The sequence below is a fragment of the Anser brachyrhynchus genome (genome assembly GCF_964034855.1).
Source record: "Anser brachyrhynchus genome assembly, chromosome: 5".
Classification (NCBI taxonomy): Eukaryota; Metazoa; Chordata; class Aves; order Anseriformes; family Anatidae; genus Anser; species Anser brachyrhynchus.
Window position 1 is genome coordinate 57517095 of NC_137699.1, and position 214159 is coordinate 57731253.

Genomic DNA, 214159 nt, shown 5'->3' on the forward strand with positions numbered 1-214159 from the left:
GTGACTTCTTATTTAGTGTCCCTCCTCCAAAAGGATTAAACTTTCTGGCATCCTATGCAGAGTGTGATCCTTGAAACTACACTTAGCCTTTCTATGGGTAAAACTTGGACTCTGACCTACAAATGAGCACTTGTGCAGACTTCTGCTAATGGCCCACAGGGATATGCACCATGTGCAGGGCACTGCTGGCACAGTTCTTGCACTTGGACTCTTTGGGCAAGTGAAAAATGCCAGACTATTCACAAACGTTTTCAAGATTGGAGGAAGAAAGGAATGATACTCATTTCAGTAGTTACATTCAAGGCTTTATCAATTGTGTTAAGTTCTTTAAAGTCTGAATGTCTTCTCTTCTTTCCCTTTCTTTTCTCATTATTATACTATCTCACATGTGCTTTTGTAAGAAGATAAACTAAAATGGAAAGCAACAGAGCCATCAACAGAGCATTGGAAACACTGTTTTGGCCCATCAGATATGGGTCATACTGTTCAAATCTGTGATTATGCCACTAACTGATTTGATTTCCTGGAAGACAGTAAACAACAACGTGAAAAATATTCTCCAAAATCAGACCATTGAAACACTTATTTCTGGGAAGCCGGACTATCCCACAGATATGAACAAGTATTCCTTTTGTGTCTGCCAAGCACTTACTTGCTCTGCCTTAAAATCACTTCTCCTGAGGCCCCTTCCAGCCTCAGGCTTCACACCCCATTTCCTTCCTAGGCCTCTCAAGTTCAGTATCTTGACTTGCTTTATAGTCTCACTGACTGCTTTTTCCTTCTGTAATCTGAGGGCAACATTTTTAAAGTTACTTCTCATGTCAGGTGCCTCTTAGATGTTTAAATAGTCCAAAAGAAGACCCATTAAAAGAACAAAGATCTTTCAACCTTCTCACTCTCAGTAGTCTTGGTCTTGGTATGCAGTTTGCACAGTATGGTAAGTCCTAAACAATTTCTTGTTTAAAAACAAAAATTATTAAAAAAAAAAAAGAAGAGAAGGGAAAATGCTGTGTTGTGTGCTTACAGGAGGATATGACACACATATGCCCCCTTTTTCAGGCCAGCAAACATTGAGTGGTTGCTTGAGTCACAGCTGCCCAAAATGGCTATGAGTTAGCGAGTCAAAAACAGGGAGCAGAGCTGAACCAACAGCCAGTGTCAGTTTGGCCACATGAAGATACACATCAGCCTGTCACTTCATTCTGCATAAGCCCGCTTTTAAATAACTGTACACAAAAGCCACTGCAGCCATAGCAACAGTTTTTTTTTTTTTAAAACAAACTATTCCTCAAAATAATTTTTATAGATTGATGTAACCCCTTCTTCAGCAAATGTTGGGGGATGTATCCTTCTATGTAAGTATTTAAATATGAATATTTGCATATTTAATGTAAGTCTGTGTATGTACGGGTACATATATGTACGTATATATACTGAATGTACAGCAGTGGTGATGTGCTGTAAGGCGCAGAGCTCTCACAGTATGCTCAGTGGCTCGGAGCACTGCTCACTGCCTTGCGAGGGGAGCCCTTGCTCTTCAGGTCAGATCACCCTGTGTGCCAATTCAGCCACCAGCCTGACAGCAACTAACCCGATGGAAAATAACAGCATCCTTTTCTGCAGCGTTAGAGAGCTGATGGGGCTGACGGGAAGCCCAGTGAGAACCAGAGCTGGCTGTGGGGAGCAGAAGGGCTGGAGGAAGGGACATTGCTCTTTCAGCATCTTTTCATGAGGTCAGTTCAGTGGATTCACAGCCCCAGCTGTTCTCCTGGAAAAGCCTTTTTCTCTTTCCTGTGATTGTGGAAAGAGCCTAGGGAGAAGAATCTTCCTTGTATTAGCCTTACTAAGTATCCCTCATAGTGCCTACACTAGGATTTACAACAGCTTAACCAAACAGGTCACAGAACTGATTAAAGTAAATCCACGGGATCCAAGACACACGAATTTCCACACTTTAACCACATCTGTTAGTTTTAACTTCTCATCTCTTCTTGTCCACTTTTGCAACATGTCTAAGGCAGCATCACATGGCCCTGAAGATTAATGGCTCTTTGAGCTGTTTCTGTTATTTGAAGACAACTTGTAATGGGAGGGTTTCACTGGAGAGCAGTGGAACAGCTCAGAAGGAATATTAACATACTTCAAAGTGGTATTATATAGCTATGACAGCCAGAACAGCTTAGACATTTCACCTCATGCTTCTTGCAAGTCAAAAGATAAGAACACAGTCCCCCTAAGGCAAAATATTGTCATATTTCTTACTTAACACTCTGTATACATGAAAAATGCCTCTCAAAATTACTCAAATAATGGGAAAATAAGCATTAAGTGTTCATCAAGCATGTGTTTTCCTTAAGATGACTGTTTTGCAACTTTATATATACACCATGAATCATTTAATCTGATTATTTAAACTGCTCCATATACATCTACTCTTTTTGCACTATGAATCCACCTCCGAAATATAAAATTCTGGATGAAATCATTCAAAAGCTCAGCCTGCAAGTCCGTAAAATGACTCGATTCATTTTTATATTATGGAAAAATGGTTGTCATTAATTGAAGAAAGCTGTTGGATCAATTGGATAACTAAAGCTTGGCATGAATTTATCATGCCATATAATTATTTCATGTATGATGTTAGGGTAAATTGCTATTTAAGAGGAGATAAGGATCTTTTAGTATGGATTTCCTGAGCTTGGTTATTATAGAATTCTGATAAAGTTGGTAGAAAAACTGGGCAAATACAGGAATAATTGTTAGTGAAACACACAGACAGGCTTATTCCTCTGTACCAGCAGCTGAGGCCTTAGGGAAGAGCTCTGTAGGATAAAACAAACCTGCTCTTGCACCCGGGATAGGCCGACCAGCCTTGGTAACTTATACTTATGGGAGAGGTGTGGATAAACATCAAATACTATTAAGGTGCCACAACTGTGGTAGCAGTTTCTCCTGTTTGCTTTCCATCTGCTTCACCCAAGGAACAAAACACACTTGTTAATACAGCAGCAAATGCATACAGGATGAGCAACCGGGGCTCAGCTGATGGGAAGTAGCTCCTTAAGTCATGAAGGTCCCCTTGCTCATGGAAGAGCTCTATAAAAATTGATATTTTGCAATAGGATCCACTGATGGCCAAAAGTGTGTTAAATTACAGTATCATTCCCCAGTTACACATCATATGGTTTTATTCCTAGTGGTTCTAAGTATACAACAGCTAAGAAGGTGACATGAAGAAAACTTAGGAAAATCATATCCCCAGGCTTTTCCTCATGCAAGATGCATGCTCCATTCAGACACACGGTCCTCATATTTCTTGCCGAGCCTTGTTACTTAGAGTGTCAAGGACTTTGGGGTATAGTCAGCAAAATGGTCTCTACGCTTTTTTCTTTTTTACTGTTGCAAAGTTAAAACTCCATATCTTATTGAAAAAAAAGTCTTTCAATTTCTTGGGAAAAGCATAAAGATGGAAAGGGGTATGGTGCTGGAGCCAATCCGCACTTCTGCACACACGCCAGTTCTGCTAGTTTTAATTGCTTCAAGACTCTATCCTATGCTATGGATCAGACATCTGAAATCAGTAATTTGGTCTGGCTGGTTGAATGTTGAAATCCTTGCTGTAAATGAAGCCAAATTAGCTAAGGCCCCGCAGATTTTTTGGAGATGTAGCAAAAGAAAAGGGTAAAAATAACAGCAAAACCGAGATAGAACAGACAGACAACTCTCTTACATAAAGAGCGCTCTGAATTGCAGACTGCTGGTGTGGCTGTCTGGTGAATGAGGTGTAAATCACCCATGTAGTCCCTTGGCTGAACCAAGTGATGGGTAATCATATTTTTTCCTCATGCTCGGGGTGAGAAAGGGAAGAACACGAGCAGTGGCACCCGTAGTGTACCAAGACGAGGGACACAGGGCATATTCAAGACACGTGGCATCCTCACACACAGCTAGAGGAAACCTGGGCAGCAGATTGCATCTCCCTGCACAAGGGGTGATCGGCCAGCAGCCACATGATGCTTCCAAGCAGAGGAAGCCCAGCACTCCTCCAGGCCCACAGCTCTCACATGCTGCTGCGTTAGCCAAATCCCTGGCATGGGGGCTAAATCGAAGATGCACACTTAAATTGAACAAAGCAGGATGCCCAGGTACCGACCCAAATCCTTGGTCTGTCTATCGGGATGGAGGAATGGCTTTGTGGCACATTGTGGCCTGTGGCTCAGATGGTTAGCCTCTCGTCTCCACTGCCAGCTGAACATGGACCTCAGCTTCCACTTCTGATCACACACGACCACTATCTACAGTAGGCAGCTCAAATGGTGTCTTCACCAGCAAACGTCTGGAGACTTACAGGGCACACAGCTGGAGCCTCACCAGCTGTTTGGTTGGAAAGGGCGGTGTCAGGAGGGCCTGTCCCTCACCCCTGCTGCAAGAACATCGCTGTGGAGCAGCAGCCAGCCTGGCCACCAGCTCCCACGGCTGTGGGACAAGGCATTCACAGCAATGCCACGGTGCAGACCAAGAGCTGCCGGAGTAGCAATGCCTAGAGCAGAGGCTCCCACTGCATTCACTCTGGCTAAGCTGACATTTCCCTTGCCAGCACTGTGTCTGAAGATCATTTTCAACCTGTAGAACAAACCTCAAATGCTTGTTTCCATGTTACAGGCTCTACTTTGCTGCTTTTCTCTTCACGCTTCACTAACAGCCCTTCAGCAGTTCTGAAGTGAGAACTTCTGGGCATAATTTGCCCCACTGGGGAAGTAGGATACAACATGCACCCCATTACACCAGCAGGCTCAGACCTAGGAAAATTATACTGCTGTCCTGCCCAAGGCTTCTGCCTGGAAAATGGCAGCTTGAGTCTGACCATGGCTCAGAAGGGTCCCTTGCAGCAAATGCTGTCATGCTGTGCTGGTCCAGATGTGCTGACCGTGTGCATTTTTACCCCCTGATGTCATTGATTCTAAGTCTCCGTTTGGGATGTTCTGCAAGAATCTGCTTTGTGCGGTTAATATCCCTCATAAAGATGCTGTCAAATGCATCCATGGCCCTTACTTACATAGCATAGGCTGCACTAACTGGCACTAAATATTGTCCAATATATCTATGCTGAAAGATGCTGTGTTCAAATGCAAAATTAATGCATTAAAAATTAAACAAGGCAAAGATCTGAAATATTAAAGTTACCCCACTGAACTCAGTTCACTCCTCTCTTTATTTGGAGTATTTTTGCCTACCAGCCTTTCCATATTAAAAAATTTAAATATAGAAACCTTGGTGTCATTACTTCAGAAAAGAGGACCCAGTCTTTTTTCCAGATACAGCTAATGGCCCAATCTCGCTGACCGTAGGGAGAACAACACCCAGGTGTTAGCTGTAAGTTAAAAAATGTAAGGCTCCCAGAAGCTTTCAAATCACCTCATTCTCCAAGTTTCTGCTCATAAACAGCATATAAAGCATTAATAGCTTATAAGTAGAAAGCAACTGGTGAATATTTAGATGGCTAGTACATGGTTAAGTATTTTATAAAATGTAATAGCTCAGTAAATTTGTTTTTAAAGGCAGTTTTAGTTAGCAAAACGTCTTTCCTTGACATGTTCATATCCAAGTAAATTGTGTCTGTATTCAAGCTAATAATAAATTGGTGCCCGTTTATAAAATAGTCAAAAATGGAAAATTAATATAAAGTGTGGCCAGACTTCTCAACAAGAGATTTTTTTAAAAAATAAATTTTTGGTGTGTTTATGCCTCTAAAGCTTACATTTTGCTGTATAATTAATTTAAATGACATGCATGCTTTGATGTTGCCTGAATTGAACATTGGCCTTTTATTACAACTGTTTTCTTTAATGTAAAATGTGTGTGGCATAATTCTCATTGCTAATTGCAACCTTATGGTAATACTCCATAGAGCACTGCGAACCTCATTTACAATAGCGTAAGAAGCCTAGGCCAGCTGCTAATAGATGTGTGCTGTCTTTTTCTTTCTTTCTTTCTTTTTCTGTTTTCCTTTTTTTTCTTTTTTTTTTTCTTTTTTTTTTTTTCCTCCATAAATAGAAATGAACACAATCTGAATCTTAAAACGCAAGTACTTGGGCATTTTGGGAGAGTTTGGATCTAGATCCAGGCTTCGAAGTCCCAGGCCAGACCCAGTTGTGGCAGCTGAGGTTCCCTGATTTTCTGGCTGATTTGTTTTGCTCTCAGAAATGTGACCTCAGCAGAGGAGCCAACAAACCCTTACACACAACATATGCTGCCCTCTTGCAGCTTTAGCTGTGATAGCATTGTTAACACAGGAGGAAGGGCTGGTGTGCTCTCGCCTGCCCTCCTTTGATCTGTTCTGTAAATTGCCCAACCTTACAGCTACGGTGCTGCGTACCTCCCGCTGGAGAGCAGCCTCCTTTCCCCGTCCCGCTCCTGACAGACAGCTTTAACCTTGTAGGTTTGAGTTTTCCTTTTTACAGAAGCTAATACACTGAGCCGTAGTTAGTTTAGCGCTTTGCAATCAAGGCAGAATGAAGGCAGAAGACTGCCTTATTAACTGCACGCTGCAAAGAGTAGCTGGAAACAAGGCTCGTGGGGGTGGTTGAATCGGGCTTTAAAGCAGTCCCCTCGCCATATGAATTCTAAAAATCACTCTGTATCTGACTGAGTGTGGCACACACGGTATTTTTAGCAGTGACGGGAAGGAAGACGAGCCGGGAGCGCTCGCGGGGAAGGCAGGAGGGGAGGGCTTGTTCCTGCAGCCCCGCGCTGACAGCCTGCCCTGCCTCGTCGGGCTCGCTCGCAGCCAAATGCAATCGAGGGTTATCGCAGCTCCACGAGCTGCCATCTGTCCCCTGGGCTACCGGAGCTCCTTGCACACGTTTGTGGCTCCCTCAGCTATGAGACACACGTGTCCGACCTTAAAGCTCAGCGAGAGGTCCGAGAGATCACGTTCTCACCTGCCAGATGTAAAGCAGGCATAACGAGAGCTTGAAAGCTCAGCTGGGAGTTTACTTCAGCTTAAAAACTTGTCAGCTATTTAACCTGGTAGCGAACCCTTGCCTGCTGTCCGTACCACGGTCATATTGCTCTACCCAGGTGGTGGCACCATCCAGCAGGAAGGGCAGGTCATTCCTTACACGCACAAATTCTGCCTCTCTGCCATTTAATTCCATGTTTTTATTTTCTAGCAATGATGGTGTGTATTTTTCATTCATACCGCAGTGATGCGCTCCAAGGAATAAAATGACATCTGTACTGATGGGTGATTAATTTCGCTTCACAGAGTTTGCGACATGGAGACATCTACCAGCCTCAGTGCCTTCTTTTGGGGACGGATAAGCTTGAATTTCCTTTCATTCTGTGTCTCACGGGGCAAGGTGGAGTGGTGGTGTTTCGCCCTCTGCAAAGTGAACTGCTGACCATTGCTCCAGCTGCCTCGGAGCCCTTGCAACTCTCAGCTGGGGAATGAAGAGGCAAGGTTCTTGTGATCTCTTGTATCTTCTTCAGAAATGCTAATTATAATCATTTGGTGTTCTTCCAAATGTTGCTTGAAGGGAGGGATTCAAGCTTTTAAAACTATTTTTGTGCTAATGGTTTGTTTTATTTTTATTTTTTTTTTCCTGGATTGTTTTTAAGTCTTAAGTGCTCAGACTTAAAGTTGAAGCGCAGCAGTCCTAATGGAGTGCCTAACCTTTCAACAACCTCACTGAAGCGATGAAGTTTCCAGGCAGGCTAATTAATACGCTGGTACGGCACCAGTCAGGTGTACCTTTAGCAGCTTAACGCTCAGCCAAGAGGATGAAATCCTCCTGCCCTCCACGCACGCACAGCTCACTAACAATAATGGATTTGGGACCTAATCAGGCATTAAAACAGAGGATTAGCAAGCTGCAAACCGCAGCGATCACAACTCAATTTACAGTGCGTGCAGGGCACTGGCAAAAATTACAAGGCGTGTTTTCAATAAATTAATATCTAGATATCTAAAAAAAAAATGTGGGTGGTGGAGACTTGGATTTATGGAGGTGCTCAGTGCAGTCTATGATGATTTGGAATGATCAGCAGAAAAAGAGAGACGAAACAGTAGCTTAACATGAAATTATCAAAGAGCAAAAAGCAGGTGTAAGTCGGTGACACCTATTAGCACTGAACACAGCTTTGTTGTGGTACCACGCACTGCTGCCATACATTTAACAACCACCTCTTTGAAGATGTGGGATGTGTAGCTTTTTTCTAGGAGCAAGTCCAGGGAGTGTGGGGCCCACATTCAGCTGCGTTCAGAAGGGAAACCATAAAAAGCTATGCTCCCAGTTTTTCTGCTTTGACTGCACTCAGGGCAAGGAGTGGAGCTTTAAGTAGGAGAAAACAGCAACAAGAGAAAAATAAGAACACTGTTGTGGGGCCACGCCACCTCTACAGAGCCTTTTGTCCCTGAATAGCACCATGGCCTTCGTGGTCTGTCGGTCTCTGTATTCCCTCTCCAAAGTGCCATGCTGGTCCTGAGGTGCTGCAGCATCCTCTTTGGAGCACCTCCAGTGGTACATCTGACCCCGTGTGGTGGCTATGCGGCATCCCACACTCTCCAGAACACGAGGAGGGGAGGGGGAAGAAGCACTGCTGTGACTGGTAGCAGACGCTTTGCACCTTGCTTTCCAGCAGTCAGGCAGCCCTCAAGCTGTACTCATGAGAACTGGAAGTTGTATCGGTTCTACAGCTACCCGAAAGGATTTTGCAGAGAGGAGGATGTCAGCCTCTTTTCTCGGGTTGCGAGTGATAGGATGCGAGGAAATGGCCTCAGGCTGTACCAGGAAGGTTTAGGTTTGGTCAGGAAGAATTTCTTCACAGAAAGGGTGGTTAGGCATTGGAATGGGCCACCTAGGGAAGTGGTAGAGTTGCCTTCACTGGAGATATTTAAGAGAGGTGTGGACGTGGTGCTTAGGGACATGATTTAGTGGTGGACTTTGTTAGTTGACAAAAGTTGACAAAGTTAGTGGACTTAGTTAGTTAGGTGGACAGTGTTAGTTGATGGTTGGACTGGATGATCTTAAGGGTCTTTTCCAACCTAAACGATTCTATGATTGTATGATGACAATGTTTGTCGCATGGGTGTCGCATACTAGGTCAGGACGGGGCAGGCAGTTTGTGGTGGCTGCTGATGGTTTCACATAGCTGCTGGGTGAATGATTTCCCCCGCAGATCATAGGGGACTGCTTCTAATGGTGTGCCAGCCCTCCCGAGCTGCCTGGTGATATTTATCACTTCCCTGCAGAGCTGAGCTCAAAGCTGTAATTCCATTAGGAGCCTTGTGTCCCCCCTCACCAAGAAACAAGTACAGAAGAGCAGCACCCTTACTGTGATGGAAACAGGAGCAGGCACACAGAGGGTGCCACTGCCAGTCGTGGTGGGGAGGAGGCCAAAAAGCTATCTCATAGTACGACCTCAAAGGGGTCTTCTGTGGGATCCAGGAATAGCAGCCCTGGAGCAGTGCCAAAGCACTGACATTCCTCCTGGTTTTCCACCAGGGTGACAAAGCCCATGTGAGCAGCTGCTGACACGTTGTGCTTGCTTACAAGGTGCGTGCCTGCCACGCTCTCGGTGAAGTGCAACGGGACCTCAAGACCGCCTTCCTGAAATCTACGGACTGTTGCTTGCCATACCAACAGCAGGCATGAGGTTAGCAACCTCCTGCTTCTGCCACCAAATTATTCTGCTACTCAGGAGACATTTTGCCCCATATAGCATGAATTAATGAGTGCTACCTCTTCCTTAGGGTCCCGAGTTGCAACTCCCTGAGTTTTAAGGAGGCTAAAGGCAGAAGAGAGAACAGTTGGCAAACGGGGAGTAGAAAAAAAATTAAAAAGATATGATAAAAGAAATGAGGGGTTCAGCAAGTGGGATTGACAACAGAATGGAAAGCAGCTGAAGACAGGAAAGGATTTCAATGTAGAAGTGTCACCGGATGATGGAGTGGTGGCAAAGAGTTGAAGGCTGGCAGATGTTGGCAAATAGGAAGGTGCCTATAGCACTTGGCCCTTTATATATAGCACAAGAACCACCTCAGGATGTTGCAGGAGCTCTGAAAGGTTTGAGTCTCCTTTTGGTAGATGTGTTAGGTAACATGCTGGAGGTTCTTCAAGTAGTGTGGCCCACATACGGCTTTGGAAGACAGTGTTTCCATGAACTGCCAGAGTGAAATGGCACTTCACTGCCTTTCCCCAAAAGACATTTAGTTTGGGCTTTTAAAATCTCTCTGAAAACGAGAGTGGTTTCACACTGGTTTTCAGACTAGCCACAGAAGTAAACATGAACTTGGTTTCAAAACAACACTTCTGGGCTGGACAGAATTGCTAAGGACAGCTGTTGAACCCAGAGCACATCCATCTCTTGCACAATTAGTATTTTTGAGAGGTGGATTACACCTCCTCTACCTTCCACACCTGCAGGAAGAGGAGAGGGACCTAAAGTATATCTTACATCTCCTGGCAAAGGATGTTGACTTTTTTGTAGGTAGGCCTTTCTACAGACAGACAGTGGAGGGGTCCTGTGAAATGGCTTTTCTGTGGTCAGCACATAAAGCAGGTGCTCCAATACCTCTTTAACATAGTGTGTAGAGAGGATGAATTACTTCCCTTGCACAGGAGGAGCATCAATATTGTTGCATGCATGCAAGAGACACAAGGGAGAGCTGCCACCTGCTGTTGAAAACATACTGCTTGATCTTTTAGCCAAAATACTAACTGCTATAGGTGCCTCAGGTACTTCCATCCCACAGAGTGATATTTCACAGTGGTTGCAGGAAATCTGGACCCATCTTGCAATGGGGAGAAGTGTCTGCCCTGAAGCATTGCCATTCTCATTTCTCAATCAGGAAAAAGACAAAGGATTTTACTGATATTTTGAAATATCTACACTGTGACACCAACAGCAATGCAAAGCTGGAAGGTATCTCAACATTGCTGTGCCAGGAGGGAGTTTCGTGGAATTATGAACCGTACTGTCAAATTTGAGCCACAGCTGATCGATTAAACCAGTGTTTAGGGATGATCTCTGCAATGTTTTTTTCAAAACCCTGAGCACTCCATACTGCTATTGAAATGACTGCTGACGTCCTACACATCTGAAAATCTGAGTGTTTACAGTGAGAAAAGATCATTACCCATCTTCTGAAAAGACAGCTTATTTACTGAAAAGTTGGTTTTGAGTCACTCAGAATTGACCTTTATTCTTACTTGCTAAATGTCATTTTAAGCCAGCATAGATAAATGTAACTTGCTCTTTTTCAGAAAAGATATCCAATATTTAATATAAAGAATATGTTCATCAATTAAATAGCAAGTTAATTTTGTTTAATGCTTTAATTGAAGAAAGAAAAAGAAATGCTGAAAATACAAAGCTATTATTTGTTTCTATTTTTACCAGGAGGGAAAGTGAATGAACAAAGCAGTCATCAATATCACCCTAGTTATTTACAGGGAAACCACACAATTCAATAATTCAGGACTAGATCACTCCACAAATGAGTGAAAATTCATATTACAGAAGTGTGGTGCTGATTTTTCTGTGAAGGTATTTTTCAGCTATTCTATTGATCTTCTTTATTGCAAATTAGTTTTTGTTTTGTTTTGTTTTGTTTGTTTGTTTTTCCCCTAAAGGACAAAATGAAAAAGAGAATAATTCTAGAGTCTATGTACTAAACTTGAACAATTTTCCAGGAGGAATGGAGGAATGGTGGCAGGAACAGCAATAGACGCAGCAAATGAGTATTTAGTTAGATTAGTCATTTGTATTGGTGAAGTTTTGAATAGTGAGGCTCTGCTCTACTAGTTGTATACATTGAAGTGTCTAAATATAAGCTTATAGTCCATGCTTGAAGATTTTTGCAGACTGATTCTTTACATAAAGACAGGATTTTTTATTTATTTATTTTTTTAATACAAGTGATAGTTCAGAAAGAAACTACAGAACTAATGCAGGAATTACAGGGTAAATCCCAAACCCTGTTTTATGCCAGACAAAATCACAAGACTTACACACCAAACAAATAACAGGAATTTTGTCCCCAGTTCAGCACTCTCAGAGGGAAAAAACTGTTAATCCAGCTGTGATACTGCTTTCCATTTAAATTTTTGGCCTAGAAGAGGGTGTCATTTAAAACATGGATTAGCAGCTGCTGCACTCACAGCACTGTCTCGGCAGGGCTGAGCCAAGAGATGCTAATTCAGATGGGTCGGGTGGAATCCACTTTGCAGGGCGGCCATACCTCACGCTGGTTCCCTCTGATTTTAAAACCTGCCCAAAACACCCCAGAGCAGGTTTTTCTTGGGGTGATTGTCTGGGTTTTTAGCTGCCTTTGCCCGAGAGCGAGGCAGCAGGTGTGTCCAGCAGGTGGTGCAGCCCGTGCTGCTCTGGACTCTGGGGCACCACAGCTTCTCCTGTAGAGACTAGGGGTTAGTAACTGGTTATTTCCCAGGTGGGATTTTAAGGTGTGTTCCTGAGGTGTCCTGCTCTTACAGGGGAGTTCCTAAGACCTGGAGCAGCTTCTGACGCTCACCGGCTCTTTCACGGCTCTGCTCACCCAACTGCAAAGGCAGCTTGAAGTTGGCAGGGCAGAGGCAGGTTTGCAAAACCCACGCGTCCCTTCCCCTCCGGATGCAAAGCGTGGTATGAGAGGAGTGTCTCAGCCTTTACGCTGTCTGTCTGTTGCCTTTTGCTTTGAGGAATGAAAACGTAAAGCTGTGCAAAACAATCTTGGCTGCTGGAAAAAAAAAAAAAAGGGAAAAAAAAAAAAAAGCTCAGCTCCCTTCAAAACTTAAAAGAGCCACCGGAACCACAGAGGTCTCTAAAGCACAAACTTACTGCAGTGCAGGATGATGACGCTATCCTAAGAAGCTAACAAGTCAGAAGCTTTGGGGCTGAATCACAGTCTCGCTGAGCTGGTCGGGTTTCCTCGGAGCTGCAGGCTGCCACGGGATGGCCATGGCGGGCAAGAAATGGCTCCAAAGCAGAAAGAAAACAAACAAACAAAATCTTTCAGAGACCTGCCAATAAAGTTCTTTTGGCTCTGCGTCTGGGCGTTGTTCCCAAAGTCAGCCTCTCGCCCTCAGATATAACACTACAGCCTGAAATGAGAGTCAGATGTGTGGGAGGGGAGTGCACGTATCTGTGCCTGGGCTGAAAAACATATGTACCGTAATGCCTAGAAAATGCTTTTTATTTTGGGCCTTGCTCCAGAAAACCTTTTTCCTTGCTTTTACAACTGTCCTTTGTTGCTTGGGACTGCCCAGAGTTTAAACCCAGCCCCGAGGACAGGGAGTTACTGCCAACACCCTGAGGGGAGGCTGAGGAGTTTTCTTTGTGCTCTCCCCTCTGCCTCGCAGATGTGGGAGCACACAGCCTCGGGCACACTGCCTCCAGCCCCTCTGCCACTCTCAAGAGATGAACAAGAAGGGACAGTCCCCTCGGGCAGGGGGGTGGCCTGTCCCCAGGGACCCACAGCTTCCAGCTTTATCTGACACAGCCAGGGGGTCGAGTCCCAGCCTCAGCAAAGAGAGGAGAAACGGGACAACCTAGTCCCTCACAGGGCAAAATGAGGGAGAGAGGAACAGTTCCTAGGAGGCTGTAGCTGGCTTGTTCCTAGTATTTTATCACGGGGTTGTATTATTGGGTGGATTGAGGGTTTTTTCTTGTTGTTGTTCTTTTTTTGTTCAGTCTGTGTCCTGGAATTTTGTGATTGAGAATGTTAGCTGTTCTCAAATTAAAAACAAGCACAAATCACCACCATCAACCAGTATGTCCTTAGCTTGCCAGATTACAGCAGAGAGAAACCAGAAAAGGTGAATGCTTTTTTTTTTTTTTTTTTTTTTTTTCCAATGTAATGAGTTTAAAACCAATCTCGTGGCTCTTTCTGGAGGGTGGGAGTTGACTTCTGGCTGCAAGACAGCTGGTGGGCCTGACCCAGGGAGACAAAGGTGGAGGCAATTGGAACAGCAGAGGCCCAGGGGCACAGAGAGTGGAAGAGAGAAGGACCTGTTGATCCAGAGAAACGGGAGAGAATCACAGCGTGGTTTGGGTTGGAAGGGACCTTAAAGATGATCCAGTTCCAACCCCTGCCGTGGGCAGGGACACCTGCCACAGACCAGGTTGCCCAAAGCCCCATCCCTGCGCCAGTGCCTCAGCGCCCTCAGAGTGAAGAATTTCCTCCCGACGCTGAAATATGGAGGACGGGGGACTTCACCGGGGCAACAACCGAGAAAGCTGAGGAGAAGGAGGCCGGGGAGGAGGAGGTGGCGAAGGGGAAGGCGCAGATCTGACGGGAGGAGGTCGGGCAGGGGAGGCAGGCCGCCGCCAGGCAGGCACACCTAGTCCCGCCCATAGCGACCTGCCGCCGCCTCCCGCCCGGGCCCGGGCCGCTGGATCGGCGGCGGTAAGGCTGCTCCCCCCCCTGCCTGCCCCAGGCCTGGCGGCCAGGGGCTGGGGGCTGAGGCGAGCTTGGCTGCTGGGGGAGCTGGGCTGGGCTCGTCGTGCCCCGGGGGGAGCCCGGAGGGAGGCTGCGGGCACCCCCCCGCCGCCCCTCGGAGGGCTCCACGGCTGAAGGGGGCGCCCCGGGGGTGCCTCTGCTTGTGGGTGAAACGCCGGCGGCTCCGGCATCACGGAGCCCTGGGGGAGGTTGGGGGGTCCTGGGGGGCTGTGAGGGGCTCCCGGTGCCCGGCCCGGCCTCCCCAGGGCCCCTCCTCCCCCGGTCCCTTGGAGTCCGCGGGGGCTGCCCTCAGCCCAGGTGGGTGTGCGCCGGGGGTAGTGCCTGGCTGCGCCATCGGGGTAAGCTTGGAGGGGGAAAAAACATAAAAAAAAAAAATCAAGATTTGTCCTGTTTCTCTGCTGAGATAATCTCATAGTGACCGGTCTCTAAAAAGTGGTGTTACTGCAGCTCCGAACGCCCCCGCGCCTGCCAAAAGCAACCCCTCAGTGGGAAGGATGCTTGAGGAGATGCGGTGAATCTGAAACGATAAAGGCAGCGTCGCATATGTAGTTCACAGATGCCAAATTGATCTTATTAAATCACTCTTAATTGCTTAAATAGTTGGAGGCACTATTGCTTTTCACAGTATTAAGCTGCTGGTTCCTGTGTTGCTGCAGGTCACATTTGCCTCTTTGGTAATCTTTCAGACTGCGGAAACCCATGCAAACAAAAAGAGCCCTGTCTGCAACCAGTACGAGCTGGGCGAAACTGTTATAACGTTGGATATTGGCTGTAAGTATTTCCTCTTGTCTCCTGTATATATGCACGAAGTACTCAGTTAAGATCCAACAACTTCTGTTAAGTATTTTCCAAATGTTGTTATTAATTTCACGTTTTTCTTGTGATGTGGGTAAAATTATTTGAAATGTATACCAAAGTGCTGTGATTTTTCAGTTGCATAATACTGGAATGTGTTTATTTTAACTTGAGCATTCTTTCTACTACCTTATCAACTATCTTTTCTTATTCCTACGCAGCCCTTATCACAGAAGTATTTCTTTACAATTCTTTCCTTTCAGGCTAATGTCTTACACAGAAAGTGAGACTGAATAACATACACGTGTGGATTTCTGGAGGAGAGACTGAAGGACATCCTGTTTTGATTTAGCAATGTTATTACTCTTTGGGGATGAAATGAAGAATTTGGTTATGTTTTGGAAACATTCAAATTTCTAATACAACTAAAGTTAACTAGAGTTTGGTTGTTTTTCAGTACAGGTTTCAACAAGTGATGTCTGAATGTGGGTTGTTCTTCTTAAACAAAGATGCAGAACCTGTCACTAGTAGAAAGTTGTAGTAATACAGACACGTCGCTCTGGACATCTCCAAGAGATCTAGCAGTTGAAATAGGTGGTATATCTCTCAATGGGAGTGACTGTAACATGAATGAAAGGACAAATAATGAAGAAACTACTAATCCTGGGGTAATGCAGCAAAGCCTCCCTGTAGCAAATAGCAGCAGCAGAAGTGAGGGGTTTTCTGAGAGCAGTTATTGTACCTCAGAACCCAGCGGTTCCTGGGGTGATTTTGAAGGCTTCAGGGAATCCTTAGGCAAATCAGAGAGATTCGATCATGATCCTGAAATTTCAGTGAAGTCTACAAAAACTTCTGAAGGTGATACGGACTGGAGCAGGGGACATTGCAGTACTTCTGCTGGTCACTTGTGTTCTGAGCCGTCTCTACACAGTGGGATACGTGACGTTTGGAGCTCTTTAAATGAGGTAGGTGTTAATAGTAAACCAAAGACCAGAAATGTTTGCATTACTGCTTCATACATCTTAAGATCTGTATCTGAATGTCTGCTCTATGGAGGATAATGCTGTACAGGGAGAGAAACTGTCAAGCTACTTTGCAGTTAACTCAAGTGGAACAAAAGCAACTTCTTTACAGTGTTTGACAAATACTTAAGTTATCCTGCTAGAAAGCTTTAAAGAATGTAATGCGTTGCTTTGCTTCTGGAGACTAGGAATACATAAACCCTTCAAATACAATGATGAACCTTGCCCTGAAGCATATGCAATTTAAAAGCTAGACAAAATGAGCATAGGAAACAAAGAATTGGGAAGGTGGGTAGCAAAAATGGGGTGGACAAAAGTCCTCTGAATTTCCTGCAAGCTTATTCAAATAAACCAACAGAAATTTGAGTTAGAATTTGTATTAAATAACAGAAACCAATGTTTTATTCACTTCTTGAATAATCCAACAGTCTTTCTGAAATTTTTGATTGGTTGTGGGTGGAAGTTAATGTGAAATAAAATGAAATGTATAAAAATAATTTAATACCATTCATTTTCTGGCACAGGGTGTCACATTCTCTTATACATGTTAGAACTAAAATCTGAGTAAATACTGAGTTAAACAATGTGTCCTTAAAAAAATAAAAAAAAAACCACGCTTCAGTTTAAGGGTTATACCTTGTTGCAATTAAGGTGTTTTAATGTGTATCAGACAAAGTGAAGCAAACTAACAAAGGTTAGGTAAGAATGTACAAATACAAAACAAAATGAAAAGCCTTCATTTTTTTAATGCTGAATTAAAACACTTGTAAAAAGAAGGGATAGTGGTCAACTAAGACTTTCACAGAGTTAATCAACAGAGCTAATATTTTACTGCTTATAGTCTGCTAAATGAGTTCTGATATGTGCAGGAACTGAGTTTTCACGAGACAGGTTTTCTTGTCCTTGGCTGGGAACTTATTGCAGACGTCTTACTTGGGAAAGCACAACGGTGCACATGGGGTAAACTGTCTAGCAGTGGTAGAATGGAGATCGCAATGTACCTGGTGATGAGTTGCTGGTATGCACAAACAAGGTAAATTGTTTGTTGTGCTGGAAATTCAGATAAGAAGCCTTATGCTGAAAAAGGAGGGTGTATAAGGACTGGAGCAGAAATAGAATACAGCAGTTTCCTTCTAAAAGCGGTGCATCTTAATTGTACCAAACCCTTTCCTTTATTTTTGCTTTTATCAAAGTCAAAAGGAAATACCTGGTATGAGCTGAAACTCTAGGGAGGGTTAATATGTTTCCATTTCTTTCCTTTTTTCAGGGTAGAGAAACAGCTGTAGAGCTGTTGATATCTTTGGATGTAGAACATACACATAACTTGTCCTTCATTTGTGAGGTTTTTGTATTGTTATTTTGAGATCATAAACTTGTCAGGTTGGGGCTGTCTTTTGTATGGTCAATGGAGAAGCACCTAGGGAGGTTAGAAGGGACTAGAGATCATCAGAGGTCTGCCCCTCGTTATGTAATGCTTCAATTAATTGAATGATAGCAGGCTGGAGCAGAGTCCTGTATTTTAAAATGAAAACAGTCACTGATTTCTTTGCAGTAACAGGATACTTTGTCTACATGATTGAGCAACTTTAAGGATTTTTCATGTTAATTAAATACTGGCCATTGTGAATGGGACTGGTGCACTTGCTTAAGCCCTAGAGTATTCTGGTATAATAGGATATAGAGGATTTATTCAGAAAGCACAGATCTGAAACTAGTGCATTCATATTTTTATAATCAGTACAAATCTCCAAGATAAAATTAATATAGAAAATCTTGTGATTTTACTGTATATATTGAGCTCTTTATCTGGCTTGACTAAACTGTAATTCAGCGAATTTCTTCTTACAGCTGCTGATGTTACCCTGATATGAATACCAGGCAGGCCAGTGCTTTCCTCTATTCACTCTTTAAGAATTATTTTTTCATAGAATCTTGCTTTTTAAACATGTTTCTCCTCCATATATTTTGTTATAAATTAACCAAAATATTTTATAAATCAGTTTAAAGTATTAGGATACTTTGTGCAAGATTCAAAGGATTTTATCCAGGAGTCTTTGAATATTCCCACAGTCACCCATCATGAAGGGCAGTTTAGTAAGGTCTATACTTCAATGTGGGCACAAATTATATTTCTGGAAGCATACGCGGAAGTACAGAAGCCCTCTACCTCTAGTTGATTGTGCCTACTCTTAATACTTTAAGTATTCACTGTATTTGCCTGAATTTAGTATGAAGAAACTGTGGAAATAATCTAAATTTACTTCAGTTGTTTGAATTCCAATTAAAGGAACCTGTCAAGATGTGAAGTATCCATGTTTGTTTTTTTTCAGATTAAATTGATGATTGGTAGGCACTGAAAGCGAGCTGACTGGTTTCATTCTCTAGTTTTCACACAACATCGCTGCTTCTGGATTGCAGTCCTCCTGCGGGGTGTTGAAGTCAATTAGCTGCTCTGATTTAGAAAACTGCAGTTATTCCTTCTTTGAAGGAATAAAAGGAAAAAGCTTCTGGACCAGATGGCACAAGAACATACCTTTAGGATAAGATGTAAATTATGCACATTTATCTTTGTACGCATATTTCCTAGTCTTCAGATCACCTTGTTACTTCCACTGGGCCTGTTCTCATGGGTTTGGATCACTCACCTGGCTATGTTTACACCTCCAAGCCTCCTCCATACCACTGCTGGAGGAGGAACAAATACGTAAATGTGGTGAAGCTTTTTAACATAGGATGGAAAAAGTTTGGTGCAAACGCAAGTGTATGGAGACATGCTGACCCCAGCTTTGATGTGGACTTGGACAGTGCAAGTATTTATTGGTAACTGTAACATTTAGTAGTTATGTTATCTTTGGCTGCATTAGGTGTGTTAGAAATGCTGTTGACAAAATGAGCTTTAATTGGTTTTGACCTGGACTGAATTTCCTTGAGGAGAAGGAATCTCGACTACTAGTAGACAAAGCAATGTATAACTTTATAGTTGTAAAGTTAGAGAGCGAGGTTCATCAGAAACTCTTGGGCTCTTGCTTCTCCTACTCTAATTCTAGGCAAATACTCAAAACGCTGAACTATGGGATCAGTCCCTTGGCACCATTAATAATACAAAATTTAAATACAGTTAATAACACAATCTGTGGAAACAATGTAGTCTTTGGACCAAGTCCTGCGGGGCTGGCCTGTATAATGTATGTAATAAAAGTCTGTTTTTTCTAGGCAAACCACAGCTATGAGGATATACTTAAGTTGGGCTTTCCAGAAGTCTTTGTATCGCAGTCCAGAGAGAACATAAGAAGCTTAGATCAAGTACTTGATACAAATAATGAAGATGCTGGGATTCCTGAGCTTATGAAGAATCAACTTTGGTAATAAGTTTAGATCAATAGCCAAAAAAAAAAAAAAAACACTTCCTCAGCACTTACATTACATTTCATAATTTAAAAATTTGTAGTACTTTCTGACAAACTTATAAACTTTTTAAACCACTATGCTTTTTCAGAATACAGATCTTACCATTTATGTATTGTGTTGTTAAAGGAAATGAATTGTTTAAGCTATGGGAAAGCAAGGAAGGGAATATAACAAAAGTACAAATTTCTGTTTAGAGTTTTTCCTGCTGTTGGTGTGACTTCGTATGACTAAGCTTCTGGAATGCCAGAACACCCAACAAGCAGCCTGTTCTTCCTGTTTGCTTGTCCTTTCTTCACAACACATCTGACTTAATTCTTTGTCATCCGAAGCAGGAGCATTGCTGCTGCTTCTCCTGACAACTCACGCTCATTTTTTCTCCCTCCCCCCTTTTCCCAGGTGGTGATTGCTCTTCATGTTAAACTAGATTTGCTTCAGAATCTGTGGTGCATCTGGCTTCTTTCCTGGGGTTGTGTTAATAGCAATTAGTATCACTTAGCTTACTCTTAATGCAGCTGGAATGGTTTTGGATTTGTTACGTGTTTTAGAAGGATCAACAGCTTCTGAAAAGAATTGCAGTTACTAAACAGTTTTGTAGTTATTCTTGCATACATCTGAGGCTTTGTATCTAGAAAGTTTTGTCATGCTTTGGAAATGTCATAAGAATTGCAAGAAATATAATTAAAACATTTACTGTGGGCATCCTGTCAGCAAGTTCCTTGCATATGCATTATATTTTATTCAGCCTCAAACCTGTGGAGAAATATAAGAAACATTTAAAGGGACTGCAGTATCATTGCAGAGTTCTAACTAAAGATGAAAAAGCCTCAGTATACTGTGATGAGTAACTAAACAAGATCAGCAATACTTTTATCCTGCACTAAATAAAAAGCATTTGGATTTATAAAGGATTAGTACAGTGTAAGACCCTGAAGTAGTATGTAGAGGGAACTGTTTAATTCCCACCATTTCAGTAGTGAGTGCCTTTGGCTTTGACTCTGTCGTGTAGTACGTACATGTCAAGACCAGATACCAGCAAGTTGACCCATAGCAGGCTGCTGCAACGCCATATCGCTGATACAAAGGAGAAGGGTCTGAGAGACAGACAAAGCAGTGTACAAAACTAATAGGGCTGAGCTCTGTACCCACGTGTCACAGAAGCGACATTTAATTAATGTGCGTTGCGGGCATGTAACAACTCTGAAGTATGCTTCTAATGCACTTCTTGTCTGAGAAGCCCAATCATACAGTTATGTTGACTTACTGTATCCAGTAATTATCATGCAAATTTATTAGTGCATTGGGTTGATACTTTGGATGAATGTAGAAGTCATTTTAAAATAAATTGCTTTTTAGATCTAGGGAAGCCAGTACGCAACTCTCTGTAGTGAAAATAACTAAAAGTTATATATGTCTCTTCTGGAAACTTTGTACACCTTATAACCTCAAATTGTGTTTTCTCTCCTAGCATTGATTCTGGAAACATATGGAGAACTCTTAGAGACTTAGATAATACCTCCAGATTAAGACATCCCTGGAGTAAATCTCATTGCCAAGAAAACCTCTTGAGTGTTCTTGGAATAGATGCAAATCGAACGGTAATTGAACGAAGGTTTCCTGGTATGCCAGTATAGACCTTTGATTACAAATCGGTTTTATATAAGCTATACATGCAGATGAGTGAGGAAATAGATCGTGATTAGTAATAAGTTTAAAGAGAACCTTTCAAAATGATAGTCTAATGTTTTCTCATCATTATATGTAAGTATGTATGAAATTGTGCTGGGATCAAATCTTGGTCCTCCTTACATTGAGGTCTCCATTACGTAGCAGCCTGTTGCATTAGATGGCACAGTCAACTTCAGGTATAAAATGTAGAATTTGGTTTCAGATGTGTGTGTGGTTAACCAGTTTTCTTTTTTACTCAGAGTATGAGGAAAATATTAGTCTAATATCTTTCTATTAAGTGAAAATTGGATCTGAATCAGTGAGGCTGTTAAAGTAATTACTGGAGTAAAAACATTAAGTTTTTACTGTATATGAACTGAAAGTGTATTCCACTTCCCTTTTCCTTAGATTACTGTCTGTTTTTGCAAGGCTTGGGGAGAGAAATGTGTTTTAAATTGAATCGAGAGCAACAAACAGTATTGAAAATCTGTAAAAGAAATGCCTCTGTTTAATCTCTTGTTTTGAGAAGATGAAGTCATCAGGGATGCTTGAGTATTCAACCTGGTTATTTAGGTGGCATGAAGCAGTTGCTTTTGCTTCTCAGAAGTAACTGCTCCAATCGATAATTTGATTGCTGCGGTGGGGTTGCAGTTTTCATTTTATGGATGTATTTGACCTTTCATGCAAGTTATATACAAACAGAATCACAGTGCTGAAAGTATAGAATTTATTCTGCACTTGACAGTCACTTTTATAGAAATGTCATCCAACAGAAGAGAATTGGAGACATTTCTCCAATGTAGTAATCTCCTCTTCTGTCCCTTGCACTAGCAGCTTAAACTGGTGTCATTACTTCTTTTTCTGTTACTGGAAAATTGTATTGCTTTTAACACTGATTTCTCAGGAATTGTCTAGTTCAGCTGAATTTCCAAATTTTATTTGGAAATCTATTTTGAAGTTGCCTTTTTAAATTTTAAGTCACAATTTGATTCACAGTTATAGAACTTGTTTTGTCATAGGATTTTTTTTTTTAATTGAGAAGGGGCACATGATAAATCTAAATACAGCTCCAGAAAGTAAAATTTAGTGTTTGTTATTTGAGGGAAAACTTCTCTTTAGGTTATATGCCTAACCGATACGTCTGGCTATGCCTATAGTCATTAGTAAAGGAAATTTAACTTTTGCTTTATTAGGACTTTTCAAAGAGCCAGGATGATATTTTTGAGGAATCAGATATTAAAGATAACGAGGACTTTGGATTTGATGGATTCAGTATCAATAACTGCAAAGCACTGATCCAGACCAAGGTAAGAATTGCTCTAAAACCAACTACTACTGAGAAGCATACAGTGTATTTTACATGTTCATCTGTGCTATAGTCAGCTGTTCTATTATACGTGGTAGTGTAAACACTTGGTCCTGAGATGACTGTATGGATGTGGGATTGTATTTTGTTCTCTGAAACCCATTTGACAGCTTCATAAAAGGTAAAACACAACATTCCAAATGCAAACCAACATAATATGGAGGATGCTGAAATGGGAGGTTATTTGTTAAGCAACCTGGATTGCGGGTCAAACTGTTGACTGGTTGAGAGCAGCGGTATGTAAAAGAGGCAGGATGCTCTGATGACAAAGGAAAACTATCATATTAAAGGATCACTGAGATCCTGATGTTGATCACTGAGAATGATTACTGTGATTCACGCTTTAAAAATACGGTAAGGGAGACATTAGAAGCAAAATTGGTAGAGAAGAAATTGCATTCAAGTTTGCATTTCAGATATTCAGAATGATTCACACTTTGGTTTGTTCACTCTACAAGACAGGAACTACCTAAAGTAGTAGTTAGAATTGATGTTACAGTTACAAGGACTTAGGATATTAATATTTTTAAGCTGTGTTACAGAACACAGAATTTTTTTATTTTACTAAAAGATTGATTTAGGATTAATATTCTAATACAAGTTCCCTTCTTCAGTGGAGAATAAACTTGAGCAGCTGTTGTTGCTGTGGGGTTGTGTAGTTTGAAGTACATTTTCATTGCAATGTTTATTGCATTTACAACGTTTATTACTATTTACTGCATTGGACACTGAAGTATACTGTTCTGGGAACCTTGTACTTAAAAGATGTTAGGTTGGAGAATTCAGAAAAAAATCAAGAGAGACTATTGAATGTATTCCTTCCTAATTCAGTTCTGCTTGGATCATACTAGCTGACACATACTTGGAACTTTGGAAGAAGTGGTTCAGAGAGAATTAAGGAGGAGTAAAGTTAAAAAGAATCATGATACAAAGTTAAGGTAAATAGATAAATTTATTCTGGAGTAGCCTCTGAAGGGAAAGAACAAGCTCTGAAGCTTGGTATCTTAAACTAAAGCTCATTAGAAAATGAATGTTGCCACCCTAATTTGGAAGCAAGTTAAATCATATAGTGGGATCTTTTCCATTTATCTTCCTGGTTATGTCCTTTGTTTAATGCTGATTTTATGATGTCTGTCTTAAAATTAAATGGAAATGTGCTAAGTGATGAACTTACTGTAGTATGGAAAAAATTAACATGTTTTTATTTTTTCACTCAGCTTTCTGTATCACCAGATCCCAGACATGACCTTTTCACCTGTAACCTTTTTTTGAAAACCACATCATCAAATGGAAACAAGCAACATATAACAATCCCAAGAAAGAAGCACATTTTCACTACACACAACCTAAAAATGAAATTTTTCAATAATGATATTTGTTGAACCAAGTGCACTTTTTAATCTTTTTTTTTCCTTCTTTTTGAACTGAATGCAGTTCACCTTCATTTTCTTATTGGCTTGGTACTAGAGACTACACATGTTCGTCAGGAAAGTGACAGGTACCTAAAGCCATGTTATTAGAAAGTATTTATCCCATCTAGTTGTGAAGTCAAAGATGTAATTTTGTCCTGCTGAGTTTTGCTGCTGAATCATGTCTCTTACAGTAAGTCCAGCTGCAATCACACTTTAAAGATGCTCTGGTGGACTACTGTTCTGAACTACTGATCTTTCGGGCCTTAATGCCTTTTTGATGATAAAACTGTTTTCCCTGCCAAAATCTAAACACACCTCATGTGTGTTATGAAGTGTGCCTTGTCATCATCTCTTCTATTTTGTCCAGTCGGGATCAGCTGAGAGCTGGTACTTTGCTATTGCTTAGCACAACGAAAAGTGAGCCTTCTACATCCTGTGGCTTTTGTTGGGGTTTAGGAAGATGAGACTTCCATGTCTAGAGCCTGCTGTGGTAATACGGGTAGTGTCAGTGGCGTGACTGGATTCACGGCGTTTTGAGCTGGCATTGGTTTCTAACTGAAATAAATCACACCTCTGAAGCTGATTGTAACAGGACTTTTGGATTCATTCAGCTACCAAACACTTATACCATCCATAGTCATGCTTGTTGAAGCTTAACAGCAGTGTAGTTCAGGACTTGTACTGCACAGTGCTGTAAGCTCTGGCCATAAACCTTTTACAATTTTATGGTAATTATCAACTGTTGCCCACCTTCCTGCATGCTTGAGTGCTGGACGGGATGCACTTGTTTAATATTCCTATAAACCATGGTTCATCCTTGCCCATTGCAACAGCTTTATTTATTCGCTGATAATAACTTTTATGCAAGTTACTCATTTATTTACTGTTCTGGCCATTCTGAATATGGGAACTTTGCACAACTTCTTATCGTAAGGAAGTTGCTAAGCCTGATGGCTTTTTGAAAAGAATGCTAAAGCACTACGACAGATACTTTATGTATTGAAAGCATGGAACAAACTCTGATATTCCAGAACAAAGTTAGTTAATGATATGCCTCATTTATTCTTAGAATTAAGAAACCGACAGATTCCAACTCTTAACCTAGCAAACTGTTCAGCAGTGAAGTTATAATTGCTATAATTTAATGAACTTAAATAATGTCTATGATACCTCATTGCGATTAGCATAACACAAACCATGTATTGGCTACATGGTAAATGGTAAGAGACCATTTGGAAAAGTGTTACTTGAATGTAAATGGCTCAGCAGCTTCCTTCTCAGAAGTTTTGCAGTGTTAAGACTGAAAACTCCACGTGGATACAAGAGCAGGGTTAACTTTTTCACTTAACACTGGATTTGAATTCATTTTTGAATTTCCCTTCTAAGTCTTTCAGAGCACTTAAAGGAGTATTAACTAGACTCTAGTAAGAAACTTGCAAAATCGTAAATTGCTATTAAGTGATGAATATATATTTGAGATTGGATATAAACACTTGAAATCAATTACAAGAATAAAATACCATTTTTATTATATATTTCAGACAAGCAGGGCCCTGCAGAGGGGCTTGAAGGGGTAGTTTGTAGCGTGTCTCACCAGCAGCTGATGCACTGTACCTCAGAGGTCCCTTTTTTTTTTAGATTTTAAAGTTTGCCTTTGCTTTCCCTAACATTGGATGGATGTATCAAAGATTTTTTTTGCACCATTACTCCAGGGGAAGGGTGAATGTCTGTCATAGCAACAAGTCTTACAGCCCTAAAATAGTGGAAAAAGGGTTTTCATTTTTTTTATGATTCAGTGAGGCAAAAACTACTGATGTTTTTAAAAGTGATGGGCTCCATTTTTTGGACAGATTTTTTTATGCCACATGAGTACCTTAATAAACACTGGCTGCACAAGACAGTTGAGGGACCTTTGACTCCTGTCTTCAGTCTAAGTTCATTTATTCAAGGAAAAAGACTTGCAGATCTGAAATTACAACGTAAATCAATTCAGCTTTGAGTTTGTAGAGCCCCGGCTGCCCTCATCAGAGCTGGGACACAATCTGTCCATTTGGGGTTATTCACAAAGATAAAATTATGCTCTGTTTCTCTTAAGAAACAACAAAGCATGCCCAGGGAGACAGGCCTCTCATTTTCAGGCATACTGCATAGTAGAGACTAGCCTTGCCTTCTATTCTTATCCTCAGAAATGAGTGGTGACGGAAAACCCTCTGATGTGTTTTGCACAAATACTCGCTGTTCATTTCCTTTTGTCATTTCCTTGTTGCCTTCCTGGGCATCAAGCCAAGTGTGCTAACAATCGCTGCTCACCAACTCCTGAAATACATGGTTGTATTAAGTAGTAGCAGGTGTTTATTCTGTGAAAATGGTACAGGGAGAAAACAGAGCTTCTGTATTTTAGTATGTTTTAAGCTATGAATTTCGTTATTTTCAGTCTTAGTTGTGAGCTCTCAGCTGTGAAATACTTAGTTTTGATGAACTAGTTACTGTACTCCATGCTTGTGGAAAGTAAATACCCCAGACTTCTGGCATTTGCTTAGGATTTTAAAGAGAAAAACTAAACCAATTTAAGAGTTTTAGACAGCAGAGCTAGACAGAGATGCCTTTTTCTTCCAATCTGGAATGAGAGTGAAAATGTACCCAAGGAACAAAGTTTCTAGAAGTTCGAATGAGAAGCATAGTTACTGAAATGTTCCCTTCATAGAAAGAAGGCCATACCAGTTGTGAACAAACAAACAAACAAAAAACCTTATATTGTGAAAGACTGAAAATATTTCAATGATACTCTGTTCAATGTTATGCCACAAGTAAACTTTTAGGGACCTTATTTCAAAAAACAAACGATCTTTGAAACTGAACAGAGTAAGAAGGCATAGTTTTGGAACCTTATTTTTTTAAGAATCCAAAAAAAAGTGTAAGTTTGGTAAAAATAAACAGCACTCCAGACTCTAGTATGAGTATACCTCTAAGCATACTATATGAGTATTTCTAAGGATACCATAGGCCTACCCTTTGTATGCAGAAGTCCTGGATTAAAAATCAACAAAAAACTGTAAAATTGTGAAAGTTCCTTGGAATGCTGACCTTGGTCATAACCAGACTTCATAGAGCAAAACAGAAAATACAAGAGAGCCAAAGTAAAAACTAGTTTCAAAATAAATCTTATGTTCAAAAGGGAAGAGAGTGGTATCAGTCTTTCCTGGCTTTCTAAAAATACATTTCTTGAAAACTGGCAGGATTAGCTGATTGGACATCTTTTTCCTGACAGTTCTCCAATGGCAGAAATTGCAGGCCCTCAACCTTATTTTAAAAACAAGAGGTTTTTTTGGTCTGTGCTGTTCAGGAGATGAGACTGGAGAACTGTTCTTCACTTACAGTTTTAAGATCTATCTATGAATAATAATTTAATTCCTTTCAATATTCTGTTATTAAATATCTACACACATTTTTGTTCCATTCAGGAAAACTCTTCCTCACTTTTCAAACATTGTTAGCTATTAATACAGGAATGACTAGATTGAGGAAAAATTAGGCCAACATATCCAAAGGTTTTAATGTTAGATGAATTTTTACTAACATCACAATGTTTTTAACTTATCAGAATATAATGAATGTTTCTTCTTCGGCATGCTGACACCAATTTCTTATAGAAACAAAAACCTCTCCTTCAAGGCTTCAATAAACTGTTTGTATCTAGCTCAAGAGATGTACTTTGTCCATCCAGCTTAGATTCACCTGCAGAGTCTCTACACAACTTTGGATAATATTCACCCAGTAAGACACCATGAGCTGAGCCAGGATCAAATCCCCACGTTGATTTAGCAATGGAGAAGGTGTTTTATCCAGTGCTCAAGAGCACTATGCCTCAAGCTGTACTCACTCTCAAGCACCACATACATTGCTGTAGTCAGTTTGGCTCCACTTACTTTTTCCAGGTTTCCATGCAGCATCAAGACGAATGTTCTGTATGGCTTCTGGGACACTACAAGTATTTTCAGAGTTCAGGGTCATTTATAAGCACACTGACATTCTGGTAGCGAACATGGGAGTACTCCTGGAGTACTTACTCCTACTCCAGTTAAGATAGTAGAGGAAATCTGACTAAAACTGAGCTGCAAATTGTTAAAACCCAAACATCACTGGATTTGAGTTCAGCTTGCTGGATCCACTCTGCATGAGTCAGAGGAAAAAAAGGGGTTGTTTTTTTAAAAAAGGAACTGCCTCCCAGCAGATGTAACAGGCTTGCCTCAGTCCTATTTAATAGGAGTTCTCCATTTTACTGAAGCCCGAATGTAAATCTCAAGAAAATGTCATCCCACAGCCCAGCTCCTGTGCTAAAGCACAGCTCATCCAGCACAGTGCTCTGCTGGGATAAACTGGTCCTGATGATGGAAAAACATATGGAAGGTTGCAGCCCCCCCCCAACCCCCCTTTTCTATAAAGGCAAGATGCCAGTGAATAGTGGGTAAATTCTCGAAAGCCAAAAGTCTTCCAGCTTCCCTGAATGGTTTAATATGTACTGCCGGAGACACACTGCTGCATCTTGATAACTTACTCTTCACTTCTAATGCTAGTTTTTAATAGCTCAGAATTAGTTCTGCAACTAATTATAACTCATTTTCCTCGTAGCACTAATGCATAGGTTACTTTCATGCATGTACTTCACTCTTGCCTGAGCTGAAAAGGAAATCTTTTGTGTATGCAGAATACTGAGCCAGGCAGAGTGCTTTGAGTACTGCACATATGTCCTTGGCCAGCCACGTTTTAACCCAGCATAGCACCGAGCTGTGCTGCTCAGCATACTTCGGAAGTTCAGATCCTTCAGTGGCTAAAACTGGGGAAAGCATATGAAAGCTGACATCACATTTAAAGTTTCAATGTGATCCGATTCCCTGATTTTCTTAAGCAGCTAAATTGCACTGTACCTTTATAAAGGCAGTTTTCCTCTACTGGATGTCAGGACCCCTCTGAGGATCAGGTGGGTGCTGCAGTGGCAGTAGCAGCCTGCTCCAGCAACACAGACAAGTGTCACGATGGGAGCCACCTCACAGCCAAAGGGAGATTTCTGTGAAGTTGCTTCTCGATCCGTGTTCTTCCAGCTGTGGTCAGCAGGCTCCAGGGCAAAAGGCAGGAAGAATGCCTCATCTAGATGCAGCAGCCAGCACAGTCTAACCAATAAAATGAAGTTAATTGCAGAAGAGTCAGGATCTCTCATTTTAAAGATCCACAACAGGAAGAGAATGGAAAACTTTAAACATGAAGTCACTGGTGTAATTTGCATTAGCAAATCAGTCTATTCATGGCATAACCAACAGTCTTCCACCAGCACCCAGTCTGGCAGTACACAGGCCTGCTGTGGCCAAAGCGTGTGCATCAAGAGAGCTTGGGTTTGCCACTTGCTTTCGAGCATGTCAGCTCCAGAAGCAGCGCTAACAACTGTGTGGGCCAGTAAGACTACACAGGGTAGCCAAGACAAAAGTCTGAGGGCAGCTGAAGGCTAACAAACATCACCTGTTCACAGCAGGAATCCCCCCCACCGCACCCACCAGCTGGACAAAGCTCTGTGCAACATCCCCTGTTCTGTGGGGACGAGCCTCACGTGCAAACGGGATGAAACTGGTGTTTTGTATTTCCGAAAAAAAGTATAAAAGCAACCACCTGGGGAAAATGTTTCATCTTTGTAAATGAAAGGATGAAAGAAAGGTGGCAAAGTAATTGTTTGTTTTTAAAACAAATACTAGAGGCTTCAAATATAAATGGTTAAACTGCAAAACTGTGGCTTTTATTTCCAAACATACAATAAATAGGTCCACCACAACTAGCCTCTAACTTCATTTTACATGGAAGGATTTTAAAATTAGTTTGTGCATATTTAAAAATTAATCTTCCCTTTGCACATAATTCCATACATTACCGAACTGCATTACATACCAGCTTTATGGTCTTGGCACTGTGATGCAAGCAAGCAATTAGAAACAGAGCTTTGTGGCAAGCAATTTAACAAAAATCACATTTTGTATTGTTGATAAAATGTACCAACAATTTCATCTATTTATGAAGTGTACAAAAAAGTTCAGCACATAAATGCTGAAAAGGAAGTCTTCTCTGTGTTGGGGTTGCAAGGTAAGTGGATTAATTAACTGTTCACTATTTGCTACATGATATAATTTTAATACCAAAATATCTTTACTGCATAGTAACATTCCATATTTTCAAATGCAAGAAGAAATTAAATGCAATCTTTTTTATTTTATTTCTCATCACTGAATTTAAAGACGTTTTTAACCACAACTCTGCTTCATCACAGTGCAGAAGGCCCTTAATATTTCAAGGATTTATTCAGGCATATCTTTAATACAAAAGTAGAGGCTGAGGAAAAGCCAGAGTAGTCTATACACAATGCACAATCTGTGTACATTCTGAAGCTGTACCTCTTCAAGAACTACTTATACACTCTTCAAACAAATCCCTTTATCCAGCAATTCAAAATACTTTAGATCAGAAGTTTTATATTAGAATCAATACATTATATGCATATAAATACATTTATACCCTTCGGTTGCTAAACAACCCAGATGGCTGCAAGGATGTGACCTGAACTGGTTCTCCACTGGTTTGGGATACCAAACTGTATTGGCAGCTAACTGTTAACCAAAAGAGTCACAGTAAAAAAAAAAAATAATAAAAATTAAAAGATCTTTGCACAAGGTAGGTGTGCTACAGCATCAGTTAAGACTAAAAATAGTAGGTGATACCCTGGCACCGTCAATAGGGCCAGGACTCCAATGTTTGTGAGATGCAACACACAGTAGATGTTTTCTTTCTCTGCAGATGCCCCATTCTTGTAAAGTCCCAGCAGAACAAAAACAAAAAAACAAACCGAAGCAAAGCTTTTACAACTACAGATTTTCTTATCAGACAGGTGCTGCAGCTTTCAAGACCAAAGTAAAAGTTTTATAGTTAAAAAAAAAAAATCAAAAACCCCTAAAAATAACTAGTGTGCAAGTGTGTACTTCAGAAGACAATAGCAAGGATCAATACAGACCTCAATTCAAGCTGAAACAGTATCCAAACTGTCTTACAGAAAAAATAGTTCTCACTGCAAATCTCATCTTCAGTTAACGAGTGCGCTTATATATACCTATATACACACCTGCCACACACACACCAACCCTCCTTCAGTACAGCCTGCAGCACAGCCACCAGCCACCACCAGAACAACGCTTTCAAAGCACGGGCGGGCCCCAGTCCTGACTGCTGCATCCGAGCAGTCAGACCCCTGAGCTCCCACAGACGCAGCTGCAGGACGGTTCTTAGTCATCGGCACTGACTCACCGCCTACCGGGCAGTATTTCAGGAGCGTTCAGAACAGCGAGCACTGGCGGGTGCAGCAGGAAGCCTTCTCAACTTCATCTCTTAAAGGATACAGAAACGGTGACTCCTCGAGTATCCTCCCAAGGTGCTAGAAGTTTTAAGTTTGAAGCGTTTCTTTCTACAATGCCAGGTATACAAACGTGTATCTTTTTTAAATAATATTGCACATAAAAATCATCTTAAACTTTGTAGTGAAAGCAGAGCTGAAGGACAGTGTTTTCCAAAACAGATTAAAAAGCTACCTGTACATAGTAAGTTTTAATTTAAAGAACGCCAAGATTATTCAAAATCTAAGCACATAATACTGACAGAAAATTGTTAAATTGCACAATCTACATATAAATTACATTTGTAAATACTTAAAAGTTTTTAAACATTGAATACCCTTGATTTCACAAATCAGCTAGGTCACTGTCAAAGGATCAGCTTAATGAGTTAGAAGTACTTTCCCCCAGAAAAAAATAGAAACAAAAAGATCTGCAGTCTTAGACGAAGCACTGGAAAGAGTTAAAGCATTTCAGCTCAGAGGTAGTGCTAAACACATCCAACTAGAAGTCCATTATATTTGAACTATGATGAAATAACGTAGTAAAATGTAGAAAGACTATAAAATTTACAAAAATAAATAGTTCTGAATGCTTTAGAAAACGCAAGAGACTTTGTTGACAAGTGTCTTGATCTGCTTTTCCGACCAAAAGAAAGCAAAGCGTGTCTCATTTTTAAAATATACCCATCTCTAGTAATGTGTCTGCATCCAGGCAATCCGACTATGCAACTTGACATATGCCAACTTGGCATAGACTCTGATATTAAAAATAAAGTGGAGGCTTTGTAAAAGATCATCTCATATGAAATTTGTTTTGCATGTAAATTCTTCTGACAAATTAAAAATTGCACATAAAAAAGTTTATTGAAAGAGGCATGAGGGGTGATAAGGGTATGTGCCTATAGTTCCGCATACACCCTGGAAGGAAAAAGATGATTGCACAGTTCTGATAAATAAATATTTCTTTTAAAAAAAAAAAAAAGAAAAGGACTGCCACTTTTCTGGTTCGTAAAAGTTTTGGAATTATTTAGAGAATCCCGCTATGGACAGATTATTCTTTACTTTGTGTTTTAAATAATTCTTTACAACTTTTCCAGTGGCTTTTATCCTGAAACCAAATGAAAGTGGCAGTCAAAAAGTATCTTTGGGTAAAACAAGTATCAGGATCCAACGAGAATTTCCATGATGTGGTCCAGCTCGCTCAGATCTGTTCTACATATCTGAATGTTGTTTGCTGAAGAAGAATTACAGGATGGGAAGGTTTTCAACGGTTCTTCTGTAGCAAGAGGTGGTGGTCTGGGTGGCATTAGCGGAGGGCAACAGAAGTCTGAATCATACATTGAAGTGTCAATATCTTCAAAAATGTCATCTATTGCCAAATCCTTCAAGTAGCTAGTTGAATTCGAAATCTCAAAGGAACCAAACACGCATTCAGCTCCCTTCAAATCTTGTCTATCATCTTCTAGCTTTAGACCGGCATTTTCTGGAAACTTTGGCTGGTCATCTCCAGTAGGAACCAGACAAGTAGGTGGGCTTATGTCTTCTACAAAGTCTAAATCCTTCAGAATTGATGAAATAGCAGACGACATATCATCATCTGAGACTATCAGCAGGCTATTTTCTATCTGGTCTTCTGCAGACCGCAAGTCACAACAGTTAGACTCTTGCTGACTAATACCTGAAGGCAACTGTAGGGAAATCCCAGATGACTCCATCCCTGTGTAGCTGTGAGTACTAGGAGTAATGCCAGCGCAGACATTAACTGGCTGCTGATTACTCTCTTGTCTCATTTCCTCTTGAATTTGCCGCACGGTGTTGGCTATGAGGACAGAGCGGTGCAAGTTCGGTTCCACCAGCATTTTGTAAGTCTGTAACTTGGTGAGGCACATGTTGAGCACCAGCTGCCTCTTAAGCGGATATGACAGATTTCGACTGGAATCGAAGGCACTAGAGAGACCAGCCATGTTCTCCTCATAGTCACTCAGCTTGCGTTTTAGGCCTCTCCCCAACATGAACCTGAAAGAGAAACACTCTGAATTAACCTTGGGCAAGACTTCTGCAAGACCTCAACAGGCACTTTCAAAAGTCCTCAGCATACAATTTATTGGTTGACTTAGATTCTAATGCCATAAAACACTGAAAGACAATAAAATCCTACATAGCACTCTCATTGAGAAGATGCACTTGCCAACTGTATTGCTTCACAGGATTTTCTTCGAGAGAAAACATGACAAATATAGTAACTGCTGTCTGAAAAACAGTATTTAGAAGTTCTTAGACTGCTTTTGAAGGTTTACATGAGGATATGAACTTAATTATTTAAAAATTTGCTAGGTTAGCTGTGTTTTTTAGCCTTATGCATTTAAATTATATGGAATACAAAATTCACTAGTGAAGAAAGTCTTATGTCCATATGAAATGAAATGGATGCTTATATTTAAACATTTTCAATTTAACATTCATTTGTTTCTAGGCACAGTAGCTTAGAATGTAAAACTAGTTTTAACACCCATTTTTAATCTCATTAATGTATTCTTAATGTCTTGCTCAGTGTCTCTTTTATAGAACTCACTTCTTGGGTGACTTAAAATTGTTTTACTACAGTAAAACCACAAAGCAAGACCAGGAACATGGCCTCCTAGGGAATCCTTCTACCCAATTCGTACCCGAGACTAAATCTGGCTTGGCTGCAGAACTCCAAGGATTATCATCAGTGCTCATGGCTACTGGTTCACAACCTGCTACTGACTTAACTCTGAGGACATCCAGCAGGAGGTTATCAAATGGAATTTTAGAAGCGACCAATCCTGCTAAATAGATACAGTAAAGAAGTAGAACTTCGTTGGTTCCCACCTGCTGTGTGCTTTTGCATTGAAATACAAGTGGGTCTATAACAGTGACATCAAAACTAACTGTAGGCATATACACCTAAAATACAGGTGATCCAAGCAAAATACATGCTTGAATGATGATTACCTAGCATCAAAATACAAAGTGTTTTATTTAGTAGGGACAACACACACTAAGCAACCACTTGTGCACACAAGGAAAAGAAGTATACCATGAGCAGGAAACACTGGTAAAATCTTGATTGCACACATCTCGATGTGTCCATGGAACACAGAGACCTCACTCCCAAAAAACTAAAAAAAATTAAGCAATCATAAACTAGACACCCCATGGCAGATTTAGGGCAGATCCTTCATACACAACAATCCAGACACTGCACGCTGCAGAGGGCCTCCCAACTTCCTTTTCATGTGAGCACTGCATACTGCCAGCAACAGCTCAGCTGATTGCTGCAGCTGCCAGCTGCCAGACTTTTGGGGACAAGGAGATGGCAGCAGGATAAAGCTTCTTTTACTTTCAGGATTTCTCCAGATTTGCAGGAAGCACTGCAGGGCTCCATGGCTACATTCATCTGCCTGGACTAGGCTGGTGGAGAACTCAGCTCCTCTGGAGGAACAACTCTGCCAAAGCTGCAAACTTTTTAAGTTCATCATGTAAGTTTAAACGTTGTAAGTCTGAAAGTGTGCTTTACTCCAAAGTTTTCTGCTGAACCGCCACAGCAGCAGCTGAATGTCTTAAAAAAAAATATCTGAATGTGGCTGTCTCTTCATGTCGGTAATCTTCCCACCCCATCTAGAACCAACAGAGCCAGGCAGCGCTGAGCACTCAGAACAAGATCAGCACCAAATACAATAATTGGAAGTACTTTGGGGGCTCTATGTGTGTGTGTGCGCCAGGTATCCCCAGCAAAACTATCAGCAATGCTGTCAGCAACTGGTAACTTCAGACACAATCTAAGGAAAACTACAAGTTATACAGACCTTTGCAATAGGACTGTCACTAAATATATCAACTGGTGACATATCATGGAGATAATTAGTGTCTCCAAATGATTTGAAAAAAAAAAAAATCAAGAAAATTATTAATTCTCCATTTTAAGTAGCATTTAAATGCTGCGCTACCTAAGGCATGCCCACAGACCCTGTACAAATAGAGAATAAAACCATACAGCAAAACAGCCACGTGCTCACTACGCGCCATCCTTCCCATACACTGCACGTTAGCTGTTTCCTTTTCTCTCCACTAGTGCAGACCAAAGTTCATACTCGTAAGGCAAGTAAATGAAGACTGGACACAGAAGACTATTTCTGTCATTTTATATTTTCAGAAGACCTGTTTTTGCCACTTTACTGCTTTTAATACATTTTCAAATATATATTTACACTATATTATAAACACAGGAAATACTAGACTTATCTGTTTGAATTATATGAATAATTAATTTCTAACATATCAAAAATGTGGTCTTTAATTTCTGTACACAAGCTTAAGAGCAAGCAAACTTGCATAAGCGAAGATATATAATTTCACAAGAACAACTTAAAATCAAATATTTAACTTTTAAAGTCATACAGTAGTCTAATTAGACTACATATTTCATGCTTATATACGGAGACACCTTTTCCCTTCCTCAAACTTCCTTCATAAAAAATTGTCCTAGAGCATTCTAGAAATACATAAGAAAGTTCGAGTGTGACAGTACCCTGAACTATAAAAATTAAATTCAAGAAACATTATTTGCTCCGACTTCAAGTGTTTTTACTTAACAGATTCCGCAGATGTCTGAGGTGGTGTTTTACAAACATACTCCTATTTTACGTTTCATAAATTCTGCCTGTTTAGTATGATTTTTCCCTAATTGCAAGTCTCCCCTCCAGGAGGGAGGTGATTTCAGAGGTTACATAAAAATTTGAAAAAGGCTAATAAAACCAGAGTACCACTGGTACAGTGGGTTTAAAAATGACTAGTGTCATGGTTGCTACAGGAGACATTAAATTTCAGTTCTTGTCAAACACACTCAGCTGCTGACCTACAAAAGATACAAAGCCCCTTTGTTACCAGCTAATCTACATTTTATCAGGCCTTTTGCTTTACTTTTTAGCATAAGAATTTCTGACAGGATCATATTCTTAAACTACCTCATACTTTATAAGCAATTTGCCCTTTTGTAGCATTGTGTATTAAAACACAAACCCCAAAACCAGAACTCCTAAACCAGTCAAATACTCTCTTTTGGCAGCGCTACTTTGTGATATATAAATCACATTACTTAATTATGCAGTGTTCCCCTCATTTCAATTTTTATTACTAGGGAAAACAACCAAGTCCACACAAAAATCCACGTTTCCACGTCGATGCATATTGCTGCTCACCGGGTGCAGCTGTCAGCCCTACCAGAACCACACAGCCCACTTAAAGAAGCACAAGTTAGGCACAGTAAAGTACAAAGAGGGCAACTAGAAATTGCACTTTCCTTACTCCTGTCCAATTCCAGGAACCTACTCAGAAAATTGCATCTAGTGACAGGATTTTGGCACACGCCAATCTGATAACTCTGTAATTTGTAAGAAAATAAACTGAACAAAAATTAAACTTTATGCCAAGTTCTAACGTGAAGTCTATGCGTAGCTGTTCAACAATAAAAGAGGCAAATTGTAAGCTTTTCCTTGACCATTAAGAAAAAGTTCAATGACCATATTTTTAGAATCTTTTGTCATGGAAAAAAAGAAAACCACAAATATGAACAATGAGGAATGTAAGATCTCAGAAACTTTTTCTGGCTTTTCTCATCTTCTCTCATTGTAGTAATGCAAACTGAGCCACAGGCCATTTATAGCAAAACGCTTTTTATTTTAAGTTATTCTGTGGAAAATGAAACAAAGTGAATTGAACGTTTAGAAGTACCAAACTCTCGACCTATGTCAATGAACTATGAAGGAGACTATACATAAAAATTCTGCCCCTGACAGCACGTTCCTCATTTACTTCCAGTTCCATGGAGTCCATTTCATGTGAACTCCTCCCTGCTAAGATGAGAAGAAGCCTCCATGCTCTGTAATCCTACACTGTACCCGAGCTGGAAAAAACTTGGAGGGTAGAGACACGTCACTGGCTGGCAGATCCGCACAGAATACCAAACAAACAGGCCTGGTCAGAGCTTGCAGCTACTCAGAAGAAACATTCCAGCCTACCAAGAAAAATTCACATTGCGACGTGTTGTGGACAATACAGGACTCGTGCCACCATTTCAGAGGAAAAACACAGCTCCATCTGTCACGGGGTCTGATAGTGCAGTGCAGCTGCCACTGACACATGGTTAGGAAGTGCAGCTGGAAACAGTCACAAAGAAGAACACAGCACGTGAAAACTCTCAATTACTCCTACGTGGGCAAGCTACTAAATTTCTTCTTCCTCACCTTCCAAAAACATTTTAAGAACAAGTTAAACAACATTTAGAATCTGGAACCGCACAGAGCTTTTAATTTTTAGAATAGAAAAGCTTCAAAAACCATGAGCATATAAAACATGACTGGCACAGTTAAAGTTGTCTAAACACATACTTTTCAGGCATAAAACAAGCACTCCAGCTAACTACACAAGAATTACTCATTTACCATTAAAGACTGTTTAAATGGCAAGATCACCAACAGAGTACTTGGCCTGCACTACGCGGGAGGTCAAAATTATTTCATCAGTAGTGGTCCCTTCTGGCTTCTCTTCTGAAGTTATTAAATTCAAATTTGCTATTTTTTGTCATACAGACAGCGTTGCATTTTTCAGCCTAAAATTGTCTCAGGTGATAAACAACTGTTCCTCACGAGACACGAGTGTTAGACTTGAATAGGTGCAAGCACCTCAGGAGTGAAAGCTGTCTGTCCAGTTTTCAGTAAGGCAGCTCTGCTAACTTGTATTCACATCAAAATTAGAGACTCTTTGCTATCGTAATTTAGGTAATTCTCTTTCAGAGTCTCCTTTGGCTCATAACCATGGAAAACAACTAACAGTAAAGCCTGCTAGAAGTCTCCTCGGATCAGAGACTCGTGTTAGTGACTGACTGAAGCTGACTGATAACCTGATTTCCTGCTCTCCTCTCTTCCACGGATGCATTTCACAAGCACGCATCTATCTGCAGGAAACGTGAAGGAAGACAAACATCCCCACAGCTAATGGATGTTTCTCAGGATTATTCAGCATACGCTGCAGACTGGTTCTAATGGTACCCTTCCCCTATCCCCCATATGTTTTAGCATAGGTGACAACTTCATTAAGCTTTAATTACGTGGTGGGCTGGGTCTTGACTAGCACTGCCTGTATAAGAAGCTGCCCAGAAGAAAGGTGAGGCTGAAGGTACAGTTAACAGACACAGCATAAATCCTTTCCTCCCATCCGGACTTAACACTGATCGCTTGAACATGACTTACGTAACCCAGTAAGCCGTCAGACTACACAGAACAGCCTATCTGATCTGGTGTCCTCAGCAAACGTTGGAGATCCCCACACCACCACTCCTTGGCTGTTAGCAGAAATTAAGAGGAAGGAAGGGAAGGAAAATTAAACACCTTTAAAAGACATGAAAGTAAAAAGTAACCTGGACCAGAATACACGTTTAAATACACAAAGATGTATTTAAGTCTCCCCCTCCCCGCCCTGCCCCATTTTAGCCAAGATGAGTAACTGCTGGAGGTGGCTAAAAATGTACATATAGGGAGGAGTGCAGTCCTACCAGCTTACTGCCATACCTAAGCTCCTATGTAACCACGTCTCTGCAGGAGTTAGAAACAACCAGAAAAGAGCTGCTCAGAGAAGGGAGAACTGATGTCAACTTCTGGTCACAAAATCCCGATCTGTAACACACCTTGAGGTCTTTCTGTTACTGCTAAAGCAGCTACAACACAGAACCAAGACATGCTACTGTTCAGACTTAAAAAAGAGTAAGAAAACCACCAACAACAAAAATAGAAAACATACCTATGGATGCACCTAACATCCCTTCCCACATTTTGCAAATAAAAATATGCGGAAGAGTATTCATTAAGAACAGGAAAGAAATGAGAGGAAGAGTAAGCCAAGCCCAGCGTTACAGCCTGGAATTCATAACCTTCCCACTGTCACTTCATTATTTTTGGAAGAAGTGAACAAATATGTATCATACAGTAATATTTCAGGGACTGAAATACTGTTTACCAAGCACTTCAGAGTGAGTTTTACCTTGATTTAGAAGTTAGATAGAACCTCACCCCCCCAGCTATTTGTATCATGTCTAATTAGATTTGGAAAATTCCTGCACTTAAAGGACATCTTCCTAAGTTCCTTACTCTTGTTTTTTTCACACAGCACTGGTAAGAGGTTTGCTTTAGAAACTACCATGGCTATCTTAGTTTCAGGGCACAACATTTCACTCTGGACAAGAAGCTCCTCTGTTACGATGTGTACTTTCCACAAGTTAAAAACAAGTGGCTCTGGGCCATTTACAACAGTAAATGAAACTTATTCTTAGCAGCTGATATCTATCACTAGAGGCTGATACATAAATGTGCTGAGGCAATACCAGTGTTAGGCAGAGAAAAACTTCCATACTTACACAAGCAAACACAAAAACAGTGTCACTCCTCTCCACTTGTGACTATAGTTCCATACCAACAAAGCTCACAGGTGTATGTGTTTAATACATGTGTGTTTAGCAGGTATTTTTCAGGAAATTTAGATTATTTTTTCCTTTTTCTTTCTTTAAGCAGGAAGAAAGCTCTGGAATCATTTAAACCAAGGATCAATAGCAGGTAGCAAAGCTAACACCTTATCAAGAGTTTCTAAATCTGAAAACTTCCCAAATAAAACTATATCATAATAAAATGAGTACATACAGGAATCCAAACAACAAGAACCAAACAATCATGGTTCCACCTAAGAAAAATCTTACTAAAAAGAACTCCAAATGTGATGACAAACCTCTTCAGAGCTTGTTCTCATCAACTGAACCGTCAATCCTCTTTCCTTACACTATCTATTTCCTTCAAATACAGAGATACTGAATGCATTCACCTAATTAATACTGGCATATATTTTAGGGTTACGGTGACCTAAATAGAGGTCCATTAAGAACAAAAGCCATGGCTTATTAACAATGTCAAATTTGCATGCCCATACTTAGAAATAGAAGATCAGACCATTAACAGTAAGCGCAACCAAAAAAAAAAAAAAGGCTCTTTTCCTGATAGAAAAACAAACAAACAAACAAAACAACAACAACAAAAAAAATTAATCTTTAGCTCTCTGTATGGGATATTCAGGTTACTTTGAATAACCAGCTCAGAAATCACTTCCATTTTCCCTAACACAGTGGCCTACAGCAACCTTTCTCCAGTATCCAAAGTGCCTTCTCTCACAAGAAGCCTGTAATACTGTGCAAAGTCCACGGGCACATGGTAGAAAAACTGCATCAGATTCAACAGCTGCACAGTGGGCCTCGCTATAAGATTGGGGCCTTTGTTAACAAGGATCCAATGCAGTGATCTTAATAAAGATCATTTTTACAAGTTTTTGTTACATTATAGCACTGTCTCATTATAAAGGAAAAAAATACATTAAGAAATCAAATTCAGAACATTCAAACCAAAGAACTTACAGTGTTCAACAAGCCTAAAGCACTTCACTTTATATCATACACCCCAATCTTAAACATTATTATTCAGTTTATCATTCTAGCCCACAAAAATAACATCTACAGCTGATTATCAGAACATGGGCTATCCACGTAAGATATGATTCAATAAAAATACACAAGCAGTTACCCTTAGAAAATTGAAAGGAGTCCAGGCAGGAAGATTCCAGACTTTGCATAAAGTGTGGTCATCCAAGAGTCTTGAACTATGCACGAGTCCAAGCCATCCACAGAGGTAGGATGATGTGACTTATGGGGAAAAACAAAGAAAAAAAACCAGAATATTTCATTACTATTTTTTAAACCAGAATTATTAAACACACAATTCAGTACAACTTTTAAAATTATTTCTGCTAAATCCCACTAAAGCAGTTAAACTGAAATAAGAAAAACTGAAGTTCATGAATGCACTGAAGTAAGAGGACCTCGTAGTTTCACCTATGAATGCATGAAATGTGTTCATAAATTAATATTACAGAAGAGAATCCTGATCCTCCAAATGTTAGGCTTTGGAGTGAAAACTTGCAGTGACACCTCTTCAGGTTACTAAACACTACTGAAATTTGTAATAGTTTCAGAAATCATGAATCAGGAGAGCTTATACCATGAATTGGTAAAGAAGTACATTTCAGAATTAGCCCCTAATGTTTACAGACTGCAAAAGGAGTTCAATTTTTATGAAATTCCCTAGTTTTCCTCATTTTCAGCACGCACAAAACCCCTACAAGAAGACAGCAGGCAGGATACTCTTTAATTGCAAGCTATATTCAGCATATCATTTTCATCAAAACCCTGATAAAGGAGCATTTGCAGTTTGCCAACAGAGTACACAGATTAAATCATGGATTAGACCAAGGCACTGGAAACTGTGGAAGACATAAAAAGGGTGCAGTGACAGTCAACTATGAAGGAGGCTAGAAGACACAGAAGGAATTGTACAATCCATGCCCTAGAGGTCTCAACTCTACCTGGAGAATCCACGTTTCTCAGCTCCAAGGATAAAAGCCCTTACGCAGGCTAGCAGCCCACTGTCTGAATTGCATCTGACATGTTTGTGTGCGTGCAACATAGACAGGTACACACAGAGACCCACCCCCAGCTGCAGCGCTCCAATCACTTTACAAAGTTACCACAAGAGCAAAGATCAATAGTTAGCCAGATGATTGCGAAAGACTGTATTTAAGAAACAAGAATTCATGTTATTTTACAACTCTTTAGTGAAAGCCAGTCTTGTATTTAGGCAGATGGAGCAGTAAATGAATACAGTTCATTTTACGCAGCAACTCATTGCCTGGTGCTACCAAAGGGCTCCTCCGTTTACAGATTCTTGGAACTGAAAAGATGCAGTAAAACAGCAGCAAGATGCCCCTGACCTAACAATGCTAAATCTAACCCACGGTAATAAATACAGCAATAGCCCCCTCTTCCTCCCAGAAGCTGGCTTCTTTCCTATCATAAGATGATCCATATTATATGCAGTTAAAAAAAAAAAAAGGAAAAAAAAACAGCAGACAGAGAAATGAAAATTCATTATCTTTTTTGGCTTGAAACAGCAAGAGCTTAAAAGGTCAAAACTGAGGTTTATTAAAGTGTACTTGCTAAGTCACAGGGGGGAGGAGAATGTTCACTGACTGCATTTTCTATACACTTAAAACATTTGTCCTTTCGTTTTCAAGTGCAATCTTTTGAGCATTAAAGAACTCTCAAAAAAAAAAAAAGGCTAACAAGTGTATCAGAACATTTAAAAGTTTTTGACTAGCTTTAGTTAAGAAAAAGTCCAAAAGTCTTTGATAGAAAATGAATGCTGTCCCTTGTGTTTTAAAAGTCTGACCTTTTACTAGAGGAAGGTGGAGTCCAAGGAGTTATCAAATTTGACTCCTTCACTATATAATGCACAGAAATTCTGCAGAATTAACTGTTGAGGTTGTAATTTTTCCCCTACGTGATTTCATATAGGAACGAGTGACAGCAAGGAGTACAGAGGTAAGGTTACTAGATTTAGATTTTACAACCTGTTATTAAAAAAAAAAAAAAAAAACTTATACAAGACCCACGGTAGCTGTAAATCACTATGAATAATACATGCAGCAGATTTTTTTTTCCCCTTTCATTTTCGTCCACCGCCTTCCCCTGCACTTTTCAAGTACCTGTTTTGGGGCCACTCCAGCCAGCAGAGCCCCCAGCCTTTATTTTCAGGGCACTTCCCACCCTGCGGCTCACTTGGGGCCAAAAGCGCCTCAGGAGGACGGCGAACAAACCAAAGCCCTGCCGGACGGGGCCGCCTTTTCGGAACCGGGCTGCTCCGGGACGCGCTTTGAAGGCAACCCGGGCCTAACCCGGGCAGGACGGGCTGACGGCGGCGGGCGCCGAGGGGAGTTTAGGTGCCCCCTTCAGAATTTCGGTGGGGTCCCCTCAAACTTCGCAGCCCCCCCCCCACCCCCGGCAGCCGCTCCCGGCGGGGCCGTGCCGGGCGGTGCCCCCCCCACCCCGTGCCGTGAAGGGCCCGGCCCGGCCGCGCTGCGAGGCTCGGGGCCGGCCCTTCCTGCGCCCCCCCCCCGGTACCCGCGGCCATCCCGGGCGGCGAAAAGTTGCGCTCCTCCCCCTCCCTGCCCCCCGGCGCTAATTATAACCGCGCTAACAACTTCCAGCCCCCCCCTTTTCTCCCCTTCCCCTCTTTACTCCCCCCTTCCCCCCCCCTCCCGGTCCCGCTCCCCTCAGGGGCTCCCCTCACCACCCCCTCCACCAGCCGTTGCCCCCCCTTCACGGCGCCGCCGCCTCACCTGTGAGCCGCACCGCGCCGTGCCAAGGCAGCCGGCCGGGCTCCCTGCGGCGGTGCTGGGGCTCCGGGAGGCGGAGGCGGGCGCCACCCCCGCCGGGCCCCGGCAGCCTCCGCCCCTGCCGGCCGTCCCCTCCCTCCCTCCGCCCGCGGCACCACAGCGGCGGCGGGGTGGGGAATGAGGGGGGGTGGTGAGCGGGGAGGGGGGGGTGAGGGGGCCGCGCACGCCGCCAGCTGGCCGCTCTCCCATTGGCCGGCGGCCCTCGCAACCTGCCCGGCAACCATTTTCTGACTGGTCTGGGAGGAAGGAGGGGGTCGGGCTGCGGCCGGCCCCGCGCCGCGGCCCAATGGGAAAGGGAGGAGAGCGGAGGTGGGCGGTGACACCGTGAGGCTTCGTCCAATAGGAAGGCGGGCGCCACTGAGTCCACCCCGTCTCTCCCCCCCCCCCCGCCGGGCGGCGGCCCCTCCCTCCCGTCACGGCCCGGGACAGGGCAGAGCCCCCCCCCCCCCCCCCCCCAACCGCCTTGTACCAAAACCGCCCGGTTTAACCCCAAAGCAGCGCTCCCACACCTCCCGCTGCCCGCGCACGCCTCTGCCCAGCGATAACACGAGGGCAAACATTGCGAAACGCTCCCCGAAATGCGCGCTTCTCCCCCTTCCCCCCCCCCCCCCCCGAGGTGAGGCCGTTTGGCCGCGCCGAGCCCCTCGTGCTCTCGGCGGGCCCTTGCGTAACCAGCGCCGGCGGTTGTGCAAGCCGGGCCCCCACGCGTGACGCCGAAGCACGGATCGATCCCCGGCTGGCGATACCTGCCCGACCCCGGCATCGCCAAGCCCCTGTGTTAGGCCCGGGGGCAGCAAAGACGAGGAGCAAGGGGCAGCAAGCCCCGGCCTGGGGACGAGGGGACACGGGGACCGTCCCCACAGCCACCCCCTCAGGCCTTCCTGCCCTGCTTTCCCCACTCTCACTGAAGCTCCCGGCCCCGTAGGGTCAGTCGTTTTGTCACCCATTTCGGGTTTCTTCACCAGAAAAGGGCACTCGTGCCTCCTCCAGCTGCGGTTTTTGGGAAGGTCGGTTCCGCCTCGCAGGCGCCCTGAGGAGACCTGCGAAAAACAGCTAGCGTGGACTCGATCCAGTGCCCGCTGCCGAGCTCTGGATTTACAACCCAACCTTTACAGGAGTTAACAGAAGCGACACCGATTGTTGGCAAAGGTTTTTGTCACTTTTTCCACTTGTGTGAAATGTCAACAGGAGGATTCATGCAAGAGAACTGGAACCCAGCTCGGTGGCTGCTCCATCCCACGCAACTCGCACCCCGAGCCGGAGCGCAGTGCTACCTCACAGGCTTCCAGAAACCAGAGCTTTTGCCTCAAATTGTAGAGCTTGCCTGAGAAAACGTTCAAAAGGCCCTTATCAAGAGATACCACGTTCTACCAGTCCTTAATGCTCTCCCATTTTGCTTTAAACTAACCTAGAGGCAAACAGGAGACCTAGCAATATGAATTTTTTATGATTAAAACACGGTCTTTCAGTCTGACTCGCAGTCACCATCGCACACCAGGATACCATCCTCACACGCAGCATTTTTGCTTTTGCAGCGAATTTCACATGAACCAGAAAAACCACACCCAGGGTCTCTATATAACTCATCCGAAAGGACTACTGGAGGTCTGCTGCTTCTACTTACCTTAGCACCAGGCAGCTAGTCAAGAAAACAGTTCCAGGAACACAGGAACTAATGAAGACTGGTTTCCTATGGATTTATGTCTGTGATTAATTGACTCTGTGTCTAAGGTACTTAAAAAATGTCTCTGTGCCTTATCTGGATTACTGGATGTCAGTAGAGTACACAATTTCTTCTGCTCTCTTTCACCTGCACATTTGTAAAAAATAATTTTCTAATCATATAGCAAAATCTGGTTTAATCAGCTGTTCTGGAGCTGAATGGCAGATCAATCGTGGTATGTCGCACTCCCACAGGAAAGTGGGAAAGAAGAGTGCCTTGTTAGTTTCACCACCTCCTTTGAAGCCTCTATGAACTAGTAACTAATCCTACACTTACTCAAAATTTAAAAAAGCCATGATGCAAGATAGAAATTTTGGTTTGAAAACACATTATTGAAAAATTGCCTGAGTTTTATGTTAACCATTATTCTATTTTGCCACAAGAAACCTGATTAACAACAGAAGGGATGGGTGCTTTCTTCCCATACCTTTCAAACAAAGCAGAGGCACAGAAGCAAACCACATTACTGGGCTTCAATTAAAAACATATCCATTCAAAAATTTAATCTTAAACTTCAGTCATCTCGCTGCACATAAATAAATAAATAAATCCATCCACCCGGTACTTTTCATGTCTCACGTTTCTCTCAAACACACAGAAGTTAATTTGTCGTAAGCACTGCTTTTCTCCTCTGAGTGTTAAACTCTTTTGGTGTTTCTTCAAACAACATAACCTACTCTTCCTTACAGTCTTGTTTTGGAAGTTTGCATAACCAGAGACCGAAAATACATTTTCTTGATCTCCAAAACTCATCTGTAAGGAGCACATGAGAATTACGATGCACTGTTCCCTTCTCGTAACACTTTACTACTGCAGTACTTACTTGCCACTTCCCACATGCTCCTAGGGGACTTCCAAATACAGCAGACATGTGGATACAATTTCTTTTTAATTCCGTTTTTGCAAGAAGTCATGTAATCACCTGTATCTTCAATTATTCTTCCCTAAAAAGATGACAGTTAAAATTACTGAATGTTTTCCCTGCAGTGGAAAGTTGCCCCTAGCTATATATTTTTCTGTTGACAAGTTGGTCTTGCATCAACGTTTACCACAATAATTCTTCAGGTCGTAAAACACTCATTTTTAGGAGAATCTTAGTTAAGTAAAGGAGTAGTTGTATTAAAAAAAAAAAAAGCTACCGTATGAACTTAAGAAAATCATGTCAGATAATGAAATTTTAGGTTTTTTTACCATCCATAAAAAAAAAGTTAAGTCACTACATGCAACTGAAGTATATCTTCTTTGACAACTTGAATTATTCATGGATTTCATCTCTTTGTGGAACTTTCTTGAAAAAATAACAAAAATTTATTGTAACTGTCAGTTTTGCAAGAGACACCAAAAGGAGTTGGGATAATCCTTGTGAGACCACGTTGTCAAATGAACCAAAATGACAAAAAAGCATTTTATTTACTATTTAAAATGTATATATTTCTTTGCTATGGAGTCTTAATTTGTTTTTGTACTTTTAGTATTAATCATGTTTCACATAGTGTGAATTCACACTCATTTAGGAATTGATGAGCAATCAAAAGTTGTCATCATCGGTAATGTTGTTTTTGCATATGGGACTATACATCCTAGTCCTGAGACATAAACATACTTTCACTTTGAACAGAACTCACTTTTGAAAGCGTTTCTGTCTCATGCTAGTTGTCAGCAAATAAAAGGATTTTTTTTTTCACCCTGGCTTTTGCAAAGGTTGTTTGGTTATATGGGAATATAAATTTAAGTTGCAAAACTGTAAAGCAGTCATACACTCCAATCAATATCCAATCAATACCCTATCCACGAGACATTCGTAATGGACTGATAATTACAGTATGAAACTGTACTATCGGTCAATTCACAATAATGCTTTTTAAAATGTCTGCTAAACCAGTCCAGACATACCTGAGACTTCAAAATCGACCAAGGACAGCCTCAAACACAGGTAAAAAGCAGACTCCTGTGAGAATCCCCAACCTGCTAAAGGATGAAAGCCAGTTACGACCCCTCATTGCGGTACCTTTGAGACAGTCTGGAAAGGTATTTTTCATCCAAATAACTGATTCCCTCCTTGTTTAACAGATTTGTCCTTTATGCAAATATGGCTACATTCATAGTGCTAGGCAACATCTTGTGCTAGAAAAAACTCACATAGAGCTGTGGATGAGAAAAGGGTTAAAATAATCAAAATATTAAAAGGAAAGCAATAAGCAGACACGCCTCCAAGTACACAAGCCATCCTTAACTCAGCCTGGATTCACACTTTTGCCTTTGCTGAATGCACAAACTCCAGAGGCCCCACCCACGTGTTCTGGACTTTACTGCAAAAGAAGAGAAACAAAACCACAGGCACAGAGGCAGAGGGGACAGACATTCAAGGTTACCTGAGAAGGAAGCAGACTGGGGGTTAGCTGTGTTTGAAGGCACTTTCTTTTGTGCAAGTCTAAAGCTGAGTTATGTCATCCAGACCAACAACTTGGTTTCAGACACAGTGCTGACTGCTGTACAAGTTCTGTGACTCTTTTCCCCAGGAACACATAAAAGAGGCCACAATAAATGGTAGCAGAACCTTACAGAAGCCGTAACAGAGGTTAAATTATTTTCCCTTTACACACAGAAATTCAGAAAATCGCCATCAGCAAATACCATACATCCCCGTTTCACAATTCACACACACAAAAATATCAACACCTTACAGGCACTATCATTTCTAATCTCTCTCTGTATCAGAGAGGCACACAGAAGAGAATAATATTGTATTAACCTTTAACTGATGCATATTCAACTATGACCTCTTTGGACTAGCAAAGAAATGAGGATATGAGCTAGAAAGTAAAGTTCTTTTTTATAGAAGTGAAGCTACCCAGAATGAGCAGCAGAATTAGTGTGAGGCACAGCAAGAAAGCAGCAGGCAGACATTCCGACTGTACGCTGACCTGCAGTCGGAGCAGCTCCGAGTACGCATCTGCAGAGTGACTGTGCAAGTTTCAGCAATACAAATTCTTATACCTGCTGAACACTTGAGCCAAGACATCAGACGTGTAAGAGCACATACGATTTGGCACAAGTTTTAAGAACATAATAAAACAGGATATATATTTCTGTTTAAATACTTAACTACATAAATGCATACTTACCTAATACCCTTCCAGTTAAGCCAAGTAGTCTCTACACATTGTTCTTAACTGGGCATGGCTTCCCCAGTAAAGGAATGCTCCTGCCTAGATGTTTGGTGTGATCATGCATACACACACACACGTGTGCATTGGACATGCACAGTGCAAGAGTTATGAACGAATTATAATAATTCCTACCTGTAACAGGGAGACTGAAGCATACTGAGGAGGAAGGGGTGAGCATCTTCTTAAATAGCTACACTTGAAACTTCCCATTTAACAAAAATGGAAGGGGGAAGGGGAACACTCAGTTGTTCAGACCTAGGGGTTTTGAACCATCACTGTTCAGGGCAGCTTTTGGGCCCTTTCCCAGAGGTACAGAAGGTATCTGTTCAACTCACCACTAGTGTTCCATTTAGAAGACTTGGAAACTGCCTGGCTACTTTACCCTAAGGCAGCTGCTGTCCATTTCAATGCATCTATCCACACACACAAAAACATCAGGCAAATTTTCCTGCTGAGTTATAACTTCGGATGGAATCTCTGACACTAACTCCGCCAAATACAACAGACTGTTATTTCACCGTATGACAGTTCACATCAATATTTGCATCCTCCTGAATTACAGTACTAGCACACCTTTCAGCTATCGGTGACATCCTATTGTTTTCCAGTAATACATTGTGTTTTTTTGGTCTAGCTGTATTATAAGGACTGAAATTGCAGGTGTCTATATAGTATTTCATACTTCAATATGATTATTAATCAACAGTTGAGGAAGCAATGCTTAACTACTACAGCAAATATGGATTAATATGTATTCAATTATCAAGTTTGAGTAATTTGTCAAAGTAACGTTGTTCTTCCCCAAACCAGATGTTTCTGAAGCACTTTTGAAATCATAAGCTCAGCGGTCTCCTTTTGTGGAGGTGACACTGCAATGTCCTTAACATCTCCCCAGAAAGGGAGGAGGGTTTGAGAACCTGGAAGAGAGAGTGTGTAGTAATTAAGGTCACTTGTGGAAAAGCATGGTCTGTCAGACATGGAAACGTGTTCTTTTCATGTTCAGTGACTTGCTTGATTCAAGTCTATGGAAAACAACCAAGTCAATGGAGGCTATCTTCCCCTCGTGCAGCCAACGCTAAAACATTCCAGAAACCAATCAATCTTCCCCCTGCCTACCTCCCTGCTAGCTCAGGCCTCTTCCCCAGCACGAGCTTGGAGGTAAATTTTTTGAGGGTGTAACATCATCATAACTGTACTTCATCTACCCTTCCCCTCCCCCCCAGAAAAGTCTCATAGGAATACATTTAATTATACATACTCCAGAATAAATGTGAATACTTGAAGAAATGAACACCATCCCATGTTGTATTATCTTTTGTTATTTAAAAAAAAGGCAAGAGGAAACCCTTGGTAAGAGTGGAGCATACTAATTATGACAAAACATCAAGACATACGAGTTGAGATTTAAAGGCCGCTAGTAACACTTTTTGTAGTAATTAGTGCAAGATAGTTATCCCATATAAACAAATATTTGATGGTAGACTTCAGTGATAAACAATTCACTTGATGACATTTACATATAAATACACATAAATAAAAACCTAGGTAATTTAGGTTTGCAGTTAACAAAAAATACGGTCTGAAATGAATTAAATTTAATTGTATCTAGTTGGATCAGAGCTCTTCCTCTAATAATACTCAAGGATATGGGGTATAAAAAGCATAATTGTACAATTCTCAATTTAGTAAAGTACTACTCTATAAAACAGATTCATGAAAACAGCTCTTACATTTTAATGTAAAGTATAAAATCGTATATTTACATTTACATACACTTTACTGAACTACATGGGGTAGCTCACAGTAAAAAAGCATCCCTTTTTGAAAACCTTTCAAAAAATACATCAACTGCAGTTATGATCAAAAGTTGCTAAGTTAGCAGCTGACATAACATCTGTAGTAAAAATATATTTTAGGAAAATACCTGGAAAAATCTAAACACCAATAAACACTTTAAAACTATTTTTAAAGTAAAAATTGTAGCAAAAACCAGAATAAGCTAGCTAGAGTAACAAGAACCATTGCTTACTGCTCTTTAAGAGCCATGTAGCAACTTAGATCAGAAGCAGCAGATATAGTAGGAGTTATGTCCTGTAACAAAGTAGAAACCGGAGGAAAATAGAAAAAAGCTCACCAACTTCTCTATTTATTACCATTTTCACTGGGAGAAGGGTAAGAAAGAGGGATTCTCTCATCTTTCCTTTCAGTGAGCATGTCCTCCATCAAAGGCTAAAGCAAACTGGTAAAAGGAACCCAATTGTGAAAGCCTTGGACCCCATACTTAACCATTTACCGTACGTACTTACAGTTCAGTGGACAAGAAATTGGATTATTACACTACAAGTTGCAGGTTAACTTTAAGAGTTAACACTATTTTGCAATATGAAGTGCTTTTTTAATATATATATCTATATAATATATAGATATTTGTAAAATACACGTGCAGATTTGATAGAAAAAACTGTGGAAATAGCTTTCTTGAGTCTTTTTTCCATTAACAGATTTTTCTCTCCTACACAAGGTGTTTCAGGATTCGACAAGGATTTCCACAATATGATCAAGCTCGTTAAGATCAGATTTACAATTAGAGCTAGAAGTTGTAGTTGTCGGAGAAGAAAATGATTCTAGTCCATCACAGTGTCCCATTTTCGTGTTGCTCATCATGCCTGTTAACATAGTATCAAGATCATAGTAAGAGTTGTCAACTTCTGAAAAGAGGTCTTCCACTGAATTAGGAGTTTTGTTCTCCAGTGTCTCAAATATTTGATCTAACGATTTTTGAAAGTTTCCTTTGTTTTCCTGTGGATTCTCCATTTCCCACACATTACTTTGCAGGTTTCTCGGAGCTTGCACTGAAGAGGCTGTTGACATAGTTTCTGAACTATCTTGTGCCTGGTCGCCCTCAAAGTCTTTACTGAAAGTACTGTAACCTGGAACATGCTTTCCCTCAGCCTGTTCCCTAGATGAGCGACAGAGGATATCTGTTGAAACAAGACGATCCACAGATGCCTGGCCTGTACTCTGTGTATTTATCATCTGCCAAGTCCCATCTTGGGTCATTTCCTCTTGGATCTGGCGTACCGTGTTGGCTATAAGTACCGAACGACAAAGGTTAGGTTCAACCAGCATGTGACACAGCTGAAGTTTAACCAAGGACATATCTAAAAGTGACTGTCGCTGAAGATTATATGAAGGAATAGCCTTAATACCAGCCAGAGTTCCTTCAATATCTTCTTCGCCATCAAAACATTTTCTCTTTAATCCTCGCACAAACATTGTGTCCTGTTAAAAAAAATAAAACAAACTTTGTACAACATAAACAGCTCAAAAGGAGGAAAAAAAGACTGAAAAAAAATGAAACAGAAAACTTAAATTTGAACAGCAAATTCTTTGAAGATAGAAACATCAGAATTGTCATACCAGGTTATAGAACGGCCAGTGTGGTACAACAGGGGCCGGGAACATATGGACTGGATCCCAAAGATGATATTCGGGAACCAGGGGTGAGCAGGTCCACGAGTCATGGCTTCGGAGAGTGGCATCTGAGAGAGGCAGAGGCTCCCAGCTCCTGGTTCCCATTAAGTTCCAAACTTGATGGAAGTCAGGAGCCACTGCTTCGCACAGAAGCGAACATCTCAACGGCTGTATTTCACCTAGTAGAGAGGCAGTTTCTCCTCGCTCCTCCCGAGTTTCTACTGGCATGCTTAACCTCTAATTTTGGAAATAAAAATACAACCTGGCACACCATCTTTGAAAGATTTGACCCCTTTAGAACACCAACATGCCTAACGGAGTAACATTCAAAAAAAACATATATATCATGGGCAGCATATTTGAAAAGGTTAGGTTACTTTGGCTACTTGGAGGGTAACATCTCCGTTTGTTCCATATAACTTGAGACATTCAACTGAGGTGTCTAGAGCAGTCGTTTGGGTTCCCTTACTCAAGTGAGTAACTGAACAGTGCAATTCCAATACGACCTGTGCAATTCCAGTAAGGACAGGCAGAGTCATCCTCTGTATGGGATGTACTTCTTTCCCAGCTGACTACCAGAAAACAAAACTCCTGTATTCCTAATTTAGGTTCACCAGCTGAAAGTAAGTGGGGTGCATGAAGACTTTGGATTACTTCCACCCAAAAAAACCACTTGCTGAATTAGCCAAGGTATGAATCTCAAGCACTAGCCTCCAGATCTTCATCTGAATTGCATTCATTTTTACAATAGTGCCCCATGTGAGTGAAGTATTACAGGTGATCTCTTGAAATACCTTTTTTTGTAAATACAATAGATGTTGTTTCCTTTAGTCTTATAAAAGCTAGGATGCAAATGAAAGCTAATACCTAATCTTTACATTTATGCACATTCCTTATGTCCTTTCCAAGTCTTCTGCCCTTATGGTTCCTCTTTACCTAACATTTTGGGGATTTTTAATGTACTGACCTGATCAAAACAACATTTTTCATCTCAAAGCTGATAAAGCCCAATTACTATTGCAATATCTTTTATTCCACTTCTCTTAGTAAGCCCAAACCTCTGCCTCACTTTTTTGGTTGCTACCAAATGGTCCCCATATTTTCTGAGAGAGATCTCTTTCAGCTTTTTCAGAGTCAGTAAAAATCCACTGAAGTGCAGCTACATTGTTCCTTTCATCATACATTACAAAGTTATCTGCCCTGAAAACCTGGGGATAGCATTGTAGTGACATAAACACTGACTCTGTACCACACTTCTTACATTGCTGTATCTGTGAATTAACCTTTTGTTGGATTTGCTGACTCTGAGAAACTTCTTTCCACTGAAGGTACAAAATTCTGGAGAAATCATAATACAGAGACTACAATACAGAATATAGGAACTTCGTCTTATGGCCATCTTTAACAGATTTCTTAAAAGCAATTTGAGGACTATCAATATATTAAATGCTTTTGAAGTTCTTTGCAAAAATGCTTCCTATAACTTAGCCACATTATTCACATTAAAAACAACCCAAGTTTCTACTTTTAGATATTCCTTCAAACCTTTAGACTTTTAAATATTCCTTCAAACTTCACATCTGTGGATACACCAATTAATTTTTCATATACAGTTGTATGTACAAATATGCTCCCTATGTGAAACAACCTCCAGAAGACATCTTTGGGGACTAACGTTCATACAGGGTTAATTACGTTATTAAGCTTTGCACATTCTGTGCAGAGTTTGAAGCTTCTTTTTATTTGAACTTCTTCTCTTGTAAAGAATAATTAGAACTTCAACGGAACATTAACCTGGTTTTCAACCATCTACTGTTTGGCATTTAGATACCTTCTAAGGCATACCAATGGAATAACCGAATATATCACAAAACTTGAAAACATCAATACATCACACACACACAAGTGTAGAAGACAAAGCAAAAAGGAAAAAAAAAATGCTTATATGGATTCTTAAACTTAAATGTTTCACATAATTCACTGGAACTTTTTTTTTTTTTTTTTTTTACAGTATTTACATCTGGTCAGTATCTTACACCTTAAAAAACAGGTTCTTTGTCACCCTATTTCTGAGTCCACACAGAATACTAGAGGATTACTGTTTCACGTAAGGAGCAAAAAGCTACATACCAGTAATTGTGCTTGATGTAGTCCTTCCTCTTCTCCCATGCTACTGAGCAAGAGTCCATACAGTAACAGTTAGGGCAGCACCTACCAAGTACCAGGAAGCAAGGCGTCAGGCAAGTACAGGAGATGCACAGCAAAACAGTTTCCCATTTCAGAAACTTATACACCCCTATCTTTCAATTGCTTCAGTATCTCTATCCTCACGGTACTTCTAGAAATTTGGATTAAATGCAATTTACAGCTAGAGTACAAAGGTGATCTGTGAACAATACATGCAAAATCTGTGACAGGAGAAGGAAACTGCCCATTTAAGTCCAAGTCCTAGGCTATCATCCTGACCTTTGGACCAGCCTCTCCCTTATCCCTGCGCTGAAGCCATTTAAAGAGCAAACAATATCTTTAGCCATCATCTAAAAGCTTAAACGTTCAGAAAAGCATACTGGAAGCAAGTTTATCACAAAAGCATACGGTTTACACCTTTGTTGTAGAAAACCATACATCTCTTTAGCAGCTACAGAAAAAGAATACGTGCACACAAACATAAAACTGAAACACAGCAAAGATAGGTAGGATTTTCCTTTAGCAGTAACACAGAAACTTTATGACTCAGATTTACTTTGCAAGATTACAATAATGAAAGCAATTACAGTAATGAAATTGTTTCAGCTGTAAAGGCTGAGTTTTCAAAAGATGTTCAAGGCAAAACAAGTTCCGATATACCAAATGCAACTATCAAATACATGCAATAATTCCTTTAATTACTAAAGCCAAAAAGAATGCTGTTTCAATAAGCTACAAAAACCCTGTAAGACAAAATATGAATACAACTCAGATACTTTTCTAGACATGTCTGTACTCCACAAGACACTTCAGTGTCTGCAGTTGAAGTACATACCTAGAAAAAAAATAAGTTAACTGGACGCATTTGCACATCTTTCTTTGTTTTCTGTTGTGGTTGGTAATTAAAAGTTTTGGAAAACCACTTGCTCTGAAAATTGGGGAGGGGGGGGAGACGGTTGACAAAGACCTTTTTCTAGCAGAAAAAAAGGCATTTATTTTTCTCCAGAAACTGCATACTTATTAAAACACCACATCAAAAAAGCCTCCTTAAACACTCTTGAGCCAAAACCTTTTGACTCAATCCCAAAATATTCAGACTAAAATGCTGTCCTGCCATACAAACTGTATTTCAACCAACTAATTCTCTTTCACAGACTGAGCTCACACCAACACCCAAGACAGGGTCATGAGGCATCTCAACTACCACTCCAGAGACACACCATAAGATTGAGTAAGTATTTATTATTTCTATTGAATACGTGATAATGCTATAAAAGTTGAGAAGTTTTTGCTCCCTGGGTATACTCTCAGCCCATTCTATAAAAGATGTACGCTGAGAGCCTGTGCGCATTTGAATCCCTAAGCCCCTGCCAGATCCACTTTTGGCTCAGGATAGGTGACATGGGTGTAAATTTTCTTACAAAACAGAAAAACAACAAACGTGCGGGTAAAGATGATGCAGTCATGAGAACAATAAACAAAGAGGTTTTCCAGAGCTATTTTGGATATGTGACAATTTTTAAGGAAGAACCTTTGTCCATTTGACTCTCATAATAGTAGACTTGATATGGGGGGAGACTGCTGATGGGAGCACATGAGTAAAGGAACCATTATCATCACATCCACAACGTAAAAGACACGGGGGATGCTGGCAGAGCAGTCCAGTCTGTAATCTATTAACATACTGAAGAAGGAAACGGTTTTCCCATGCAACGTGAGTGTATAAGACATGCCGTGTGTGATTCTAGGTTCTTCCCTACAGCAATAAACAAACCACGTGGAACCTGCGTTAGCATAAAAATATTAATGAATTTGGCCATCATAGCAACTGTTTCTTCAGATTCTATTAACTTGTCGTATCAGTGTGTCTCAGAACAATAAAATAAAAAATACCTTAACAGCCATTATCAGATTCAATTAAAACATTACAAATAACCGACCTCTCCCAGACTTCTCGGCACAATCACCAACAAATACTCATCTCAAGAGAACGCTAACTTTAAAACCTAATTAATAAAAACGTTAAGCATGTTCCTCTGTCAATTTACTTATTAGCGTACTCAAAAGGTACAAGCTGCTGTGTAAAACTTCTTGGTACGTGACTGCAAGATTGCTGCTGCTTTTGAGGCAAAGCGTTCAAAATCCCACAGTAATTTTAAGCAGCGTTTGCCTCTGTCCAAGATGCAGTATCTGGACTAGCTGTATCACCTCCCTTCTGCTGCCGCTAACCGAGCGTCATGAGCCCAAACTTAGCGTGTCAAAACCTTAACTGTTGTTTGAAACAGCTGTATGAAAGAAGTTGTCAAGGAGACAACAGCTATCTGTAAAATAACAGTCTGAAAACAAGGGGATTTGCATGGGATTTTTTTTTCTTTTTTGGAATAGTAGCACGGTATTATGCAATTCACTAAAAATGTTGCTTCGGAGATTATGACAAATTCCCGGTCTGTTTTACAAATAAGGTGCTTGAAATTTGATCCAGCTTCTACTAGAGCATCAGCTTACATACTCCAGATCCACATTCTATTCAAATTCAGGTAGTAAATGCTGCAAAATACATATGCAGGTGGTTAAAAACGAGGCATTTGGTAACAGTTGGGCTAAGAGAGAAGATAGGAAAGAGATTCTAGCGCTGTTTGTCCGTAGGTGGAAGCAGACAAGAACTACCCAAGCCAAGTGCTGGAGGTTTGATTAAGCAAACATTTTTTTTTTCTTTTCTGATATAAACATAGTGACGATGGCAAGGCAAGAAGGTATTGTACCTTCCCTTTGCCACCAAATCTTAGAATTTAGTCTCCCAAATTCAAAACCGCCCTTCGTAACAGCTGTGGCAAGGAACCAAAACCGCGCATAAAGCCGAAGAGAAGAAGAAAAGCCAGTTACTGCCTTCCAGGCGCGCACATGTGCGCAGATGGTGGCGCCTGGTTCTGAGGGAGGGCTGCGGGCACGGCGGGGGCTGGCAGGGCCTGCCCCGTCCCCGCCGGGCCGGGGACAAAGGCCCGAGCACGGCAGCGGGGCTGGCTGCCCCCGGCGGGCTCGGGGGGCCGGCAGGCAGCTCGCCAGCCCCCGGGGGGCTGCGGGAAGGGAGGAGAGGGGAGGAGGAGAGGAGAAGCCAGGCGGAGGGAGGGAGGGAGGAGGCAGGGGGCTGGCACCGGCGGCGAGAGGCGGGACCGGCGGGGCGGGGAGCGAGCCCCGGGCTGATGCGGGAGCGCGGCGGGAGGCGGCTGAGGAAGGGGCCGGGCCGAGGAGGGGGGAACGGGCACCGCGCGGCTCCTCAGGGCCCGGCCCGGTTCTCTCCCCGCCCTCCGCCAGGCGCTCGAGCGGCCGCCAACGGCCGTTCCCGCCCGCCCGCCCCGCGCAGCCGGCGAGCCGCCCGCCGCCATTTTGAAGCGGCTCCGTGCCCCGCAGGCTCCCGCCCACACCGGCTCCGCGCCCGGGTCCGGCCCCGAGCGGAGCCCCCCCCCCGGGGGAGCGCGGGCACCCCCGCGGCCCCGCGGCCCGGCCCGGCTCTCCCCTACTCACCACCCCGCCGCCGGTACCGTGGCCGCCGCAGGAAGCCCCGCTCCCGCCTCAGCCACCGCTCCGCGCCTGAGGGAGCGGGCGGAGCCGAGCGCGGCGCCTGGCCCCGCCCCCCGCCCGCCCGCCATCTTATTGTCAGAGCCCACAAAGGCGCTCGCCGCTCCGCCCGGGGCGGGCCTTCCCCCGTTGCCATGGCGGCCGGCCCGGAGAGGGCGGTGGCGGAGCCGCGCGTTCAAACGGCGGCCGAGGCCCCGCGGCGGGGCTGGGCTCCCAGCCACGGGCTGCGGCGGGAGCAGGCCGGGACCTGGCCCGGCAGCAGCCCTCAGGGAGGAGCGGGACAGCCTCTCCTCCTCTCCACCCCCCCCCCGCTCCGCCATGCCCGGCTGCTCCCCTCAGGGTCGCGGAGCCTCCCCGCGGGGGTGCCCCGAGCCCCCTGCCTCCATGAGCAAGGCTCGTGGCATTTCCTGCTCGGGCTCCGACGCGGAGGGCGGGGAGGCCGCTTTCCTTTGGGTTTAAGGGGGGGGGGGGATAAAACTCCCTGCTCCTCCGACAGCCGCTGCCCAAAAAGCTCCGGCCTCCGCCCCGAGCGAGGAGCCCGCCAGCCTTGGCCGTCTCTGTCCGCAGCTTGGCGCTGCCGCACATCTGCAAGCACTTAGGGTGTCCCGAGCGCTGCGAGGCAGCCGGCAGGGGGGAGGCCGGCTCGTCCGGGCTCCAGCTGCTGCCTCCGGCACACGCAGGGGCTCTGCTGGCCCCGGGGTGGACGGAGGAGAATGGGGAGGAGGAGGCTGAGCAGCAGGAGGGGGCAGCGCAAACTGGGCCCGGAGGGAAAGGCTGTGAAACAACAGAGGGCTGGAGCTGAATATAAGGCAGTGGCAGCGAATACAATTTGCATAGCGAAGTGAGATCAGGTTTTGGGATGAGACAAGCAGGTTATGAAGCGCAGTATTTCCCCTTGCTGTTTTATGGTTTCTCGCATGGCGCTCGTGACATCATGGTGCAAAAGTACAAATCGAGGCTTTGCAAGAACAATACCACAAAGACAACGTTCTCATGCGCTCTTCAGCGTGGCACTGACTTTCTCTAGATTAGCCGCAGTGAATTCAAATAGGTAATCTCACAACGAACCCTGCAGGAACCCTCGAGCCTCTCTGGAGTGCCTGCAAGATCAGTGCTAGGAAAGTGCAGAGGTAGTGCTCTTGCTGGGGATAGCATCATCCATATAGTAAGGTCCACAAGTCCCCTCTCCTTATTTTCTTTTTCCCTCTCAGCTACAGTCTTGACTTTTTTTTTTTTCCCTAAATTACCTAGTGAAACACATGAAGAACCAGCAAAATGAAATGAGACAGCTTAAAAACTCTACAGTCATTACAGTTTCTGATTAACCCATTCTTTAATCAGAAAATTGTTAAGGGTTCTCAACACCTTCTTTGAAAAAAATATTTGAAAAACTGAGAAAACTGCATTCTTAGTCGAGGTATGACAAGACTTGATTATTCTCAGGAGAAAAAAAACAAACCTCACATCTCATGTATGTGAGAAACAAAACTTGACAAGTCAAAATGGAAAAATCTGGACAAACTGATGTAAAACAACACAGCCCAAAGTATTTACTAGAAAGCAAACAATCTCTGAAGGGACTAAAATAACATTATAAAAAAAAATTGAATTGTAACCACGATGTGATAAAGGGAATGATCAAATTTTAACTACATGCTAAAGTTTTTCATCCACCTACTGTTTTCAGTAAATGAAATGTTAGCACCAAACTGAAAAAGAACAGGTGAAAAAATGGTAATTTCCTAAACAGGCATTTATGTCTTGAGAAATTTATCCCAGCCCATGAAACCTTTGCAGATAAGGTAATCTGCAAGCAAAAGCAGAACTGATGCTTAAGTTATGAGTTCTGGAGACAAAGCACAGAACAAAAACAGAAAAAAAAATGTCTGCAGAGCAATGTGGTAGGGGAAACTGGAATTAGAACAACTGCATTAAAAAAAAATGGGGGGGGGGGGATGGTAATTTTACTGGTCTGGAATGGCAGGAGACTTTAAAATAAAAGGTATTTAGCATATGTGCTCGAAGCTGCTGGAGAAATGAGAGACGTTGCACCTGGTGAGAGGCTGCAGGGCGACCTGCTTGCTGGTGTGATGACTAACACAGACGACAGGGAGGAAAATGATGCAAACCAGCTCAGCAGATCTCTCCTAGGGAGGTGGATTGGCAGCCGGCAGAAACTTTGGAGTGGTAGTCCTGGGGGGATTTAAAAGCACTAGCAGCCTTATGGACGTGTAACCACCACAGAGGAAATGGTTGGACAGGGGGACGCTCTTTTTGTGCGAAAGCAGCAGGTAGAGGGGCTGGTTTAACAGGAGCGGGCATCGCCTCAGACTCTCCGAGCAGGGCCAAGGTGCAGCTCCGGCCTTAGCATGGCTGGGGCTTTTTGAAATCGGGATTGCCTGCCTGAAGGTGGGAGGGCTGGCTCAAGAGGAGCTGCTACCCTGACCCCCTTCCCTTGGCTGGGCACAGGCTAGTTGCGCTTGGCGCGGCTGGAGGACAGACCCGGCTTCCCTCTGCGTGAGCTGCGTGCGTGCGCAGGCTCCGGCCATGCCTCTGCCCCCGTGGCCGAGCGGCTGCGGCTGCCAGAGCCGTGCTGGCAACTGGCCCTGGCTCTCCCCAGCCTGCCAGCCCCATCGGAGAGCTGGCTCTCCCGGGAGCCGCCAGCCTGCCTCTTCCTCTGGCGCTGGCTGGTACCGGGTGGCGTGACCTGCGTGCCACGCTCGCTCATCTGGAGGCAGCCGCTACCCGCTGCCTCCCAGCCCCCTTCCTTCCTCCCCTCCTGGAGCAAGCCCGTGCTGGGCTGCGCTTGATGCCTCTGAGCTCTGCTGCTCCTTTCTGAGAGCCGCTCAGCCCCTGCTGAGCTGGCCAGACTTTCACACGTCGGCGGTGACGGGAAGGCTGGTTTAGGGTTGGACAGTGTTTATAAAACCGCAGAAATTAATAGGAACTCCATGGCTGAGAGCAGGGCTGAAACTCTGCTTTTGAAAGACAAAGGAAAAAAAAAAAAAAAGGCTTGATTTCCAGCTTATTTGTGCAGTTTTGAGCTGTATAAAGGATCTCATTCCACTATATTTCCACATCACAAACACTTATAAAAAAGGTGGTTTTAAAATAGTTTTAAAGGGCCAATACAGTTAACAATTATGTAGGTGAATAAGAAACCGAAATATATGTGGAGTGAAGTTCCTCACTGGCTGTCGGGTCACTGCACCAGCATTATTTCTAGCCCATGGAAAGGTCCCCCCGAGGGAGCATTTCATCTGCTCTGATAGGCACTGTCCCTTACTAGGTGTTTGTATGAGGCTTAGCACCGTGTTTCTCAACCAGCGGGTTGCAAGCCCTCTGATAAAGAGGTTAGGAAAATTAGTCAGGAGGTTGCTTAAGCTTTGAAACAAATAGTTTCAGAGAGATAGGACTGAGTCCTGCCTCAGTACCAATTCTGTGCTGACAACAAGGCATTTTCCACTACACCCTGCTGCGTGTCTGCGGCGTTTTCTGTCTCTCTTCGAGGGCCCCGGGGGCTCTGAAGCTGGGCGAATAGTTTAGAGCAGGAAAATGTGCGCTCGCGCTGCGCTGCCGGTGCTGTGAGCCAAGCAGACATGAGTCAGCCCTGGCCTGGAAGCCGCGTAGCTGTCGTCAGAGCAGTGCTGAGCTCCAGCTCGCGAGTGCTGTCGAGAAGCAAGGTGTGTGAGCTCAAGCTCCGTGCTGTACCGGCACGACCGCGTGTTTGGGGAGAGTTTTGGCTGTGATCCGGCTGGTTCAGAACAGGGACGGCGCTTGCTTGCCTCTGCCTGCTAAAGACGATGTGGACGTGCTCCGAGTCTGTATTGTTTTTCTCGTAATTAGCGTTTGATTAAAGCACCTAAGTTATGTTTGTCTTTTTAATTTGGCTCAGGAGCAGGGCAGGAGGCCCAGCTGTAATGTGTCGTTTCCTTTAAGTACAACCTGGCAAACTCTGTCCACCTTTGAAATGAGCAGCGTTATGAAACAGTCCTGAGTGCTTCTGCAGACGAGCACATTCCTGCAGCAGAGCACTGCCTAAAAATCCAGGAGCAGATGGAAGGAAGGCTAAAGGAGGTAATTAAATGTGGCTGCTCCCTAAGAAGTAAGCCTGTTGTGGCAGCTCAGCTGGGCCCTGCAAGCCAGATACAGGATGCGACCTCATCGCACGCAGCCTGCAGTCACAGCACACGGAATTTAAGAGAAAGTGTTTTTGTATTAATACAACGTGTTAATGTGCGGACCACGAAATGTCGCTGAAAGTTCAGCACGGGCGAACTTCTTCAGGGCTCTGAGCCTGGAAAGGCTGCTAGCCCTACCTGTACGGGGGGTGCAACAAAGGACAGCAGGCATCTGGTGCCTGTAAAACAAACCACCGAGTTCATAGGGAGTGAGGAGGAGGAGGAAGAGGAGAATATTCCTAACTGTGCATTTGTGGGCTAAACGTAGCTTCATGCTGGATGACAGGGGCACTGGCTTCAGGTGTTAGCGGCTTACAAAATGAGAATAGCAGTCAGCACTCATTGCACCTGCTAATGCATGCACCAGCTCATAAATGTCTGAATATGGCAGCAGTTTTCTGGCCGTGTTGGCTCAGCTGTTGAGCAACTGAAGAGCTGGAGCAGACAGGTGATGGGAGGGAGGGTGTCAGGCTGCCAGTGCTAGCAAAAGCCATTGCTAGGCAGAAGTTTGTCTGCCTCAGGTCACCAGCTTCAGGCCTTAGGTTTTACAGCTGTAGGTATCAGATCTATCTACTAGGAGGCCAGAGGGATTAGGGGTGACATGAGCTAAGAAATAAGCAGAGAATTAACTTGTCCTGACTGAGAAACACTATGCGCTAAAACCACCACCACAGTTTATCAGCTAGTAGCTTTATGGAACTGATAATAAACTGGTAAGAAGAGGTATTAAAATGTTTTGACTGCAGGAAATGTAGTGGAAACAGGACACAGGAAAGCTGTTAGGCTCGTACTAGTCTGAAGACCCTTTTAGCCTGCCTTGCTAACATGGTCGTATTGGAGTTAAGAACCCTTCAGGCACAACTGTAGGAGTTACGGACCATCAGTTTCCTCTGCTGGTCGAAAAGACCTGAAAGAAAGAGTGCCTTCATATTACCGTATCCGTCAGTGGTCCTCAGCTACCAGGATGTGACAAAATAAAAATATAAGAAGTGTTTCCAAGCAAGATTTGCATCTGTCAGCGGATTCAGAGGAAGTGTTCTCAGTGGTGGGTGATATGCAAAACTACAAAAGCTGAAGGGACTACAAACTGTGCATGAGAAATCCCAGCCATGAAAACACAAATAATGCGTATGTGCACTGGCAGGCGGGGGACAGAAACCGGTGTGTGGCTTCATGTTGGTCGTGGGACATCCGTGGTAGGAACAAAGTGCAGATGATGCGAAGTTTAGTTTAGACTTTCAAAGTGATACCTAGCAAGGTGGTAATACTGCGATAGAAAACTCTAGTGGCAAAGCTCAGTGCTCTGTGCCAAACGGCAGAAGTCTCCAAGTTATGCAGGGGCAGTCAGCAAAGATGGATTTTAAAGTGCTCAGTGTTTGGGGTTTTACTTTAAGGTGTCTAAGCCCTCTTCTGGATCATCGTGGCAGTTCTGTGCCATGTTTGTAAGGGACAAGCTTGTTTTCTTGTTGTAAAAGTGTTACGTTAGAAGGATTTTATAATAACTGAAGGAACATACCTATTTGCTTCATAACGGGGAATTTGTTTTAAATACACAGCTTGGACACTTGAATGCCATGTTGTCTGGTGCCACTTAAAATATGTGTTCCATATCTAAGCATAAATACCATAGGGTATGACAGTTGCTATAGCAACTAAGCATCTACTATTAAATAGCACCCACAAGCTCATAAAACATGTGCAGCCTGTCACTACACAAGGTATTCCTGTCTTTGCAGCAAGCTAAGTGCCATATTTTCTTCTCAGGAGTTAGTCTGCTTCTGATGATGTGTTTGTGCTGTGCATGCGAAGATCTTTTCTTCTTCACCAGCTCTACCTTCCTTTGAAAACTGCAGATACTGTAAGAACAAAATAGCCTGAAGCGGTTGCGAGCTGAAGAAGTTAATGAATAATTCCTTTTTCATATATCCTTGAACATACGTTAAAGTATGGCTTTGAGATCTTTCGGTCCATATGTGAGGCTTATACCTTTGCTGTTCTGCATCTTTTGATTTTGCAGTGTTTTTGTCCTGAAATCAGCCTTTTGGAAGGCATTGTGCTGTTTCGAGAAGTCGTGTCCCTGAAAATTACAGTATCAACTGGAAACGAATTTCTGCAGTAGTGGTAAACGGGAGAGTTATGATTCAAAAGCATGGATAAAGCTAACACATTTCTTTTAGAATATCTAGGCCAGTAGTTTGTTTTTAATTTTTCCTTATAGTTGTGAAGAGTTTGGACCATGAAAACTAGGGGAGGAAAAGTAGAAAAAAAAATCAAAACACTGAGTTTCTTCTACAGTCACTTAATTCTGCCAGCTGAGACTTCAGTAACAAACTGTTGACAGCATTAGTTGTTTTACATTTTCCAAAACAGAAACGGGCTTTTCCTCTTACCCACCACTTCTGATGAGGAAAATAGAATTTGGCATAGGTAAGAGAACAGTGGATAAGCTGGAGTGGAAGTAACACTTTATCTGCAAGTGAAATTGACCCTGTGTGCTCCCTGGAAGAGTAAATGAAGGCAGTGGTAGCATATTGGAGTGGTTGGATTGTTTCCAAATTTTGTATTAGAGTCTGATGAATTGATAGGTTAAACTGCAAAATATACCGTATCCACAAGTTATTGCTGATGTTGATTTGATGGTGACTTATCCGAATTACAGTCCATAAGAAAAAATATGTTGTAAATATATGTGTCTAAAGACAGCAATTATAGTTCAGGGAGGGTATCTGAAAATAAGCGTAAAAAGTAGATAAACTAGGGCATGAAATGTGCTATTAAAAAGTAATTTTTTTCCCCCCTAAGGGAAGGATTGTTAATGCCTGTCTAACTTATCTGGTTAAAGGGTTAACCCAATTAGGAGCGTGAGCATGAACATAGATAACAGGCTGTGAGCGAGCCTCATTCTCTGCTCTGGGTCCTGTGCCTTGATGGGAATGACAGCCTTGGCTTCTGTGGCAATGAAGGAATGTTAACTCGTGTCTCCTGCTGCTCTACGGGTAGCCAGCGGTTTCCCAGCAATCATTTCAAAATGTCTAATGTTAGCAGAAGAATAACTGTTTAATTGGCCTTACTTAATGTGACTAACAAATAGCACCAAGGGCCAACGGACTTGTGATAAAGTCACAGGAGCTGCAGCGAGCAGCGAGGCAGGACAATGTGAGAGGGGTTTGCCTGGGCAGGGAGGCCGAGAGGGGCTCCTGGAAGGATTATTTAGTATTTGCGTGGTGTTTAGATGCTGCAGTGCCCGGCTCAACTGAATGCCTTAGGTGGTTTCCCCCGTCACTGACATCCTCTCCAGGAAATCACGGGCAGATCCCGGCGAGTTCCGTCACCCTCCATGTTTTGTTGCGCGACACAAGGGAACTGGCTCTGCCCTTTTCTCTGCATGACTTTTCTTGTTTGTTTTCAGTTCTGTTTTATGCTTCTTGGTTTTCTTTCTGTTCATAGGCACCATTTGAAAAAGGTTGTGTGTTTCTGCCGTAGCTGGATAAACATCGTAACCCAACGTTGCCTCTCCTTCAACAGCTGTCTGCGTGATGAGCATGAAAGCACGCATGCACAGACACTCATGTGTACGGACTGGTTTACCTAGCAGCACGAAGTCTTAAAAATTTATGATTACAGGCTGCGAACTTGAGAGATTTTTTTTCCTCCCACGCTGAAGTCCACGATGGCAGGAGGACAGATAGGCTAGAGTCTGGTGCCCTCTTGTGCCTACTTTAAACTCCGGGAATCCCGTGCCTTAAAAGGATCTGGGCTTGAATTACATTGAAAACACATGATATTTATCCACGACAGAGCCTGGAAGTATAGAAAAAAAGAATTAACCTCTCAGTGTCATTTCTGAAATCAGAAACTTCTGTTGCGTGGTTCATAATAGAGGCAGTGGACTCACGATCTGTATTTGACTGTGTTGACTACTTGAACGATACATTGCTTTCATAAAAGCTTTTCTTCATATTAGTCAGTTAGGCATATGATGCTGAAACACTGACAAATCAGGATTATACGTTAATATTGTTTCACATTATGTAAGCATACACACAAGCTACACTTCTATGTCAAAAAATGTTTCCTCCAAATCCTGGAGGTTTAAAGTCAAAATAACTTCAGATGCACATTCTATTTTCCACAACCTTCAGGTCAAGAGGGCTGGTTTCATAGCTTTGGTTTAACTTTGTGTTGGTTTATTTTTAATGGTTTTCAGTATCTCCAGAGAAAAAGATGGTTTTCTGGGATTTTTTCCTTGTACAGTGTTATTTCACATCGTGGAATTTGACTAAGAAGAGGTTCTGGTATCTGAAACCGAATGATAAGAAAACAAAAATACAAAGATTTATTATTTCTAGCCTTTTACCTCTCGTGAGAGGGGAACATTTCTGGAGTGACTGGTCCTTGAATAAAGCAAGCAGGGCCCACAGCCTCTCTTTAGAGAAGGCCCCTTGCTGTGCTGTGAGATCACACGTCTCTGAATTCTGCTTTTGTGGAGCACTGAAGTTACCTGCTGACCCTCCATTCTCCCCAAATCTTTTCTATTATTACATTATAGTTTTTTTCTGTATTTCCTTCACACTCTAGTGTACAAAGAAAGTTCCCAGTAGCCCCTTTTCATTTCTGACAGAAACTTCAGATTCATGCTTGGCCTTGCTAGGATCTCCTGCCTTTTGTTGATGTGCCATTCCCACAGTAAGTGAAGAAAGCAAGAAGTAAGTCACACTCCTGAGTTCCCTCGTTATTTAGTAAACATTTTTCTGCCTTTTTTTTTTTTGCACATAACCATGTGCATTCAGTTCTGAGTTTAGCTTGAGACTTGTGTGTTTGTTATCTTTGGGACAGAGCTATTACTGCAAGCGGTGCACTTAAGCACACCATTCCATCAAGAGCTATGGACTATCAATTCTTGTAAGCCCTATTTTGTCTAGGAAAGATTTGAAGACAAGAATTAGAGATATACAGGAACCATAAATGCAGGTAAATGGAAAATCACAGGATTTTCTTTAATGCCTTACCCAATGTCCTTTATCCAACATATTGTCAAGTCACTGATAAATGTCAAACATACAATAATAAAAACTACCTGTAGTGGGTAGTGTGAGCCCAGTCTTGTCCTCGACAGTAATTAAGAAAGGGAAAAAGCAACCCTAAATTAATGAAATAGGTAAGTGACAATGCTGTTGCCTCAGGTGTATCAGGCTGTCAGAGACCCACGTACTCCAGAAATCTGGCGTTAAGGAAGTGCTTCCCAACCTACAAAATCTTTGCCAGGAAAGGAAGAGCTTGGGAAGCAGTGTCCACATGGACAGATCTCTAAGCACTGAGGATTTGAAAGATTATCACCAGCAGCCTGCTATGTGCAGAAGTTGCAACCGCAAATGCTCTTAGCATTACCGGCTGATTTCAGTCCTGTACCTAGACAGATACCATGAGCCTCGCGAGCACTTGGCCTTAAGTGTTTCCAGTCTAGAAGTCAAATCTGTGGATCTGTGTTGTTAACTTAATCTTACCTTCTGGAGGCAACAAAACTCCTCCAAACTCTAAAATATCCCATTGAGGACCAATCCCAGTGAAATCCCAAAGGATCTAGTAACCGTGTCACTAGCAGGAGGCACAAAGTTAAATAAGTTAAACGAAAGTCTGCTTTTTTTTTTTTCTTTTTTTTTTTCTTCCCCCCCCTAGAGACCAGAATAAATAGAAGCAAATAAAGTGCTTTGAAGCTGACCCTGAAAGTGCTGACTCAGTACAATTTGTGTTTCAGTAGCTGAAATTCACCTCCACGCAGTTCACTGCCCCGCTGCAGTACGCACGGAACACGTACACCACACACACCTGCTCGCCCCTTCTAGCATCCCCTGCGAGGGGTTGTGCTTTAAACAGAGAAGACAGACAATGCTCAAGGGAAGAAATGTTCCATTTTACAGATGGGGAACTGTGATTCAGACTGAAGAATTTATAAGTAACTTTCTGAACACCCAGGTATTTGCATACTTGTTCAGAACATCTGTGACTTTTAGGTTTATGAAGCTTTTCAGGACTTTGTATATCATACAGCACTATTCTCCCACAGTATCTCTTCTCTTTGATTCTTCACCTCCCTCAAGAAAGTATTTCAAGACAGACCTTTGAACATGCAGCGGATGCTTTGTGATCATGTATGGGCCCTGTTACAGACTGAAGCTGCCAAACAGGATGGATCATTTCATGGTGTACTAAGAAGTCTTATCCTGCGGTTGCTTGCGTAGATGATATTCATATGATGTTCTGTGAAATTCTTACCACATAGCTTATCGTCCCTCCTCAGCAGACTTCTCATCTGCCTGAATGGCTGGTTTTTGCTTCATTATCTGTGAGCATTTCTTACAGGATGGAGTAAGAGAGTAAAACCCTAGAAGTTATCGGTAATCCAAATTACACTGAGTTTAGGGTCCTACTTTTTCTTACTAATTGCTCACGAGAGCAGAAACTAGCAACTATTCTCAGGATATTAGTATTAGTCTAATCTGGGATAACAAATTTCTCTTTATTCTTCATACTCCTTTGCTTGAAAACTGCCTGTCAGGAGGCCTTACTGCATTCCTAGTGCAAATGGAACATGAGAAGCGCCCTCTCCTGTGCAAAGCTTTGTTGTGCAGGGAACAAGGGGAAGTGCAGCAGGATGCAAAACACCCCAAAAGAGAGCAGAAGAGATGGAGAGGACTGGTAGGTGTGATATCCTCATCTCTAGACACCAGTCACAGAGAACATGCTGGGAGATCCAGCTTTGGGGATGCTGACACCTGAATGCTTCCCCTGCACACCAAAGATGTTCAAAAAGTGATTACAGCTCTTTGATGCAATCCCCCACTCTTATTTGTTCCGTGACTTTGGACTGGCTTGAAAACAAGACAGATATTCCAACCTAGGAGGCAACACACAAAGGAAAACTAAGATTCTTTGAAAGCTTGGTTCTGAGTTGTGTTTCATCACTCAGTACCAAACAGAAATTCGGCATTGAGTTGTACATGACAGCAGGGACTGAATCAGAGCAGCTACAGGATCACCAGCTGCAGATGAAACTTTGTCACACTCTGAGAGTCTGAGTTTATTCATATCTGGGTTTGCATGTTTTGTAGAGGAAGTTTAACTGTCCTCTTGAGGCAAAAATTGCTACTGAGCATACTGATTGCTTCTTAGACAGGAGTGGAGATTTCAGAGTGTTACCACAAGCAAAGACTTAAAAGTGCAGTATTTGCAATTAGTTTAAAATTGATGAATAAACAAAAATATATACTATCTGCAAAAACTAGTTTGGCCAGCTCTAGTTGATAGTCAGAAATTATTCACTTTACGCTTCACAGTCATACTTAAAATAATCAGCAATCCATTTATCTTCCAGGTACTCTAAGAATGGCTGAGACACATGTAAAAATAATCTTTTATTTATTATCTCTGGTGAAAGTGACAGGATCTGAGGGAACGGCATGGAGCTGGGATAGGGGAGGGTCAGGCTGGGTGTCAGGAGAGGGTTCTGCACCCAGAGGTGGTCGGGCACTGGGACAGGCTCCCAGGGCAGTGGTCACAGCACCGAGCCTGACGGAGCTCAAGAAGCGTTTGGACACCACTCTCAGACGTGGTTATTTTTTGGGTGGTGCTGTGTGGAGCCAGGAGTTGGACTCGATGATCCTCATGGGTCTCTTCCAACTCAGGACGTTCTGTGATTCTGTGATTCTATGGTTCTAAGTAGCCTAGTCTTTAAATCAAATTATGGAAATTATACCTGAGTAAATGCTGAATACAAAATAGAGTGGAATTTGTACTCTGTCCCCTGTTATGCTTGTAAGCAACTTATTGCTTTGAGGTTTCTGTGGAAACCTGGCCATCTAAAGATGAAGTTAGGAAGCACAGCCTAGGGTTGGTTCTGTACTATCTCCAAGTCATCTTATAGCTTAAAATGAGTTGAGAAAGCTGGCAGGTTACCAGGGGCAGATCCAAACAGCTGGGCTGAGAACTGCAGATAAGATGTAGTAGGTGAATTGTTCCTCACAGACTGAAGCGGTCCCTACAGGCTCACTGGCGTTTTCCTTCCAGGGGGGAATGATGGAAAGATCCACACAATCAATCAACCTTTCAGAGCCGTTCTGATCCTAATAGTGTCCTTGGCTGGGTCTCTAGCCAGTGTCTCAGTGTTGAGGTTCTTCATTTGCCTTATGATACTGTGCCTCAGATACTGTGTGACAAAACACTGAGATCACACGCTTCAGCTTATCACATGGGAACAGTCAGTAGCTGATGGGATATTTTAACAACATGGAAATAGCATTTCTTGGTGTCTTCACTCAGCCATAAAACTGTTTTTCTACTTGTAACTCCTAAAGAAGTTAGGATTTTGCAGTTTTCCAATATGGATACGTTGCTTGGTACCTGGCTCCTGTAATCCCTTCAGCTTTCTGTCACAGGATAATTTAGGTTGGAAAGGACCACTGGAGATCGTGTAGGTCATCTCCGAAGTTAGATCAGGTTGCAGAGGGGTTTATTTCAGAGTGTGTCTGGACACAGATGCTCCAAGGATTTTCATTAAGAGAAGATGCACAATGATAAAGTAATTTGGAACGGCAAGTAAATTAGGCAAGGGAAAAGAATTACTGTTGTTGCATCGGACCCTGATAATTCCTGTCCCCTGCTTCTGTGGCCCTGGACTCCGATATTGTTTGCTCTAAATACACTCACTTTTTATCAGAGAAAAAACATCAAAGAGAGATTTCTAAATTCATCAGGGTGAATATGTAATTTGCATCCATTTCAGTCAGCTCAGAAGTCTGTCTCTCTGGTTTCTTCCAAATTCACTGCTGTTATTCATCAAAGTTTTACGTTCAGACTACGAAAGTCCTGAGGTTGGTGCAGTTTGCATACGCATCTTCAGAGATTAACCAACACCACTGGGGCTGTTACGAGCAACGCCTGCTACTGATTTTTTTTTTTAGTAATGGAAAGTCTGATTTTCAGCAAAGTTGTGGGTATTCAGCACTTCACGAATCTCTCCTTTAAACCTTAGAGAGTTTGATCTCTAGGAAGCATATGGAAATAGAAAAACACTATTTGTTAATTAACATCACAACAGAATTTCACATTTTTCCTAGAAACAATACTCTAGTCCATTCAGTACCATGTGAACAATTTTTGAGGACACAAACATTTCATAGGAAGATGCCAGAGGAGTCGTTAAATAATACAAAAATTAAATACATCATAAATACAATAACTTGAGGATATGCCGTTTTGGCACAACGCTTCTTTCAAAAAGTGTGTAAGAATCAAGCATAAAGTACAGAAATATCTATGACAATTTTAAAACATTAACAAATATTTACATTAACCTTGGCTGATATTAGTTTGGTTCAGAAATGTGGACATTAATGGCATTTTAAAAATATTACTGAAATACAACATTGCAGATATAGCAGAATGACACCATGGAACACTTTAGAAACTTGTACTCAAATAAACATGCAATTGGTTCATGATCTTTTCCTGTTTTATTTTGATCACATAAAAATACAAAGAAAGTGTTCAGTTAAATCTTGCCAGGTGGCAGGTTTATATGCTTCTTACTTTGTAATTTCTGTCTTGAGGGCACAGGATACTGCCATCAGTAATTTATTCACAACAAAAGCAGAGGCAGTAACAACGAAATCTGTCCAGCATAGTCTCATTATGCACCACCAGCATGTCCAAGGCAGTCCCTCTCTATGTGCAAAAGGGACTACGTTCTCCATGCTGCCACCCTTCGTTTTTCTGTAAGGCTCTTACCTCTTGTACAGACTCCTACACACTAAGAAAAACAACAGATCGATACCGGGAGGGAAATGTTATCTTAGTCAGAAATGAAACACAACTTCAACAAATGTTCAGAGATGGCATAAAAACAGTCCCCAATTCCACTTGGAAATGTATACATTTTCTATATACCTCAGTGCATTCCAGAATTTATTGCAAAACAAGTAAAATCTACTAATGCTAAAATATTAAGCATTAGAAATGTACATTTTTAAGAATATCAGGACAGTGCCGTTTCTCAAGTAATACTGTAGAAGTACTGTTGCTATGTGTTTTCAGGACACTGTTTTGCCCTCTATTATATTCAGAATGTGCAAGCTAGATAAAGCTGCATACTTTTGCATTAGGAACATTTTCAAGGCTCTTTTTGAAAGACTTCCTCATTTTTAATATTTTCCACTGGTTAACCGCAAACGTTAACAACGGTGCATGTGTATGAGAATCTGAACATGTACCTTCTCGAGAACTAGTAATTTCAACCAGAAGAATGGGCCTTACATTGTTTTCCTAGGTGCAGTGTTTCTTTTTTGTCCAACTCAGAAGATAAAACCGTCTCTCAGTTTGTGAAAGGAGAAGAGCAGTTCCAAAAAAATAAGCTTTTAAGACTTCAGTTTGAGTCAAAGTAAATTTCATAGTTTATTCCACACATCCTTCACCAAGCAAGGTTTGCGTTGATGATACTGGTGGGCAAACTTTATCGTAGGAGAGAAACATAAATAAGAAGCATCATTCCTGTAGAGTCCTCTAGGAGTTGCTGGCTCATGTACTGTAAAAAAAAAACCTTCCTTCAGAGGTCAGCATGTAAATACTTGTGTGCCACAGCATGCAGTCTGCAGCTCAAGTTTAGAACTTCTTATTTGCTGTCAGCAGCTAGCTGCAGCAGCAAACTGCTAGCTACCACCTTCTGGGTCTTTGCTGGTGTGACAGGTCTTTTCAACGTGGGATGAATTTGCTATTTCTTTGTTTTCTTCTCTTTGTACTCCTTCCTGCAATTCTTTTGATGTTTTCAGTCTGGCGCTCTCAGTCTTATGACTAACAGATGAGTTGAACTTGGATGAGTTCGACCTCCATCTTCTCAGACTCCTTAAAACGTCTTTTCTGACGTTTTCACTAACCAGCACGTAAATAATTGGATCGGCAACACTGTTTGCAGTGGATAAACACAGAAACACTGTAAAAACTGGGTATATGTCTTTTTCAAATGGACATGAGCAATCTGTATGAAGCAGAAAGTACACAGACCTTATTAAGAGTACCACATGGTAGGGAGAAAAGCAGATCAGGAAAATGACAATAATGGCAATTGCCAGATACTTCACTTTGGCTTTCTGGTGACAAGTCAAGCTGGTACTTGTTTTTGTACTTTGGAAAATTTTGTAGTTTGTGAAAATGAGGATCATGAAAGGTATGGCGAATCCAAATAGGAATCTGGCAAAGCCGAAAGAAGCCAGTGTTTTGTCAAGGGGTAAAGTCTCAAAGCAGGTATCATTATGTATACTCTTCATGTTAAATACTGGACTGTGGATTATTGTAACCGCAGCAACGAGAAAGCATACTATTATGATGGCCTTTTTCCGTTCTCTTCTTCCCCTTGATTCCAGAGCATACACCAATGCCACATAGCGATCCACAGAAATACAGCACAAAAGCAGAATGCTGATGTATATGTTGCAGAAAAAAATGAATCCTGTTATTTTGCAAATCTGTTCACCCATGTACCATTTGTGCTCATTTTGCACATAGATAATCCAGAGAGGCAAGGTACTTAAATACATCAGCTCGCACAAAGATAAACTGAAAATGTAGATGGCAACTACTTTATTCCTTTGGATTTGCATAAATGTAAGCAGGGAAGTTATGCAATTTGCTGGAAGGCCGACTGCAAAAACAAAGCTGTAAACAGCAATGAGAAGTGTCTTGCTGTCTTTGTAGGAAATGTCTGTGCAAATGGTGGCATTATCCTTTACAGTTGTGAGACAGTCTGTAGAATTTGCCATGATTTCTCTCCAGCTGTTTTTTTCCTGAGAATCAGAAAAGGCAAAATGGAAAGTTAACATTTGTATCACTTAGAAATGTGTCACTAAAAGTTATAGTTCCATAGGTGCAAAGGCATCGCAGGGGAACAAATGGGATGCTTGTCTTGGGGAACCATCTAGGACAGGTGAGCTTTCCAAGACCTGCTGCTCTCCTGTAGTATCCCCTGGAAGCCAGGTTTGATTTAGTTCCAGGAAAAAGTGCCTTTCCTCAGAAGGAATTTCTTGACTATAGCATGCCTAGTCACTAAAACAGGGACTGGGGACTGACCTTAAACTCGGGTGCCTCATAAATAAGACATAAGAATTGAGCTGCTGATCAAATACTAAAGTCACTTTGCAGAGGAAATTAAGAGCATTAAGGGCATAAATCTCCAATTTATTTATTTATTTTTTTTCAAACTCAATAACAAAAATTGCAAACTGCTGAGATTTCAGAAGGAGGCTGGTAGCAGAAGCTATCATTTCTGGTCAAATGGGACAACCATCTCAATTGGGTGGGGGCAGTTATTGTATCAGAGACTACCCAGCATACATGAAACTAGAATCCAGATACTGGTGTGTACTTCCACACTGTAATAAAGCACAGTGGTTCCAATCTAGATAATTTACACCTCCCTCCTCTTAATGAATAGCTGTAGCTGAGGAACATAAACTTGTAGTGCTATATAACATTCACCATAGCAAGTCAGCAAAGCTGCCTACCACATCTGTTTGATACCTCTGGGAAACAACAGGAAATATGTAGTGAAAGGAAGTAAACAAGACTGAAGAGAAGAATATGTATGCTTTTAAGAAACGGTGGTGAAGAAAATTAATGCTCCTTAAAAAGGAGTGGTTACAAAATCTCCACCTTTCCAAGGCAACCATACACAAGAGCAGACTTGGTATTTGGTTAGTGTTATGTAGTGCTAGGAGATGCATTTCTGGCAAAGCCACATGACTTCCACAAGGAAATCTCCTGCCAAGTGAAGAGAGGATCATGGAGGTGAAAGTGCTGTAATGGTGTTGTATTCTCTTAAAACTTGTACTTACCTGCATTTATGAGTTGAAGTTGCCCGCGGTGCAAGATACTTAATAAGAAGAGAACCTGCCTGGCCTAATCTTTTGGGCACTCAGGTGGATACCTGCTCCAGGGAACAGTCAGCTAACTGCCAAGGGGAGATGTGTTGGTAGAGGTTGAGTCCCTTCACACAGAGGTGGGGTATGAGCCTTCGTCCTCACTGTGCACGAGCAATTTCTTTAGCCCTGTGTTCATACAGGGGAGAAGGTAGCTTGTGTTTATTTTTTGTTGGTTTGGGCCAATCTCAAGCAGACCTAGGGGGAAGCAGTCTGCTCCCAGGGCCGTGAGGACTTGCATTGTCTCCTACATCTCTGGGAGGGTGGGCAAGCTGGTGGGGCCGTTCCTTCCCCTTCCTGGTGCTGCATAAGTTGCTCCACCTGAATGCCTAACAGAGCACCTATCATTCAAGATAGCCTGCGGGACATTCAGTCCCCTGACTTAGTTTAGTTACTGCATGATAAGGATGGTATGAGGAAATGGACACAGGCTGCCTTAGGCTGCAAAATCCTCACAGCAGTGATGTGCTAGCCACAGCCATAAAGACCAAGTTCTCCTGGCCCATGCCAAAATGTGCTCATGTGCAGCAAGTACACACTGTCAGAGCCCCAATAAGAGCAGCTTCTGATTGAAGATGCATTTCCAGTCCTGGTAAGCAAGCAGGTGGGGCAGAGGCAGCAGTACCTGCCATCCCCAGCACTGGTGGCCCAGAAAGCTGTTCCTCAGGGTGACACTTGGAATGGGGACTCTGTAGACACAGGAACTGAGAAAGTGCTGCTGGTGTGGAAGAAGTACACTGGAGGGTGTGACCTGCTCAGTGTCTACCTTCCACTTCCCTCTGCGGCAAACCATGCTCCGCTTGCATGCGGAAACCTTTAGAGGTTAGCAGGCAGTGGTAGCTGCGTTAGTCAGGCCAAAGCACCTTGATCCAGCCAAGTGCCAGTGGGACACATCCCTCATCTCTCCTAATCTGAGAGCTGGACCATCTGGTGTCCAATGGATATGTTCAGGTCCTCTCTATGAGGATCTGAAGCTTCCTTTAGTTTCAAATGTCCCAGCTTCAGGATGACTGAAGAAGAGGATCCTCACTACTGTGTGGGGGGAAGACGGCACAGGACTCAGCAGGGCTGTTGCAATGTTTTCGAATTTGCTTCCTTCTTTTTTTTTTTTTTTTTTTTTTGCTAGCAGTGAAAGTGTACTCATAGCTGGTATTAATTTAGAAATGTGATAGTTGTGATAAGGAGTGACATTCATTTTTTTTCTGCCCCTGGGCACCTGCCACCCTGGGTCAATGAGATGAGGCCTTCTGCAGGCCACCAACCAAACAGTTGTGGAGGGGGGATAAAAGCAGTGTTTGTCTTCTGGGTCAGCAGAGGTTCTGTGCCAGACCTCACCCTTTCATGGCATAGGAGAGCTTGACCTCTCCTTGCGGCTGAGCGATGCGAGACCACCGGGAGCCTGCGTAACACAAAGGTGTATTGGAGACGGAGCTGTGAAGCGCAGCAGGTGAATGAAACTGATAGGTGATGGAGGCAGCGACAGCCGAGGTGGGGACGTGGCACAGTCGCATGCTGTCTCAGCCGTGAGCAACGGTGCCGTAGCGCACAAAACCTCTCCGAGTGGTTGAAGGTGTACTCTCCTCCCCTCCCCCAGGGCTTCATGCGCTTCTTGGCCCTGTTTGTTTGAGAATTCTTCTTTCTGCACTGCCTACGCCTGTTGTTCGCCACTCGTTGTGCGAAGGCATGCTTCCCCCTGAGGTACCTGCCTCACCAGCAAGCAGCCAGTTATGGTGCAGAGCAGGAAGGAAGTGGTAGAAGACATTCTGTAGACACATGGTTCCCAATGTTTCTTTCGCTTGCCACCTTCCTTTGCCTCCTCTCTTCCCCCTCTGCTCCTCAGTTTCTCCAGGCCCAGCTCTTCAGGGCTCTTGGGCCTCTGGCCTCCTCCCGTGTCCCCCGCGATGTCTGTGCACGTGTGCAGGACAAGAAAGGAGGGGACGGAGCAGCGCAGGCCTGTCAGCAGGGCTCTGCTGTGCATAGCCACTGCTCCCAGCCTGCTGCTTCCTCTCTGCACCGCGCTCTTCCTCAGGAAGGGCACAGGGAGAGGCATGGAGCCCGTCCCGGTACCTCTTCTCTGCATCAGCCAAGTGATGAGGGAGAGGCAAGGCCCTGCCTTCAGGCCATGTCTCCTTCCTGTGTCTGGCACCTGTGAGAGCCTCAGGAAGGAGACGCGTGTGACTTTTTAATCTGCCTTCACCAGGCATGGTTTTTTTTTTTTCTTTCTTTCTTTTTCTTTTTCTTGGCTGTTGGTGCAGTGCCTCAACCACAGAGCTGATGCTGGGCTCAGGAGACCCTCTGCCAGCCAGCTGCTAGCCACAAAGTCTCAAATGACAAAGAGCAGTCATAGGCATGAATTTACACTCAGGAAGAAAAAACATGTGCCTGGTGCCTTTTGCGAAGGTCTGGCCTGGCAGCTCAGGAGCCTGGATCCTTCCCAGCAGTAATGCTCCCGATCACAGCCTGATTCCAGGAAGGAGGAGGGGAGGGCATCCATTTGCTCCCCTCGCCCCCTGCCTTTCTCCTGGCTCTGGGCCCTATCCAGAGCAGTCTTCTGGCCCTGAGCTTGACAACTCTCTGCTCAGCTCACCAGGACTGGAGACGGTTTTTCCCCTTAAACTGAAAATCAGAAAGCAGCACTCAACAGGCAATTCATGAAAATTCTCCTTGTAATACTGACTCGCTGGAACTGAATGCATGTTTTTATGCAGGCCTTTAGAGTCTGCTGTTCTCATACTCTGCTCAGCCCAGAAGTCCTGTCTTCTGTGGTGGCTGGGCTGAGATAGCTGAATCCCCACATCTCCCTAATGCAGCATTCATGACCCTACTACTTTCTCTAAAGAAGCAGCTGGTTACCTGTGGGCACCTCACTGGGGGCAACAGGCTAATCTGTTGAGGAGAGCCTGTCCAAAGTAGCTGTCCTCTCCTTTCTGTGACAGCTCTGTTTTTGCTAGGGCTTACCAGCTACTGTTAGGTGTTAACATCGGATGCTGGTTGTGTTTTGCTTCAACAGCTCAACATATACTTAGCAGCATGCGGGAGCTTCTTGTTCTGTGAGGCTCACCGAGTAAGACTCAAACCTCAGTCAGCACATGCATGTTTATCACCTATAAAATATCTCATCTTCCTGGTTTGTTGACAGAACAGAGACAACACCTCTGTTAAGCACCTGAGCACAAATCATGGGAAGATGGGATAATCTACTACAGAAGGTTTGCTGTGAGCCTGCTCTGTATTTACCCTCTTCGTTGGACATCTGCTCTTGGCCTGGGTTATACTTGCAATACTGGGGAAGGTAGATCTCTGGTAGGGTTTCTAATCTCACTGTGTTATGTTCCCACTTGTTAGACAAATAGGTAATTACATTTCTTGCTCCTAAAATGGAGTGTCTACCTCTAATGTATTGAGATCTTACACAGAGAAAATCCTAGAAGAGGTCAGGGCACATTGAGGTGCTCAAGTAAAAAGGGACGTGGATGAAAGAGGCAAGTTGGATGTGAAATCCCACTTTCCTGATGTGTGGTAAGAAAGCAGCAGAAATGTCTTGCTGCCAGCCTACCAAATGGGTCCATAAAACCTTCTTGACATTGCCTGCCCTTTCCTCCCTCTGTCCTTGATCCACTGCACTTTGTGTTGCTTGTGGCTGTCAGCCAAGGTTTACTGGGAGGAATTGAAAGGAGGAGTTCTTGGGCTTTGCTACACAGTGACAGATCTGAGTTCAAACACCAGACTGATGTCTGATATAGGAATCAGATGTCGCATCTTGTGGCTAGAGGCCAAAGCACGATGCTGTTTTGCAAGAGAGCCTGCATGGTGGTCATCTGTCCTCTTGCTTGCCCTGAATGAGAGCCTTGAACTATCCTGCAGAGATGCCCCACGCAGTTCGTTGGAGGTGAGACCTTGAACCTGGGATGCTGTAAGGATGTGGTTTCACATCACAGCCACATCAGAATAGCAGCCTAGCTGGGACTGATCTTTTCTCTGCATTCTCCCTGACCAGTACATAGCCTGACCCTGCAATGAACTTATACAGAGTGGTAAGCTAGCAGAAAATGCCTCCCCTTTTCTATCTGGGTCAGTTGTCCACCGGTTTGCCTTTCTGAATTGGCCCTCCAGGTTCACAGCAGCAGCTGGGCAGGCACAAGGGGATTAGCAGTAGCATGTGGCCAGGAGCAGAGCAGCCAGAAGCAGATGGAGGGAGAGGCTGTATTGAGAGCAGCTTAGCCTGAATGTGAACTGCACCCTCCACCAACCTCCAGAGGTGCTGCTGTTCTCTGCTGTCTATTTAGGGGCCTTAGCAACAAAACTACCCCACCAGGCACCTTCGTGGATGCTGCAAGTCCTAAGTAAAGCCCCTTGGGTAAGCAGTGCTTGTGGTCATTTGAGCCGCATGGCAGATGGACAGCCACTCCAACCACATCACTTTCTTTTTTTTCTTTTTTTTTTTTTTTTTTTTGGATATCTTTGAAAACTTAACTGCTAAGTCCTGAAGAACACGTGAGCTTTTGTGAGCCTGTTGACTTAGAGCTTATTGTTTCAGATTTAAAGATCCTCACTGGAGCCTGGTCCTGCATGAAGCAGAAAAGGGTCCTGAGAAGTGTGGAGACTTGACGAACTTCACTGAGTGCTGTTGCTGCGTATCCAGGCCAGTTGCATTAATATCTGATCTTCCCTGAAGAGTCTGAAGTGCTTTTGCTAACACTGAGGTGTTAGCAAAGAGGGAAGTGAAAATGAGGGGGAAAGCAAAAGGCTTTATTTTGCCATTGTCTGTTGTTACTAGCTACTCATGTATAACTTTTGATTTCCAACAGAGAAGTTGGAGTTATAAAATAACCATTATTAGGAAAGGTGAAAAAGAAAATTTCAGATACAGTTCAGGGGAGGTAGAAAAACACAATAGTTGAACAAAGCACTGGTTGAAAGCCTTTGGATTAATTCACCTGAGATACAGAAGGGCAGAAGAAAAAAAAGACACAGTGAAAGCCGTAACATGAATACATGAATACAAGGATATCAGCAGAGCACCTTGTTTATATATTTTTCATTTTCAAATCATTTTCCAATCATCCTTCTATGCCAAGAAATATTGGTAGGGGTGAGAATTTTGAGGGGCTTATATGGATATTAATAATAATAATAAAATAAAACTATCCTTGTAATGGTTAAGATAAAAACAAACCAGCCCTTCACACCTCCCTTCCTGCACCCAGTATTTGTGAAGGATATCAGCCTTCATGTTTTAAAGTGTAAATCAGCCTTTAATGAAACAGGACCTGAGTTTGTCTTTGTTTTGTGTGCTTTCCTTAGTAGCATGTGGTACCATAACTATTTGACACAGTATTACAAAGATAATGTTGGTCTGACCGCTCAAATCTAGTATCGTGAGTCATCAGTTCCTAAATATGGCAGACGTACCACCTACAATACTCATCACCAGCCACATCACTCCCATTCTGAATCTGGGCTTCTCTTTCTCATGCAGAAACTATGTTACCTGTCTCTTGAGTTTCCAGCCACTAGCTTTCGTGTCTGTTAACTTTAATAGAAAGTAAGAAATTGCTGTGGATTGGTTGCTCTGCTGTTCTTGAAAGTAAACAATGTTTTTGCTATTTCTGTGGATAAAAAAAGATTATGACCTATTAGCCCACCAAGTCAGTGAACTGCTTTATTATTATTATTATTATTATTATTCCCTTCATTAGTAATAAAGAGACTAGTACATAAAGTCATTTCTTTCAGGCAATCTCAGCAGGTAAAGGAAAGGCAGCAGTGGCTCCTTATTTAAGGAAATAAGTGGCACTTATTTACCTAGCAGACTGACCATTTTTAATGACATACACAAGACAGTAGGATTTGAAACCGTATAGTTTCAAAGTCCTGTAGAGAGAGAGAGAGAAAGTCAAAAAAAAATGGTGCTTCAAAGCTAGAGGACTATATGAGGAATCCAGCCGGAGCGCAGCTCCATCTTACAATGGCTGCCTCCATCCTAGCTTAATGAAGGGGAAAGCATTCACGGGATTTGAATGCAGAGATAAATGAAAACTGTATGATGCATCTTTAATACCAACTCATGAAATACAAAACCAAACAAAAGCCTTCCATGTGATTCCTGAGATATGAAACTCGCAATTTTGTCCATTTGTTAGATTTCTGTTTGAGTTTTGCCTTCTTTTGAACACTCTGGCTGTTGTGGCCATAGAGAAGACTCTTAGGAAACAAGAAATATCTCTAAGCATCCTTCTGCTGAACCAAGGCAAGGCATAGGCTTTGTTTTGATGATCAAGTGTAGTCACCTGAAGTTTAGGCAGTCTTTTTGCAAGAAGTAAGCACTCCTACATCAGTGGTTACAACACTCTCCAACTGTGAGACACCAGACAGAGAGCATTGTGGTGAAAGCAGATAGTCTCTCTGTTGACTACTGCTGGTTAAAACAGCTATAGAGCATTTGCAGACCACTGCCAGGAACCACAAATAGCTGCTGTGAGGAAGCATCTGAACTTTGGGATCAGTTTTACAGTCTCAATAAATAACTTTATACTGCATATATAAGTGGTCATTAAATATATATATATTATTTTTTTAAAGGAACATATTTGTCAGAAGAGAGAAGATATCCATCATCTGCCATTCAAGAGGAGCAACCATTTCCAATGAGAAGAAAGTGAAGAAGGCGTTTGATTTATTTCGTGATACACTGTTCATACATGTGAACTCTTAGTAACCAGAGGTTTTAAATACGTGTGTGTGGTCATTTGCCTAGATCCACACATTCACTTCCTTAAACATACTATTGTGCTAAAATAAGCAGCTGTGGGGACAATGAGGTGAACTGTCACGTAATTCAGGGTTGATGAATGACGTGGCTCAAAACTGCAATCCTTCCATAAAACGGGCATCGTATGTTCCTGTTACACTGGCTGGGGAGGGACTGTAGATGAAAAAGCAATGCCAGGCAGATAAGAGAGAAATATAAAAATGAAAGCTCCAGCTACAGGGTTTAAAACTACCTCAGTCAAGGTGGTAGGTAAAACTATATACATGTCATACAAGGTAAAGGAAGAGAGAGTAGATAGGGGAAATTCACAGATGAAAAACAGACTCCCAAGTCCCCCATATCAGTGGACTTTTTTTTCCCCAGTCTCATGACTCTGAGGCCAAGGTTCATGATTTTGGGACTTTTGGTACCGGTGGCTGAGAAAAGTCCTCCTTGAAAACATCAGAGAAATGATGTTGCCAGCCAGATTTATTTTATGATACCTACCGGATTTTCTAGAAAATGTACCATGGTCAGAGGAATTGATTCATAATCAGGAGAGCCATCAGGAGCCCCAGAAATGCAGTCATAAATTTGAGGTTAAACTACAAAGCCAGTCATGTCAAAAGGTTGAGGGAAGCATAGATTTTGGAGCAGATGTGGTGAAAGTGAAGAGCTGAGAACAGCCCGGAGACTGGCAAGTTTTGTGCTGCTGTTTCACACCCACTTTTTCCACAGACATGAAACCAGTAGGCACTCATGCTTGATGCCTCCATAAAGCTAGCCCAGCTATAACTGACAGCCTTGGGAGTGGAGGCTATTTAAATAAGGCTTCTGTTACTCGAGTGGCTTATTAAAAAATTAACTTGACTTTCTACTTAGCTCATGCCGAAATCACTGAGTCTTGGAAGAAAGATTTGAGAAGGGGATTCCCATGCACAGCTTCTCTGGAACCCCCTGGGGTGCTCCCGGATGTTTAAAACAGCCAATCACCAGAAAATTTGTCACAGAGAGCTAATGTGAAGATGAATACTGCTCTGGATTCCCAAAAGAACAGGCAGGGGTTAGGGAGTTGGCCCTCACTGGTGGTGTGGTGGCCGTGTGAGGCAGATTGTGACTGCTGCAGTCTGCCTTCAGCCCTCAGGCCTGAGCCTTCCTACTGCTGCGTTAACAACAGCACACACCGGGGTTTTGGGATCACCCAAGTGCTCTATCTTGTGGCCCAGGTGGTTCGCGGGGCCCACTTTCCAACCCTTGATACAAAGGTGTGGACAAATCTTGGCTCTCTCCTCATAGCTCTTCAGTGATCTCTTCTTTGTTCATCCCTGTCTACTGACAGTTTTGGGCCTCCTTCACATTTCTTGGGTGGGTACCCAAGAGATGCCACGAGAATAATGCCAACAAACAGCTTGCTGTGCCGCCACCCTCTTGCCCTTAGTTTCTCCCCAGGAGCTCCTTAAGGACACCTTCCTCCTTCTGGACCTCAGTCATCCAGGCCTTCAAACAGCAAACTCCTGCCAAACCTCCAACGTCTCTGGTCAGAAAGAAGCACACCGAGACACAGAAAGGCCTGTGCTAGAGCCATTTTCACCTCAAACTACCAAGACTCTAAATCGTCTCTGGGGCAGCAACTCTTTGCCTGGAGTTGCTGGAGGTTTCTGGAATGAGGCCATGTATATTTTCACCCTTCAGTAAGCGCAGGCAGGTAGCCATGTGTGACACCTGGACCAACACAAGGCCTACAGAAAGGCCTTTAAGTCTGGGCATGAGAAAGCAAAGGACAACAACAGTGACCCTGCAGCCAAGAGAGACGCTTGTCCCAGCTAGGAGCAGCTGGGTTGCATCATGTCCAGAGATGTGAACATTCAATCCCATCAGCTCTCAGGCAGGCAGGGCAATCAGTGTGGGAATGGCATAGCCATGCCTATGGCTTGTGGTAGCCTGAAGCTGGCACCCAGCTGTGCTCCTGGACCCACAGAAGCTATGTGGCCCCTTGGGCTCTGCTGATGACACACATAAACAGAGCGATGCTGTTGTAACAGAGACAGGTAGATGGCACGTGTTTTAGTGACGTGTATTTATCCTACCTTGTGGTAAGCTTCTTTGCTTTTTTTGTAAGATGGCTGTGGACTGCGGCTCACTGATGGCTCAATTTGTTTCCCTGTATTGGTTGTTCTTTTTTTTATTAATGGCCAAGGGTTTTGTCCAACCACAGCTTGGTCTTGCGTGCTGTTGGCCTCACCACTGAGCCCTGGCCAGAGTATGTTCTCTATTACAGATAAGGTCACATCCTGCCAGCCTGTCTTCACCTGGTTGTGTCTTTCTCCATATGTGGCCTGTGCATTGTCATAGTTTTCTTTTGCCTTTTGCCATCCTGCAGTTGCTTTCCCCATGTCTATCCCAATTCAGTCAGTGATTTGCAATCCACTGCTGACCCAGGAGAACAGCATCGGGTAACTTGTACCTACTTTGCTGCTCAAGTTCCCATGGAAGCCAGAAGATGCTGGCTCAGGGGACAACAGTGTCCACTGCCATCAGGCAGTGACACTTGCAGAGAATATTTACTCATAACCAAACACATCTCCTGGTCAAACTCACAAATTCACAAGCTTCCCTCCTTCCTCCACTGACACCTCTATTGCAACAGTGGCAGTCACAGGAATCACAGGCGTTCCCTGCAACCAGAAAATATGGCTGTCCCTTTCATCCCACTGCAATTCGACAGACCGATTGTGGCGTAACAGTGCTGAAAAGTCAGTGCAGAGAGGATGTCAGTAATAGGAAATACTTTCTGCCAGCAATAGGAAAATGCAAAGATGCTGTTGAGCTTTGCCCTCGTGACACTACATTTTCTCTCTGCTGTGGGCAATTTACTGGTCTTGGTACTGCCCTTGTGGATCTGTGCAGGAACCACTGCCATGTGGGAGCTGCACTGCTGCTGGTAGCGTCATATTAACTAAGAGGCTGCAGGAAAAAAACAGAGCAAAAATATGCCCCAAATAATTTTGCAGCCTTCCAGACTCAGGCTCACTGACAAATTGCTTGTTGCTGATAACTCTAGTTAGTTTTCACCGAAAATTGTTTTACTCTGGCTGAAGTGAACGTGGCTCAGCAGGTGGGATCTGCAAAGCCTTGTGAAAACCGCAGTGCCTTCTATTCTTGAAGCAATCCTATTTTTAACAGAACAGTTAAAGATGGTAGTTATGAGTGCTCTGAACTCAGACACCAGTATTTCCTCCTCTTCCATTTACCCTGAAACTCATTTTCTTTGTTCCTTCTTGTTCTGTGATTCACTCTCAACTAATTGGAGAACTACTGTTTTCCTTTTTTTTTTTTTTTTTGCCAGCCGGGTCACCTCCTATAGAGATAACTCATGTACCAGCAGCAGGGTTTTCCCCTTAAGACTTTAGTTATACCAGTAAAAACTGTGACGCTCGAAGATTCCTCTTGGTAACCAAGTGTCTCTGACGTGTCTGTGAGCCCACTCCTCTGTCTGCTAAATCTCCTGTTGTGTCTTGTCCATATCCTCAGCAGACATCTCTTTCAGCCCTTTGTACACCTACCACTGAGTATCTCATTCGTGGTTGGGACCCTTAGACTTTACACTGAAAGATATGTAAAAATCCCAGCTACCAGCTATTCCTCACAGTATCCTTCCTTAGGGATATCAAAATCATGCATTATTTCCAGTAGACCCTGTTCTGAATTTCCCACTTCTCAGCCTTTCCACTCCAGTAAGACCCTGCTTTCCTATGCAATGATGTAACCCACCTCACTTTCCACATATGAGACTGAGTACTCAACCCTTTGTCTTTACAGACTTCAGGTCCACAGCATGATATTCTTGGAGAATATTTTTGTCACATGCTTTCTTCCACCATGCAGCAACCAGGTCTGAACTGTAGATGTGTTTGATGGCATGCATCTGCACTAAATACCCTGCTTTTAAAATAGCCTTGATCCATGAAGAGAGATAAAATCAAAGTAACAATAAATTAAGAGCCAGGTTCTGTTGAGCCTGACATGCCTTACAGAAAGCATCCATAAAGATGATGGGATTTCTGCCAATATGATGGGATCCTTGACTACCTCCTACTCCAGTGCTCCAATATATCCCCAGCACAGGAGACATCACAAAGCAAAAATAGTGTCCCTTGTATACACTGGCCCCAAAGAGTTGATTTAAAGCAGTGATTTTCGCACAGTGAGGCACAGCCTACTGAGGAGGCAAGAGGTAGAGGGACGTCTGGTAAACCCAGTCAGACCTGTGTGAGACATTCACAGCAACCCTGGAGCGGTGAGGAGATATCCAGGTGCTTTTGGCCAGGGAAAAAGGCTAAAAGAAAAACAGCCTCAGGTGGAAATAGGACAACGACAACCCAGATTAATTTCAGCACTGAACTGCTCATTGCTTTATCTAAATACACCCCATGGCACACCGAGAACACAATGCATGTCAAGAATAGGCAGGCAAAACCTGAGCTTGTGCTGAGCTCAGGTCAGATGTACAGGTACTAAGTTGCGGAGAGCAGCCACAGAAACCTGTCCTCATATTGCTTGCAGCCATCACTCCAGCCACGTTCCCGCTGCATTGGGACCACAACTATTAATGTAAGCCATATCATGACCCTCTTTGTCACTGCAGCAGTACTGCTGTCTGCTTCCCCACTCCCAGCTCTGTCTGTTTTGGGAACCGGTGACCTATCTGCACTTTCATAGCCTCTTGTATGCAAAAATAAAGGAACCTGGCTGGGAATGTAAAATCATTCTGAATAAAACTGTGAAATTTCCATTTCAGCTCAGAAGAGATTTGTCAGGGCACCCAGAGGCAGTCAAAACACAGTCCCTGATTCAGTGCTATCTGTGTGATCATGATGAGGCTGTAAACTCCGTGTCTGTCCAAGAGGCATGGGAAATGCTGAACCTGAAAGAGTCATCTGCAGTTTCAGGCAGAAACCTCTACAGAAGAGGTGCTCAATTCATACTCTGACTATTTGTTTAAATGTAGTGTCCTGTGTACAGACCTATGGAAAGCTCCTCAGAAGAAAATAAGCCTGCCCATTGGCTGTTGAAGAGCAGAGTAATGAGATTACTGGAAGTTGAAGATCCACTTGTCTGAATGCAGAGATGGGTCTAAATAGTATCACAGGAAAAGCAGGTGAAAACAGTTCAGGTGCACGTCAGTCTTTGGCAGAGGAGCAAACTTTGCTTTAAAAATTCCACAGGAGCTTGTATCTATAATCTGTAGTGTTTTCTATTGCAAAATAAATTAAAAATAAATAAATAAATAAATATGAGGGAAGGTACCAGGGAGATAAAAATCAACTAAGAAGACCCTATGAGAAACTAAATATGGGAAACAGAGTTCAGTTTGATCTAGTCATTAGGGGAGCCTAGCTCTTGTAGGATGTTTACCCTTTGCTAAATTTCATTTGATGTAAGAAAGATCTGTTCTGACCTCAGAATTTCTCAAAATTTCTCAAAACTAGGATCCTTTAAAGTCTCATACTGATTCATTCTGCCCATCTGCCAGTGTGATGCAACTGCTGTTACCAGTCTGTGACTGTATCAGAAGACGTGTGGTCTCCTTAAAACTGTAGCTACTACACTGAGCAATAGCTATGCTGAATGCAAAAGCATATCTGCTTTTATTTAAAAGCAAGGTCTTGTGTTTGCAGAGGACAACACTGAGCATGGTCACAGAATTTTTTTTCTAACAAGGCAAATTCCAATATATTTGGTGGGAAAAAAAATAATCTCAACTTAGTCTTGATATTTCTGCGTGTCAGTGATCAACAGTACTGTGTGAACAGAAGATGGAGAAAAAAAATGAAGTTTGTATATCCAGTCAGGCACTATAGACCATCAGGCAAGCATCACGATAAAATGCCTGTCTAGTTTTTCCATCAGAGAAAGGATGAGAGGAAAGGCTGGGTGTGAATTCTCTAATGGTCTACCAAATGAAGTCTGGCAATGCCAATGCCATTGGCATTTTAAAGTAGTTTAGTATTCATGCCTCATGCTTGCAGTGATCATCATATCTAACCTTACAGCAACCTGGATCCTCCCAAAGTCTTTCAGTCTTAGTAATCACTTATGTCTGACTGGAACTGAAATCGTTTTGTAAGGAAAGAATACATTTTGTACAGGAAAGGGAATTTGTAAGGAAAGCAGATAGCAAAGAATCATAGTCATAGAATGTCCCAAGTTGGAAGAGACCCTCAAGGATGAATAAAAGATTCCTTCAACTGCAATGAGCTCTAACTAACACAGACCCAGCAGCACTTTATGCCTGTTACATCAATCACAAGGCGTTTTAGATTGTGAAACATCACTAGAGTCTACGATACTGAAGCACAAATATGCAGCATGGAAAAGCAGCAACCGAAGCAGAACGAAGCCAAATGCTGCTAAGCAGAATGAATGCCTTATCTCAGAGTTAGAAACCACTTACTTCTTTTTTTCCCTGGCCGTTGCAGAGGAGATGATAAGGCACTCCGACTTGTGCCGCGCTCACAGGCTGATCTGTAGTCACTTCAGGAAGTTGCCTGCAACACCACGTAGTCATAAGTGTCATGAGCCGAAAGAAAATACATTGCTGGTGACTTCCTCAGGGTACCAGTGTCACTTGTAGCTAGGTGCACAGTTATAGATAGGAGGGTGACTGGAATCCCCCAGCCTTGAAAATCGTAGTCCTGTCATGACTTGAGAAGGTCATTGTAAAAAGGCATCTATATTAACCACGTTGGGAAGATCCACTCCTGAAAGTATACTGAAAGACTGAGAAGAGGCAGAAGAAACTGTTTACTAATTACTGTAAGTAGAGGATATTCAGAAAGGGGAAAAAACAAATGGTCAGGACAGGAAAATGTGACATTAGTAGGAAGACAGAGGAATAAATATCATTATGCTCGTGGGCCTGTGAGTAAGCACAGCCCCCGGACTGGGGGCTATGACGTTTCCACTGATCAGAGCACAGAGGTTATCAGAGTTTCTGCAACGCTGCTGCAGATTCAAAGGTCTCAAGAAGTCCCGTGAAGCAGTCTGTTCTCATGGATGTCCCCCGCATTGCCTTCAGAAACTAAATGGTGCCTGCACACAGCGCTGCTTTTGCACCGTGGACTCTTGCATGCATGAGACTAGCCACACATTGCTGCTGCCTTTCACAAGTTAGCAGCTAAGGAACCATGGCTGCATTTTAGGATGGGGCTCATGAGAAAGGCCCTGCTTTCTGCCCCCCCCCGTGCCCAGCAAGGCAGCCCAGCACATTTTAGTGGTATTTGAGCTGTTGCTCTTTGCCTCCAGCCTCTATTTAATCCATCCTTCTTGCTGTTTCAGTGAAGCTGCAAGATGCAGGAGGTAAACTTGGGCACTGCTGGGCATGTGTGGCCATGGCACGATGGGCTGGCTGACAAAGGAAGCAGAGACTGACCAGTGAAGTCAGGCGAGCAGCTAAGAAAAAAAAAGAAAAGAAAAAAAAAAGAACTTAACAAAGGAAGTAATTGTTTTCAAATTCAGTCACTTGTAGAGGGGTGAGAAGATGTAAATTCAGATCTTGTAACTTGCAGACTGCATCTGTGACCAGGAGTTTCATCTCTTGGAGTCCAGTCCTGGGTGTGCACCTCAGCCATTGTGCCAATGTGCTATGGAGGGACAGGAGAGCAATGAACTGCCCCAAAGAGTTATCAGAGTTTCTGCATCATTGCTGCAAATTCAAACATTTTAAAAAGTCTTCTGAAGCAGCTTGGGCTGCCAGGCTCTGGCAGACGAAGGGGATATCTGCAATCGGTGCTTATTTCTTATTTGTAGAGTGGATAAACCCACCCTGGGCGTTACAGATATAGTCACTTGTATATGTATTAGGTTAGGCATTTAGATGGATGAGGAGCAGTATTACAGCCCAATAGAAGGGGGTGGTAATATCAGGGAAAGACCTTTCTGGTGCCAGTGGTGCTAGAAAAGACAGAGTACCCAGAAGATGAGATGGTGGTTTGAGCAGCTTCAAGAAGAAGCAGATTTGCAGGGCAGTGAAGAGTAATGATAAAAAGGACTGTAGGGGCAAAAGCCTTAGGTCAGGCTTCAAGTGAAAGAGGAGGGAGAGATCGGTGTTACAATGCCAGCTTAGACCTCGTTTCTGAGACCTGTTCCATGTGTCATGCCAGATAACGTGTGACCCTGAGCAGTTAGAACCAGATTTATTAGATTTTTGGGCAACTTCCCGATCAACTTCCCCTGATTCCAGCTGTGGCGAGGTGCTTGCAGCCCTCCCTGGGGGTCTGTCAGTGTCTGCAGAGTGCTGGGGGCTGAGGTAAGCCAGGGAGGAACTGGGTTACGACCAAGGGCAAGCAGATTACTGAATCTGCTTTTTATAGCTGTATCGAAAGTGACATATTTCCTCTGGAAAATAAAAGAAATGCTTGCTGTGTACTTTCATTCTGGGGTGAAAAAGTAACTTTGGTTCACTTCTGCCAGAGAAGGTTTCTGGGGAAGGGTCTTCTTGTAAAAAGCACTTCACTCCTGGTGCCCAGGAGGAACTGGGGTAGAAGAGTTCAACAAGGCCAAGTGCCGGGTCCTGCACCTGGGGCGCAACAACCCCAAGCAGAGCTACAGGCTGGGAGATGAGTGGCTGGAAAGCTGCCTGGCGGAGAAGGACCTGGGAGTATTGGTTGATAGTCGGCTGAATATGAGCCAGCAGTGTGTTCAGGTGGCCAAGAAGGCCAACAGCATCCTGGCCTGCATAAGAAGCAGCGTGGCCAGCAGGACTAGGGAAGTGATTGTGCCCCTGTACTCGGCTCTGGTGAGGCCGCACCTTGAGTACTGTGTTCAGTTTTGGGCCCCTCGCTACAGGAAGGACATGGATGTGCTTGAGAGAGTCCAGAGAAGGGCAACGAAGCTGGTGAGGGGTCTGGAGAACAAGTCTTACGAGGAGTGGCTGAGGGAGCTGGGGTTGTTTAGCCTGGAGAAGAGGAGGCTCAGGGGAGACCTCATCGCTCTCTACAGTTACCTTAAAGGAGGCTGTAGAGGGGTGGGGGTTGGTCTATTCTCCCACGTGCCTGGTGACAGGACGAGGGGGAATGGGCTAAAGTTGCGCCAGGGGAGGTTTAGGTTGGATGTTAGGAAGAACTTCTTTACTGAAGGGGTTGTTAGGCATTGGAATGGGCTGCCCAGGGAGGTGGTGGAGTCACCATCCCTGGAGGTCTTTAAGAGACGTTTAGATGTAGCCCTTAGTGATATCGTTTAGTGGAGGTCTTGTTAGTGTTAGGGCAGAGGTTGGACTAGATGATCTTGGAGGTCTCTTCCAACCTAGACAATTCTGTGATTCTGTGATTCTGTGATTCTGTAAGAGGCTGAAGCCAGCTTGGGAGCCTCTGTCTGTGGAGGAGAGCGGTGAAATTTGTATCTGCACCAGCTCAGACTGGTTGGGCATAGCACTGGATCCAGTTTGTGCATTGCTCCACACCCATGATTTCCATCTTGTCCTTCTCTGTGTAGATATCAAACTCAAAGGAAACCATGGAGAAGGTTGGGCATGATTCTGAGATGGCTAAAGCTGATTTCTCTGTGTAGATGACCATTCCTCATTCAGAGACGTGGGACAGGAGAGAGGGGAGTGCTATCTGACCTGAAGAACTGGAAATTTCATGGGGACTGGTGGGCTTCTCTGTGATACATGTGAGCACCAGGTCACAGCTTGCTTTAGAGAGCAAACGTGCACTCAGATAGATACCTGCATGATTATGCTACCTGTTATGTATACGTGCTCACACTGACATAGGAGTTAGAATACCCAAATAGAGGCACATACGCATTTGCCAACTAGACGTTATGGTGACACATTAAAAGTTGTGTGGTCCTCCATAGAGAAATGGAAGATAACAGCTCTCTGTGCCCCCCAATCTTCCATATGAACCTGAAAAACATTGCTATTTAGAGTCACTGCTGGTTCGTGCCTCTATCAGCGCATGGCCTGAATCAACATCACCCACGATTATTGCCCTAGCGAGTTAGGGTCAGATGTCAAGATTTCACACTGGAAGATGCTTTCAAAAGCTTTCGACAAGATCTTCAGTGACTGGAGATGAAAACACAGCTAGCACTTCCATGTGTGGCAAAAAGAAATCAAACATTTCAAGTAAGTTTAGTCTGTATTCAGTAGAGATAATACAAGCAGTACAGCAATATAAATTTTGGCCTGAATTATACTGTACTGATGCCATATCCAGGCAGAAAAAAGATCAGATAAAGAACCATTTGTAGCAGAAGGCAGATAAAAAACCATTTGTAGCAGAAGGCAGAAACTCTCTGGCCTCTGTCTAAATCGAATTGAAGTAAATGGAAACATTTCTTTGCACCTCAGGGAGTTTAAATACGGCATTTTGAGCATGTTTCTTCCTACCTTTTAGTTGCTGGGTGCTATTGAGGCAGGTACCATGTCTAAGCATGTTGAACTGCATATAAGGTGTCTTCACTCTTCATCATCTTCATACTGGGGTACACAGACTTTCAAAAAATTAAGGAGAAAAGAGTCCAGCTTTGTGTTAGCTCATGGCTGCATAACACAGACCTTTCTTGGGATATTTCCAGCACTTTTAGAGAAAATGATTTGCACCATTGACCAGAAAACAGAAATAACCATGGAAGTCTGGTGGGGTCCAATGTCTTTGAAGGACTTTCAGGCTGAGTTATTCACTCCTCTTTTTCATTTGGAAGCTATTCAGAGAAGCTGGTAGAATATTTGGCGTTTCTCTGCTCCACAGCACACGAAAATACTCAGTGTTATCTTCCCCTGCTCATGACCAAAATAAAGAATAACAAGAACCTATGAATGGAGGAAACCTCAAATTCCCCGTCTGTCCTACCTCCCCACAAAACTCTCCAGGACAGCAATGGCCAGAGCAGGGCTAAGGAGCACGGAGGACTGCTGAGCTCTGTGCCCGTCTCACCAAGAACAGGGTGGAAATGTCTGTGAACAAGTCCCCCTGCACAGGAATGATACACAGCTGTGCTAATGAAGGCTCTCAGTAGCTCGTGACACAAGCCCAGTTTAGCTGTGACAGTGGCTGTGATGCCATTAATCTGAGGCAGGGACAAAACCCAGCAGCGCTGGTTTTTTTTGTTTTTTTTTTTTGAGTTGATAACAGGATCGACCACAGGTTGGATCCCTCAAACGACATACTGTGGGATGAGCAGTGTGATGAAACCACAGCTCAGTTTCCTCCCAGCAACTGTCTGCGTGCAGTCTTCCCCTTGCACGTGCGGGGCTGCTCCATTCCACCTTTGCAAACAGGCCAGGTAAGTGGCAAAAGAACTAACGTGGCTTTCTGGCTTCCCATGCACATCCATCTCACAGCACACATCCTGCATGGAGTACAGAAACCTTACTGTATTGCTGCTGGAAATGAGACACAGAAGTGTCAGCTGCTGAGATTTTCAGCGCGCTGGCTTTTCTAAGCATGATGTGCACTGCGCTGTCATAGGGCAGGATGACAGAGTCAGGTCACTTCTGGTTTGTGTGGCTGCGTAATGCCTGCACCCTGATTCTGTGCTTTAAAGCTCTCCTGATTTCAATTCACCTGCTTTTGTGAGTGACACATCGAAATCTGCCCTTCCACTGCTTTCACTGATGCAGTGATGCACCGTGTGCCTAGGGGGTGGAAATCTGTAAGTCAAACGTGTGACTGATCGTGCCCTCTTCAGGCAGAAGCCTCTCACCCTGAAGAGCAAAGCCCTGTTTGGTTACACAGTCCTTTGCCTTCAGGCACTGGGATTAACATCTACCCTGGCAAGAGCTCCCTGGCACCGTGCGGTTGATTGTCACACGGTGCATTTTAGAGACCTTTAACTTTACTTATTTCTCCAGGGCAATAACAGATTTATCTTCTGTATGAAAAGAGTAAAGAGGCATCAGTGTGCCTGTGGAGGTCCTCGTGACCAGATGGGGTACATCACTACCTTAAAAACAGCAACCTCACCAACACGTACTACTGCCACTGGCTCACCCACAGCCCAGGCTGAAATTAGTGAGTGCTGCAGCAAGAATGGATTTGGCTCTGCGTCCTCAGGCCTTACCGCCCATTCACATTATTATTTCATATGGCTCAAACTGCCACAACAAAAAGTGGCTGAAAACCATGAATACATCCAGATAGCAGGTGGAGACTGCAGCCTGGACCACAGAGATGCAGCGTAGGCTCAGCACTGCTGCTGCCGCTGCACATGCAGCCAGGTTGCAGACAACAGACAATTGACAGATATGTCTGGCTTTTTTTTTTTTTTTAAGAAAACACCTCCTCATACTAGGAAATTATAACACCCTCAGGGTGAAGAAGGTTACACTTGTCAGTGTGTGCAGGAAAAGGGTGCGGCTCAGAGAATATGCATGTGTGATTTTATTACCAAGGCAAAGAGGCAGCACCTGAACTCTGGTCAACCTTAGCAGACGCTGAGGGAAGAGCCAACTGCAGGTCTCCGACACGATCTGAACTCCTGAGCAACCACATTTATCCTGTGGTGTAAATATGGAGAAATTCAAGCTGGTTTTGCACCTCCTGTGCACAGCACTGTCATTTCAAATCTCACTTTGCTTTTCGTTTTCCTTGCAAGCCTTCCATGGTAGAGCCAAAAGCTGGTGAACTTGCAGTATTTCAGTACACATTGAGGGGACGAATTAGGAGTAGGTTGGACTTTATCCTCTGGCAACCCAAAGCCTGGTGCTGTTGCATGGTCCTTTTTATTTTTAATTACTATATCTCGGGTTAATGGGAAAATGGTGTCAATAGTGGAAACAGTGTCATAAAATTTGTCCTCTGGCTTGGAAACCCCAGGGAGGTAAATGGCTCAAGGACAGGGAATCGGCACAGAGAGCAGGTGCCTTGGACAAACCTGGGATCAGCCAAACTCCACTCAAAGACCTCAACCATATATCCAAAAGGCTTTTTTCTCCTGTTGTTCCTCTGCAACCAAGCTCAACAAGAGGTTCAACAGGCTTTGGTGTTGATACTACCTCACCTCCTCCTCGCATGCTCAGGGAGCCTCACTGCCAACTCTCCGTGGCAAAGACCCTATCAAACCCCCTCGGGGAGCTGCGGTAAGTGCTCTGGGGGTGAGGGGCTTTAGGAAGCTTGTGTTCTGCCAGGGGAAACTGCCACAGAGCTGACCGGTGCCCGCGGGTTACCCTGTCACATCTGTGCTAGGACTTCACTGCCGAGGGGCACCTTAGAGAAATGCCGCAGGCAGGAAAGCAGGAAATGTTTTGCAGAGCAGAGATAACGCTGAAAATAGTAGTCGGCTAATGGTTTGATTTACTGATTCGCATGTGCAGGAGCTGCCATGTAAGCATCACAGGAAAAGGAAATGGGACGGAGGAGGAGTGGGAGGAAAAGGGCATGAGGACAACAAAATGGGTCGGCAGATTTAATCGGGCACGGGACTTCATGTTCTGGGTTTTCTCCTGAGCATGATGCATTGTGCACCTCTGTGATCACACACGAATGCTGAGGATGCGAGTCCACTCTTTAAAAGGAAATGTCTGTATTTATTTACCAAGATGGGCAACTTGCGTCATCTTGGGCTTCTACTGCACCAGAAATTCCCTCGTGTATATGGTTGGAAACACCCTGGGCATGCTAGCCCTTATCTAGAGCAAACCAGCCCCTGAGTCACAAATCTGAACTTCGACATCTCTGGGCGACGGAGAAGTGGTTGCAGAGCCGGCACATGAAGGTGGAGTTGTCCTCCCATGCTCCGTTTCTCTGACTTTCTCAAAAAGCTCCTTTTTGCAAGAAGACCTCAGAGGTCTCCGTGACCTCCTTGCAGGGCACTGAGCCCACGCAGCAGGCAATAGGAGACACAGCTGTGCCAGCAGCACGTATCTCCCTCCCTAACAGCATCAGGGGGAGCCTGCTGGCGGCGAAACCCTTGCGTGTGCTGAGCCCAACCAGGTTGCTGACAGCAATAAACAGACACATACAAAACATGGATATGGTCGAGGAGGCCTCAGCCATCCCAAAAAACTAGGATATGCAAGAAGAAGGTGTCACAACACTTCTCCTCTGCACAACCATTTTTCTTCAGCCTTTACCAGGTATTTTGCGAGATATACAACTGCACCTCCAGTGGGGAGCCCTGAGAGGTTACACAGGCTCTGCTTGTTTATTCATTTCGCTCTACCTTCTGTGTGTTGTCGGCTTCCACTGGGGAAACTGAGCTTCACACGTGGTGATGATCTGGGTGCTGACACCACGCTGCTGTGGCCAGGCCCTGAAACCACCTCCTGCAGTTACACAGCTACCTATGATGCTCCTCTTGAGGCATCTTCTCTCAGCCTCGAGGGATGCTGGTAGGTGTGAGAGGCCCCTTTCAGCCTCTGCTGCTCTATTGTCACGAGCGACTTACTGTTTTGGAGAAAGGAAAGTGCCTAATTAAGATCTGACATGCAGTTAAAGTGAGGGAGTTAGCGGAGCACATATCTTGAAGTATTTTCTTCAGCTTTTTTCAAGCAAATTCCCTGATAGAGTCAGAAATAACAAGTATGGATTTCCTTGAGATTTCTAGTTATGTACACACACTGAGGGGAAAAAATCCAACCTTTTCCCCTTCCTTTCCCACCAGTTTTTCAGTTCCTTTTACTCCATCATAAAGAAAGAACAGTCAACAGAAAAATCCACTGGAAATCACCCTTGAAAATGCTGACTTCTGGAGTCTGGAACATTTTTTTTTTTGATATAAATAGATCTTCCTATAAATTTGTCTTCCTAAAGACACTCGGGATTTTGGCTTGTGTTCGTCAGTTTCCTTTCCCTTAAACAATGAATTTACAGCTTTATCTTCCTAACATGGTTTCTATACCTTACTTGGTGCTGGGAATGTATTTCTTGAAATTGTATTTGTGAAGCAACCGTGTTACACAGGAGGATTCTTTGCAGTACTGCAAGGATCCCTTCCCTTGCCTTTTCTCCTAAGACCCTAGCAGCTTGTTGCATCATACGCAGAGCTACTTGCAGAAAGACAAATGGTGTAACTTCACCTGGTGCTGGTGTGGTACAGAGGTATTTTAGCACATGGGGCTGGAGACGGGAAGTCTGTCTGCCCTGCAGTCTGCGGTGTGTGGGAGCGACACCTGAGTTAGCTTTCTTAACGTGAGTTTGCAAAGAGGAAGCAAAGCTCTGCGCGCTCCAGGTTGCTCAGATGCGGGGCCCTTTTGCAGTAAACCTTCGTGCAGGCAAATTTGCAAGACTCAGCATGTAGAGAAATGCAAATATCTGGTTATTCTCCACCAGCTTTGGTAGAGTATGTGGACAAAAAAATGGGAAGGAAACAGATGCAACTCAGTGCTGGACTGATCTTGTGGGCTCTTTTCATTAATCACATCTTTGCACCTTTGTTTTCTCTATTTAGAGAGACAGCTGTGATGACTGCTTCTTTTGAAGATATTTTGAGATGAGGTGGCACAACCCCACCATATGAGACCCAGAAATTAGTACAAATTATAATATATATATATATATAGAGAGAGAGAGATAAGTGTAAAGGCAAGAAATTCAGAGAACTCTGCAGAAATCAATGCCAAGATTCCTGCTGACCTGCCTGGGTGAAGGTATCACAGGATGCTGACAGTGTCACCACTCAGACCTCAGCCAAAGAGAACCTCTTGCAGGAGAAAGGCAGGTTGCAGTCCAGCTGCAGATAAGCAGGTCAAAATAAAGCACAGGCTTTATTGGGTATCTAGCATTAGGCTCCCAGTGCTAGATATCCAGGAAAGCACCAATACGAGCATACCCACAAAGCCTGACTTCATTTTTGCCACAACAGCCCCCACACACTGTGATGTCCCATCACCTCTGGCGACATCACAGCATTTTGGGAGCAGTGGGAAAGGGTTGTGAGGACAAAAGAAGAAGGAAGATGGTCCAGAAAGGATGCAGCTGCTTTGCTCTGCTTGTTTTCAAGATGCTTGCAGTCACAGGGCAGTTTGGGTTGGAAGGGACCTTGCAGATCTTCCAGTTCTAACCCCCTGCCATGGGCAGGGACACCTCCCACCAGCCCAAGCTGCCCAAAGCCCCATCCAGCCTGGCCTTGGGTATCTCCAGGGATGGGGCATCCACAGCTTCTCTGGGCAACTTGTTCCAGTGCCTTGCTGCCCTCATAGTAAAGAGTTTCTTCCTTATATCTAATCTAAATCTACCCTTTAAAGAAAAAAAAAAGAAAGAAAAAAAGGATAGGATAGGATAGGATAGGATAGGATAGGATAGGATAGGATAGGATAGGATAGGATAGGATAGGATAGGATAGGATAGGATAGGATAGGATAGGATAGGATAGGAAAGATAAATGATAGGATAGTTTTCTGCCATTTCAGTGAGAAGGATTTGGTCTGACAAATGCCAGAGATTGTACAAAGGTGGTTGGCAGCAAATTGTTTTGCTGGCTCAGCTGCATGCAGTTTATGTCAGGCTGAAGAGTGCGCTTCAAATGTTTTGTGACTTGAGGTCTTATTTCTAGACCTGAGCTATGCAGTTAGATCTGAGCCACTTTAGTAAGTAGACCTCTGTTGGAACAAAATCAGGATCTCCAGTGGCTGTTCCTATTAGCACGTGGCAGCAGTTTGAAAAAAAAAAAAAATGCAGTCTCGATCTGCTGGTTGATTGAATGGCAGCCTGGGATGTTTCTACTAATTTTGTTGCTCTGAAATGTTAATACAGACTGGATACCTGGATGATGTCTCTAGAAAGCTTCTTCGCAACCCAAAGGCTTAAAAGCAGGGGAAGAGAATAAAAGCTGGAATATTATTTATTATTAAAGGCATCCTCTGGTGTGTTGTAAAAAATTATGAGTGTGTCATGGTGATCTAAAATTTTTGCACCTATTCCTAGCAAAGTATGCTTTCTCTTAGAATACTGTCTGTTATCTCCCTGTTAGAGGAGGGTGTTACTGGAAGCATCAATGGACAGCAAAACAATAAATTATCATCTTATGTTGCCAAAATCCTTTTGAAAAATACTAACAGCACGGTGGTATTTACTCTTCAAAGTTTAATCCTTTATTTGGGAATGAAGAGAAGCAACCTCTTGTAGTTAACAACCTTATGAAGCTCAATCACAAAATCACATGAAAGGCTGTATTCAAGTGCAACTTTATAAAGTGAATTATTACTTCATTGAATAAGTAATTTAAAATAGTCTTAAATGAAAAATCAGATTCTATCTGCTCTCAATCTTTTTTTTGGTAACCACCAGATTACAAATAGTCTCTGGTTCAAATAGGCTGTTCCGTGTCTGGTACTGAATTTCAGTTCACTTTATTTTAGCATATTTGAGGGGAGTATGTTTATCGTATAACTAAGGGGAATTTCCAGATGGAGAGGAGGAGTTAGTACTTACAAAGCTGGACTCTGAGCTTTTCTGCTATTTTTTTTTTTCTGAAGAGGAAAAAACAAAACAACAGTTCCCTTCTACTGATGCTTTTTCATCTGGCTGTGTAGGTGGTATGTTGAAATAATAGTTTGATGGAGATGAAAGGAAGCGAGAGTGCTCCGTATCTTCTATCAGCAGGGGGAATCCCAGCTCTTTAAAGAGCATGTGCAACTACACATGAGTAGTGTTATTACAGGGTTCAAAAGAAAAACCAGCCCAAACAATCTCCTTCTCCCCAGACCTTCCCTAGAACTCCAGTATGCATAAAAATGGGCCAGGTCCTTGGCTGGGGAGGTTTCTGCTGGCTTTGGAGTATGGCCTCTGGGCCTCACAAGCTGTTTGTTTCACCCCAGTGCTCTGTGCTGAGTTCAAAGATATCATGCTGGGTTGAAGCATCTCTTGCAGAGAGATGCATGGCCTCACTCCGGAGGTGCAAAGAATGGAGACTCCACCAGCCCCCCAGTTTGGTCACTTCCCATGGTGTTTTGTCCCAGTTGTCATCCCTCAGAAGTGCCTCCTTTATTCCAGTCCCAGTGTGTCTGGGCTCCACTGAAGCCAGTACATCATTTATATGTAAGGAGAACACCTGTTTCATAAAAAAGGAGCACAACTATTTCAGCCTTCTCATGTAAAATAAAGCAGTCTTTAGTTCCTGGTATTTTCTTCGCATGCGAATTCAAGGTACAAAAAAAAAAAAAAGGCATAACTCTGGGAACCCATTTTTAGTATAAACACATAAACCTAATATGAACACACCTTCTGTTTAGCCCACATCTAACCCACAATCTGTTTCCTTACTTAGAAACCATGCTCTTCAGCATCTGAGATTCCCAGAAAGCTTCAGCCGAGTCTCTCCACGTGCCCAGTGCTAAGCAGCAAAACACCTTTGGATTCAAAGGTGTGCATGGAGAAACCATGGTCACCCTTCCTAAAAGCCTCAGTAAGGGAGACCCATCCTGCTCGCATCAATGAGTCCTTCCAGAAAATGCTGCTGCATCTGAGATTTACTTTCAAATTTCTATTGTCATCTTTTTCTTTTATGTATGGCAATCACACAACTGTAGTTCTTGGCATCCCCAGACGGTGGGGAGTGCCTGTCTGTGCCTGTTGATTCTTACGAAGCATTTGGTTGTTCTGGACAAAAGGTGTGATGAAGAGGGGGGTGGAAGAGGGTGAGGTCTGTATCTCTCCCACCAAAAGCAGGACAACTACGTGGGAAATACATTTACAGTTCAGAAGAAAAGCGGCTGGGGAACAGACCTGGTGATTGGGGAACTTGGCGCTCAGAAGGAAGTCCCGGTCCCTGGGCTATTTTTGTCTTTCAGCAGACAGCTGTGTCAGATCTACTGAAGAACCAGCCCTGACAGCAGTGCCCGAAGCACAAACTGCTGCCTGCCAAAGGTCACGCCAAAGGCCGGGCTGTGGCGATAGCTGGGACTCGAGAAAGGAAGCTTTTCTGTGCAAATATTTGTGCAATTAGCCTGCACGCGGTCACTGAAAGCCGAGAGGTGATTTAACGGGGATGAATAAGGACTAAAGCAAATAAAGGGCTGAAGAGCAGAGCGAGCCCTGAGCCTCTCACGGGCGGGTGTTTGCTCTGGTCTCTGGGCTGGTGCAGGTAGTCCCTGATTTCCCTTTCAGATCTCTCTGAAGAATGCACACATGGGAGGCGTGCAGGTAACATAAAACAGTAAGAGTGGCTTTACTGGGGCCCAGTGGTCTGTCTAGCTCAAGATCCAGTCTCCAACAGTGTCTAAAAGCACTCCCAGGGGAAAAGCCGTATCATGGGGGCAGCATCCTCTCCCCAAAGCCTCTGCCTGACCCCACAGGGCTGCAGGTCAGAGTCTATGTCAGCACTGATCTTTCCAATACTATGCATGAGAGTGCAAAGATAAAATAATTTCTCTACAACCCTGCCTAAATTTGTCAATGTATACATGCTCACAGGTGCAGTTCCTCATGCTGTAGTGCTGTCCTGGGAGTGGTCATTCATTTCTATTCGAAATCTCTTACTTCTCCTGTTTATTTTATGGAACAGCATCCAATGCCTTTTAAAACCCTGAATCCACCACATCTAGGCCAGAATCATAAAGTCTGGAACTCAGTTTGGAAATAAATCTCATTGTTCTTTGAAAGATGCTTGTGAGCATTTGCCTTGGTTCCAACCTTAGCTCACAGGTGGTTGTATGTGACACTTTTTTTCCTGTACTTGTCCAGTTCGTCATCTCTACCTTTTAGTAGTGTTGACACAGTGTAAGCATTTCTTCACACTGAACCAGGCAAGATATCACATCATATCTTTTAAGCGTACTAATCAGACTGCTCATTGAAAATATTGTTCCCTAGTACATTGTTTACTAACCTCTCGAGATACTACCAAGCAGAAAAGTCTGTCATCAGCCCCATGTTATACATGTACATGATCTGTCTTCTTTCTGAATACAGACAACAATTTTTTATTAAGTTCTCTCCTTTATTATGTCATTATTAATTTTACTACTTCTCCCTTGTGATATTCCAGCGCTATAGTTAAGCTTCTTGTGGTCTTAATAGATGTCGATACACAATCTTTCTTTGCTCTGAACTGTTTCTGGATAGTTTTAATTTCACTGACTCATTTTTCGCGTTTTGTTACTTCTATTTTATATTGATTGGCAGCTATTCCCCCCCTTCACCTTTGTGGTAGATAGCTTTTCTATTTCGTAGTGATTCCTTCATCTTGTTGCTGAACCAGGATGAGATTTTTAGCATGTTATCTTTGTACACTTGTCTGACTTTCTGTCTATCTGGTAAATTCTTCATCAGAGGATACAACTTGCTTTCAGATTTTTCTACCCACATTTTCTTCTACTGGTGAATCTGGACAGTAACTTTACTCAAGTTAGAGAACTTAACTTTTTAATTCAGAGCAGTTAGGGCACCTAATACTTCAAGTAATCAGATCACAATCATGATGGCTGGTATTTAGAGGGTGACAAACTTTCCATTCAGTGAATAGTTCACCATGGTTTGCTGTAATGAAGGATCTCACCTTGGGCATAGTACCTGCTGTACCACCTGAATGCTGTTTTTCTTTCGCCTGCATGCATCACTAGCATATTTTGCCCATGCTGAAGCCCTCCATGAATACAGAACTTTTATTTCCACAAATCAGACAAGGGTTTAGTGAATAATGGGTTTAAGGAATAACTCTTTCTGATTTCCTCACTATGCCTGATGTCTGCAGCAGATTATTCTCCACATACTCTTCCTCTTTTGCTCAGCATCTCTGTAAATCTGACTTCACAGCAACTCACAAGCTGATAGTGACGATGTAGAGAACCACCACCCAGGAGGCCCTTCCTTATCAGCAGTTTTGTTACTGCAATCGGGAAAGTCATCTCACCAGGCTTCACAGGCATTAATTGCATCAAATTTCTTCACAAGTAACATAACTTCCTGTCTGCCTCAGTTGTTACCGAGCTTTCTAGCACTGATATAAATGACTACAAGTTCTTTTTTTTTTTTTTTTTTTTTTTTTTCTCATTCAGCCTTGCTGAGTTGTCTGCCTGCAGAGTTGCATGACGTTCACTTTCTCAGACGCTCTTTGGTGTTGTTAGTCTAACCACCTCTCTATTGCCCCCCGCTAAAAATAGGTGGGACCTATGCAACAGCCATTTTTTTTCTATTCCTGATGTAAAACCTCTACCACAAATACAAAACAAGCAAAACCAAACTAAGTTGCCTCATACCTGTTGTGCTGCCTACCTACAGCTCATGATTTTATGATTCTGTGATTCCCAAGTTGTTCTGCTTTGCCTTCATATGTCAGACTAGCAGTCAAAATCTTTTTTGTTGTGTTCAGGCTAGTTGTTTCACATCAGCTCTACTTGGATGAAAACAAGAAAGACCTGAATGCTCATGAGAAAATACCTAGTTTTAGGAGTTTCCACGATCAGTTCTGCTAATCTGTAGGCATTCACATCTACAAGTGAGACTGACTCTAAACCACTCTTGGGTCACATACATCACTGTTACAGTAATTAATAGAGAATGAAACATCATTTACAATATCTGGCCCAAGGGAAGGCGCTTGTGAGACAAACTGTGATGTTGGGAGTGTCTTTTAAGAAGAGGAGAGAGAAAAGAGTGCCAGACAGTAGCAGTGATTGAACATGGGTTTGAGAAAGTGAGAAACACTGTGAGCCAGCCAGCCTCCCACTTTGGGAGCTGCTGCAGTACGTTGCAGGGCAGTGTGGTAGCCACCAGCATGGTCCTGGCTCCTAGGTCCTGGATCCCATCCCATAATGGGATGGCCAAGTCTACCCAGCACTTGCCAAGATTGAGGGACTGGCCTTTCTCCTGGCTGCAGAGGCTAATATGGGTGGAGGAATGTAAAAGTCTTGAGCCAGATGCAGGCATCTTCTGCATAAAGGCAGAAGGCTACCCAGGCAGGTGGCTGCTGCATCCCACAACCCAGAGCATGGGTGCTGCATTGGGTAGGGTGAGGAGGGTCAGATGGAGACTGCAGGGAGTAGTAAGGGACGTAAGGATGAAGGAGTCATCGCCATGTCTGCTCTAGGAAGTCAGGACCTAGTGGAAGGTATTACAGTCAGAGGAGGCACAAAAAGGTCACGAAGAGTGGGCTGGTGTAGGGAGGGCAAGGGGATTTCTTCACCTGTGGCATTTTGGCTAGGAAGTCAGGGAACAGGAATTTGTGCTAGTGAAGGCTGTTGAAGATGAAGAGGGTGTGAAGACAGGAGGTTTTAGTGTGAGCACAATGAGAAATGTCCTAGACATTGGCATTGCTGAAAGCAAGGGCAGAAATTATCAAATCTGACTGCAGAGAAATAATAAGAAAGGAGAAGGAAAGGAGAAGGGATTTGGCATGGAGACATTAAAAGGAATGGGATTAGTTCAAAAAGTAATTTTTATTATAGGAAAGGCAGTATTTGAAATGGTTGTGGGACAAGTAAGACTTCATAGCTACAGAGATAACAGACTAACAACACAGGTGAAAATATCCTCAAATAAAAAGTTACTGTGAAAGGGAATAGGAACAAGTTTGCTGGGGGTGGGCGGGCTGGCAAATGGTGATGCTGCCACCACTGGTAAGGACTGCACAGACGACCTGTGGGACAGGTACCAAAGGATTAAAATGTGACTCCTGGAGCAGACAGGGAAGAAGGTTCACCAGGGAGGCTCTGGGTGGAGTCGGTGGGACCCGCCACCAGGGCTGTGTTAGCTTTAGGGGCATGGAGAAGCTCAGAGGCAGGAGGCAAGTGGATGTGCAGGCAGTATCAGTTGTCCTGAGAGGTGATGCATGGAGTCACCAGTTTTCTGAAACGAAAGCTGGCTGCAAGAGAGCTCAGAATGACTGCCTGAAACGTAGAACGGGAACGGAGAGCTGCTTTGGGGAGCTAGGGAGAAGAACCTGGCTAGCAGGGAATGGCAGAATCTCTCAGATGAGAGTACAATCATGTCAGTTCAGAGAAGAATGAAAAGAGAAATTGGTGGACCTTGTAGAAGACCCTTTTCATCCCAAGGGAGTCAAGAAGCTTTGGGGGAAATGGAGAGGGCAGAGATCTGAGTGAAGAAACCCTTGGAGGAAAGGCTTATGAATATGAAAACTTCACAACCCAAGAAGTTCAGCAACATAAAGGTGCAAGTTCCCAGACAAAATCCTTCACACAAACTCTCTGTTGCCCACGTGTGCCAGCTAGCTCAGTGGGACAGGCTGAAGGATCGCTGTCAACCCAGGAATCCTGTGCTTCAGGGCTGAGCAAGGACCCTGGACTTGGGGCTAAACGGGACCTTTTAAAGACAACCTATTTCTACCTACTCTTCTCAGCATCGTGTAGACATCTCTCATGAGAAACACAAACCTCCGAGCGCCCACTCTGCCCGTGAAGTCCCGGCAGCCCGGAGTGAGGAGGAGGACACCAGAGGTGCTGGGGTTGCTGCGGGGCTTTCCCACTGCCACCCAGCTTGGTGGTACCACGCTGCCTTCCCCCTGACTCAGAAAATTTCCTGAGACTGCCCTGAAAGTCCTCTCTTTGCAGACATCAAACTTGCTTTTTGTTGTTGTTGTTGTTGTTGTTGCTTGGAATCAATCAGGGAGGGTTTCAAAACGAAAATGAAGCTCTCTAGCTCCTCTCTGCCTGTCTGTATGACTGGGAAATAGAGTAAGTCACCGGGAAAGCACATGTCAGAGGGGAATCCTTTTACTGTCCGTCTCTCTGTCCATCTGTCCCCAGGTAGGGCCTGCTGGCCAGTTGGACAGCCCGCCAGAGGTGCCCTCAGTAAGGAATCAGAGCTGTTCCAGCCAGGGCCACCACCACCTGGTCACCGGGTCCAGGCCCAAAAGGCTGCACAAGAGACATCCTGAAAGCAGCCCTGTTTTTGTCAGGAAAGACAATTTTCGCTTCTTACCCTGGGGCTGGAGGATGATCACCACAGCCCCTCTCAGGTGTGGGTGCCTGGGTTCCTCACAGACAGACGTACTTGGTGCCACGTGCCTGGAGAGCGCTGCCTAGACAGCCCCGGGGAAGGAGGCCTCACGCCGGGCCAGGAGCAGCTCAACAGAGCTCCCTGCTGCTGGTACCAAGCCGCTTTTAATTTTCTACTCGGCTATTTATTAAAAAGAGACCCTGCAGCTGCGGTGAGGAGCCCGTGCATGCTCGGTGTGCGAGCACCGAGGCGGCGCTCATTTACATTTCGCCCGTGTTGTGTTAGGCTGGCTGCCTCGATAAATATCTTCAAATGCTTGTTAGCCGTGCAGAGCTCTTCTTGTTCTTACACGACTGAAGGAAGCTCGCACCTCTTCTTGCAGAGAGCTCAGAGGTGGCACAGAAAGGCCGTCGCAATCTCCTCGTCTGAAGGGAACCTTTCAAAGCTCATGCATTCACAGAGAGCTGCTTCTTATATATATATATATATATAATTTTTTTCTGGGTCACTCTTTGTAAAACTATTTGAATTACTCAAGGGTAGAGAAAATTATCAAAGAGTTTGAAAGAGGCAAATTCAGACATGCCTCGGCTGTGCCGGCTGCACATCCAGGCTCTTTGCTCACAGAAGGAATTTAGCTGTTCCCATGTTGAAAAAATAATGTGACTAAGATGTAGTGCAATTGAATAATAAAGAGACCCAGTCTGGGCCTCACTGAGTGTTAAAAGCAAGACCCAGCTTGCAACATGTAGCTTCGAAGTATCTTGTAAGTCTAACTGATAGCCGATTTTTGGTCTGAACCTCTCAAAGCAGAGGGATTCAGGAAGGTCCCAGGCTGACTGTACCTAACAGTGGTCCTGCAGAAGGGATGTCATCTTCAGGGCACGTCCCTTGACATGGGCACCAAACAAACCATCCGCTGTGACATGTCCAGAAGAAGCTATGTAAGTAGGACAGGAGGAAAACTCTCTGTCCCATCCGCTGTTGGCTAAGGGAGCAGCGAACCGAGTACTCACAGGGAGGTGATGCTTCACATTCTGCAGAGCACAAAGTCCCTGCTGGGCACTGTGGACACTTCGTATCATGGCCTGAGTGCTGTATATATAACAGGAGGAAAAAGGAATTGCCCTATGAAATGGGCTACGAAAGGCTGCAGAGCACTGCATCTTTCTTAGTGCCTAACCTGTGCTGCCAGTTAAATAGACGTGGGCATGACTCTTCTCGCTGAGGCTTCAATCCTTCCCCCTGCCCCACTCCCCAGAGTTGTAGCTCCCCTTGGATACACCTGGTCACGGAAACTGCTCAGTCCTGCAGGGAAAGTGTCTGAGGCAGGGAGGCACTTGTGAGCATTAGCCCATGAAAGTGGGATATGGAGAAAGGCTTCACATGCCTCTGTGGTTGCCATCTGAGCCAATGAAGAGAAAAAGTTGGGACAAGCACTGCCAGCATTCAGCCTTTGAGGCCATTTGTCATTCAAACCCTTGTGATTTGAAAATGATGGATAACACACAGATTCCCTGCTTGGTCTGTTTACTTTTTTTCATTAGCATCTTGCATAATGCCAAAACATAATGGGCACAAACTCATGACCAAACAACACAAAACCAAAACCAAACACAGCAACAAAAACATCAACATGAAAAAGCTGTGAATGATTGTAGGAGGCCACTTTAAGCTGCTATTGAAAGGCTTTGGGAGAGATGTTCAGCACTCCCAGGAGAACAGTGTCTCCATCTGAGCAATTGGCACTGGTTGTATTAAAAGGATGGGCTGGTAGAGACTCCATGTCCAAGACTGGAAACTGTTCCTCCAGTCCAGGAACAAGCTTAAATTCACATCCATGCATCATCTTCCTCTGGTTTGTGTTAGGAATTTCAATACAGAGCTGGTAGGTGCTCTTATCCCACCCAAGATTTTATAGAGGCTTTGTTTTCCCCTGCTCAACTGATACGCTTTCCCCAAACCAGCAGCACTACCGACACACGCACATACACACACATACAAAATAATAAAAATAATCCTGCATCCCAAAAGCAAATCAACTTGTCAGGGTGCTTCCTGGGTATAAAATCTCTGGAGCAGTGACATTTAGGAGGCTGTGGATCTGCTGCTTTGCAGTGTCATGAAAATTTCATGCTCACTTGGCAAGGAAGTTGGTGAGTCAGGCAAATGAGCTCTTATGCTATCTCCCTGACCTGGATACCAACATGCACAGTTTCAGATTACTGTTGTGGGTGTTCAGCTCAGAGAGAAAGAGAACTGAGTGTTTTTAGACCTTCAACGTCTGAGGAGACTGAGTTGGAGATGTGAAACCGTACCTTTAAAGATTTTTGAAAATTCCCCTGTGCCCCTAAATTAACCGGCCTTACAGATGAATTCTTGGGTTCTAAATGCAAAGACTCAAGTCACACACAGAGCATCCTTCTCAGAGCGTTTCGCTCTGGTGGGGGCTCACTCCTCCTGCTTCTGCCCATTTCTGCTTCAGGCAGCAGCCCTGTCCCACAGCTGCACGCTTCCTCTGCTCTGCAAAGTGTGGCTGGAGGTGGCAGACAAGTGGGGTGGAAAAAAAATGTCAACTTGTTGCTGAAGTTTTAAAGTATAAAATAAGCCAAGAGTGGGTAAAATGAGGGAGAAGAAGGAAGTAAAGAGCCAGTAGACTGAGCAGACATATCTAGCCCATTTATACCAAGTGAGAATCTGGACTTGTGTGTCGCTTACACTTCTGTTACACTAGGTTTGCTGTACTCACCTGCCTTGCTGCTGTCCTTGCCTCCGACCTGACACTCTGACGCTTTTCTAAAAGGCACCAGGACCAGCCCAGCCACCTCGCAGGTCTTCTCTGCTTGTCTGCTCAGCTCCTGCCAGCCCAGGGATGCTCCAGCCTGGCGCTGGAGGACTCGTACCGCCTCTCACCAGACGATGTCACGCTAATCCTGCAGATGCCCTGCAGCCCCGAGCTTATCTCCCAGCCACAGGCACTGCAGTGGAGGCTTTCGCCCTGCTGCATTAATGGTTTGTCGAGCTCTCCTTTATGTACCAGTCACGCAGCACAGAAGGTACCATTAAGGCTTTAAAATTTAATGAGCTCTAATAAAACCTCTCCTTGCGATATGCAACCTAAGCAAAGGCTATGCTGCAGGAAAGTCTTACTCATGGTAGTGTTTGTGTGTGCCTTCACATCTTTCCCTCCTCCTTGTGTTAACCGTATATACACAATCACTTAAATAGCATTTCTGCAGCTTAGTGTAGTGCACTTATTGCAGGTTAACTCCATGAAGGCAGGTAGGGTCTAATTGATACTTTGAGCCTAACTTGACACAGGAGTGTCTGCCCTACCTAGCTGTAGGTCGTGCTGGCATTTCTGACATGTTCCTGTGCACAAACCAGCCTAAATCTTGGCTTGGCTGGGGAGATCATGCCTAACGCTGCCTGATGACGTCCTGGCCTGTGTAAACAAATGGGAAATCCAGCATCTTTCCTGGCTTGATTAAAATTTCATCCTCTAAATTTACAGGGGCCATGTAAGTCTATAAATGGCTACATCCCATGAGCATTTCTAAGCACATCAGTAATCTGCACTGACAAGACATGCCACTGGTTGCAGCCCTCTCCCAGCTTGGAAACCCAGGCTGAGCCTGCATTTCCTATGGTTCCCACGTCCTGGGAAAGTGTGTGAGCATCCAACTGATACATCATCTGGAGCTTGGTCTCAAAGTCGTGCAGAAGCTGTACCATGTTATATAAATAATTAAACATTCACTGGAGCAGAAAGAAGAAGTGGAAGATGGACTCGGCAGCCCCATAGGTCAGGACACTCACGTGTGTGATGTGGGAAAGTCAGGTTATAGGTTACTGCTCCACTGAACAGCTAACTAGCAGCACAAACTGGACCTGCTCCAACAGCAGAGGCTGAGATCCCCCTTCTCAAAACCAGGCAGTCTGCTTGTTTGGGCATGTCCCTGAGACAGGGGAGAGAGGAAATCAAAAGCCATCAAAGAATCAAGGCAATCAAAAGCTTGTGAAGACTGCAAGCACCCTAACTGCTGATACAACAAGAGCTGAGAGGGGGGGGAACAACTGGAGCTACGTCACATGAAGCCTGAAATATGAACTGGGGCAGAAGGGTCCTCCCAGCTCCGTGTCTGTCTCCAGCCTTGGCCAAAGGCAGGTGCTAGTGGAAGGGCAAAACCATGGAATAAATCCTTAGTGATACCTCCCCAGGATACGCACCAGAAGGGCTGACTTTCCCAAATGGATGCAAACACATGATCACTGCTCCTGGGCTCCCCGTGGGGTATTCCAGTGCTCCAGGTGGGCACTCAGCTCGTCTGCAGACGTGCTGCTGTGCAGCACCCAGCACCGTGCGTGTCTGAAGCCCGCAGGCACTGCTGTGACTCTTACGTGAGCGCTGGCTTTGGGCTGCACCCACATAAGTGGCATCAGCCTCTATTGCTCTTCTTTAACGTCGTTGTTATGCAGAAGCCTCTGGGATGATTTTTTTTTTGGTAGTCTCAGGTTAGATTTGACCTACCTATTTTGCAAAAGAAAAGGGCAAAAAGAAAAGTGCCTCTTTTTTAAAAAGTCTCTGAATAGTTAACTTTCATGCACCATCAAAGGATCTCTTACTTCCCTGCTCTGTTGCACCACTTTTAAAGTGGAGGCAAGGTGTGGAAAGAGTCAGTGTCTTTTCTTAGTCCCTCTGGTATATTTGGACAGAAAGGCAGGCATCCAGGCCTTAACTGGGCTGAAAGAGAAAACTCCAGGCTAAGTTTAGGAGCTTCTATTTCAGACCTGAAAAATAGTAGGAGTTTCTGAATTTGTCCAGATCAGTAGTTGAGCTAATCAAAAATATTCCTCTGCAGACTTTTCCCAAAAGGTACCCTCAGATCACCCCAGCTATCAGTGAGACCAAACTGAAGTGAGTAGGGCTGCACAGATGGTAAAACTCAGTAATAAAAGAAAGACCACAGCCCCGATGGAGGCTCCTCATTAGGAAGGTTTTTAAGGACCTTCAAGCATGTTTGCTGTTCCTCTGACTTAAAGTCAAGCTCCGTGCTTAACACATTAAAAGTCAGAATAACTTAGCTTTGGAAGCCCTAGAGACTTCAGGGAGAAGTTGTTTGACCTTCTCGTGTCTCAGCCCATCCAGAAAATGAGAGTGAAAAATAAACAGTACCTCATTAAAAAAGAAATAGATAGTGTGACTGACCTGAGCTTGCTTTGGTAAATAAATTACGAAGCCATAAAACTGTTTGAGGAGCTGCTCTGTCCGTATGAAGCAACACCCACCTGAGACACTCTCTCTGCACATTATGCTGGGGGTGACACAGAGCAATCGCCGAGGAGCTCTTATCACTATCTACCTGTCAAGCACCCATACATTCTCCCCAGGCTCACGGAGAAAATATGAACCAGTGACAAGAGGTCCTGATAAACACCAAAAGGGAAAGATCTACCCATGAGCTTTCCCAGCTGTTCTCGCCACACAAGAGTGGCCCAAGCCCAAATTAATTCCCGTCTCCTTCTCCAAACCCAATGGGCTCATCTTGATTGTTTGCCTGTCCTGACCATCCAGATGCTGCTTTCACCGCTGCTTGCTGGGATGCCCCCCCATTTCCTTGGAAATAACATTTTGTGGGGCCTGGCAGGATCAAGGTACAAAATAGGCAGGGGCTGCTGGGAGAAGTGTCAGAGGGGTGATCTGGGATCTCGGAGATTGAAACAACCAGCCAAGCAAGCAGCTCTGATGCCGATACGAACTGGTTTAGATGCTGACGTGACAGAAACACTCTGAGAGAAGGTCAGTGCCTCAGTTTCTGCGCCAAATCTGAACACAGAGTGGAAAAGTCCCATAGCTGAAAAAGCAAAAAATGCCTCTGGAAATGTATTTGTAGGGACTCCCTTAAAAATATCTCTAATACTTAGCAATAACATCCTGGCTCTTAAGAAAGCGAGCAAAGCCCTTCCCTGGACTCCCACAAAGCCCAGGTTTCACCAGAGGTGTTTGCAGTGGATTTGCTACACCCCTCAGTTGTTGTGTCCCTATTCAGTTCCTCAGGATGTCACAAAAGAGACCTGCCTGACACTGGTGTCATTTTATAGAAGATAACAGGTGGCGATTTACAGGAATATAACAGGATTCAAATTTAGGAGACACACGTACATCACGTGGCCTGGTGAAGCATCATCTCCTACCACCACACTGCTTCAGCAGCAGACCAAATGCACAGGATCGAACCAAACACAGCAAACATCCAGCCCCCTTCCCGGTCCTGTAGGGATCACCTGTCCGAGACCTGAAACCCTCACGCTGCCCATTCCCTCAGCCCTCCATAGCCTGTCTTTGGGCACACAGCCTGCCATGGGCCGTGGAGGCCTCAGTACGGCCTAGATGTTGTAAATCTGCATTTACAGTGGTCCCGTGCTCTGTCCCATGAAGAGCTACGATGGCAATAGCCTGAAAAAACAGAAACCTTCCCAAAGGGGACCTTTGAAGAGAAGATGCAAACTTGATTTCAGTTGTTGCAGAATCAGGGCTTAGCTAACACACAACTGGCAAGGAAAGATGCAGGTTCTTGGTGTGGCTTTTCTACACTACCTTTAAATTCTTGTTTAATTAAAAAGAAGCAAGGAAAAACCCCCAAACCACAACAAGCACCACTTTTTATTGCTCCCCCCATGCTTAATGAAGTCGTGAGGAGCAGAGAACTGTAGAGACAAGACTCCCGAGCACGGCAGACCGGAGCTTATGGGCCGCATCCAGCCCGCTGCTGGCACTGCACACAGACAACTGCTGTAGCATACAGCCGCAAGAGATTTGGGTCACTTCTCCACGGCTGCAAGGTATTTGGTACAGTTAGCGGAGAAAAACAGCTGTGGCGCTTACATTAGGCACCCGAATGCCCTTGGGCTTGTACAGGAGGTGTGATTTTGTGGGTTTTGTCAGCTCTTCTCCCTCCTGCTTGGCTGCGTGAAAAGCTCCAATGCCACCAGACGCTGTAAGAAGAGGACAGAGTTTTGTCTTCATGTTAAAATAGCTAAGCAGTTACATTATGCCTCTGAATGAGGAGCTCTTGGAGAGCAGCAAAGTGGTAGTCTCTGCTAGGCAGGATCATTTGAGGGGGTTCACACTTACTATTTAATTTTACTATTTAGAGTTGCATAATGTGGTTCGTCTTGAGACAGAGATTTATTGAGAGAAGCGCAGTAAAAGCACAGCACTCCAGACAGAGAGGGCCAGTTTTATCAGCTCCCTTTCTGTAGTACAAATATTCTGTTACAGCGCAGAGAAAGGAGTTGGTTGCTCAGGATGAGCTACAGCACTTTGCTGGCCTCCTGTCTGGGCAGCTCCTCCCGGGCCAGACCCCACGGGCTCTTGCTCAGCAGGGTTTCTTGATGCTATCAGTGGCAACATACCTGCAAACACCTCGGAGATACAAACCTCCTTGGCTAAGCCACCCTGGGAGCCCTTGGAGTTACCCTAACACAGACTGTTTTCCAGCTAGCATATTTTGAGACATCTGGATGACTTTATGGGCGGATTTCCTCAGGCTTCTCCATGCTGAGCTGTGTTTACCTGATGGGACATCCCAGAGAGTAAGGGGCTATTCGGTGTAAGTGGGGGCTCAGGACTGGCCATGACTTCGAAACGTTGCATGCAGCTAAGCTCTGCACACTCCAGCAATGTAGTTAATGCAGTTAAAATCAATGGGCTGTGTTAATTTACCTCAGCTGAAGCCCTCAATGCCAGCATTTCACATGGCTTTTCAGTGCTGCCTTTAAACTCCATTAGTTCTAATGTCTAATTGCAAACAAACTGACTGATGGATCAGTTAAAGAAAAATCAACTGTAAAGGGTCAAGGATTTAACCTGTCCTATCTCTATTACTCCCACACAGATCTCTCAGACCAGCTATTTGCATTTGTTAAAATCTAATTTGAGTTGTTCATCACATAGAACTAGGCTAGGTAGGCTTTTTTTTTTTTTTTTAATGAGAGATGTAACTTCAGGGCACTATTAAATTCTAATTAAAAATCAGTCGAAAGCGCCCTTCTCTTAGTGTTTGCGCCTGCAGCAACACTTCCACTGTGGTATCAAAAGCTCAGTTCATTACTTCTTAATTAATTTTGCCTTGAGAAGCTCTAAGTTCTCAGAGGACCTGTAGGATTCTCAGAGAGCTGTCTACATAGCATTGGCTTGTACACAGCAACCACAGCCAAATGACATTCAGATCAGGAATTCTTGCCCATGTAATCCAATTTGGTACAATGGCAGCAGCCAGCCAGCCTTTGGGAAGCTGAAAGACCCTTGAAGCGCACAACACAGAGGATATCCTGCCTGGAGCTGCTGATCTGGTAGGGATTTTCCCACATCCCTATTCCCAGTGTGCATATTTTGCAGTTGAAAAGGTTGGTATATAGGTTTGGATTCTTTAATTTTATTATTATTATTATTTTTGGTGAAGAAGGTCATGATGAATTAACAAACCAAACTTGTTCCTGATCCCCAGGAAATCTTGTTTTCAGGTCCCTGAGTTGGCCAAGATTTCTTTTGCCTTGCCAGGCTCTGTGTAGCTCCTGAAGATGTGCACGTTCGTGTTCAAGATAAGAATCCTGCAACCGTGATCTCTCATTGCAAATGATTCATTTCCTCTCTTGGCCTGGTTGTGTGCACACGTGTGCGAGGGTGGTGAGCCAGTGACTGACCAGTGCCTGGAACAAAGAGAGGAAAAGAAGGGAAGGGGGTGGAGGAGAATAACCTGCCCAGTCCCCCAGGGATCATTTCTCACTGATCTAGGGCTTTTCACCTGGATAGTTTTTGTGACGGGCAGAGCATGAAGGGGCCTGAGGTGGCTTGAACATCCCAGCTCTCCCCAGACTCCATAAGACAGATTTGACAAGGGAGCATGAACTTGCAAATGTCCTTCCGAGCCGGGCTGAGGCTGCACCTGTAACTGCTCTCCAAGCCAGGAGAGACTTGAATGGTGCAAACTTTTTTCAGAAGCCTTTGTATCAAGCCTGGCTTGCAGAAGCAGACCCTGTAACTATCAAAGGCAATAGTTCAAATCTACCTTCATGTGTATCCAAGTCTTCTTGCTGCAAGGCATGGAGTTACATGGGTGTGACTGAGGGAGCCACGGAGGGAAAAAAGTAGAAATGGGGAATGGGGAAGACTTAAAATGAGGTTTTGAGGCAGTGTCAGCTTTCTGATTTCCTCTTGGAGAAAGCTTAAAGACAAAATGGAAAAAAATAAAAATAGAAGGAGAAGAAACCTTGGTGAGTGGAGAGGAGCAAGGCATTTTGGACTCTGGAGAGAGATGGTATGTCCATCCACTCCAGGATCCCCCTCTTTTCCCCAGGGCATCCTGTCCTGTTCTTCAGCAACACTTCAAATAAAACTTGGCTCTCCTTTTTTGATCCTGATTTGGGGGCATAACACTGGCTGCACATTTTACTCCTCTGCTGGGTATGGTGAGGGTGCTGAGCAAGAAAGCAGACTGGCCATATTAAGGGGGACCAGGTATGAATTACCCACTCTGATGTCTCTTGTCAGAGCTGGTCCACACAGGAGCCAGCAGAAGCAGATGACAGGTCTGAGCTCCTGAGACACATGCCAGCACCTTCTTTGTTCCCAGAGGCTCACGTAAGCACAGGCTGTAGTGATGGATGGATACAGTCACACTCATATCTTGCAGAGGCTGGGAGAGGTTTAAAATCTACCCCAGGTTTGGTCCATATGCTCTAAAGCTTGGTGCTCTGGTATTTCATACAGCATCAACAGCCAGCAGCTACCAGTCGAGATAAGCATCCACAGGAGCCAAGAGAGCTGCAGCCCAGCCTGGATCAGGGAGCGAAGGTCCTTTTTCTTGCTGTCCTGTCACTCCCTCAACCTTATAGATGCTGCAGTTGTAGACATGCTAGGGAATTTGTACCCTTTGAGTATGGCCAGTGCCACGTTGTGCCAACCCAGTCATGTTAGTCCTAGGGAGAACAAGTTGAAGGACGCTTCAGTTTCCATTTTGAGGTTGCCTCAGTTTTGCCAACTTTTTTGTTACTGAAAAGCAGTGGACCTGACCCTAATGTGCTCCAGAGATGCTTCCTTTCAAATGTCAAGGACCTCAAGGGCTGTGGAGCTTGGATGGAAGAAGACAGTGGGGAGGGAGGGTTGGGTTCTTCCATGAGATGTAGAAACTAATCTGGCTTGGCTTTCCATGGAGGAAAGAACACAGCACAAGACTGTGCCAAGGCCATAGTGGCACAGAGATGGCATTTTTTGGGGAAGCCGAAGGTCCTTGCCTGCTCAGTGAGGCAGGATGGGGCCGTTTCTCCTGGTGCGCCCTGGGATCTCACATCTGCCAGCAGCAGGACTACAAGGGGGTGCATGGAAAGTGTAGGGGCAGAGTGAGAAAAGCCCAGGGGCCGTGTAGCAAATGAATGTGAGCAGGCCCTGTAGGAGGGGAATCTGCCTTACACTTTTTATGCATAAATAGGCCGACTTACTGTGTTGTGCCTTCCCAGGCTGACTGTTTCCCCCCTGAACCTGCTCATGAAAGGAAAAATGTTGTCTGCTCAGGGAGCCTTGGAAGTTATTTGCCAGAATTTTGGGTGGGGAGGTGAGCAAGGCTGCAGGCTAATTTTAGCAGGAATCCCCTATACAGATGAACCTACCCCTTTTTCTCTTCCTGTCGAGAACACCTGGCTGCAGGGCTCTAGCTGCAGACAGTGCTAGACCTCCTGGCAGGGAAAGCAAGTCACTTGTGAAAGACTTCCTAAGGGAAATGCTTACATCCAGTGAGTTTTAACACACTGGAAAATGTACAAAAAGGAAAAATTCTTGTGTTAAACAGAGGATGGCCTGGATAAGAGAAGCATTCCCATCAGGCCCTGAGAGTCTCCCTACTCACTCACACCGCCTTGCGTGGAGCGAGGGCTTGTTGGCATCCTCCCAGCCTGTAAATCCTCACCTGCTTCTGGGCAGAAACCCATCGATGAGCCTGAGCCCAGGGGTCCTTCTCCATCGCCTCCCGCTCCCCTTCCCTCCTCCCTTCCTCTCGCCCCTCCTGCCACCCCTCCTGGCAGCTGGCATCAGGCAGAGCGTGGCCCTTGGAGTACGTGCCTCTGACCACCCTGCCTCCAAGCCGTTTCAAAGCCGAGCACTTCTACGCACCGGGATTGCCAGGAGTGAGTTTCCAAGGAATTCGTTTGTCGTTACTTGCAAAATAAATGGAGGCTGATAAGCATCTGCATTCTGTTTCCATAAAAACCTATAGATGCTGTATCTGGTGTCTAAATAGTTTCTCACAAGAACGCACAAGTCACTCATTCTTCTCCATAAAAGCCGGAAAGGACTGCCTGGATCAGCTGCGGTGGTTAATGTTTGGGAGGGAGCCCTTTGCGCTCCCATTATCAGCAGTCACCATGAAGTGTTGGACAGGGAGGGCTCAGCGGCACAGCAGGAAAAGGGTTTCATATCTGGAAATAATCTTGCAGAAGTCTCTCCTAAGGCTGAAATTCTTGGCAAGAGCCTTTCGTTTGAATCCCCTGGGACAGCAAGGCGATGGACTCTCGTCCTTTGGTAGAACCTGGCAGGTTTTACATAGTTTTGAAAAGCAATTTTTTAAATATATTTTTTTACTTCCAAATTACGAGAACCGTATAAATGCAAAACCATACAAAAAGCTAGCATTTTTATATGGTAAACATAAAGCAATATATACCACAAGAGACATTTTGGACAGGTCTTGCTCACATCGATGCTCAGTCACTGCTGAAGCCAGTGTGATTTAGTTAGCCATTGAAATACTTTTTCAAACCAAGCCTGTGCTGATTTTCGTGTGTTAATACATCTGTCCTCACAAAATCTCTATGAAGCAAGACTCTGTTTCAAGGGTTGGTGAACACGGACAGTGTAACTGATGGCCTTGTTTCCTGAAGAGCCTGGAGTAAATCACAACAGTTTGAGAACCCCCCCCTTGCAAGTTTGTCCAAACTCCTGGAGAAGTCTGATGGCTAGCACCCTCATCTCCGGACCTGGCCTTCACAGGGCAAAGCAGCCATCAGCTAGAGCTTGTTAGGTCCAGTTGTCTTTTAATTTTCTATTATTACCTATATTTTTTTTCCATTATAAAAAGGTCAGGCACTGGGGAGGGGAGGGTTGGGAAGACTTTTGTGCTTCAAATAGGGCTTCACAAAAGGCTAAAAAAAAATCCCACAGAACACCCAAGATAACATTGTCATCCGTAATATTAGTAACGTGCCCCAGATGGAAAGCATTCTTGTTGTGAAACCCTCTGGTTGCTGTTTTGTTTGCTCCTTATTAAGAGTTAATAAACAAAACTGTTTGGGTTAATTTTGTCATGTGTACTGTGAGTTGCTAAGTAACATGGCTCCACTCTGCCTGAAGTCTGTGTAGTGAGACAACTGAGAGAGGCATTAAAGTGCTATAAAATAAATGGGATGGATCACGTTAGAGTGTACCAGCCCCTGCCTTGGCATGTGGAGGGTGGATTTTTTTTTCTTTCTTTCTTTGAGGTGGAGAAAAGCCAAAGACACAGAGTCCATCTGGTGTACGAAGGGCAGAGAAGAGGTCGTGCTCTTGGCAGGTGTGAAGTTGGGCAGCTCTCCGTGGGAGGTGATGCCCACAGGTCTCTGCCTATGGCTGAGGTCGGTGCCAGGCTGGGGGCAACGTGCAGCAGGAGGGCAGACACCAAAGGTCAAGGAGGACGGTGGGGAAATTGAGATCTCTGATCAGGCCAAGGGCTCAATATCTCTGGAAGGTCCTATGTCATGGATCACTGCAGCAGAGAAGGCAAACAACATGCTGTGCATGTGTTGTGCTACGGGACTGCAGCCCTACCAGATTTCCCTGCTGCCTTCCAAATAAAAGATGCAATAGGATGGCTTTTAGCTACCAGTACAATTTCAAGTGCAGGGTTGGGAGCAGGGAAAAGCTGTATTAAATAGTGACAACACAAGATGCTCAGAGCAGAAACCTCTCTGTCTTTGAGGGACAGGGGAAAGGCAGCGATTTTATCACAGCTTTCAGACAAATGGACTCCTCTTCAAAATGGTGACTACAACTGTCATACAAATGTAAATTGAGAATTGTTTTCTGCAGACAAGTACAAAAAGAGGTACTGTGTGTAAGGTCTAATTTCATACTGAAAGCAACTAGCACAGAATGAGACACTTTTAATAGCCATAGAGATGGAGCATGTTGCTGGGCTGGAAATTACTGGGGAACACTCTGAAAGCTTTTATCAGATCTGTTTTGTTTAGTTTGCAAGCATTGTTCAGCTTTTGGAGAAAACCTAATTTGGGTATGAGGCTTTCAGTCTTTCAAAAGGGTGTTAGCAGCCGTGGAGTCTGTCTGCCTCAGTCTCCTCCTGGGACACGTTGATCTCAAGAAAGAGGCGCTTGTATTTAGGCCTAAGATGCTAAAGAAAGGATCACAAACATGTTGCTTAGGACCATTTTTGTTACAGGACTAGAGGTGCAAATAATAATAAGGCAAATCATTTTAGAAAATTCTTCCATTGGTCCATTTGTGTGGTGAGCCACAACTTTCACGGTATGTCAGATTTGGGAATCATTATTTTGGTGTGAAGACTAGTAGTTTCAGGATACAGTTTTTCAAATGTGAAACTTTCTCCTGAATTCATTGACTTTAAATAGTAGCAATTATGCTGCAAATCAAGCAGAGTTTAGTGGAGAGGAGAGAGAAATGAAATCCCTGAACGCTGATCAGTCAATGGCAGATGCTGGGGGAATGCGAACAGTGCAAGCTTCAAACTTTCAGAGCTTTCCAGATTTCTAAGAGCTAAGCTACTACTCGTCAATATGAAAAAAGAAAAAAAAAAGAAAAAAAAAATCCACTTCCAAACTGTCTGGTCTTTGCTGAAGTGTAGGCGGTAACTGCTGGGTTTAGCAATCGGATGATCTCTTCCAGGACATAGCTAAAGCTATTTCCTTCCAGCAGCCAGCCAGACATCCTCCAAGTGCCTGCAGACAAGCAAAGAGAGAGCTCCCAGCACCGTCTGGGGTCACGGTTAAAATCACCAGGCTGGCAATTCCCAAGATCCTACCAAGAATGCTTTAAGGGTGGATGGAGCTCATTTACAGCTTCTTCAATCAAAGGAGGGTAGGGTGCATTTCATAGGGCTTACGTGTGGAACGCGTATAGATCATGCACATGCAGCCTATTTTATTTTGCCTGCAGTGCCTGACATAGTACTGTCTGACAATGAATCATGCCGATTCAAGCAGCTCACAATGTGCCGCAGATTTAAACATGTAAGTGCCATTTCCTATTGTCCCCAGTCCAAGTGGTTGGTGGAACATCATGTTAAAATAATAGGGCTGCTATTAATAAAGCCGGCAGAGTCTGTATTTAGCCCTGCTACATGACAAAACACATCAGTGAGGCTGAAGTTCTCATCTGCTGATACAGTGTTCAACAAAAAGCTAAACCCAGCCGTGCCAGAGCTGCTAACGTGCTTCCCAGACTCACTGGAGGCCCTGTAGAAACACGGGGACAAATAAGACAAGACAGAACAATGCAACTTAATGCAAACCAGGAACTGACTCCGCTTCTTACGAACGCTGTTGTGTGCATCGCTGCTGATGGAAAGCAGTCCAACCCACTGGCACCGTGTCAGCTGGTCACCTTATTTGTATGGAGTTTGCTACGCCAAATGGACGCCTGCTCTGCAGAGACCTTCCCCAAACCTCAGGAGAAGGGGACATGGGGGACACCTATTTTGAATAGGACTTTTTGAATAGGTTGAGACAGCGGGGTGTCAGGGCATGGACAACAGACCCGCCATTTCCCAAAGGGAGTAGGAAGTGTGAGTGACAAAATGCAGGGCAGATGAAGGATTATTTGAACCTTGTTAGTCAACTGAAGGTGCCAGGTGGATTATAGATACTTCGAATTGCACATTGTATGAGTATTTTAAAATTAATTGTATTCTGACCTGGGAGGGATGTTTGGTGCCATGGTTTGTATCTGCAAGACTGAACTTCCCCAGAGAAATTGTAGATACTGATAAACACTTGCTGGACCAGAGCAGGAACCAGAGAAAAGCCGTGTTAGAACCTGAGGACCGGATTCACTTTCCCTGGCTGTGAGGACTTAACTGAAGTACCTAATCACCATGGCTTCCTCCCAGGAGAGCTATAGGGAGTCACCTAATCCCCATTAGATTTGTGCTTTGGGGAGGCGTTTCTCCTTCTGGGCTGACTTTTGGTGCTTGGCATTGGGTGGGATGAATCCAATGAGCAGCATGTGAACCCACACCGGGAAGATTCCTCTTCTCCTCTGGGGAATACAGTCTCTTACCTGGCGTTTGTCTTCAGCTGCTTTTGTGCCTACCTTTATTTTCGTTGCATCCTAGCCCTGTTTTTTGGTGAAATTCCTCAACAGCCAACCTCCCTCCCAAAATGCCAACTCTAACACCAAACCTTTGAGACTCTAAAATTTCATAATTATTTTTTCCCTCCCCACCCATCATGGAGAAAGCCAGCAGCTACCATATTCCTCTGATAATTTGTTTCCTAAGAAAGATCAGTAACCTGCTAGCATTGGTGGTCTAACTGTCCACTCTGCCCTCATCTTGGCTTCCCACTCAGGTGTTCCCACCCCTGCGGTACAGATAGGTCAAGTACGCAAAATTCCATTTAAATTAGGGCTTGAACAATACTGTAAGTGACATGTAGGCCTCCCAAGGGTCCTTCTGAACCCAACTGAATTTCAATTCATTGAGAGAGAAGTTTCTGAGAAAACCAGAGAGAACTGAATGGTACTATGCTGTGCTACATGGCGCTTGGGTTGATATGGCAACAAAGGTTCTAAAAATGATGAAACGCAAATGATATTCCCAGATATAAAAATAGCTGTGTCAAGTTGTTATGGAAACTGTCAAGTAAACTGGGTTAAGAAAGGCTACTTTTTTCTGCTCTCTCTTGCCCGGGCTTCCTGAATCAGTTTGTAGCAGAAGAGTACAAGAGGGAGGATCTACGAAAAACAGGCGATGTGTTGGTCAGAGCCCCTAACCATGAGGTGGTATGGCACTACAGCCTCCATCCTCTTGAGAAGCTGGGACTTCAGAAGAAGTGCCATACCTGCTCCATTGCCTACGATGTACCAGCGGAAGTAGAAACACGGTTTCACAAGAATCCCCTTCTTGAGACACAGGGCATGGTGCTCTGTGGAGACACTCTCATGATTTGAGGCAGGTGGGTAGATTGGAACACGTTGCCCAGGGAAGTGGTGGTGTCACCATCCCTGTGGTTGTTCAAGGAAAGGTTGGATGTGGTGCTTAGGGACATGGTTTAGTGGGTGATATTGGTGACAGGGTGATGGTTGGACCAGATGATCTTGGAGGTCTCTTTCAACCTTAATGATTCTGTGCTTCTATGATTTTATTTTTCTGAAGGCCCAGAGCCAGCACTGGGTGGGTGAATGCCAAGGGGAGTTGCAATCACAGCTGTGCATACAGTAAAGTGCTCTTGGGGCAGACAGGTGGAAGAAACTTCCATCATGACTAGAAGTGTAGTTTAGTGGGCTTTGAAACCAATGTGCCAGCTGTGAATCGGAGAGGGCAATAGGTATCCTTTGATGGGAATATGAAAAAGGTGGAAATCAAAGCAAAAATGTTGAATTGCACCTTGGGCACCAACCTTTTGTCTTAAAGATATTCCAAGAACCGATAGACCCAAAACATTCAAAACTTCCCTGAAGGAGCCTTCTATTCTTCAGCAGAGATTGCTTTGCCATCCTGTTTTCAACCCCAGTCCCTTTTGTGAGGTGCACAAAGGCACCGCTTAAATTAACCTCTCCTTGCGAGATGCCCACTGTGTTGCATTGTCAGATGGTGGTTATGGGATAATGCTCTCGTTCTTGATTCATTTCAGGTCCTTAGGAATTTTCCAGCAATGAAATGCAACTTGATCACTTTGAAAGACATCAGGCAGGTAAATTAACCACTCACCCTATTAACGCTGCCCTGTTATTGTCACTTCATCTGTTCAAGAACATAATTCAGGCGATATAATTGTTTATGGTATGCACAGCCTTCTTATCTTTGTTTCCACCAATAGTTATCTGGCACCTATCCCTCTCAACATGATCAAGATTAGAGTCAGAGGCAATGAGGCTGTTGAAAGGTTTTCCTTTCATATTTCCAAAGACATGATAGCAAAGAGAATTTTAAACAGGTATTACTGTGCTGATGTATGGTGGGTATTCTACCCCTATAAAAAGCTCTCTGTCATATATATGATTCACCTTTCTAGGGCTTAGCAGTCAGCATGCAGAGCTGTGCCACAAGGGGTTAGGGGAATGTGCTTTGTTCTTGTGTATAAATAGATAACTTTTAATAACGAGCATTCAAAAGTATGCAGAACGGAACAGGATGTTAAGACACAGCGATCCTTTTCTTCTGGAGCTGTGCAAAAAAAAAATAAAATAAAATTCACACATATGGAAGAAAGAAAGTAAAATGCAGCAAGTTGGCTTGGTGCCAGCGTCACAAAAAATGACAAAAAAAAAGAAAAAAAAAAAGGATGGGGAAAGTTCCCCCTTCTCTCTGGGACTTAATTTCTGCTTTTATCCCTTCAGTGAAGAAAAATTGCCATTTGCTTTGCAAAAGAATAATATGCATACGCAGTGGGGAAAGGCTGCAACCCAGGGGTTAAATGGTAAAAACTGGGCCCTGCAAATCATTTTTAAAACCTGAATAAGCTGCACTGTGCTCATGCTGGGATGCAGCTCCTGTGGAGAAAGAGCTGACCCCGCACCATGCCGGGAAGATAGTGCGGTGGGGTGGGTCGGAAGGGAGAGGTCTCCTCCCGCTTCTTGGTGCTTGCTGGTGCAGTGAGATATTGTTAATGTCACGCTCCACCACCATGTGGCAGGCAGGGGAAACCACAGCTGGTGGCAAGGAGGACACTCGTGTGGTCCAGATGAGGGGTGCAGGCATGGTGGTCAGTCCCTCTGCATGCCAGGTCTCCGTCTGTCCTGGCCAATTGTAAAGTCCTCGGATGATGAACTGTTTCCCTCTGTGGGCCTGGGCATGGGCACAATTGGGGATGTTTCTGGTGGTGATCTCTGAGCCCTGTACTGTATAAATCATGGATAAGTAATAAAGAGAAAAGTGATAAGGAAGAGGATCAGAGGCTGCGGAGATGGGCAGCAGTAAAAAGACCTGAGATGGATTAGTAATGCAAATATTTCTGCTGAGTGGCAAATGCTTCAGAAGGAAGGAGGAGAAGATAAAACAGAAAATGAATCGAGCACACAACTGGGAGAAGGAAAAGCTCCCGGTGAATGGCTCCCAGCCAAGAAAATGTGCAGGCAAAGAAGGGAAGAGTGATGTGCAGTCACAAGGGCAGCAGTGCAAGGTGTTTCATGGTGGCTTTTATATGACAGAATTAGGGACCTGAAGACACCCACAGAAGAAACACCATTCTTTCCATTAGCTGGAAAATGCAATGTCTGTCCTGCTCAGGTGGCTACAGCCCTGGCAGGGTGCAGGGGAGTTATCTCTTCTCTCTGCACCATGCCTGGAGGGTTTCTGGTCACCCCAGTAAGGATTTAAGAGGCTGGTGGCTGTCCCCTGTGTCCTGGGAGCAGGGGTTACTTTGCCCCTCTGCTGGCTCGTGGCACAGGAGCAGAGCTGCAGCAAAGGGACCACATTAAATAGCATGCCACCCCATGGTGGTCCAGACTGAAAAGTGCTCTCAGGGGCAAGTCGTGCTCATTATTGGAAGTACTTGCAGGGTTGTGTCCTGTGTTGGACACCGAGTCTCTGTATGCCAAGGTTACAAGTTTCTGTTTTGAAAGAGTCCCACAGTCTGAGATTTATGCCTGACAGTAAAAATGGGGAAGGCTGTTAGAATTTGTAACACATCTCTGAATGGAGACAACTAAGTGCAAAGCAGAAGCAGAACTACTGACTTGAAGAAAACATTCACGTTCCCTGTCTCTTTTTTCAAATCATTTTAGGCAAGACTTCAGTGGAAGGGGGACTCAGTGACAAGTCCTCAGAAGTTATTTAGCTCTTAAGCAGCTCCTGGGGAAAAGAAAGAGACAAAACACCCCCTGCATCTCGGGGCCCCGTGCAGTGATTTTCCAGTCCTCTCCAATTGCTTCACATCGCGTGGGCTGAGCAGTGATTGGGAGCTCTTACATTTTAATGCCAAGTTTCAGAAAGATCTTTCTCAACGTCTACTCCACCTTTGTTTCCTCTTTTCTTTGTGGTTTGGGTCCACCCAGACTCAGAAGCCAAAGAAAAGTGGATGGGCTGATTCACTAGACTTTGCACTTGAACGGCTTCAGACATTTTTCATTCATTCCAATCCTCCGTGGCGGCATTTGTAACATTTTTGCTATTTTTTTTTTCCACAGCCTTACATGTATATACATCGCACCAGATTTCCACTATCAGATAGGGTAATAATCAACATTAAAGAAGGAGTGTGCTTGTTCACGTCTTCCAGGTGATGTAAGACAGAAATGTAGCCCTCAGCTCAGCTCTCTGCAGCTCTGCAGCTGCTCAGACCGCCCGTGGCAACATCTCTCCTGTTCCCCGAGCCCTGTCCATTTCTTAATTTCATGTTCTTCCTGGTACTATTGTTTCTCCTTGAGATCAGGAAGCACGTCCCAGTTTCCTGTTGCTTTTATTCCCACTCAGCCCGTCTCAGTTTAGCTTTTTATTTCTGAACTGAAGCCGTTATCGGGTATGTTCTCAAGCATACTTTGTGGTCTTCACTGGGAATGTGGTCTGCTCTCCCAAAAGCCTTGGGAAAGTTGGCTCTAGAGAGCAGACCCACAATGACTGGTGTTTTCTTGCCTGGTGGGAGTTAAAAATTCCTTATAAAATCCTCCTGGGAGATACAATACCTTTCAGGACTCTCCTCCCCTTTTTTCTTTTTCCCAACAGTGGAAATGCTTTACATACTTTGCAGATGTGTAAGGCTGTTACGTAAAACATCACATGAAGGCAAGGGCTCTTGCAAATAATAAAATTGCAGGCTAGTTGAAACCGGCCCCCTTATTTCATTTTCCTTAACGAAATGTAAATCTACACCCACACAAACTATGCTTGCTTGGAGCAAAACAGTATTCCACATTCTGCAGCAGGGAGGGAGCCAGCCTCCTTGAGGGGCAGCTACCTGGCCACGCTCCTTCTCCACTGAGCTCGTGCTTCATTTCCACATGAGATTTGATCAGCCTGGGCATTGGCACGGGTGCTGGCAGAGGCACTGAGGTGAGGAAGTGGCTTGCCCATCCATAACTCATAGGGCAGTCTTCCTCGAGCATCTGCCCACCCCCGTGGGCTTTGCAGACGTGGGCTGGAAAGCACTCAGCCTGTTTTCCTGCAGGCACTCTTTCACGTGTCCAGGCAAACTTCCCACTGGGTGCACTAGTGCTGGTGTGGGCAAGAGCGCAAGGAATAAGAGAGGGGCTCTGTCCAGCTGATGTTCAGCCTGGACCTTCCCCATTTCAGCAGCCTGAACCTTGTGCCCTCTTCCCTCCCATTTCTCACCAGAGTTGTCCCACTGTCACACCAGATTGCTTTTCCTCTGCCCCTGGCTCAGCTCTAAATATGGAATAATGGTAACAACCTTACCTACCGACCACCCAACATCCAAAAAAAAAAAAAAAAAAGTAGAAGTACCTCAGTGGGCAACTCCAAATGACTACCAAAGAGGTAAATAAGTCACAGGGCAACCTGCAGTATGCATTTTTCCGAATGATATCCTAAGAAATATGTCTAGCTTCAATCAAATTAATTGTCTATTATTCAATTAAAAATAAGGAAGTAGTGAATCTAAACCTTATTTAATTTATTTCTGTCATCAAACTATGTAATCTGCAGTATAATGAACCTGATGGGTTGTCTTCACATGAATAAAGAATTTTTCCTCAGGCCACCTACTCCAGTCATCACTGGGGGATGGGGAAATCTCAGATCCATTAACAAAGGAGAAGTCCAAAGGTGCTGTTCTGCAGATGGGACAGGACAATTCCCCATTGCTATTAAAGTGCCTTAACTGGAAAGGGCACATTTCGGGTTGCAGAGGGATGAAATACTCCATTTCCCAAGACTCCCTGTTCTTACATATCTTTTTCAAAAATCTGTTTTGCCCCCTGTTCCCAGAGGTGACTTATTGCATATGCAGTCGTTTCATAATTCACTGCTAAGGATCTGCACTGTGGACAAAGACGCACGCTAGTGGAGAAGCCCTTCCACTGAACACCGATGCTCCTGGGCTCCAGGTCCCTGCTCCCACCTCTGGACATCAGCTCAAGCCCAGACTCAGTTTCCCTGAAATCATACTGCTTGAGGCCGTCTCAGAGAGCCTCATCCACCCTGTTTTGCGCCATGTTATCACCAGCCAGGTCTCTACCGCCATAAGAGTTAACTAATGTAATACATACTGCTTCTCCACACTACCTGCACCTAAACACAGTGTTTCCAGTTCAATCCGAGAAGCTTATGTTCAACAAACAGTCCATTAAATTGGACATGGAAAGGTACAGCCAGGAAGGATAAGAAAAGGCTGTGTGGAGAAGTTACACCAGGGAGCTCCAGGTGGTTCAGACGCTGGTGGTGGCTGCAGTATTTCTGCACCAGTGCAGTGCAGTAACAGGTGGCCAAGGGGCACCAGACCAAAAGTCTCTCCATTTTGATCTCCCTTCCAAGCCTAACCTCCACTTCTCACGTGCTCACATGAACATGCACATGCACATTTCATTACACACACGGTTTCCCTGCCATTGCCCCCTGCCTGTAATGTGGGCCATCCTGTGGGACAGATTCCAGTCTGTGGAGGCCAAAGAAGTGATCCGAAGACCTTAAGGATGCTAAAGTGAAGCCGCAGCACTGACAGAGTCCCTGGCATGACAGCCACAGCCTTTGCAGGGATCCGTGCTCTCTTCTCCCTTCCTTGGCCTTATATAATGTTACTGCTCAGCTGCAGCTAATGTGACACCGGGTCCTTTGTGTGACTGTACGGCTTTTGCGCATCAGCCAAAATGCAATGCTAAACCAATCAGGATAATAAGCGGCCGACTGTTTGCATGGTTTCTGGAAGGGGACTTGTATAATATTTCCTAAGTTGTATCCTGCACCGACTATGCCTGGTGTCAGCAGCGAGAACCAGCATTATCCGTGGGATATTTTGGCAAGGGGAAGCAGGATCTGGGGTGATTCAGAGACTCCCTCTTCCTAGGCAAGGCGTTCTGGTGGGACTCGAAAGCTCCAGTCCTCGGCAGGAGCCTCCTCCGCCACAGCGGCTCCCAGAAGGGTGGATCCTTGCCCTGCTTCCCCCTGCACCTTCAGGACAATCTCGGCCTGACGCAGCAAGAGCCGTAGGAGGAACCGGCTTTTCTTGTCCCTGACCCAAAAATAAAACAGAAATAAGGCAGAACAAAAAAAAAAAAAAAAAAAAAAAAAAAAAGGTGTGAAGGGGTTGCTCGTGAGGCCAAGTTCTGAGCCTGAGAAGTGAGGTCAGAGCAAGCAGTCAGAAATTCACGGAGCAGATGATAAATTGGCCGATGCTCCTTTAAATCAACGTCCAGTTCCCAGCCAGCTCTCCGGCATCCAAAGCGCTGTGCAAATAAAGATAACGTGACACGGCATCCTGTTAGGAAACTCGCTAATTGGTCGAGGAGCAGTTGGGATGAAACTCTGCGAGAGGGTTTTTGGGCTGGGAAGGCCATCAGTGGAGGCGGCCCGTGCTGTGGATATGGGACCATGGCTCCCCTTGCTGATGGTGCAGGATTTGGCTGCTGTTAGGGTGGGCTCCTGGACCTGCACGGGTATTTGTTGCATGGCCAAGGGGAGGCACAGATGCACCACTGGGGTCTGTGGCAACTGCAGGAGGTAAAGGGGCACCTCTGGGTGCAGAACAGCCCCCTTTTCAGAGACTGTCAGTGTCCAAGGATGAAAGTTTTAAGTCGCATATCCAATAAACTGGTCCCCAGCTATGGTACCTGACTGCACTGCCAGCCCCGTGCCAAGCCTAACCCCTGACTCCAGCACCCCAAGCAGCAAGTTGAGTAAGATTTCAGCTGTGCAATGCCAGATCATTGCTGCTTGTTTCCAGCTTGGTGTGACTGTGACTTCCTGTCCTAGCAATCACCTGACTACTGCAATTTTGGTCTAAAGCATGTGACCCTGGTTATCTTCTCTGAATTAAGCCACGTATTGCAAAATTTAACATTTTTTGGTATAGTCTAGAAAACCATGTTCTTGACTGGGTATGACTTGGCACCTTTCTGGATAGAAACTTGTCTCCTAGCTGCCCAGTGGGAAATGCACATTACCAGTAAGCCAGCATGATGTATCTAATTCTGATCCCTAAGTACAGCATATTAAATTGCTATTTTTACATCCCAAATTATATTTCATTATGCAGTCAGTTACAATTTTGACAGTAGCAGTGTGCAGAATACATTTCATATGCTAACTAAAACAGACTTTTTTGCTAATTTGCTGAAAAAATATTATGGTATATCCAGGACATAATGTTTCTGGAGTGAAAGGAACTGCAGTATCAGGGATGTAGTCTGTGATCTTTCCTTTGGGTGCCGATTGTAATCGTACGCTCCTTTCAAGATGAAGTGACAGACACTTCACTCAGTATTAGAATCATAGAATCAGTATTAGGATCCCAGAATCATTAGGGTTGGAAAAGACCTCCAAAATCATCTGGTCCAACCATCCCCCTACTACCAATGTCCCCCACTAAACCATGTCCCTAAGCACCACTTCCAGCCTCTCCTTGAACACCCCCAGGGACAGTGACTCCACCACCTCCCTGGGCAACCTGTACCAAAACCTGACTGCTCTTTCTAAGAAGAAATGTCTCCTAATTTCCAGCCTGAATTACTGAATTACTAAAGAACCTCTCCATTTTATGAAATTTTAAGAATTTATACACAACTCAGTAAAAGTATTTGTTTATCTACCTTTCAATGGAAAATCAATTTGCTAATTTAATGGTTATTGTTATAGAGGATGAAGCTTTTCTATATGGCTTTTAAAATTCCGAAGTTTTTTTTTTCAAGAAAGAGAAGAAAAGGTGAACCTAGCTTTATAGATTACTCTAAACCATACTGAAAACCTTTCAGGCTGCTGAGGTGCAGATGGGGCTTAGGACAGGGCCAGAGAAGAGACGATTTCTCCTAATACACATCACCAAATATGAAACATGTCATTAGCATTATTTCCTGGGGCCAGTCTCATGGCCTGTCACCACACCACTTGGTTTGGGCAGCTGTAGGACTAGCTGTGGCAGCCGGCAGGTGACTTGCCATTGCCACCTACTTTATTCTGCTGCTTTCTGTGCACCAACCAGCTCAGCTGGAAGGGGGCACAGCCTGCATCCAGACCCAGCACAAGATGCTTCCGACCGGCCTCAGGGGCAAAACCATCAGCCAGGTTGGGCTTCTGGTGCCTCCCAGACTGAAGGAAGCCAGGCAGGAGCTCGTGCCTGCTTTGGGTCTCCATCAAGCAGCTCATTCCTCGTTCCCTCCTAGCTCCCTCCTGCTGTTTCTTAAGCAGCATTCACTCACCGATCAGTACAGCAGAGTAGATAGAACAGAGATTGCTCTGTTTAAAAACTGTTCGTGTGCTTTTATATGCCTAACAGGGATGGTGTGCAGCATGCAGGGGATATCAGGAATAAAACAATGCTCAGAGGACACCAAAGCCCCAGGTCCCATCTGTCCAAGCTCTACAGAGGAGCCCGGAGGCTCCTGCTCCCCGGGCACCAGCACAGCACTGATCGCCAGCACTGCATTCATTTTGGCTCATGTCAGGCCAGCAAGACACGATAAGAGATAATTAGTGATTAAATTGCAACCTTTTATCTTGCTTACTTCCTTGTAGGCTACCTACGTTGTCAACGAGCGTTCAGGACAAGCTGAACAAATATATTTGCTTTCATCCACAACAAAACTCCGGGAGAAGTAGCTTCCCAGTCCTGCGGCGACTTCAGCTCAGCAGCCCCTGGGACGCTCCCTGTGAGAAGTTCTGCAGGAAATGGATGCACACCCGGATTATCTCCTCGATCCGAGCTGCACAGCAGCAGAGGGCAGCAGCTCAACGTGATGCTTCCTACACCGCAGGCGACTTCTTTTCGTCTCACGGCAGCTTTTCCTACTGCTTTTTGCAGCCTCCAGGGAGGTGTGCATGCCATTAACGTCAGTCACGCCGTTTTAAATGAATCCGAATGTCCTCTGCAGGGAAGGAGGAGTACCTTGCCTGTACCCCAGCCTTCTGAGAGGCACCCATGGGTGGTGGGGAGTGTGGGGTGCAGGCAGGTGACACTGTTGTGGGTGACTTGGTGACTCCCCATCAGCCCAGGAGGTGGAGGTGGCACGGGGGGGTTTAAGGCACCGTGTGGGATGTGTAGGGTGGAGCGAGCATCCTGGGAACCGAGTGGGAAGAGCCAGACTGGCTGTTATTGCCTGCTAGGCTCTCCTTTGTGATGGATTTGGATCCCACAGGAGAGGTCTGTAGGCTGGCTATACAGTGCAAAGCAGGCTGTCAGCAAAACCTACGTGGTGGCCATAAGTCCTTGGCCAGTGCTGGCTTCTGCAGAGCCTTGTCCTGGATGTCAGTCTTTGGAAACAAAACCAATTCGTACCCTATTCAAGAGCAGTTTCTGATATAGCACAGAGCACCCAGACCTTGCCTCAGCAGAATTAAAAAAATCATTTGCAATACTCTTTCTTGTGGACACTACAGAGTGACCCTAATGCCAAAGGCTCTTCAGACATAGCCTAACCGCGAAAAACTGGCAGAGGCACAAAAATAAGATTCCCTCCATCAGTATCAAAAGCGTCTTCAGAGGCTTCAGAAACCCCAGCAAAGAGAAGGGAAATAAATCATGGAAACCTGTGATGAACCCCACCCTGGAAATACCAGCGTACACGCTGCTGGGGCAGAGCGCAATAAAGCCAATGCACATGCAGGAACATGGCAGGCGGGTGCTCACAGCCACATTTTACACAATCCGGTGCAGGTATGTGAGTTATTGCCTAGTGCCCTCCTTCCTCTCTGAGACACATTCAAAGAGCTGCACAAACACGTTGAGGGAGCTGCAGGTTATATCTTTACCTGCTTTGGCAAGCTCGGCTCAGCCATACGCTGGGTGAAAGCTCTGCCCTGCAGCAGGTCCCGGGAGCTACAGCTGGCCCAGGTTTGTGTATGCTGGCATGTGGACTTGTTTCCCAGTGCCGCAGCTCCCTCCCATCCCTCCTCGCTTCCTCCGAGGCTGTGGTGCACGGTGGCCACCAAAACCTGCCACCAGACCTTGGTCCTCCCTGCCCACTGCCATCTGAGGGAGCAAGCATAATAGGAAGGAGAAGACCACCGTGTTGGGGTGCCTCCTTCTCGCTGCTGCTGGGGAATACTTGGTGACAGCCCCATCCCGGTGACAAACCGCCCTGTGCTGCAATTCTCTCTGCAGGCTGGCTTATATACTTTGCATCCAGATTTTCCATCTTGGGCCACTTGCACCACACACAGAAATGCAGCATTTATTTTTAACCTAAAGGGACTCACCCAGGGTAGGGTTTCACACAGAGACCCTCGGAGCATTCAGGCTGGATCAGATTTTTAAAGATGTTAGCACGTTATAAATCAATACATTCCCAGTCTGCTTTCTTCACCTCTGATAAAAGAGAAGGTCCAGCCAGCGCCATGAGGTTCCAGACAGAGTTTAAATACCATCAGGATTTGTTAAAATATGGTTTTTGCAATGTCTAAAACGCAAGTAGTAAATAGTTTCCCATCAGCCTGATTGGCTTGAGGCAGTTCTTGTCCACTTCTTGGTCTGCAAACAGGGACGGCTACATCCTCGTGTACCTGTTCACAGACAGACCACTTGAACTGGCATGGACAAGACTTAGTTCTGGACACCAAGCCCTAAACCTACTAAAATCAACAGAAAGCTTTTGGGTGATGCCAGGAAAGCTTTTCCTCCCTTTGCAGGAGAACATCACCACTCTGCCTCATCTCAGAGGACCCCTGGGACAGGGGACATGGCTGAGGGCACGCAGCGGCTCAGTGGCAGGCATTCCAGCTCCTATCTGTCTCACCAGGAGTGCAGATGTGCAGAAAAATGTCCCTGAACAAGTCACTGCTAACACCATAAGTATTTCAGAACCTGATGGGGCAGAGAGCTGCTGAAGCAGGGTGGTATCCCAGTCCAGAGGCTGAAAGGGCTGGGGTCTGTGTCCGATTTTTTCTTTTTGCCACTGGTAACAGCAGGGAAAGTTCTCAGCAGTTCAATGGGTGAAGGCGAGGACAGACACTCAAGCAGCACCATAATAACAATAAAGGTGGCCCTGGCATTAACAGGATTCAGAGGTTTTCCTCAAAGCCCTTCAACTAAGTCAAAGACAGCCCGCATGCCCTGTCTGTGCTATTGCTTTTATGATTGCTCCCAAGGTCTGCTGCGTGTCTACGGCAGAAAGCTTCCCACAGACAGAAGGCCGCCGCAGTCGAGGAGGAAGGGTTTGGAGCATGAAGTGAGAACGAGATGGGAAGCAATCCCTCGGTGGGCAGCCCAGGAGCCCCCGGAGCCAAGACCTGGCTCTTGGTCCCTGTCCAGGGGCCTGGCGGCTGGGATCTCCCCGCTGCTGCTGGCACAGGCCTGCAGCAAAGCCGTGCGGGCGGCCTGCGCTGCCGCGATGACTTCAAGGACAGCCTTGGGAGAGAAGACCAGCAGACCCAGCTGCCACCAGTGCTTATCAGAGCTGGCAAACATACTGATCATAAGGATTTAAAGAGGAGGATTTGGAATTAGCCGTCTGCTAATAATCCCCAGGCATTACCTGTTGCTTGCTCTGTAGATGGCAGCACAAGGAAACCAACCAACTTGGTGAAGGCAGGGCAGGGCGAGTACATAGGTCTGTCATTAACTGGGTCAGCGGAGGGAGTTACTTCACCTGAGACTCGAACCACTTTCAATTTTTAACAGCAATGGGTTAGGAAAACAAGCAAGACGCCACGGCTACAAACAAGTAGTAAAAGTAACCTGCAAAGAAAGAGAGGCCCTATGTCATGTAGAGATAGCTTTTGGCTCAGAAGAAAAACCCCTATGGTTACCACATAACTGCAGATCAAGAGAAGAAAGCCACCTGAATGGGTTTATTAACTGCCTGTGTTCTTTTGGGCACAAACCTGACCTTTACGCTGTGTTTGAATAGCAAATAGGGACTTGTCTCAATCCCCAAATGTTTCTGCAAAAAAGGCTGGTATGGCAAAATTTATCAAAACACAACATGTTCTAAAGCGCTTGGAATTTCCATTTGAAAAATGTGGGTAGCTAATAGTTCCCGATCACCTCCTCCCTGTATCTACCCTGAAATCTTTTGGTTGCATTGTGATAAAGCTCAGCTTTGCAGTTTAAAAGCATAAATACGCCCTCCTGAAGAAATACAGGGCTTTTGTTTTCCCTTGCGTAAGGCACATTTGAGAGGGAGCCTGGAGGGACCTTCATCTCGTGAACTCCCAGGGCTGCTATTTCTGAGCACCGATTTCCTACTTGGGATGTAGATCTTGACCTCCGTGCCCCTAACCGACTGGTTTGCATAAACAAAAGAGCATCGCAAAGAAGTCAAAGCCGGATGTACCTACAGCAAATAAATCTCTTCCTCTCTGACAAACACAGAATGAATTGACCTCTTGCACGTCATGTCTGCTTGTCTGACCAAAGCTGTCAGTCACAACTTTCCCTCTGGAAGCCTTAGATGAGACAAGGGATAAAGTGGACATAAAAGTGACATCAGTAAAATTGAAACAATGAATGACAGGATTTCCTCTACCATCTCCATTACTTGATTCCTACAAGTTTTCCAATCACTGCTGGTCAAATCCCAGCCGGTGTCTGTGTGCATTTGATTCATCTGAAGCAAATAAACCACCGCCTGTCGCTCTCTCTGTGACCCAGCCCCATTTTTGCATTCATTTTCTGGAAACAGTCCAGTGAACAAGTTCACCAGTAAGAACACTTGGGTCGGAGTGAATTTTAAAGCAAACATCTGGGATCTCTGCAAACAGGAAATCCACCACACTTCTGGGCTGGAAACATTTCTAGCCAGAAACTGGGTGCTTGGGCCATAAGATCCCTGGAAGACGACCTGTAATCCACATACCCAGTCAAACCCTTGCAGTTCTCCTCAAATTTCAGATGGTGAATCCTAGAAGCACAACGCAAGGAGACATACCACGAATTACGACAGGAATTATTGCATCGTGAGTCATGGGAAATGAATTTGCGAGCACTGGACACTGCTCCTGGATAATTTTGCTATGTCTAGGCTATGGGGGATGTGAACACCAGGTTTCCTTTCTGATGGGGTCCTCCCCATGGGTAGGGGGGACATGTGCATGGCCAGCCCTTGTCCCTGCACAGATCGGGGGCTCAGGAGGAGAGTGCTCATCAGTCCCACGCTAACTCTGTGAGCAACAGAGTGGATGTTATATAGTGCAAGTTTTTTGCTCAGCTTTGCAATGAGATGTGACAAAATGTTACAGACAATTCCCTTCCGGTAAGATTCTCAGCCCCAGTCACACAGAGCCATATTTTCTGGTCTACACCAGCTGACCCTATTGGACTGGCACATGTTTATGGCAGCGAAGACTTTGGCCCAGTTTTCCAAGTAGACTATATATATGAATATCAATCATAAAACTGCTAAGAAGATTGTCAGTTTGCAGGGTCAATGCACAGGGCAGCCCATACTGAGAAGCACCCATGGGTCATGAAATGGCAGCGTGGGAAGAGACAGAAGCTGCACATTGCACTGAAAACAAGTGCTCCCCTTCAGATATAGGCCAGATGAGGTAATGGGACCATCTCACAGCCTTCCAGGCACCCGTGAGATGTGGAATAACAGGGTAACCTCCTCGCCATGGACACACCACGAGACCAACCACCCCCTGACAAAGCCACCTTCCGGCCTCTCCCGTGAACGGGAGTTGAGGCAGCAGCTGCCACTGCAGAGGGGATCATGGTGGGGTCTGCCCAGGACCCTTCCCAATCCCTTTGGTATTGATCTGATCCAAGGGGTGCAGAGATGTAGGGCTGGGCTCCTGGGTGTACTCAGTTCTCATGTCTGGGCTGACCTACTCTGCTGGTGTAAATCCAGGCTAATTTGGGCATTTCATGTGGGAATGATGCTTGGAATGCACATCTGTATCATTTTGTCTTCTTTTTTTTAAGCCCTGTCAGATTCCAGGCTTGTGAAGAAATGTCGTGTCGGGCAGGAAAGCTCAGCAACCATCAGCCAAAGCAAAGTGAGGGGCAGCCGCTGCTGGAAGATGCTGAATTTTCTCTGGTTTTTGGAGAGGAGCTCAGTGCAGACTGGAGAAAAGGGCCCTTTCTCAGACTTCGTCTGGGAACCCTTTCATGAAGTTCCTCAGCTCACGTCTGAAAACCTCTGTGCCTGCCTCTGGAAAGGATATGCCTTCCCACGTAAAAAGGATTGTTATTCAAATTAGAAGGCAATGGGACAAGTTCATTCCTATTGTTACCAGTTGCTTTATACCTAAGAGAAATGCAACCTATGCACTTACTTCCACTTTGTCCCTTCTCCCCGTGCTTCAAGGGCTAACAGCTTTCCTTTGGAAATGTGGTGCATAAAGCAAGTCAAGGCTGTAGTCCCTGTGGTGCCCAACATCTTTCTCCAGGACGTTCAAGAAGAAGGGGGCAGGTTGCGGCTGAGCTGGTCACAGACCTTCCCTCTGCTTTGGATGTGGAAGTGTGAGGCTTGGCCCCACGTTGGGGCTGATGGCGAACAGAGGCAGCTGTTGCATGCAGATGGCCCACAGGCTGTGGTCTGGTCCCTGGGAAGGTCCCAGCATGTCCTTTGCTTTTACTCCTGATCTCACGCCTGTCCTCCAACCCTGCTTGGACTTGCTGGAATGAGGAATACGAGGGGAAGAGGAGGACGAAGGCAAAAATGTGAAGGAATAATGAAGGCTCCGCCCTAATTACAGCTCAGCTACGTCAGCAGCCATCCATTTTCATGGATCTCTAAAATAAAAATTCCTTCCACCGTAACATTGGGTTTCTGATGCAACATAGTGGCTGAAAGAAATGAAGTCTCCTTGTTCCCCCATTTGATCAGTCTAGTGCTCCGATGAAAGCTTCCTCCGGCAGCTGTGAGCACTGGGTAATGCTTCAGATGGCAGGGAAGTGTTTCATTTATTTGTTCATTAGTTTGGATGTTGTTTTAAGAGAAGTACAGCCTCTTGTTCTGCTACCCCAGTGGCAAACTCCCCGTACTGGCCTCAGATTTACGCTGTCAGAAATGCTTGCAGTGTACACCCTCAGGCACTACGCATTTATCTACACAAAATGTCTGTGGGAAGGGAAGTGCTGTTACTCCGTAAAAAAAATAAATTAGCTTAGAGCGGCTGACACGCAGGCTCAGAACCCCAGAAGGACTTACAGAAAAATTAAAGGGAGGTGAGGACCAAGCCTGCATGGCTTTCCCAAGGGTGGCACAGGTTGGACATGAGTCCAGACAGCCTGGTGGTCCCTAGAAGATGTGTTAGACCCCAAGCCCCCCTTTCAATGTGGCCAGACCCTCAAGAATGGCAGCAGGCTGGCACACAGGCTGGCCAGCCATCCTCCCCTGTATCTGAGGATGCAGCTCAGCTAGTATCATATCACGCCGAGCTAGAAATCACATTTGTTTGCTGAGTTCCCAAGATAAAGCAGCATATAATATCTCAGTAATTTTCCATCCATCCATTCAGTCTCATACACTCAGCATTTACTATCAACTTTACTGTCTCTTCCAATGCAAACAGCCCCACAGCGCAGCCTTTATCTTCGCTTCCTTATCTCCAGGCTTCCAGGCTGGGGGAGCCCTCTGGAAAAAATGAGATTTTTCTCAAAGAGCAGCATGATTGCAGGCAGCTCACTCCAGATAGGTCCTACTACTTCTCTCTCTTGTGGTGGAGGCAAGCATGTTAGGATCCTATTATTTAAGTGGAATACTTAAATGGCTTAGTAAAAAAGCATGTCTCTGCTGGAAGTGTGGGAGATTTGCATGACTCCAGCAAGCAGAAACCAGGGGAGATGTGTGGTCCAACAAAATAGACCCTTCTCTGTGCTGGCTGGAGTTTATTCTGAGCAGAACTAACTGAGAGGATTTTTTTGCTGATCAGATGCTCCCTTCCTTACTGCGATGCACTCCTGTAACCAGAACACAAGAGAACACCTCTCTTTATTTTTTATTTTTTTTTAAGATAAAACTAGACTCCAAGGTACATGGGCCATGAAATATTGCTGGAAGATGCATGGAAATGGAGCAGAGGCTCCTCTGGACCATCGCTGGTGGCAATGAGGGCTCAGGGAGGGCGGCAGGCACTGCCTGCAGTGAACACTCAGAGGAGGCTTGCTGGAAGCGATGCTCGTAGCACTGAGCTCGGGCTGCTCTACGTGCTGGAAATTGTATCAACCACTCTACCCACTTACCTCAGTTTCTTTTAAAAGTCATTAAAAGGTATTCAGAGAAGCTGAAAGAAGCCTTGACTTGAAAGAGGAAGTGTGGATTGAAATCCTAAATGCTTTCAGTATGCTAAGTCCACATGTGAAGCATGATTTAAACTGAGATATGTATTGCCTAACTCAAATGCTTGTAGTGACAGTTACATTAACCTTTTTGGCACTGAAGAGAAGATCACATCCCACTAATACCAGCCCTAAACAGCAAAACACATGCCAGTTGAAAAGTTAACACGCAACTGGCAGTATCTCTGTTTTCAATCCAGACAGCGCCAAGATACTCTTTTCTTATGAAGATTTGATCCAGCTCAATTTAGCAAAAAAATAAATAAATCAGTTCCCCGAGTCTGAATCCTAGCATTTGGCAAGCTGCACGCTGGCGAGCACATTTCTCTAAGCAGGACACGTCTTGTTCATTGGAAAAGCTTAAAAACCAACACCTCGGGGTGCGTTATTGCAGGAACTTTTCATCACGAGGGAGCAGTTTCCTGAAATCACACAGTGAAAAGGGTGTGGGAAGGTAGAGAGCTTTTCTTCGATTGTACCCCCGTGAAAATGTCTCCTGCAGAATCAAGATTACTTACTCACAGGCTAGACTTAGGCTGCATCCCTCTTGTTCTTGTGGGCATGCAATGCTGTGAAGCACAACTGAAATTTGGAGCGCCTTGAGGTCAAGGGAAGTGAGCCACCTGGTTCCCTGCTGGGGAGGACGCTTTGACCAGCTCCTATCTTTGGAAAGGCCGTGATTAAGCAGAGCTCGAAGGCTGAGTACATCCTCAAGGTCTACGGGGCGGCAGGACCTCGGGGATCAGATCCTGCGGAAGCAGAACTGCCATAATACGACGCCGAGAGGTGCTATATAAATATGTCGTTTCCAGTGATTCACTCTTCCCACAGATTCTTGTCTGTGCCGTGTTTCTATTAGTGTTATAAGCAATTTGTGGGTGAGACGGTGTTTTACCAAGGACAGTATCTGTGATTCAACACTTTCTCCCATCCTGGCAATTGGAGAATGTGTAGAAGAGTCTTTTGGATATGAGACACGTTTCGTAGTTCCTCCATATGCTGGAGGGTGCGACTGCAGAATTCTCACTTCCCCGACCCAAACCTTTTTGCTTATGTGCAGCGTGGCTCTGCTGGAAGCTCCAGCCGAAGCTCAGGTGGTGGCTGCCGGGTGCTGCACACAAACGTGCCCCAGTTTTCACCCTTGCAAGAGCAGGGATCAGGCTAACGCGTATTTGCAAACTCGTCTTCTCTCCCTATCACCCCCCACACAGTTTTTGGGGGAGAAAACGTCCCCGTTGCTTGTCCCCTGCTCCCAAAGCAGAACTATGGAAATTGCCTGCCTGCGACACTCCCGATGAAGCTGTTGCTCTGAACAAGTACAGACAGACAGAGCGATTGCTATAGCAACAGAAGTTATGTGTGAAAGCCCTGGGAACGGTTCCTCCTCCTCCTCCTCCCCCGCCCATTCAGGTTCCTTTTCAGATTTTTCTCCTTTTTTTTTTTTCTTTTTTTTTTTCTCCAGGTGCCAGTATCAATTCATTCCCAGGGCTGACACCTCAGGAGATGCTTTGAAAACAGCCTGTTGGGTTATGACAGCATGCCACCAATGACTGCGGTGGCAGGCCAACCTTGTGGAGCAGCATCCTGGAAAAAAGCATCCTGCTGGTTCCGGGGAAAGGCTTCGTAAGGCGAATTGAAAGAGACCAGATAGTGGGAGGGTTGCTGCCTGCATGTAGGACCTCAAGGGCATATCCCAAATATGCTCCTGATCAAATCTGCGCTGAACTATTTACTTTTTGAGGTGCTAAGTCAACAGATGTGCATCAAAACAAATTAAAACCATTTAACATCAAGCTGCTAATGGTTAGAACCGCACAAAATAATGCAGGTTATTAACCCCATAATAAGGAGCTCATTAAAATGTGAATTACCAATTAGGTTACTTAGGAGAAACACAAGCAACAGGAAAACCACTGAAAATTTGCCAGTTGCCATGCGTAACGCACCGTGAAGACCAGTGGCCGGGGAGAAGCGCCCAGCTGGCGCAAACTGGAGGAGTTGCCAAGGGCTGCAGCGCAACCAAACCGTCCTAAACCAGGAGAGGATCACATTCAAACACCTTAAGGGCTCAGCTCGGCCCTGAGGAGGAGCACGTTGTGGAGTGGGTGCTGGGAGTTTCAGCGGTGTTTGGCGATACAGACACCAGTGCTGCCGTTCGCTTCTGAGTTCAGGTTAGCCCGTGTGGGACACTGAGCTTCACCTGGGCAGCAGGGCTCTCTGTGGTCAGAAGGGGTGTGTTAAATGCCTTCTGAACACAACTTTCAGCCCAGAACTTAACAGAAGCTCTTTATGTGGTAGGATCTGGCCAGAGGGACGTTTAATGGGATGGCTAACAGCAGCATGACCTTGCATGTTGGCATCCTCAGACTGCTTTGGAGGAGACTTCTACTGCTCAAGCCATGCCCGGCGTTGTACTATTTCACACAGCTCGAGGGTTTTATCTTATTCGCTTCAGGTTCTATCATTTTTATGTCATCTGGAGGGAGCTGGCAGCTTCCCAGAGCTTGCTTTGCTTTATATATAAGAAAAAAATATTTTCTCCAACACACTCAAAATGGCATGTGCAGAGGAGACATTCAAGCTTTATATTTTGCTGCTTAAATACAGCACAGTAACATGCCTGTGTTGAGATCCACGCTTCCCAAATGGCTTCCTTCTTGCTTTCCCCACTCACACTGAAGCTGATTTCAGATATCTCCAGAGAATCTGAGAAGTAGAAAGTGTGCTGCCTGGCAGACAAGCTGAGGGCATAGTGAGATAGAGACAAAAAAGTGGATCAGCAGATCTGCTTTATTTGAGCACTTAATTCTCAGAAACCCCAGCTTTTATGAGATGTATGGCCCCAAACAGGCTTTTAGAGATATCAAAACCGGGATAGAGATTTAAAGGTTTATGGCCTAAGAAAAAAGTTTTTAAAATGTCTGAATTTACCAGTGAATTTCACACTGGTCAGCTTAGCTGATGCCAAAAAGGAAATCTGAGGCAAAGACAGTGCTCCTATAAAGAATATTTACTGCCTTGAGGGCAAAAGGAGAGTGGAAAGGGAAAATGGGGTGGCATTAGAGAGCAGAGGGATAAGGAGGAAGATCTCACTGGCCATTTGATGGCCAGAAGTGGGAATATAAGAACTAGTGCTTTTTTCATCTCCCTCATAGCTGTGCCCTTCCCCTGAAGGTGGGAGCTGCCCTCCCCAGAGCAGCAGGCACTTCTCTGGATGGGAGAAGGAAGAGGTAGGATGCTCCAGGGACAGCAGGGGTGATGCTTGGGTGCATGAGGAGGGGTCTGTGACCAGCACGCTGCCCTAAAGCACTCTGAGAGTGTCCAAAGGGGGCTCATGCACTCAGGGAAGGAACTGGCATTGACCCTGGGAGGACAACAGCTGTCATAAACCCCATTTGTTGCACAGCTGAAGCACTATACCTCCGTCTTGCACAACAGGGACCACACGACCCTGGGACATCCTTTGCAGTCAACCTCAATGACCGAACTTTCTGGAGGAGGTCCACTTCATCCAGTGCATCATCTCCCATGTTTGACAACACCCTCCTTTATCCATGCTTCAGTTTCACCAGCCTTTACATTCTTGTTCAATCCTTCCGATTTTATCAAAGTAGTCAGTTACAATCCAATTTTTCTGTTAAATTATTAACTATAGGCAAGTCAGGATATATCCCACCCTGGATTGCTGCAAGTTTACACTGTGCTGCCTATCACTGGAGTGAGCTCAGTTGGGAAACTGGCTTTTGCTGTGCTGAAACTCTGCTCCCACGACTGGCACACGTTGCTGGGATTTGGGAGCCCAGTTTCTGTCTCTGCTTAGGACAGCTTGAAATCCCCATCGCAAGCCCTGATCTGTCCCAGCAGCTGTCCCAAAGACACCCTGGATAAATGAACCCAGAGCAAGAGAGGATACAGTGGAGCTGCCCCATCCCAAAATGTTATTGGTCTCTGACAGACCCCCCACAACGTCCCATGGGGAACATCATGGTGTGGAGAAGAGACCACACAAGGGACCGCCAGCGTGTGGTGACTCCAGCCAAGTACAAAGCTCTGGCGACACAGTAATTTACATGGGGACATGAGAGCGCTGTGTGCGTACTTCTATTTGATACAGTTAGACTGGCACTTCAAGGGGAGGAATTACGTGAGCCTATCAGTAATGTCCTCACACAGCCCAAGGTGAACATTTGGAAGTCATTTAGTAGGCAAAACTTCTTTGAACAGGCAGCAAATCAGGGTCATCTCATTCAACAAAATCACAAAGAACAGCACAAGCATTAAATCAGTCGAGTCATGTGTTTACAGTGAATATTTTAAACAACAGCATTGTTGAGGCCAGAAAGATTTGTTTCATTGCTTTGAATTTAGCTCTGTTTTCAGAACCGCTTAAAAATGGCAAATTATTTTCTTCTACTCCACTGGCCTTACAGAAAATCAGTCTATTCTACCATGACTTTACATTTTGCCTTAAAGATTGAGTGGGGACAAGTCCCGTTCTCTTTAATCTTCCCCAAGATGTTAACTTTTATACATATGCTTTAAAGAGGACAGAAAGTGAGATAAAACTTTACTAGCATTGTTCAGGAAAGCATTCAAAATATGTTAAGTATACTTTAAACTAGAACTTTGCTGTAATTTCAGCTGGTATAGACTGATATATTTCCAAATTTATAATGGACTGATGCCAATTTGTATCAGCTGGCCACAGCATAAGATGTTGAAACCAATTGGAAAAACTCATCTGCAGCATCTTAAAAGCAGCAGATGGGAGCAGCAGAGACTCCAGGAAGACACTCTGTTTCGGACATTCTGAAAACAAAATATATCCTACTATAAAGTGGAAAGAGGTGTATTAATTTGAATCTGTATCTTATGAGCTGTAATTGCAATTTAAATCTCATAAATCTCTGCATGCCTCAACACTCACTGTAAAGGTCTTTTGGGGCAAATGAGGGGAAAGTGAATGGTGCTTTGCCATGTGTGCTTAGGGAAAACAAACTTTATATGAGCTAACAGAAATGCTCACCCTGGAAGGATTAGTTTTTGCAACTCAACTGCTGACCACTTGCAAAGAATCTGTTGAAAATGTAGACATTCAGAGAGCTAACAATTTTGGAGAAATTCAGTGGCCATGAACGAATCTGTCAAATAGACTGTTCACTCGGAGTTGTCCCATCTGCCTGGGGAGTCAAGCACAGGTGTTCAGCACAGCTGTGTTCAGCAACGTAAGCTCAGCAGGACATGAGTACAAGCTGGAGACCTTTGCCCAGCCAGGGTTTGTCTTGCCCTTGGTTTACATGAGAGCTCGATCTGCAGGCTTGTCGGAGATCCAATACACATCCAGTGCTGTTTGTAGAACAGACACTATGAGAAGATGACACAGACAAACATGGGGAAAACGTCTGCTTTCTCACTCTCCTTGGCAGCAGGTTTAAGAGCACAGTGCATGTTTTGTAGTGATTCAACATTTGACTACTTTAAAAAAATCAATATTTCCAACTCTATTTCCCGTATGTCTTTTTATTTCTTTAAAGAAGCTGCAGCCATGAGAACCTTACTGTACAGACTGGAATAATCTATGAATGCAAAGCAAAATTGTGATTTTTGTTATAAAATCTGAGCTTGTTATTGCTGCAGAGTTTATGAAGGAAGATTAAGTCAGTCCCAATGAAAAATTCAGATGGGGCATAATGTTAAAAAATACTTTGTCAATGGAAGTAATGTTGAGGTAGTTCAAAGTTTGGCACAGCTTCCCCAGCTTGACAGAAAATCTCATGCTTTATCAATACACCCATCATTTCTATTCAGTGAGCTCACCACAGAACTGATCCAAAACTCATGGATCTCAGTGTGCTCTGTGTCAGGTCACCTATGACTGCTAAGAACAGGAACAGAAAGCAACATGTATAGGATATAAATTGAAAGAGGCACATCAGCATTGCCAAGAACTCCTGGTTTGCAGACACTCAGACCTCCCTTTCCATCCCATTTATTAAAATAAATTCATGCTGGATGGGTAAGAAGACACTGAAACTGTGAAGTTTTAAACTGTCTTTCCCTATTAGCTTCTGGGAGTGGATGAAGGGGAATTAATCTCAGAAATGTCTACAACTCAGTCACCGCAGAAGGCTGAATGTGTGGGCACAGCAGACACCTAGGCATGTACTTTAGGCTTCTATTTATGGACTTCAAAGCTATATATGACCTTACAGGAGTGTTTTGGGTGGAAGGACCTAGGTTCCTATCAGGCTATTTCCTTGTGACTGTATAAACACCAAGATAGTTGATGGATACCCTGAACCTGGTGCAGGTACAGGTATGTGTGAACCCCTTTGCACCCCTGCAGAGATTTTTTTCCTTTGCAGGTAGCCCCGCTGTGAAATGTTCTCCAACAAGAAGGGTTAATTGCCCTGCTCAGTTGGAAACTGCCTATTTCCAATGCTCCTATAATGACTAAGGCAGGGCTGAAAGCAGAATTGCTCTGCAGAGTTGTCTCTCCAATGACTGTGGTGCCTAATATAGATTAAGCTGAGGTTGTATGAGATGACTAAAGGCCTGGATGTGGCCCTAGGTGTCCTCAAACACTTTGGAGAACAAGCCAAAGAAACCCAGCCGGGCAGCAGAGCCTGCTCATTACTATCACAGCACTGACTCAGTCCCATGGCACATGAACATTGTGTTCGTAGCCTTAGATAGGTAAAAAAATAATAAACAACAAATCATATGCATTATGTACAACAAAATGACTGCTTTATACCGTCGTGTTTTGATTTCCTCAGGAAAACTACAACAATTAAAGGCAGGAAGGAAGATCATAAATTTGAAATATGACAAAGGGATAACTGCTCACCTGAATAGGAAGTTTTAAATAGTCTGCCACTGACTCACCGTGATTTGGAAAACGGTATACCTTACACTTTTACTCTAGCTTGCAAAATGTGGAACAGGGAGATTATGAATTAAAACTGACTTGCGTTGCAATTAGTACCCGATCTGATCAATTACCTACATTAGCTTTACATATATATGTTACCCATTCATGGCATAAATGTATAGTGAAGAGCTAGTTCTGGGAGCCATTCCATGAAAATGAACAGTTGGTCTTCAACCTTACATTCAACCTCCATAAATTCTCCATCACAAGGCTTGGCCCCTTTATAAGCCACTCAGTCCTTGCCCACACCTAGACAGATGTATATGCTTCTATAAATCATAGAGACAGTCCTGTGTAATATCTAGTTAGCAATGCTATATAAGATTTGTTTTCTGTAGTAGTCTTGCTCTGTATAAGAGAATACAACAGGACAGATATCAAGCTGAAATTAATATAAATAACACTAATATATATTTTAGCAGAATCCTCAACCAAGATCAGGTGTTCCATTGTGCTGGAGGCTGTATGTCTTTATATTGTCTTCTCTCCAGCTCCCTCCATTTTTTAGTCGATAAAACAGAAGAGTGGAGAAAGGTTTCATTATTCTTATCTATTGATAGGGAACTGGTGAACATAAGGGTAGGAGGTTTAAATAACTTGGGCTCAGGAATTCTGGGCTAGAACTGGGAAATGACTCTAGACTACTTGCCCTACCATCTCAGCCACCGGCCTGCACTTCCTCTCATTTAGTAAAACTGAACTGGAGTGTGATTTGAAGATTAGACAACATAACATTTCCTTTGAAAATATAATATTCATTTTTGGTCCTTGATTACCAGTCCCAAATCCAACAATTGTTCACATATCTGTTTATTCCCTTCATGATTGTTTCTTTGAAACAATACTTATGTAAGCACCACATTGTCCAGTCAGAATAGCAATCCTGGAGCCTTGAGATGCCCCTTAAAAGCTATTTTCAACAACTCTCAGTTGTCGTTCTTGCATGGCCTCTCCCTGTGAACCATGCTCAAAATGCAACTGACTCGCAGCTAGCATTTGAGAAAGACAGTGCCTTTCTGTGGCTACTGTGCAGCCAAAACATGCTTCTGAAACCAGTACAGTAACCAGAGATGAGCAGATCCCAAATATTTTGATAGACACAGCCCCATAAAACATCAAGTTAGAAACTCGGCAGCCCACAGACACCCATGACTTCAGCGGCTGCTTCAACCTGTATCTAAGCAGCAACCCACATGAGTCAAGTGGTGGGAGTGAATTTCTCATTCCCTTCCTTCAGAGCTTCCGTTAGTGTTGCTACAGCCACTGTTACAGGCACTCAAGTGATGCTGTATGATTATAATGTGCTGTCACCCTCCCAAACATGTAGGCGGATTTCATATCACTTAGATTACATGTAGTGAAAGCCTTTCCACCAAGAATTGCCAGGAATTCCTAAGCCTGCTGTGAGCAGCACAGCCTGAGCAGAGAGGTGAAGAGCTGCCACTTCTGATGAAGATCAGATAAGAATGAGGTGTGTCTCTACTGGGTGCAAATTCAAGAGCACAGAGCCTGCTGCAAACACATCCTGCCATAGGCTCCTGAAAGCCCCACATTGATAAAGACTGAGAGATGGCTTGAGCTAAAGAGAAGAAGAATGTGGCAGGTTGGATAGATGGACCATGCACTTTTTAGGGTTGCTGGATCATACCCTGTACTGTGACTCCCAGCCAGAAGTTGGTGGGCAGTCATCACAGAAAAATGGAGGCAGTGATAGAATGTATGGTACAGCTGTTTTATAAGGTGACCACTGAGATTCCCAGTAGGGCACTTCATCTTTTCCCAGGTAGAGTATTGTCCACAAAGGAAGGAGAGACACCAAGAGATGACGGATAAAGCTAGGATTCAAGAATAGGATCAATCTCCTGTCTGTGGTGAGAGTCTCAATGAGGTTGTGATCAAACAGGAGTTCAGTCCTTGAGGTATGGAAGTGGAGGGTAGCTTTTTTCCAGTTCCCATGTTGGAGAACCACAGGGTACTACCACAGGGATATCTAGAAGGAGGTGAGCCCCATGTGAATTAGTCCCCAAGAAAGGGAAATAAGTAAAACTGCTGCAAAGGACATTTACAGTCTTTGTGCTGAGGACTGAGCATCTCCTTGTGATCCTTTGTATCCTTTTCTTCGTCTACCACAGATTTGCGTTGCCCCATCTCTGGTTGCACACACCTGGACTGGTCTAATGCCAAGCCACTGGGATGTCCTACCTTTTCTGCATCTACTTTCCTTCTACTCACAGTGACACCCTTTCCTTATATGTTGATTTTCCCTCCATTTGCGTCTCTACTGCCCCAAGGAACACTGTTGAAAATTAGTCTGTAAATATGCTCTGAATTTGGAGTCAGCCAATGGACCACTTCGTGAAGGTGGAGAACCAATCCCAAAACCAAAGTGGTTTGTTTATAGGGAGGTTTTAAAGACTATTCTTCTGGACAGCAGTGTCTCTTTAGAGCCAGTTCTACTAGATGTCTTGTCAAGTCTTCAGATCATTGCTCCCTTTCCTTGTTTGAGTGTGGCCCCGTGTGTGTGTAGCCCCACCATCGCTAACTGATGAGCCCTGATTCTCCCTCCCACTCAGCAGCATTCTTTCATGGGAAGGTTTGTCTCTATATCAGACTATACCTTGCTGCCTCCCTTTTTTTCTAGGCTATGTACGTGTTTATTTCCTTTGATCTTCATAGTAAATAGGTCATCCCTTCCACCCTCGTCTATACCAGTTAATCTATAACATTACCTGTTTGCCTGCACTCTTTTCAGCAGGCCCTGCCCTAAGTGGTATTCTATTAGCACTTCAAAAGTGGATGGATCCATTTCTTTTTAATGAATTGTCAGTTGTAGATTTCCATGAACATTTTCATCCAGGGGCCTTTTCTGAATGAATTACTGCTCTCCATAGCCTCTGGCTTACTGTTTTGACCTCTCTTCAGTGAGAGTTGTTATCCCGTGGATGTTTTTGCACTCATGTTTGTTTAATTTCTTGTTATTCCCGCTATGTTCCTCTCTTCATTTATTGAAATCCCTTTAGGATGGTGCTTCTAAATGATTTGCAATTCACACTCCAGCTGGGTGTTATCTCTAAATTTGATTGACATATTTTTCTACCCCTTCCTCGGTGCTACTGCAGATGAATATAACGTCCAACTCAGCAGGAGTTCCCAAGGAGCCCAAGTGAACGTGGCAATATTTACAAGCATACTCAACTTTCTATTGCAGGGGCAGATTTTAATCTCTTTCATTGTTATTCTCTGTATCCACCCTACATCTTTCTTGTTCAGCTTTGGGTCCAGTCCAACCACTGTTAAAGTCAACTGTGTCTCCATGGTATCCTTTAGGGATGGATCAGGAATAATACGTCTGAAGAAACTGAATAAAATAACTTATTGAAATCAAAAGCTCTTTGCAGGAGAGCTGCCTGTACAACCAGTTGTCTTGTCAATGAATGAAACCCTTAAGGGCAAATTTACTGAGTGACTCAAGGGACTGCATCCCCCTTCTCCTCCCACCAGCATGGCCTACTATGGCATATACTCTAGCCCACATGATGGAGAAGTAGCTGCTTATTCTTAATTCCCCTCACCCAACACACACACCCCGTGGTTTTCCTCCTCCCATCAACATTGTATAATCCAGCTGTAGAGTCTTCCACTTGGATGCAACTGCTTTTCTTAATATGATCTGTCTTTGTGTGTGGTACATTTCTGTTTTGTTCTTCCTGCAGAACATCTACTAATAATTTCTGATTATTAGAGACCAAGTTTCACCTGAAAATGATATAAAGTTAATTGGAAGAGAAGCATAAAGTTTTCCCTCTGTCAGTCATCAGGGGCTTCCTCAGTTCTTCAGGAGCAGTTGATATAATGGATAATGGGCCTAAGAGTTTTTCAGCTAATTCCTTTAATACCCTTGGGTATGTACCATCTGGCCCTCTGTGCTGATTTGAATACATTCCTCTCTTCATATTTCTTTGCTGTTTCTTTAATGATTTTGGTAACTTTTAGTTCTTAGTCTCTTGGCTTTCATCTGATTGTTCATTACACACACTCTTTGCAGAGGAAATTCAGAGATCTGAAATAGGTGATGAATTTGTCAGCCAATTCCTGCTCACTGTATTCATGGCAGAAATGAAATCACTTCTAAAATTCACATTTCATGAAGAAGCATTGACTCTTAGAAGTCTGAACTGCAGCTACTATCTATCACCCTACACAAGCAAAGCTGTGTCTGCAGAACATTTTCTGCTACTTGAAAGGTCCCATAAAAGACAATTTTCTTTAAGACAGTACATGCAAGTCTTGTCTACTCTTAATACTGGTAGCAAATTCTGCCTTTTTCATATCACACCTTATTTTCTCTCTCTCTAAGTATATTTATCTGACCCTGCCTACATCCTTCAGGTGCTTGTAGACTCATGTCTGCTATTTTCTTATCTCTTCTCCAGCTCATATCTAAGCATCACTTAATCTTCATAAATCAAACCCACACCAAGTGATCTGATCATGTCGCTACCCTTCTTTGAGGCCTCTGATTTTACAGTGTTTAGTAATGGGATGCCAAGAAATTAGCAGCAACCTTCCAGCTGTATCTAAGCCAGGTTGGTTAGTGCGATGCCCACTGAGAATGGCACAGGCCTTTTGCAATGCAAGCTGGCTGCCAGAAGTTGCATGTAAATTATCTGCCTATATCACCTCTGAGCCTTTCCTTACATGGCTGCTTCTGAGTGTTCTTCAGGGTTGTTTTTTCCTGCATGTCGGTAGCCTATATTATTCCAGTTTTATTATGTTATTTCCTGGCCACATTGTTAATCCCTGTAGGTGCCACAGGGTAATTTTTCTGTTCAATAATATTCAAGACTCCTCCCAATTTAGCATCATCACCATCTTGCTTAACTGTGTATTTCCCTTGCCTACATGTTTTTGAGTTGTTTTCACATTTTTTCCAACCTTTTCTTCTTTTTCCTCTATATTCTTTTTAGAATATTCTTCCTTTAAAAAGACGTCTATAGTATTTCCTTTTCCTTTTTCTGTTTATATATATTTATATATACATATACATTTATAAAATTTCTTCTGCTTTCTACATCTGCATGTTAGACATAATAGGTTTATAGTGGGCTACCTCTAATACATATTCACCTTGAAATAATTCCAGATATTGATGAGTCTCCCCACATGCTGAAAGATGCAATAAAAGGTAAGTAAAATTCCTTAGCTGAAACAGAAAGTAGGCAGCACATTCACCAAGGCATGCTCCCAGGATGATTTCAGTTTGTGTTGGATGGGAATCATTGCCTGTACAAGCCACAGATGTCCTGGCAAATATGGGGGGAGCCCCCAAGCCCTTTGAAAGACATTGGCAAGGGCATCTTGGATGGTCTTCAGGCCTCTTGAGAGGCTCCTTGCAGTGCCATGCAAGCATTGACTTTAAGTCCAGTAGTTACCTTCACTTCACTCTGACTTTGGCAAATTGTCGTGCCACAGTCTCCAGCACTCAACTCCCTTGGCACATCCTGCAAGGTGATGCCTGGATGTGGACTAGTCCATGCCTGTTGAAATGCTGGATGAGAGGCAGAGCACGAGGGGACGTTGGATAACTTCCCCGAGCCTTCAGGCTCCAGAGAACTGACCACTTTTTTTTCTCCTGAAAAATCAAATAATTGCAGAGACAATTAACAAAGGGCTGCATTAAAGCCTCTGCTTGCAGAATGTGAAGATTTTAGTGATATCATACTCCCCTGCCGGAGGAGGGATTAAGAGTGTTACAGGACAGTTTTACAAACCCTGGGGAGAATAAGTATCCAACGGAAATCTTTGGCAATCCCCTTCCCTTCCTCTTCTGGGTCGCAGCCTGGCTTCTGGTAGCACTTAGAACAAAACCACCACCTCTTGCTTATTTTGATGTGTTCTCTACTTTGCCCTGAACCCAAATGAAACATCAAAGATCTGGCTCTAGCACTTGCAAGTAAAAATAGCTCTAAAGCCAATATATTTAGGCCCTTGAATGATATCACTGAAATAATTCATCCTAAGCCCATGAGAGGGGGAATGGTGTTGTTTGTTAAAGGAATGTGCGTTGTGCTGATAGTGGGCAGTACTGACATGTAAAGAGCAATGAGTGATACTGCAAAACAAAGGGAAGGTGAGAAAAGGGGCATGAAGTCTGCATTGCACCGTATTGTGAAAGAGGAGTAAAATACATCTAAGCTAAAAGCCAGTTTCAGGCTGCCTGTATTTTCATTTCCAGTCTGACCCTTCTCTTCCTTTCTTAGAAATTCAGATTTGAAGGTGTCTTTCTTAGTACATGAGAGTATGATACTTCTTGGTACACCTGTAGCACATGGGATCATGGCTCTCTCTCCCCCAGTATAGGACTGCAATTTGTTTATTACTATCCAGGACTCATTTATTCTCTGTGTCTTTTGCTTATTTTAGAAACAAAATAAATCAAGATTATGAAAGCATCAGTCATATCCCTTTTATGTGTTTTTATCAACATTTTGTTTCTGCATTGCTCTGTATTTTAACAATAAACCATCCATGCTTTCTGTTCTGTCACTACAAACCTCTGCCTTAAATTCCCTTGCTTCCCAGGTAAATAAAGTTTTCTCTTTCCATCTTCTAGTAAAGAGGTAAATGCAGCTTTGCAGTCATTACTGCTTAACACATTTATATACGCAGTTCCTCACTGAGCTCCAGGAACTTGGACAAAGACAGCTTAAGCCATTGAAATAGCATTACCAGGTGGGATTTTCTGGAAGAGATCAGTGTAAGTCTTATCTTCCTCTGATCTGATGTTTTTCAGCAAATGGTTCCCAAATGCAAAATTTCCAATTAGTTTTTCTCAAATACCATCCAGGGGCACCGCAGGGTATTCCACAGACTCCTGCCCATCTTGATAGGCAATTTATGAAATATCCTGAATTGCAAAGGAGGCTTTCCATTATAGGATGGCACTCGCAGGAGGTTGGAAAGTATACTTGCTTTTGAGTACAGACTCGCATCCTTCAAAGTCTGCTGCATAGAGAAACCCATTGGTGACAGCGTATCCTTATGGCTCACCAGTGAGGAACATGAACACGGCCATATGGAGTAGAGGCAGGTTTCAAACCAGTGCCTCTGAGCAGCCCCATTAGCTGGGCCCAGAGAACAGGAGAAAGCATTTTATTGGGTCAAAATGGCCAAATACAGAGGGACAAATGCTGGAGGCTGTGAAAAAAAATAGACTTATGTCTTGCAGCCCTCAAGGCTGCTCTATTAACATGAGGGCTTGCTGCATTTATTTAAGCAGGATGAACAAGATAAAAAGCGCTTGTTGGTGTTGGATGCTGAGGCAGTGTTTAAGACATCCCTGACTCACAGCTCGCAAGCTGGGACTCGTTTTGCAAGTTCAGTCCGTGTTCAGATAGGATCAAGGACTGTCTCTGGGCTGGATTGCGAAGGAAGCAGAGTCTTGCCAAATATGCTCTGCCCACAGCACCGTCCAGACCCGTCAGATGATATTTCTTCTAATTTTACTAATGTATGCTTGGCCCCAATTCCATGCTACCTGAGGCTACAGTCGTAACAAAAACACGGCACACATGCTGTGGGTGGGAGCATGCTGCTGGTGGGAGTTGAGGCACGTGAAAACGAAAAACACAACCCTTTCTTAATTGCAGCACAGAAATCAAGAAATAATATTCTTCTGATTCCCTGCCTTCTCCTTCTCTTTGTGGCACACCCTCACCCATAACCCCATTGGTTGCCAGAGAAGACGGCGACAGGTTTTCTCTATATGTAGGTTGCTCTGTACCCTGAGCAACACTCAGATTTTCAGGCAGAAGTGGGCTTGAATGCCACCCGCAGCTTGTGTTCAGGTGTGGCTCCTCTGCTAGGACCATCCCAAACACCCACCTTGTGGGTTGTACCTGTTGGTGCGGTGCTGGTGGCCTCACCCCAAGCTGAGGATGAAACCACCAGGCCGCTGTCCTGCCACAGTCCTGCAGGAGGTCCGTTCTGGGACGGAGTGAAAGAGCACTCAGGACACGCTCGTCTCCTACCCACGAGCTTCTTCTCCGAGGGAGCTGGGTTGCATTGCAGCTCTGGACTATGTGGAAATCTCAGTAAGCAGCTCATGGATTTAAGAAAGTTGGACTTCTTTGGACCATGAGCCCTGAGCGTGCCACTTATAACAATGCTATTGTTTCACAGTAGAAAGGAGACGAAAGCAGAGGCCCAAGAGAAGCCACCGGCTTGCTGGAGAAGAGCAAAGCTACTACTAACATCTATGGGACTTGGTAGGGAGAGGTCATGGGGAACCTTTTGGCTTTAACCCAGAAACTGGGTTAAACTCCAGTGCTGACCTGGGCCAGGAGTGCTGCCTCAGTGAGGGGCTCGCCATGGGACAGCATCCCTCCAGCCACCGGTACTGACCCTCTCCTGAAAGGGAAGGGGCAGAGAGGAACTTCTTGACTCAGCCCTTGTTTCTGCCCTTGGGAGCTAAACACAGCAATTAGAGTGTTACTGCACTGAAGGACCAGAACACCTTGAGGTACAAATATCGTGCTCACTGCTGAAATCAGCCAGCCAGCACAGATTCTGACCTCCCTGCCGTGTCACCCCACTGACACTTACACCCAACATCACTTGATAGGGGTCAGCTTGATCTCTGGTGGCTTTTCCCATTCGAATCCTTTGCAAAAAGAATGGGTTAAAGCATGGGTTAAAGAAACCCATGGAAAGTGCTGATAAGGCAGTTTTTGTGCTGGGAAATTTGGGATTTCTGTGTTTGAAGCTTCTGACATTAGCCTGAATCCTTGTCCCCAGGCTTACGGTGAGCACTGCAGATATTAGGAGTATTTTCAGACTAAAATTGTACATTCATCACTTGTAGCACAACCTATTCTTGCTTGTTTCCAACAACAGCATTTTGATTACTAGCAGCTTTTTTGCCAGCTGACGTTTAGCAACTCCACCTGCTGATGCCCACCCTGCAGGACGATTTGCAACGGAAGATGAGGCAAGAAATAGAAAATGGTCACTTCCTCCTTCCACTTCTTCTTCTGACTGATTACCCACAGTGGGTATCTGTTAATGATCACTGGTTTTCCCCTGTTCTGTGCTGTGGTTTTTCTCAGATGCCTTAAAAATATTTGCCCAAGCAATGCACTGTTGTATCAGAGTTTCTTTTCCTCAGGATCTCTGCGGGGACCTCCACCCCACAGGCAAAGCACATGAGATGCTAAGGCTTAAAATTTATGGAGCTTGATTTAAAAGCCAGGACGTCTCGTGGTCCCCAGGGAAGGGAAATGACCCTTGGCTTATTTTGCAGTCACTCCTTTTCAGAGAAGGAAGTGCTAATAAGAACTCACTTGAGGCACAACAGCTTAGGACAAATGAAGGCCAAAAAGCAGCAGCATAATTGCTGTGACTGGGAATAAAGAGGAGCCAAGGAGAACACGTGAGAAGTTTCCCTTGTGAGTGGTGCTCTGCAAGTGATAGAAATCAGCAGTCACGCTCATGTCTGAGGCGCGAGCTGCCGAACACACAGAGCTGCCCAAAGGGGCTGCTTCCCCTCCAAAAGCAGCCCCACCAAAAGCAGCAGGAGTCAAATCCACAGTTGCAGTGGGAAAAAAAGAGGCAGAAGGGAGAAGCAGCAAGAGGAAAAAGCATGAAAACTCACGTGGACACTGGTGGGAGTTAGAGGTGCAGAGGGAACCCAGCCCGCAGATACGTGATTGCTCGAGCCATCTGAGAACGGTGCTGAAACCCGGTCACGCTCACCCAGGGAGCCAAGGGAAAATCCGAGGTGGGATCTAAAAGCCTGGCATCCCTGTGCACGTGTTTGTCCCACCTTGTCCCCCTGCTTTTGAAGGTTCTCCTGCAGATATCCATATCTGCATACTGTCTTTCCTTTACTCCTGGAGGGCTTGGATTAGACTCCTAGCGGTCACCTGTCATTCAGGTGAAATGGATCCACTCCCCGAAAAGAAATCCTGAGAGCACTTGGCTGGTACCTTTGGTGGTCCAAAGGCACGCACTCAAAAGGTGGCAGCCCCACGGGGCAGTGTGCACACAGCAACATGCACCCGACGTGCTATGCTGCTGGAAGTCAGAAGGAGCCATTAGGTTGTCTTACCTGGCCTGGCAGCCACGCACCGTCAGATTTCACCCAGGTGTTGGGTCCGGTGACTTCGTTAGGCAGAATATCTTGGTCCTCTCAAGACTGTGGGATCTCGGATAAAAGACTGGGAATGGGATGGACCAATGCTGCTGTTGCCTGATGGTCGTCAGCAGCAGAGGGCTTGGGTGAGTGGTGCCTTGGTGACACCAGCAGCCAACCTGCAACCCACTGTTGCAGAGGAAAGCAGAGAGTCCATGTCCATGCTCTCTGAGCTGAGGAAAAAAACAGTTTGGGGCTTCGAAGCCTTGTAATCACTTTGACCCTCAGTAAGTGAGAGCCAAGAGGCAAAAGGGGATGTGGCAACACTGCCATGTACAACTGTTACACCACTTTTCTTGTTGCACTTCCACTTAACTCATTGCTCAAGGATGGCCCACAGCGCCCTGGCCAGGATTTGCCAGTGTTATACCAAAGTTCAGAGCAGTTGTGTATAAAATCCTCATTTGGAACTGTTAATAGTGTCCAGACAGTGCTCAAAGTGAACAGAAGTAATTTCTTAATGAAAGATTTGATGCACACAGAAAATGGTGCACGCCCTTTGAAAGCTATAAATAACTTTTTAAGAAAATCAGTTATCAGGCAGTAAATCTCGGAGTCCCGGACAATAAATGCTTTTGTGTTCCTCATTTATACGGCCTTATCTTGCCGTTACATACTATAAAGCTTCAGAAGGGGATTTGCTGTCATGTATGTCTGTAAACACATTCCCACCAGATCTTTCAGAGAGAGTGATGCCTCCCTGCGGTGTCCTCATCTTCCAAGTGAGGGAACGGTGAGGGGATGGCAGCTCTTAGCTTCTCCCCAGGAAGCAGTTCACCTTTCCTTTGCCAGAGGTGTTCTCCCTTAGCCTCCAGCTGCTGGCAAACACCCCTGCTCGCATCCCAAGGGACACGCACCACCAAGGGACAGGTTGCTCAGACCGAGTCCCCGAGGCAGAGCTGCTGAAACACAACCCTCTGCCTCTGCGCCCTGCTTCGGTGAGTGCTCCCGAGAGCAACCTGCCAGCTCGGCTGCCCACGCGGAAGCTCCGTCCTGGGGAAATGACACCTGAGCGTTTCCAGTAAGCGCTGCATCCTTTCACGGGCTGCTTCTGGGAACTCCCAGCTGAATCACCCAGCCCTCCACAGGCATGCGCGCACTTCCTGCTGCTTGTCTCTGGAGAAACCAATCTCTGTGCACCCTCCTGGAGTACGTGAGGTGCACGGGCAAGGCCAATCAGACGGATATCAGCCAGACAGGAGAGTATTTTCAAGACTTCTTCAATCTGCAGGTCTGTTGCTGTCATGTTGTGAACTGGAAGCATCATGAGCCCTCAGAGGACAGTAGTAAGTGAACAAAAATATTCCCTTAGAATACATCTTTGGGAGAATAAATTCCCTCCTGACTCCTATAGGAGCCACAAACCTGTATTACTCTAATTTTCTTATGAGAGAGCCACGTGAGTGACACCTACACTGAGGACAGTTGCACGTGGCCTTCTTCTCCATAGCGCCCAGGAACAGGACTTGGATTTAGAGGGAAGAGCACCCACTGCACCATGCAGACCTCTTCCAGGTGGAATCACTCACCTGCAGCTATTAAGTCACTTCTCAACCTGCTGCCTGAGAAGCAAAAAGCATCCTGATCCTCTCCCCAGGATCCTCTCCCCCGGATCCTCTCCTCCTGTTCCTCTCTCCACAAAGCTCATTTTCCAGCTGCAGCCTGGCTTCGCTGGTCCTCCTTTGCACAACACACTGTCTTCGAAAACTTTTGCTGCCCTGGCACAAGCCATTCTTGTAACAGATGCAAGATTGCTTTCCTGATTGCACTTCGCTCCGCTTTCCATTCCTCTGGGAAGGCGTCAGACTTTCCTTGCCATGATGCTGCATGGGGAGCATGGTTGGCACTGCTTCCCAAAGCAGTCGCCCAGCCTGTAGGTAGACCCGGCATTTCCTTGAGACAGAGAGCTTGCAGCTGGGTTCAGGCTTTCCAGACAGCATTTGTCAGAGCACCTACAGTTTAAGCAAACAGAAATGTAGGGTCCAGGATGACTATCCCTGCCCGTGCTAGCCAAATTCTGCACATGTTCCCCAGTAAAATTCCCAAACGAGGTCAAGGCATTTAACTCATTATCATCACAGAGTTCCCCCCAGACCGCAGGGTGTCCAGACAGATGACAAACACTATATCTAAGTAATATGGAGCACCGAGATCCACTGCTGCAACACAGCTGCTTTGGATGGGAACATGGCACTTATCCCAAGCCAGGAGTTACACAACCACTGCTTAGAAAGGAGGAAATCCACAGAACGTCTCCATGTGAAATCACGGCAGAAAATGAAGTACATTGAAACTGGGCTTAGCCAATAACACTCAGATTCCAGCATCTGGGATCACGGTGGCTGAAGCGACCACAAGCCACAGATTAAAATAGCTTTCTCTATGGGAGACTGGATGCTGGCAGCACCGTGGCCCCTACCAGCACCGAATTAGTCCTAGGCTGACCCAGGCTGACAGCACTTCCTGCAACTTCTGGATTGTCTTCGGATGCCTCTGCCAAGCTGCAGCTTGTTCCAAGCATGCTGAGTTCATGAGACCTGAAAACATGCAGCTGGCTAAGAGCTGGCAGCATCAAAGGCAGGAGCCCGGCTGACCATTTGCCAGCAACCACGTGGGCAGCTGCACAGGTCAGGCATCGGGGATAGTGCAACCTTTGCTCAGGTTAGCAGTCCCCGTGCTTTTGGCAATGGCAGGGTCACACGGGGACAGAGGGGTCCTGTCCCCATCCCAGGCAGCCCTGTGCAGGGTGGTTGTGCATGTGGAGCAGCCTGCCTTCAAGAAAGCTCCAGCAGCAGCAGCTGGCAGGGGGGATTTGCCCTCCGTTGCACAAGCTGATGCTGCGCGGGGCTGAGGCACAGCACCCAGCGCCACGGCCGAGCAAACTGGGCTCCCCCAGGGAAGATGAGCTTGTGTCACTTGGGAAAGGCACCTCCTGCCCTTCCCTGCTGCCCTTGGCCAAGCATGTCCACAGGCACTGACTCCAGCTGGATACTGCCCATCCCTTTTCCAAGCTTCCCCCCAGGCTGGGTGCAGATCCACTTAAAATTATGGTGCCCTCTGCAACAAATGACAGATGCAGTTTGCAGATCAGGGAGGCCCTACAGGCACCGTATCCTGCAGGACACACGGACACATAAGGACACGAGCAAGTGCTGCGTTCCCCGATGGGACTCCCGAGGCAGCGGGTCATGGTGGTGGTGGAGCCGGCCGGCTGCTCGTGCTGGCAGCGCGGCACGCATTACAGGTGTTTCCTCAGCGGCACGGCTGCTGGGGCCGAGCTGGATTTTTGAAGAAGAAAGCAAAGCCCTGGTGGAGTGTTTTCATGCACGTGGAGGGTGTGCCGCGGAGCCAGAGTGTCTGGGACAGCTGCGGTCAGAGGAAGCCGCTGCGGCCGCTCGCAGAGGAGGAAGTCTGCTTCCCAAGGCTGGAGGCAGGGCGAGCGCTGATTTTTCCCCCGGAGGTGGCGGGGGGGAGCCGGAGAAGGGAGCCCAGCCTAAGAAAAGTGCACAGAAGGAAGTGGCTCAGAAAGTGAGCTGCTGGTGTGACCGCAGCGGAGAGGGCTGGAGAGGAGCTAGTCCCCACGGCTTGTCCCCGCGGCTTGTCCCAGCAGGGAGGAGGATGCAGGTTTTGCGGGATGTGGGAGAAAAAGCAGGGGTTTGGAGCTGGAGGGAGTGGAAGGAGCAGGGGAGACTAGGAAGCCTAGTGGAAGGAGCTAGGGGAGGTGGAGAAGTGCTTCCAAGTGGAAAAGGAGCCAGGAAGCAGGGACTGGAGCCGGAGGGTGAAAAGTGAGTGGAGGAGGAGAGAGGGAAGATGTCACTAGGGACCAAGTGTCATCGTGCAGTGCTGCCACAAAGGCCCAGGCTGAGATGCGTGTGAGCTGGGAGGCATCCTGGAGCAGCCAAGGTGAATGAAAAACAAAATTTTGCCTTCGGGTATCTGCAGGAAACATGCAGTCAGTCACACTTTGTATACCCATGGCTTCATTTCACCATCACTTTTGTTTTGCTCAGTTAAAACCCTTAAGCTTTACCTGGCACCATACAGATCCAACAAAAAGGAGCACAAGAGCAGGTGAGGGGCGTCTATTTTTTTTTTCTGCAAAATCCCCACGTGTCTGTACACAGAGAGCAGATCGAAGTCACGCAGCCAGCAGCAGGCCAGAAACCTCCAGCAGAACATGGGGCAGGTCACCTGCATGCGCTGTAGGCATGCCCTCGCTGCATGGAGAAGCCAAGCCAGAAAACATTGGGGTACGTGGTCCCCAGGGCAACAGCAGCTAGTCATGGAGCAAAGCCAGAGCAAGATTTCTAGGGCAGGAGGAGAGGTTTGTGGTGTTGCAGTCAGGCAGCAGGGCTCCCCAAAGGGGTCGGAGTAGTGGTTGCTGGCTATGGGTTTTACTAGTCAGTTCTGCCAAGCTAGACCCCAGTGCTCCCTGCCCAGCCCTGGAATGAAAATTGAAGCTCTTGTTGGGTCCTAACTCCTATATCCCTTTGAATGCACCCTAGAGATGTCGTACTCAATGGGAGATTGAATAAACTCCTTACCCAAGGGCAGAGCAGCATTTAGGAACAGCCCACAGGGGAGCTGGCAGCATCCAGGGGCTTTGCTCTCCAGCACGTGGCATCCCCTTGGTTTACTCTGCTTGGTCCCTGGCAGTCATTGCCATCAAGAGCCTTGCAAAAAGAATCTGATGCCTGGTAGAAGATGTCTGATGCTAAGACTCAGCAACGTCGGGACAGATCTGCAAAGGGTTTGCATTTGGCACAAACTGGCGAGATTTCAGAGAAGAAATGTGTAAGAGAAGAATCCAGCCTTGTTGATGTGGTTCATAAATTGCGGGCTGCAGGCTGAGTTTCTCATGTTGGCATCTGATGTGTGCCCAGAGCTTTGAAAACAAGCAGAGAGGCAGAACCGAGCTGCCCAGGGCTTGGTGTCCTGTGACAGGAGACTCCCGTGCCTAATAAATCATGAGATGTAGATGTGGCTGGGTCATCCGAACATCTCCTGTAGACAGCCATTGTGCCTGCTCTGGTTCAGGTCATTTTGCAGTTTTCCCCTGCAAGCTAAGGAGGTTTCTCTCTTCTTAGTGTGGACACAAATAGTCACAAAATTTTTGAGTTTAGGGTACCCGAGAGCCCTCCCCTTCTGCCAAATGTTCATTGCATATGGCCAAAATAATGAAAAGTTGATCTAGAGGGAAAAAGGACAATGTGAACAGTCACAAATCCTGAACAGGGAAACCGCGTGAAATAAAGCTACAAAATTGTAACTTTTTTTTTTTTTAAATTAGGCAGAGTTTTACTAAGGAGTGGTGTATATTGTGGCTATCACATACAGAATTTGTATGTATTAAATACTTTTAAAATTATGTGGCACTCTGTTGTGTGTTATTCTATGCTTATCTGGGGTTTTAACCTTCAACAGCCCTGACAATTAAGTCTGTATAACGCTTGCTAAACCATCCTGCACCATCAGAACTGTGGTCTGTGCTTCAGCAAAGAAAAAAACTGAGGTCTGCAAAAACAGCTTGTCACGCGAGAAAACACGTAGCACCTTCATTGCCCCATCATACATGGGAGAACAGATACTGTTTTTTCACCCCAGCATTTTTCCTAACAGTGTCTGCAATACCCGCTCTGAATACTGGCAGTCTGTGAGGGCAGACTCCCAGTGACACGGAGACAGACCCTTGCACTGGGGTAGTTTGGAGTTGGTCATGGACAGTGTCCAAAAATGACTTCCTGCAAATGAGGTCTTAACTCACCATTTCTGCTCCTGATGAGCTACAACTTAGGCAGTTCTGAGTATCTTCTTGATTTTTAGATGTGACTTGGAGTATGTTAATATTAATTAAGAGTACCAAGAGATTTGCAGGTTCTGTTGATCTGGATGGAAAAGCAAAGTAGATCCTGTTTCATTTCATGATTCAGACCCATAATTGGTGGTTTCAGTTCTGATGGCAAAATCACCATGGTAAAACAGATTCAGGAATAGTAACTCTGTTCAGATTCCCAGCATGATCTTTATTGTCTGAGTTGTAAACCTGAAACTATTACAAAATAAAGAAAGAGAGAGAAAGAGAGAGAGAGAGAAAGAAAGAAAGAGAGAGAGAAAGAAAGAGACAGAGAGAGAAGAAAGAAAGAGAGAAAGAGAGAGAGAAAGAGAGAAGGAAAGAGAGAAAGAGAAAGAGAGAAAGAAAGAGAAAGAGAGAAGGAAAGAAAGAGAAAGGAAGGAAGAAAGGAAGAAAAGGAAGGAAGGAAGGAAGGAAGGAAGGAAGGAAGGAAGGAAGGAAGGAAGGAAGGAAGGAAGGAAGGAAGGAAGGGAAAGAAAAAGAAAGAAAGAAAGAAAGAAAGAAAGAAAGAAAGAAAGAAAGAAAGAAAGAAAGAAAGAAAGAAAGAAAGAAAGAAAGAAAGAAAGAAAGAAAGAAAGGAAAGAAAGAAAGAAAGAAAGAAAGAAAGAAAGAAAGAAAGAAAGAAAGAAAGAAGAAAGAAAGAAAGAAAGAAAGAAAGAAAGAAAGAAGGAAGGAAGGAAGGAAGGAAGGAAGGAAGGAAGGAAGGAAGGAAGGAAGGAAGGAAGGAAGGAAGGAAAGAAAGAAAGAAAGAAAGAAAGAAAGAAAGAAAGAAAGAAAGAAAGAAAGAAAAAGAAAGAAAGAAAAAATCTGTATCATTTTTCTTAGCAGACAGGGAATTTCTAGAGTATGATATATAATTACCCTATAACATATACTTCTTCCTTGAGGTAAAGGCTTTCACTAGAACTTTCCATTCCAGGATGAAATATTTGTCACAGAACAAAATCTTGGCAAATATATGTGTATATATACACATGTATGTGTATATATATATATACATGCACATGTATATGCTTACATACAAAGACACATACATATTTTCATGAGTTGGCCATTTCTCACTGCCAGAGCCTTCTGTTAGTGCTGGGTGCAGGTGTTTGACTGCTAAAAATAGTATATGCATGATGTTCAGGCAACAGTTCTTATCAGCCCTGCCTGCCCGTGGCTGCTTCCCCCCAAGAATTACCAAGCTTTTACAGCCTATCTGAACTGCTGAAAATAAAGACACAATTATGAAAAATCAAGCTGGCCAGCTTGGTTTTAGATTCATTTCTCCCTGCTTTCAGTCTGAAATCAGCATTCTGTGAAGCAGGGAAGAAAAATCTTCCTGAGAATCCGGTAAAGGAAGAGGAATGCACTCAATACAGAGATCCAAAGGGAAATAAAGGTGTGTCTTGTGTTTCATCTTTAGGCACGAGATAAGAGCGCGGCCATGAAATACCTCAAATAGAGACACTATCAAAACCCAGACCATGTTTTCTCTTTCTGCAGCCTTTGTTCAGGGAATCTGCAAGGTCTAGAAATCAGAGTGATGCTGAATATGTAGCAGGAGGGGATATTTGTATCTGAAGAGTCAATGCATGGGACCAACGCTGAATACCTACATGTGCTGGACATCTACAGATTTAAAAAATACTGACAGATTTTGCAAAGGTGCAACAGAGAACAGCAGAAACGAACAGTGAGCTGCCCAAAGAGCTTGCTCTGTTTCCCTCAGGGAAGACTGAGCGGTCGCTTGGTGAGTAAACATATTCCCAAGGAAAAGGCACATTCGCATATGATGCGTAACACAGAGCTGTGCAGAGGTTTGGAGCCAGGAGGGACTGAGGTGCAGGGCAGTGCAATGCCACCAGCATTCTGGTGGTTTGAGCCCACTGCAGCAAGCTTGGTTTGACCCTCACCCTCCCTTACCAGTTGCACCTTGCCAGTGAGAATGCTTAACACTGGAACAAAGTGGGAAGGGAGCTGGGAGCATTTGCCTCTTCGGTCTGCCTGGAAGCTTTGCTGCAGCCTTAATGCAAGCTACAGGGCTCAGCTCTGGGGTCACTGGATGAAATACCGTGACCTGTAACATGCAGGAGGTCAGCCTAGGTGACCTAACTGCCCCTTTTGGCCTTAGGCTCTATGAATACTCCTGCAAGACCAACTGCCTTAATCCCTTACCAAAGAGATGCGGGGATACTTATCTTCTCTCGTAAGACTTTCCATCTCCATTACGGTGCACACTCTTAAGCAGCTCACGTTCACCCATATGGTCAAGCACATACTTTGCATTTGTCTTCTGCTCCAGTGTTAATGATCCTACCAGATGCACTCACATATGACTGCAGGAAATTCACCCAGCATGTGCAGTCATTTCGGAATAGTGCATCATGTAAGAGATACCGGCTTTTGGGGGGTTAGCGAGGGAGCTGGTATTGACTCATTCCAGCAAATTTCAGAGAACACAAGACAAAAAGGTGAATTCTCCTCTTTCTGGCAAAGTTTTCTGCCACCTACACAAATGTCTATTCAAACAAAGGATTTTCCCCCTCCTCAGATATCCTCAGACACTGAATTTGTACTATCTGATAACACACATTGCCATAGCAACAAACAGTGATGACCCAAACACAGGATTATGTGACTTCACTCAGAGTCGAGCAGAATATTAACAAGGATACTGATAGCTAATACTTTCCACTTCTGTGGCACCTCCCTGCAGAGGATTTCAGAGAGCTTTACGTACAGCATCCCCAATTTGCAGTTGGAGAAGCAAAGAAAAGAAGAAAGACCTATTCTGAGATCAAGGCAAGAGGCTGGGCTCAGAGTGCTCAGAAGGGAGGAAGGAGAAGAGTGACCAAGACCAGGCAAGTGAAGGAGAAGGGTGACCAATATCAAGTCTTCTGGACTGCAAGAAGCACATGGAGCTGTTAATGTCCTGCTTTCCCCCATCCAAGAGAGCTGCTCTCTTTGGGATAACATGTCCACCTGGATGATTCCTATCCCCTCACTATGTTCTCTCATTCTGGACAAATACAGAGGGTCTTCTGGGGTCAAAAATAGCATTTATAGGTCCAAATGCCTTCTGTTAGCATGCGATGGGCCTGCGTTACCCCTCCCTATCTACCCACAGGCTGCTGAACCCATTGTGACCAGGCCCAAAGGCATGGAGGTTTCATTCATTCAAAGTGATTTATGTTAGCTGATGTGAAGGCAGAGCCAGTTTACAAATACAAGGTGCCTGGCCTCAGACCTGAAATACATGAAATGCAAATCCTGGAGATTAAACTTCAGTGAAGAGATGGTAAGCAAGCAACTGCATGAACAAGCACCATGCAATGCCCCGCTGGAGCTGAGGGAGAGGGGAGAAGTCCCAGTGTCTGAACTTATATCTCACTGACGGCAAGTTGAAAAGACTGTTGCATCTTCAGAAAGTCAAGGAGCCTTTTAATTTCAAAAGAAAATTAATGAAAACGATAAAAGGAAACGCATCCCTATCTCTCCTCGCTCAGATAATTGGGTGTAAATACCAGCTTCTTTTCATGCATCAAACCTTTTATCTGTAATTAGAATTGGCCTCACTCAGAGTCACTGGTATCCCATGCAAAGAGAGTTCTGATGGTGTAATAAAATGCCATGTGATTATTTATTTATTGCTACAATACATGTCAGAACACCTTCCAGAGATTTGTCTGGGTTTTGAGATGAAGCTCTGGAAGGCTGCTCTAAACTGAAGCCCAAGAACAGGTCCTTTGGCATGTCTCTGCAACACTGCTATCGTGGTTGTCTGCTCCCCGCGTTTGAAGAATGGGGGAATTTATTCAGCGGAGTATTTGGGCATGTGCTTACCTCCAAGTATTGTAGAAAGTACCTTTAGAAACCAGAAAAAGTTAACCAGACACTCAAACCATGCTGAAATGACTTTAGTTTCTGGTTTGCTGGGAGTTTCAGAAAACTGGTAAAGGTTTGAAAAAGCAGACCAAATAAAACAGTTCTTTCAGCCCTAATAACCCATTTCATGTGGGACTACTTGAAGACTTCTTTCACAGGAAAGCAAAAGAATAATTCTGGGGGAAAGGGGCCAGTGTCAAAGAGGTCTTTGGCAGTGCTCATGGGCCAAGGAAGCAGGAACAAGGTGATGCCTTTGGCATAGCCCAGTCTGCACCTTCTCACCAGAAATAAACCTCCCATTGCCTTTTCTATTTTCTCCCTCCCATCTGAGTTTTTTTTTTTTTCTTTATATCTTAGGTTACTCTCCCAGTCTTTTAGAGGGAACTAATAATATTCTGTCACAAAAGACCTAGCTGGGGATAGGGAGGAATTTCTGAGCAGCAGACCTCACTGGGGATTTGAGGCAATCCCATATCCAGTTGCCATCCCGGTTCAGGAAATGCTGTCTATGTGTAACAAAAAAAGGTGCAGTGTAAACCAGCTGAGAGTTAGTGTTCTAAGCAAGGTCATAAATTAACATCCACTATGAAAGAAAATACATGTAGGTTGCTGCGGATGGTTATTGCACATCTCTACTGTAGAACAGCTGCAAAATCCCTGAACAGCTACTGGAGCCACAGTCTCCACTACCTAACTCAAAGAGATTTTAGCTATGGCTTACATACCCTTTCGAGAATCAAACTGAGTTTTGGGAAAAAAAAAAAAAAAAAGAAAAAAAAAAAAGCAGGTAAACAACCTTGCCCTGGACTTTGTGCTTGTGACTTAAGCAATCAGTCTGTCAAAGGGGAATTTTTTAGTGGCTCATTATAAGAAGATATATTTGTTATTCTCAGAAGACGACGCAGCATCTTGATAGAATTTGCAGAACATATTCATGGTGATGGACAACAAGTTTCTTTTTTATCCCTGTGGCTAGAACTAAGTGGACACAATGCAGTGGCCAATACATACCAGATCATACTTGCACCTGGGTACTGAGGTGTCTCCAAACCTTCAAGTGAATTCAGGGACAGAAACATATTGTACAGCAAGTTTTCTATTGTCTGCCACCCTCTTCCTATTAATGTTACCTTGAAAAAAAAAAATAAAAAAAGGAAAAAGAGAAAAAGAAAATGTGTGGTGATCTTTTATCAGTTAATGAGCTACCTAGAAACAGTGGAGCAAAACTGGAGGGACAAGGAGCATCATCCAAACCAATTAAACTCAGTAGTTAGATGAGATTTGGAAGCCAAAGTCTGAGAGGTGGTAAGCCAAAAGCAAGCATTAGTGCATCCTGCTGAACTCTGGAGGAATCATCATAGCCTAAGCTGGTGGTAATGGCCTTGCAAACTTCCCCTGCTATTAGTGGCCCTGCTATAAGAGGCCTGTCTGGAAGCCCATGTGTATCTCTGTGTCCGAAGAAGCCCTTTTGATTGCTGGAGTGACGTTGGCCACATCCCCTTGGCCCTCATTCAGGGCTGGCAGTGGTTACCCCACCACGTTAGGACCCTGTTGGCAGACCTGTTGCTCATTGTTTTCTTCAAATAAAAAGCAGGATATGACGGGCTAAATTTCGCCCTGAATTCTGTGGATAGGATGACTCAGAGACTGGGATAGTTCGGGGGGGAAATGAAACCAGGCCATTTGCTTGCCGGGAGAAGGAAGGTCTCTGCAATAAGGAAGCTGATGCAATTAGCCCTTGCTGTTCGGGGAGCCTGGGTTGGCTGTGCTTGGCATGGCGGTGGCAGCCAGGAACTTCTCCTCGCCGCGTCACCGCTGACGTTTCTCGGCTAAGTCAGAGAAGAAACACTGCTGGGGAAGTGAGTCTGATGCTTCCTGCAGGCAAATATATACAGACCAGCCAGTGCCTCGTGCTGTGTCTAGGTCCCTTGCTGCACATGCATCAGCAGGTCAGGGAGCTGAAATACAACGGACCTGTGTGACCCAGGGAGAGACCAGACCCTCGGATACATCCTTCCCCAGCCTGTTGTGGTAGTGTCATGTGCGTGTATTGCTTCTTCCCCCTCCTACAGAGCACAGCCACTTCCAAATCCAGGCACCTTCCAACCTCAAGGGCTCAGCTCCAGGCTGACCACCATGCACCACGCTTCATTGCCATCACTTACATGATATAGTGTATCCTTTTTCCTGTGTCTTTGTGAGATGGAGAGAAAGTAACTTTGGAAACCTCAGACCATTTAGACCTGAAGAAAAGAAAGTGATTTCTTTGCAAATTATCTAAACACTTAAGAAAAATTTGTAAGGAGGGAACTATGGAAATAGGATGAGATTGGAATGAAAGAAAAAAAAGTGTTTCTAAACAAAATGTTAAAAGGAGGAGGAAAATCTCAAAATTTTGAAGATTTTAAATCTTTTCATCATCTTCCTCAACCACTTGCATCCCCACTCCCCAGCCCACACCTCTACACAGCACCTGTTTGTGTTTGGCTTAGCCAAAATTTTGGCAAATTCCACCTATCTTCACAAATTCTGTTTCTCCAAAACTTCATGTCTGAATGAACTGGTCTGCACAGAAACCCCATCCAGCTCCAGTACAAGTCAGCAGAAAGCTACATGCATTTCTCTTTCCTAAAGTGATTACTAAACCCTTTTTCTATCAAATCCTCCTGGGAGTAGGGCCTAAGGGAAGGCTCAGATATGGGCCGGGCTGTAACATCACTATTGCTCAGCGGGGAGGCTCGTCCCCAAGGTAACTCGCACTGGATAAGTTTGTTTGCCATAAAGGTAAACACTGCTATAGTAACCTGCCCTGTGCAGAACGGCCCATGCCAGCACATCTAATCATTTGCTGCACTCGCAGAAGTAACTGCAGGGCAGATGTACCCAAACTGCCTTGAAATGACTCACTTTGGAGCAGCACATTGCTCAGTGCACGTTATTTTTCAAAACTCATCCCACTGTCTCCACCTCCTTCTCTGTACTCAGGTCCAGACAGCCCCAGCTGCTCTTCTCCAGCTCCTCATCTGGTTGGTTTCTCTTTTCCTTGTCTTTCCCATTATTTTCTGATCTAGCCCACAATTACTCCCAGTTTCATTCTTCTTGGTGTCTTCTTGGTGAAGCAACCACCTTCTCCTCAGCCTCTAGAAAGAGCATCTGTGCCCAGCCAGGACAAATGTCCTCCAGCCCCTTCTCCCAAGGTCTCCCTGCCTCTATGCCAGCACAATGTCTGTCCCCTCCTCACAGCTCCTGGAAATCCTTGCCGCAGGGTTCTGGAGAGCTCAGACATTTTCATGGAGTCAATGCAAGACCAGAGTAGGAGAAATTATGGAGGGCTACATAGCTATAGGTCCCAGCCCAAGAATTAAGTGTGCCATACAGTCCTAGAGGCTAGTAACACTTCAGCAACTTACACAGCTGCCATATATAAGCACCACAACCAGTAGGTCAACACCAAGAAAGAGGTTTCTGGGCAAGATGAATCTGACGAGTAGGATGGTACAACCTTCAAGTTTTGAAGAACTTCTCCTTCACATCTCCCCTCTCCCCTTCCAGAGGCAGCTCTCAACCCCAGCACTCAAGTTGGGTGACTCCTCCTTCACACCACCCATACCCAGCCAACAAGGGAGAGAAAAATGTGAAAGGAGAGGAATTCTCACAGCCACTCAGGATGGTTTGTCCTGCCGTAGGTCTGGTCCTCAGCTTGCCCAGAGCTATCCTTCGTGGGCATGCTCTGCTGTCCCAAGCACTGGTGTGAGCACTGGGCTGTCCTGTCCATGCTGCTGTTCCTGTACTCATGCTCCCTTAATTTAGGAAGTTGCTGGAAGGAATTTCCCCTCCCACTGATCTTACTTCTTCTGCAAATTCCTGCTGTAACAGCTCAGGAAGACTGAGATCTTTCAGACTCGTTCCTCTTTTTTTCAGGACCACCTTTGCTTTCATTCAGGCATCTCTCAAGAAGCAGTTAAGCCCTGGGGAAAGCTGTAGGGTCTGTGAATGTACCCAGCAGTAGGCACTTGCCTTTACTTTTACTGATCATCTTACTTTTACTGATCATCTGACACAGCCAAAGTCTGCATAGCTCTCAAGTCAGCTTTTAAGTCATTTATCCATACACATCTATAAACCCAGTCCTCAGCCATTCAAATTAGGAGTGCAGGAGAGGCATCCAATTCCCTCCCTACCTCGTGCACACAAAAAGTATCACTGCACCTCATAAAAAAAATATATGTTAGAAGTTTTCCTTGCATCAGGCACAGTAAACAAATGTATTCAGCCCTGTTTGTGCGGGGAGACTTATGTACCAATCAGTGCTGCAGGAAATCATGTTTATACCTGCACAGAAGTTGCTCAAGAACAGAACGTCCTTGTGAAACTATTACCTCTGTCCCCTCCTTCTCTCCCCCAACCTGATGACGGCCAAAGCCTGGGAGAGCTGAAGCTATTTGGCCACAGGGTTGGAACTATACAAGTGCCGCATGCCTGGATGCCACGGATCTGTTTGTTTAGTGGCTCTTTGCCCTCTTCTCATTCCTATTCCTTCCCGATTGTTCTTCTCCTCCTCTCACATTTTCTCGGTCCCAGATTGCAGTGAGACATGCATGCACCCTCCTCTGGGAGGCCCTGAGGAGCAAAAAATGTCCCTTTGGTGAGGGCAGGGAGCAGCATTCCCGTGCAGAGGGACAAGGAGCGGGTGGAGGGGCTGGGTTCCTCTCCCTCCCACCACCCACTTGGCAGGGCAGCTGAGCTGGTGGCAGGTGACAATTTGCTCCTGGCACTGGTTTCTAGCAAATGATGACAGAATCACAGAAACGCAGAATGGATGAGGTTGGGGGGGAGCTCTGGAGGTCATCTGGTCCAAACCCTGCTCAAGCAGGGCCACCTAGAGAGCACTGTCCCCATGTACTTTCAGATGGCTTTTGAATATCTCTGAGGAAGGAAACTCCACAGCCTCTCTGGGCAACCTGTGCCAGTGCTCAAGGTAGAAGGAGAGAAACAGTAAAGGTAAAAGGAGACAGTAACAAGGAGGGAAGCAAGAGACTGCTGGAGCCACAGCTGCTTCCCTTGGTGAGGACCAGCTGCAGGCAGTGGCCCTGGGCTCTGCTGGCATGGGGCAAGAGGGGGAGCCAGGGCCAGGGCTCTGCCTGCAGTGGAGGTTTGAGGGCAGCTCACACCTCCTTGTGTCAGAACCCATCCTTTTCCACACTCAAATTCTTCTCTTCCAAAGTACACATTACTGAAGGGCATCACTGCACCTGGGTCGTGACATACTGTGCTTGGAAAGAGCCCAAAGGCAGGGATGGACATGGCAGTGGGGCAGGCAAATACAAGACAAGTGCTTTAGCCCTGCACCCCAATGTGTGCCTCTGTAAATCCTTAGTATAAAAATGGGAAGGAAACTGATTTGGGGGAAGGCTGTTATTTCGGGGAATGAGTGTGAACTATTGTCTCCTGTCCCGTCTTCAGTTTCTGCCTTGCTTTTCTGCTTGTTTGTTGTGATCAGACATAATGTAGGAGTGTGTAGAAAGGGTTGGAGAAAACACCAAGTGCAGCAGTTGACCCCTTTATGAAGTATCAGCATGAAAATCCTGTCCAAGCCATGTGTGTTTTTGTATACTGAGCTCCAGCAGCCTGAAGGGGGACCACAGCTGGGGCCAGCTTACAAACTCAGAATGTCACTGACCACTAACAATGGCTGGAAAGAGCTGAAGACAGATGTGGCTGGCTAAAATTAGAAAAATCAGACTTTTCTCTCTCACTCTCTTTATTAGGAAAGACTGCAGCCTCACTTTTGGGGTTTGCTCCTGATTTGAATTCTGGGGATCCATGGTGGAGCAAGGGGGAGAGCAGCAACATTTCTCCTCTGTGTCAGAGGGTTGTTGGGTGTCTGCTTTGCAACAAATCTTTTCAGAGCAAAGATGTCACGAGTCAGGACCTCTTCATAGCAAGGGTGACTTGTCCGTGGGTACAGAAGAGCTGGATCTGAGCTGAACTCTCAACATGGCCAGCAGATCCCATGATGTGCCCCTGGCAAGAGGACACTTCACTCGAGAGGGGCAGGTGATCAAACACTAAAGAGTCTGTGAAAATGAAGGGGATCCTTTCATTATTATTTACAAGAGATCAGCCATGATAATTGCTTCCTCTGTTCGTTCCATGACAGAGACCAAATATAGGGCACCGATTTATCACTTGCACAGAAACAGCAGTGTGAAGTGCGAGGACATCACCTTCCCCAGTGGGAACAGCATGAGCTGTCATGCTCTCCTTTAAGCTGAAGCCACTTCATATCCCAGCTGCTGAATCCTTCCTGTGGTTAGTGGCCAAGCTTGCAAAACTCAGAGTTATCACACCTTGAGTTATTAAGTTGATCCCATATAAATGTATAAAAATAACACGAGTAAATAAATATATATACATATACACACACGGCATGCAGGCAGGCTGTGTATATCTGTGATAGAGACTTCTTCTGAACCAGAAAACAGTCTGTCAGATAGGGTAATGGGTGCAACAAATCATTGCATATGTCTTCTTTTATCAAATTCAGAGCAGAACCAGAAAATCTTAGCTTGAGATAGGGCAAGAAAGGCCTTTCCAACCATTTACACAAATTATGGAATTTCACTTCGCCATTCCTGTACTGCCCTCATAATTTCTTGTTGATGCAAGGCATACCTTTCAAATATTATCTGATCTGGATTTACAGAATACTGAATACAAGCATTAGGGAGTCTGTTGCATCTCTTGGCAAGCTCCTACAATGGTATATTGCCTTCTGCAATTAAGAGAGAAGTTGTACCTAACTTACAAGCAGAACTTGTCTCCATGGAGCTGCTGGTCATCAGGTATGTCTTTTACTCTGTAAATATTTAATCTTTAAAAATTGGGCCAGGTAGAGAAATGTCAATGCAAAGTGAGACTAATTGGTTCTATTAAAATCTGGAAGATCTGGGAAATCCAGCAGAAAAGGTATAGGTAAGTTTTGAAAGAATCTGCTCCACTTTTTGGAGAGTGAAACAATTTGCATTTTTCACCACAGAACAGTTTTTCATTTTGATACTCTGCTATATCATGGATCATACTGTAAGAAAATCTTCATGTAATATAATGGAAAATTGAAAGATTGAAAAATATAAAATAATCAGATCAATAGATTGAATTAAAATAAAGCAACCATAGCTCATCTTTGCTTGTTTTTTTTTCTGAAGTTTTCCCTTGCAATAGTTTGAAATTTGGGGTATTCAGCCCCAGTCAGAACAAAGACAAACTCTGGAAATCTTCCTGACAGATAACATCAGCATTAGGCAGGTACTTTCAAGACTCATTTTGCTGACACAGCTTGTGTGCGACACCGGACCAGATACAGAGGTCCTGTTATTAGTGTATACAAACCCACACCTGGGGGCTCTGCCGACGCAGCCGTTCCACCAAAGCCTCTGCAGGAGAAACTCGTCCTGTCACTGCTTATCCAGCCTGCTCTGGGTTAGCTTCATACCTCTGCAGTGTCTCCAAAATGTGCATTTATCTGAAATTAAATATGAGCTTTGGAGTTTACTTGGCTTGTGAAGTTTGGTCTTACCCACTTTCTTTTTTGTTTGTTTTTATACACCTATAAACATAAATATCTATATGGATGTGCATTCACCCATACATAGAAACATATAATTTCACATATAGGCATGAATACAGGCCTTTTCCAACATTTTCCAGGTGGTTTTCAGGCCCAACGTCTGTGGTGGTTTTCTCTGTCTAAAGTCCTAAGCTGATAAATATTGCCATTTCAAAAATAAACTTCCTCAAAATTGTCCCTTCTGCTCTGAAAGATCATCTTGTTCTTTAGGTGATTTATGAAATCAACCTGTAACTACACGTGCATTGTTCAGAGTGTTCAGCAAACAAGAGGTGAGTGTTTGGAATACTTCAGGGCAGGAAGACACACAAAACATTAAAACAGTCTCCCAGTTCCAGAACAGACACTTGAAATCCAGTGTCTTCTTTCCCGTTAATGCATCTCGTGTCATCATTAACTCTTCATATAGGCATAAATGAGCATTGGCCTGCCAGGTAGCACAAGGCATTTGAGCTGCAGAGACCACAAGCAATTCAAGCTGGGTACATCCTCCACTTTTATAAGTGATGGGCCAAACTAATTACATGTTTTTTTTGTTTGTTTGTGTTTGTTTGTGTTCGTTTTTTTGTTTGTTTTTGCTTGAATGTTTACTTAATGCCCAGCCAAAATATCAGATCCTTCTAGACTTCCCATAGTAGGGCTGGCAATATAGGTAAAAATCCAGGTAAAAGCGTGGTTAATATTAGGAAATTGGTGCACCATGACTGTGGAAATCACCTTTTGGTGGCAGGGTTGGGCTAGCTCCAGTTTAACCCCAGGGGTTCCCATGGATCTGCCACCCAAGTAAGGCATCCTGGCAGTACTTCTGTTTCAAGGAGCTGGGTCTGGAAACTCACCAAAGAGAAGAGTAAAGAAATTGGCCCTAAAAGTCATGAGGCTTGAGAGTATTATGGGAGTCCTGAATGCCACCGCCTGAGCAAGGCTGGGCAAGAGCATAAAGCAAACACATCCTCCTGCAAGACCAGCCATGCAGGGAGAAAGTGAGACAGATGGGGAGGAAAGAGTGAGAAGCAAAAAGGAAGAACAGGTAATCAGGAGAGGAAACACCACACAAGAGCTGAATCTGGATCCGAGGGCGTTAGGGTTGAAGCTAGGCAGGAAAAGGGATGTGCAAGAGTGCACCCATAGCCTCAAGTGAGTTGAGACCCCAGCAGCCCAGGGGCATGGGCATTTTGTAGCCCAGCAAGGTGTTCCCAGTGTTACAGCAAATAGGGAACAGTGAAATGATGGGTTGGGTGTCTCAGAAAAATATCTTACTGTTGCTGGCTGCAGGCATGTGGTAATAATAGAGAAATCAGAAATACATTGGACAAGCAGAAAGCAATGAAGTAAAAAGAAAAAAAACACACAGCCTTTCTCCTGAATGAGGTGGAGTCGTTGGGAAGGACAGTGCATGGCTTGTAGCCCTCTGCTGAGAAGGGCAAAAAGGTTTTGGGACTGTGGCCCCATACTGGCTGTGCATGACGCTGCCATGCCCACAGCATGGGACACCCGTAAGCAGCAGAAAGCGCTTCGGGAGCAAGTTGCAGCAGCAGCAAAGTGTTTGCCAAGAGCTGGTGCCAGCTTCCTGCTGTATGCGCGTGCCTTGTGTGTGCCCCGTGCACTCCTGCTCGCCCCCATGCCTGATAACGCAATTCCCGCTGCCGTGCCATCCTGCTGGGCATCACCAAGGTGCCTGGGCGGCAAAGGGAGCCCCCCCTCTCCTGGGCAGAGGCACATGAGTGGAGACCTTGAGAGTCCTCCCCATCAAGCCAGTGCCCTCTGCTTCCTGGGCTGACTTACAGAGCTTTTGCACAACCAGGTATTGGTGTTCCTGCTGCCTTCGGTGGGCTTTTTTTGGCACACAACCTGACCACGTTCTGCAGGCTGCTCCCCTCATGCTGCCCCCACATCCACAGGTAGAGAATCAAGGGGTCATTTAGGTTTGGATTTCTCACCTGGGGAGACCACTCAGTCCAACTCAAAGTGGGTCTGTTCAGATCGGCTTGCTGAGGGACTTTTCCAGTCCAGTCTTGTACACTTCCAAGGACTGGAAATCCCTGAGCTTCTCCGGGCAACTTGTTCTGTATGGCCACCCTCATTGTAAACATACTTTGCTTTATATTGAACTGGAATTTTCCATGTTCCAACTTGAGACATTAGAGGTCACATACCTGCTTGCTCCATTTGTTTATGAGTTTGTCTAATCCCCTTGGCCCTGCAGACACTCTCTGCCTCCACAGCCTCCTAAAGCAACAACCTCCCAAGCCCACTACCAGCTGTGCAAGACAGGTCCTGGCTCACAGGCTAATGCTGGTGGTCTAGCACAAGCACAGCCCTGGGGTGGTGGCGTCAGGGAGATAGACAACAGATATTCTCTCTTTGTACACCTTCACGCTCCGTTAAGACTCAGTTTTCCATAATAACATCTTTTCCAGGTTGGGGCTCCAGGACTAACAGCTCCACAAGCATTTGATATGCCTGAAGAATATTGTAAAGCTTATTAATTTCACTAGTGATTTGCATAAATTTGTTCAGCCAGCACTACAATAGCTCTTTCTGGCCAAGACTGAATGAGTTACACATCCAGTATTATATATCTCACAAGTATTATATACGTATTATCTGCATGCACATAAATGCACAAATACATTCATCACCGTGATACATCCTTTCGTGTCAGGTATGTGAATTATTTTGTTTATAAGAAACAGAGTTCCTTCCCCATGCCAGGACTGAGAAGACCTGCGTTCCTTTCCTGGCTCTCCCTGGGATCCCATGTGATCCGGCCAAGTCATTTCATGTCTCCGTGCCTCTACCTCCCATCTGGAAAGCAGGAGCAGCCCTTCAGAGGCGGCAGCAGAGCATGGTTTGCTTTCATCGGGGCTGCAAAGTGCCCTGAGATGCCAAGGGGGAAGCATGGGGATGTGTCACTGTTAGCAGAACAATGGCAGTTCTGACACCCGTAATGCCATGGCGATGTGAATATCCAGCAGAGCAGGGCTTTGTTAGAGATCCTGATTAATCAGTGATTAATATCACTGTCATTTCCTGCAAGCTTAGAATAACCTGTGCTCTGTTCTTATCTAAAGAAAAGGGAAAGACAGAGGGGAAAAAAATCATGCTTGAACGTACTGGTAGATGCACTTTAGTCATATCTAGAAACAAAGACAGGAGGCTCATTTTTGAAAAAACATCGGTTCCCAAACTGGCCTTATTCCTGTGACATTTACGCTGCTCAGGTTCATGTACTTCACACTCAGCTGCAGTAACCCTCCCTGTTTCTCAAGTGGTGCTGGTGTAAAGTGTTAAACCCACTGAGCTCAGGGATGATAATTACACTCTGAAGCTATTTTCATCTTTCTCTTGTGAACTTGCCGTTTGCCTCGGCCAACCCAGACTGGCAAAATTCTCCTCTGGGCCACAGAGCGCATGGGAAACCTCTTCTATGCCTTGTCCTAGTATCTGTCACTGATTAAGCCGTTTCAACAAAGACACCTTTTTAAAGGACATACGTCCTCTAGGGGAAATTAAAATTATTAAATATGATAGGAATGTTTCTATTTCATTGGAACATCTGAAGCTAGCTTTACCATCAAAGCCAACACATCACATAATTACACCCAAGATGCTGGCCAAGGTACATCTTCAGCACCTCATTTGCCCCCATTTTGTGTGGCCCAGACAGAAGAATTTTGCCCTCAAATTCTTCTTACGCACATGTATAACACGTATTTTCTTATTTAACAAAGCCTGGTTGTATACCATTGCTCTGCAATGAATTTGATCTCTGGGATTTAACCACAAAGGCCCATTTAGAAACTATAAATGCAACATAGACCCAAAGGACAAATTCTCCCCTTTCACTAAAGTAAAACATAGAAGCTATTCAATTATAACAAAATATGGGAGAGGGTGCTAGCAACATTTCTTCAGAAGAGGTCCAGATTTGACAGACAGATGCATCCACTTCAATCAAGGAGCTAAGAAAAGAATCCATGCCAGTATCCACAATAATCAAATGGAAGAAAGAGCTGGGGGCAAATTTCATTCATACCTAAGGCCTGTGAATTAAGTTGCATATGAAGATCTGTGTTCCTAAGAGGACACTTAAGCAAAGATAAGCAGTTAAGTACTCACAGCTTTGCTTGTGTCAATGTTATCAGTAGACATTCTTTTTCCGTAACACTTCGAGTGATTTTTTTAATGTATAGATAATACATTCCTTAAGCATAGCCTATATACAAGCACTGTGAATGGCTATACCACCAATAATGAAATTTTGTGCACTTAAACAAAAAGATTGCCCTTTGCCGGATTTTACTTTTTAAATTTTGTTTGATGAAGCCTCTTTAAACACGCTAAATCAAGTATTTCAGCAGCATCTTCCTCCACCACTGCTGCACTAGTCTGCCCTGGCTGCTGAGAAAGGTGACGTCTGCGTTCTGGTGGCAGGGAGGTGAGTTTCCTGCCAGAACACTTGCAGTTCTTAAAAAGGGCAGGGATGGAAGCTACAGGGGAAGAAACATTCAGTTTTAAGGAGATGCAAGCTTTGTGTGCCCGTTAAAGCAGCCAGATCCTTCTGGGTTCTCCAGGCCAGGGAGGTCCTTGGGGAGGGAAATTCTCATGTCCTGCTTGCTCACATGGTTTCCTTCATGAGGACTCACTGTCAGCAATAGCCAAAGTTAAACTCTGTTTTCACTCCCAGTCCACTCTTTATCCGTCTTTCTCCTTGGCAAAGTCTCCATCTCCCTCATCCTTAGAGCTCCACTGACAAAGCTTCCTTCCTCTTTTCACTTAAGATCCCAACTCTGCTGTTTCTGTTCTATGAATTCATCCTTCAAGCCCATCCCTGCTCCAGGTTTCCCCAAATCACATTAATTTCCCCCAGCCAATGTGAAATACACTGCCAGAGCCGCCTCCTCCCTGCAGCCCTTCTGGCCACCTCGTTTCAAAGGGTGACTGCGGGTGGGCTGGGCAGGGAGGAGGGAGATTGGGGGGACACGGGGGACAACAAGAACATTACCCATGGGATTTGATGGCAGCGGGGACAATGACAGGAACGTTGCCTGCAGGACGGGGCGTGCTGAGCTACAAGGGGCTGCCTGCACTGCTGCCAGGGAGTGGGGAACGGCACGTTTCTGGGCCCTGGACATGGCACCAGACATGCTGCTGGATCAGGGCACGCAGCTCGTAACAGAGACGTGGTCTGACAGTCCTCTTCTTTAGCAAGGGGCTGCTGTTCCAAGTATTAAATCTCACTTGAAAGTGATTTGAGCGTATTGCTCCCCTTCTCCTGGCTCAGCTGCATCTCCTACCTGCATCCAAGCACTGGTTCATATCGCTGGCTCTTTTCAGTGCCAGCTGAACAGCTCTTGCAAACAAGAGCTAAACACGTATATATAACATGCTCAAATGATCTCAGATATCATTGTGACAAAACCTACAGCAGATTTGTTTATATTTTTATTTATACTTTTTAATTTAATCATATCCCTTCTAGCATCTTAAAACTTAACCAAGAACTGCATATTTAGAAGGATATTTCCTAGTCCAAGGAATTTAGAGAGTGTAGAAGAAAGGCAACACAAGCTGTAATGATAGAAATTTGAGAACTGGGACAAATGCTGGCCCTTATTGGGGTCCCGCAGGAAGTTTGTGGCAGAGTAAGGCATAGACTGCAGAATGCATAGGCACCAGCCCAGGCCCCTACCATGCAAATATCCAACTTTCTTAAATATGCACGGAGTAAAGACAGGCTTGTGCAATGGTCAACAAATAAGGCAGAAGAAATGGAAAGTCATTACCCTATGGTAGCATGCCAGACTGCAGAAACTGAATTTGGGGGGTTATTGCCTCAGGGCAGAAATTTTTATATATTGCCAAATACTAATTTTAAAATTGTTTTACAGTGCTTAGAAAAAGTAAGAAATCTTATTCTCAGCCTTAAGCACTGCAGCAAACTCAGTCCAATGGAGTTAAACTGGCAATGTTTGCAATCCAGGATTTATATGTCAGTGCTTTATCAGATTTCCAGAGACGTATAATGTCTCTTTCTGCTGCCAATAAAACCAGATGCAGAAGTATCTCTGTGTGTTTATTTAGCACAAGGCTGTTAATGCCTGGGAGTAGCATACACTGGGGTGTGGCTTCCATGTCTTGCACACAGAAACCAGCGCTCAGGGGCCAGAATTAAGACAGACCCAAGCAGAAGTGCAACAGACTGACCTTGGAGCCAGCAGGGTGGGAAAAAATGCTTGTGAAAACCTAGACGCAGCAGCTAATTTTTACCCCTTGGAATTCAGAGGTGCTTGATATGTAGTATTAATATAAGCATAGAATCAGAGAATCACAGAATGGTTTGGGTTGGCAGGGACCTTAAAGCCCATCGGATTCCCACCCCCCTGCCATGGGCCGGGACACCTCCCACTAGACCTGGTTGCTCAAAGCCCCATCCAACCTAGGGGCTTGTTCTCTGCTTCCCATTTCCTTAAGGAAACACATTCTCAGGCTGCAGGCAGTCCTTTTTGATCTCAGCTTTGCAGGTGAGAAAGAAAATCCTGGGTTGGCCTTTTAGTGAAGAACTTTTTTTGCATAACTTCATCAAGACAAGATGCCTTTACACATTAAAGTAAGAACTTCAGCTAAGCAGGAGATCGAATAAACTTCTATACAGTCTCTGCTTCAGGCATTAGCCCTGATTTTCTGGCAGGTTGGAGGCACAGTCTTCTCCACTGGATCTCCATGGCTCAGCTCGCAGCAGTGCAGCACTGGTTGTACACCTGTCTGGCACCTGCAGTGTTAACCTTGGTGCCGAGCCTTTGGTGGGAAATGTTGGTCTCAGTGGTGTCACCTCCTCTCCCACCCTTGCAAAGGTTTCATCAACAAAAGGCTGTGTACCCTGAATTGTCCCATGCCGCACTACCCTGGGAGCACGGAGGACCAAACTGCCCATAACAGAAGGGTTGTCACATTATCTATCCCATTTAACCAGTTTGCATTTTGCTCTGCTCCAGTGTTAGGAAGGCAGCTACGTGCCCAGGTAAGTCTTTGGTTGGGATAAAAGTGTGATTGTCCCTGACCACAGCTGAAAAGCAGTTCCAGCCTTGCTGAGGATTGAAATAGGTTAAAGGCAGCGTAAATCATTGCAAAGGTGAGAGTAAGAGGGCCTGGTCCAGAGAAGGGTGAAGGCAGAAGAGCAGCTGGACAAGGGCAGTTCTAGAAAAAAACAAAGTAAAAAACAGAAGTTTCTTTGTACAGAAAACGACTGTGTTCAATGAAGTCATCATCTTTACTAAACCTGAAGTCATGTTCAGAGCAAAAAAAAATCACTCTGCCTCTGAAGAAGCAACAGCAACCTCTGATAAGTGGGAAGGGAGGGAGCGTGTGTTACTTTCTCATGGCTCCTTGGCAAGCTCCAGCAGTGTTTGATTAACCGGGAGCAAGATTTATGTGCTATAAAGTGCTCTGGGGAGGTTGCTGATGCCAAAGCTCTGCACCTGGGTTTTGAAAGCATCTCTAAAGTGATGAGAATATCTGGATATTCTCATCTAGGAAAAGAACCCCCCTGAAAACCAGAAATGACTACTGCTTTTTGGCAGGAGAATAGGAGAGTGCGATTTCACCTAGGAGGGAGATTTGTAAAGATACCAATAACCACTAAATGTCCCAGTCCGACAGAAAATGGATGTGAGCTAGCACCTCATGGCCATGTACCCCTGGGGAGGAGTGTCCCATTACCCCTGATTAGTTTGGATTCTTCCATACAAGGAAGATTAAAGAAATATCCCACTAAATAATTTCAGGATTGTTATTGTTTTTTGTTTGTTTGTTTTAATTTTAAATTACTGTGCTCAGTATAATCCCATGGAAGCTTGCTTCAGAAGACAAAGGAGCTTAATGTCTCTTAATGGTTAGCAGAGTCACATTCTTGTGCGACATCTGCCTCTAATATGATTACTTGAAAATGAGCACACCAGCGGGACTAGCAATGTAACCAGGAATGTTATCAGCTTCTCAGCAGACTTGGAAATTAATTTTCATCACGTATTGTTTGAAATTGTATTGTACTGAGCGTTGAAATTGGCCTGTGTTGCAAATGATTATGCTGCACTGATGATGTTTTCAACCCTTTCTAGAAGCCATCAACAATCTTCAGTATCTGGGCGTTGCGCAGCCTTTGTCTGGAAATCACATCCAGTCTGCACGACTTTTGCAGGCTCTAACCAAGAGGAAGCTTTTCAAGGGGACACGTTAGCACCAATTCCTACTAAGGGAGGTTTCTTTCAGAAATGTGCTGCTGTCTCCCACTAATTAATGCCACACTTGGTAAGAATCCTCATTCAGTACGATTCCTGTTTCATGACTGAGTGCAATGCACTGGGCTCAGCTCTGTGCTCTGCAAGGGCTGTGATGACTTCAGACCACAGCTGACTGGGATGGCAAAGGAGAGGAGGTATCTGTACCTCAGCGAATGGGAGAGAAACTGCAGAATGAAAGTTTTGATGAGGGGAAGCTGAGACAAACTGGATACTCTGGCTCATCTTGTCTTTGCCATCACTAAGACCAAAACTTGGACAGCTTCTGGAGGCTGGTAGTCTTGCACAGAAAAAAGAAATGAGGGTGATGACACTTTTGGCAGAAAAAATCCAGAATGTCCTCTTCTCTTCATGTGATTGGATCTGTCTCTTGTGGGTAACGAGGGGGGTCAAATACATCATTGCCCTGCTGCTCATGCAGAGGAACTGCAGCTGCCAGCAAGGCCCAGAAAATGTCAGAAAATGCCTCTGAACGTCCATGGTGTTTCTCTGCCCTCCCAGTCACCTCTCTGCCCTCATGCCTAGGGTTCAGTGGTGTGACCTTATGACGGGCTGAGGCACAGCCACATGCTCACGGGGAAGGCAGGGCTCACGGCATAGTCCTCGTGCTCTGGGAGTGAGGATGGCACCCACAGAGGTGGCAGTTGAATGACAGCGTGCTACTGGGACAGGAAGAGGGTTTGGGGTGTGAAAAGATGCCTTGGAAGGAGCTGAGGGTGTTGCTGGTGGAAAACAAAATTTCTTTTTCAAAATCATTTGGGGTCTCGCTTCTGACCCACGCCTGGGGCCCTGAAATGCCCAAGGCAGCCCCTGCACCATGACAACAAATCCTGAACAGCAGCTAGCACGGTGTGTTTCTTCTAGCCGTTTTGTGGTAAGGTGCTGCCATTGCTATTGACCCCCTGGGCAGAGACGGACTTTCCCTCTGAGCAGGGCCTTCTGCACTTGCCACTGCTGTAATCATGCCAAGACTTTCACCACACGAGGTACAAGCACAAAGTGTGCGTTCAGTCTTTGAAACAAACCCAGTAGCTCAGGGGCTCTGCATGAACTAGATCATGGACCCCTGCTGTGGGACAGGAGCTCCCTGAAAGAATGCAAAGAAACAAGCACTGTTTTGTCTGACTTTGTAAGAATTCAAGAGCTATTTAGCAAACTCCTGCTTCACCCCTCCAATTACTCATCCTGGTTCGAACCTAGAGAGGACCTGAGGAAAAGAGAAGGTAAGATTCTGCACACGAGCTGAAAAGACCCTCGATTCAAACCAAGTGGTATCTGACTCTGACAAAGTCAGCGTGGTGATACTGGCTGGTCTGCGAACCCCCACAGTGCTTGTCCTGTTTCTGGGTGTCCAGGCTCCCTGGGAGCCTGTTCATGTGAAAAATGAGTACACAAATTCTTCAAATGCCAGGCACTTCCTGGCACTTAAACGTAATGGATGACTTGTACTCACTGCTCCCTGCACAAAGATTGCTGCTTGATGATGCTTATGCCTTTGGTAATGTTGGCAGCCCTCTCCAGCATCTGATCTGAGGGCTTCATGGTCACCTCACCTGTCATTTGCAAGGTTCCCCAGAGAGATGTCACCAGCATTCACAGGTAGGGTGGAGGAGAAAGGCAAACCAGGTTTACCTTCAATAGCTGTAGACTTCTGCAAGCTCTTCTCATAGGGCCAAAGTTAAACTGACAGCAGTATAAGTGCAGGTAGCCCCCATGGAAATAATTGTGGTGTTGCTAGCACAGGAACTTCTGTTCTTTTTTGTTTGTTGGTTGGTTGTTTTTTGTTTGTTTGTTTTCTTTAGTTATTGTTGTTTTTCTTTACAAAGGGGTTCTCCAGCAAAGAGCTTGCTCAGAAGTCTTCGAAAGCATCATCTGTCCTCTTTCAGAGGCTGAAGAAAGGCTGATTTTTGAATCGCTTCATGCTGTAGGTAAACTCTGGACCATTCTGACAGGTAAGTGGTCCATCTCATTTTGAATGCAAAATAGTTCAATGTACATATAGAAAGACTTTTCTATGTTTGCATCTTATCAGCTACTAAGTGGGAATGATCCAATCCAATGCTGTCCCATAACTATGAAGTGTGATGGGTTAAAAGTGCTTTAAAAGGAGAAGGCTGATCTGGAGAAGAAACATTTCTGGTGATGAGTTGGTGGAGCCAAAGAGTCTGCCAGTAATGCATTCTGGGCTTATGGTACTCCTCTTCTGTCAGCATGCTAGCCATAAAATTGCATCTACATCCATACACGTACTTACAGATTTATATGTAAATTAATCTCCTAATTGGCCTATAAGTGGGATGTTACATCTATCTAAAAATGAGACATAGTGCTACTGAGAAGTGCATGGATTTTGTCTGGAAGTTTATTTGTAAAATGCTGACATTTAAGTTAAATGCATTTCTTACTTTTTCATCAGGTGGATCCTCAGCTGGGGGCAGATTGTAGTGGCACTGCTGATACCATTGGAGCTCCAACAGCACAGATCAGCTGAGTACCCAACCCACGAGGAACAATATGAACATCAGTTTCTCTCTGTTTTCTTGTTTCTGTGTGAACACTGGTGTGATTCCTCTGATGAAGTGGCAAAGCCATCTTCCTGGATACCAGCTGGCGTGGTATAAGGAAGGCTGTACTGTGTGCTCCGTTGATGGTAATTTATGAAACTTTCACAAGAGTGGGTTTAAGTTGTGCTGGAGATCTTGATTTCTTGAAACTCAAATCAAATCTTTATGCATGCAGAGTAGGGAGGGTATAAATAATTCCCGTAGTGTTTTATAAACTATTCTAAGTAGCAACTATCATCTGTTAACTTTATTGGGATTGGTACATGCAGCTAAGGGAAACAAATGAACTGCTGCTGAATTAATTTGCAGCTCATCCAGAAACTTTTTTGCACTTTGTCTGGAAAGCTTCCAGGCAATGGAGCAGCTGGCATGCAAAAAGTGGGTGGCTTCATAGGAAAGGGGGTTGGTCTTTTTTTTCCTTTTTTTCTTTTTCTTTTTCTTTTTCTTTTTCTTTTTCTTTTTCTTTTTCTTTTTCTTTTTCTTTTTCTTTTTCTTTTTCTTTTTCTTTTTCTTTTTCTTTTTCTTTTTCTTTTTCTTTTTCTTTTTCTTTTTCTTTTTCTTTTTCTTTTTCTTTTTCTTCTTCTTCTTCTTCTTTTTTTTCTTTTTCTTTTTCTTTTTCTTTTTCTTTTTCTTTTTCTTTTTCTTTTTCTTTTTCTTTTTCTTTTTCTTTTTCTTTTTCTTTTTCTTTTTCTTTTTCTTTTTCTTTTTCTTTTTTTTTTCTTTTTCTTTTTCTTTTTCTTTTTCTTTTTCTTTTTCTTTTTCTTTTTCTTTTTCTTTTTCTTTTTCTTTTTCTTTTTCTTTTTCTTTTTCTTTTTCTTTTTCTTTTTCTTTTTCTTTTTCTTTTTCTTTTTCTTTTTCTTTCTTTTTCTTTTTCTTTTTCTTTTTCTTTTTCATAATTTGCTTACAAAAATATCCACCTATGGTCAGATTGAGCTCTGCCAACCCACCTGGAGTAACCCATTTTAAAGGGAACATGTTGAGTCAGACTGGTCTTTTTCTATCAGTGGTGGAGCAAGCCAGGAGCTTCCAAAGAGAAGCAGGACTTTCTTTTCAATACCCTCCTCAGGATGTGATGCCCTCCTGGAGGCGTCCACCTCTCCTTTTTGCCACAGACAGAATCTAAGCAACTCCCTTATCTAAGCACTTAAATTTTTCCATGGTCCCTGGGAGAGCAGGAAGATTGCATGGTACTTTGCAGAGGGGGTGCTGGTGGCTGAAGGTCAAGTTAGACTCAATGCGTCCCTCTCCCATGGGCTATTGGGCAGAGCTCTGCCAGGCTACAAGCAGACTCTGTTTAGGAGAAAGATTTATAGATAAACCTCCCTCTTTTCTAAGAACCTGCTTAATTCCTTATGCCAGCTGTTTCACTGTGTTTGGTCTTATTTCTGAGATAAATGGGCAGAATTTGCCTGGTGAAAGTGAGAAGACAGGCAGAGCACGTGAAGGCAAGAGAGAGAAACAAGAAAAGGGTTTTCTAAAACACTCCTCAAAAACACTTCTTCCAAAAATGCAGCTACCAAAATGGTTCCTTCATCTATTCAATGTGCGTTTATTTACTTTTGCTGGCCCAGGTCAGGCCCCCCACTGTGCATGCTGCAGGATGTGGCCCTGCTTCCATGGCCTTGAGCTGACGCTTGTTCCAGTGTTAATAACAACACTGCTAATAAGGATAATGACTGTAGCACTGTAAGAGTATATCTGATGTTTTCACAAGTGATGTAACTTCTCTTGATATGGAGATACCACTCAAAACCCTTCAGCTATACTTTTTATTACACTTCACTTTCTTTTATCCTTTTTTTTTCTTCTTTAAATACACTTCTGATTCTTGTATAAAACATCTGACAGATGTGGACAGGTTTGTACAAGCAATTATAATTTATGGTGCAGAGACCGGTGTCCTATAAATGACATTTATTTTGAGGAAGGGAGGAAACACAATGGGAAAGAAACTGTTCTAACTTTTTAAACAACAACAAGTTTGAAGTCATTTCCTAGAAGAGAAAACAATTAAAAGCCAAATCATGCCGCTAAGTACAAAATAAATCCTTCATCAGCAATAAAAAATCAAACAAAGTATCTAGAAAACCCTGGGAGGTTAAACAGAGCAGTGCAGGGATGAACATGACACATGAGGGAAGAAGGCACACTTCCCATACGTCATCTCCTCACGGTGCCAAGGTACACTGCAGCACTGCTGCTGAGAATGCTCAGAAACGTGCTAGGTAAAACTGTGATCTCGGCTGCCGTGGCACAGAGCTGGAGCAGCTCCACTAACTTTGGAGATGCTTCTCCAAATTTTCTTGTGCATGAGGATGGAGAGAGTTTGGCCTGTTCTTTCTGCATGTTTCTCCCCTTTCTTGCAGGAGCATGTGCTGCACTGCTGTAACAAATCACCTGCTGCCTCTAGGGAAGCAAGGAAAAAACTGCACGTGTGGGTAATGCCTGAACGGTTTTCTACCTGTTCATCACTTTTTGTGACTGCATGAACTCAAAGTTTAGTCAGGCTACTATATCTGAAATGTTTTGTCTGAGATCATTTGCTTTCAAAAAGTGAAACAAAGCAAAATCCTTTTCTCAACTACAGAAAGAGGCATGCTCCTGAGGAGCTGCTGGAGGTGTAACACAGAGCAGGATCCCTTTCCACTTGAACCCTGGGCCAGTGCTGAAGTGGTGACTCTGGCACTAATGGGATGGCTCCATGTTGTCCTGGGAGTAAGAGCCTGCCCAAAGCACAGCTGGTGCCTGCAGATGGCACCCCAGACAGCATGGGCAGGCCAAGAGGACTGGCATGGCCCCTGTGGAGAGGGCTGGGGAGGCAGACCAGGCGTGGGCATGCTGCCTCCATGCCAGGCAGGGCCTCACCAGGGCCACGGGGGCTGGAGGGGGAGCCCTACAGGCAGCACTACAACATCCCACCATGCCAGAGCAAAGCAACCCCACGTTCAGCCCCCACATTTCTTTGGAGGGGGGCATTTAACAGCTTTGCACGGTGCTGTGCCGGTTCACAGGGCCTAATTTTTCACCCATTCCTCCACCAGCAGGAATCAGGCCCAGGGAACATTGGCAGAGCTGGCCAGCACGCGCCGGGGCCCCGCCAGCGCCACAGTGCCCCTCCCCGGCACCCGGAGAGCCCGTCCCCGCCAGAGCCAAGAGCGAATACCAGAAGCATGAATCCTGCCCTAACAGCTCCACATTTGCAGAGCTTAATTAAAATGATAAAACGGCTGCAAGGCCAGGCAGGCCCACTGGCACGCGGCTGGCGGCAGCGAAGGGGTGACGGGCTCAGATGGCTTCTCAGCACCGAGAGGGGGTCCTGCGCGAGGCAGAGCGGGGTTCACCTGGTGCACAGGTCCCACACATGCCCTGACCTCAGCTGAACAACTGCAGATTTTTTTCCCCCATGTCTGTAAATGTGTCTTTGCTGGGACACCCACATGGCTCCTCAGGAGATCCACAGGGGTCTGCACCAAGCGACACCACTGACGTTTTTCTCTTCACCCAAGGGATGGCCAACTGTTGACGTTGCAGGTTCAGGACTTTGTTGCGGAGGCACTTGAGAGAGTTGCCTTTGGGGGAAAATGTGGAGTGGCAAGGTCCCTCCCTGCCCAGCCCCCAGGGAAAGAGGACATCAATCAACACAAGCAGAGGGATTTTGAAGACAGAGATTCAATCCTTTTATTCCCACATTGTTTTCCCTCTGTCTCACAACAGATAGCTTTCTCCAGCCAGCTTGAACCGCTCTGGCCTCTGTTGACTGCTGCCCATTCAACCCCACCACTGCAGTCACTAACTCCATCCCTCAAGAGATTAGATCCATCTCCCTTTGGTTTAGAAGAACCTCAAGATCCATCTCTTCCTGTCCACTGAGCCCACCTGCTGACCATTCAGAGGTCCTACCATGACACACTGTGCCTCCCATCCCCAGGAGAGACCTCTTTCGTATCCATGGCCTCCACAGCCAGGAACAGCTCCTCTGGAGTTTGATAGCTCTCTTAAATAGCTCTCTTAAATTCCCATCTGGCTGCATGCATAAATACATGTATCCACATCAAAATAGCCCCAGGGACAAGAAACCTTTCACATATCTGGTTCCACATCACCACCAGGCCAGCGTGCTCCTCTTCCACCTTTCCCACAAGAGCTCTCCTCCCCTTTGTCCATCCACACTCTTTTGTGGGTTTAGGAGATTAGGAGGCAAGGCTGGAGGAAGCACATTCACTGGGCCAGAATATCTGCACGAGCCATCAGTGCCTCTTCTCCTTGCTTCCTGTCTATAGGAATAAATGCTATTAAAATGCAGGTGGTTTCCAAAGAGCTTAAATTCTTACCTACTTTGTGTCTGGATCCTTTGGTGTTCCTAAAACTTGGATATCTTAACAATATCTAGACAGTCATTTTAATGTCACAGGGACCACTAAAGCCTAAGACACAAAAATTTTCGTTTCCTGGAGCTGACTGGCTCTTACAGTGCCCTCCAATATTCTCAGTACTCTTCTTCCTCAGGAGCATAGCTGAGCTGTTCAAGGACAAATATTCCAATTATAGACAAAACAGAGAGCTCTTGGAGGCAGGTGTTGAATTCTAGCTTATAGCTCGGGTGTTTCTAGTGCCTCTTTCAAGGTTTCTAGGCAGCAGATGTAATCCCCTCCGCTTCCACCCTCTGTCCGCAGTCTCACGGTGCCCTGAGAGCATGTGGTGTGGTTGTCTCCTGGTAAAATGGGAAACATCAGAATAGCACCTCTGCAACATGAGAGTGGGAATGGAGAAACAGCAGGCATGCAGAGCACCCCAGGTTCACCGGATGGCATGGGTGCACGCCCGAGAATCAGCCCCTGACTGAACTAAGAATATCATTGCACAGCTGGGGGCTGGGGAGAGCAGACAGGGGTTTGTTCTTTGCCCCTTCTGCTGTTAAAGGACATCCCTGAGGCACTGGCCTCGCTTTGCCACAGAAGAGGGGAAAGACTGTGAAAGCGTCCATGGGTATCCATGGACTGAGCATCCCAACATCCTGAAAAACTCCCTCCCATCACCTGAAGGTCAGCAGCACATACCTTAAGTTACACCCAGCACACTAAAACTCATCTCTTTTACTAGGTTGCTTAGCACCCAGCACAGAGAAGTTCTCAACTAAACACAGAAGACTTGCCTGAAGGAGAGTATGTTGAAATGCAAAGGGTAGGACACTTTCTTGAAAGATTGTCCCCAACCCAAAAGCATGCACAGCAATGCTAACATGTAGTACCTCCAGCAACAGCAGCTGTTTAAATTATCTCTGTTTATGCTGCACTTTAGGCTGGATTTTGATGCTCAGTTGTCATCTAGCTTTCAAATCCATCACGCCAACACAACAGGATCCACCTATAGCACTGCTGTAAGGAATCTCCCATCTCGTGCAGGTAAACTACCATTTCTCTGTGGCAGAAGAGAGAAAATAAAAATGTGATCAAAGACAACCAACCTATTTTCATGGAGCAGAGAACTATGAGAATTATTGTCTCTGAAGTAACTATTCCTGTAAATAGGCACCAACTGCAAGCCCCTATCATTTGTTGTTACACTCTGTTCTGCCTTGTATTTTACCTAACTTTTTCCGTGGACAGGAATAATACAACATCAGAACTGAGTGGCCAAAGTACCAGACAGGGAATGGGGCATCAGGAGAGTCAGTCCCAGTTTTAATGCAAATCACGTCGCTGCCCCTCTGTTTATCCCTCCACGCCCTCTGTCTGCCTTGTCTGTCCAGACTCCAAGTGCTCTGGGACAGACACCTTCTCTCAAAATGTGTTTGCAATAATTCCCCTTGGAGGGCACTGGAGAACATAATAAGTGCTTAGTATACCATAAAAATATTTAGTAAATAACATGCAATTGTGAGTCACTGCCCTGTAACTCCATGTCTGGTTCTTGGTACGTATTTTCATACATAGCTAAGAGATGCAAGTACCTACACCCCATCTTCAAAAGAAGGAACCTAAGGGTCTTGACTCATGTGGAGTTAGAAACGCAACGGCTGAGGCAGGCAGACATCTGTTCAGCTTCCTCTGCAGTTGAGGTGCCTTGCCAGGATGGGGAACATGAAGAGAGCAGCTGGGAGCAGTCTCTGACTTTGTCTGTCTCATTTTATAGTGGCAGCCACAAGTCCCTTCGCTTGCTTTGTCTCAAGGCTTTGTGTGACTTCTGAAAACTGCTTCATTTCTTGGCACTGAAGAATTTAATGGTCTCTTGGCATTAAAATGTATTTATCTTGTTGCGCTTGTTTTGCCTCTGTTCTTCACTGGTCTCTGAGCAGGACTTTGTCTTGCTTCATGATTTAAAAAGGTCTGCTGAAGAACAACTGTGAATCAGCTTTGGATTGCAGTGCACTTGAAAAGCACCCAGGATGAGGACAGCTTTGTCTGTGAAAGCCTCGTAAGGGATGTGCCCCGTTGCACTTTTCTGTCTCCACCTGTTGCTCAACTTTTCTTCATTCATTCAACTACCTGCTTTATTTATTCATTTATTTACAGGATCATCTGGCTCTGCAGTACCACTCGTTTGGTGCTCCTGCCCAAACTCTCATTGTCAAGGATGTCACTCCTCAGCTCCCAGCCCTTCCACCCCTGCACTCCTCTGGCTGCTGAGTGACCCTTCTGAGAGCCCAGTGAAAATTCTCGTACAGCCCTGACAAATGAACATCACAAGAAGTTGGATGAAGTGGGGGGATGTTGGAAATATTGTGCATGTACAACTCAGCTGTGATTTTGATGTTCCCAGGTGTTGTTTCCATACCCGATAATGTTGACCAGTCTCTTCCATTGGCTGTTTTGGTGGTGTACATAGAGTTGCTGTCAGGTGAGATGGCAGGAGGTGATGTAAAGACGTGAGTTTAGTTTGCTTTGGTGAACACAAAGATCTGATGAGATAACCACAGTGGCCAGATCAGCCAGATTTCTAAACATGTTCAGGGGATCCTTTGAGTAGAAGAGATGCGGCACCAGCATGTTCTTTCTCTCATCAAAAAGCTCTTCATGTAGCCTCACAGCTAAGGGGGAATTTAAATTATTTCCCTGCAATACTTTTGACTGAGCAATTAAGCCAGCCCTCAGCTTTCTGTGCCCTCCGCTAGGGGCTGCATCGAAAGGAGGACGTCCATGCAGCTGTGCTGGTGGGAGGGCAGAAGTCACTCCCCCTTCTTAGAAATGCACAGAAACACATGGTGCAGTGAAAGAGCTGGTGGTACTCAGGAGGCAGCCGGGTCCAGGAGAAAGCAAGCACTTCCCAGATCAGACAGGTTCCTTGCCCCCTGAATATCCATGCCATCAGGGCTTTGAGCCAGGCTAACTTGAAAAGGCAAACTTGAAAGGGAGGAAAAGGCTTCAATTAGTTGGCACCCACAACCTGGTTGTGACAGGGCTCTGCTTCGCTGTCACCCCTCCTTGCAAAAACCCTTTGCAGACAACACCAGAGCTGCAGGGCCACCAGGTACGTTTTATTCTGGCAGAAATGACCGGGCTGTTCATCCTGGCTCCCCGTGCATTCCTGCTCCCACTTCTCCTTTAAAGGCATCACCCACCTGGCCCGGTCACGAACACGAATGAACAGCCTCACGCTCAGCCTTGCGTAGCAACTGCCGGGTAGTGACAGATTTTAAGGGAATTGGTGGTTATCTGATACATAGCTGAGCAGCTATGTTCAAGGCTATAACTGATCCTTGCTCTTTCTTTTCTTTACCACAAGCCCACTTGCTGACTGTGGCTCTTTCCGTCAGGTTGTCCTCAAAAAAAAAAAAAGAGGATTAATCTGACAGTGGAGTTCAAATTACATAGGAGTTATTTGACAGAGAGTAATATCTGTGGGCTGAGCTAAAGGACCGGCCTGGGAGTAAAAATCACACAGGGCTGCTTTCTTCGTGTTTAAATACTAGAGGCCAGACTCAGTGTAACAGATGACACAGAGGGCAGATTTGTAGTTTTTATTTTCATTTTCAAGGGGTTCTGTCCTGCTGCGCCTTGAGAACCATGCTAATACAGCCTTACCTTAAACTGCTCCCTTCGGGTGAATTTAGGAGCTAACAACTTACATGTTTATTCCAGCTGTAGGCAAATTTTGTTGCACTGTGCTTGTTATCTGAAAACTAAAATCACATTGCTGCAAATAAATGACATTGGCATCACTGATGTTGCAGATTATTTGCAGCTTGAGAAGTACGTAAGGAAAAAAACATACATCATTTATGAGCAGTTCGATGTGGCAGTAAAGACCTGGAAGAGAGTCATCAGACATGTCCTGAAGCTATGCTTGGTAATGTTGCTTAAATTATTCTTTCTATACAGATAAATCATTACTTTCTTTTCCCCATTTTCTTCTTTTATGACCTTAGCATATGTTCATATTTTGCACTTTTGTAATAGCCCTCATGTGTTTATGAAGGCACTCTGAGACATAAAACCCCTAAGAAGTGAGGAAACCATCTTGATTTACCCCCATAGAGGTGAGGAAGAAGACCTGGAGTTGGCAGTGGCGAGGGAAAAGGTTGTCAGAGGTGGTGGAGAATACCCAGAAAGTCCTGGAGGATCTGACCCAGCACACTTTGCTGAATTGCCACCCGTATCTGCTGGTCACCAGCGTGTGATCCTCAGCTCCAGCATCAGCACCAATGGAAACCCTGTGCAGGAAAAAGGATAATGAAAACATGTCCTGGGAGTCATAATTACGGTTTTATTGCCAGTTCTGCCAATTTCTGATGTCAGGGCAACACAACCAAAGGAAAATCCCTGCTGGCAGATTTTGGTTTGGTTCAAAGTTTGAGGGTTGATCATCACACTGCCACTCTGTGCCTCAGTTTCCCATCTGCAGAACTTCAGTAACGGAGTTCCTCTTTTTTCCAGACTAGGTCTGAGCATCTCAATTAATGCGCACAAGGGGCAACAAGCCTGGAATAATCGTGTCCCTGGTGCATCACAAGGCTTGTGCTTTTAGAAGACAAAAATGCTTCCATTGCATGGCCTGTCTGACAACATCACTGGCAAAAGATGTGTTTGTTGGGCAGGAGCTTGCAAACAGTAAGCCTGACCTCAGTTATGATTATACTGGGGTGGCTCATATCACTGCAGCTCACAGCAATCAAGAAGTAAATTAAACCCCTGTGTGCAGAAGGGGCTGCACATTCATGTCCCTAGAAGCCAGGGATATACTGATTTTCCAGCCTGGGTAATTTCCAGCTGAATAAATTACTAGTAAAATGAGAAGAAAGGAGGTTGTTCTCACTCGGTGCAATTACACGCTAACACCAGGGCTCAGCTGGCAAAACAGTGTGTGAGAGGTGGTGTTACACCGAACACCACTCTGGGGGACTCATCTCCAAATTTTGAGGATTATTGCAGGTCAGATCTGCTTGGGAGACAGCAGAGAAGTGCTTGGCCTGAAAAACCCTGAAAAACACCCTGGGACTTCGAACCGCCTACAGCCACATCTCACACCCACCGCAGCATCCCACGGCACCATGCCCTGAACGCAGCCGGGTTGTCACCTCCCTGCAACAGCATCTGCAAATATCTGTGCAAAGCTGTGTGTGTCCCTGGAACGGACAGGGCGACTGGGCAGGGTGTAGGGAGTGGAGCATCCCTATGGCATCAAAATGCACCCAGCATTAATAGTAATCATTCATTAGCCAGCATTTGCGAATTATTATTTTTTTTCCTAAACTTCTCTTGTTATTCCTTTTTTTCCCCCCAATTTTATTAAAAAATGTGTGTATGTGTGGAGAGACAGATATTTAACAGGATGTTGGAAAACAGAGAAGTAGAAGTTTCCGGAAGGAAGAACATCTGGAAGATTACGTTTGATCTTTTAACTGAGGCAAAGAGGGAGAAATGAAGAGATGCTAAGTGATGGTGTGGGACAGACAGAGAAGTGAAGATAGAAACACTTGAAAAAATCACATGGTGAATTATACGTATTTGATTTTATTCGAAAAAGGAAAATAGTGGAACTTTCTTCAAGTTTTGGACAATTTTATGTTAAATTCAATACCTGAACTGGCTTGGTTTATGGTTTTTTGTTTGTTTGTTTCTAGATAAAATATGTTTCCAATCCATATGTCATGTTCCCCTGCTGTCGTTGCAGCCATCTCAGCCTGCAACAGAGTTGCCTTGCTATACAGCACACCTGCTCCGTGGCTTATGGCTCTGAATTGAATTTAATTTAGAGGTTTTGCTCAAACTTAGAGGTTGTTCTTGCTTCAAAAATTTCATAAAGTATCCAACCAAATCTTGAGATGTTTTCAAGAAATAATTCTTATAATTGTTCTAAATCTGATTTGTAATTTCTGCTTAGAAAGCCCTTTTCCCCCTAAACTCTGAATTTCTGGGAAAAGTTTTGAGTATTTCTAAATATAGTATTTCTAAAAAAAAAAAAAAACAACTTCTTTCTCTGGCAGAAATTTGGTTTCACTTCATTTTTCTTTGAGATCATTTTGTATTATTATCTTTTATTCTTCCCTTTCAAGTCCCATAACAAGCTGCTATCCAGAAGTCACAGAAGACAGCACTTGTCACCCTCTTTCTTCGCTGTCTTAGCATTAAATGTCTAGTGAAATCTAAGCTCTGTCTTTTGCCTCTTCCTAGAGAGCAGAGGATAAATCGCCAGCTGGATCTCTCACTGCCCACTGTAAAATGAGTGCAGAAGATTGGCTAGAGTAAGTAGATGTAACCCTCAGATGGCTAAAATTGTATCAGATGATTTGTGACCTGAAGAGAAATGAGACACAGGCAAACAGAGGATTGTAAGAAGAGTGAAAAGAAAATGCAGCCTTGGCTATCGTATAAACTATTTGACATTGAGTGACAAGTGAGGAACAAAGGGACATGGAATGACAAGTAAAAGGGGAAAAATATGGAAGAAAACTATAATTCAAGCATTTTGATATCAATATCAATATTTTTAATGACTTTTTTCCAATACAAATTTCAGTATTTCTCATGTATCTATCTTCTTCATATAGGGGCTAATTTGTAGTTGTTTCTGACAGCTGACATTTTTTGCCAAATAAATGCAACCCCTGTATCTAGCAGAACAGTATCTGTTGGCACAGATTCCTCTGCCTTTCTCTGCTTCTCTGTTCCAGCTTCAGCTGTTGCCACCTGCCTTCACGCATGCTGTGTGCTGCTTTTCCTTGTCTGGATGGCTGCAGAGAAGACAGTCCACCACCACAGAGTGGGCACTGCATGGCTTCCCCATCCATCTATAGAAGGACAACCAGTTTTTGCCTTGCTGGTGTCGCTCAGACTGCTGTGTGATGGGAGACTCGAGGGTGAAGAACCACTGATCCTTGCATGACCTTGGACAGCTGGCAGATCTGGACAGTGGTTGTACCTGGATGTAGGGACCATGATAGATGGGGACGGAGCAGCCGTGGAAAGGTTTCCCTGCAGCACACAGCACAAACTTTAGAGGGATGTCCATACCACTGGTACCCCATGGTCCATCTGGGCCTCAGCTGCTTAGCTATAGCTCCTTATTTTGGAGTCGTCCCTCAGGACAGCCAAGGCGTGCACTATCGTGTCAGTAAGCATGTCTGATGGAGCCCGTCAAGTAAACAAATAGCCTTTCAAGGCAAACCACTCTTCTCCAAGGCAACTGTTATGGGTTTCCCACTGTTCTGTTAATTCCCACTGCTGGGTTTCCCTAAGGTTGCTGTAGATTATCAGGGAGTTGCGTCATTTGAAAGGGTCACTGGACCAAAGGCTCAACGCACACATCTATATTCAAGCCTGGAAGACTAAGTAGAAACTAGACTCCTAGGCCCATAAGGAAAGCATAAGCCAGATAGATGTGATTTAATGTTGTGCCAACAAAAAGGAAACTCCCCTGTCAGGATTATGACTTGCCATCCTTCATAATACAATGAATTTGGAAGCTGAAAGAAAAATGGGGAGCTTTGGAAGTCTCTAATAGCTATTACTGGAAGAGGTATAACTGCAGTCAAACAAAAATGTCCCAGTTCTAACATTGTAGTGTATTTTGTCATTTTACTGAAAGAGACAAGACAAAGCTATGACTTTTTATTTATTTATTTATTTATTTTTAATTTTCCATTGTTTGTTTCTACCAGTTCTAGTGATATCTGAAGATTGGGCACATTGGGTATAAATGAGTAAGCATATGTTGAGAAGCAATCCTGCTGCCAAACAACTGGCAACCCCACTGCCCCAGGGAGACTAAAGGTGGGCAGGGATTAAGAAGAAAAGCATCCAGACTGGAGTCAGGCAATATAAAGAGATGAAAATAAAATCCAGGTCTAAATGCACAGTCCCTCTGGCATACTTGATCAAATTGCCTGTTCTCTTACGTTTGTAAGTGCTATAAGCCTGCCTGCCAGAAGGATCTTTATCTACCTCTTCTTCTCTTTGAAACTGATATAAAACCAAATACCAATGGACCCCTGCAAAGGATCTTGTGCCATCTCTGATGGCTTGGTAGCTTCTTCTGACATACCAACAAAAGCATCTCATGACTGATCTGCTTTGGTGCTAGCACTCGGTGTTGCCATGACTCTTCATTTTGCAAACCCTTTTCTTCTTTTCCCAGAGTCAAATATGGAAAAGCTGTGACAGCAGCATGAGCAAAAGGATATTGGAAATAATCCTCTTCATTCAGCCTGCATGCAAGATTTAGTGGTGCAGTAGCATTGCAAGGATGATTTCCATGCATCTGATAACACTGTGACACCCTATAATAAAACGTATACCTTCTGTTTCATTTTATCCATTTAAGCCCTTTGAGCAACCAGCAGTTGTTGAGTTCCCCGCTCCTACTATTAATAGTCGGGGCAGACCACGTCTGCCTACTTAGATTTATTACATTTTAACTAATCTTGATTGAAGTCTTCGTATGTATAGGCTCCAGAGCAGTCAGTCACCAGGGTTACACACAACACACACACAGACACACACGCACACGTACACACAGAGATTTCCCTGAAATTAGCTCAGTAGATCTGAAGTGAAAGTCATTTAACATGGGAAAAAAAATATATAAAAAAATCCCCTTTTTCCTTATGAAGCATGCATGGAGAACTAAATACAAGTTTCACCTCTTTCACCACGATGGATGAATCCTGTACTTTTACCCATGTGAAAGTCCCACTGACGTCTATGGGGAGGTTCCCTTGAATAGGGAAACTTGTGCAAACCCACGTCTTGCCTTTGCTGAGCAGCCATGATAGTGAAGAGTTCACATGCAGGAAGGCGGAGAATTTTTCCCTGATACAGGTATATTTTAGCTGAACATTTTCAATAATAGGCTTTGTGTTGAGGGACTTGTCAGCGATGTAAAAATCCACTCAGGGGAAAATTCATGACAGAGTTTCTTACGAGTCCCATGTATGCATCACACAGGGACAGACGATGTAAGGGGCACTGCTGTCCCCATGGCTGAGAGAAGCGGGTTTGGAGTTTGCCATGTCCCTGTGCCCCTGCTTCCTCTCACAGGACAACACTGAAGAAGGGGGCCCCACTGAAAAAGGCACAGAGCACTTTGCTTTGAATGCAACACTGAAATGCCTGTAAGCCAAAATATTTCATTTAATTTTAGTTAGTTAGGATTGTTTAATTTAGGAAATGCTCCTAGTCTGGAGAAGAGGAGGCTCAGGGGAGACCCTATTGCTCTCTGCAGCTACCTGAAAGGAAAGTGTGGGGAGCTGGGGGTCGGCCTTTCCTCTCAGGTAACTAGTGATAAGACTATAGGGAATGGCCTCAAGTTGTGCCAGGGGAGGTTCAGGATGGAAATTAGGAAACGTTTCTTCTCAGAAAGAGCAGTCAGGCATTGGGATGGGTTGTCCAGGGAGGTGGTGGAGTCACCATCCCTGGGGGTTTTCAAGGAGAGGTTGGATCTGGTGCTCAGGGACATGGTTTAGTGGGTGACATTGGTAGTAGGGGGATGGTTGGACCAGATGTTCTTGGAGCTCTTTTCCAACCTTAATGATCCTATGATTCCATTGCAAGAACAGGATAAATCTCCTGGGATTTTAAAGGTTCACTTCAGAGGTCCTTTGGCTGGGGCTACTCAAAGCCTGCAGCTCCAGCGGGGCAGTGGGTTTGCCCCAGCTGAGGACACGCGGCAGTGGGCATGACACGGTGTGTACCGCAGGCAGGGTACGGCCATGGTGTTGGCTGCCCCAGGAGCCAGCACCGTGCAGGAGCTCTGAGGCCTCCAGCACACACTGGGCTTCCTGATCAGGTGTAGATATCCTGCACCGTGTGTGCATGGCAGCTCCCAGGCGTCCACGGTGCACTGAACACATTCAGCACACATTGCATATGCAGCTTGATGGTGGCTGAAGCCAGCCTGTGCGATTTGGGGATGCTGTCAGCATGCTGCGTGTCCCTGTGTGAGAGTGCACGTGAGCTGCAGAGCCCTTATTTCTGGAGACCTTGGGAAGAAAGCTGGCTATCTCCATAACCCTGCATTCAAGGAGGGGCGGAGAGAGACTGATAAGAAACTGCTTTCTTGATAATCCAGCCAATATCCCAGGGGGAACGATAGCTATGGAGGGGCAGTCTGAGGCTAATGGGATATGGCTCAGCAGGGACATTTCCACCTATTAAAACCCCTCCAACTCTCTGTGCCCAGGACAGAGGTGAGAATTGTTTCCTTCTTTCCTCTTAAGAATGGAATAAAAGGGAGGTGATGAAGTCAGTGCTAGGTGTGGAAAGATGATGTGGGTACTGCTCAGACCCTTGCATGGATGTTTTTGAGAGTGACCGGGTGATTCAGCAGTTTTGGTCAGGAGCAGGCATGGTGTGATTGGCTTGTGACAATAGCATACACCACACGTGGCTAAAGGGACATCGCGAGCCCAACTGAATCATAAACACATCAGCTGTGGGGGATTTGCATCTAATGTCTTTCTTGGCACAAACAGGACTCCTCGTCCCCAGCAACTGAACCGGCGGTTCCCTGTCTGCTTTCGCCATAAGATGTAAACTAGGATGATGAACAAATCTCCATCAAGGAAATCTAAAAACTTCTGTAAGCAATTTAATGAGAAGATGCTCTCTGAGCCCACACGTGGCAGAAACTGAAACAGGAGATACAACACAGGAGCGTGATGAACCCATCCATCACCAGCAATATAACTGGGAAATTTCAGGTCTTTTTCTGCCTCACACACCAATTGCAAAACTCCCTATCTTATCAGTTCTTCTAAACAGTATCCAGATTTTCTCCGTAAATCATTTTTAATTTGCAGCCATCACTCTGTAACTGTTAACGAAGTTATTCACAAGGTACTGTTATAGTTACCGGCAGTTTGATATAGATGTATATAAACCAGTGAAAAAATAATTGTGAGGCAGACCAAAGTGCAGAGATTACATGCAGTTTTAAGAATACTGAGGCACAGTGTGGTCAGAAAGGAGAAAGCCTTGCTGGGAGAAAGAGAGAAAACCTCAGCGGTTGCTTTGGAGCGTGCCGCGGCTGTATTCCCTGCTGGAGATGCCGGGCTGGGAAGGGGCTGTGCTGATTTTGGCCACCCAGAAAACCTCACCCATTTCCCCAGGTGTGGATTTTCCTGAAACAAGCTTTCATGCCTACAATGTGTCCCCAGAGCATCCCCCAGGAGGCTGCAGGGAAGATGCAAGTCCAGGAGCGATTTTGGCCAGGTCACCATGGGCTGCCTGGGCTTGGCACCCCCAGTCCCAGCCTGCTGGGACTCGCCGTCAGCTCCGAGCCCTCTGGTGAGGGCAAAAATCCTCCCTGGAGGCACATTCCCGGGCTGACCTTGGTGCGGAGGCAGGGCCAGATTCTGCAAACGCGGGAGGCTGTTGCAATCCGGGAGAAAGCCAGTCAACACCTAGCGGGAGGGTTTGCTCAAGCCATGCTTCTTTTATGCTGTGGCAGCCAAAAAAGTCTAATTGAAAATAAATCTAATCCCATTTCAAAGAAAATAAGGGGTTTAGCAGAGCATATCAATTTGGTAATAACAGCGCTCGTAAAGCTCGCCGCTCTCTGCTGGCCTCCAAAGCCTCGTGTAGCTACGAGCAATTATTTAGTGTATTTTGCTTTCCCCTGCAGGAAGCCAACTGGGAGCTGCTCCTCGGAAGAAACTGATCTGAATCAAAGAGCAGCCCTCTTGCTAAAACCTCACTGTGAGCCATCCCAGGAGGAAGGGGAGTGCCTCAATCATCCGCCCCGCTTCTCCTCCCGGGAACCATTTTGCAGGAAGCCTCCATCACGAAGCCACAGAGCACAGCCAGCCTGGGCCCTCTCCTTTTAAACGTCACTCTTTTCCCCAGGCTCTGCAAAGGGACCGGGTGGGCTCAGCTGAGCCTGGCATGACAGGAATTTCTTTAAAAAATGATCTGCATGCCTGCCTTGAGCCTCCTTGTGCTCGCGCTCCCCCCGCCCCGGGGAGGCAAGAGGGCTTTGCGAGGCTGCCGTGGTCCAGGCGGACAAGAAGCAGCTCCACAGGCGTGATTGATGGGTGCTCTGGTGGTGGGAGCGCCGAAAATAATCCCAACAAATGTTTCCCAGTAGCACCTGGCAGCCAACCAGAAGAGAGCACTAGCATTTCCTAAATACTGAAAAAATGACTGTCACCGCAGATGCCTCGCTAAATATAACCCCGGTGAGGTGGCAGCCTGTGAGAGGCTGAAAAGGGGCAGCTAGCCACGACGTATGCACCATGCTGGTCCCATCTGAGCCCTGGGCTGTCATCCCGGGGCTGCAAGATCCCCAAGACTTTACTGCACAGGCTTCGAAGCCTCAGACCTGATGGAGAAGTCTCTCGAGGAGTAGGTGCCAATAAAATACTGCAAATTGAAAACACGGAGCTATCTGAGCAGAGCGGATTGTTTCTGTCTATAGGCAGGAAGCATGATTTTGGGTGTCCTTCCATCTCTTGGGCTCCCTGGGAGGGACCTTACCCAGACAGCTGGGGCTGTGGGGTGCATGGTCCTCTGGGGTGCCTTCTCAGTGCCTCTGCAGAGGGACCCAGGCAAGCAGCTTTGAGTGCTACCCAGCTAAGAGCTGGGGCAACTTGGGATCACAGAAGGGTTTGGGTTGGAAGGGACTTAAAGATCATCTAATCCCACCCCCCTGCCATGGGCAGGGACACCTCCCACCAGACCAGGTAGCTCAAAGCCCCATCCAGCCTGGCCCTGGACACTTCCAGGGATGGGGCATCCACAACTTGCACACCTAAAATGTCGCAGCTTTCACGGGTGGTTCACACAGCAAAGTGCAGCCCAGCGGCAGGGCAGTGCAACACAGCATTACATTTTTAATGGAGATGGGGGTTGTTCCTTGTAGCCCTGTGCCCTTTGGCCCCTGGGTAATTCCCTCCAGAATTAATTTGCCAGCAGACTCCAGTGGTTCCTTGGGTGATGGCACTGCAAAGTATCAGTCCTAAGAGCATTTGCTTTAGCAGCTTGCTGGGCCAGCATATGCATCCAGACATGATTTTGATTCTTACACGTGAGTATCATTTCCCTGAGGTGGCTTTTATAGGGCAGTAGGGCTGAAGGGAAGTCTTGTGTCACTCTTGAATCTGGCTGGTCTCCATGGTGCAGTCCATGGGCGTCTGTCTGCTGGCCAAAGATGTTACACCAGCATTAGATCCCACTGTTAGAGCATGTGCTGCTGCAGCAATCTTTCATTGCCTTTATAATGTCTGCCAAAATTTGAACTTCATATAGGACACCAACTTAATTTCAGCAATGCAGAAAGAGGAGCATCTGAGTGAGAGATTTATTTTCCTGCATTTGGCCTTGCCCTTCGATTCTGAGTTGCAAGAAGCTGCAAGCAACCTTTCCCCAGCTCTTATCCATGAACAGCCAACAAAATATAAAATAAAAAGCCCAGCCTGTGATGTTACTGTAAATTCTGGGCTGTCTCCTGTCTGTATGTTTGCATAGTGCCTGCTACAGCAAGCCCAGGGGTCCCAGAGACTTATCATCAGACAGGTAGCTAACAAAGGAAAGCAACTGTATGCTTCCATTTCAAATCCATCACACAACGTGCTGGCAGGCAGGGGAATTTTGTAAATCGTTATCCAAAGCTGCCATCTTCTTCAGGCAGCCCCCCATATGCTCTCTGGAAGCTCCTGCTTGTGCCTTTTTAAAAACAATTCAGGCTTTAGCCCATCAAGATGAATGATTAACTTCCGAACCAAGGAGCGCGGGGTTTCAGCCTTGCAGGTCCTCTCTCTAGCAGGAGCTGTCGTAGGAACGGTTCCTACAGCAGAGTAGGTAAACAAACGGATATAGAACAGAGTCCTCCATAGGACAGCTGGTGAGAAAAGCTGTAAGGGCAGTAGTGTCATTTAAACAAAAATATCTAATTTGGGATCTCCTGTACAGGACGCAGGCCCTTAAGCATGGCCAGTGTTTGTCCACACCAGAATCTGTGGTTATAGATGATCCATTTTTTGCCTCCAGCCTTATCTATAGAAAACATGGAGCATGTGAACTTTTTCATGCAATGCTTCAAAAGAAATGGGCAAAACCAATCCCAGCAAAAGGGTTGGGCAGTTCCATCTGCACTGCATACATTTCTTGGTTTCCTTTTTTGCCATGTGCTTCCCTCCAGCCTGGCCGTCTGTGTCCACCTGTTGCCCCTGCTCTTGTTTCGATTGCAAGCGCCGTGGGATAGGAAGTGTTATCTTCACTTGTGCAGGGCCTGAGCTGCTGGCCTTAATGCTCTGACGTGATACCAATGGTCTCCTACAGCACTGGTTATCTGGCAGCCAGAGCAGAATTCTGCAAGCGGGTCTGCATCCTTGTACCATCTGGGTGTGTGACTCTTTGAGACTTCGTTGCAGCAAATCTCACAACCCTCAGGTTTACCCGGGAGCCCCCTCACACCACACACTTGAGGATGCTCTCAGGTGGTTTTGGAAGAGGAACCCACCAGCAGGATGATGGCTTCTGAGAGGCATTTGAGAGCGTGAAGGGAAGTCAGCTTATCAGAGGCTCCCTAATTCCTCCTACTTATCTCCTCTAGGGAGGCCCATTGCGTATCTTCCATTCCGTTCAGGTATCAGCAGAACAGGCACCTTAGGAGCCATTAGGATTTTAATATTCATACCATTTCCTAATTGTTCACTTCCCAGAGCCTTCTCTTCTTGCCAGGAGATGATAATGTTCCTTGCCCAGAGCCAGATTCCTCCAGCTCCCTGACTAATTTTCCTACAAATTTTGCAGGAAAAGCAGTTGGCTGGTAAACTTGTTCCACACTTAAATGGCACCTAGGGTTTCATCTCCCTAGCTCCAGACACCTCCCCCTAGCTGGTTACCATTTAGTCTGCTGTTGTCTCTTTAGAATCAATGGCTTCAAACAGGATTCATCTCATCCTGAAATTAATGCCTAAAATCAATTAGATGCATCCTTCTCTAAAATGGATTACATGACTGCGAGGGAGCAATGTTAAGACAGCAGCCATATGAAGGTCTAAAGCATGGTGAGATGAATCCTACTCTTGTGCCTAGAACATAGTTTTCCAGTATTTAAAACTGGTTAAAAGGAAGTACGGAATTATGAAAAATCTGCACTGAAAAAAGTCATCAAAACACCCGATTGCTTCCTAACTGCTCCAAATGAACAATTCCTACTACCTCTTAATCCCAACCATCCACTTGTAGCACCAAATCCTAATGACAGATCCCAATAAATGTATATGAAGCTTCTGTATCACCTTCCTGGGTGTATGTGCACAGCTTGTTATCTTATCTGCAGTGAAGTGTCCCTTTCTGCAACCGAACGGCAGGTGCATGTGCTGGAAACATCGTCTTTCCTGTCTTGTAGCTGTGACATCCCTTTTCATGTCCTCTGCACACCGAGACAAACACAGCCAAAGCGAGCCCTAAGTTCTCCTGAGCCTCCAGCTGGGGAGGGCAGAAAGGCCTTGGTCTTGAATTTTGCATTCTCACTGTTCTCCCTGTCTGTAAAAGCTTCACTTCTATGCTCGGTCTTTCATTTAGCTGGACTTTGGCACATGCCAAGAGGCAGCCACCTAGTGAACTTCCTGGCTGAACAAGGGGATGCTAAACACCACTTATTTCTGCAAGGAGCATTGCCACTCATTTTAGGTCTCCAAGCAGAAGTTACACCCCTGCCATGTGGTTGTTCAATGAACTGAAGGCTGTGAGCCTGCAGATACATACACACAGAGGCATGCAGCTGGTTTGCAAACTATCAATTACTGCAGGAAAAAAAAACAAAAAAAAAAAGATATCTCTGAGACACCCAGCTGAAGAGGAAAAAAAGAGTAATAACAGCACAGAACTGGCAAGACAACTGTCCAGAGGTAATAAGTGAAGTTTTTAAGCTCGGTTTGAAGACTAGCTGCAACTTGCCGCACAGGAAAAAACAGAAGACAAAAGCACTATTATGCTTTCTTAAAAATGTAAGAGCACAGCACACACATTCCCTGACAAGGTCATTAAACACCGGTTCAGAGACCCATGGCAGCAGATGCCCGGGATCTGGTACAATGGGTGTTTACTCTTTGATTCAGTCAGGTGCTGGTATGCACAGGGGTTGCTGTCGCCTGCAGAGCACCACTTTTGGCCCGGCGCGGATCGTAACCGCTTGGTATTGTTGGTGCACAGAAATGCGGCTAAACCCACCTCTTCAGATATCTAATTTGTTTGGAATGACAGGCATGTCCTGACCTAAAATTAATTCTGCCAGGTGATATAACTTGTTTGAATTTGCAGGAATTTGCCATTTGGAAAAAGGAAAAAAGAGAAACTTTTAATTAGAGAAGGAGCTAAAGCAGCTAATTTGATCTTTCATTGGGAAAAAAAAAAAATTACAGGTTAAAAATGAAGGTTATACACTCTGGGTGAAGAATGCTCCCTCCTTTCAGGTATGCTTTGATGAGGCTTCTTCCCCTGCAAAGAAATGCAGTGCACGTTTCTCTCAAACCCCCTGTTCGTTGTCCTTTGGGACCTGCCCACGGTGACCCAGTCACGGTGGGGATGTGTCAGGGGAGCTCTGCTCCTCCGGTTGGCTCTCTGTTGTCCATCGGGTGGGGAATCCAAAGCTGGCCGCTGTGGCCAAGGTGCAGAGAGCAACCCCACCTCTCCAGGGCTTTGCGCCCCATGCCTCTCCCCTCTCCTTGCCAGGAAGGAGAGCACAGACCCCCTGTCCTCTTCCCTGGGGCTGAGCAATCCCTTTCACCCTTGGTGTGCTGTCCCACCAGGACTGCATGGCACAACCCCGACAGCAGCAATGGTGTGGCAGGGAACTGGGTGGGCACGGTGCCACCATGCTCCGGGCTGTCCTCAGCGTGGCCATGAGCACTGCCCACGGCTCTGCTGTGCCCCGGGGCAGCCCTGGAGGAACATCAAGCTTTGCCGTGTCCCCAGAGCCACCATGACCCCTGCGGAAACCCAGGAACAATTCCCACCACCTCCAGCACTGCAGGATCTTCAGCAGCACCGGGGCTGTGTCCTGGCAGCGAAGGCTTCCAGGGTTCCTCCTCCTGGGGGAGGCTGGGGGCTCCATCCTTCCCCAAACCTCCCTGGGGACATGCAGGATGCCGTTCGGGAGAGGTGCAGCGCTGACATCGGAGTAGTTCAAATGCAGACGGGTTCAGACCCCCCCTTCCCAAAGCTACGAGCAGATGGTCTCAACCACCAAAACCGCGCTTTCTGGAAGCAGGCTCCTCAGACGGAGTCACTTCCTGATGGAGCTCTTTGTCTTTTATCAGCAGGAGCATAATCTGAAAAAGGCTAATTATTTACTGGAGGGTTATTATTTTTTTTTTAATCTTTTTTCTTGTTAGTGTCCTTCCAGTTTATTACTCATCTGTGGCTTTTTTTTTCTCCCAGTTGTCTTTCAGGTGAGGCGCAGTGAAGTGGTGTTACATTCCATGCATGTAGGGGCTTAGCTGCAGTTTCATTGTGTATTCAACCCTATAATTAAGACTCAGATGGAAGACTTTATGCCTTTAAAGCAAAGAAATTCTAGGTTTCTTGGCAAAACATTTGGCTGAGTACATAGAGAACACCTTAAGTACTTAAATGGTCTCTACGTGAGGAAACCTGATGCCAGAAATGATGTACCTTAAAGGCAGGCTGTTGGGAAAAAGCAAACAAACCAAAGCTAAAACGCTTGATGTCTCAAGGTGCATTCTTCCTGCGCATTATTTTTTTTCTTGGAAGATGCTCTGTGAGAGGGATTGTATTCTCAAAAACGTCTCGTTGCTGGCACTCGATTGCTGTTAATGTGAGCTGCATAAGGAGTGGGAGTCAGCAAAAACCACCCTGCTGGTTTTCAATAAATGATGAGGGACTGAGCCGTTGCCTTTAAGCAAATCAATACAGCGCTGCTGCAGCCAGGGGAGTGCGATGGAAGAAAGCCAGCGTCTTTCTGAGGGAAAACCTCTGCGGGGAGGAGGAGCAGAGCAACGGCTGTGCCCCTACCCAGGGAGGGTCAGGGCAGCCCAGGGAGGGTTGGGGCAGGAGGAGATGCTCTGCCCTTGCCAGTGGTGCTTTCCCATCCAGCCGTGTGCATGAAAGGCATCGCCCTTCATCCTCTCCTCTCCTCTCCTCTCCTCTCCTCTCCTCTCCTCTCCTCTCCTCTCCTCTCCTCTCCTCTCCTCTCCTCTCCTCTCCTCTCCTCTCCTCTCCTCTCCTCTCCTCTCCTCTCCTCTCCTCTCCTCTCCTCTCCTCTCCTCTCCTCTCCTCTCCTCTCCTCTCCTCTCCTCTCCTCTCCTCTCCTCTCCTCTCCTCTCCTCTCCTCTCCTCTCCTCTCCTCTCCTCTCCTCTCCTCTCCTCTCCTCTCCTCTCCTCTCCTCTCCTCTCCTCTCCTCTCCTCTCCTCTCCTCTCCTCTCCTCTCCTCTCCTCTCCTCTCCTCTCCTCTCCTCTCCTCTCCTCTCCTCTCCTCTCCTCTCCTCTCCTCTCCTCTCCTCTCCTCTCCTCTCCTCCTCTCCTCTCCTCTCCTCTCCTCTCCTCTCCTCTCCTCTCCTCTCCTCTCCTCTCCTCTCCTCTCCTCTCCTCTCCTCTCCTCTCCTCTCCTCTCCTCTCCTCTCCTCTCCTCTCCTCTCCTCTCCTCTCCTTTTCTCGCCTCTCGCCACTGCTGGAAGAACATCAGGGAGCAGGTCAGCAGAGCATCCCCATGACCCACAAGGAGCACAGACCTGCCAGTCTCTTACTTCCCATCTCACACTGAAGCTGGAAATGGTAGGGAAGGAGGACAGACACAGTTGCTGGGCTCAGGACAAGCAACACGGGTCCCAGCTCCCCACTTTTGCAGCAGGGTACATTTGTGTTCAAATATCAGCATGGCACAACATGGGCCAGCAATGTCAATGACCACCACGTCAATCATATAAGGCAAAAAGAGTATTAACGCTCACAATGATGATATATAGTTCAGGCAGCAATCTTTCCACCAGCCAATCTCAAAATACTCCAAAGAGGGATCAATAACGTTTTTTATAGATGAAGAAACCACGTCACAGAGCCGTGACCTTGTCACCATCATCCAGCTGGCTGGCGGCGGAGCCAGCAGCAGAATTAAATTCACAACCTGTGTTTTAATCAGCCTAAAACAAACTCAGCTTTGGCATTTTGGCTCTTCATAATGCCATTCTAAAATCTGGCAGAGAAAGGCGCATGTATCCTCTACTCACCTCCCCTGGGTTTGGGGCCTATCGAATGTAAATGCAACGGCAGAGCGAGAGCAATAAAGATTTCTATCAATGGGGGACCTCCCACTGCACAAGGAATGTATTTAGTTTGACCTTCAAAAGTAAGCAATTTGCCAAATGTCAGCCCGAGCCTTTTAGGGGTATCTGTGTTTCTTTCAAGGAGATGGTCTGCATATGAGAGCCAGAATCTTTTGGGATGTGAAAATTACAACAGTCTCTTGTTCTTTTTTTTTTTTCTTTTTTTTTTTTTTTGTTATTAGGCATCAGAGTAAATAAGCATAAGCCCTACATGGAGCATCTTGTTGGGGCATACATTGTATATGCTCCAGGGCGCAAATATTTTACACACCCTCCCCTTTGATTTTTTTTTAATGGAATATGCAAATCGTGCATGTTTCAGCTGGGATCGTCTGCCTTTGATCTGACTGCTTTCCATCCTGGAATTTCTCGCAGCGGGGAGACCGAACCCAGGCATGCAGTGAAAGGGAATTTCACCCCGCACTTTCCCTAAACCCGTCAGGGGCCCGGCAACCTCCCTGCGAGGACTTTGGCTGATGGCAGCAGTTCTGGAATAAAGTCCCTAGAAAGGAAGAGCTGGAGAGCGCCTGCCTGGGGCATGTGAAGGATAGGCAGAACAGGTTGGGTGCCTCCCTGCGAGGATTCGCCTCTGAAGGGGATGGTTAGGTGAAAGAAAGTCAAAATCTCCTTTGAAGCACGGTGCCCATCCTCAGCGTGAGAGGGTGGAGGCACCGATAGCCGTGATGGATGCATCCTGTGCAGCAGCATGCCTGGGAGCATCTCCTACATCACCCAGCACGCCTTGGCCACGCAGGGACTCAAAAATAACCCTGAGTGCAAACTGGGAGGACCTTTGCGGGCACCTCAGATGTCCTGGTAAGGCCAGGAGATGCTCCATCCCCAAGGAAGTCACAGGAAAATGGCTTTAAATAAATGCGGCAGGGGGGAAGTGGCAACAAGAGCCACCTGCAGCCAGCGAGGCTGGGGCAGGCACGGAGGAAGAGGTCAGCTGAAACAACAAGCGGTGCCTAGGCTACGCTGCCAAAACAGCTCACGCCGGGGCTTGAATTACCTCTGCCTTTGTGCAAACAGCCCGCATGGCTGCCGTGATCCACTCCCTGTCTGCGATGAAGCAGATAGGGACGGGAGGAAAGCCGGACGAGGAGAGAAGGCAGCATAGGGTGACACGCTTGGGCTTGTGGCATGAAACAGGCTCCTGCTCCCGCTGGATCCTCCGGCTCCAGGGACAGCAAAAGCCGAATTTGGGGGACCTGGGGAGGGTTTTTTTGGCACACGGGGAAATGAGCTGTCTATCACGCATGTATTGATGTGCAGGAACAAAGCCTGTGTGCCAGGCTGTGCTGCAGCAAACCAAGCACGAGCGGGAGTTTGCATATTCAGAGAGAAAAATTTGAGCTGCCTGGAGAAAATCGTACTAATGCTAGGGAAACGAGGCAGGCAGGGAGGGTGTCCTGGCGGAATCTGGAAAGTATTCCTGTTTATTTCTGCTCGCCTCTGGGGGAGAGGGAGGCACAATGAATCATTCCAGCCACACAAAGAGCAGAACTCAGACTTTACCTGAGCGAGAAGAAAGCTTCTCCGAGGCTCATAAACGCCTATTGATTTGTCCTCTTCCATTTGTGTGCCTCTGCATTTCCAGGAGCACAAGCAGAAAGAAAGCAACCCTGAAAGAAGACCTTCAGCAGGGCCTTTGTTTTCTACCTGCGTTCTACTCTGTTTTTTCCTACCAGCCCCTTGCCCAGTGATGAAGCCGCTTGCCTCCAGCCGTGGACTTGGTCCATCCACCGCCGATGGAAGCCGGTGTACGTGGAGCCCCAGCAGAGCCCGTTGTGCTCCCGGGTGCCTCTCCCCTGCACGTTGCCCTTTGGGGCGAGCTCAGGACACTGCCAGGGGTCAGCTGGGGGGGAGCCAAGAGTTTGGCCGGCAGTGTTGTGGGGCTTATCAATGGGCTCTTGTTCGGCTCGGGATTCCTGAGCTCCTGAGTCACGTCTTTGCAGGTAACTATAAATCACCCTGCAAAGCCTTCTGCACAGCCTGGGGTTTTGCAATACTTGGCCCTTTGCAATTTTGCCTCCTCTGCAAATAACAGGAGTGGCCATTTTTGCTCTGCCCAAGCCAGGCTGTCTGGTTACGGGCCCTGGGTTCACAAGGGATTTGTTGGTCCCACTGGGCTGGTTCTGCTAAAATTATTATATTTTATTAAATAGAAACATAGAAATACATTAAATGCTAGAAATGCTAGAAATACATTAAGATCCTCTGTGCTCCTGTTTCTCCATATAAGGAATTGTTGCTCCTGGGCTGGAAAGTTGGCCAAAACATCCATAAAAGCGTCTGCAAACAGGCTCAGGAAAAGCATAGGGGTTGCGTGCCCGGTCAGGTTGGCAGCTCCAGGCCAGGACCCCACTGCTGGGTGGCATTTCCCGACAGGTGAGCTCAGGGTCATTTCCCAGTGTTGCTGTGACAGTCAGCAGCTGGGCAGAGGCAGGAGACCTCGAATCATAGAATGGCTTGGGTTGGAAGGGACATTAAAGATCACCTAATTCCACACCCCCCCACCATGGACACATCTGGTGACCACCTTCCTTCCCCACCCCAAATCCCATACACCTCCACGGGTGACGGAGCCCCAGAGGACAGACCATGCACCCATTTCAGCCACCTCTGAAGCATTTCACTCCTTGCAGTTTCACAGTGCAACAGTTTGGCTGGGTGCAGGATGCACCTGCGTGGCCAGATGTGGGGCACGGGGTGGCCTTAACTGATGGCTTAGGCACTCTGTTCCCATGGTGGCTCATTCCACAGGCTCTTCGCCTTTCTAGGAAATTGCTAAAATCTTGGGGTGAAAAAAAAAAAATAGAAAAAAGCACATTATTGCACCAAGCCATCAGCATGGCTATCACATCTTCGTCTCATGTCCAGTCAGCTCTGCCCACGAAAGCAGCTGCTGAGGCTGTTCAGGGTTGGATTTTTGACTTTTCCACTTTTCGGGCTCACTCGCCCTCTCGCTGGTGCCTTTCCCTCTCTCGGAGCTCACTTAATAATGCATGACCAGGAGCACGGTAGGGCAGCGCGTCTCCCTGGCCGGGCTCGGGTTACTGCCGCCCGGGAATTCGACAGATGGGAGCGCTGGGATTCTTTCCATGGCCCCCGGCCTCCCCGGGCTCTCAGGATAGCAGAAGATTATCGGGGGCACATCCCAGCACAGTCGCCAGCCTGGGAGAGGAGGACCTGCGGTGAGGGCTGGGGGGTGGTAGGAGTCATTATTTTAATGAAACTATTGACGATGAGATGATGGGAAGGCAGGACATTCATAACCGTGTGGCTAAGAGGATTGGTTTGGCTTCTTTAAACTGATTTCACTTTCATCATCATGGCCCGACTAATTACAGAGAAACAGAGTGGCTTCTCGTGAAGTATACTCTGTTTTCTGTAGTGCTACTGAGGGAAATGCAGCAAGAACTGCTAGGAACGTGGTCCCCTTGTGATGCTCGTGTGTCCTCTCCCTCATTTCTTTCTGCTCCAAAGGAGTCAGAAGAAGATGCCAAAACAGATGCTTCCTCTGACCCACCGCTGGGTCCAGCCAATGTGCAAATACACTGGATCGTTTTGCACAGCCTGAATGATGCTCACACAGGGGGGCTGGGGCAGATTATGGTGCTCAGTGTCCTGTCCCGTCCTACCAAGATTTCTGTCCTCCTTTCTGGAAGGGACCAGGCGACCTGGTCCTTCCCTGCTCATCAGGGGGACTTTGCTTGCAGATCGCCCCATTTGTGTCAGGTGCCCTGTGGATGCTCACCATGGGGCAGCAGACAAGGAAACGGAGTTCTGGAAGCTGGTCTGGTAAACGGAAAGCAAGCCAGTTGTGTTAGGTATATATCTGATTTCCCTTCTCTCTGTTATTTGTGGGGGCTGAGATCTTCAGGTGATAGAAGATGTGATGGAAAAGCTGGATTAGGAAGAACAAAAAAGCAGGTAAAGTCTCTGGAAAGAGGAGCTGAGACAACTGAGAGGGTGTCGCATCCAAAGCTATAAAACATCTAAAAAAAGACATCTCTTTTGAACAGGTCTGTGTTCAAAAAACAAAGTGCCCATGGCCGTTTTCTCCTTCTTTGGGCTCTTTATCTTCTCTACGTTGAGAAGTGTGGATGAGAGCAACAGGGTCAGGGGTTTCGGGGATTTCAGGCTCAGGTGTCAGCCCTTGCTGGTGTGCACGCAGGTGAGGCAGTCCTGAACAGCGGGCTGAGAGCCACGCTCACAGCTGCTTGTTTCAGCAAGAGCTGTCTGTGCTGTAGCAAAAACGTTCGCTCATTTTAGAGTGTGAAATCTTGCCAAAGTCAAAGCTGGCTATACATAACAGGTATGGCAGAGCAAGTTGGAGGAGTCTCACAAAAAAAAAATGGCATTGTTGTCAGAAATGATTGCCTAGAATATGAAAACATAGGTCTGGCCAATACTGTGGAGTTTGGGGGGCCACTCTCATGCCTCTACAGCTGCTTAGCATGGAGAATACATCGAATAGGAACCTAATAGCGAATACCAGCCAACATCAGCGTGCACACAGAAACCCATAGCAGTGCCCCACACGTCTGCACCCAGAGATGAGGCGGCTCAGAAAGGGACGTGGATACATCGTGGAGCATCAGGCAGGTGACTTTATCCCTCAGTGAGGTCACTCTGCAGGCTCTGTCAATCCCAGGTGACAAGATGCATAGATGGAAGCCAGCATTTGCTCCCTGTCTCAGTTTGCCCGCTCCAGCCAGGCATGGAGGCTTAAAGCACCATGAGACAGCTCCCGCTCCAAAGTATGTCCCCACTTGGCTGACGCAATCCAGGCCAGAGACAAGGGGACTTAAGACAGCTCATGAAAAAAATGCCATTAGGCTCACCTTTAAACCTTGCCTTCAGGCTTTCAGGCTTAAAAATAACACCCACCGTTGGCCATGTATGTTTAGCTCACTGGGGGCTTTCTTTCCTGCAGGAATGCAAGGATTAGATGGTCTTCTCCGTTTGTGCGGTGACTCCACCAGCGCCCTGCAAAGTGATCATGTTCTCCTCTCCTAAAGCCCGGGCTGGATTGGCAGCAGCGGTGCAACAGCAGATGCATGAATGAGATTCCAGTGTGCCGCGTCCTGTCCGGGCGGGAAGGAGGGGACAGCTCTGCAGGACGGGCTCTGTATGAGCAGGAACAGGACCTTCGAGCTAAGTGGGGACTCCAAGAAAAACGTGGGTGGCATCCCGCTTGGCATCGCGGGCAACCAAACCCTCTGACCACAGTGCCGTGATTTCTGAGGGTCAGATCCAGCTGCCAGGCTGAAAGCAGTGACAAGCTGCCCGCGGGTTTCAGTGGAGAAAAGTGGCAGTGAGTGGCAGCAGGGAGCGGCTGCAGAGGGATGCTAATCAAGCCAGCAAGTTGCACAAGTGGCAGAACAAGGACTTAGACCCCCCCGCCAAGTTCCTTGGCTGCTGTTAGCACCTTCTGGTCTCTCTGGTGTGCACCTTGGGGTCTGGAGAGCTGCTGTTACCCAGGACTTTTAAAAGAAAGGGCAATGTTTCCTGATCTCACTGTTTGTTTTTTGTTGATTTTTTTTTTGTTTTGGTTTGGTTTGGTTTGGTTTGGTTTTTTAGTTAAGCAGCTTTTTGGCCAAGCAACAATTCAGGGGCAGTGGGTACGTTAGGAACGAAAAAGAAGGTTTACTAAATAAAACCTAGAATTAGCATCTGCAGTCAATAAACCTGGGAGCAGGCTTACTCCTGAGAATAAACCTGAGAGGTAGGCTCTGCATCACTGCAGAAGACAAATATGGCACAGGCAGAAAGCCTCATGTTTTCATCCTTCAGGGGAAGGATGAGGGATGGAGCAGTGCCCCAGAGCAAGTCTGCTACACACAGAGACTCTCTTGCAGATACAGGGAGACAAATCTTGTTCAGAAGAAATTTCCTTAGCAGGATTAGTGATGTTGGATGGGGTATTTCTGAGTGTTGGCTTGGCATTACAAGCCCTCTGCCCTGCTGCAGGAGCAGTCTGGCTGGCCAGACGGAGGGATGCGGCAGCAGACAGCGCTGGGCTCCGGTCTGTGTGCCTCAGGATATGATTCACAGAGGCACTGGGCTTCCCCAGAGCTGGGGAAGTGGTTTCAGCCCAGATAATGCAACACCTCCTCATCCGTCACAGCACCTCGGGATGTCTGAGAGCTGTGGTGCCTGCCAGAGGCTGCAGGGATTGCCATGACTTTCCCCTTCAGACAGCCTCCAGCTTTCCAGGTGCCTCCTTCTCAGGCTATTTCACCTGTTTGGGGGTGCATTGAGATAGGTGGTCTACCTCCAAAGCTGCTGCAGCCTTCTATGATCTTTACAGAGCAATTTGTTAAGTGTAGGACGTAGTACAGGACATCAGAGGTAGTGGTCCTTAAAATATTACTGTTAGAGAAGGAACATTTGCGAAGGTGAACTTAGAGTAGGATGAACATTTAGCTCAGATGCCAAATGTCAGACTGAAAAAGTGCTTGGTGGTGAAATAAAAGTGGGCAAGCACTTTTGTGATGGCGGGTTTAAGAGAGTGAATATTGCCTTTGGTCTAGCTGTAAAAATGTGGAGCAGCCAGAGACACATTGTGCTGCTGGGAGAGAAAAGTGGTGGGTGATCATTCACATCAATCTAGTAATGCTGGAAATAATTTGAACCAAGGTGGCAGAGGAAAACAGAGTCCAAAAAATAAAGGTAGGGATGAACCTGTAGATATCACTGATATTTATTGTCCTGTATG

At 45.0% G+C, this 214159-nt stretch overlaps 3 protein-coding genes and 2 long non-coding RNA genes across 24 annotated transcripts; 2 read left to right on the top strand and 3 right to left on the bottom strand.

Moving 5' to 3' along the window:
• Window positions 1-14138: 14138 nt before the first annotated feature.
• Window positions 14139-31103, top strand: CLBA1 (clathrin binding box of aftiphilin containing 1). Of its 10 annotated transcripts, none has more exons than XM_080592835.1 (7): window positions 14139-14267; window positions 15148-15232; window positions 15520-16221; window positions 19492-19640; window positions 21152-21281; window positions 22545-22658; window positions 23935-31103. In XM_080592835.1, exons 3-7 carry the CDS (start codon window positions 15766-15768, stop codon window positions 24097-24099), a joined length of 1014 nt encoding a protein of 337 aa, XP_080448961.1. In that variant the 5' UTR covers window positions 14139-14267; window positions 15148-15232; window positions 15520-15765; the 3' UTR covers window positions 24100-31103. The 10 variants fall into 10 exon arrangements, with proteins under 10 accessions (XP_080448961.1, XP_080448957.1, XP_080448954.1 ...); XM_080592831.1 differs by having other exon boundaries at window positions 14141-14267; window positions 15118-15232; XM_080592828.1 differs by lacking the exon at window positions 14139-14267 and adding an exon at window positions 14274-14407 and having other exon boundaries at window positions 15118-15232.
• CDCA4 (cell division cycle associated 4) lies at window positions 29885-59251 on the bottom strand. Of its 9 annotated transcripts, none has more exons than XR_013951487.1 (7): window positions 57971-59251; window positions 54392-54472; window positions 52208-52498; window positions 47626-52069; window positions 46441-46561; window positions 41188-41306; window positions 29885-33565 (listed from the first exon to the last, which is right to left on the bottom strand). XR_013951487.1 is itself a non-coding variant. In XM_080592826.1 (3 exons), the coding sequence occupies exon 3, from the start codon at window positions 33559-33561 to the stop codon at window positions 32710-32712; it is 852 nt and encodes a 283-aa protein (XP_080448952.1). In that variant the 5' UTR covers window positions 33562-33565; window positions 41188-41306; window positions 43838-43996; the 3' UTR covers window positions 29885-32709. The 9 variants fall into 9 exon arrangements, 2 of the variants coding, with proteins under 2 accessions (XP_080448952.1, XP_080448953.1); XR_013951488.1 differs by having other exon boundaries at window positions 47511-52069; XR_013951489.1 differs by having other exon boundaries at window positions 46441-52069.
• LOC308195435 lies at window positions 37229-41181 on the bottom strand. Its single transcript, XR_013951501.1, has 2 exons — window positions 39139-41181; window positions 37229-38912 (listed from the first exon to the last, which is right to left on the bottom strand). It is a non-coding gene; the product is annotated as an uncharacterized lncRNA (long non-coding RNA).
• Window positions 54479-84084, top strand: LOC308195436. The gene is made up of 2 exons (XR_013951502.1): window positions 54479-55679; window positions 79705-84084. It is a non-coding gene; the product is annotated as an uncharacterized lncRNA (long non-coding RNA).
• On the bottom strand, window positions 67253-155732 carry GPR132 (G protein-coupled receptor 132). Of its 3 annotated transcripts, XM_080592824.1 has the most exons (3): window positions 155411-155731; window positions 88373-88466; window positions 67253-74036 (listed from the first exon to the last, which is right to left on the bottom strand). In XM_080592824.1, the coding sequence occupies exon 3, from the start codon at window positions 74010-74012 to the stop codon at window positions 72906-72908; it is 1107 nt and encodes a 368-aa protein (XP_080448950.1). In that variant the 5' UTR covers window positions 74013-74036; window positions 88373-88466; window positions 155411-155731; the 3' UTR covers window positions 67253-72905. The 3 variants fall into 3 exon arrangements, with proteins under 3 accessions (XP_080448950.1, XP_080448951.1, XP_080448949.1); XM_080592825.1 differs by lacking the exon at window positions 88373-88466 and having other exon boundaries at window positions 155411-155732; XM_080592823.1 differs by lacking the exon at window positions 155411-155731 and having other exon boundaries at window positions 88373-90689.
• Between the last annotated feature and the right edge of the window lie 58427 nt (window positions 155733-214159).

Coding starts and splice junctions, on each gene's coding strand:
- GPR132 (XM_080592823.1), bottom strand. CDS start 88,495: ATGACACTTATGACTACGTGGTGTTGCAGGCAACTTCCTGAAGTGACT. Junction 74,037..88,372: donor ACGGCCAGGGAAAAAAAGAA/GTAAGTGGTTTC, acceptor TCTGATTCTCAG/GAAAAAAACAGCTGGAGAGA.
- CLBA1 (XM_080592835.1), top strand. CDS start 15,766: ATGCAGAACCTGTCACTAGTAGAAAGTTGTAGTAATACAGACACGTCG. Junction 21,282..22,544: donor GAATAGATGCAAATCGAACG/GTAATTGAACGA, acceptor TTGCTTTATTAG/GACTTTTCAAAGAGCCAGGA. Junction 22,659..23,934: donor AAGCACTGATCCAGACCAAG/GTAAGAATTGCT, acceptor TTTTTCACTCAG/CTTTCTGTATCACCAGATCC.
- CDCA4 (XM_080592826.1), bottom strand. CDS start 33,561: ATGTTGGGGAGAGGCCTAAAACGCAAGCTGAGTGACTATGAGGAGAAC.